The sequence below is a fragment of the Cervus canadensis genome, chromosome 16 (assembly GCF_019320065.1).
Source record: "Cervus canadensis isolate Bull #8, Minnesota chromosome 16, ASM1932006v1, whole genome shotgun sequence".
Lineage (NCBI taxonomy): Eukaryota > Metazoa > Chordata > Mammalia > Artiodactyla > Cervidae > Cervus > Cervus canadensis.
This window is the reverse complement of record NC_057401.1, coordinates 59885485-60173842: the sequence shown is the minus strand read 5'-3', so window position 1 is coordinate 60173842 and position 288358 is coordinate 59885485. Positions and strand designations below refer to the sequence as shown.

Below are 288358 nucleotides of genomic sequence, written 5' to 3'. Positions count from 1 at the left end.
ATCCTGGTTGCACGTGGTCTCAGCCACCCATGTTGTGGTTCACTCCTGTCTCCTATGGCTGTGATTGTAAGACTCCACGGAGCCCTAGAATAACTGCACGGTGACCCCAGGAAAATTCTGAAGGACGGCTCAAAATGTTGTTCTAACTGTCAAAGAAAAGAAACTTATTTCCGACACTTGACAAAGAACAGCAAAGCCTTTATTTATGCCCTGGTGACAGCTGTAGGGAGCCCTGCCGGGGTTTTGCAGCAGGAGAGAGGGCTTGGGCTCCGCGCCAGCGACCACGAGGGAAGGTGGAGATTTGCAGCCACGGTGCAGGGTGGTGCGGGAGGGGGCGGTCAGGGGGTGGAACGATTCTAAGAGAAAACATCCAGCCTCGGGGGGTGGGGGCGGGGGTCCTGGCTAAACCATCCTGACAGGACTCTTGCTGCAGGCAGGCAGGGTGGTCAGACCTCTCGTAGGGGACATGGAAGATGGGGAACATGATCAGAAGTCTCCAGGGTCCCATACCCAGGGTGGGGCCTCCTGGTCCAAGTGACTGAACAGGACTCTGGCTCAAATCCGACCCGGCAGAGATGAACCCTGAAGCCTGGGGGTCCGGGCCACACTGAGAGGATGGCTCGGAGGAGGCCTGTGGAGGGGAGACCTGGCAGGCTGCAGCAGCTGCTCTCCCCGGCTCTGCTCCGCCCGCCCCTCCACATGTCACCTGAAGCAAAGCGCTCTCTCCTGGAAGAAGCCTGGGGACCTATCTCTGTCTCAGAGCCACCGCTCAGTCCAAGAACGAGGGAGCTCTGTTGAGGCCGTTCTCTGTCATGATAGTCGCTCAGTCGTGTCCGATTCTCTGCGACCCCATGGACTGTAGCTCTCCAGGCTTTTCTGTCCATGGGATTCTCCAGGCAAGAATACTGGAGTGGGTGGCCATCTCCTCCTCCAGGGGATCCTCCCGACCCAGGGGTCGAACCCGGGTCTCCTGCACTGCAGGCAGATTCTTTGCCATCTGAGTCACCAGGGCAAACCCACCAGGGCATTTCTGGATAAGGATAGCCTTCCCTGTTAGCCCTTCAAGGCTGCCGGTGGGTCCCAGCACCGGTGACAGCAAGGCTGGCCCCACGGTGAGAAAGGGAAGACAGAGGTCACCGCAGGTCACCCGTGGCACCTTCTGACCCCTGATCCTTTCAGGCAGATCCGAAGGAGGGAAGGGTCTCTGGTGGACAGGGTCTGCAGGTAGCGGTGCTCCTTTTGAGACAGGCTTCCTTTTTCAGCTTCATGGGAATCAAAGCTGGTGCGGAGACGCAGCATCCCCAGGGCCCAGGGAGGCTGTCCTGCCAACTGAACGTGCTGCCGGGCGCCTCCCTTTTCCTCCCGGCCCTTCACACCTCCACTGCTGGCTCAGTCCTCACCCTGGAGTCCTGCCGGCACCTCCGTAGGTCCAGCAGGTACATAAAACCCTCTGCCCCAATATTTGTTGCAAACCATGTTCCACTGGTTTATGGAGACAGAGATGGTGCCTTCCCTCCCGCCCTCTTCAGAGTCTGTGCTCTGAGCTGAGGTTTGGTCCTCGCGGTCCCCGCCGGCCTGGCCTGTATCCTTGAGCGCTCGGAGGACCGACTCTGGGAATGACCTGTTTCTGTCATGCCTGGGATCCCCGTGACCCCCGTGCTCTTAGCACCCTCCTTGCCACTGTTTAAAGGGACCATCCCTGCTAATATAACCGGAACCGCTGCTAAACTAAAGCATGTGTGTTCAACACTGCTTCACCATCATCTTCGGTTATTAAATACGAGGTCTGGTGAGCCCCACTCGAGGTTTGACATGACACTGCCCCTTGCTGTCCTCGGTCCCATCCCGGGAAGTGTCTTCAAGCCCCTGTGAACCCGTCTCTAGGCCTGGGTCCCAGCGGGGCCCTGCTCTGAGGGGCACTGGGCGCCAACCTCACACGCTGCAAATTCTCACTCCACGTCAGGGGTTCCCAGCCTCACCAGCTGCTCTCTTGTGTAGTTGCTGAGTCGTGTCCAACTCTCTGTGACCCAGGGACTGCAGCCCGCCAGGCCTCCCTGTCCACCACCATCTCCCAGAGTTCGCTCAAACTCATGTCCATTGAGTCGGTGACGCCATCCAACCATCTCATCCTCTGTTGTCCCCTTCTCCTCCTACCCTCACTCTTTCCCAGCATCACGGTCTTTTCCAGTGAGTTGGCTCTTCGCATCAAGTGGCCAAAGTATTGGAGCTTCGACTTCAGCAACCCTGGGCCTGGGTAATTCGGGAGAGCGGTGGTGGGGGGCCTTCCTGTGCACCTCAGGATATTAAACAGCAACCCCCAGTCTGTATTCCAGATGCCAGTAGCCCCTCACCCTGTGTCACTGTTGTGAACGCCAAACTTCTCTCCAGACCTTGCTCACATCCCCCGGGTGGAGGTGGGGGGTACAAAACCACCCCTCTTTGAGAACCGCTGCACTACCTCATGGAAGTTGCGTCTTTAATTTTCTTGGTGGCTGGAAGGGAAAACATGGAGGTGAGGGAGCAAGTTCTTTAAGACAGAGGATGCACGTCTCAGGTCAGCATCCTCAGCCTGCACCGCTTTCCTTAACGCAGCTGCTGGTCACTGTTTCCCCCTTCACTGGTGTCTTACTGGAGCCCAGACACCCTCCCCCCTTGATGCCCCCCAGTCTCCCTTCCCCCTTTCCTGGGGTCTTACCGGGGCCCAGACACTCTCTCCCCTGGACGTCCCCTGGTCTCCCTTTCCCCCTTCACTGGCATCTTACTGGGGTCCAGACACTCTCTCCCTTGGAAGCCCCCCGGTCTCCCTTCCCCCTTCCCTGGGGTCTTACCGGGGTGCAGACACCCTCTCCCCTGGATGCCCACAGGCTGCTCCCCCGCAGTCTCTCACTGGCCCCCAGGCTGCCCCTTGCAGGGTCAGTGTGGGCAGACCTGGAGCGATCCACCTCCTCCCCTCTCTCCGCGTTCACTCCCGGGGCGGTGAACCCCTCCGTCTGCCTGGCTCCCAGTCCCAGCCGACTCCACGCAGCCTGGTCCACTGGCCTGGACTCCACAGGAGCAGGTCCCCCGGCTCTGTGCGCTCTCCTGCAGCAGGGGAGAGGCGCCCTGACCGTCCCGCCGGGTTACCTGCCGCGTGTTCCCCACTTACAGGCCCGGAGCCGGCGGGGTCCCTTCCCTCCTCTCCTCTCTCCCGCACGTCCAGCTCGCGGGCAGCCGGGCAGTCCAAGCGTTTGCATCCCAGGCTCCCATCGTGCCCTCCGCCCTCCCTCACGCCTGTCCCAGTTTGCTCATCCCAGCAGTGCTTTGACACAAGAGTCGTCTCAGATTCCCCAGCCGACCAGGAAAGAGTGAAGTCACGGCCCGACCTTGCTGTGTCTGTGTTCTCACTGTCCCCCGCCCCTCCCAGACGTGTCCCGACCGGCTCCAGGCACCTCCGACCCCCTTCAAGAGGCTCTTCCCCTCAACATCTGTGGGCCCCCTCCCCTACCTCATTCACTTCTCTGCTGCAGCCCCGCTCCCCCAAGCAGAGGGTCTGCCTGGGGAGGCTGTCTAGACCAGCTTGGCTGACAGTCTTCTGAGCTCTCGTCACCCCCTGGCATGACCTGCCTGTGTGCTGATGGGTTCAGTCGGCTGGAACTGGCGCGTCGTGGAGGAGAAGCACTTTGTATTCATTCTGGGACCCCAGCACCTAGAGCATGCCTCACTTGTGCAGTTATTCAACAGGTCTCGTTGTGGAAAGAATTAATAAGTGATCAATTAACAGTTAACTAATCACTAATTAACAAATGAGTGATTAATAACAAATATCTGGATTAAAAAATATAGGTTAGTCAGATTAAAAACCAGGAACTCCACAGTTGTTCTCCATGACACTCAGCTACATGAGCTGGAAAATGCATGTCAGCACGTGGGTGTTTGTAACAGCTTTGTTCATAATTGCTGAGACTTGAGAGCAACTCAGATGACCTTCAGTAGGTGCACAAATAGATAAACTGCGCTCCATCCAGTCAATGGAATACTATTCAGTACTAAAAAATGCGCCTTAAGCCATGAAAAGACATCAGTTCGGTTCAGTCACTCAGGCATGTCCAACTCTTTGAGACCCCATGGACTGCAGCACACCAGGCCTCCCTGCCCATCACCAACTCTTGGACTTTGCTCAAACTCATGTCCATCAGGTCAGTGATGCCATCTAACCATGTCATCCTCTGTCATCCCCTTCTCCTCCTGCCTTCAATCTTCCCCAGCACCAGGGTCTATGAAAAGACATGGAGGAAACAAGTGCACATTACGAAGTGAAATAAGCCAATATTAGTGGGCTAAATCCTGTATGATTCTGACTCTTACGACATTCTAGAAAAGGCAAACTATGCAGACAATAAAGGCTTCCCAGGTGGTGCTAGTGGTAAAGAACCATCCTGCCAATGCCAGAGACTTAAGACATGCTGGGTTGATCCCTGGGTGGGGAAGATCTGCTGGAGGAGGGCATGGCAACCCACTCCAGTATTCTTGCCTGGAGAATCCCATAAACAGAGGAGCCCAGCTGGTTATGGCCATAGGATCACAAAGAGACACTGCAGAAGCGACTTAGTATGTATGCATGGAGACAGTGAAAAGATTGTGTTTCTGGGGCTTGGGGAGAGGGGAGGTGAATAGGTGGAGCACAGAGGATTTTTAGAGCAGTGAAAATATTTTTCTGTGTTATAGGATAATAACGGTCAGATGTCTTATGTTTGTCTAAATCCATAGACCGTTCATCACCAAGAATGAACACTCATGTAAACTATGGACTTTTGGTGATGGTGATTCATCAGTGTGGCTTCATCAGTTATAACAAATGTACCACATGGAGAGAGATGTTGGCAATGGGGGAGGCTGTGTGGGGGCGGGGCAGGGGGGGGCAGGGGATACATCTGTTCTTACCACTCTGTTTTGCAGAGAACCTAAAATGTCTAAAAGTTAAAATTTAATATATATATGTGTGTGTGTGTATACATATATATACATATATGTATATGTATATATATATATATATGCAAGAAGTTTCAGGCAGTGGGACTCACAATAAGTCTCCGAGTCAGGGACTCTGGAGTGCAGTGAGCCAGGGGCCAGCAATACTGTTTAATTGGAGTGAGGGCAGGGGCCCAGACCAGACCATACGGAGTCTGGTAAGCCAGGGTAGAAATACTTTAGATCTGAAGTGCAGTGGTCACCCACTGGGCTTCCCTGGTGTCTCAGATGGTAAAGCTATCAAGTCACTTCAGTCATGTCCAACTGTTTGCGACCCTGTGGATTATAGCCCGCCAGGCTCCTCTGTCCATGGGATTCTCCAGGCAAGAATATTGGAGTGGATTGCCATGCCATCCTCCAGGGGTTTTCCCCGACCCAGGGATCAAACCTGCATCTCTTAGGTCCCCTGCATTGGCAGGTGGTCTCTTTACCACTCATCCCACCTGAGAAGCCCTCTGAAAACACAGATGGTAAAGAGTCTGCCTGGAATTCAGGAGACATGTATTCAATCCCTGGGTGGGGAAGATCCCCTGGAGAGGGGAATGGCAGCCCACTCCATGGGCAGTCATTCAGTTCAGTTGTGTCCGACTCTTTGCAACCCCATGGACTGCAGCACGCCAGGCCTCCCTGTCCTCCGCCAACTCCAGGAGCCTGCTCAAACTCATGTCCATTGAGTCGGTGATGCCATCCAACCGTCTCATCCTCTGTCAATCTGTTCTCCTCCCACCTTCAATCTTTCCCAGGATCACGATCTTTTCCAATGAGTCAGTTCTTCACATCAGGTGGCCAAAGTATTAGAGCTTCGGCTTCAGCATCAGTCCTTCCAATGAATATTCAGGACTATTTTCCTTTAGGATGGACTGGTTTGATCTCCTTGCAGTCCAATGGACTCTCAAAACCTTCTCCAACACCACAATTCAAAAGTATCAATTCTTTAGCACTTAGCTTTCTTTATGGTCCAACCGTCACACCCCCCGTGACTACTGGAAAAACCATAGCTTTGAGTAGGCAGCCATTAGAGGTTTTAAGAAATGGAGTGGTCTGATAAGATTTACATTAAAAACATTTCATTCTGGCTGTCATGTGGAAATAGCCTAGGAGACTGGGTATCCTTTCCTGACTTGGAAAAGAGTAATCAGCTTTGGGCAGAGAATCAAGTATGTGTTCCTCTAAAGACACGTGTAACTTAAGCAGTTGTTTATGGCTTTCACAGGAGAGATCACACAATACAATTATCTGGGCCCCTGAATGACAAAAAGATTTTGAGAAGTAATATTTTGAGTTTCTTACTGGCCTTTAAGTGGCTTCCCTGGTAGCTGAACAATAAAGAATCCACCTGCCAATGCAGGAGACGTGGGTTTAATCCCTGGGTTAGGAAGATCTGGAGAAGGAAATGGCTACCTACTCCAGTACTCTTGTCTGGGAAATCCTGTGGACAGAGGAGCCTGGTGGGCTACAGTTCGTGGGGTCGTAAAAGAGTCAAACACGACTTGGCGACTAAACAGCTACAACAAACTGGCCTTAAGAAGCCATGATTCTCAAAACTTTCTTATTTCTGAACCTGAGGGTCCAGATTGTGAGTTGGGATGGTTTTATTCTAAGATCATGAGAATATAGCACATTCCGTAATTTATCCAGGCAGGAAAGGATTGCCAAGGAGGGAAAAAAAAAAAATATATATATATATATACATATACATATACATATATATATATATATCTTTCATTTAGAATAAGTGTTGAGCAATTGTTTGAATTTTAGATAAAATGATACCAAACTTCTTTGGCCGGAAATTTTCCTTTGGCCTCATCCTCAAGCCCTGACATTAAGAAAAATGGTGCTAACTTTAACAATACATTCCAGATACATGGTAGATGCTCCAAGTCTTGGAGATAATCATTCAACATATACTAGAGTGAAAAAATAGCTACATGTTCTTCCTTAAAAAAATAGGAAAGAGTGAACTCCAAATGCCTCTAGGACATATCCTATTGAATTGGTTGCTATATTTTCAATTGCTAGTTAAAAAAGAACTTTTGTAGCCAGTAAGGAACTTTATAGCTTTTGAGGAAAAAAATTAAATATCTGTTTAAGTGTAGGTTGAAATTTATTTGAAAATTCAGAAGTAAGATCTGAGAAGGGCTGTTGTGAAGACAGATTACATCCTATCTGACTCTGGAAGTAGAAGTTTCAGGCTGTCAAGCCCATCCTTGTTCTCAAGAACTAGGACGTCCAGTTTTTGTGGAAGGCAAGAGGCAAGGAGACGGATGATGCTTCCTTTTTCTTCGCAGAAAATGTAAATGATCTCTTGGACTACAAGGAGATCAAACCAGTCAGTTCAATTCAGTCTCTCAGTCGTGTCTGATTCTTTGTGACCCCATGGACTGCAGCACACCAGGCTTCCCTGTCCATCACCAACTCCCGGAGCTTGCACCAGTTAACCCCAAAGGAAATCAACCCTGAATATTCGTTGGAAGGACTGGTGCTGAAGCTGAAGCTCCAATACTTTGGCCATGTGATACGAAGAACTGACTCACTGGAAAAGACCCTATTGCTGGGTAAGATTGAAGGCAGGAGGAGTTGGGGGGCAACAGAGGATGAGATGGTTGGATGGCATCACCGGCTCAGTAGGCATGAGTTTGAGTAAACTCAGAGAGTGAAAGACAAAAGCCTGGCGTGCTGCAGTCCATGGGGTCACAAAGAGTCAGACACAAGTTATCGACTCAACAACAGTAAACAAACAATCATGGGGCCTTTCAAGTAGGCAAAGTGATTCAGTGAAAGTGTTGAAAGTATTAGTCACTCAGCTGTGTACGACTCTTTCCAACCGCATGGACTGTAGCCTGCCAGGCTCCTCTGTCCATGGGATTCTCCAGGCAATAATACCGGAGTGGGGTGCCATTTCCTTTTCCAGAGGATCTTCCCAACACAGGGATGGAACCCAGGTCCCCTGCATTATAGGCAGGCTCATTACCATCTGAGCCAAATGATTCAAGGCCTTGCTAAAGCCAGGTAGCTCTGCCACTTAGGAATGATTCAGTTGTAATGAACAGGAAATGTAATCTCATTTGACTTTTAAAGGCATATCTTGGCTCCTGTTAACTGGTCTGATCCAGGGTTAGCAGATCCGACCTTTTAACTCTGTCAGTGATTAGACGGCCCTCCCCGCCCAGCCACACAGTAGGATGTGTCCTCAGGATTCTCCTCCACTAGGAGTGAAGTTCCTGCTCCTACAGACAAAACCTTGGCTCCCTAAGGTCAGGTGCACATACCTGAACTAGCCTCCGTGGCTGGGAGAAGCTTAGGTCTGGGTCACACGCCTTGCTGGACAGCCGGGCAGCCGCCCACCTGTGGGGTGTGGTGGTGTTCAGTCGCTAGTCAATCCAACTCTGCAACCCCATGGACGGCAGCCCACCAGGCTTCCCTGTCCTTCACCATCCCCCGGAGCTTGCTCAAACTCATGTCCATCAAGTCAGTGATGCCGTCCAACCAGCTCATCCTCTGTTGCTTCTTCTCCTCCTGCCCTCAGTCTTTCCCAGCATCAGGGTCTTTTCCAATGAGTGACCATGGCGTGTGGGGCCAGATACTGAAATGGGCTCAGGTGCTTCTATGCATTTGAGAAGCCTGGATGCTGGCTGTCCACCCCGCCAGCAGAGGTGGAGATTCCGGGGGACTCTGTCTGACTGCACTGTCCTCTGTGGGTTCCCACTTTGTGGACAGGACTGGGAGGTAACCTCCTGGGTGGGCAGTGACTCCTTTTATTCCTCAGGTGACTAACTGTAGCAGGGGCTTTAGTAAAAGGAAACCAGGTTTGAAAGAGTGATTATGAAAGCAGCTTTTTTTTCATCTGTTCATTTATTGGCTATATTTTAGGGGACACCACCCTCCTCTGTGGCAGGCACTGTGTGCTATGCTGGGATAAGGAGATGCAGGCTCATCTTACCTTGTCCCAGGAGCTCAAGTAATTGAGAGTTAAGAGGTAAGAGTGTCTGTCATTGAAACCATACTAGAAAAAGAAGGAAGTCCTGAAAAAGGCCAATGGTCGAATAGCATTGGGAAATTGAGTTATACCTGGATATTTATTTCAAGAGGCTTATATGACCATCAAATAAAAACCAAGGGCTTGGCCCTTTACAGGCAATTATTTTTAAAGGATAAGCAAAAATGCTTGGTCAGCACTTGTTTAGCTGACTGCCCAACGATGGTTAGTTGTTCAGATTAAGAAGCTATAAAACCAGGACACCTAAATTACATCATGGCGATTTTAATCAGATTGTAGATGAAGTAGTAGAGAAGAAAACAGCAAAATGCTCCAGTGGTCCTGCATTTGCAAATCTTTATTTGGAGTGGAGAGAAAAATGATACATATAGTAAATAAATTTAAATCACATGCAAGGAAATGGATTGTGTAAAATAAGAGTAGCTGCTGTTTGTTTGAAGGTGACTTCACGTGGTAGAAAGAGGTGATTGGCAATCTAACCCTCTCCTGATCTCCCTGGCGTGTCTTTCGCAGATTAGAGGGTCTAGAAAGCTAATACGACTGTGTGTGCACATCCTTGCAGCGAGGCTGATGGATGTGAGTTAGCATCTGCCAATTAAAAGTGGTCACAAGTGTTTCAGAAGAAAGAAGCAAAGGGGAGGTCATGTTTCTGCTGCTGTGACCGGGTAAGGTTTTTGTTGTTTTTTCTCCAGCTGTATTCCAGGATGCTATGACTAGTTTCTTAGCTGTTGGGAACCCTTCGTGGCAGTGACAGCTGGAACGTCTTTGGAACACTAGGAAAAGAGGTCCCGGGATACGCCAGGCTGACACGGTCCCTCTGACCCCGCACCTTCCCCACGGGGCTCCGGGGGCCGCTCCTGGTGGGTCTGGGCATGCGGTGCTCTGGGCCGTTCCTGGAGGCCCACCCAGCCTGGAGACACTTTTCCAATTCCGTGTGCAACAGCTCCATGGATTCGTTGTTTTAAATCCTTTCATGCTTAAAATAGTTGTGGTGTCTTTCATTCCTTGCAATTTAATTCTCACTCATCCAGAAGTTGGCAGCCAAAGTCGTCGTAGGCAACAGACCCTGGGGGGCTGAGATGGTGAGATGATCTGTCCGTGGAATTTGAGGGCAGTGAGGACTCAGTCACCGTGACAGAAACTGGACCTGTGTGGCAGACAGTAGGAAAAGCTACATAAATTCCCACCCAAAGTGTCCAGGAGTAAAGAGCCTGTTGAAAGCAAGACACGGGTGGACCAAGCGGCTGCTACAACCTCGTGGCAAAATGAGGATCATAAGGTGGGTGGGTGGGCTAGCAGCTTGTGGCTAAACTGAAGATTTCAGAGAAATAAAGTGTTAAGCCCAGGTTTTTACATTCTCTGCTGTAGGCACAGTCGGACCAGGAGCTCCTAAGTCTGACAGATAGAGCTTCTTCCTGGTAGTCGTGGTCATGGCCAGAATGATCACTCTTGTTGCTGACTTGCAGAGTCAGCTGAATTTAAAGCTTTGCCAGGGCTCCTTTGAAATACAGGAACTGGAGAACATTGGTTGAGAGATTTCCTTGCTAAGAGAACTTTCTCCGTCTTTGTCTGATGAGGTCAATCTATCAACATCTGACATAGTTTCCTGGAAAGGAAAGCTGGGTCTCTCCTTGCCTGTTTCTACCTCCTCATCGCCCCTAGACTTGTAATTAGAATCAGATCCCCACATGCTTCAGAGGCAAAGAATAGAATCCGACTCAGGAAGAGAAGACATACTGATCAAAAGAATTATCATTTGTTTATACAGTCAGCCTTCTGTATCCGTGGGTTTCACATCCATGCATTCAACCAACCACGAATTGAAAATATTTGGAAAAGAATTTTAGAAATTACCAAAAAGCAAAACTTGTGCCACTCACTGGGAGCTATGTACATAGTATCTGCATTGTGTTTAGAGCTCATTGCATAGAATTTGCATTATACTTACAATTATTTACATTGCATTAAGTATTACATCTAGAGATGATTTAAAGTATACTGGAAGATATCTGTAGCTTATCTGACAAACACTACACCATTTTACATAGGAGATTTGAACATCCATAGATGCTACTGTATCCTGGGAGGGGTCTTGGAGCCAATCCCTCTTGGATATCTAGGAAGTGTTAGTCACTCAATCATGTTGGACTCTTTGTGACCCCATGGACTATAGCTCTCCAGGCTCCTTTGTCCATGGAATTCCCCAGGTGAGAGTGCTGGAGTGGGTTGCCACTTCCTTTTCCAGGGGATCTTCCAGACCCAGGGATCAAACCCCGGGTCTCCTGCATTGCGGGCAGATTCTTTACAGTCTGAGCCAGGGGTAAAGGGAAGGGAAGGGTTACATATCTAGGAGGGATTGTATTTAATTACATGAGAAGCCTGGGTAGTATGTTCTGGAATAGTTTGGCAACATGCTAAATAAACTAGAGTAAAAGGAATATATCTTTGGTTTGGGCAAAATGTATCAGATGTTCTAGTCTCTCACTTTTGATCTGTATAAACGTTTTCATTCTCTGACAATTAGTCATAGGAAATTTGAGTCTTACCATCCTATAGGGACAGAGGAGCCTGGCAGGCTACAGTCCATGGGGTCGCAATGAGTTGGACGTGACTTAGCAACCAAACCACCACCACCGCCATCATCCCTTAGGGTATCATATTTATTCAATTTGTTGATGGCATTGTGCTCATTGAATGTGGGGAGCCAGAAATATCCTATCCCGTGTAAGAGCAGGCAAGATAGACCTGATGAAAAGCTTCAGGAGTCATCACCAGCAGTGAACCTGTCGCAGGTCCACACACAGCCCTACATGGGAGGGTAGAGCAAGCTTTGTGGGTGTTTGAGACTCTACCACGGAGAAAGCAGCTCAGGGCTCGGTCAGACTCTTTTTTTTTTTGAGGAAGAATACACCACATGTGGGTATTTTGGGGAGCACTTGTAGGGAGTAGATTCCCTTATATTCTGTGTCATTGCCTCTGCTTCAGACCCCTTGGCCCCTCAATGCAGCCTTGACCCATTTATTTGAGTAACCTGAAAGACCACCAGCTTTAGAGGAATGCAAAGCAGGAGAAGGCAAGATGCTCTGATACCTGGCTTCCTAGCAGATGCAGGGCTGACCAAATGTGTTGTCAAACCTACTACAGACCTTCCTAGAGAAACTGGTGAGGCCCTTAGACTTTTGGCACAAAACTTAATGCCTTTTATGGAAATTGTTGTTCACTCACTAAGTCGTATCTGACTCTTTGTGACCCCATGGACGGCAGCATGCCAGGCTTCCCCGTCCCTCACTATCTCCCGGAGTTTGCTCAAACACATGTCCACTGAGTCAGTGATGCCATCCAACCATTTCATCCTCTGTCACCCCCCCTTTCCTCCTGCCCTCAATCTTTCCCAGCATCAGGGTCTTTTTCATTGCTCATCACATCAGGTGGTCAAAGTATAGGAGATTCAGCACAATGTTTTTTTCTAAAACATCTCTTCATTGCTACAGGATCCCAGAAAAGACCGTGGGACACTGCATGTCCTTATGATCTAACTGATTCGGTCATGAAGTGTGGCTTCCAGAACAGCACTGGGTCAAAGGGAAATGACATTGGAGAGCTTAAGCATTAGCAGGCCTTGAAAGTCAGTTAAAATTGCACAAACATTAAACCTAATTAACAGAAGGTCAGGCATGGTCTGCCAGGAACAGCCCAGGATAGATCTTTGCAGAATGACATCTCCGCTCAGGTTTGTTCCTGTTGATGTGTAGTCGAGGGAGTTTCTCCCTGGGGTGGAAATCAAGCAGTTCATGTAATGTCTCATTTTTATTGGAAGGAGCTATGGCCGCAGGTGTAGACCTTAACTGATCCATGGGAAGGCGAGGGAGTTTGGCTGCTCAGGGACTTGGAATAAGATTGGAGGCCTGGTGACAAGGGGTCTGGAGCAGAGGCACTTCTCCAGAATCTACTTCTTATAAGTGCTCCCCGAAAGTTTTCGGTAACCAGGTAGCCGCGATGACCTACCTGTGATGATCAGTTACCCTCTCCCCACACCACCTTGGTTTTCCACCAGCAAGCTGGCCGTGGTGTCATGGATGAAGATGAATAATAGCCTGGGCTTTCTTTCACAAAGCTGATCTGTCAGCCTGCCACGGGCTTCTCCGGCCAAGAGCTGACAGGGCTGAGTGTCAGAGACAGTGTCATTCCCTGGGGAGTGAGAAATGAAGTATTGCCCACAGTATCAGAAAACAAAGGATGTAAGAGCCATCAGTGATTGCTGCCACCCCCACGGGGAGCCCCGAGGGAACTCAGGATGGAAACGAGGAATGCCGGCCATCCAGTCGTCACACTGAATCCACCACCAACCCCCAGCCACCGGGTGGCCTGCAGAGGCTCAGGATGAGAAAGCATGGGGTTTTGGCCCCAGATAGCTGAGGTGCAGATCAAAGGGCTGGTTTTAGTGAGCCCAGACTCTTGCATCTTCCCATACAGGGGAAAGCACTGACTTCCTTAACCTGAGATGTCCGGCTTCCTTTAATTAACAATAAGCTTTTGATGTTCAGACTGCCTGCCCCTTGTTGTAAAACTTCTATATAACCTGGAAACCCCTTCAGGGGGGAGAAGTTAACAGTTAACCGTGGTACGCTGCCCACAAGCACACAGACCCCAGACCAGCTGGAATCTGAAGTTCAATGATGCTGACTCATCCTTACCTCACCATCAGCCAATCAGAAGAATGCTCACATGTCCTCTTTGGAGCATTACTATAAAACCCCACACTCAGCCCTCTGGTGGGGACACACCGTTTTCAGGGCTTTAGTCCCCTGTGACCCCCTTTGTCTGATAAAGCAATAAAGCTATATTTTCTTTTTCTCCCAAATCTCTGTCTCCAAGATTTACTTCTGTGTTGGGGTGCAGAGGCGAGATTTGACTTCAGCATCCCTGTGGGGTTATGTGGTCTTCCCTTCCTACCCAGACATCCACATGCAGCTGGATGTTCAAAATGCTGGAATAGTCTATTGAGTACCCAGACTAGGCATCCATCAGGGGGCATTACTGAAGCGGGAGTAATGTGAGAGTGGGTGATACCCTGTAGAATGCAGTGTTTGCTTTGAAATGGTGACTGATATTTGGTGCTATTTCCCCAAAGGCAAAAATACATGTACCCCAGACCCTTGGAGGTAGGGCTGGGTCCTTTTGTTATTACCCATAATGACCATTGCACAAAATTGCTTCCTGCTCCCCCAACTTTCAGGTTTCCTTGTTTAAAGGTTTTCATTCCCAGGTAAGAAGTGCTGCAACTCAGTTATCCTCAGGGACAGCTCTTAGAACTGCTGAGCCAGTGGCAAAGGCTAACGGAAAATTCAATCGACCGACCGAAACAGGACCCCAAGGGGCTCAAGTCTGCTGACAGTAAAGGTTTGATTGACCAGGTAAATAGCTGCAGTATTTTCTGAGTGGAGAAAAGGAAGTCATTTGTAAATAATTATATAAATAGAAATAATATCTATGGCTTTCTGCTCACTTGCATGAGTGAGCACCTTAGCGATGGCCAATGTTTCTTTCCTATTCTGTAAAGGTGGCTTAGCCAAGTCCTTTTTCCATTGCTTACCTTTCTCTTTTTATTTTACACATGCTGTGTTGGCCATGGCCAGCGTCTCAGCCTCCGGTTGCAGAAGGGGAGACTGTGACTGCTGAGGACATGGTCCTATGACAGGCGTGCTGATGGACAAGAGTGTGGATCTCTCCTCTTGTGCAGAGAAGATGGAGTTATTTTTCATTTGTATGAAGAATAAACCCATTATGTTGGGCAGGAGCTTTCTTGTCCATCTGGTGGCTGAGAAGATTCACTGTGGGGTGGCGGGCACAGGTCCAGGGCTGCCGGAATGGGTTGCTGTGGCACATTTCGGGGTGCCGCTCTCAACGTCCATTCCAAACCCCAGCTGTGCCTTCCCAGGGGGCCGAGGTTTGGACGGTGTTTCTCTGCCTCCTCTCCAGTTACGGTCTAGGTGAAACTGGCTTCTGAGAAGCAGCTGTCTTCCCAGGACCGCCAGGCAGAAGGGCAGAGAGCTTACCTTGCCACCGCCGTGGCCACGTCAGCTGACACTCGGGACCACGATGCGGGCTTCTGCAGCCCTGGTCCACTGTCTAGATGCTCACTTCCTGCTCCTGCAGGGTGAGTCTTCTGGTGCCTGGAACACGCGAAGGCCACAGGTTCCTGAAGGCACCGATTCCATCGCAATTCCCCCAGTCCTCTTTGTAGCAGAACTGCAAGACAGAAAGGACTTTGAGTTATTCCTGGGGCCCAGGCAGTGTACAGACCCCTTCTCCTTTTGACCCTCCTGGAAGCACATGATCCGTTGCACTAAATCCCTTTTTGTTTAAAATACCTAGTGATTCTTGGGCACTTCCTGGTGGTCCAGTGACTAAGACTCCATACTCCCAACGCAGGGGGCCCAGGTTGAGTCCTTGGTCAGGGATATGGATCTTCCCCGGTGGCTCAGCAGTTAAAGAATCTGCCTGCAAGGCAGGAGGTGTGGGTTTGATTCTTGGGTTGGGAAGATCCCCTAGAGGAAGAAATAACAACTTACTCCAGTACTTCTGCTTGAGAAATCCCAGGACAGAAGAGCCTGGTAGACTACAGTCCACAGGGTCGCAAAGAGTCAGACACAGCTGAGTGAGCATGCACGCGTTTATCATGCATGCAGGGAAATAGATCCCGCGTGCTCAATGACAACATCCCGAGTGCCTCAACTAAGACCCAGTGCAACCATATACGCGGTTCTCAGTTGCTAAGTCATGTCCAGCTTTCTGTGACCCCTTGGGCTGTATAGCCCTCCAGGCTCCTCTGTCCATGGGATTTCCCAGGCAAGAGTACTGGGGCGGGACACCATTTCCTCCTCCAGGGGATCCTCCTGACTCAGGGATGGAAATTGTGTCTCCTGCTTTTGCAAGTGGATTCTTTACCACTCAGCCACCTGGGAAGCCGCAACCATATATATAAATAAAAATGAATATATTTAAAAGAAATACCAAGTGGTTCTTGTGTCTGGTTTGTTAGCATGAGGGTTGACTTTGGAGGCAGAAGTGCAAAGGGCACCTGGACTCCTAAATCCTCAGCTGGTTTCTCAGCCATCTTTCTCGTTTTCCTCAAAGATCCCTCGTTCCCCCACCAACTCGCAATTCTCTCCCTCTAGTTCCGCTCCTCCTCACCACCTCCGCTTGGCTCCTGCAGGCTCCATCATCACACGTTTACACCCAGATTACTGCCGACTCACACAGCCTCAGACATCTCTTTTCACTCGTCTTTGACAGCATTGACGCATTTGTTCTCTTAAGGCAGATTTTTTTTTTTTCAATTATTCTTGTTCCCCAAGAATTCTGTCGCTAAGGTCAGCTACAAGACAAAGTCCAGGTGTCATAGGACGGGATTCAAGCCTGCTCCCTCCCTCTCCCCACACATTTCCCACACCTCCTTGAAGCTTTATTACCAGTTGGTACTTTTAATCCCCGCTGGGGCTCCCAGCCACGCCTTGTGCCTGCATGCCTCACAACTCCTTCACGGCCGGAGTGCCGCCCGCCCATAACTTCATCCATCCAAACGCCGCCACCTTTGATCTCCCGGCCAAGCCCATCTCTGCCACGAGGAATCCCTAATTTATCTAGCTCGGGGGAATTGCTCTGTCTCGTAACTCCCACGGGACTTAGAATGCAGCTGGGCCGTGCCCTCCAGCCCACAGCGCGCTGTGTTGCTCTTGTTTTATCCTGGGCCTCTCTACCCTCTAACTGGAGGGCCCTCCCGCTTAGAATTCGTGTTATCACCACCTTCCAAAAAGCACATCACAAGCCATTCATAAGATGGGCTTTAATCCTTAGTGACTTCACTGACCTCAACACTGAAAGATAATGGATCGGGAACTCTGACGCCTGCCGTCAAACTTGGAAGGTGGTGTTAAATGCTTTCTTTATGTTCTAATAGCAACCCGGGCATGAATTGCGTGTGTGCTTAAAACATTTTTTGTGTGTGTGTTTTAGATTTTCTGCCCCCAAATGGAGGTACGTATATTGACTCACTTAACAGGAATCCTGCGAAATGCCCGTGTTACTTGTGAAGTATCTTGTTTCTCATTGATAAGTAGCAACATGAAGAGAATGGTGTCATTTACTTTATGAAGTGTATTTAAGCCATAGGTCCGAAATTTGAGAAAAGTTAAAGTGTTCCAACAAATTTCAAACTTGACAGATATGATCCATTGTCTTTGAACCAAGTGGTACTAATTTGGCAAAGAAAAAGGGGGAAAAAAAAAGATTCCTTATTGTTGCCAGCGTATATGTTTTCAACTCCCTTATCCAAAAGTCTCTCTCTCGTTCTTTTTGAGGGGAATTCCTTTTTCACACTAGGTTTGGTGAAACTCCCATTTGTTACAGGAGTAGATTGCATGATTTCCTCATCTAAACATCTCCCCAGAGAAGTGAGGGTCCACGTTGGAAACAGCACGTTCGCCCCACTTTGGTCTGCTGATCAAGCATGGACTGAGCCCATCTGCTCCAGGCTGGGCCCTGCTCTGGGGTGTGGGGGTGGCTGGGGGGGCGCTGGGATGCTCTGTCCCCAGCACCTCACCAACAGAACAGGGAGGTGTAGCGTTGCGGGGTGGGGCATAGATTTTTACTAGATATTCAGGAAGAGGAGATAAGCTTAGAATTCAGGGCTGGATGTTAAGAAAGGATTTTACCAAGAACAGAACCATTTGGGCCAGCACATCTCCAGGGGAGAAAACAGCTTTGGCCAAGTCACTGGGTATGAAAGTATTGGCTTTCTGAGCGGAGATGAGTAATAACACATGGCAGGAGGAAAGGCTGGTAGGGCCAAGTGAAGGAAGACAGAACAAGAGGTGGGTGGTGGGGTGCTTAAGTTACCAAAAACTGGTCTGGGCCCCAAGGATATTGTGTTGTCGAGAGTCAGGGAGGAGAAGGTCTAACTTGCTGGACTTCCAAGGAGGACTTTCTCAGGTGGATTTCTTTTCTCCTCTGCAGGACAGACATAAAAGCACACACAGCGTCATGGAAGCTTAATGCCGAGTTGCACACACCTCAGCACACATCAGATGTATGCATTGTGCAAACCCTGCAGAGTCAACAGCAACCACTATGGAAGCTTCTTAGGAGTGCCAGGGGCCAGCGTGGGGTCGTGCAAAGACTTGCAGCCTTAGCATGACGAGGTCACTCACTGAGACGCCTTGGCTGGACGCTTGAGCTCTGAGAGAAGACCTTTCTTCACGCTTCTCTAAGGCGGGGCAATGAGACTTCCCTTTGGTCCATGGTGTAGGTGCATGCGTAAGACCTGACCAACAAGTGGATGCTTAGTATGTGGTAGATGCTATAATATGGAGATACCTCGTGTTCACAGATTCAGAACTTGGTAATTTCTCTCTACTCCTCCACCACACAGGTGAGTTATCACTGGGAGCGGGTCTACCTGGTTAACAAAATGCTTGCTAAAAAGCCTCCCACTTTGCCTTCATCTGGAATTCACCCCGGTGTTGGGCTGACCTGCTCACTCCTCGGAGCAGAAAGGCACCCAGAAGGGCATCCAGCTCTGTGCTCCTCCCTTCCAACACAAGCGGCTGTCACATAAGGAATTCCTCCCCCTTCTCATGCCCTTGTCTGCACTTCCTGTCGTTTTCACAGCCCCTTGAAAGCCGTCCGCCTGTGGGTTTTGGAAATCATGCAGAGAGAATGTTCTCCCCTGACATCTGACTTTGCTGCCAATGCCCCAGGGGACTGCCTCCTGCCTTCACCTGCTCTGACTCTGTGTCGAGGAGTGCCTTCTGGGTTTTCTGTCTTGTGGGGCTCCTCAAAAGCACGTTCTGCTTGAATCTGTTTCATTTGGAAATTCATGGTGAGCTGAGTGTTGGGAACCCAAATTGCGTTTGGGAATGCATACCCACAGGACTGACTGTGTACCTTACATCAGTTTCCCACCCCACAGTCTCCATCAGCCTGACTTCTTCTCCAGATAGGAGTAAGCTTGCAAATAACTTCACTGCTAATCTCAGGAATTTCCCCAATAGTAATTTAAATGAACATTCATGTGCCAAATTTGCAGTGGATAGTAGTGGATGACTATATGTCCTCAAGACTCGCTGAGTCTGCTTCATCTAAGATATTTTATCATGGACTTTAAGCCATCCCAATCCCACCCCCATCTGCTTTGAAAGGTCAGCCTTAATCCAGACACCAGAAATCTCATAAATGTCCCAACTTTGCCCCACCCCCATCCGAGACAAGTCCAAGACCTTCAAGATGATATGGAGCAGCACCCTGTGGTCCTTCCCACTCCAGTGTCCTCTGCCTGCCTTTTGTCTGCGGGAAAACTTTAGCCAAAGAACAACTATAATGTGAGTGAGTCACTCAGCCGTGGCCCACAGACCCCATGGACTGTAGCCCCCCAGGCTCCTCTGTCCATGGGATTCTCCAGGCAAGAACACTGGAGTGGGTAACTCTTCCCTTCTCTAGGTATTCCTCCCTACCCAGGCACACAGCATGGGTCTCCTGCATTGCAGGCAGATTCTTTACCATCTGAGTCACCAGGGAAGCCTACTATTAAGAGACATTTCCAAGTATAAAGACAGATCAACTTAAAAAGTATCAGCCGATACATGCTTGATTTTTATCTTACAATCTATAGACAATACATTAGAACAGGGAAAGAATCCATACACCTTTTCCAAAGGAATACCTGAGACAGAAGCGGCAATAAAGTTATAAATGACAATCATCAATCAGATGAAATAATTTAGATGAAGCTTATCTCTCTTGAAGAGACGGGGACCGGGCAAGTGATCAGGAAGGAAATACAAAGTGCTTTTAACTTTGTATGAAAAATAATGTTCAGTTCCATGTTGCTGAACATGGTTCTGTTTTTGCCAAATAGGTCCTTTATTTCAAATTACTGTCTGAATGCTTTATTAAAATTCCGCTCCTGGCGGAAATGCAGAAACAGAGGAAAACAGTCAAAGGAGACCAAATAGCAATAGCTTACTCATTAAGCAAAGTCAAACACCTGTAATTCCTCCTCAAGAGCTGGATAATATTCTGGGCCACATCCTGCGAGCTGTCTTACAGATACTGAAACCTCCACCAAGTGGAGAAATTAACTCCATGATGACCACACTGCAGCCGTGATAGGAGGTGCCACAGTTCTGAGAACTGGCCTCAGAGAAACTGGAACAGACCAACTCTGGAACTGAAGATAAACTGTACCTAAAACGATCAAGATGATGATGGTCAGACCACAGATGACCAACTTCAAGATGACCCTCAGAGCTGACTGTGCTGTTTCTGCAAGCAGCCCCCTCACTGCATCTACAAAAGCTCTAGCCTACTTCTTAGATATCATTTATAACTATTATCATGTCTGAGACACACTTGAGAAACCAGGTGATATGTGGAAGAGGATATAAAGCACAGAAAATGTGAGCTAATGCCTTGGGGTTGACCCAGTAGAATCTTGCAAAGGGCCACTGTCTTTAGACTGATGCCCAATCAAGGCTAAAGTCCTATTTGAGGAAAGTCCTGCGATCCTCACTGGTGTGGGGACAGAAGAGGCATACTGCCTTCACGGCTGACTTTCATAAGCCACACTGCCTTCATCCTGCGGGGAAGTTGGGCTTTGGACTACAATCTGCCCTTCCCCGCCAGCATCCAAAATAAAGCAAATTTCCCTTTCCAGTAACTTGCCACCTTGTTGGCTTGTGAACTGCGACCAGCCGGACCCCATTTCCAGTTACACAAGTAGAGTCCTCCTGCTCCTTGGCGAGCCACGAGCTCAGCCTTGCTCTGCCAACAGCCCGCACTGGCGGGACTTTCAAGGAGCTGGAGTTCAGCTGCTCAGATGCCCCAGTGCCCAGGTCCATCTGGTCGCCTCACTGCTTGGGGCTCTGTGTGGAAGACGTGTGTCTCCAAGGACCGCCAGGGCCTGCTGGCAGGGTCGTTGCACCACGTACGAACTCCACCGCTTACCAGCATCGTCATCCTCCACGAAGCTCCCGGTCCCTGGCTGTTGTGTTGGTGTGAAGTGCTGAATCATGGCTCCTAGAGTTATCCATCTCCCATCCTTGTTACTTTGCATGGCAAAATGGACTTTGCAGATGTGATAAGGCTGAGGATTTGGGGTAGGAAGATTTTCCTCGATTACCCAGGAGGGCCCTAGTAGTAATTTCAGGCATTCTTATAAGAGGGAGGTTTGCTAGAGAGGGGAAAGCAGGCAGAATGAAGGCAGAGTGACTTCCTGGAGTCAGCGTGAAGGCAGTCTCCCTCTTCTGTCCCCATGCCAGTGAGCATGGCGGGACTTCCCCCAAATAGGGCCTTAGCCTTGACTGGCCATCAGCCTGACGACAGTGGCCCTTTGCAAGACTCTGCTGGGCCAATCGCAAAGCTTTAGCTCACGTTTTCTGTGCTTGACACCCTCTTCAAGTATCACCTGGTTTCTCAAATGTGTCTCAAACACAGCAGTAGTTATAAATGATCTCTGAGGATGCATGGAATCATGGGATTTTATAGCTATATTTTTTTCTATCACAAAGTTCTCCTTTCTTGAGAAAATTCTTCACAAAATGCTCTCTACTGAGTCATTTATATATTTATATATAATCTGATTTTGGTCCTGTACCTTTTTTTTTAGTTTTAGAAAAATTTGATAAATTTTCTGAAGATCTAAATTTTTCCAGGCTAGAGTACATTGTGCTAATTACTGAAATTATTTAATTAAAAAAAGACATTCTCCAAAGCAGGCTTCCAGCATTCTGTTTCCCTATGGTGCTGTAAAAAAACCCATCTCCTATCCTACTCAGTATGAGAGAAACTTCCCACGATTGTAGGGACAACCAGCATTTTAAAATCTTTACCGAATGCGTGGTTTGGAGTCACTGGGAACGTCTTCCATCAACACTACCGGCAGCCCCGGCCTGGTGGGCCACCCACCCCGAAGATGTGCCTCTGGGAAGGGGTGCAGCCCTTATCTTCCCTGGCATGACAAGCTCCTTCCCTGGGTACTGCTTTTCTTCTGACGGTGAGTGGTTCTGAGCCTCCCCCAAGCACCACGTTCAACAACAGACACACAAAATACTGAGTGAGCTAGGCTGGGAGTAAGAGGCCAGAGCTGGGGTCAGCCTGAGTATCACCAGTCACTGGCCGACGGGCCGGGGAGGAGGGGGGCCACAGTGTGGGGAGCTGCAGCCGGGTGGATGGCCGACGCCGAGACAGCAGAGGGGCCACATGGACTTGGCAGCGGGGAGCAAGCGTGTCCCCTGTGGCCCAGGAGTGCTGGCCTGGGGGCAGGGGGGCTCGGGGAATCCTTGGGGTGTGTGAACAGGAAACACCCCAGAGCAACCACTGAAGGTCCTCTTGCCTGAAGGTTTAGGCACAGCTGGTTGTCACACTTGAGAGAGTTTAGGTGGGAAATGATGGATAGAGCCGAGGTCCCAAAGCCACCCACTGTTTCTGGGTCAGGCAGCATGCTCCTGACTTACTGAAATGCTTGGGCAAGTGGCGATCATGATAACAATCCTCTACCTTTCCTACTTTTATGGCCAAAATCTTTCCAAAATATGCATTACAATTTCCTGTTTTACACAGTGCATGCATGCGTGATGAGTCACTTTAGTCTTCTGACTCTGTGCGACCCCATGGACTGCAGCCCACCAGGCTCCTCTGTGCATGTGGTTCTCAGGTAAGAATACTAGAGTGGGTTGTCATGCTCTCCTTTAGGGAATCTTCCCTAACCGGGGATCAAACCTGCTTCTCTGACGTGTACCTGCGTTGGCAGGTGGGTTCTTTACCACTTGCAACTCCTGGGAAGCCCCACTTTATGCAGCACTGTACAGTAATTATAATATAAGTATAATGTACAGTAAACATACTAAGGGCTTCCCTCGTGGCTCAGATGGTGAAGAATCAGCCTGCAATGCTGGAGACCTGGGTTCAATCCCTGGGTTGGGAAGATCCCCTGGAGGAGGACATGGCCACCCACTCCTGTATTCTTGCCTGGAGAATCCCTATGGACAGAGGAGCCAGGCAGGCTACAGTCCACGTGGTCACAAAGAGTTGGACACGACTGAGTTACTGAGCAGAGCACACACAGCACGTATATACTATGTAAATACAGTTTATTGGCTGATTCTTTGATATTTGATGACATTGAAGTTCATTAGTTTCATGTCTTAGCCGATCATTTCATTCCAAACATCAGTGATGACAGGAAGCACTGACAGGTGAATGACTTCACTAGCTACAAGTTGCCCTGGATTTTACTTTTATTTTAGGAAAACTCTGATGGAGATACTAAACCTCTTCAGTTCAGTTCGGTTCACTTCAGTAGCTCAGTCGTGTCCGACTCTCTGTGACCCCATGGCTGCAGCACGCCAGGCCTCCCTGTCCATCACCGACTCCCGGAGTTTACCCAAACTCATGTCCATCGAGTCAGTAATGCCATCCAACCATCTCATCCTTTTTAGTCCCCTTCTCCTCCCACCTTCAATCTTTCTTTTCATCTTTCTTTTCAATCTTTCTTTTCATCAGAGTCCTTTCAAATGAGTCAGCTCTTCTCATCAGGTGGCCAAAGAATTGGAGTTTCAGCTTAAGCATCAGTCCTTCCAACGAATATCCCTTTAGGATGGACTGGTTGGATCTCCTTGCAGTCCAAGGGACTCTCAAGAGTCCCAACGCCACAGTTCAAGGGCATCAGTTCTTTGACGCTCAGCTTTCTTTATAAACCTCTTACAAAGGTTATTCGGTTCATATATTCACAAAGGAGAGGAAGCTGCCTGTATCAGTCATCGCTTGCTGGTTAAAGACTCACCTCAGTCAGGGTTTTGTTTATTTTCAAAGGTGTCCCTTTCTCTCTCAGCCGCACCCCACAGCTCTACCCAGTGGAAATAAGGAGTGAAAACCACCTGGTTTTGGTGCATCTGCAGAACTCGGCTCTCTTTAAATCAGATGACAGTCTCAGGGAGAGAGTCACACGCACTCACAGATCAGGCAGAAACTGTATACTCCCAGAATAAACTGCTGGAGGGTGGGAGAAGATTTATTGGGCTTCAAGGAAAAAACGGGAAAATTACGTTATCAAGTGAAGGATCGCAACCCACAAAAAATTGGAGAATGCAGGACAGGGCCAGCCTCCTCCCCGGGGAGCAGCAGGGCTGGCTGACCCTTTGGATTTCCACGGTCACACATCCCGGACCTTGAGAAGGCTTCACAAGGAGGAAATTCTGGGGGTACTTTTGGGGCTCAGAACTTGGAAAGAGGTTTACCTAAACTCTCCTCCCTGAGGTCTGTGATCATTCCAAAGTAACAGAAGAAAGTTGTCAAGCCAAGGGAACAATTTCAACAGGCACGTCAGTGTTCAGGGTGGACACCATTCATTGCGAAATCGCAGGGACAGATGTGTGGTGGAGAATCGGAGGACCAGAGCCCTGGAAAACTGTGGGAGGCTGCTGGTTAGCGTGCTGACTTCAGGGATGAAGAACCTGCAGTCAGTGACAGAGCCAGGGCTGGCGGCCAGGTTTGGGATCACAGGCCTGTGTGCCCCCATCTCGCTGGGCCTGAGGCTCTCAGGCTGATTCAGTGAGTGGATGGACAAGGCTGGCCTGAGGGAAAGCGACAGGGCCTTTGTCCGTTCCATCTGCGTCCCTCCCCTGGCCTGCTCAGAGGAGCGGCCCTGCAGATCAGCACCCGAGCTGTCTGCTCCTCAGCTGAGCGACAGGCAGGCCGCCCGATTTAATCAAGAGCTTCCTGGGCCGGGTTCATGGCTCATAAGGGGTCAACGTGCTCTCTGTACAGACACATGCATTATAACAGCTTTAACTGTGTCCTAGAGACAGGACTCCTTAGTGAAGGAACCTCAGGCATCATCACACCACAAAGGAAGTCAATCGATATAGAAATCAACTGACAAAAGACATAGAATGATAAATACTATAATATGTGCATGCGGCTTCCCAGGTGGCTTAGTGGCAAAGAACTTGCCTGCCAGGGCATGAGACACAGAAGACCCAGGTTCAATCCTTGATTCGGGAAGACCCCCTGGAGAAGGGGGTGGCTATCCACTCCAGTATTGTCTGGAGAATCCCATGGACAGAGGAGCCTGACGGGCTACAGTCCATGGGGTTACAAAGAGTCAGACACAACTGACTATGTACACACACACACACCCCCACATGTTCACTCATATGCTACTTTCTATAGACCCATATAATGAATCTATTCTGTCCGTGGGAAACATGAGAGACAATAGTCTATAAATATATAAATATCTCATTAATACATTTATATTTCCTAACCATATGATGATTCAAGTGTATTTTTATAAATATTTTTTTTCACTTAGCAACAAGTTCTAAATATAAATGTGGGTCTAGACCTGCAATATCATAGTTTTTCCTTACACTTGCAAAGTATTGCACTTTGATTCAGCCTCATCCCCGCAGTTGGACAGTTTGGTTAGGGTTTCTCAGGCTCTGCACTGCTGGCATTTTGGGCTGGGACTGTCTTGGGTGTGGTAGGACATTGAACAGATCTCTGGTCTCAGGCCACTAGAGGCCAGTAGCGGCCCCTTTTAGTTGTGACAATTAAAACTGTCTTCAGACATGGCCCCAAATCTGTTAGAGGCAGACTCACCCTGGACAGAGAACCAGTGATGTATGTTTTTTTTTTTTCCTTCCACCAGCTCTCATTACACAAAGTTGCCTGAACTTCCTTATAGCTGTCTTCCCACCTCTATCCAATTCTATCCAGAGGGTAAATTCCTCAATGCTAAATTACTGTCTCAGAGCAGAAACATCCATCTGAGAACTTTAATATCCTTTTGCCAAATTTCTGTCAAAGTATCATTTTTTTTTTTAAGCTGAAAGCACAACTCTCAGACAAACACACAGTGAACCTGTGTCAAAGATCTCTTTGTCTCATTTACTGAGGCAACCAGCAGCACGGGGAGGCTGGTTCAGAAGAAGTGAAGCAACGGCGCCCCGAAGCATCTCAAGGACACTGGAGAGGGGGGTTATCAGTCATGCATACAAGTAAGCTCTAACCTTGGGCTGTAATCCTTTCCAAGGATTTCCAATCCTTTGTGCGCATGTGGACCGTTCCAAGGCTGTGAAATACCATAATCAAAAGATTGTGCATGCCAGGTCAGTTCAGTCGTGTCCTACTCTCTGCGACCCTCGGGACTGTGGCCCTCCAGGCTCCTCTGTCCACGGGATTCTGCAGGCAAGAATACTGGAGTGCAGTGCCATTTTCTCCTCCAGGGGATCTTCCCCACCCAGGGATTGAACCTGTGTCTTCTACAGCTCCTGCATTGCAGGTGGATCCTTCACCACTGAGCCACGGGGAAGCCCCAGTCAATAGGTACTAGCAGGCAAACCAAAGGTGCTTTCTCCTAAAGAATCAGGTGGATCTTAGACGACTACTGGCCAAAGTAATCCTTTAACTATTCCTGGTTTCTGATTGTCCTGCTCCTGACATTGCCTTCCCGCAGGTTTGTAAAATGCGCTCTCATCTCAGTTGACCCAGCTCCCATAACTGTAACCAGCATGAGTAGGTGGGTTCTCAATCTTTTTTTTTTTTTTTTTACTATATTCAATCATATGGACATCTCATTACTCCCCCCCCCCCTTTATTTCACTACCTTTGAGGTCACGTACTGGCCATTCATGATCTAATTTATTTGTCTGTTCAGATCCTTTGTCCATTTTCTTTTAGAGAAGTCAACTTTTTCTCATTCGTTTGCAGTCCATCCATCTCTTTAGAATACCAATCATGTGTCTCTTAAAATGCTAGAGATATTTTTCTAAATGTTCCTTTGCCTTTTTGTTTAGTTTCTCCTTATTGCAGAAATGTCTGTAGGGGCTTCCCTGGTGGTTCGGTGGTAAAGAATCCGCCTGCCAGTGAAGGTGACGCAAGTTCGATCTCTGATCCAGGAAGATCCCACAGGCCTCAGAGCAACTAACCCCGTGTGACGCAGCTACTGAGCCTGTTCTCTGGAGCTGAGAGCTGCAGCTACTGAAGCCCACGCGCCCTGGAGTCTGTTCCCCTGCAGTGAAAGCCCACGGCCTGCAACTAGAGAGTAGCCCCTGCTCCATGCAACTAGAGAAAAGCCCTGGCAGGAGCCAAGACCCAGCACAGCCAAAAATACATAATTTTTTTTAAAAATTTAAAGAAATGTATGTATAATTGGATTGATCAGTATTTTTCTTATGATTTAACTCTGGGATTATGTTGAAACATCCTCTCTTAAACGTGGATAAAATACAGTTACCCTTAGTACCCACTGGCTCTGCATCTGTGGATTCAACCAACAGTGGATCAAAAATATTTGGGACAGATAGTCCAGAAAGCTCCTAAAAGCATAACTTGAATTTGCCGCACATGCACATTGCATTAAGTAACACAAGTAACCTAGAAACGATTTAAAGTATAGGGGTGTATATGTCTGAAAGATAAAGTGTTAGTCACGCAGTCATGTCCTACTCTTTGCAACCTCGTGAACTGCAGCCTGCCAGGCTCCCCTGTCCATGGAATTTTCCAGGCCAGAATGCTGGAGTGGGTTGCCACTCCCTTCTCCAGGGGATCTTCCCCATCCAGGGTCCCCTGCATTGCAGGCAGATTCTTTACTATCTGAGCCACCAGGGCATATGCTTAGGTTATATACAAATACTGTGCCAATTTTATATAAAAGACTTGAACATCAGTGAAGTTTACTAGCAAGAAAAAATAGTACAAGAATAAGATTATGGCTCATCTGACTCCCTTTCATAAGGACTGTCAAAATTATCATCTTAAGTATTCTCACAATTATCCTCAGAAGGATTTGCATGGGACGGGGAGTGTCCTGGAACCAGCAATCAAAGGGCATAGTGGGACAGCTGTATTTAACTACACTTTCTTTCAAAAATCTAGCAGTTATTATTTTATATTTAAATTTGTATTCTACTTACAGTTCATTTTAAAATAGAATGAGAGTTGGAGATATAAGATTTCTTCCCCAAAGAGTTAGCCAGATTTCTTGACTCCAGTTCAGCTCAGTCCCTCAGTCATGTCCGACTCCTTGTGACCCCATGGACCGCAGCACGCCAGGCCTCCCTGTCCATCACCAACTCCTGGAGCTTACTCAAACTCATGTCCATCACGTCGGTGATGCCATCCAAACATCTCGTCCTCTGTCATCCCCTTCTTGACTCTAGAAACTTTAACAATTCATTTTTTTTTTTTTTTAAGTTCTATTGCTCATATGTGAAGCCCCTGTACAGGAGGGCTTGTTTCTGGACTGTCTGTTCTGGCCTCTAGATCTGCCTATGTCTTGGCCCAAGACCATAAAACAAATCACTGTTAATATATAATAGACTTCTTTATCTGACAGAAAAGGTCTCATTTTAAACATCACAACATTTATTTGCAAATGATAGAGTGTCTACTTGTATGGGATTTAGGTAAGTAAAAAAGCATTCTTTATTTTTTTTCCTAAGGACAGTGATTTTTCATTTTCTTATCAAGCTATTTTCCTATTAAAAAGATATTTTCTCTTCTTAGTGAAATTTCTTCCTGTGCAATATAAGGCAATGAACCCTGTCTTAAATATTCTTACCAAAGCTCCCTTCCCTATGCCTTATTGTCTGAGAATGTTTAGGCTCAAGGTCATGGTGTGATCAGTCACTCAGTCATGTCTGGCTCTTTGCAACCTTATGAACTGTAGCCTGGCCAGACCCCTCCGCCCATGAGATTCTCTAGGCAAGGATACTGGAGTGGGTTGCTGTGCCTTTTCCAGAGGATCTTCTTGACTCAGGGATCGAACACAGATCTCCTGAATTGCAGGCAGGTTCTTTATTTTCTGAGCCACCAAGCTTTAAGATCAGGGTGGGATGTCCAAAATCTGGCCAAGTGAAGGCCCCTGGGCAAAGGAAGGTGCAGACCCTCACACGCCCATGATCACACACAGCACGACCAGACTGCACACAGCACAGAGTCTGTGAATCTTTGTTTATTGTTTATTTGCCTTTATTAATCTCTGAACCAGTTTTCTTCACACTGGGCTCCTCCCCCCCCCACCTCATTTTTCAGAGTGGCTGGAGGAAAGGGCTTTCTGGAGCAGAAGGGTTGGAAGATGCCTGGTTAAACAAACTACTTTGGGCAAATTCCTTCATAGCCAGACTTTTCAGGCTTTTAATCTGTGAACATTCTGTGACTCTCCGAGAGCAAGATGGTCAGCAGCATTGGCACCTTCTCCAAGCAACAGACATTAGCATGCCAGTGAACACCAGCTTTCTAAGCTCTGCAGCCCAGGCAAGCCTAGTCCCCCGATACGATAATTTTTCAAGCAAAAAGGTAAAAAAAAGAAAAAGAAAAAGAAATGATATCTCCAAGAGTGAAAATGAAAACAAGTGTAATTAACGATGCTCATTGACAAGAAGGCAACAGGATCCGCTCTATCTTGGAGGCAGTTTCCAGTCTTCCGAGCGAGCTCTGTGCATTCTCTGGGCGGCCCCCCACTCTCCCCCAAGGAGGCTGGAGGACAGGAGCCGTCATCCTTCTCTGCTGAGGTCGTTGACGTCCTGCAGCTGTGCGGTGGGGGCCTGCTCAGGAGTCAGCATCTGAACATCACCCAGCAGATTCCGTCAGTTTTCCTTTGTTGTGTAAAGTCACCAAAAGCTGCTGGAAAGAAAGCAAAAATGTAGTCACTCAGTTGTGTCCAACTCTGTGACCCCATGGACTGTAACCCACCAGGCTCCTCTGTCCATGGGATTCTCTGGGCAAGAATACCAGAGTGGGTTGCCATTTCCTATTCCAGGGGATCTTCTCCACCCAGGGATTGAACCCGGCTCTCCTGCATTGCAGGCAGATTCTTTGCTGTCTTAGCTCATAATCTTGCAGGTCAGAAGGCCATTCTCTGCTCAGGGTCCGACCTGGTGAAACTGGGCTGTTGGCTGGGCTTCCTTACTTTCCGGAGGCTCCGGGAAGACTATGCTTCCGAGCCATGCAGGCTGTTGGTGGAATTCGCTTCCTTACGGCTGTAGGGCTGAGGACTCTGGGTCCCAGAAGCCACCCACACTCCCTGCTTTCTGAAGTCCCCGTCCATCTTTAAAGCCAGCAGCAGACGGACCCCCTCATTCGAGTCCCCTGATGCTTCCAATCTCTTTCTTCAGGAAGAAACTTATCCCTTGTATGGGCTCACCTGATTAGGTCAGTCTCACCCTGGATACTCTCCAGATCTTGAAGTCAATTTATTTTGGACCTGAATTCCATCAACAAGAGCCAATCACAGCAGCACTTAGGTTACTGTTTGAGTAACTTGCAGTCTATGTGTATACCACAGGGCTGGGGGGCTGTGGTGGGAAACTGGGGACTGTTTCAGAACTACCTCCACACTCATTGCCTTTTACTGGGGGTACCAAGACTTTGGGCTTCCCAGGTGGCTCAGTGGTAAAGAATCCACCTGCCAATGCAGTAGACGCCGAAGACATGGGTTTGATCCCTGGGTCAGGAGGATCCCTGGAGAAAGAAATGGCAACCTACTCCAGTATTCTTGCCTGGGAAATCCCATGAACAGAGAAGCCCTCGGCGACAGTCCCTGGGGTCACAAAGAGCCAGACACAACTGAGCATGCACACACATGCACACACCTGGATTGCACTGGCTTTACACATTTTCTGTGCTACTGAGATGTCCCATGTGTGACCAGGAAGATAAAAATGAGTCAGGAGAGACTTGGCTGCCTGTGTGTGTGCTGAGTTCTGTCCGACTCTTTGCAACCCCATGGACTGTAGCCCACCTGGCTCCTCTGTCCATGGGATTCTCCAGGCAAGAATACTGGAGTGGGTGCCATGCTCTCCTCCAGGGGATCTTCCCAACCCAGGGATTAAGCCCAGGGCTCCAGCATTGGCAGGCAGATTCTTTACCACTGAGCCACCTGGGAAGCCTTTGCTCTTGGCTAGGGGTAGTAGAACGCATAGGAAACCCAGAGAGCTGCCCAAGAGGCTGATGCTGACAACCCGGCAGTGTTCTGCCCGTGTCTGGCAGGGTTGCTTTCCCCACAGCTGTTTGGCCCTGTTGTTCTGGAAATGGAAAGAATCTGTGTAGGGGTCCTGAGGTTGCCTTTTCTCTGAATGCTTTAATAAGAGTCTGTTTTAAGCTTCCCTGTTATTTGTGGTTGATGAAAATGCTCAATATATCGGGGCCAATGAAATAATTCACAGCCACGGCACTGATGTCCTTTACGGGGGGCTGACGCAATTCATGTTTTGTTTGCCCTCAGAGATGCTTGGAAAGAAAGCACCCATCCCAACCCCCCAAACAGAGACCTGCTAACACAAGAAGCATCCCATGCTCCAACCCACTTTTCTCCCCAAGCTACAACCTGATCTCCTTTTCTGAGTTCTGGATCTCAAGTTTGTGAAAGTCACTTGGTAAAGTTTTCACAAAATCTAGCAAGTGAAAGATTTTAGTCAAACCAGGCTCCCTGGGGTTGGTGATCAGCTGGTAGCAGCTCCCCACTTTCAGCCAGTGTTGGCGGGGGGGAGTGCTGACCCCAGAGGATGCTACTGCACTATCCCCGCTCCCTTTGCCTTCATACCAAGCTCCTCTCTGCAGGAACCACCAGCTTCCTCGTCGGCTGGAGGAAGCTGCCGTTTCCCACTTCAGCACAAGACAAGCTGGGCTCCTGTGGGGCAGACAAGACAAGCCCGGCTTCACGGTGTCCTCGCTCCGGAGCTCCCGTCCTGGCCAGCCCTTCCGCTCTGATGTCGTTGGTACCATGAGACTGGAGACTGGGATCGGGCTCTTCCACTCAAGCAGGGCTCACTGATATCATTGAGCTGCCTGGTTTTAACTTTCCACCACCTCCCAGCTGTCTGTTTAGGAGTGCTGAAAGTCAAGCTCATTCACTCTTTCCACCATTTACTGGTGACTGAAGCAATTTCATGATCATCTTATGAGGAGGAGAAAGGAATACAGATTGGGAAGAACTGCAGGGTGATGAGAAAGAGGGATTCTAAGCTGGAAGAGAAATGCAAGCTAATAAAAGTGGAATTGAAAACATCAGCTTGTACAATCGCCCTGGTGCTGGGCTTGCTTAATGGGGCGGGGTGGGAAATCTAAATTTATCTCATTGCTGAGAGTCCATGAGAAATACAGTTTAGGGAAAGCTGGGGGGCATTCCAGGATTTCTCAACAACTTTATCTAGCAGTTTGAAATGTGGGGAGCAGAGTGTGGGGGTGGTTTAAGGGGTTATGCCATCCCCTTGCCGCTAAAGAAATGTTCCAGCCACTGGACAGGCTGTTGGGGTCTGCGCTGAGTGGCCTGTAGGACTTGCCCAGTCTTCGCTGATGGAGAAAGCAGAAGCGTTCCTGGACCACCTCTAATGCGGTGTCTTGTCCCGTCCACAGACTTTCTATTTCAGAGGAGAGGTACTGGCTCAGGAGTCAGTCACTGCGGGCGCTTTCCTGCTTGGTTTACCCTTCAGCTGCCCACGTGGGTGTCCCGGGTGCATCTCATCCAGGCAACCCGAGCACCGCTGGAACACTGCCCGTCTTGGCCGGCAGCTCCCCTCGCTGCAGCCTTCACCCCAGGAGGTGTTTGTGGGTCACTTGCATCCTCAGCTCCAACGACAGGACGGCCTCTTGACTTCCCCTCTTCTTCTGACCAGGCTGCTTCCCCTCCCCGCCCCACCCCCAGACCCCAGCATCTCTGCTGAACTTCTTGCCCTCTGAGACCTGGTGTCCTCACAGGTGCCCAAGGAGTAAGCTTGAAACCTAAAGAATGTCATGTTATGCCCCTGCTCACAGCCCCGCGACGGCTCCCCATGCCACTTAAAAGGTAACTTTAATATTCCGATGGCGGGCGGGCCTGTGTGCTTGGAGGCCTGTGTCTTCCTACTCCTCCTGCTGAGAGCACACGCTCCTTTTCTGTTCACAGACTGGGCTGGGTCCCATCCCACCTGCAGACGTTTCCAGGTCCCGTCCCTCCACCTGCAGCTGCTTCCTCCAGATCACCCCAAGGACGCACGTGTCTGTTCAAGTGTTTGCTCTCCAGGGAGGCTCCCTTCCACCCCTGACTGTAGTGGAGGGCGGGGCGGAGCCCGCAGGAGCCCCCAGGGAAGGCGGCATCTAGTCTGGTACAGGTGGTCGTGCAGAGGTTTGGTGAGAAAATGGTAAGTAACTTCCCTGATGTGTGTGTGCTCGCTCAGTCCTGTCCGACTCGTTGAGACCCCATGGACTGTAGCCCGCCAGGCCCCTCTGCCCACGGGATTTCCCAGGCAAGAACACTGGAGTGGGTTGCCATTTCCTTCTCCAGAGGCTCTTCCTGACCCAGGGATCAAACCCTTGTGCTCTGCCTTGGCGGGCAGAGTCTTTACTCCACCTGGGAAGCCCTGACATCCTTTTTACTTCCCTGATACATCAGGAAGTTTAAGCACATCTGCTGAACCCAGGTAGGTAGGTGTTCACTCCCCAGGACCCATGGATGTAAGACAGCCTGGAGCTGTGTTGTCCAGTGTGGTCGCCACTGGCCACGTTTGGCTATCGAAACATAAACTTAAACCAATTAACATAAAATACAATTTCCACTCATCTTCTTGGGCTTCCCTGGTGGCTCAGATGGTAAAGAATGTGCCTGCAATGCAGGAGGAGACCTACGTTCGATCCCTGGGTTGGGAAGATCCCCTGGAGAAGTAAATGGCAACTCACTCCTGTATTCTTGTCTGGAGAATCCCATGGACAGAGGAGCCTGGTGGGCTAGAGTTCATGGGGTCCCAAAGAGTCGGGCACGACTGAGTGATTAACATACACACACACACACAATTAAATATCCAGTTCTCCCATCACACTGTGCACATTTCAGACACTATAGTCACATGTGGCTAGTGGTTGCCTATTGTGGACTAAATGGTTTTGTCCCTCCCTGCATGCCTCCACTCCCACCCCCCACCCCCAATTCACATCTTTAAGGCTTAACCCACTGGGATGGTATTTTGAGGTGATTATGTAGAGATGAGGTCATGAGGGTGGGGCTCCTGTGATGGGATTAGTGTCCTTGTAAGAGGAAGAAGAGAATTCCTCTTCAAGAAGTTCACAGTCTACCAGGGAAGGACAGATGGGTGGATGCCATCTAATTAGCACTGGGAGATATTGGCACAGGTGCTGAGGACTTGAGCTGTGCCCAAATCCCGAGGACACAAAGGTCACAGAGATCCTGCCCTCACTGACTCTGAGCCGAGTTTTCAAGAATGGGCAGGAGCCGTCAGGTAAGACTGAGTGTAGAAATGAGGGGCTAACACTACCGAGTGTCCTGGAAGCAAATGTAAACATCAGAGGACCGCAGGAGCGCATGCAAAGCCCTGAATACTGTGTTCACTGCCTCTCATCCTCCCCCCTTTCCTTAAAGTGAAAGAGCAGGATGCTTTGGTTCTTTGGTGAGATCGACATATTCAGATGGTTCCTGACTTACGATGGATGGTTTGACCTATGATTTTTTGACTGTATGATGGCACAAAATGTCTCTATGCTCAGTAGGAGCCATACTTTGAACTTTGATCTCTTCCCGGGCTGGTGATACATATTGCAGTGCTCTCTTGTGATGCTGGCTGGTCAGGGGCTGTGAGTCATAGCTGCCAGTCGGCTTCAAAATCATGACGGTCGACAACTGATACATTGACAACCATCCTGTGCCCAGATAACTTCCAGCACAGTATTCGATAGTTACATGAGACAGTCCACACGTTATTGTAAAATAGCCTTTGAGTTAGATGATTTTTCACAACCATCTTTTAACATATGTGATCTGCTCACGTTTAAGGTAGGCTAGGCTAAGCCGTGTTTGGTATAGAGAAGAAGGGGGCAACAGAGGATGAGAGGGTTGGATGGCATCACCGATTATATGGACATGAGTTTGAGAGAGCTCTGGGAGATAGTGAAGGACAGGGAAGCCTGGCGTGCTGTAGTTCACGAAGTGGCAAAGAGTCAGACACGACTGAAACAACCTAACATGCATGCAGACTTGTGAGTGGGGTGGCAGGGGAGTGGGAGCCGTTTGAACGTAGGAGCTTCTTGCAATCTGTTTGAGAAGGAGGACGGGGCATGACCAGCTCAGAGATGCTGGAGTTGCTCGCCCAGAGAACGGGCTCTGTACCCAACTCCCAGAGGCGTCCGTGCTGCTCACGAGGAGACCAGGACAGTGCATCGTGCTTGTGCGGATCAGACGGCTTCTCCTTGCCCAGCCTGTGGGCATCTTTCACAGCCTGTTGCAGCGGTTCTGCTGCCTCTCCGTGTTGGGCTGGAGATGGAACGCCAGCTGGGCTTCGTGGGGAGGAAGTGTTGGCAGTGACACCAACTCTAAATTGATATTAATGTCAGGGTTGCTTTTTATAGTTTCCCTGAAGGATTTAGCAACAATAGACAAGGCAAGCTTCGTGGTACCTGAACTGGAATCAAGCTTGCATTTTTTGGACGCGTATTTAATTTGCTTTTGGCACAGAGTCCCTGTTTTCTTGGGTTTTACATCATTATGAGGTTGCATGGATACACTCTAACAAAACATCATCTATAATCAAATGAGGCTCACAGAAGAACAAAATGCATGCCAATTCCGACTAATCTTCGCCTTTATGGGAATAGCTGTTTGCTATCAGTGATTAGCCAAACATCTGTGTCAACACTTCCTGAGGTGGAGATAGAGACATTGCTAATCACCACACTTACAGTGATATTTCTAGCTCCACAGAGGGGAAAATGCTCATCACAAACAAATGTCTCAACTAACCTCTTCGGAGTAAAATCTACTCTCCTAATTACTTATGGTAATTGAAAGAAACAGACATTTGCATGGGATGCATATACGTGTGTGTGTTTGTGTGTTGAGCAAATACATTGTTTCATTTCACACTAAACTTTCTAAGAAAATGACCTCTAGTCACTCTTACGGGGTCATTTTAGGGAGAAAGACATTTTCTTTTCCCCACTGCACAGAGGCAAATGGTCTCAACTACACCTCTAACCCAGGCGTCACTCAGCATTTTCTGGGTTGAAAAGAGTGCTCTTTGGGGATGGTTTATGGGATTAAGGATGACAAAAATTCCAATAATTGAATTCATTGTAAAACAGTCGACATCTGCACTTCATCTTTCCACACATATGCAGCAGCTCGCAGTGTTTGTTGTGAGGAGTGTGTTTCTCCTGGTGATCACAAACACACAGCTGCCAGGCAAAGCCTCCCACCGAAGTTCATGCTTGGGACTGTGAGGGCGGGGGGTAGTGTGTGAACCATAGCTGGGGCAGACTGTTTGCTCAGTCACTGAGGTTGTGCCCGACTCTGCGACCCCACGGACCGCAGCACGCCAGGCTTCCCTGTCCTGCACTATCTCCTGGAGTTTGCTCAAACTCATGTCCCTCGAGCTGGTCATGCTATCTGGCCATCTCAGCCTCCCGCCCTCAGTCGTTCCCATCATCGGGGTCTTTCCCAGGGAGTTAGTTATTCGCATCAGGGGGCCAGACTATTGGAGCTTCAGCTTCAGCCTCAGTCCTTCCAATGAATATTCAGGGTTGACTTCCTTTAGGATGGACTGGTTTGATCTCCTTGCAGTCTGAGGGACTCTCAAGAGCCTGGGAGCTGCCTTTTTGCATGCGGGCTTCGCCTCTTGCTGAGGCTGCACTCTGCTAATGATCTATGTGTCTGAGTGCGAATTCCTGTCCATGTGTGTGATCTATTGTGTCCACTGTGACATCCGTTACTGTCATCCATCTGCAGAGTTGCCCCTGAAGGAAGGTATGGAGAGATCTGAGCACATGGGCAGCTGGACAACTTTCTCAAATTTAGAAGCAGCCATAGGTGGAGGTGATGGAAACAGGACACGCTGCCTGGCTTCGCGGGTGAGCCTAATGTCTCTCCTCTCTGTTTTCCTGAGCCAGGGAATTCCATGCCAAGGGGGGCAATTTCTAAGCCATCTGCATCGACTGAAAGTGCCCATTGATGTGGACTCAGCAACTGTCTGTTTTGTCAGCTGCACCCTCTGCAGGCCTGGGAGGCCTCCCTAACCCTCCGAGGAGGCCAACGCGAAAACTTTGAGTCATCGGATCAACTCTCTTTAAACCTAGAGACAAATTCCTGGAGTTTAATAAAATGAAGTTTTAAATAAAATGAGCTTTTCCTCTTAAATGTTTGTCCCTATTGAATCTGGCTTCCTCTTAAGACCCTGAACTGTGGTGTGGGAGAGAAGAGGATGGAGAGAGAGGAGCCCTTGCCATTCCAGCCCCCGAGTCCAGGGGGTCTTTTGAATTAACAGCGCTAATTGGATGGAATCCAGTTTCAGATTTGAGCTCACTCTGGACAAGCAGTCTTGTTTCCTCAAGTCTGCCTTTTTGTTTCATAAAAGTTCACCTATGAAGTATGTTGTGTGTGTGTGTGTGAGTCACTCAGCCATGTCTGACTCTTTGTGATCCCATGGACTGTAGCCCGCCAGGCTCCTCTGTCCGTGGGATTTTCCAGGCAAGAATACTGGAGTGGGTTGCCATTTCCTTCTCCAAGGGATCTTTCCAACCCAGGGATTGCACCTGGGTCTCCTGCCTTGTAGGCGGATTCTTCACCACTGAGCCACCTGGGAAATCCCACGAGGTGCGCTATCATGCAGCAAAACCAGGGGAAGCCGCTTGAATACATCTCAGGAGAGTCTGTGGAAGGCTCGCAAGTCTCTTCCCAAACCGGTCCTCCCCGCTTGGGAGAATGCACTTAGACTGAAATCATCTTATTTCCAGCTGGTGTGCCTTCAGCTCCTGCCATCTCAGGGTCAGAGAACTCTTAGCCCAATGCTCTGGGTCTTCCCTCCTTGTGCTCATTAAAAACGCTTAGGTTTTTCTGATTTGTCATATTTAACCAGGAAAACCATTCCCTTTACTGAGAGACTGAAAACTGACAGCAGAGGGGACTGGTTTCTGTTTTATTTCAAACCTGGTGAATCTGGAAGCCAGGAGGCAGGATGAGCAGCCCCCGGCCTCTTGCCTGGACGACTGTCCACCGCAGCACCAGCGCCCTAAGTGCCTGCGTTCCTACCTCGCGATGCAAGTGCTAAGCAGAAACTCGGTTCAGGGTCTCACGGAAGCAGATGTGTGAGTCAGCTCCAAAATGACAAGGGGTCAGAAATGTAGCTGGACAGGACACTCAGATGCTCAAACAGGTTTCCCTGAGACGGATGCACTTGATGTTTTTCTCAATGATGTTATCACCCCTCACATCACCCCCGGTGGTGGGACTCCTGCCCCCAGTTGTATCTGTGACTTCACTGGATGTCACTGGGCAGCAGCCCCTCCCCATTACTCTGTAGGAAGGGCGGGGCGACTATGCCCTGCGTCAAAGTGCCCCCCTCATTGACCCGTAGCACCCACCACCCCCTTACTTGGGTTCTCACAAGATGAACCTCACATGCCTATATCTAGTGCTCTTTCAGAGTACAGACTTGTTACTGCTTTGAAATTCTTTCTTCAGAAAGTGCTATTTATTGCTCACAAACTGGTGGGCATAAGAAAACACAGTATTCTTTTTTTATTTTTAATTAATTCATTTATTTTAATTAGAGGCTAATTACTTTATAATATTGTAGTGGTTTCGCCATACATTGACATGAATCAGCCATGGGTGTACATGTGTCCCCGATTCTGAACCCCCCTCCCACCTCCCTTCCCACCCCATCCCTCAGGGTCTTCCCAGTGCACCAGCCCTGAGCGCCCTGTCTCATGCATCAAACCTGGACTGGCGATCTGCTTCATATATGGTAATATACAGGTTTCATTGCGATTCTCTCAGATCATCCCACCCTCTCCTTCTCCCACAGAGTCCAAAAGTCTGTTCTTTACATCTGTGTCTCTTTTGCTGTCTCACATATAGTGTCATCATTACCATCTTTCTAAATTCCATATATATGCATTAATATACTGTATTAGTGTTTTTCTTTCTGACTTACTTCACTCTGTATAATAGGCTCCAGTTTGATCCACCTCATTAGAACCGATTCAAATGCATTTTTTTAATGGATGAGTAATATTCCATGGTGTATATGTACCACTGCTTCCTTATCCATTCCTCTGCTGATGGGCATCTAGGTTGTTTCCATGTCCTGGCTATTATAAACAGTGCTGCGATGAACACTGGGGTACACGTGTCTCTTTCAATTCTGGTTTCCTCAGTAAAAACACAGTATCCTTTCTTGCCAAACATGTGGGTTCATTTCAACTTGTGGCAGGAATGTAAATTACTCGCTTTTGAATGAACTGAGATGGCCCTGCCATTTTTAAAGGGGAGGAAATTTTCATTTGGACTCAGTTTGCTATGACAGAAACATAAAATAACAGTTTATTCAGTTGAGTGTCAAGTAAGAATTCTGGTACTTTGGGAGATTATATTTAAAACCCTGGGACTTTGGAGAAGCCTGGGGTGAGCTGGTTGAGGGGAGTTGCCTGTCTGGGAGGGGTGTGTTTGAGCTGATGGCTGAGAAATGAAGGGATGAAGAGGTGGAGGGGGTGAGATGGGTGTCTGAGGGAGGGGAAGAGCATTCATGGTGTCTGTATCCACTGTGGCCCGACCCTGATGTCTGTCAGCATCCATTCAGGAGTCAGCCTGAGGGATCCTGGCCTATCCTCCAGTCCCATGTGCCGACATCCGTGTACCTGCTGCAGCGATGCTGTGGTCCCGCATGGTCTCCAGGGCCCCAGGGAGATTTAGCTGCTTCTGTCCTGGGCACCCTCAGGCTTCCTAGATGGTAATGTGGTAAAGAACCTGCCTTCTGATGCAGGAGATGCAAGAGAACGCGGCTTCCATCCCTTGATTGGGAAGATCCCCTGGAGAAGGAAATGGCAACCCACTCCAATATTCTTGCCTGGAAAATCCCACGGACGGAGGAGCCTGGTGGGCTACAGTCCGCGGGGTCACAAAGAGTCAGACATGACTGATGACGGAGCACGCAAGAAGCAAAGAGCTCCTGGCCATCCTCTGAGGCGTCCCCCGAGGGCCCAGACCCGACCCGCTCTCACCCGCGTGCTGTGTGAAGCGTGTGCCTGGCTCTCTCTGCTCACCGCTCCGCATCTCTGCTTCTCCTCCAGGCTGGGCTGTGAAGCCTCTGTCTCTGGGTGCCCTTGCATCTACTACAGAGCGTAGCACATAGTAGGTGCTTGGCAGACCTCAGCCAAGGGAATGGAAGGAATCCCCATGGGATGCCACATAGTCGAGTCTCAAGGAGTCACGTGGTGGAGAGATGTGAGCACACTTATCCCCGAGCAAACCTTGTCGACATGAGGACTTGGCATCTCATTAATCCCTTCTTGAAAATAACCGTGTATTTTACAACTCACTGATTTTCCCAACCATTTCCTTTTATTAGGCTCTTCTTCTGAGACGGAACCATGACTCACTTCTGGACAGAAGCGATCCGTCCCTTCTTCTGCTGGTTTTTGTCCCCCCGGCCCCCCAGGGGCACTGGCTTCTTTTCATCTCGTGTCTTCTCTGCTCCCCAAGTACAGGGCCACTCACATCTGCTCACACAGCCTCTCCCTGTGATTTTCCTCTTTCTCTTCCACCCAGTCCTCTCCCTCTCCCCTCCCACATCCACAAACACTTACATCCCTCTCCCCTGCACTTAGGCCGTCTGACTCCACACTCTCCGGCTAGCACTCCCCCATTGCAGCTGGAGGGAGCCGGCTCATAGTTTGGGAGAGTAGGTCACCGTGGCTTGTCTGTGCAGCTGGGCTTCTGGCAGGGCCCTGGATCCACTAATCCCACCCTCATGGCGGAGCCCTAGGTTTAGTCTCATATCCATTTTCCAGGCTTGCTCACCATCCTAGTAACATGACACATTCACAGTCAAGCCCAAACACAAGTCACCTATAGCCCGTAACCCAGCACCCACTTCCAAATGTCTTCCTGCAGGTTCTGTAACCCCGGTGGGGGCCCTGGACTCATGGAAAAGACCCTCATAGGTGGTGGGAGTGGCTGCCTTGTAACCATGGTAACCAGTGATGATGCGGTCTGGGGACTCAAGCTTGGCTGAGTGCATGGGGCTATTCTTGGGATGATGGGCAGTGCCTGCCACTTCGGGGCAGCGGAGCCTGGCATGCTGGCCTCTTCCTGGCCATACCTGGTGACGGCACTAGACACAACTAATATGGAATTTGATGGGTGAAGCAGGACCCGGAGATTGGGTCCAAACCCGAATGTCCAAGGCGTGCCAGGAGGGAGTTGGGGATTAGGTAATAGGGAGGGGAAGGGGATAGTCCAGGACTGGACTCTCTGTCCATCTGTGGTCACCAGCAGTCATGGTTGGCTGAGGTCAATGTGGAGGCCAGGCCAGAGCTGTCAAAATAGCGTCTCTGCTTGAACACAGACCACGTAGGCATGGGGTGTCAGAGCAGAAACTGACTTCCAAGCTAGCCTAGGATTCACAGGGTCAACCAGTGCCCAAGGTCACAGAGAGTTGGGTCCCGTCTCCAAGCTCCCCTTCTTTTCAGCGGCCTTTTCCCTACTTTTAAAAAATGTTTATTTCTTTGGCCCCACCCAGTTTTACTTGTGGCACTCTGGTTCTTTTCTTTTTTTTTTTAATTGCAAGATATTTAGCTATGGCACATGGGATCTAGTTCCCCAATCAGGGATTGAACCCAGGCCCCCTGCCCTGGGAGGGCAGAGTCTCAGCCACTGGATAACCAGGGAAGCCCCCTTATTTTTTTTTTTCATTGCCACAGTGCAGACAGGCGAGCTTGATGCAAGGGCCATGCTGGCTGCCCCTCTATGCGCTTCACAGCTGCCCCCCATCAATCTCAGCTGGGGCTGTGATACGGTCTTGTGGCTGCTGGAAGCCATTCCAGGGACCCTTCGAAGACAAGAACAACTCATTTGCAGCACCTGAGCACAGTGAGCAGGCAGTCAGCCAAACGGCATTGCGTCTGAGCAGATGCGGCGGGAGGGTCTGCTTACTGCTCCCCGGACCCCCTCCGCTGCCTCCAGCCTGTCAGCTCAGAAGCTGCCCTGCTCTTTTCCGAGTGCATCTGCATGGCCCTCTTGGTTAATCCAGGGGTGGGAACCTGGTCATCTAGAGAATGCTGAGTCTTTCCTGAGGGTTTTTGAGCAGGAATTCCCCAGTCTGGACACTGAACCACAGGAGCCAAGGGCACTCTGGGTGCCAAGTTTCCCGCCCTTTGGAGGAATGGGCTGGGCTCGCAGTGGCCCAGTGAGAGAAGCAAGGATGAGGTCCTGAAACTGGGGAAGCCGGGTGGCATATACATCTGGGAATCAATGCCCTCTGGGGTTCAGAACCACCATTCCACTTTCAGAGGTTGGCTGTTCGACTCTTGCTTGGATTCCATTGATCAATTAATTGATGTTTTGCTTATTCTCATTCAAGGCAAGTTTTCTGTTCTTGCCACCAAAAGAGTTCTATTTAACTAGGAGAATTCAATTCTAGGCTCTAAGTACTCATTAAAGAGAACTGTCTTCATAGCATGGAGGTAAACCCAACAGAAGTCAACTCCCTTGTTGTAGGTATAAAAGTGGCAGATCCCAGGCTTGGGGCAGAGAAAGTAGAAGATGAACTTGGGACATATTATTGTGTCAGAAAATAAGAAAAATGGTGAAAAAAATGAGATGGGTCCTTGGTACAAGGACACAGAGCACAGATGCCACCAGAAGGAGGTCTCAGCGAGAAACGTCTGGGTCAGTTTTCACTCTAACACCATTAAGGATGGTGATGGATTTTTTGCAAAAATCCCTGTGTCCATATCAACAATAATTGCTGTTGTTTAGTTTCTAAGCCATATCTGACTCTTTGCAACCCCATGGACTGTAGCATGCCAGGCTCCTTTGTCCATGGAATTCTCCAGGCAAGAATACTATAGGGCTATGTCCTTCTCCAGGGGGATCTTCCCGACCCAGGAATCAAACCTACATCTCCTTCTTGGCAGATAGATTCTTTACCCCTGAGCCACCAGGGAAACACCCCACAATAAATAGACACACAAAATAAGTAGAGGGGAAGATGAACTCTTACCTGCTGTGGCATGATCATTCAGCCGATAAAGTGGAGGGAGAGCTGGATTGAAAGGTCTTGACTTGGTGGCTGTCACTGCACAAAGCGGTTCGGGCAAGAGTCGCCAGTGATGCTCAGGAAGTCATCAGTGATGCTCAGGAGTCATTAGTGATGCTCAGGAAGTCATCAGTGATGCTCAGGAGTCATCAGTGATGCTCAGGAAGTCATCAGTGATGCTCAGATCTCAGGGGCGGGGATGGATTTGGATGAGGAACAGGATGTTGGCATGTCTTAACCTGCCTCCTCACAGTTACCTTGTTCAAAATCAGGGAAAAGCTAGCCACTATGGAGTGAGAAATTGGACCACACAATCAGTGGCTGAGAAAACCCTGCCTCAGCATCGAGGGCAGACCACACCCTGTGCTCTGGGTGTGATGCATGACATTCAGCGTCCCTCTCAAGGGGAGCGGTCCAGCTCTATGTGAGCAATCATTGGCACACGGCCCATTCAAGCAAGACGGGTAGGATTCTGAACTGTCTCAGGTGAAAGGGGATTGGAAGATGGGATAACCGGATGCAGAAAATGGTCCTAGAACGGACTCCTTTACTGCAGGGGGGAAATGCCATAAAGGACATTACAGTAAGACCCCTGCAAACAAACTGCAAGTTGCAAGCTTTCAAAGATGCGAGTGTGCCCCTGCGTGCCAGCTGCTGGACTGCACTACTGTACTTTTAAAGGTGCTGTGTGTAGGATTAAAGTGTTTTCTTTACTCTTTGTGTTTGCTTTTTATGTATTATTTATGTAAAAAATATGATAAACCTGTTACAGTACAATGTTATATGGCCTTTTGTTATTTTGTACCTAGGCTAAATTTATTGGACTTACAAACAAATAGGATTTACAAACAAACGTGCTATCAGAATGGAACTCATTAGTACGTAGGGAATTGAATTAATTGTCAAAATTGACATATAGATAGTGGGCTCGATGAAGCAATTGCATCAGTGTTAAATTCTCTGACTTTGATAGTTGTACTGCTGCTGCTGCTGCCAAGTCGCTTTAATCGTGTCCGACTCTGTGCGACCCCATAGACGGCAGCCCACCAGGCTCCCCAGTCCCTGGGAGTCTCCAGCAAGAACACTGCAGTGGGTTGCCATTTCCTTCTCCATGATAACTGTACTACAGTTATGCAAAAGCACACCCATTATTAGGGGTAAGAAGCTAGTCTCAGATGGTTCAGAATATATTATATTAATATGTACACATATATTTATACAGAGAGAGAACAAATGCAAAAGCAGATGGGGAAAAATGGAAATAAAATTTGATTCTGAGGAAAGGGCACACAAGTCTTCTGTTTCAATTTTTAAAACGTCTTCTCTAATTTCAAAATGATTTCCCAACAACAACAGCAAAAGTGGTGCAATCTACCCCCCAGGAAGAAACTCCAGACCAACAGGGCCGGTGAGGCCCCAGGACACGCCGGGGCTTCCTCAGTCTCCAGATTTGCTGTTTGATTTCGGCAAGGTGGTGACAGGCTGGGCCTGAGGGCGTCACTTTTCTGCCTCCTGCTCGGTGACTTTCATCTTTTCCAGGGTGTTTGTTTCGATTAACCTCCAGGTAGCAGAGGATGAAAACAGCCCAGCTGTGTGCCAAGAATAAGGCTTGGCTCTCCTGCAGCCTCAGAAAAACTGTAAATAAACCAAAACACAGGGGACATTATTCGATCTGGAAAAGGGTTACTTAAGTATTCCAGGACGTTGGAAACAAAAGATACTTTAAATACCACAAGGCCTTCAAGAGTGACTTAGAGAATGTAATTCTGCCCAGTATTAGCTGAAATCATTTGGAAGGAAACCACAGCTAAGAACTTAAGCCCTGAATGTAAGAGAAAGAATTAAGGTATCCAGTGTCTTAGACCCCAAGATTTCAGGGATCTTCAGTTTTAAGTGGATGAAAATGGGATCAGCAAACATCTGAGAAGCCCTGAGCTCCTCCCTGTTACCGAGTCCAAGCCCCCTCTGCTTGCCACAGGAGAGGCCAGTGAATCTGAGAGACGAGGTGTTGAGCCAAGGAATTCAACTTCGTTCTGACAGCTGGCTGACCAAGAAGATGGCAGACTAACCTCTCAAAATGACCATCTGGGATCCGGATGCCAGGCTCTTTCATGGATCAGAGATGGGGGAGGTGAGGAGACAAAGTGAAAAGGCCATTCACTCCTGCCAGTACCTCCTGGAATGGCAAGCCTCAGGCAGGGGGATGTCTTCATTTCCTCCTTCCTGCCATCCACAGGAAGACAGGCTTCTGGACAAGGACACAACAGGCAGGGAGGGGCAGGGTGCTCTGAGGCAAACCATTCTGTGTGACTAGAATAACAAAAGCAGACGGAGGCACAGATCTAGCAGGGGAGAGTCAGAACTGGCTCTTCCCTGTTACATCATGACCACATCAGCCACTCCTGCGTGCATGCTTCTGTTCCCCCACGGCAGCACGGGGAGCTGAGGGGAGCTGTGTCATTGCTCTGCGGCCAGGATAAAGGCACAACATCAGCCATTCCCCCAGGGGGGCCCCTCGGCCAGCGGCATCGGCATCAGCCGGGAATCCGAGAAACGCCAGCGTCAGGCCCCACGCAGACCTGCCAAGTCCGAGCTCTGGGTGTGTTAACAAGCCCTTGGGTGGTTCTGTGTTCACTGCAGAGTGACAGCCGCTGGGCTCCGGCTCCTTTCCAAGCTTTCATTTCCAGCGGAATGTCAGTTGCTCAAGCAGCCAGGTTTTAATTCAGTTCTATCTCTCCCTGTAAACTTGGGGAGATGAAGCCAAATTCCTGTGCCTTTTGGTAGATTTAGGGAGCTTCTCATTTTCTGTCTTCTTTTTCTTGTTATTTGTTTATTCAAAATCACATCAAACTGGACTTTATCTAATTTGAAGGGGTTGGCTCAACCTTGGAACTTGGATGCGGATGTCAGAAAAGGCTTTGCAAGGCCTGAGGAGCAAAGATACCAAAGTCGACGTCAGAAACTAGAAGCTGTGAGAGAACAAGCTAGCGTTTACCAGTGGGGGGTAGGGGGAAGGAGCTATATGGGTGGGGGACTAAGATGTACAAACCACGATGTATAGAGGGAGGGGACAGATGTATACCTCTGCGGATTCACGTTGCTGTGGGGCAGAAACGGACACATACTGTAAGACAAGTATCTTGCAATAACTCATGTTAAAAAGAAGCAATAAAGATGTTGTACAGCAGAGGGAAATACAGCCCTTATTTTCCAACAGCATCATTTTTTAAGTTTGAATTTTTTACTGGAACATGGTTGGTTAACAACGCTATGTTAGTTTCAGGTGTAAAGCACAGTGGGTCACTTATATGTGTACATGTGTCTGACTTTACTTTGTCAACAAAGGTCTGTAGAGTCAGAACTGTAGTCAAAAACCAGGATTTTCCCAGTGGTCATGTGTGGATGTGAGAGTTGGACCATAAAGAAATCTGAGCGCTGAAGAATTGATACTTTGAACTGTGGTGTTGGAGAAGGCTCTTGAGACTCCCTTGGACTGCAAGGAGATCCAACCAGTCCATCCTAAAGGAGATCAGTCCTGGGTGTTCACTGGAAGGACTGATGCTGAAGCTGAAACTCCAGTACTTTGGCCACCTGATGGGAAGAACTGACTCATTAGAAATGACCCTGATGCTGGGAAAGATTGAAGGCAGGAGGAGGAGAAGGGGATGACAGAGGACTAGATGGATGGACGGCATCACCAACTTGTTGGACATGAGTTTGAGCAAGCTTTGGGATATGGTGAAGGACAGGGAAGCCTGGCGTGCTGCGGTCCATGGGGTCTCAAGGAGTCAGGCACAACTGAGCAACTGAACAACGACAACAATTCTTTTTAAAATTCTTTTCCCATTTAGATTATTACAGGGCATTGAGCAGAGTTCCCTATGCTATACAATAGGCTCTGTTGGTTATCCATTTTAAATATAGCAGTTTTTTCTTGTCAATTCCAGACTCATAATGTATCTCTTCCCAAAATCCCTCCCCCCCTGGTAACCATAAAGTCATTCTCCACGTCCGTGAGTCTGTTTCTGCTTTGTAAATAAGTTAATTTGTGTAATTTTTAAGATATTGTGAATAGAAGCAATATCATATATATTTCTCTTTGTCTGCCTTACATCTCTTAGTATGATAATCTTTAGGTCCATCCATGTCACTGCAAATGGCATTATTTCACTCTTTTTAGTGGCTGAATAATATTCCATCATACATATGTACCACATCTTCATCAATAACTTTAAATGGAGTGTAGTCTATAAAAATATTGAATTATTATATTGCACACCTAAAACTAACATACTATTGCAAATTTACTATACTTCAATAATAAAATATTAACAGAAAGCAAGTAGCAGCTGTGGAAGTCTTTGCTCCATTGGCAGGAGCTGAAGAAGCAGTCGCTTCTTATAACATGTGTTCCTATCCCTCATTTTCACCATTGAGTTTCTTCCATCCTAAATGTAAGTGGTGTCTCTTTGCATGGCCTCTGAGCTGGGTCATGTAAGATTCTCCCCAGGAGGGATCAGTCCAGTGCTGTCCAGAGAGGAGAGCAGGTGGATGGGGAAAGAGAATCCTGCTCTCCTGGAAAAACCATGGTTGGCTGTTCAATAATCTGCAAAAGACGCTATGAAGAGGTGGAAGAATATGTGAAATTTTTTCTCCAACTAGAGTTAATCTCCAGCTATAATCCATGTTTTAGCGCTAAAGTGATTACTGATGGAAAATTAGTAAAAGAGGAAGCAGAAGGGAAATGAGTTACGGGGCTGAGAAAAGAGGATTCTAGCATCTAAAGAGTTCTGAAACAAGTGGAATTGGAAGGCCATTGTGTGTATGTGTGAGTGTGCATAAATGTGTGTATGTGTACGTGCATGGTGTATGTATATGCTTGTGTGTGTTCTGTGTGTACAAGTGTGTATGTGTGAGTACCTATGTGTATATGTATGTATGTGTGTGTGTGCATGAATGTGTATATTTGTTTATATGCTTGTGTGTGTTCTGTGTGTATAAGCATGTATGTGTGAGTACCTATGTGTATATGTATGTATTTGTGTGTGTGCATGAATGTGTATGTTTGTTTATATGCTTGTGTGTGTTCCGTGTGTGCACGTGTGTATGTGTGTGTGTGTATGTGCGTGTGGCTGTGAGAGCATCCATTTGCCGTGTGTGAGTGTGTGTGTACACTCTCCTTGTGGCCTTCAGTCAGCAAGAGTCCTGGTGGTTACTCAGGAGTGGCAAGAAGGAGAAGGAGAGAGACGGGGCGGGGAGGGAAGAAAGAGATGGTGGGACCTGGGTCTCGGGCGTGGTAGGGATGGCTGGGGAGGCTCAGCCGCTGAAGCAACTGAAGCGCAGGCTGGAATGCTGCCCAGGCAGGTGGCAAATGTTTTACTTTATTTACTTTATTTCATTCTGCTTTTGTAAAGAACTAACACCTTAGTTTGACAGATATGGTCATGGAAGAAGGCATTTATGATTGTCAGGAGGGCATTGGAGGCTTGGAGGCAGCTGCCATCCTGAATTCTAAACCCAGAGTCCTGCCAGCAGTGCACCTGGGATTACGCCTTCACTGCCCTGAGCCAATTCGTTTATCAATCACTGAGGATTTTAATAAGATTATGGCTTCCCTGGTGGCTGAAATGGTAAAGAATCTGCCTGCAGTGCAGGAGAGCTGGGTTGGGAAGATCCCCTGGAGGAGGGAAAGACTACCCACTCCAGTATGCTGGCCTGGAGAATTCCATGGACTGTGGCAAAGAGTCGGACACGACTGAGCGACTTTCACTTTCACGTGTATATAATATATATGCATTACACAGATACTAATGTTACCATACATGTGCCCAGACAGTGTATGAAGAAGCAGAGATATCACTTTGCTGACAAAGATTTGTATAGTCAAAGCTATCATTTTTCCAATAGTCAACAACAGAGGTGAGAGTTGGACCATAGAGAGGGCTGAATGCCACAGATCTGATGCTTTTGAAATGTGATCCTGGAGAAGACTCTTGAGAGGTCTCTGGACAGCAAGGAAATCAAACCAGTCAATACTAAAGGAAGTCCATCCTGAGTATTCATTGGAAGGACTGATGCTAAAGCTGAAGCTCCAATACTTTGGCCACCTATATGAAGAACCGACTCACTGGAAAAGACCCTGATGCTGGGAAAGATTGAAGGCAGGAGGAGAAGAAGGTGACAGAGGATGAGATGGTTGGATGGGATCATTGACTCGATGGACATGAGTTTGAGTAGTCTCCGGGAGTTGGTGAAGGACAGGGAGGCCTGGCGTGCTGCAGTCCATGGGATCACAAACAGTCAGACACAACTTGGTGGCTGAACAACACAAGAAAGTATGTGTTACATGCCTGCCTGCCAAGGGGCTTCAGTCGTGTCTGACTCTTTGTGACCCCACGGACTATAGCCCACCAGGCTCCCCAGTCCATGGTATTCTCCAGGCAAGAATGCTGGAGTGGGTTGTCATTTCCTTCACCAGGGGGTCTTCCCTTCCCAGGTCTTGAACCTGCATCTCTTATGTCTCCTGCATTGGCAGGTGTGTTATTTACCACTAACACCATCATATTGCTGCGTATATGTATTATACATGATGTATGTACATAAGGCGAGAGGAGAAGGGGACGACAGAGGATGAGATGGTTGGATGGCATCACCGACTCGATGGACATGAGTTTGAGTAAACTCTGGGAGTTGGTGATGGACAGGGAGGCCTGGCGTGCCGCAGTCCATGGGGGCACAAAGAGTTAGACACGACTGAGCGACTGAACTGAACTGAACTGATGTATTATGCTACTGAGTTGCATTCTTGAAAATAATTACTATGGTGAATGTTATGTGAATTTTATCAAAATAAAAATTAAATAACATAAAATAAACCTCACGAAGTAGCCTTCAGGTGAACCAGGCTCCTCACCATTTGGGAGAGGACGCCTCCATCTTTGGGGGCATGTTGGAAATTTCCTCACAGATACCTGCCTCTTTTTCCAGGGACCCTCCACTCTTGGCTGAACAATAATTTTCCTTTTAAGCTGACTTTGGTCTACAGAATATTCTCTGATTTCTGAAGACTAATTCCTGCCTCTTTTTTTTTTCTTTTTCAAATCATTCCCTTAGTATGGACCATTCTTTTCCAGCCCCCTGGTGGCTCAGATGGCAAAGCGTCTGCCAGCAATGCAGGAGACCCAGGTTCTATCCCTGGGTCGGGAAGACCCCTGGAGAAGGAAATGGCAATCCACTCCAGTACTCTTGCCTGAAAAATTTCCATGGATGGAGGAGCGTGGTAGGCTACAGTCCATGGGGTCGCAAAGAGTCAGACACAGCGGAGCGACTTCACTTTCCAGCCCCAGGGCCTACGCCCAGGAGTCTTCTACGTGGTGTTTAGAAGAGAATGCAGATGCTGGGGTCTGTCTCCTGGAGCCCTAGTTCAGCCGTCCAGAGGAGGCCTGACCTGAAGCCCATCACAGGCTTCTTCTCACAGGCTTCCTGCAGCTGCCTGGGTCTCCTTGAAGGCTCTTCTTTGAGCTCATGTAGAGAAACTGCAACCTCAGCTTTGCTATATTTAAATAGGATAACCATCAAGGCCAACGCAGGAGATGCAAGAGAGATATAGGTTGGATCCCTGGGTCGGGAAGATCCCCTGAAGTAGCAAATGGCAACCCACTCCAGTATTCTTGCCTGGAGAATCCCGTGGACAGAGGAGCCTGGTGGGCTACAGTCCATGGGGTCGCAAAGAGCTGGACACGACAGAACACATAGAAGAGGGAGAAGAGAAACTGTAAACACAGCCTTGCTGTACTTAAAGTGGAACCAGCAGGGACCAGCTACCGTACAACGCAGGGGACTCTGCTCAGCGTCATGCGGCGGCCTGGATGGGAGGGGAGCTGGGGGAGGATGGATACGTGTGCATGTATGGCTGCGACCCTTGGCTGTCCACCTGAAACTATTACAACCTTATTGATCAGCTATTCTCCAATACGAAATAAAAAGTTGAAAAAGTAAAATAAAATGGCACATTCCTGAAAAAAAAAAAACTGCTGCTTTTGCAGCAAAATTGTGTCCCTGGAGATGAGCTGCCAAACCCTGGCACGTGGGTGCTGGGCTTTTCCAGATAAAGGGGAGGCCTCTTGTCCCCCACCCTCTGGTATGTGGCTCTGTGTCTGCGGCGCACTTGGGGGGCATCTCCCCCTCCAGGCCGGAGGTGCAGGTCACTCCCGTCCAGAAGTCTCCGCTTTCCCGTCTTCTGGGCTGCGACACCGTCTGACCTCCTGTCCATCCGGACCACCGTGTCTTCCCACTTCCCCGTACTGGTTACTCATCTCTGCCGGAGAGAACGCCCCTAACCCGTGAGAAGCTGGCCCACCTGTCACTGCCCCCACATGACAATGGGCTCGCTCCCCCTGCAGGAATCCCCTTAACAAAGCCCTCTCCAACCAGTCTGCACTAGTCTTTAGTCAGATGTTGGGCTGAAGTGGCCTCAGTGGACCATGAAAGAGCTCAGGAAATGGCCACACCGTGGCGTCCTGAAGCCTGTCACCTCCCAGGAGTCGGCCCCCGGGAGGACAAGGGTGCCCTGCCCGTGGGCCCTGCGACCCAGAGCTGCCCGACACCCGAGGAACCTCAAGGGCCGTGGCTATGGGGGTGGGACGTAGTCCCTGGATGTAGTCGTAGTCACTCCGTAGGACGGAGGTCCGGAGTCACCCTCTGGGGCGGGCAGGGCTGGCATCGAGCCCAGGGAGCCTGGCAGGGAGAGTGTGCCCAGGGTGCAGGCTGCCTTCAGGGGGTCTTGGACCCCCAGGTGCACCTCTGTCTCTGGGGCTGAAGCCCGAGTTTGGGGATAACACCAGCGAAGAGCTGACCCTCTGGGAGACCGCAGCTTACAGTCTAGACGAGAAGCTGAAGCGATCAGAGGTGCACTCTGAGGTCAGTCTGAGCTGAAGGAGATCCCAGAGAAGCAGCACATCCCTTCATTTTCCCTGCGGAGCAATGGAGGCCGGGTTCCTGGTGGCGGAGAAGTTAAGGAGAATGGGATCAGAGTCCCAACCTCAGCTCTGAAGCAGAGCTCTCTTGTCACCCACCCACATCACCTTGGGAAAGAGGGGAGTTCTCAGGCCAAGATTTCATGAGAATATGGAGAAGACCTGAAAGAAAACGTGACTAGTTAGAGACACTACTTAGGAATGTTCTCCTCAAACATAATGTGTCAGGTACAATAGTTTCTTTTGCAGCGGGCAAAACCCGGACTCAACTTCACTTCTGCCAAAAGTGGGGAATAGTTTCAAGAGGGAAAAGAGTTGCGAAGCCTTCGTTTTCTTCAATAACAAAGCCGTGACTGAATCTATGAACCCGTTTCGCAAATGAAATGTCAATGAGCTTGTTGTTACTGTTCTTCAGCTGTTCAGTTGTGTCTGACTCTTGTGACCCCGTGGACTGTAGCCCGCCAGGCTCCCCGATCCATGGGACTCTCCAGGCAACAGTGCTGGAGTGGGTTGTCACTCCCTTCTCCAGGGGATCTTCTCAACCCGGGAACTGAACCCAAGTCTTCTGCATTAGAAGGTGGATACTTTACCGCTGAGCCACCAGGGAAGCCCCCAATGAGCTACAGAACGTTAATTTATTTTAACATTATTATAATTATACATAAACATAAAATAAATGTTATGAATTATTATAACATTTTTATTATAAGTCACTGAAAATATTTAAAAATTGGGAAAAATAAAGGCAGAAACAACAAGTCCTGACTCTGTGTCTAGATTCCAATCAGTTCAGCTCAGTCGCTCAGTCCAATCCAACTCTTTGCAACTCCAAGGACTGCAGAATGCCAGGCCTCCCTGTCTAGCACCAACTACTGGAGTTTACTCAAACTCATGTCCATTGAGTCAGTGAGGTCATCCAACTATCTCAACCTCTGTCATCCCCTTCTCCTTCCGCCTTCAATCTTTCCCAGCATCAGGGTCTTTTCAAATGAGTCAGCTCTTCACATCAGGTGGCCAAAGTACTGGAGTTTCAGCTTCAGCACCAGTCCATCCAATGAACACCCAGGACTGATTTTCTTTAGGATGGACTGGTTGGATCTCCTTGCAGTCCAAGAGACTCTCAAGAGTCTCCTCCAACACCACAGTTCAAAAGCATCAATTCTTCGGCGCTCAGCTTTCTTCACAGTCCAACTCTCACATCCATACATGACCACTGGAAAAACCATAGCCTTGACCAGACGGACCTTTGTTGGCAAAGTAATATCTCTGCTTTTTAATATGCTGTCTAGGTTGGTCATAAGTTTCTTTCCAAGGAGTAAGCGTCTTTTTATTTCATGGCTGCAGTTACCATCTGCAGTGATTTTGGAGCCCCCAAAAATAAAGTCAGCCGCTATTTCCCCATCTATTTGCCATGAAGTGATGGGACCAGATGCCATGATCTTAGTTATCTGAACGTTGAGTTTTAAGCCAACTTCTTCACTCTTCTCTTTCACTTTTCATCAAGAGGCTCTTTAGTTCTTCACTTTCTGACGTAAGGATGGTGTTATCTGCATATCTGAGGTTATTGATATTTCTCCCGGCAATCTTGATTCCAGCTTGTGCTTCTTCCAGCCCAGCATTTCTCATGATGTACTCTGCATATAAGTTAAATAAGCAGGGTGACAATATACAGCCTTGAGGTACTCCTTTTCCTATTTGGAACCAGTCTGTTGTCCCATGTCCGGCTGTAACTGTTATTTCCTGACCTGCATACAGATCTCTCAGGAGGCAGGCCAGGTGGTCTGGTATTCCCATCTCTTTAAGAATTTTCCACAGTTTTTTGTGCTCCACACAGTTCTATTTATAAACATCTCTGAAAAAGTCATTTGCTTTGTTTGTCGAGTGAATGTAAATTATACATCGGATAAAACCTAATTAGTCTCATATTACACTTATGTAAAGGGAACTACAATAAAATGGTCATTTTAATCTTTTTTGAATTTAAAGGAGATTTTAAGATTTTTTTTTACTACTGCAAAAGACTATCATCTGAGACTGTTACATAAAACAATGGCTTCAAACAGTCAACCCCAAAACATGAAAAAGAAGGCCGCTCCCCATTCAGTTGGGATGTGTTTATCCATCATTTTTTATGTGAAGTCATGTTATAGGGAAGAACAAAATCTGACTAGATGTTGGATCTGTTTCTTTTACTTTAACCTTTGCTTCCTGTGGCTTTTGTTCATTCAAAGGATACTATCTATACATAATGGCCAGCCTCTGGGAGCAGTGCCCCTCTGCCTGGATGTTAAACCGAAACGCTTTTGTTCAGAGAGATATCCTGACCCTGTCCACCTGTGTATGCCTGCAAGAAAAAGGAAATTAAGCCACCCCCTTCTCAGGGCTGATCATTTCAGGAGATATCTGCAAGACCTCTGACTGTTTTACCTTACTTACTCACTGCCCCCTCTTCTGTTCTCTGAAAGAAGCTGTGAGCCCGCGTGATCAGTCAAGTCCGACTCTTTGGGACCCCATGGGCTGTGGCCCACCAGCCTCCTCTGTCGTGGGATTTCCAGGCAAGAATACTGGAGTGGGTTGCCACGCTCTCCTCCAGGGGATCTTCTTGACCCAGAGATCCAGCTCGAGTCTCTTAAGTCTCCTGCATTGACAGGCAGGTTCTTTACCATTAGAGACACCTGGGAAGCCCACGATAGAATGTTACCCAGTCATTAAAAAAAAAAAAATGAAATAGTTTTCAGCAACATGAATGGATCTAGAGAGTATCATACTAAGTGGAGTAAGACAGAGGAAGACAAGTATCATATGATACCACTTATATGTGATAGCTAAAATCATGGTATAAATGGACTTATTCACAAAGCAGAAATAGACTTGGAACAGGGCAGGAACCTATGGTCCTTGCCCACACACCACGTCCTCTGACTGCCTTTTGTCTGTGGAAAACTTTAGTCAAAGAATAAGTTTAACCAGAAAAGTGAGAAATGCAGAAACAAGGGAAACCAGTCAAAGGAGACTAAGTAATAATAATGCAGTCATGAAGCACAGCCAAGGACTTTTAGTTCTTTCTCAAGGGCTATTGATAATCTTCTGAGCCATATCCTGTGAGCCGTCTCATAGATACTGAAATACCAGGTAGAGAAGTTAACTCCATGACGACCAGACTCTGCCCAGGACTTGAGCTGCCACAATTCTGAGAACTGATTGCAAAGAAATGGGGGAAAATGGGCCCTGGAACGGAAGATTAACTGTCCTTGAAACAAACAGGACGATGCTGGTCAGGCCATCGATGACAACTTGACTACGGCTGTTAGAGACGACTGTGCTCTTTCTGCATGTAGCCCCCGCCTCTGTCTATAAAAGCCCTTGCCCACTGGTTGCCAGGGCGGGAGTCGACCTTTGGGCAGATGGCCGTCACCCTCCCCCCTCATTTGCCGGCATTTAAAGTAAAGCAAACTTTCCTTTCCACCAATCTGGCCTGTTTATTGGCGTTTAAGTGGTGAGCAGCCGGACCCCACCACACACTTTCGATAACAGACTCACAGACACAGAAAACAAACCTGTGGTTGTCAAATGTGAAAGGCGGAGAGGAATGAATTAGGAGTTTGGGATTAAAAGATACACACTACTATATATAGGATAGGTAAGCAATAAGAACCAACTGTATTGCACAAAGAATTATAGTCAATATCTTGTAATAACCTATAATGGAATAGAATCTGAAACAGAGTGTATATATATATATGTGTGTGTATATATATATACACACATGTATATATGTGTGTGTATATATGCATAATTGAATCACTTTTCTGTACCCCTGAAACACTGTAAATCAACTATACTTAAAAAGATTAAAAAACCTTAAAAAAAAGAGACCCCACAGAGCTCCCTCAACCCTCTGCCCTGTGAAGACCCAATGAGAAGACAACCATCTATGAACCGCGGAGGATTCCAGCTTCTAGAACGACAAAGAATGCATGCCTTTTGTTTATAACCTGTGGTGGTCTGTTACAGCAGCCTCAATGGAACAAGACACATAGATAACATACTTGTCTCGTTTGTCTTCTGGAAATATAGCTACTGACAGAAGAAGCACATTCATATCAGGAAAGAGGAGAGTGTATCTGACAGTCATGTGGCCAAGTTTTCTCCCATCTATTATTTTAATGTCTCTCTCTAACACGACAGGAACCTGCTAGCCATGATTATAAGGACATCAGCCCAGGTTGCATCTGATCCTACAAAGTGATTTCGCTACTGTAACTGAACTGCAGAGCTAAATCCAGGTTTTTAAGAGGCACCCCAAAACATCAAAAATCTGAAATACTCATTTCATAGCATTTCCCTCCTTTATTTTCTCCTTGGAACATCAGAGGATGTGGAGGACATTTCTTCTTGATGTGACTTGAAAGGCATTATCGCATTAGTCAGGATAATCAAATGTTTTGTATTGACTAGACATCTTGATTCATTTTCCAAGCCTTCTGTCTTTATGTTGACCGGCTGCCTCCCAGGACCGTTCAGCCACACAGACTGTCCTAATTGCAGTTTCTGTGGGCTTTGTTCACATGACTATTTCTTTCATGACCTGCAGCAAGACAAGAAGTTGCTTAATGCTGCCTTGGTTATTCTGTGCTTTATGTTTGTGTGTTTTGGGCTGGTTTATGTTGCTTTTAGGTGTGGAACTATTCTCTGTCCAAAAGTGCGCTTCTGTGTCATTACCGGAGGCTATTTACATTTGAAAGAATTTCATGGAGTGGCGTTCACTCCAGGTTTTCAGAAATGCCCACCTTTTGTAATATTTATGGCCTCATCTTCAGAAAAAATGATGTTTTCTTTGGTTGGCATTCCCAGGAGATGACAAAGTGAGAGAAATTTGCATCTTTCCGAAGGTAAATATCTCAGATCTGTGGTTTTGACATACAAGATGGATGACTATGTTTTATATTCTATAAAGAATTAAATATTAGATATTATGATCATAAGTTGTTTCTAAGAAGACACACACAAATATATACAAGTATATTCATAACTATGGTATCCAACCTCATTGTTGAAGAATTGGGTTTTTATTTTAAAAATGCACATCTAATTCAGAGACAGTACAAATAATTGACAAAGCCTGAGTTAGGAACGGCATATTCTCTGGGATTCAGTAACACTGGACTTTAATTCATCATTGTAGGAATGATTGTGGAATTTGGTGAAATAATTTTCATAGAAAAGTAAAATATAATTTGGGGCCTCAAGTTTCTGATAATTGAGTAATTTTAGCCCCTGTGACCTTCACTCCCAGATATTTTGGCCATACTAAACAAAATAAAGCTGATTTGCCAGCAATATCAAGTTTTGAGGATATAATCACCCATCCACCCATTCACTCATCTATCCATCACTCATGTGTGTATTTATTTTCAAAGTGTTGTGAGCTGGGTTCTACTTCTGCTGTGGGGAATAATGCAGAGAATTATGTAACATTAGACACATCCACTTTATCATGACTTCATTCCTTCTGTCAGGTCAGCATTGATTTGTTTTCAAGAGTTAGAGAGAAAATGTTTGTGTCAGTCGCCCAGTCGTGTCCGACTCTTTGTGACCCCATGGCTTGTAGCTCGCCAGGTCCCTCTGTCCAAGAAATTCTCCAGGCAAGAATACTGGAGCAGGTTGCCATTCCTTCTTCCAGGGAATATTCCCCACCCAGGGATCAAACCTGGGTCTCCCACATTGCAGGCAGATTCTTTACTGTCTGAGCCAGCAGGGAAGCCACAGAAAGAACATAGAATCAGAAGAATGGTGGGAAGCTTGGAGAGTAGCTGAAGCTGAGATTATGCCTGCGGTCAGAAATGGGAATGCAATGGACTGCATTGCTTGTACCCCACAATTCACATGTTGAAGCCCTACTTGCACTGCGACAGCATTTGGAGGTGGGGCCTTTGGGAAGTGATCAGTGTCAGATGAGGTCACGAGGGTGGGGCCTTCATGAAGGGGTTGGTGCCCTTTAACACGCCTGTGATGCAGGAGACCAGGGTTCGATCCCTGGGTTGGGAAGTTCCTCTGGAGAAGGGAATGGCAATCCACTTCAGTATTCTTGCCTGGAGAGTCCTATAGACAGAGAAGCCTGGCGGGCCACAGTCCATGGGGTCGCAAAGAGTCGGATACGACTGAGCAACTAACACACACATGCACAAACAAAGAAGAGGAAAGAAGCTACGGCTCCCTCTGAGAAGCATGAGGATGCAGGAAGAGGGTGGTGCTCTGTAAACCACGAAGAGTGCTCTCGCCAGAACCCACCACGCTGGGACCCTAATCCCGTGAGTCCAGCTTCCAGAGCTGTGAGGAAGCCCTGTTTGCTGTTTAAGCCACTGGTCTCCAGGGCTTTCCTACAGCATCCCCAGGGACCGAGGCAGGGGTCCCCAAGTAGACTGTCAGAGCAGTGTTCTCTTTTTTCAATTAATTTTTATTGCACAGTTGCTTCACATGATGCATTAGTTTCTGCTGCATGGTTTGATGAATCAGCCGCGTGTGTGTATATATATATATATATATATATATACATATATATATATCACCTCTTCCTTGGATTTCCTTCCCATCTAGGTCGCCACAGAGCACTGCAGAGAGCTATATTCAGTGCTATACAGTAGGTTCTCATCAGTTATATATTTTATACAGAGTATCAATAGTGTATATACGTCACTCCTAACCTCCCAATTCACCCCACCCCCTTTCCCCCACTTGGTGTCCATATGTTTGTTCCCTACATCTGTATCTCTATTTCTGCCCGGCAAAAAGTTTCATCTGTACTATTTTTCCAGATCCCACATGTATGTGTTAATCTCTGGTATTTGCCTCTCTCTCTCTGACTTGCTTCACTCTGTGTGATGGTCTCTAAGTCCGTCCATGTCTCTGCGAATGAGACGGTTTCATCCCTGCTTGTGGCTGATTGATGTTCCGTTGCCTCTATGTGCTTGAACACTGCTTCTCGACAGTCTGACTCTTGCAGTCAGAGCATGATCTGGAAAGAAGGTGTGTGTCTGGCCTGAATCACTGCTGGTTTCTTATTCCACGTGGGCTGTGAGGACCAGCTCACAGTCATGAGACCGGCAGTGGGTCAGCAGGAGCGGCCGGTGCCTCTGCTGTGGCCAGACTGGCCACGGGGGAGCTGGATCTTAGTGATCACTAAGCTGGATCTTAGTGATGCCGGTGGCCTTTGAGACAGTCACACAGACCCAGACACTGCGGGTGGTGGTCACAGTCAGAACAGAGATCTGCTGCATAACAGATGAACCGCCTGGCCAAATCAGTGCCACCAACACTGTCACTAAACCACAGCAATCAGATGAAGCAATTTGTTTTTTCATGAAAAAACAACGACTCAGTCTATGGGCTAAGTCCAGTGTTAAGTGCACACCTTAATCCTACAAAGTGTAGTATTAGTGGTTTACGACAGGTTATATAGTCCCTTTCAGTGAACCAAAAATCTAAAAATTAAAGGGCACACATATTTCTGGGCTTCACTGCGCAAGCTTTTCTCTTGAGTAATCTAAGATGAAACATAATTTTTAAAGAGCCGTGTCCATGATTTTCTTAGTAATGAATAAAGAAATATCACAAACATGCACAATTCCATGACGTTTTTGACATCAGTGGGGTTTCATTTGCCAGCCTGTGACTGACGAGACATGTTTGGGGGCACTGATGTGCCATTCCACTGGGGGCAACCTTGCCAGACTGTTTATTTACTGAAAACTTACAAGAAGTAAAGACTGCTGGGATGGTCATGAATTTACAAAGGCTAGGATCACATGGGAACGGGACTTTAGCAGGCCGTCCAAAACCAATGTTTAGAAGAGGATAAAGGAAGCCCCAAAACGCAACAGAACACAGGCCCCTTGGCTTTTTCATTAAGATGTTTATACCGGGTGGGACCCCGTTTCCTGTCTTTTGAAGGCAAAGCCTTGGCGTTGCAGAAGGCTGTCTCCTTTGGTCTGAGGCAGTCAGTGCCTTTTCTGCTGGTGGGCCTGGGGGATGTGGCCCGTGGCTCCTGCCCACCACACCTCCCGCTCGCCCAGACGGCGTGCTGTGTGGATGGAGGAAGGGAGCCCCGTGTCAGTCGTGGGGGCTAGGGCTGGATACGTTAAATATAAAAGGTCCCCACCTTTTTGGCATCAGGGACTGGTTTCATGGAAGACAATTCTTCCATGGAGTGGGGTGGGTGGGGTGGGTAGGAACGGTTTAGGCTGATTCAAGTGCATTGCATTTACTGCAGTTTGTTTCTATTTCACTACGTTGTGGTATGCAGTCATTGCACAACTCACCATAATGCGGAATCAGCAGGAGGCCTCCGCTTGTTTACCTGCAACGACGCGGTCCCATCTGGGGGTGGTGGGAGGCAGTGACGCCCAAAGCGTGTTGCTTATGACATCTACGCCATCATTTTGTTTCGGTTGCTATCACTGCAGAAAACCCAGCTTCACAAAGACAGGATGTTGGAAATAGAAGCAGGGCTTTTGGAGGCTTTTGTGGCACTCTCAGAATATTCCACCATGACTTTAATCCAGGACGTAGGGAGATTTGAAGTTGTCTCAAACATACTTTTAAGGCCACCGTTGCTTGCAAACTCATGCGGTAATGTGAGGAAAGGGGAGTGGCTATAAATACAGTTGGAGCTTTGTCACTTGCCGGCTACTCACCTCCTTCTGCGTGGTCTGATGGCTAGCAGGTTGGGGACCCCTGGTCTATGTGGAGACTTTGAGTCATGGTCAGCCCACAGCCAGCTGACCTCAAGATGTGTCCCCAGCCCTGCAGGAGCCCTGGAGCGCACGGGGGCAGGTCCTCCGCTCAGAGCCCAAGAAGCTGCCTTAGACTGGCCTGCTCTCCCCCTCCCCGAGAGGAGGCCTGGACTGGGGGTCAGTGAGACCACACCCAGGTCCAACTCTGCCTTTTACTGTTTGAACCATCCTGGGCAAACACACACTCTCTGCCTTGGTTTCCCTGTTGGTCACAGATGGAGGTGATGGAAGGCTCCACCCCACCTTGCTCACAGGATGGTTTTGAAGATTAAATAAAGAGTTTCAGGTAAACACTCTGTCCAGGGCTGTGTAGCTATAACATGTAATAAGAAAAATAAAGGTTTTCAGTAAGTGGTGCTGGAACCATTGGATATCCATATGCCAAAAAGTGAACATCACATCTTACACATCTTACATCTTGAGTTTTGATATTTGGCGTAGGAGTCCTTTATCAGATGCTTTTGAACTGTGGTGTTGGAGAAGACTCTTGAGAGTCCCTTGGACTGCATGGAGATCCATCCAGTCAATCCTAAAGGAGATCAGTCCTGGGTGTTCATTGGAAGGACTGATGCTGAAGCTGAAGCTCCAATACTTGGCATCTGATGAGAAGAGCTGACTCATTAGAAAAGACTCTGATGCTGGGAAAGATTGGGGGCAGGAGAGAAGGGGATGACAGAGGATGAGATGGTTTGATGGCATCACTGACTTGATGGACATGAGTTTGAGCAAGCCCCGGGAGATGGTGAAGGATAGGGAAGCCTGGTGTGCTGCAATCCATGGGGTTGCGAAGAGTCAGACATGACTGAGCGGCCGAAGAGCAACAAGACCCTTCCCAGGCAGGTACCCTGGGAGGAATTCCTTTCTGGAGCTATTGGCCTCCATCACTATCTTTTTTATTTGAAGTATCATTGATTTATTGGTTACACTGTTGTGTGAATTTCTGCCGTACAGCAAAGCGACTCACTTATACATTATACACACGATCATTTTTACCCCTTCACTCTTTCACTGGGAGATTCTATACACTCAACATGGACCGTGCAAGTTTACATTTGAGTGGAGTAGGAGTCTCAACGGCACACAGTTGCAATCACAGAATTCTTCTAACAGGATTGGAAGGAAATATACAGAACACTTTAACTGTGATTATTTCCAGCTGGTGGGATCAATGAGGCTATTCCCTGCTTCCTTTTTTTCCCTTCATTACCTTCTGACCGACCCAGTGTGTGTGACAACTTCCTAATCAGGGAGAAAGTGGAGTGAGCTGCATTTTGGGCACGCTGTCTCAGTCCTGGCGACCAGAGGGAGAACCACAGCCACCCAGGGCTGGTGCTGACGGGGAGAGTGGACTCTCAGTGGGATGTGGACTCTCAGTGGGATGCGGCCATTACCAAAGGTTCAGCGTTGCTCCAAAGAAACGAGAATTTTGTGTTGAAGATTCTCCAAGGAGTCATTTTCCTAATGGGTAGCCAATGAACCTACTTTCAAGGAAAGAAGACATTAGCTCTTGCTTTTCTGTTGAGTGAACTGTGAATTCTGCATCCATGCATAACCACTTCACATCTCACTAACACAATTAAGATGCTCTAGTAACAATTAAAGGTCTACTTGGGCTGTGATGGAAGGAGGACCCTGGGTCTCTGAACTCAGGCACTGGTTGGCAGTCCTGAGGAAGAGAGAGGGTCCCACACCACACGGAACAGTAGCAGTTCCAGGGCCAGGTCCCCGTAGGGCTCTCCTGGGGCTGGAGCAAGGATTTCAAGATAGCACTGAGAGCAGAATGATTCCAAAGATGCATCAAAACCGCCCCAAAGTGGGCAGGCACTTCTCAGCCCTCTGGGGCGGCTATACTCCGGGAAGGGTCTTCCTTCTGATGACACTTCACGGACATGGGTGTTCCTCCAGGCAGAGTGACGTGAAGGGCCCCCGGAGGACTCCCGCCCTGCCCTGGGCTCTTCAGTCACTCGGCGTTGTCCGTGATACTCTGTGACCTTGAGAGAATGTTCTAGAGGGAGAGGATGGGGCCTGGGTCGGCTTCACTGGACTGGCGACAACAGAGTGTATTCAGAAGTGTTGCCCTCCACTTAGCTGTGTAAAGTCAGCCCTTCTCCACTGTGTCCAGCGGCCTGGTCTAATGTGCCCATTAAGGCCACTGTCTGGATCATCTGTCCACTGACATAAGTGGGATGTCGAAGTCCACGGCCGTCACTGTGCTACTGTCAGTTTTTCCCTTTATGCCTGTGGTGCGGTGCTCTGCTTCGTGGCTCAGCTGTGTCTTTGGGGCCCCACGGACTGTCGTCCACCAGGCACCTCGGTCTCTGGGGATTCTCCAGGCACAAATACTGGAGTGGGTTGTCATGCCCTCCCCCAGAGGATCTTCCCAGCCCAGGGATCAAACCCACGTCTCCCACACTGCAGGCAGATTCTTCACTGTCTGAGCCACCGGGAAAGCCCTTATGCCTGTTAGCATTTCCTTTACATATTTGGGTGCTCCTGTACTGGGTAAATATATCTTAATGAGTGTAATATCCTCTTCTGGTATTGATCTCCCAGCATTATATAAAACCCTTCTTTATCCTTAATTGTAGACTTTGCTTCAAAATCTGCTTTGTCTGATATGAGTACCCCAGCCTTCTTTTAGAGGGCTCACTGGCTGATGTTGGAGAGCATTCTGCTCTCAGTGCTACAATTACTAATGACTGTGACATCCTTTCTCTACTGATATGGCAGGAAGTAGTTCACGTCTCACTGCCTACCTGGAGACAGCATCCGATGCTGCAGATTAAGGGCACTGTCTTAAGAGACTGCCCGCCCCCCCACATACTTGAGATGCCAAACACAAGTCCAGGTTTTCAACTGTGATTCTGACTGATGGCTGTGTATTGAACCCTCTTTGGGTTCAATTTATTTGCTCGAGGGGCTCATAGAACTCAGAGGAACGGTTTGATGACTGGTTTGCCAGGTTACTATGGAAGGCTAGGACTCGGGAAGGGCTGGATAGAGGAGACGCAGCGGGCGAGGTCTGGGCAGGGCTCGGAGCTCCCACACCCGCTCCAGGCACCACTCGCCCCAGTCTCCGTGTGACCCCCACCTGGACGCTGTCTGAGCCCTGTCCTTTTAGGTTTATATGGAGCTTTCATTATGTAGGCCAGACTGACTTAATCAGTGGCTGTTGGTGACTGACTCAACCTCCAGCCTCTCCCCTTCCTCAGGGATCAGGAAGCCGGGCTGAAAGTTCCAACCTTCCTATCACATTGTTGGGTCCCCTGACAACCAGCCCCCGACCTCAGGCTACTTAGGGGCTTTCCAAAAGTCATCTCACTGACAAAAGGCACATTTATCGCTCTCATCACTTAGGAAATTCCAAGGGTTTTAGGAGCTCTGTGCCAGAGTCAGGATGAAGACCAAATACACATTTCTTCTTGTAAATCAAAATATCACAGTTTTAGTTAAAATGTTGCTGTGTTACTTGCTCAGTCGTGCCCAACTCTTTGCGACCCCATAGACTGCAGCCCACCAGGCTCCTCTGTCCATGAGATTTTCCAGGCAAGGATGCTGGAGTGGGTTGCCATTTCCTTCTCCAGTTTAAGATTATCCAAGTATTTGAAACTTTAGTCTCAGACCAAAAAAGAAGAGAAAAATTTGAGGAAGTTTCGAAATGATGTTAATTTCTTAGTCCCACCATTAAGAGACAACATTAGGTGCAGTGATTATTATTGGGGTCAATATCAGACCCAGTGGCTGGCTTCCCCAGTGGCTGAGCAGTAAAGAATCTGCCTGCAACGCGGCAGCTACAGGAGATGTGCGTTTGGTCCCTGAGTTGAGAAGATCTCCTGGATGAGGGCACGGCAAGCCACTCCAGTATTCTTGCCTGGAGAATCCCATGGACAGAGGAGCCTGCTGGGCTACAGTCCATAAAGAGTCAGACACACCTGAACGACTCAACAGGAACAACACCTGAGAACTTAAGACTAGGAGACAGCCTTTCAGGTAGCTCTAAGCGACTGTTCCAAAGGGGTAAGGGAGTGGCCAGGAGGAAGTGAAGTGAAGTCTCTCAGTTGTGTCTGACTCTTTGCAACCCCATGGACTGTAGCCTGCCAGGCTCCTCTGTCCATGGGATTCTCCAGGCAAGAGTACTGGTGTAGGTTGCTGTTTCCTTCTTCAGGGGATCTTTCCAACCCAGGGATTGAACCTGGGTCTCTTGCATTGCAGGCAGACTCTTTACCGTCTGAGCCACCAGGGAATCCCAGGATATAGAGTAGTTTTTGTAAAAACAAACAGTCAAAAAACAGGTAGTTGATCAAGAGATTCCCAATAAAAGGAAATAACCAGATATCTCAAGTTAACGAATGCAGAGCTTTCCTATGTACGGGTAGATGCAGAATCATTCCTTGGATGGGCACCTTATCTCTCTAGGGCCAGCGTCCTACTTTTCTGCATCCTCAATCCCCTCCGGGTGCACAGCTGGGGGCGGCTGCAGTGGCTGCTGGCTTGATGGTCCCCCATCCTTTGCTTACTGACATGGCAGGTGGCATTCGTTCACCCCAAGCGTTAAGGTAATAAATACTGCGGATATGATGGGCTGCTGGCAGGCGGCCAAAAGAGATTTAAAGGCTGTCCACATTTCCCATCACGATTTCTTCCAAAGTAATTTTTGAAGGTGGGACTAAAGTTGCGTGTAGAACTCATGTTTTCGGGGTCTCCCCCGCCTTCAGCATTCCCTTGCTGTTCCTTCTGTCAATTGAACCCTGGCTTCCTTTGGAGAGCTCACCCGTTTCCTCGGCATGCCATCGTGCTGGGGCAGGTCTTCATGGACAAAGACCTCCTTCTCGCCAGGTCCTGCGGTTGAGCCTGGATGAAACTCCTGGGGGCCTAACTCAATGTCTGCCCTTGAAAGGGGCCATTGGAGGCTTTGCCGCCCTTCCCCAGAACAGCCCTGGTGAGATGGGGACGCCGCTGGGGGGGCGGGAGCACAGGTCCCAGAGCAGGCACAGCAAGCAGCCTCTTGACCTTGCTGGGTGGGCCGTCACGACCGTAGGAAGAGAGGGAAACTGAGTCACACCTGGGAGCACAATCGAGGCTGATTCTACAGTGACAGATAACTGGCCCGTCACTCCATTTGGGGAGAATGGGAAGAAATGCCATTGACTTAGCATGCATGTATGCCACCCACTCCAGTGTTCTTGCCTGGAGCATCTTATGGACGGAGGAGCCTGGCAGGCTACAGTCCAAGCAGGCTGCAAAGAGATGGACATGACCGAGTGACTGACACTTTTTCACTTTTTCAAAAGGAATGCTTTGCAAATGTGAGGCCAGAATGGTGAGGTAAGCCAGACACAGAATTGCAGTTTGACCCCCAAGGGGCTCTGGGGGCTGTCACGATGCCCCGTGTGGCTCGGGCGGGGAACACTGCTGCATTGGGGGGAGGTCTGCAAGGCTGAGCTTGAGTCCTGAGGGAACGAGACTGGACTTCAAGTGAGAAGGGCTTGTTCCTGTGATTCCTTGGACTTTTCTGTGTTCGGAGGAGGTGTGGGCGACAGCGGCCCAGGGCACGGCTCTCACCAGGCCCTCCACCTACAGCGTCCCTGCCCGCCCGGAGGGTGCAGCTCTGGTGTGCAGTGGCCTCGATGGAAGCCTGCGGGGTGCAGGTGGGGAGATGGTCTCCCCACTGAGCTGTCGGGAACAGAGTGGGAGGCACCTAGAACTGTGCTGGCTGGGGTCTTCTTGGCCCAAGTGGGCGGCATCCTGCAGGTGTATCCTCTTCGATACACTGGTGTGAGTCTGTGTGGACCTTTATGTCACTTTTCAGATGTTTGAAGTGTTTCACAGTTGTTGTTCAGTTGCCAAGTCGTGTCCGACTCTTTGTGACTCCATGGACTGCAGCACGCCAGGCCTCCCTGTCCTTCACCATCTCCCAGAGTTTGCTCAAACTCATGTCCATCGAGTCTGTGATGCCACCCAACCATCTCATCCTCTGTCACCCCCTTCTCCTCCCGCCTTCAATCTTTCCCAGCATCAGGGTCTTTACCATTGAGTCAGCTCTTCGCAACAGGTAAACTTTGAAAAAATCAGCTGAAGAGAAAGAAGCAAAAGCAGGAGCAGAAGAAATGGGACTGAGCTCCTCCAACTTCGAGAACCGGCCACGTGCGGGGGAGACAAAGACCCCCGGGTGGGGACAGCAGCAGCCGGAACGCCTGGAGAGGTCAGCCAAGGACAGACAGCAGCTGCCGGGGAGGCATGAAGCCGCAGAGAGAAAGGGGACACTTTCTAAACACCTGATTCTCCTCTGTTTGCAAGGCCTCGTAGACAATGGTTCAAATTTACAGAAAAAGTCATCAATGAGCTTTGAGATGATTTCCTTTCCATTTCACTCTATAAAGAGATTTCCATAGGAGAGACTCTTGTAGCAGCAAAGTGAGCTAGCACATCTTGGTGCCCACAGCACGGGTTAGAACCAAAGGGTGCCCGCCTGGTGAATCTGCAGAGAGAGGCTGGGATGTCTGTCCACCAGGGGCGGAATCCCCAGGGCGGGCAGCTCCCCAGTCAGGTGGTGGATCCTCCCGTGTGGGATGAGTCACTGCGTGTCCCTGGGGGCAGCAGAGAAGAGCAAAGAAAGCATCTGGTGGCCCTGGGGCCCCGCCCCCCGCCCAGGCTCAGCCCCCAGACTCAGCTCCCTCGGGCAACCAGTAGCGGGGAGAGGGCTGGACAAGCGCCGCAGTGCCGTTTTCCTTGCCCGGCCGCGTGAACAAGCCCTAAGGCGCTTACTGCCCAGACGGAAGCATTTGGTGCTGATTCACACGTTTCTTTCAGCCTGGGGAGTCCACTTGTCACTCATTTGACAAGGGCCCTAGCTTGTCGCTAGGATCTCAGAGCAAAGCGCCCGAGAAAGTGTACAAGCTTGGGAGCTGTGGACACCAATAGGAAAAAAAAAAACCTGCTTCGAAGCAACCGTGGGCTATTCTGACCCCATCACTCGGGGCAGTATATCCCCCTGGAAACTCAAAAGGCCACCACTAAGCAAAGCTTGGGAAAAAATGAATCACTCCTCTGAGATGCCAGGAAACGTCGAAAAATCCTTCCCTCATGGGTGCCCTGGAGCCTGCGGGCATCCCTTCCCACTCATCTCTCCCCCTCACCCCCAAACTGTAGCGTTCTCCCCGCGGGAGGTGCCCGGGGGCCCAGGAAAGACCCGGTGTCCCAGTGAGGCGTCAGCTCACTCCGCCTCCGTCTGAGGTTTTCTTTGCAGTATTTCCATCTACCGCAGGTGCGTCCAGCCTGCCTGTGGGACCCACAGCGCGCTAGGAAAGCCCTTCTCAGCAGGGCACACGCAGGACTGGAAACTCTGAAAGAGAAAGCGCTGCCTCTTACAATGCATTCAAAGGGGAAGGTTACTGAAAAAAGCCCCAAACCAAAAAAAAAAAAAAAAAAAGAAGAAAAGAACGACCAAACAACTCAGAGTCAGGCATTTGGTTGTGTCCAGATTCTTCTTCCAGGCTTCCCTGGGGCTCAGCTGGTAAAGAATCCGCCTGCAATGCAGGAGACCCTGGTTCGATCCCCGGGTTGGGAAGATCCCCTGGAGAAGGGAAAGGCTACCCACTCCAGTATTCTGGCCTGGAGGATTCCACAGACCATGGGGTGGTAAAGAGTCAGACATGACTGAGCGCTTTTCAGTTTTGTAGATTCTTCTTCCAGCCCTCAGTTCTCTCAAAAGGAAAATCAGGGGCTCATGTGCTCACCGAAGTCTCTCCCAACTACAGATAATTTTTTAAGGTCTAATCTAGTTTTGTCCACTATTTTGTCCTTCTCATGGTCATGCTCAGCCACCTCCTGCTCTTGGCGACCCCATGGACTGTAGCCCACCAGACTCCTCTGTCCATGGGATTCTCCAGGCAAGAACACTGGGGCAGGTTGCCATTTCCTTTCCTAGGGGATCTTCCCGACCCGGGGATGGCACCTGTCTCCTGCATCTCCTGCACTGGCGGGCAGGTTCTATAACCCTGAGCTACTGGGGAAACTCTCTTCAGTTTGGTTTACTCCATAAACAGAAATTGCCAGACAGAGAACTTTTCAGACAACCTGAAGTCTTTTGTTTTTGATTTTGCTTTCAAGTAAACACATCTAAACTGCAAAACCAAGCAAAAATAAACATGTGTACATCTTTAAATTTGGCTGTGCTGTGCTTAGTCGTTTGGGCGTGTCTGAATCTTTGCCACCCCATGGACCGCCAGGCTCCTCTGTCCATGGGGTTCTCCAGGCAAGAACACTGGAGGGGGTTGCCAGGCCCTTCTCCACTGCGTCTTCCCAACCCAGGGGTTGAACCCAGGTCTCCCGCATTGCAGGTGGATTCTTTTTTTAAAAAAAATAATTTATTTATTTTAATTGAAGGCTAATTACTTAACAATATTGTAGTGGTTTTTGCCGTACATTGAGGTGGATTCTTTACCGTCTGAGCCACCAGGGAAGCCCTTAAACATGGCTGCCTCAGACCAAGTTCAACCATTATATGAAGGAGACCAAGATCAGCAAATCATGGGTTGTTCCAACGGAGGCTCCTGCAGAAGCAGTTCATAAACCATGCTTGCATTTATTCTTGCTCCCAGCCTGCTTTAGCAAAAACGGAATCATTCTGGTGGGAGCAGACATCGGTGAAACGAGGGCTTCACACTCCAAGCACGTAGGATGCAGGAAAAGCATCATCCCCAGAGTGGAAGATAGTCAGGAGCTGGAGGGCCTGGCCGATCAGAGCGCGTGGCTTAGAGAAAGGCGCTCACACACATGTCCTGACGCAAAATCTACTGCGGGCCCAACAAAAGTTCTTCCCACCGGAGACTTGGTCCTGGAGCCAGCACTCTGTGATGTCTGAGAGGCAGAAGCAAACCACCCACCTGATACGTGTGGACACCAACCAGTGAATAGACTTAAGTTTCAATCATCAACTACTGTACTACTTTGAAAGGCATTTGTGGGAACAGCACCCTTTCACGTCATATGAGCTAATCAAGGAGAAGACATTCTTTTCTTTGGTTTCCCTGGTGGCTCAGATGGTAAAGAGTCTATCTGCAGTGTGGGAGACCCAGGTTCGATCCCTGGGTTGGGAAGATCCCCTTGAGAAGGAAATGGCACCCCACTCCAGTAGTCTTGCCTGGAAAATCCCATGGGTGGAGGAGCCTGGTAGGTTACAGTCCTTGGGGTCGCAAAGAGTTGGACACGACTGAGCAACTTCACTTCTTACTTCTTAAAATTGAGATGATGCCTTTCAGCGCTAGGATGCTGCCTTTGAGGGAAATGCTTACAGTGCAGTGGATACAGACCCCTGCTCGGTGCCAGCTGACGTCTGTGAGGTGTGTGCTAACGTTTTGCTCTCCACTCCAGCGGGGCTCCATGCTGGGCTCCCTGAGACCCTGCTAAGCAGCCCAGTCTCTCTGGGAACGGACACTTGAGGCAAGCAGCTCGGAGCTCCTCGGGGCGTGGGAGGGAGCAACCCAGCACCCCCATTTCATCACCCACAGAGCCCAGAAACGCAGGAACTGATGGGGCTCCCCGCAGGAGACCACCGGGGAAGCGCCTGGAAAAAGCCTCTCTTCTGCACAGTGAGGGGGCGCAGGGAAGGGCCTGCTTCTTGGAAAGCAGCCCCTGGGAAAGAACACATTAAAGAGCTGAAAGCCTCTCTAGCACTAAGCTTTCTACCAGGAAACATGTAGGATTTCTCCCGCTTCCACAAGTGTGTTTCCGTCTTTTGCTTGTGCTCCCTCTCTGTCACGACTCGCACAGATGGGTGCTCTAAAGCTCAGGGCACGGAGCTTCGGGCCAGCAGCGCTCAGCCTGCAGTGCTGGGCTCCTGTGTTTTCACGCTGCGACTAGACAGGCCAGGCTGCCACTAGCTTCTTAGGAAGTGCTAGCTCGTTTGGTTACCTGTCTCTTAGGGGCCGGGAGAAATATCAATAGCCTCAGATATGCAGATGATACCATTCTAATGGCAGAAAGTGAAGGGGAACTAAGGAGCCTCTTAATGAGGGTGAAAGAGAAGAGTGAAAAAGCTGGCTTGAAACTCAACATTAAAAAAATGAAGATCGTGGCATCTTATTCCATCAGTTCATGGGAAATAGAAGGGGGAAAAGTGGAAACAGTGACAGATTTTATTTTCCTGGACTCCAAAATCACCTTGGGTGGTGACTGTAGCCATGAAATTAACAGACACTTGCTCCCTGGGAGGAAAACGATCACAAAATGAGACAGTGTATTAAAAAGCAGAGACGTCGCTTTAGCAACAAAGGTCCATATAGTCAAAGGTATGGTTTATTTCTGTAGTCATGTACGGATGTGAGAGTTGGACCCTAAAGAAGGCCGAGCGCCAAAGAATTGATGCTTTCATGTTGTGTTGCTAGAGAAGACTCTTGAGAGTCCCTTGGACTGCAAGGAGATCAAACCAATCAATCCTAAAGGAAATAAACCCTGAATATTCATTGGAAGGACTGATGCTGAAGCTGAAGCTCCAATACTTTGGCCACCTGATGTGAAGAACTGACTCATTGGAAAAGACCCTGATGCTGGGAAAGATTGAAGGCAAAGGAGAAGGGGAGGACAGAGGATGAGATGGTTAGATAGCATCACCTACTCAATGGACATGAGTTTGAGCAAGCTCTGGAAAATGGTGAGGGACAGGAAAGCTTGGCGTGTGGCAGTCCATGGGGTTGCAAAGAGACAGAGACGGCTTAGTGACTGAGCAACAACAGATGATATGAAAGCAGTGAATTTAAAATGTTTCTCTCCCCACTACTTGGAATCATCTAGGGTCCTTCCCTTGTTTCAGAAGCCCTAAAAAATGAATAATCTATTTTCTAAAATAAAGGTCTATTTATGTAAGTCTATGTAGATCTGTAGAGATTTTGAAGATTTTTAAAATAATAAATATAGGATAACAAAATTAACAGCTAAGGGCATCTGGGGAAAAGAACAATGAGCATAAAAAGGAGTGAAACCAGGGCTCTGAAATGAGTGGTCTGTTAGACATAGCTTCCCAGTTTTATTCAGTAGAAAAATTAGCAGAACAAACCATGAATGCTTACCAGTTATAGTGCCCATAAAGTTAAAAAAAAAAAAAAAAAAGGGTTTCCCGGGTGGCTCAGTGAAAAAGAATTTGCCTGCCAATGCAAGAGACAGAAGAGATGGGTTTGATCCCTCGGTCTGGAAGAGCCCCTGGAGGAGGAAATGGTAACCCACTTCAGTACTCTTAACTGGGAAAATCTGGGACAGAGCACCCTGGCAGCCAAAGTCCATAGCTGAAGAAGCACGCGCGTTGTACCCGGAGCACAACGGTTCTATTTCAATAAGTTCACTCTTTCTTCAGATATTTTGGAGACTTCTGCCACTTTCTATTCACGTGCTCTGAGTAGGCCTCATGATTACTACCCGCCTTGTAGGAGGTGAGCCTGGCACATTTCACCTATGCTCTATCTGATTCATTGTTATCCTGTTTCAGAAAGTGGAGAAGGTGGACGAATCCAGGGAGCGGCTGATCGTTTGTGTGGTCTGCAGACTGCTGAGCAAAGCCAGAGAACATTGGTCAGAAAGAAACAACGGGGCAGATGAAGGGCACTGGCCAAGGAGTGTCTAATTCTTTGATATTAAATGAGCAACTTGAAATATACATCGATTACAAATTAACGTGCATTATGATGATAATTTCCTATTCATTGGCTGATCTCACTACCATCCTCCTGAGATATTGCTGCCACTGTGGTGTACGTGTTTGCTTAAAATGAGTTTCTTCTCCTTCCTGTCAAAAGTCAGTGAGTAAAAGGGATCGGAGGAATGGGTGGGTGAAGCGTAAAGTGTGATTAAATGCCAGCGTTTGGTTTTAAGTGCCAAGGCCCCCAGCTTGGCCTCAGAAAAGCAAACTAAACCCACTCCAGGAATCACTGCGTATTAAGGAGAAACTGCAGCCTCCGGGGGCCAATGTGATCCAGTCTGTGACAATGCAGGGCTTTAAGGCTGTTACATAGGAAAGAACAAGGCTTGGGGTTTTCCAGGGCAGGATGTGTGGGTTGAATTGCTTTTTATTTGATTTTGTCTTAATTTCCTGACTATGCAGGCAACAGTGGTGAGCCCTGAGGGCCAGGGGTGGGAGGAGCAGAGCTGCAGTTGGGTCCCGATGCACTCAGAGAATTACAGAAGGTGGGGGGGAGGGCGCTGAGGGAGGTCGTTTTGTGGAACCGAGCTGGATCTGTGTCTAGGAGCGAGGCACGGAAGGGTCAGCTCCACGCTCAGGGCTGAGGCCACTTGACACGTTACGCCCAGGTGGCTGGAAAATGCTTTCTGTTTTCGGGCTGGGCTGGCCCTCCACTGGGAGGCCTTTGTTCTGCAGTTTGTATTAATACTGGGAAGGAAGGACCTTGAGGGGCTCAGGCGTGGATGTGGGATGATTTAAGACATTCTCCATTGCCGTGTGATCCAGCAATCCCCCTCGTGGGCGAGTATTCAGACAAAACTCTAATTCAAAAAGGTGCAAGGACCTTAGTGTGCATTACAGCGATGTTTACAAAAGTGAAGACAGAGAAACAACCCAAGTGTCCCTCAGCAGATGGGTGGATAAAGAAGATGTGGTACATAAACATGATGGAATATTATTCAGCTAAATAAAGGATGAAGTAATGCCATCTGCAGCAACATGGATAGACCTAGAGAGTATCATACTGAGTGAAGTAAGTCAAACAGAGAGAGAAACGTATCGTTTCTATGTGGAATCTGAAGTACGACACAAGTGAATGTGTCTATAAAACAGAAATAGACTCACAGGCATAGAGAGGAGACTTGTGAGGGCCAAGGGGGATGGGCAGAGGAGGAATGGAGTGGGAGGTTGGGATTAGCAGATGTAAACTAGTACACAAAGGATGGATAGGCAACAAGATCCCAGTGAATAGCACAGGAACTATATTCAATATCCTCTGATAAACTATGATGGAAAAGAACACGAAAAAGGATGTAGAGATAGGTCTAACTGAATCACTTCGCTGTACTGCAGAAGTTAACACAACGGTGTCAATCAACTGTATTGCAGTTGAGGAAAAAAAGACAGACTCCAAGAAGAAGGATCAGCCCCTTTAGGAGGTTCCAACTCCAGAGTGACAGATACAGCATGCGTCAGTGTGCGCTGACCCCGAATCCCACACTGCATGTCACAGCCCCGCCGCACGCCGGACAAGGGACAGTCATCAGGGTCATCTCGCAGTGGATGCGGCCACAGGCGGCGGGGCCGGGAAGGGGAGAAGGCGGAAGTCCTCTGCAGAAGGGTGACTGGCAGGAGGCGGGCATCGAAAGGCTTGGAGCCGCCGCGGCCCTGACCTACAGCCACACTCGACCACATCACACACACACACACACACACACACACACAGACACACACACACGAGTGAACCCCGAGAAGGCAGGCGCTTCGTAAGGAAGAGACACTGGGGGAAGGCTCAGGAGTCTCCTAAAATACACAGCGAGACAGTTTCCATTCTGCCTGAAGTACAGGGCTTCTCTACCGTGTCAGGCATTAATCTCTTGGGATTACTTGGGAAGTAATGAAATGAACTGACTCTTGCTTTCTGTAATGTTTTCTCTCCTCTTCTTTCCCTCCTTGAGAAGTGCAGATCATCACTGACGTCATCAGAAGCTAAAGAAAATTAAACTTTTGGAAGAAAACATAAACATACATTTTTCATGACCTTGGATCAGACACTAGTTCCTTAGATATGACACCAAAAACACAAACAACAAAATTAAAAAAAAAAAACAAAAACATAAATTGAACTTCATCAAAATTAACTTTTTCTTCTTTCTTTTTATTTTTTAAATTATCAAAGTATGATAACACATTTATGAGACTGGGAAAATATAGAATAAAGCTACATTTAGTTCTACTAGATATTACAATTATTTTTAAGTGGATAAATTAAGATTTTTAGTTGGAGTTTAAATATCAAATTCTCAAAAATTAATGGAATGAACATACAGGAAAGTAGAAAGATACAATAGACCTGAAAAGCTCCAGGAGCCAATTCAACATAAATAAGATTTATACAATTTTCACACAACAGTAGAATACAAATTCAAGTTCCCATGGACTACGAACTAGGAGACATTAGAACATATCCAGGGACATAGACAACGTGCAAATATTCATAGTCTAAAGGTATTTAAATCATAGGAGTCTGCTCTCATCACTGTGGAATCATGTTAGAAAACAACATCAAAAAACATTTTAAAATAACCCATATATTTTCAAGTGCAATGTGACATTTACCAAGAGATCCCTTTGACTTAGCCACTGAAAGCCTCAGTAAAGTTAGAAGGCTGAAAAATCACTGAGGGTGATTGCAGAGAAGAAAGTATTTACATGAGAAATTAACACCAAAGATTAACTTTTGTTCTTTAAAGGACACCATTGAGAAGGTGAAAACACAACTCTCACAATAGAAGAAAGTATGTATAAATTATGTGTCTGATAAGAGGTTTATATCCTCGTACATAAAGATTTCTTATAATTCAAGAATAAAGAAACAAATAGCTAAGTTAAAAATGGGCAAAGGCCTTGTATCCATTTATCCAAATCAAGTACAAAAATGTTCCACTGGCGTATTCAAAGATATGCACATCATCAGTCATCAGAAAACGCAAGTCAAAACCATACTGAGATGTGACTGCACATCCATTAGTATGGCTAACATAAAAAGAAAGAAAATAACCTTTGCTGGTGCGGATGTGACTATGGAGCCCTTAAACATTGCTGGTGGGCTTGTTAAAAGGGTACAAGTTCTTTGGAAAGCCGATTGGCATATTAGTTCCTCAACATATTAGACTGAGGGTCACCCGAGGACCTGGCTCTCTACTCCTAGCTCCAAACCTGCGAGAAATGGAAACACACGTCCACACAAAATCTTGTGCACAATTGTTCATAGTAGTATTATTCACAATAATAAAAATAAAAACAACCCAAACCTCCATCAATTGATGAATGGATAAACACAAGGTGGCATTTCTATTACCTGCAACAAAAAGGAATAACGCAGTGATGCATGCTACGATGAGGACGAACCTCGAAAACGTGATGCTGAGTGAAAGCAGTCAGACACGATGACCACAGAGGCAGGATTCCTTTTATAGGAAGTGGAGTCAAAGTCATACAGACAGGAAGTAAATGAGTGGTTGCCCAGGGCTGAGGACTCAACTGTGACTAGAATGGGATTCCTTTGAGGATGACATGAGTGTCCGGGAATTAAACAGTGGTGGCGTTGGCACAGCTGTGTGACTATATGAAAAACCGCTGAACCGTACACTTCAAAATGATACATTTTATCATATGGAAATTATGTCTTAATTGCTTTTTTAAAAGAGCAAAGAGGAAGAAGGCATATGGCATGCACGAGCTGTTTGTAAACAAGACAGTGGGAGTCATATTTAAAAGCCAAAGCTTTCGATCATCAAATATTTCAGCTCCCAAAGTAAATTTTTTGGGGTGTTATGGGTGATGGGTTGGTGCATATGGCTCAGTTGAACCGGTGGGTGGATGGGCGATACATGGAGTAGGGCATGGAGTTGGGGGTGGGCCTGGCCCAACTCTTTGGGGTTTCAAGCCCAAGACCGTGAGAGATCCAGTCCCAACTGGGGGTCCTGGACCTACTGCTCAGTCCCAGCCTTTGACGGGTCAAGCAGCAAACAGGCGAGCCTCTCCCCACCCTCTTCGCCTCCCGACCCTTCCCCAGTACAGATCCCACCCATTAGCAGGTCCCTGTGACTGCAGGAGGCTCCTCTTGTATTTTCTTTAATTTTGGTTCAGTTTAGTCGCTCAGTCATGTCTAGCTCTTTGCGACCCCATGGACTGCAGCATGCCAGGCCTCCCTGTCCATCACCAAGGCCTGGAGTTTACTCAAACTCATATCCATTCAGTCAGTGATGCCATCCAACCATCTCATCCTCTGTTGTCCCCTTCTCCTCCCACCTTCAATCTTTCCCAACATTAGGGCCTTTTCAAATGAGTCAGTTCTTCACATCAGGTGGCCAAGATATTGGAGTTTCAGCTTCAATATTAGTCCTTCCAATGAACACCCAGGACTGATCTCCTTTAGGATGGACTGGTTGGATCTCCTTGCAGTCCAAGGGACTCTCAAGAGTCTTCTCCAACACCACAGTTCAAAAGCATCAATTCGTCGGTGCTCAGCTTTCTTTATAGTCCAGCTCTTGCATCCATACATGGCTACTGGAAAAACCAAAGCCTTGACTTTAATTTGCTTACTGTTTTTGGCTGTGTGGGGTCTTCCTTGCTGTCCACAGGCTTTCTCTAGCTTCGGCGAGTGGGGGTTACTCTCTGTGGCATCCTGGTGGCTTCCCTCGCTGCAGTTCCACGGGTTTTGAGCACAGGCTCAGCAGTTGTGGTACCCGGGCTTAGCTGCCCCGTGGCATGTGGAATCTTTCAGGATCGGGCAGGGATTGAACCCGTGTCCCCTGCATTGGCAGGCAGTTTCTTAAGCACTGGACCACCAGTGAAGTCCTGGCTCCTCTTTGCATATGTGTGTTGTGGGTGGGTGTCCTCACTCCTTTCACTGCAAAGATACTTAGAGTCTCAGGATGACTCTGCCCCACAGATTCATAACGTTGGTCTGGGATGTGAACTCCAGTTTCCAGTTCTGCAGAATGGCTAGCATTCCTCGAAATTCCTCGAAATGCTCCAGTCATCGTGAAGGACTGACTATGCCGATAGAGACGGACAACCTTGTTTCTAGGCACGGCGTGGGACCCCCTAGCCGGCATCCAGGCCTGATGAGCCCCCACCCAGGCTGTGGCGAAGATGGAGTTCCATCTGCAATGGATTTTGCAGATGCCTGAAGATAAATCAATCCGAGTCCATTAGGAGAAAAAGAAAGGCAAGGGTGATCCGCTGGCCGTGTGGGGCTGTGGGGGAGCCCAGGCCGTGTGGACGTTGAGTCATGCTGAAATGAGTAATGCTAAGAGGAAACAAATGTATGGCAGGTTCCGTGAGCAGCGGGGAGGCCAGGCCTGCCCCTGGGACAGAAGGGGCTGGGAGGTCTGGGAAAAGCGCGCGGATGTTTAGCATCAGCTTTCCTGGGATTCCCTCAACACTAATTACAACCGCCTTGCTATGCAGCATCACAATAAATTTTCCTAAGTGGACTGATTATTTGCCCTTGAGGTCTTGCCCACATCTCTCACCTCCCACGCCAAGAATTTGGTTCTCTGGAGACGCATGCGTTTTTGTTCTGGCCTCAAGTCCTTCCAGGAGAGAGGAAAGTCCCAGGATGGAGCTGCCAAAGTTAATCCGCTTGACCACTAATTGTCTCAATACAAAGAAAGAGGCACTGTGAAAGCTGTTTCACGAATTTGGACTGTTCAGACACTCCGCTTGAACGTTTGGGGATTAATCATGAAACACAGCAATTAACACTAAATTAACACTAAACTGCCCTAGGAATGGTCTAGTATCTTTGAGAAGGAAAGAAACTGATGTGATAGTAGGTTTGCCCTTGAGTTCTCAACTCAACTCTGGGAAGCGGCTTAAAGAAATCTCCCAGGAAAAGTGAAGGGGGAATTTGGACAGCTTACTTTCAGGTCTTGGGCTTGCAAAATCAAGGAGGGAACATGGGTGCACAGCCACCTCTGGGTGGGGAGAGAGCTTCTCTGGTTACTGAGCGCTAAGCTAGGGGGAGTCAAGTCTCTCAGGAACCCGGAGGTGGGGGGAGAGCAGCTACCGGGGGACCACTTGCTGACTGATGCTGCCCAGGGAATCCTGATGGAGACAGGCTGCAGAAGACAGTTCCAGACTGGCCCCCGTCCCCACAGTCACTGGTGTTCTCTGCCTGATGAACCTGGTTCTTTCTTGACTTCTTACACAAGGGTGATGATTATTAGGCTCATAAATAGATTTCTCCAGGAGGAGAGAACTAAAACTTCCTCTCACGAAGTCTAGTGTCTTGGTGACCCTCCGGCCTGGGCTGAGCCATTATAAACAGGGACGTACACATTTCTGTGTGAACACGTATCCCGTTCTCTCCTAAGAGAGAGAATGTATGCCTACATACACGTTAGAAGCGGAGCTACCGGCTTGCATGGCGGTTCTGTGTTCAACATTATCCAGGAGCCGCGAAAGGAGTTTATCTCATCAGCAGGAGCCAAGGGTTCTAATTTATGGTTGGATGGCATCACTGGCTCCATGGACACGACTGTGAGCAAACGCTGGGAAATAGTGAAGGACAGGGAAGCCTGGTGTGCTGCAGCCCATGGGGCCGCAAAGAGTCAGACACGACTGAGCGACTGAACGATTTCTCCACATCCTCACCAGCACTGGTTATTTTGTGAGTCATTCTTTCTTCTTTCCTTTCTCTCAGAGCCATCCGAGTGAGTATGATGACCTTGCGGTTTCACTTCTCCTCTCCCTGAAGACTGCTGCCCCACTGACAGAGCAGTATGTCCAAGCACACACACATATTTCCTCTCTCCTGGGTGAGTGCCCAACCCCTGCCCCCACCAAACAAATTTGCAAGAAAACTGGAAACTATTTGGAAGATAGTCTTTGTTCTTGCACTCTGTACATGTGTGTCCATTGATGGTGTTTCTGGTCCTTTCATTTCTGGCAAAAAAGGGCCTCTACTGAGGAAGGGCTCTGTCTTCATGAAAAATGCCTTCCTCATGAAAAGCACCTTCCTCGGCAAGAGGGTGCATGTCTGGATCAGTGCATATCTTGCATTCATGCTCAGTGTGTCTGACTCTTCATGACTGTAACCTGAGAGGCTTCTCTGTCCACGGGATTTCCCAGGCAAGAACACTGGAGTGGGTTGCCATTTCCTTCTCCAGACAGAAGACTGGGACTAACATAAAAACAGTGACCACTGTCACAGAACGCCCTCCTGTTGTGGAGAGAAGGGCCACAGGAGGATTGATGCTGAGATGATCCTTTGTGGTCACTGACTGTAGTTTCATCTCTTAAAGTTGAAGAACATCTCACTTGTTACATGCTGTACCCTCAGATAGGATGATAATGGAAGAATGTGTTTGCTTTCAAATTGTTCCTGCAGGCTGCTCCTTCTTGATGAACTTCCAGCAATGAACAGTTGTACCGGAACTTTAATGCCTACCTGACCATGAATCTCTAAAGATATCACACTTTTTTCCCTTCTTGTTGTCTTTTTCTTATTTAAATCTGCCAAGAGTTGATTCGAGGCTAGGTGAATAAACAGCACTCATTTTAGATTATTTTGTTCATAGTTTTTGAGATTAGGGGAAGAGAATAAAAAATAACCGGGTTGGTTTTTTTGCAAATCTTACAGGGTTCTCTGATCTTCCCACCCAGACACGCACAGGTGACTTTGTGTGTGAGAGAGAAAGAGAGAAAGAAGGAGAGAATGAATGAATCTCTGGTGCCTCTTTGTTTTCTGAGGAGGACCCCAGTCCTATGGGACCATGGAATCTCCCCTGACCTCATCTAACCTTAATTATCACCTCCCCCTGCCTGTCCCTCCATCTCCAAATACAGCCACACTGGGGGTCAGCGTGTGAATTTGAGGGGGGACACAATTCAGTCCATAGCCAGCAGGGAGCTGGAGGAGGGGGTTTCGGGGTGTCCTAGGGTCTAGGAGCAACCCTGAAGGGTACAGAGTGTGACAAAAGGCAGCACTCCCCAGGACTACTGCGCTCGTCCAGAAACGAGGGGAGAGACAGAGCTGCGCAGATTTGGCCCGTTTCCCCTCAGGCACGGGCCCAGAGGCGCTCCCGGCTGCAGAAGACAGACAGATGGACAGGAGCCCGTCTGCGGGTGCAGGAGGCGTCCCCGGGGGCGGACGGCTCTGAGACCTTCCGATCCCTGCCGGAAGGCGTGCTGTGCTGCTTGGAGGTGACCCGCGAGCGAGTGGCGGGCCGTGGTACTGATGGACACCGTGACGTGCTGGGGGAGGCACGGACACAGCAGGGAGGCGCACTCACCGCCTGGCAGACCCTGGTTTCCGCCGGGAAGCTTGGCACGCTTCCTCGGCTCCTGAGAAGACGGTGATGGACAGGCGCACGCGCAAAGCGGCGAAGCACGCTCCCCCAACCTTTCACGCTCCTCCCGGCAGGCGCATCGCCCCTCCCAGCCGCAGGGCACACGGGATTCAAGCTCTTTGGATCTGCACGCCCGCCGCAGACCCCCAGCTGGGATGTCAGCTGCCGGGGTCAGCTGTCCAACTCGAAGTCAGAAGAGACCTCAGCCACTGAGCCTCAGGGCTGGGTGTGACCCGGGTGGGAGCCTTGGGAGGCCGTGCTCAGGCCTGTGACCACAGAGGCAGCCCGGCAGGCGGCTGTCAGGGCGAGCCCGGCAGGCATGCGGGCCCCGGGACATTCCTGCTGGAGACCCTGGCAGGAGGCGCCTCGGCATGGTTCTTGGTGTCCTCCTTCGCCAGGTGGGCAGGAGGCCCTGGACACCCTGATGTGTAGAGGTGGGTTCTGCTCGGCCCACCTCCGGAGTCAGTGAGTGCAGAGTGTAGGTGTGAGGGTTTCCACGCACGCGTGTCGGCTTGTTTGCTTCAGTCGTGTCTGACTCTTTGCGACCCCATGGACAGTAGCCCACCAGGCTTCTCTGTCCGCGGGATTCTCCAGGCAAGAAGACTGGAGTGGGTTGCCAGGTCCTCCTCCAGGGGATCTTCCTGACCCAGGGATCGAACCCGGGTCTCTTATGTCTCCTGCATTGGCTAGTGGGTTCTTTACCACTAATGCCACCTGGGAAGCCCCATATATATGGAGATATATGTGTATCTACATGTATTATGAGTGTGAGATTACCAGATACAAACTACTATATACCAAATAGACAACACAGTCCTACTGTATAGCATGGAAAACTATATTCAATATTTTGCAATTAACTGTAGTGTAAAAGAATCTGTAGAGATATATGTGTATCTACATGTATAACTTCTTTTACAGATTCTTTTACACTACAGTTAATTACAAAATATTGAATATAGTTTTCCATGCTATACAGTAGGACTGTGTTGTCTATTTGGTATATAGTAGTTTGTATCTGGTAATCTCACACTCATAATTTATTCCCCGCCGCCCCCCCTTTCCCGTTTGGTAACCGTAAGTTGGTTTTCTATGTCTGTGACTTTATCTTTTTGTAAATAAGCTCATTTGTATCATTTTTTTAGATCCCACATATAAGTGATATCATGATATTTGTCTTTCTCTGACTCACTTCATTTAGTATGACAATCTTTGGGTTTATCCATGGTGCTGCAAATGGCATTATTTCACTTTTTATGGCTGAATAACAGTCCAGTGTATCTGTCTGTGTATTGTTGTTCAGGAGATAAATCATGTCCGACTCTTTGTGACCCCATGAATTGCAGCACGCCAGGCCTCCCTATCCATCGCCAACTCCTGGAGCTTGCTCAAACTCATGTCCATTGAGTCAGTGATGCCATCCAACCGTCTCATCCTCTGTTGCCCCCTCCTCCCCCTGCCCTCTATCTTTCCCAGCATCAGGGTCTTGTCCAAATGAGACCACATCTTCTTTACCCATTCATATGTCAGTGGACATCTAGGTTACTTCATGCCTTGAGTATTATGAATAATGCTGCTATCAGCATTGGGGTGCATGTATGGACGTGATTAACATTTAAACCCGTGGACTTTAAGCCCATCACCCCCCATAATGGGGTGGGCCTCACCCCATCAGTTGAAGGGTCCCAGAGTAACAACCAACGTTTCCCTGAGAAGCAGGAGTTTGGTCTCAAGACTATACGGTAGAGACCCTGCCTGAGTTTCCAGCCTGCTGCCCTGCAGAACTGAGGCTCAAGGCTGCAGCCTCAGCTCCTGCCTGGACTCCCGGAGCGCTCCCCGCCCTTCAGGTGGGTGAACGGCCCGCAGCTGTGTCAGTCAGCCCCTTAAAGCAACCCCCTCCACAGCCCACTGTGCCTGTGTCTAGAGAACGCTGGCCAATAAAGCAGGCTGAAGTGAAAGTCGCTCAGTTGTGTCCAACTCGCTGCAACCCTGTGGACTGTAGCCCTCCAGGCTCCTCTGTCCATGGGATTCTCCAGGCAAGAACACTGGAGTGGGTTGCCATTCCATTCTCTGGGGGGTCTTCCTGACCCAGGGATCGAACCTGGGTCTCCCGCATAGCAGGCAGATTCTTGACTGTCTGAGCCACCGGGGAAGCCCAATGAAGCAGGGAGCGCCTTTTAACTGATTGTGGCGTCTCTAGGGGGGCTGCACCTCCCCTTGCAGATTGCGGGTGCAGCTGCAGAAAACCTGGTCCCTGGGCAGGGAGCCCCTGTGGCCCTGCCCCCTGGCACTGACCGCCTCCATCCCCAGTCACCAGCCGCCCTCCCTTCAGCCGCCTCACTCGGGGCACGGTCTCCTCAGACTGGTGCTAGCACTTTCTACCAGATTCTGAGCCCCATTTCTGCCTCTCTGAGGCCAGGTTCCCGGTTCTGTGCCTGTCCCCCGCATTTCCGAGTAAACCTCACAAAGAATCACAGCTGTTCAGAAGCACGCTGCACAATATAAAATTTATTATAAAACTTCAGCAAATATAAATATCCAGGCGCCCTTTGGAATGGAGACCACACCGCAGAAAAGGGTTGAAATCCGGGGTGGGGGGGGAGGGGAGGTTGGAGGCGCCCCTGCTGTGTAGCTTGTCACCTGGAAATCCTTGGCCTCCCTTCTGAATGGATGTTACGAAAACAACCAAAATTTACAGGAAAAAAAAAATTGAAAACCCTGCAGCACATAAAAGCAAACCCAAGTGGGCCAATCACGGCCCACAGCGCTTGGTGTAAACCCCGTGGAGTCTCTAATTAGGGCCCAGCCTGTCATTCTGCCACTTGAAAGAGAAAAGCATTCAGGGATGCGTTTAAATAGGAACACTCACTTGTAAATAACTGAGAAAGAGAAAAAAGGCAACGTGTGAGAATTCTCTCCTCCTTCCAACGGGTCTGAAAGGGACAGAAGCACCATGGTGGGGATTTCCTTTCCCATTTCCAGAGGCCAGGCACCTCATCAGGATGGAGACCAGCTCACCCGGCCGGGGCCCCCGGGGTCCCTGTGTAGAGAAACCGCCGCTGGGGCGGACACCGGCCTGGGGACGCAGCCCGGAGGGGCTGACCCCGCCTCCAGAAGCGGTGGTCTCTAGGTGGCAGCTGGGCCGGCCCTCTTTCTCATTCCAGGCCGGCCTGCTTTGCCAGAGCTCGGCGGTTCAGGGCGAGCAGGTTGTCCTGACTCTGTCCTGACTCCACGCCTCCTCCCCACCAAGTGTGTGCCTGTGTGTCCAGGGGTGAACACACACACACACGTGCATGCACACACACGCACGCGCGCACGCACACACAGGCACACATGCAGTCCGGTCCAGGAGCTCCACATGGGTTTTTCTTCTCCCAGCTTCCATCTTCCTGGGATGCCTGCCGGTGGAGAGACCACACGGCCAGCTGGTGCTGGAGACGGACCCGCACCCGCCGGCTCACAGGTTGGACGCGGCGCAGGTCTTGCAGCACTGCCGGCCGTAGAAGTGGTGGCCGCACACGCCGGGCCGGGGCACCAGGGCGCACCAGCGGAAGCGGTCCCCGCAGGAGGCGCCTGAAAGCCAGCAGCCTGCGTCAGTCACCAGCCGCCACCCGCGGAAACCCCGGGAAATCAAGGCAAGCCTGCCGTCGCTCTGCAGCTGCTCCGCAGGGAGGGCAGCACTGCAGGTCACACGGACCACGCGGGTCGTGCTGTTTTCACAAGACCTTTCTTGATAGGTTCCTGCAAAGCTGGCATTTTCTGCTTTTCGTGCTAAACACCCCCATGGAGCCACTTGGCCACCCGAGACAACGGGTCTTCTGTGGACTGGACTCCGGTTGTCCGGTCCCTGATTGAAGCAGACCACTCACTCTCCTCCAGCCCCATTTTCTCCTCCAGAAACCTCGACAGACAGACAGATAGACAGACAGACAGGGCACGGTGCTGCAAATCCCCAAGGCACTCTGGGTGTGTGCACAGGGATCAAGTTTACTGAGCAGCCAAGGAGCAGCAGGAGGAGAAGGGGACGACAGAGGATGAGATGTCTGGATGGCATCACTGACTCGATGGGCATGAGTTCGAGTAAACCCCGGGAGTTGGTGATGGACGGGGAGGCCTGGCGTGCTGCGGTTCATGGGGTCACAAAGAGTCAGACACGACTGAGCGACTGAACTGAACTGAAGGAAATCCCACGACAGAGGAGCCTAGCACGCTGCAGTCCACGGGGTTGCAGAAGAGTGGGACGCGACTTGGCGACTGAACATCAACAACAACGGAATATGCTGGGGTCTCGTTTCACTTGGGGGCATAAGGCTCCTTTACTCAAAACGGCCTTCCCTGAATGCAGACAGCAGCACAGAAACACAAGAGGCAATTGTGCTTGCTGAAAGCCAAATGGCTCTCACAGCCGCCTGTGTCGTTTCTGGGGAGGAAGGCGTGAGCAGTGAGCGGTCTGCTCCATGGGCCTCTTCGTGGGGAAAACTGGTGGAGGTGGAGAGAGAACAGGCGGAGTGGACACAAGACCCTCTAACCCGCGGGGACCCCCAGTTGCTCAGCCCTCTTAGCAACCACTCCAGAAACCCAACAGCCCCACCCAAATGGCCAAGGTCAAACCTCGGGGCGGGGGGAGGGGTGCTCCGACACTCACCTTTCTTCTCTGCGATGGCGCAGAAGTGGGTGTTGCAGGCCTGGGAGACGGCGGGCTTCTGCAGCACGGAGCAGCCCACGGCAGGCCGGCCCCCCGCCAGGCACTGCACGGACCGCGTCTGCACGCCGCCCCCGCAGGTAGCCGTGCACTGCGGGAGACACGAGCTGCCGTCACGCTGGGCCACCCGGCCATCCAGCCACCCCTTCCTATGGGCAGTCCCCTCCTCCCAGGCTCCTCAAGGCGGTCTCTCTCTCTCTCTCTCTCTCTCTCGACCGGGGTGGGGGGCTAAACACAAGCTGCATATTTCCCAGGTATGGACACTGGGAAGACGGGCCCAGGAGTCTGAATATTCTTGAGTCATCAAGGGCTCGATGGACATACAAAAAGCGGCACATATCTGGGGATACAGGCTGCGGGTCTGTCACGAGATGCCCTCACAAGCCAGCCTTTCTGGTGCTCCTGACTCGGAAAAGCTTGACAAGCCAGTCCCCCCACAGAGGCGCGATGACTCTCATCTCTCCCGACCCCAAGTTTTGCAGGGACTCCAGATGCCTGGGTGTGGCCGCCCCCTCCCCGGAGTGCAGTGTTCCTACGCTGGGGCCCCACACTCCGAGGCTCAGAGTGCAGCGGAGCCAGGGAGAGGCAGCTCCGTCAGGCTGGTCCTCACTGGCCAGCCGGGCACATACCCCAGAGACCACGGCAGTGGGTCCCCTGGAGACCCACTGCTGGCAAGAAACCTGGAGAGATGTGAGCGATCGGAGACGGAAGGGCCCCGAACCTGCAGCCATGAATCCGCCCAGAAAGAAAGCGGCTCACAGTCTAGACCGAGTTCTGTCTGGCTCATGGCATTGCTCACACAAGGCTGCGTATTCAAGAAAGCTGTTAGGTGGGAGAGGAGCCCCTGCAGAAAGATGGGGGCAGAGAAAGATCTGGAGATTCTGGTGTGCGGTGGGCTGCGTTAAACAGTCACGTTAACACGTGAGGATAAAGCTCTACTGATTTGGAGACACACACACATAACTCAGGCTGCCGCCAAGATGTACGGACAAGACCAATGCCAGGATCCCCCTGGAGCAGCGGCCCGGGGCTGGTCTTCCACGGCCGAAACCGCTCATGGCCAGACTCTGAGGACCCGCTGCAGACAGGGCCCCGGGAGGTGGCTTTTAGACCCCTTGGGAGGGAGACGCAGTGATGGGGTCAGTAGAACATCTTGGTCTGCCCCTCGACAGAGGAGAGAAGCTGGAAACAGGGAGTCCCCAGAGCTCATAAGCTGAAGGAATCCTTCTTTCTTCTTTTTTCCCTCTTTCGGGAAAGGACGTCTGGGCTGCTGGAGAGAGAAAACCCAGGGCTTTTTGCTGGTGAGCGTGTGGGTTTGGAACCCACCACGCGAGGCTGAGCCCTGCTCTTCAAAGCCAACATTGGCGAACGCCGTCAGGGCTCCGTTCAAGGCAGGACACCAGCAGCCAGGAGGAGACAGTGCCGCGGGCAGACTCGTGACCCGTCGTCAGGCCTGCCCTGGGTTGAGACAGCTGTCTTCCACGGACTGTGTCATCTCTGAGCTTTCCAGCAGAACCGTGCTCCAGGCCTCGGGGGCCTCTGACTCGGGTCCCAGGCGCTCCCTCAGGCCCCGTCCCGGGCTGGGAACTCACTCGGGGAGACGAGGTTGAACCTCTCTGCCTCTGAGTTGAATTTCTTGCATCACCATCGGCAGGGGCAGACTGCTACTCGCCTTTTTATTTTCCATGTTAAAACGTGAGTTTTAATTGCAAAAACTGTTTTCTGTAAATATAGTTATTATCAACCTCTGTGCCCACAACTTGGGTTCAGATATAAACAGATATGATACACGCAGATGTTACTTGTACCACAGAACAAAATCAGTTCAAGAATCAACTCTTGCTAAAGATATGTCCCATCAAGATCCTGCTGTGTAGCACAGGGAACCATATTGAATATCCTGTGGTGAACCACGCTTGCATGCTTAGTCACTCAGTCGTGTCTGATTCTTTGCAACCCCATGGACTGTAGCCCGCCAGGCTCTGTCCATGGGATGCTCCAGGCAGGGATACTGGAGTGGGTTGCCATTCCCTTCTCCAGGGGATCTTCCTGACCCGGGGATGGAACCCAGGTCCTCTGCATTGTAGGCGGATTCTTTACCATCTGAGCCACCAGGGAAGCCCCTGATAAGCCATAATGGAAAATAAAATAAGAAAGGATATATATATATATGCATGTAACCTAGTCACTATGCTGGACAGCAAAGATTGACATTGTAAATCAGCTGATTTACTTTGATAAAAAAAATTAAAAACAAAGAAACCAGGGGATCTGACCAGCATTTTGTGTCCCTTGGCGCCGAGCGGCTTGATTCTTTCTGTCATCGGTTCTTTGATGCACAGACGGGGATCACTGTCCTCCCCTTCCTGGGCCCAGGTCCAGGCTCCAGACGCTAAACGGTGAACACAAGCCCTCCCCTTCCCCGGGGCACTTTCCGAAGTCACCCCTCCAAGCGCGGTTTCTGGTCTGGCGGCCCCGGCGGCGGCTGGGAGCCCGTCGGCACCCCTGCCTTCCCCAGGCCCTGGCTCGGCGTCCACATGGAACCCACGGTTACACACGCAGCGTGGAGCGGGGCCCTATCGGCCACTGGCATCTCTCAGTCCATGGACCTTCCCCGGCCACCCCACCCTGATCACCTCCCATCTTTCAGCATTTCATTGTCCCTGTTCCGGCCTCAGAGAAAACGTGGATGCCCCTGTACGCTGTGGTGGGGGGGGGGCAGGAAATTCTGTGTCTGTCTGCTGAGGGGCGAGGGGCTCCCTCCAGCCCCCAGGGTGGGTGGTTGCAGAGCAGAGACTGCCTCTCTGGAGAGCGTGTGACCCACTGGATGCGAAGCCCCAGGGACCCAAGTGAGTGAAGTCAGGGCTGCTGGGTGAGGCCTCACCAAGCCGGGCCACTGAGGCCAACAGAAACCGTCCTCATCTGATTACAGACTTATCCGTCTTCCCGCAGTTGCAGGAATAACCTGTCTGGGGACAGAGCCCATCCAGGCGCAGGACACCTTTCCACCCCAAGATTTCCCACGGCTGGAGGGCGCAGAGCCTCGGGCCCAAGAGCTCATGGCAAACGCGGCCTTAGCGTCATTCCTGCCTGACATCATGGAACATAGCAGATGAGTCACCCCGGATAAGATCTTCAAGCAACGTACGATGAAAATGATTTATTAGACAGGCTGGATGTTTTAGGCTGGTGCAAAGCATGCCAGAGTATCTTTAGATTCTGGGTTTGGGTTTAAATTAGACAACGGCAAACTTTGTTTTTCTTTTTCTAAATTTGCCTGAGGCCTCCCGGTTGAGCAGAGTAGGGTAAATGCTGGCCGGATTCACTCTCAGGAGCTTCAGTCTCCCCTCCCAGTGGACAGAGGGATGACGGTCTTGGGGAACCACCAGGCCTTGTCTCTGAGCCACGTTCTCAAGGGACAGAGCGCGAAGCACCTGCCCCAGGAGCCACTCGATGCAGCCTCTTGGCTCGCCCGTCCCTTCCGCTTGCCGGAAAGCCTGCGCACTCAGAGGACAATTAAAGGGAAAATTGTGTGGCCGGAGATACTTTTGACCTACTTAAAACAGGAAAGGCTTGAAAAGGATACGGTCCAAATGTCCTGTGGTCTAGTATTTTAAATGAAACAATTTCTAATACCATTTGGGGAGGAGTTTGTGTATTTCTAAATGAAAAAGCGACATCAGATTTGAAGATGTGCGTGCTAAGTCACTTCAGTTGTGTTCGACTCTTTGCCACTCCATGGACCTCAGCCCGGCAGGCTCCTCTGTCCGTGGGGATTCTCCAGGCAAGAATACTGGAGCAGGCTGCCATGGCCTCTCTCCAGAGGATCTTCCCACCCAGGGACTGAACCCGTGTTTCCTATGTCTCCTGCATTGGCAGGTGGGTTCTTTACCACTAGCACCACCTGGGAAGCCCCAGATTTGAAGGTAAGCAGAACCAAAGGTAAAAACACAACTAGAGAGCAGTGTGCAGAGTGGGTGGCAAGCAAGAACAGCCTTTGGGGGGTTAAAGATGCTGCTGCTCTACAGGGTCTGGCAACAGGGCGCACAATCCCGACGGCGGTGACACCACCATCCCCAGACAAAGGTGAAGTCCGTGCTGGAGCGGAAAGTTCTCCAGACAAGGACCAGACCTGGCCGCCCCAGGCACACGCGGATTTGCTTTTCACCTGAAATTCCACTCCCTAAACACTCAGTACGGAGTATGCGCCTTGGTAGATGCCGGGGACTGTATGTATAAAACATGCATGCGTGTATGTGAATGCACACACGTGTCAATGTGGAGACTACACCGTAAAACAGCCCGACACTCGCCCCAGAACGGCCAGTCTGGATGGCTGTGTATCGACTGTATCCGCTTTCAGGCAGCTCATGTCAGCGGGGGCAGCCTTGACTTCTGACGAGGCCGCAGGACGGACATTGCACGATTCTGGGACAGGAGGCACGACTCTCCACTCTGGAGTCTGCTTTCTATCCTTGCTTCCTTTTCAGCACAGGGCGCCTGGGAAGCCCAAGGATGCGGGACATGCTTCCCGGGAGGGCAGTCAACAACTTGGGCAGGGAAGACAGCCATCTGTAGCCGGTCGGGTCATTCCTATGGCACCAGGCACAGAGTGCCTGGGAAGTGATTTGGAGAGAGACGAAGACTCTTGAAAATTCCTTTGAAAGTGATGGGGAGCAGACATCCGCCTGTGGTCCCCGGGGTCAGCCTCTGGAATCAAGGAAGATCCCGCTTGCTGGCCCCGAGAGAGCTTCTGCGATGGCGGCGTCCTGGGGGCCTGGTGCCCTGTGGATCCCATATACTTGATAGGACTCCACCTCGGAGGTCCTGGAGCCAGTGCTACCTGATACAGTTAAGAGAGCTGGGCAAGATGGGAGCACAGAAGTTCGTGGCCATCCCCGCTATCGTGCTCACTTGCTTTCTCTGTTTTCTTGATGTGGACCATTTCTAAAGTCCCTACTGAGTTTATTACAATATTGCTTCTGCTTTATGTTTTGTTGTTTTGGCCGTGAGGCATGTGAGATCTTCGCTCCAGGGATTGAACCCGCACCTCCTGCATTGGAAGGCCAAGTCCTAACCACTGGACCACCAGGGAAATGGCGGTTTGCTTCTTAAAAACTGACCATCCAGACCCAAGTGCCTATGAAGACACTGGGCTCTGAGTTGCTCCTATGCTGCCCTTGCCCACACAGACGGCAACAGGACAGGCAGAGAGGGCTTCGAGGAGCCCAAAGCCGGAAGCAGGGCCGGGAGGAGGCTGGGTCAACAGTAGTTGAGTGCAGAAATCTTCCCTTACAGCCGCCGGGGGCGGAGGAGGAGGAGGGAGCCGGGGACACGGAGATCCCGGGACAGATCCCACAGCCCCTCTCGGCCTGGGCTGGCCGAGCCCAGGGACCAGGCAGGTCACAGCCATTCTGGGGGCTCAACCCCCATTCTTATTTGCTCGGCTTTGCCTTTGACCCCGAACAGACTTACAATCACCTGTTTCTTCCAGATCTCGTATTTCTTCCTCACCCATACTCACCTCTGGGGAGTTCAGCCCAGCTTTTACCCAAACCATTAAATCTTCTCACCCTCCACAGGGTGCAGGTTTAGAACAGCCACGCTGTGCCGTGCGCTCAGCCGTGTCTGACTCTTGCGACCCCGTGGACTGTAGCCCGCCAGGCTCCTCTGTCCGTGGGATTCTCCAGGCAAGAACACTGGAGTGGGTTGCCATTTCCTTCTCCAGGGGGTCCTCCGAGTCCAGAGATCGAGCCTACAAATCCTCCATCTCCTGCACCGGCAGGCTGGTTCTTCACCACTAACACCACCCGGGAAGCCCTAGAACAATCACAAGTGCCCTAAAAGGTCGAGTACCATGTGGAGATCACCCTCTGGAGGCCCCCTCACAACCCCAACCCCCAGAAACCCAACACCACACGGGCTCTGGAGGGAAGGGCCTGAAGCTGGCTCCATGGGCCTGGGGGCCACACTCCGGCAGAAACCTTCCCCCCAAGGCAGCCAGCAACACCGAGGAGGGGCTCCGCCCGCCCCCTTCATCCCTACCTGAGACCAGGGCGAGGCAAACCAGCCGGCCCGCGGGGGTCCTGCAGCGGCGAACGCGGGGCGCTTGGGGCAGGGGAACGGGGCGCAGGCGCGCTGCAGCTCCAGCTGAGGCCGCGGCAGGTGCAGGCACTTCCTGGAGGCCAGCTCGCGGTACTTCCCAGACACGTGCTTCTCAGCGCACTTTAAGAACCTTTTCTGGGTTCCTCTTTCACAGGTAACAGAGCACTGGAAGGAAGACAACCAAGGACGTGTGTGAAAGGCACGTCTCCCCTCGTGGTGGCTACCTCTCTTGCAAAATCATTGAGTGGAGATGCCTCCTGATTACGTCAGCCTGAACACTGATAGGAAAACAACAGAGTGAGGAAGACGAGAGGCCTCTTCATGAAAACTAGAGATACCAGGGGAACATTCATGCAAAGAGGGGCTCAATAAAGGACAGAGTGGCATGGACCTAACAGAAGTAGAAGATGTTAAGAAGAGGTGGAAAGAATACACAGAAGAACTGTACAAAAAAGATCTTCACAACCCACATAATCACGATGGTGTGATCACTCACCTAGAGCCAGACATCCTGGAATGTGAAGTCAAGTGGGCCTTACGAAGCATCACTATGAACAAAGCTAGTGGAGGTGATGGAATTCCAGCTGAGCTACTTCAAATCCTAAAAGATGATGCTGTGAAAGTGCTGCATTCAATATGTCAGCAAATTTGGAAAACTCAGCAGTGGGCACGGGACTGGAAAAGGTCAGTTTTCATTCGAATCCCTAAGAAGGGCAATGCCAAAGAATGTTCAAACTACTGCACAATTGCACTTATCTCACACACTAGCAAAGTAATGCTCAAAATTCTCCAAGCCAGGCTTCAGCAATACATGAGCCATGAACTTCCAGATATTCAAGCTGGCTTTAGAAAAGGCAGAGGAACTAGAGATCAAATTGCCAACATTCGCTGGATCATTGAAAAAGCAAGAGTTCCAGAAAAACATCTATTTCTGCTTTATTTACTATGCCAAAGCCATTGACTATGTGGATCACAATAAACTGTGGAAAATTCTGAAAGAGATGGGAATACCAGACCACCTGACCTGCCTCTTGAGAAATCTGTATGCAGGTGAGGAAGCAACAGTTAGAACTGGACATGGAACAACAGACTGGTTCCAAATAGGAAAAGGAGTACCTCAAGGCTGTATATTGTCACCCTGCTTATTTAACTTATATGCAGAGTACATTATGAGAACTGCTGGGCTGGAGGACGCACAAGCTGGAATCAGGATTGCCGGGAGAAATATAAAACACCTCAGATCTGCAGATGACACCACCCTTATGGCAGAAAGTGAAGAAGAACTAAAGAGCCTCTTAAAGAAAGTGAAAGAGGAGAGTGAAAAAGTTGGCTTAAAGCTCAACATTCAGAAAACAAAGATCATGGCATCCAGTCCCATCACTTCATGACAAATAGATGGAGAAACAGTGGAAACAGTGGCAGACTTGATTTGTTGGGGGCTCAAAAATCACTGCAGATGGTGACTGCAGCCATGAAATAAAAAGATGCTTACTCCTTAGAAGAAAAGTTATGACCAACCTAGACAGCATATTAAAAAGCAGAGACATTACTTTGTCAACAAAGTCCATCTAGTCAAGGCTATGGTTTTTCCAGTAGTCATGTATAGATGTGAGAGTTGGACTATAAAGAAAGCTGAGTGCCAACGAATTGATGCTTTTGAACTGTGATGTTGGAGAAGACTCTTGAGAGTCCCTTGGACTGCAAGGAGATCCAACCAGATCATCCTAAAGGAAATCTGTCCTGAATGTTCATTAGAAGGACTGATGTTGAAGTTGAAACTCCAATACTTTGGCCACCTGATGTGAAGAGCTGACTCATTTGAAAAGACCCTGATGCTGGAAAAGATTGAAGGTGGGAAGAGAAGGGGATGACAGAGGATGAGATGGTTGGATGGCATCACTGACTCAATGGATATGAGTTTGAGTAAACTCCAGGCCTTGGTGATGGACAGGGAGGCCTGGTGTGCTGCAGTCTGTGGGGTCACAAAGAGTTGGACACGACTGAGCGACTGAACTGAACTGAACATTTAAGGGGACGACATGGTTGGATGGCATCACCAATTCGATGGACATGAGTTTGAGCAGGCTTCGGGTTATGGTGAAGTGCAGGGAAGCCTGGTGTACTGCAGTCTATGGGGTTGCAAGGAGTCGGATACGACCTAGCGACTGAACAACAAACAGTCAGTGAAATTTATGGGACCTTGGCATTTTAAAATGGTGTTAACAGTATCTGCAATAAAAAAAGAAGATCTTGAGGTCTAGCACTATACACATAAGTTGGGGCAGGGAAATCACAAACCACGAAGGGAGTAATTTCGGAGCTATTGCTTCACTGGGAAGTGAAGACGCTGGGCTGTAACCGATACCAGAATGCACTGGAACCTAATGCACTAGGATGTCAGGTAAACCGCAGAGCTCCTCACATTGACACACCCAACAGCAGCGTGATGCTGGCCTAGCACCAGGGCAGGCAGGGCAGACCCAGGGCTTCCATCGTCCCCGGGAAGCCGAGTGCTGCCCTGAACAGAGCACCGCAGGCTCATTCGTTCCCACCAGACGTGCTCTGAGCCGAGCTGTCGCTGCAGCCGCACCCTCTCACACGGACAGCGGGGCCCTGGGCCGACCTGTGGCCGGGCGCGGCTGCAGCTTCGGGACACACGGGGTTGACGCAGAAGGCCGGGCAGAGCTGCACAGGCTCGGGGGTCACAGGGCAGGTCCCGGGGGCTGGCATTGCTGCCCCAGGCTGGCATGTCTGCAGGTCCCATCCATAGCGGAGGCTGGGTGCCCAGCGTTCCGGCCTCGCACTCAGGCTCAGGCCTGGCTTTGGGGTGTGCCTGGCGGGTCCTGCTCCCAGAACGGAGCTGGAGGGCTCTTCTCGGGGGCTCGCTGGGGCCAAGCCTGAGAGCAGCTCTGGGGTGTGTGCGCGCACGCCCGGATGTGTCAGATAGTCAGGACAAGGGATTTCTACCTGGACACCTTCCAGACACCGTGTGTGTTAGCCGCTCAGTCCTGTCTGACCCTTGGTGACCCCATGGACTATAGCCCACCAGGCTCCTCTGTCCATGGGATTCTCCAGGCAAGAATACTGGAGTGGGTTGCCATGCCCTTTGCCAGGGGATCTTCCCGACCCAGGGATCAAACCCGGTCTCCTGCATCGCAGCTGGGTTCTTTACCACCGTGCCACCTGGGAAGCCCTTTCTAGGCAGACCAGGTTGCTTCCTTCCTAAGGACTCAGCCTCCAGAGATATAAATAAAATCAAATGTCCCCTAATGACTGAGTGATTCAGTCATCTAGACGCTGATGCCCCTGGTTCCAGGAGTTCTTCCTTAGCAGCAGCAGGCTTCACGCAGTAGTGATGCTGTTTTTATTTTTCAGGGGCAGACAAGTGCTGTCTCATTTGGGATAAATGTCCTGCCTGGCACGCCATCACTTTATAGAGTCATTCCTGCCCCCTGGACCGGACGCCACTGGCGGCCCGGGTGGGGATGAGACCTCGAGTCTGTCCCTGAGGTCCAGGGATCAAGGGGCCTTCATTCCCCAGTTCCTATGGAAACCAGCTGTGTGGGCCCCGTACATGCATGCGTCTCAGGACACGCTGTCTGCTCCTGCAGTCACCCCCCTGCCCCACCACCTAGGCACGTCCTGGGAAATGGCTGCAGCTGCTCAGGGTGAGGTGGGTCCCCCACCCCACAGTCAGCGGGAAGAACACTCCCCACCCCGGTCGGCAACTGTTCGCCCACGCATCCACTCCACACCGAGGGAGGGATGATTGTGTGGGTGACCTGGGTGGGGTGCTCCACGGATGTGATACACAAGCCAGAGGACATGCAAGGAGTGGAGGCTGGGCATGGGGCTGAATACCAGGGGCAGTGGGACCGGAGATTTAGAGGAAAGGCGTGGAAGCAGAGGAACCCAGCAAGGAGGGGTGGCCCCTAGGCGGAAGGTGGTAGACCCAGTTCCACCTGGACCCGTCACGCCTACCTACCTGGGACCAATGCGTCTACCTGGGGCTAGGTGCACCTACCTTGAGCCAATGCGTCTACTTGGGACCTGGGACACCCACCTGGGAAGGTGCCCCTACCTGGAGCCAGTGCACCTACGTGGAACCTGGCACACCATCTGGGGTGGTGTGTCCACCTGGGACCAGGGCCCTACCTGAGACTAGATGCACCTACCTGGGACCCATGCATCTACTTGGGACTCAGCACACCTACCTGGGGCCAATGACCCCCCTGGGAACGTGCACCCACCTGGGACCTGGCACACCCCCTGGGAAGGTGCCCCCACCTGGGGCCAGTGACCCCCCTGGGAAAGTGCCCCCACCTGGGCCCTGGCACACCCACCTGGGACCCGGCACACCCCCCTGGGAAGGTGCCCCCACCTGGGCCCTGGCACACCCACCTGGGACCCGGCACACCCCCCTGGGAAGGTGCCCCCACCTGGGCCCTGGCACACCCCCCTGGGGAGGTGCCCCCACCTGGGCCCTGGCACACCCCCCTGGGAAGGCGCCCCCACCTGGGCCCTGGCACACCCACCTGGGACCAGGCGGACACGAGCCACTGCAGTTTCTTGTGCTTGTGGCAGCGCCTGAGCAGACAGGCCTCGTGAGTCCTGGGCTTGGGCTCCGCGGTGCAGACGGCATCCGGCAGCAGCTGCGCCCTGGCAGAGGGGTTGGTGCTCTTACAGGTCACGGACCTCTTCCGCCAGCCCTTCCCGCAGGTTCGCGAGCACTGCGCGCAGGGAGAGCAGAGTGTCAGCTCCCTCGAGGGGGGCTGGGACGGAGCTGGGGCTCCAGCCCTGAGCCCCGAGGCTGGGGGAGACTCCAGCTGCCCCCACACCCCTCACTGCACAGGAGGGACCCCATTCACCCACCCCATGCCAGCCCCCCACCCCACTTACCTCCGCCCAGGGCCCGGTGCTCCACGCCGGGGGGCAGCTCTGAGGCTGGCAGGCCTGTCGGCTCGCGGGGACAGGCTGTGGACACAGGCTGGCGGGCACCCGCTCCGATTTGTAGTGCGCGCGCCGCGTGCAGTGCACTGCCCGGCTCTGCGTGCCCCCTCCGCACGTGCGGCTGCAGGCGCTCCAGTTCCCCAGGGACCAGCTGAGGGGACAGGGGACCCCACGGTGAGGGGCGGGGCCGGGGGCGGGGCGTCAGCCGGCATACCTTCCCACCTACTGTCTCCACGCGCAATCCTTTTCAGTCCCGCCTGCGGTCGCCCAGGGCCCCTGCCCCTTCTAACTTCCTGATTAGTGTTCCTGACGTCAGGCCTCCCCTCCCCTGGCTGTCAGGTTCTCTTGTGCTTGGAAATAACTCCCCTCAGCGCAGTGCGTCTGCCCCCCCGCCCCCCCCCCCCCGCCCCCAACCTTTTCCTAAAAGGAAAATTTCAAACATATACAAAAATAAAGGCCCTCTGTGTCCCTCTCCACCCAGTCTCAAAGATGATCAGTTTATGTCCCTGATCCCTATAGCATTTTGAAGCAAATTCTAGACATACTAACATTTCAATATACACCTCTAAAAGATAAGGAGTCTTAGGTTTTTCAGCCTAATTATACTGTGGCATTTGAAAATTTTAACAATAATCCCTTAACATCATTAAATATTCAATGTTCCATTTCCAGTTACATTGTCCCTTTCAAAATTCAGCTCCCCTGATGGCTCAGCAGGTAAAGGACCTGCCTGCAATGCAGGAGACACAGGAGACGTGGGTTCAATCCCTGGGTCGGGAAGATCCCCTGGAGCAGGAAACGGCAACCCGCTCCAGTGTTCTTGCCTGGGGAATCCATGGACAGAGGAGCCTGGTGGGCCACAGTCCACGGGGTCACAAAGAGCTGGACATGACTGAGTGACTAGTACTTTCTCAAAATTTAATCTGCTTGTTGGAGTCAGAATCCAAATAAAGTTCCTGCATTTAATTGGTTGATGTGTCTTTTTGTTTTAGTCCATAGGTTCTCTGAAATTTCATTTCATTTTCTCTGTTACAGAATGACAGGAAGATGGCTCACCTTACTACATCTCTACAGCTTCCCTTTTTTTTTTTTTTTTTTTTTTTTGCTGATTACAGGACTTCTAAAGCTACATCTCTGTGGTATCACTTAGAAGGCTCTCTGTTCTCTGCCCTTCTTGCAATTAAGCTGTTGGATCTAAAGACTTTGTTATATTTGGGGGTTTTTGTTTTGTGGCCACAGACACCCTGAAATAGTACTGATCCTAGGGGTCCAAGCCCCCCCAAATTGCTGAACAAAACCACCAGCATGAGTCCTCAAGTTCTCAAAGGGGTCTGTGACCCAAATCATGGTCGAGCCTGTCTTTGGGCTTCTGTGTAAGTTCTAAGGACGAAGGAGGCGTTGGAGGGAGGAGAGGGGAACGGATGACACTTGCTGGATCGGGAGGAGGGAGCGACCCCAGCCGGGACGGGGCAGCACTGGCACTGGGGCACCCGGGCTGAGCTGCACTGTGACATGGGATGGCGCCTGCCGTGTCGGTAAGCAAGGATGCCACAGCTGTCCGTGATTCCGGCCCTCCCACGTGAATTTCCGAGCGAGGCTGACCAGCGGCCCCACTGCCTACACGAGGAACTTAAGGTTGTCAGAGTCATCAGCAGTTCCAGCCCTCCAGTGTGAGCCAGAAGGCCCTGAGGGAATTCAAGAGAGAGAAAAATGTCTCCTTAAATATGCAAGGTGCTGGCCCCAGATAGCCGAGATGCATATGACAGGAATGACTTCAATGATTCCAGACTCTCGCATCTTCCCAAGCATAGAAGAACGCTAAATTCCTTAACTTGGTATCTGATTTTCCTTACTTAATAATCTTTGATGTTCAGACTGCCTGCCCTCCTTGTTGCAAACTGGTGTATAGCCTGACTCCCCCTCCCGCCCCCTTGGAGCAGTTTTCTCAGGGTCACTGAGATACCATCTCCCGAGCTTCGAATCCTTAACATTCCCGCTAAATAACTCTCTACTTTCAGGTTGTGCCTGTATTTTTTTTAGTCAACAGAACCATGATATGTTTACTTAGCTTTGTTTGTAGAAGCTTTGAGCTAGATTATACCAAAGTATTTCTCATGAACAGACTCTATTATCTTTCTAAGAAAATTATTTAAAAACTGTAATGAAAAGTTTTATGCATATAGTAATAAACTATGTCAGGTTTGTAAGAAATGTTCCATATCAACTTCAGAAATGCTTCCACTTTTCAGTGTTAACAAGATTGTTGTTGTTTAGTCGCTCGATTGTGTCCGAAACCCGGGCTTTGGGCTCCTGACTGCATTGATTCTGCATCTGGAGGCTGTCCATTGCTTTTCTGTTTTTTTAAGTTTCCTCCCACTTCTTAACGTTTGCCTCTCAATCCCGCAGCCTCATAAACTCTAACTGGTCAACCCCGGGGCTGCGGAGGTGTCTTGGCTGCTCCCAGGCTTTTCACCTGCCTGTGTTAAGTCCTCGGTCTCCACCATCTTAAGCTGTTCCCGTGGGGTTGGTCTGTGCTCTGACCTCCTCTTAGCTGCATACCATTAATAAATGGTCCTGTGCAAAAATCGTTCTCATGGCATCTGGAGATGCCAAGTGCCTGCTTTGTTTCACAGGCAGAGCTCCAGGGAAGTGTCCTGACTGCAGCTCAGGAAAGAGTCAAAGTGCAGCAGCAAGCTTCTATGCTGGTGTCTGAGGGTCCATCGAGCAGAACGAGGCATGTCGGGCAGCTGACGAGCGGCCATACCTGTCCTGCTGTGGTCTGGGTTTTCAAGTCCGCCAGCTGGAACAGAGCAGGCGGCTGGTATGGCTCACGTCGGTCGGGCGTCCCAGGCAGGGCCTGGAGCACTCGGCCACCCGGCCCCCACGGTGCTGCCCCCAGCCGAGGGGTCACCCGGCAGGACTCACCCTGCAGCTCTCAGAGCTGTCTGCACAAGTGGTGGAGCTTACAGTAGTTACTCAACTGTTTGGGCAGGTTCCCTGGCACCATCTGCTCCGTATTCAATATCACTAATTGTCAACAGTCAGGAGCTGCTTCTCATAAAATGACTTTTGCCTTCCCATTAAAAAATAGCAACATTTTGGTTTTGGTTATTTAATATTTCCTCTGAAAATGCAACAAGGGTATTTGAAAATGCAAATTCTCAACAAGAGTATTTGGTTTAGTGCAGTACGCTGTCGTGAAGCGCTCCCCAGGCAGACTCAGGGCTGCGACCGCCTTTCAGACTCAGAGGTCACCCTTGACGGGGACCAGACCTGTGGCTCACGCTGAGCCCCACGTATATGGTCAGCTCAGGGCGGTCACAGAGTCAGCGTCAGAAACCGCTAACTTCGTTTTACAACTGGGTTTCAGTGTCTCTTCCTGCTCCCATCAAAGTTTTGAGACGAAGCACCTGCCTATCCCCTTTTCAGGAGTAAGTCCTGCTCGTCGGTGGAGTGGCCTTTCATAACTCAATAAGCACACGGAGTGTCAGAACCCGGTTCCCAGAGTGAACCTAGAGAAGGCCGTGGTCTCAGCTGGATTTAGCTCCAGGGAGGTGTAAGCGGGACAGGGCGGAGGAGAGCATGCGAACACAGCTCCAGCTACAAAGTGTCCCCCGCGGCGGTCAGGACTTTCACAACTGGTGTCCCTCACTTCCTTCGGGAAGGATGCTGTCAGTCACATGGCCCGCTTTTACTTTGTGACACGATCTTTAAAATCCTCTGTGACTACAGACATGGACGTTCACACGCCCCACACTCAGTGGCCTGGGACTGTGATAGCTGCCATTGTGGCCCAGTGGGCATTGTGTGGGTTTTGAAGACAGAAGGATCTTGTTTTCATAGGAAATTACAGCCACGTCACACGAGCAGCTGATTTGAGGTTTACCATGCTTTTCATCTACGCGAACTTGTCGACTTAAAAAACATTCCCAACCTAAAAAGCTGAGAGTTACGTTTCATTCAGTGGGAGTTTTTAAGACCTAAGTCCAGGAGGCAGAATCTCAAGGAACCCTGAGGTAAGGCGTTAGGTTACACAGAAGTTTTGCAACAAAGGGCAGGTAGTCTGAACATCAAAAGAATATTGTTGAAGAAAACCAGATATCTCAAGTTAAGGAATTTAGTGCTTTTCTATATATGCGAAGGAGCAAGAGTCTGGGCTCATTAAATTGTTCCTTTCATATGCTATTGGGGCCAGTTACCCGTGTTTTCACATCCTGAACTCCCCTGGAACTCACTGTGGGGAGTAGCCACTGTCTGACGGCTGCTAGATCACAGGGATTCTCCTTGCTGAGCGCCCTTCGGACTCCCCGGCTCACACTGGAGGGCTGCCATCGCTGATGATGATGACACCCTTGTTGACTGATATGGCGGGAAATACGCCACTGCTTTCAAGGTAACAATGCGCATCTACAACAAACAGACCCCAGTTTGAAAAATCTGCGTTAGCCACAGGAAGAGAATGTCCTCGAACACGTTAACTTAAAGAGAGCAGACAGACTGGGAGCTGAAAGCTCAGTAGCTGAGATCAGAGGACTTGGGGTGATGAAGAGGGAGAGAAGCTGATTCCTGAGCCCATCTGGCAGCTGGCCACACATGGGCTGTTCTCTGGCCTGGCCCATCTGCTGAGTAGGGAATTACTGGTCTCTGTCAGAGGATGTTTCAATATCAGAGGGTGCCAGCTATATTCCAGGCCAGTTCCAAGGCAGAAGTCCAGTGCTGAAAGGGCCAATGATCTCGGTAACCAATTGTGCAAGTGAGCGGTGTCAGAGGCCAGCGCTGTTGGACACACAGCTTGCACTCTGCACGCGTGCCCTGATGCCTGGAGCAAGTCCTCCTGAAGTGCAGCGGTAAGTACATTAGAAGTGACAGCAACACGCCAAACACACACGCACGTCTTCCACCATGTGTTGGCAGGGATGTGCTAGACTGGCTGTCTGCTGGATGCATTCTTCCAGAAGCAATGCTGGGGAAAGGCCTCCATGGTTGCCCCAGAACTGAAAGTCCGTTACTGATGACTGGCTGGCAAGGATGGGGGCCAGACTTCAGGAAACTGGGCACCTGGATCAAGAAGCCAGGCTCTGGGAAGCTGGCAGCTGAACAGTGACTTCATTTTGTTCAGTCTCAAAAGGCAAACTCCTTTGTTCGATGTGAAAGTGAAGGAGAGATTTATAATGAGTCATGCACAGGACTGAATTTTTTCATCGTTAAAGGCAGCATTTCTTTGCTGACTCACATGGAGCCAAACTGCAGGACCTCAAAACCTCCCCATAAAGGAGGTTCAGTGGGTGTTAATTTTACGGACTGTGAGAAGCCAAAGATACGGAGATTTTTATTATTCAGGGATTGATGTGCTATTTTTACTGAACTTTCCTGTCTCACTCCCCTGTCATCAAATGTTATCTTAAGAAGAATCAGTAAGATCTACAGAGCTTCATTTACATGGGGGAGGCATGGGAAATGGAATTACGAGGGACGCACAGGCCAAAGAAACCTACCTCGCTGTTCCAGACAGCCTTGATAATTCCCTGTTTCAGCAAAAACCCTTCATCTGGAGGTTTTTTCTCTGCAGACCACAGAGGGTGTGTGCATCCCATTAACTCAAATGAGAAACCCCAGCTCATAAAAGGTGGGAGGGAAATACTTAGATTCCGAGTGACAGTGAAGGGCTGCTTCTTTGCAGGGCTGCCCCCTCCAGCCAGTTTCCACGAGAAACTGGAAGAAAGAGGCTGGGTGTTAAGAGTTGGGAAGGGTTTCAGAAATGGTCTGCTTTTCCAGCTGTATCTTACGGATGGGGAAATGGCAGCTCAAGAAGCAAAGGGTCATGGAGGGAGTGGATAACGCAAACAGGATGCAGCTTAGGACTCCCCCAGCGCTGCCCTCCAACTCATCCTTGCTCTTCTGGGAAGAGTGAGCATCTTCCCATCGTGAGATGCCCACGTGGGGAAGGCAGCCCCCTCCCACTCCTCTTCACCCCACTCAGCACCCAACCATAGAGCCAGTTCTGTGTCACAAACACCTCTGCTATGGAGTAAAAAGAGAAAGAAACAAAACAAAACTGGGGTGGTAACTACATACAGGTAGCCCAGTGAGCAGCCTACACCCAATTGCAACCGAAACTAAGTAATGACTTGTCAGCGGCACCTCCCTCCACGCTCACAGGGTTTGCGCCCCAATCCTTGTGCCCCAGGGTGACCCCAAGGGGCTGAGAGGACTGTGACTCAGCCTGGTGCTGTGACAGTGTTTTCTAAACCACAGCTGCCTGGCAGGGCTTTCAACCATCCACACGTACCTGGTCTCTCCTCTGCTCTGCAGGAATCACAAATCTGTGGTGGAGAGTCAGAAATCTGAATTTTTGCAAAGCCTTCCTTCCCAGTCCAGGGAAGGAGGGCTTTGTAAAAGCCCTGGGGATGACCAAGGAACAGGATATCTGCCCATTAGGGCAGTTCAGGGCTCTGGCTCCTGCAGGTGGTAACTGCCCTCGCTCCCACTTGTATTAAAGTGGTCCTGATGCTATTTTTAATGATTTTGAGAACTCAGAGGTGCCAATAAAACATCAGGGGCAAAGCCTGGTGAGCAGGTTCCTCTCCAGGAGGCCATCGACCCTCACTCCCCATCACAGGAAATCAGAAAAGCCCACCCAGGGAACCCCATCGCCTGGCAGCTCCCATGCCCCGGCCACCCCAGCTTCAAGGAGCAGCCCCGCCTGTAAACACTCTTCTCTGGAGCTGGCATCTGGCCCCAGACTCAGCGACCGAGCCCCTGGGGGGCTGGCATGTCATGCGGGCTTGGGCTCCTTCTGGAAGATAGACTTCTCAGACCCAAAGGGTCAGAGCAGCTGGGTTGGAACAGAGCTGCTCCTGTGCGGCCCTTCTGACCTCAAAATGAAGCGCTGAGAGAAGTAAAGACAGACATGCCCAGTGCTGACACGCTTCCGATCCTCCCAAACAGCCCAACCTGACAGCTGGGAGGCCCCATGGAAATGCACACTTCTCTTAGGCACTGTCCACTTTAAAATGCACAACGTGTGAACTGAGGAGACAGCACCTCAATTGGTCCGAGAAATCGCTCCAGAGAGGTTGGGGGGTGGGTGGTTGGGGCAGGCAGGAAGGTCAGTACACCTGTGATTTTGGTGAAGGACGAGTTCATGCAGTTCAGCACATATTTCTCCAGAATGTTTCTGCTAGTCTCATGAAGCTTTTGCTAATCACGAGAAGCAGTTGTCACCATGAAGGATTTTGGTGCTTTTCTAGATACGGGGAGATACAAAAATCTGGCTCACAAAACTGGCTGCTGAAAGTATCTAACTCTCTGAAGACCTGCCTCCAGCGTTTCCCCGAGCACAGGGCGCCTCATTTCTGCTCTCCACCCTGAACTCCTTGCGGCTTCCCTGGTGGCTCAGATAGTAAAGGAGGGAGACGTGGGCTCTATCCCTGGGTCAGGAAGATCCCCTGGAGAAGGGAATGGTAGCCCACTCCAGTATTCTAGCCTGGAGAATCCCCATGGACAGAGGAGCCTGGTGGGCTACAGTCCACGGGGTTACAAAGAATGGGACATGACTGAGTGACTAACACACCAAACTCCTTTCCAGGGGTGTTGAAAGTCAGTAGTGTAGCAGTACATGATTTAATCCTTGTAGAGATACTCAACATTCAGAAAACTAAGATCATGGCATCCGGTCCTATCACTTTATGGCAAATAAATGGGAAAACAGTGGAAACAGAGAAAGGCTTTATTTTCCTGGGCTCCAAAATCACTGCAGATGGTGACTGCATCTATAAAATTAAAGGATGCTTGCTCCTTGGAAGAAAAGCTATGACCAACCTAGACAGCATATTAAAAAGCAGAGACATTACTTTGCCAACAGAGGTCCATCTAGTTAAGGGTATGGTTTTTCCAGCAGTCATGTATGGATGTGAGAGTTGAACTATAAGGAAAGTTGACCACCGAAGAATTGATGCTTTTGAACTGTGGTGTTGGAGAAGACTCTTGAGAGTCCCTTGACTGCAAGGAGATCCAAGCAGTACATCCTAAAGGAGCTCAGTCCTGGGTGTTCATTGGAAGGACTATGTTGAAGCTGAAACTCCAATACTTTGGCCACCTGATGTGAAGAGCTGACTCATTGGAAAAGACCCTGATGCTGGGAAAGAGTGAGGGCAGGAGGAGAAGGAGGGGATGACAGAGGATGAGATGGCTGGATGGCATCACTGACTCAATGGGCATGAGTTTGAGTAAACTCTGGGAGTTAGTGATGGACAGGGAGGCCTGGCGTGCTGCGGTTCATGGGGTCGCAGAGTTGGACACGACTGAGCGACTGAACTGAACTGAGAGATACATGGCAAGGGCCAGTCTGTGTCTGACAGGATGGAAGCTTGTGACGTTAGGTGTATTCATAGCTGGGGACACTATTTAGGTCATAAATACCCATTTTCTACCACCCTGCCCCCTCAGTAGACAGCTGGCTTTCTACTGGGCAAGACCAATATAACTTCTGACATGAGACTCCTTCAAAGTCTTCCCCTAAGAGGACAGAACAGTGGGCGCCTCCTCCATCAGCATCTGTCCTGGGGACGCTGGCCGTCAGTTCTGTTCTTCTCTGAACACAAGACGCCCTCTGGATGGGCGCCTCCCTCTCACTGATTCATTTCCAGCCTCGGGAGCAGCTCCCTGCTCTATGCTGAACTGACCCGTCAGATTCTTGGACGTCTTTTCTGCCTTGGCAAGACGGCCGGGCCGCTGCCTACGCCACGCTGAGCGCTGGGTGGGGTGAAGGGCCGGCCGTGCCCCAGGCTGTCAGCACCCTTCCCTGACACCCGGGGACACCGGGCCACACGGGAGCCAGCGGAGCCCGCCCTCAGGGCTGCCTCTGCCAGCTGAACTTGGAACCGGAATTATGTGATATAATGAGGCTTGGTGTCGCTGGATGAAACACGAGCTTGGAGAAGGAGAAGCTTGTCTCTATGAACACTGAGCTGATCTTTGGAATGACTCAGTAGAGACCCGTCATTAAATGGAACTGCTCTCAGCCTAGGTGTGGCTCAGAGAAAAATAAAGCCTGGAGAAACCGTGAAAGATTTAAGATGGTTTTGCACCCGGGTGAGTGGGACAGGCTTCAAGTTTTTTCCTTCAGAAAACTTAAACAGCACATCATAGGGGCATATTTTATGCAAATAATCAACTTAGACCTTTAATAGGCAGATTCCTACCCAAATAAGCTTTGGCTATAACTGAAGGAGTTAGTAAATGGATGAACATTTCCATATTTTAAGTGAAAATACAGATTCAAGGCATATGTGTACCTATGTATTTTTAGAAGAGCTTCCCTTATTTACCATTTTCATCAGTGGACTAAATGTGGGCCACTCTCACCCTGTCTGATGAGAACCCTGACTCCCCCCAGGAAGCGTCTCACCTGCAGAGCCCTCTGCATCTCCACCACAGGACACTCCCACCTGGGGTGTGATGGGAACTCAGAGCCAACTTCCCCACTGTGCCCCCTCTGCCCTGCATGCCCACTTCAGGGGGTGGAACCCCTCCTGGCTTCTGTCCTCTAGCTCTTCCCATGTCTCCCCCAGTCATTGATTCTATTTTCCGATTCCCCAGCAAAGCTGCTCCTTCTTGATTGTGCGTGCGTTTGTGCTAAATCGCTTTAGTCATGTCCGACTCTTTGTGACCCCATGGACTGTAGTCAGCTAGGCTCCTCTGTCCATGGGATTCTCCAGGCAAGAATACTGGACTGGGTAGCCATTTCCTTCTCCAGGGGATCTTCCTGACCCAGGAATCGAACCTATGTCTCTTACATCTCCTGCATTGGCAGGTGGGTTCTTCACCACTAGCACCACATGGGAAGCCCCTCTGACCAAATCCAGGTCTACGGTGGTTCATTTTATGTGTCAACTTGACTGGGTCATGGTACCCAGATATTTGCTCAAATATAATTCCAGGTGTTACTGGGGAGGTGTTTTTTTTTTTTTTTTTTCAGATGAGGTTAGCATTTAACTCAGGAGGTTCTGAGTGAAGTAGATCGTCCCCCATAATGTGGGTGGGCCTCACTCAATCAGTTGAAGTCCTTAATAGAAAAATACTGAGGTTCCCCCGAAGAAGAGAATATTCTACCAGGAGACAATCTTTGAACTTGAACCATGGCACTGACCCTTCCCTGGGTCTCCAGATTTTGGGCCTGCCAGCCTCCACAATTACATGGGTCAATTTCTTAAAATCTCTACACATACACACATACACACACACGCACACACACACCCCCTACTGGTTCCATCTCTCTGAGAACCTGGCCTGGTGATCTTTGTCATTTCTCATTTGAATTGCCTCTGCATTGGCCTCCTTGCTCCTGGGTTTGGTGTGATAAAAGCCAGCCTCCAGCCTGCTACCAGGAAGTTAGTTTCAGTGCTAGTATGAATGGGCCCCTTCACTACCTACCTTTCCAGTTCTGTTTCCTGGGATACATGGCTCACCACCCAGATGACCCTGCCGCATCACTGGGCTCTTTGCCTTCCTCCTCAGATACTTAAGATTCGGCAAAGTACTAGGTGCAGAGTGCAAGGTGTAGCGTACAAGGTGCAGAGTACTAGGTGCAGGATACAAGGTGTAGAGTACTAGGCACAGGATACTAGATGCAGAATACTAGGCGCCCAGTACTAGGTGTAGAGTACTAGGTGCAGAGTGCTAGGTTAGAGTACTAGGCTCCCAGTACTAGATGCAGGGTACAAGGTGCAGAGTACTAAGCTCCATCTTAATGCAGGGTAACTCCTCCACTCCACCCTCCACCTTCCCTCTCCTCACCTGGTAGGTGAGGTCATTCACATACAGTCCAGCTGGCTCTATAAATACAGCCTATCTATTCAACATACAAGCAAAGAAGGAAAGAAACATTTCCTTACTGCATCAACTGTATTTCATATGTACTTTTTGACAGTCAATGAGAAGCTGATAAGGACATACTAGTAGATATGAATTTTTAAAAAGTGAAAAAAAAAAACCCACAAAGACATGCCCATTAATTTTGTTGCATTACTTCTAAGTGATTTTCTAATTATGGGTAAAGATCATGTACTCAAGAGATCATGCTGCTGAAAGTATGTGATTCTCCACTCAGAAAAGAATTATTGAGAAACGTTAGAGCTAAGTTCTAAAAATGGTGCTGGGGGAAGAATGAGGGAATATGGAAAACAATGGTAACCTAATATATTTATTTACATCTGGAGAAAGGAAAAATGGAAACTATCTCAACTATACTCAGCTGGACTAGAGACACAGGAAAGGCCCTGTGCAGATTTTCCCATCTGTCCAGGTGCTTCTCACCTGAGAACAGAGCAAGGAAAAACATAAATAGTTGTTTGCGAAGGAACATGGTGGTCTGATTCTACACTGTGAAGGTTTAGTTCCGTCTTGAAACCAGTGCAACATTGTAAAGCAATAATCATCCAAAAAAAAACACCAAAAACAAACAAACCCTGGAAAAGAACCTGATGCTAGGAAAGAATAAAGGTAAAAGGAGAAGAAAGGAAATCAGTCTTGAATGTTCATTGGAAGGACTGATGCTGAAGCTGAAACTCCAATACTTTGGCCACCTGATGTGAAGAACTGACTCATTGGAAAAGACCCTGATGCTGGGAAAGATTGAAGGCGGGAGGAGAAGGGGACAACAGAGGATGAGATGGTTGGATGGCATCACCGACTCAATGGATATGAGTTTGAGTAAACTCTGGGAGTTGGTGATGGACAGGGAGGCCTGGCGTGCTGCAGTCCATGGGGTTGCAAAGAGTCAGGCACGACTGAAGCGACTTAGCATGCATGCATGTATTATGCTGCTGCAATAACATGAAGGCTTATTTTTCCCTGAAAGAGTGTTGCAGATAATAGAGATGACATTTTCTATTCAGATACTCTTTTTGCTGAAAAAAAGCTTTAATCTAGCCCAGGAGTTGGCAAACATTTCCCTAAGGGCCAGATAGTAGTAGACAGTAGGTATTTTAGACTGGTGGCCACACAATTGCAAGTCCTCCACCTCACTGAGGCGGGGAGAAAGCAGCCAGATGCTGGACGTAAGAGGACGGGCAGGGAGTGTCCCAATAAAACTTTATTCACAGAATCAGGAGGTGGGCTTCACGTGGCCCCAGGGCCACAGTGTGCCAGCCCCAGACGTATCCGTTCCACTTAGTAAGATGAGGACCGAACACAGCTGCAGACACCAGGAAGCGCTGGGTGTCTGTACAGCAACTGGGATGGCTTTATGAGGTAACTGTGTCAGGGTTTAGATGCAGCCTGAGTGCAGCCAAAGCAGATTCCTGGGTGGAGTGGGTGGACACACTGCCTCATCGTGGAGGACCGATGTCAACAACACAACAGTGACAAGAACAGCCAGCTGCACACAACAGATCTTGAAGTTCTAGCAAAAAGAGCTGCAAATAAGACAGGGAATCAAACGCAAAGCATGTGGCTTCAGTACAGGGGCCAGGGGGCAGATCGTGGGCTCCTTGAAGGGACGGCCAGGCTGGCCTCTGAGAGCCCGGACAGCTGAGAGCTCCTGACTGTCCTGCCGTCCCGCGAGCTGGGGGCTGGTCCTCATTCCGGCTCCTGCAGGACGGGGTGAGCTCGGGAAAGCCCCACCAGTGGTGTGGGCCAGGGTTCGAGCCCAGGGTCCAGCCTGCAGGCAGGGCGCCCCCTGGCTCCCTTCCTATGCTTCCATGTTGCCCGCTTTGTGCCCTGTGCTCTCCTAAATGCTTGTGTGGATTAATCCCCTCACAGCCCCATCCGTCTAACAAGCCCAGGGAGCTGTCCGCAGAATTCTCATTTTACAGACGAGGAAACCGAGGCCCGGAAGGGGCGGAGCCTGTATGCAGCCCCTCAGGCTCTGGACAGTCAAGGTCACACAGCCGGGAAGCAGCAGGGAGGGAGGGAACTGGGGAGAGCCGCGCTCTCGGCCGCCCTGCGTTTTGCTGCTCAGGGCGTCCGGGCCTCTGCAAGGTGGGCCTTTTAGCTGGTGAATCGAATGAGGCCATTATTCAAGGTGGCTTAGCTCTAAACCAGCCCGGGATAAAGGCAGATGGGGCGGGGGGGGGGGGGGCATTATACATCTTAAGTGTGTAGTTAAAAATTTTATGTGTATTTCTTTCACATACATGTAAGTGTGGAATTCACTAGTCAAGCTAAACGCTGTTATTTCTACTTTATGGATAATCACCATACAGAGCACGTTTTTTTCAAAAGTACATAATGACTCATATTGAATCAGTGCTACAGTTTCTCCAGTAGTCATGTATAGATGTGAGAGCTGGACCCTAAAGAAGGCTGAGTTCCAAAGAATTGATACTTTTCAACTGTGGTGCCAGAGAAGACTCTTGAGAGTCCACTGGACTGCAAGTAGATCAAACTAGCCCATCCTAAAGGAAATCAACCCTGAATATTCATTGGAGGGACTGATGCTGAAGCTGAAGCTCCAATCCTTTGGTCACCTGATGCAAAGAGCTGACACCCTGGAAAAGTCTTTGATGCTGGGGATGATTGAGGGCAGGAGGAGAAGGGGGTGACAGAGGATGAGATGGTTGGATGGCATCACTGACTTGATGGACCTGAGTTTGAGCAAACTCCGGGAGATGGTGAGGACAGGGAAGCCTGGCGTGCTGCAGTCCATGGGGTTGCAGAGTCAGACAAGACTGAGCAACTGAGCAACAACAATAACAGAAAATACTCAGTTAGGTCCATGCTCTTTCCAAACAGTTTACTCCTCAGTCACCACGACATCCAGATTTTCTGTAACATCTGACATATCTCTTCCTGCCTCTCAGGAAAATCTGTTTAGTGATGTCCTAGGGGAAAGCCTAAAAGGAATTTAAACATTTCAAAACTGGCTTAGGTTCAATTTTCTTTCTTTGAAAATGGATGACCTTCCCAGAGGAGAAGGCTTAATTCATCTCTCAAGGTGCAAAATGTGATTTAAGCCATGGAAGATTCACCAAGAACCTCGCGGAGACTCACTTTCTCCAGATCCCTGTTTTCCTTGGAAGGAACGGCAGTTTCTTGTTCTAATACAAAAGGTGAACTGTCTCCACTGTGGCTTCTTCTGTTTATGAGGAGGATTTTAAAATGATGGCATCACTCCTATAGGTTCGGGCTTTGCTGGTATTTTTGCCGTAGGGTCTGTTGGATCTTCACTCCCAGATAAATACTTTGCAATGATCTTCTGCAGACACACGAGTCGGTTTCCTGAGAATGCTTTCCAGGTGGCCTGGTCCAGCACATCTGGGTGGTGTGAGCCAGACCACAGCCATTCAGTCCCCAAGGATTCTGCCCTTGACCGGGACGAGGGGCCGGAGGGGTCTGGGCCAAGGCGGATCAGTCACTTAGGGCCATCATCAGAGGGTTTTATGTACCAGGGCTGCCAGGAATGGATATAAATCCAATGGGTTTTAAGAGAGAAACCAAAGAAGCAGATCGAAGTCATATTGCACACAGAGCAAATCTGCAATCAAACTGACACCATCGATGAAATCAATGTCAACATCCTGCTCAGAGCGTCGATCACACGCTTTGCTGGAAGGTAGCAAGAGACAGTAAGAACGTCACGGTCACAGGGTCACACAACCTCAGTCCATGATGGAGCCACGGAGCTTCCTGAGTGCTGGGGGTTGTTGCTGTTTAGTTCCTAAGCTGCGTCTGACTCTTCGTGATCCCAAGGGTTGTAGGCCACCACGCTCCTCTGTCCTGGAATCTCCAGGCAGGAATGCTGGAGTGGGTTGCCATTTCCTTCTCCAGGGCATCTTCCTGACACGGGAATTGAACCCACATCTCCTGCTTGGCAGGCAGATCCTTTACCACTGAGCCACACTACTAAACAAAACTGGTAATCTCAACTCCTTCCTTAAAAAAAAAAAAATTATGAAAGCAGTAATGACAACTGACTGACACCTGGGAATATGAAGCATAAACCTACACAGAGGTTTGGGGTAAAGAATTTAACAGTAAAGGACGGAAATGACAGCAGACACACGAATATTTACTGCAGTTTCCACAAAGTGACGGCAGGGTTTCTACAGTGATTTCAAAGAATCTCCAAGTTTGATGTGTTAAGCTGTCAAACGGCTTCCAGACTGAGGTCCAGGTGTGAAGGCGCCCCACGCCAAGATGAGGCTTCTGACCACGGGAGGCTATTAGGCTGAGTGCCAGCCAAGAACATGTGGGTAACATTTGATGCTGGGGTCTTCTTTCTCCACAGGGCGGGAACCATTCCATTCTCCGCAGGAAACAGACTTCTCACTGCAGTACTTTGAGGAGATTAATAGGATCCAGGAAATGAACATGAAAGAGTATGTAGAACAATATTTACGTAACCTCCTCGCTCCTGTCCCCAGGGAACTACTTTCTTAAGTTGTATTCATTCTTCTTCAAGACACTGAAGATCACTGATTTCTTATTTTCTTACCAAGTCTTAGGTACTCATTGGTTGAACTGCACCTCATCAGCTGGGTTTCATGTATTTGTAAACTCTGAAAGGTTGTAACACTTTAAGGAATGTTTAGTTAAGTAACAATGCTGGTTATTTAGTTAACTAAGTAATTATTTAGTTAAATGTTGTTTTATTCCTCGGAATCAATTTCCTAATCTAAATCTTCATATGAAACATTACAAAACTTATCACAGGATCCATGTTGTAAATGTTATATTCATCTGTTGTTGTTTAGTCAATGAGTTGTGTCTGACTCTTTTGTGACCCCATGAACTGTAGCCCACCAGGCTCCTCTGTCCACATGATTTCCCAGATGAGAACACTGGAGTGGGTTGCCCCTTCCTTCTCCAGGGGATCTTCCCGACCCAGGGATTAAATCCATGTCTTCTGCATTGGCAGGAGGATTCTTTATCCCTGCGCCATCAGGGAAGCCCCTACATTCATTCATCTACTGCTCTTAAAAGTGTTGATGCTCAAAGACCAAGGCAGTGTGAAAAGGCGTGTATTCATGCTATCCTGCTGTCACATTTAATGATATTTGCTGTATCACAATGGCCACGCTTGATCAGCCTATGCTACAAAAGAGCCTAATAACTCAATGCTACTTAACATTATCTATATAGACAAAAGAAAGCCCTCTATTTTATGTTTAAAAGGTTTCACATATGCTCAGTATTCTTACAACAGGTTGAGGCAGAGAGAAACCCCACATGTAAAGACTTCATTCTCTAACTCGGCTGGTTTAAATGACTCAAATTGGGATAGCAGCCAAGCAGTGTAGCATTTATGATAATTTATTCCAAAATATCATATGCGGAACATGGAAACGATGTCTGGGCAGTTTAGACAGCACGATGATGTCTTTCTTTGACTGCCCGTATGATGTAAGGTCTACATTTGCACAAGTAGCCATGAGAGAATTGCCTTAGTGTCCACAGACACGGGGTGGGAATCAGTGGAGAATCCGCTGCTTTGAACTAAATAAAGGACCCCCTGAGGAACAGCAAGTTAAAGGCATCAAAAAGTGCTGAGGTCAGTACGGCTCACTGTGCATCCCCATCTATCAGGCGTGGAGTGACATCTGACAGGCTGTGCAAATTTTCATTGTCCTAGAGAAACCAATAAATTTTCCAAGTCCTGAACAATCTATAGCCAGATGATCTGGGCTGATGCATCCAATGCCCAAATCCCACTAGTCTACCGGGTTCCGACAATACTAGTGATGATGGGGTGGTGGTTTAGTCGCTAAGTCGTGTCCGACTTTTTGTGACCCCATGGACTGCAGCCTGCCAGGCTCCTCTGTCTGTGGGATTCTCCAGGCAAGGATATTGGAGTGGGTTGTCATTTCCTCCTCCGGGGGATCTTCCCAACCCAGGGGTTGAACCCGAGTCTGTGATAGCTAGTGCTCAATGAGGAGCTTTAGCTATATTAACTCTTTAATTCTCACCACAAATTTATATTGCAGGTGTGCTTATCATGCCCACTTCAGAGAGGAGAAACTGAGGTGCAGAAATACTAGCTTGTGTGTTGAGGATATGTGGGGGCACGTGGTGGAGCCGGGACCCCAGAGCTATGACTGATGCCCGAGATTCCGAAGCCATCCGGATGGATGTCACAAACACAGGTGACAGCATGGTTAGCCACCCACTCTGGAGAAGAAGTGAAGTGAAAGGCGCTCAGTCGTGTCCAAGTCTTTGTGACCTCATGGACTACACAGTCCATGGGATTCTCCAGGCCTGAATGCTGGAGTGGGCAGCCTTTCCCTTCACCAGGGGATCTTCCCAACCCAGGGAGTGATCCCAGGTCTCCTGCATTGCAGGCAGATTCTTTACCAGCTGAGCCACCAGGAAGGCCCACCCATTCTGGAGAAACCCCTCACAAACATCTTTGCTGCAATCAGGATGGTAACCTTGTCTGTACAGTTGTGTGCGTGTTCAGTCACTCAGTCGTGTCTGACTCTTTGCAAACCCATGGACTGTAGCCCGCCAGGCTCCTCTGTCCATGGGAGTCTCCAAGCAAGAAAACCGGAGTGGGTAGCCATTCCCTTCGCTGGGGGATCTTCCTGACCCAGGGAAGGAACTAATCTCTTCTGTCTCCTGCACCGGCAGGCAGGTTCTATTGTTGATCAATAGACTGGATTTTGAGTCAATGACTTTGATAATCACAGGTAGGCCACCCAACCATTTGATGAGTATGAAAATTCTTTGAAAATTTGATTAAAAAGCACATTTCCCTGAAACCTTTCTTGGTTAATTAAAAAAAAAAAAATTGTAGTGGAGATTTTGGGAAAGACAGTGCAAGTGAGGTAGCATAGAGATTCCTTTTCTCCAAAGCAAATAAATGGCTGAGAAGTTGTGAACATATGAAAAGAATCAAAACAGAGGGATTACTCACATTGCACATCATCCATATTTTCTCCATAAAGCCCTTGGGAAAAGTACACCACAGGAACAAGGCCAGGCAGAAGGAGATCAGCTCCATTTGGGGATGTAAAGGACTGTGATGCAAATTCCTCAGTCAGAAATGAGCTGAGAAAAAGGAACTTTATATGAAACCTAGGTGACAACCCTCTTTCCATCAAATGCACATGCAGAAGAGATACACAGCATTCAGGAAAAAAAAATAAAGAAAATCAAGTATTCTGAAAGAAGATTTACTCATCAAAAACAATTTTACAAAATAGAATTACACCGTCAGGGAACTTAGAAGCAAGGAAGAGGTAAGACGACAGAAGGATATGAAAGGCAGCTAGGAGAGAAGCAACAGAAGGAAGCTCCCAGATGGGTAAGGAGTTTGGCTTCCCAGGTGGCACAATTGGTAAAGATACACCTGCCAGTGCAGGAGATACGATAGGTGTGGGCTCAGTCCCTGACTCAAGAAGACCCCCCGGGGTAGGAGATGCAGCCCACTCCAGTATTCCGGCCTGGCAAGTTCCATGGACAGAGGCACCGGGTGGGTTCCAGTTCATGGGGATGGAAAGAGTCGGACATGACTGAGCACGCACTTTTTAAAAAGGAAATTCATGATTTAATTATCCTAATTGAAAACTCTCTTAGGACATATTCCTGCTGACCAGGAAAACACTGAAACTGTTAAACTCAAGAATGAGAAAGCTATTGCATGAAGAAAAGACTGGTGAGGCCACTTTGTTCATTGTTCAGTTGCTAAGTCATGTCCAAGTCTTTGTGTTCCCAGGGACTGCGGCACGCCAGGCTTCCCTGTCCTCCATTATCTCTGAGTTTGCTCAAACCCATGTCCATTGAGTCGGTGATGCCATCCAACCATCTCATCCTCCGTCGTCCCCTTCTCCTCCTGTCCTCAATCTTTCCCAGCATTAGGGTCTCTTCCAATGAGTTGCCACTGGATCCATTTAAACAGACAGTTTCGCTTAAACAACTGTGGTCACAATTGTAGCACAGAATTAATGTTCTATAATTATTGAAGTGATAGTGGTGCATGATATAAAAATAAAATAATAACACTAAAGCCAAATGGAAATGAGAAACCTGCAAGCAATTATAACAAAGATTAAAGCCTGAACTGAAGTGTGAATAGCAGAGAATGAAAGAAACAGAAATGTACTAATCACCTTATTTTGCCAAATAGGGCTTAATTATATAGATTTATATAATTATATAGATTTACATATAGAGAGATTTATATAAGTATATTTATAAATATATACAAATATTTAATATCTATTTAATATAAATTTATATAAATCTATATATATAAATAGCTTTAATTCATGAAGTTGATAAATCAAAAAAGAATGGCCTAAGTATATGATTTTAAACAGTACAGGCATCTAAAGTAGACTGAGAAATATAGTGTATGTTTCCTAAATAAAAAGAGGGGTGAAAAGGCCATAAGTCTAAAATTAGAAAAGTAACTTCTCTGGTAGCTCAGCCGGTAAAGAATCCGCCTGCAAGACCTGGGTTTGATCCCTGGGTTGGGAAGATCCCCTGGAGAAGGGAAATGCTACCCACTCCAGTATTCTGGTCTGGAGAATTCCATGGACTGTATAGTCCAAGGGCTCACAAAGAGTCGGACATGACTGAGCGACTTTCACTTTCAACAGTAGAGAAATATTAAATAAATAAAAATAGGAAGCAAACAGACGAAATAACTACAAGATTTTATCAATTAGAAGCAGCACACAAATAAAATCACAGACTAATGTTATGAAATGTATGAAAATCACAAAGAAATCTATATAATTAAAGCATACACAGCGATGGCTGGAGTGACTGATAGGAGAGCAGGGGTCCCAGGCCTCATTCATCTCAGGCTGGAGAATGAGACGTGTTTTTCTTTCCTTCACAGATTTAACATCACAAGTGTTCACTTGTTTGAATGATGAAAATGCATCCTAGTTCAAGAGTCCTCCAGTGACTTGGGGGCTGACACGACATCACTCCCATAAACCCTCAGAACTTCAGCCGACACTCGTAGAGTGTGGTCCCTTGGCCCCTGTGAGTTTCCATCTTTTGCCTGTGAAGCCCAGACCCGTGTGTGTAGAGACGGCCAACATTCCTGATCCAAAGGATAGTCACTGAGACACTATAGCTATAAATCCTAAGGTGACCGTGTCCTGTGGGCTTCCTTGGAGGTGGGGTGGGGATAGGAAGTCAGCTCTACCAAGCGCTGCGTGCAGAACCTCACAAACTTCATGAAACAGACTTGTCAGCTTCTTCTCTTAAACCCCTCCACGTCTGCCATAAAACTGCTATGTCAGGAAGAAAAGGCACTGGCCAAAATTCAGTGTCTCCTGAGACAACAGAAACAAGCAGAGTTTCCAAAAGACAAACAAAGAGAAACGCAATGGACAGCTTTTATCAAGTGAAGAACCAGGGCTTACTTGTAAAAATGTGGATACAGCCCAGTAGGGATCAGGAAAAAAGAAAGAACATATTTTAGTATTATTCAGAAAGCAAATGCCATTGAAATTAAAGTGGGGGTGGAGGTGAACAATAGGTCTAAATAGTAGAAAAGGAAGTCAGCATTATCACCATGAGTTTATTACTATAATATTAAAATATATGTTTACTACTGAAAACTTAAAAGATATAAAATTTTAGTGTCAGGTTACAAAGTTATTATTTTGTTATAGAAAAGTATAGCTAAGTAAAATATAATGGCATAAAATTATGAAATATTCAGGAAAGTAAAATATATTTATTTATGGAAATAAATCTATGAACTATTCTTAAAGAACCCAATGACTAAATGGAATGATGAAGGAAAAAACCTTGCTTCCTGATAGGTAGCTTCTATATTTTCAAGATTCCAATTTTCAACTAATTAGGTCTAAAGTAACCTAATAATGGAAAATAACCCCAGTTGAAATGTCAAAAGAATTCTTTTATATTCTTTAGCTTGACAACATGAATACAAAATTCATCTGGAAAAAAGAATTTAAGAAAAGCCAGGAAAGTTCTAAGAAAGGTAAGTGGTTCGTAAAAGGCTACAGGCATCACACAGTGAGATTCTGGCACAGAAGGATAAACCAATGAGACAGGGAACAGCCCTGGAGCCGGCCAAGCAATTACAGCCGTGGACATACATGGTTCCATGTCACTGGTGTGAGGCATGGATGTGAGAACTGGGCTACAAAGAAAGCTGAGCGCTGAAGAATTGATGCTTTCTCTCATCCTCTTCAGAGGGAGTAGGATCTGAGGGTGACTCCAGTCCTGAATATTCATTGGAAGGTCTGATGCTGAAGCTCCAATACTTAGGCCACCTGGTGTGAAGAACTGACTCATTGGAAAAGACCCTGATGCTGAGAAAGATTGAGGGCAGGAGAAGAAGGGGATGACAGAGCACCAGATGTTTGGATGGCATCCCTGACTCGACGGACATGAGTTTGAGCCAGCTCCTGGAGTTGGTGACGGACAGGGAAGCCTGGCATGCTGCAGTCCATGGGTCACAAAGAGAGCTGGACATGACTGAGTGACTGGACTGAACTGAGAGTATGAAAAACTTTCTGTATTGTATGAATAAGATTTTACTGAAAACACAAACTTCATTGCATATAAATTTAAAAATATCATGTGATCGTTAAAAGAAATGTGTCTGATGAGGTCCTACAACAAATTTTCCCAAATGATAATCTAGAGAGCAAGGGTTATATGCTGATCAACCAAACAGTTCATCATTCAAACTAGGACACTTCGGAGGGTAAAAGAGCGCTGCTACTTATAGCAGGATGGCAGGAGCTGGATAGCTGCGGATAAACGGGAACCGCTCTGGGCAACTAGAACCTGTGGGACTTCTAACTTCTGTGTCACACACACACAGAGAAAACCAGTGAAGACAAGGAGTTGTGAGTACAGTTTCACACTGACTCACTCACATACAACAGCTGTCTGCTTGGCTGAAGAGCTTCCTTGATCATTTTCTTGTGTATACTCTCCAAAGCCCATCTGCCTCAGTCTGCACATTTAAACCCCGGGGGTGGTAACAGTATCCAGATAATAACTGAGGCTATTCTGAGGATTGATGACTTAATCCCTCATTTCAGGGAGCACTAGACTCTTGCCAGGTAGTATGATTTTATCATTATCATCATCACCATCATTGGGGAGATCTAGGTTTGGTGGGGCCTGAAGCTTATGTAATTGAGGTCAACTCCTGTAAGGAGAGTAACATCAACACTGGGAAAGCAGATGGGATCGAGAGGAGCCTTCCAGCCTCAGCTCTGGGGGCCCCCCACAACCCTCCTAACCACTAACATCCCCTCAGTGACACTGCGCCTGGGTTCCTTGGGCATTTCTATTCCTCTTTGGAAAGTGATGTAGCGGTGAATACCACTGGTTATAAGCATCTAGAAGAGGCATTTTCTATCACGATTCAGCTCTTACAAGTCACACAGTGGGGAAGAGGGCAGAGTGACCAGCTGCTCGGGTTGTCCTGGAACTGAGAGGGTTCCCTAGACAAGGGACTTTTGAAGTCAGAACCGTCTGGGCCATTTGGGCTGTGCTGATCACTGTAGGGATAACTTACCTTCTTTTCTTCTCAATACAGAGCTGATTTAACCATAGGCACGTGCAGAAATTTCCAATAATTTTCCTGCATATTTCCATCGCCTCGCTTCCCCTTACCACCGCTAATAGCACAGCACTGTGCCCATTTCGTTGTCTTATGACCGTTTAGCTGTCAATCTAACGACAGCCAACAGATGCCTTTAGTGAGACGTGGTGGACCAAGTCCACGGGTTCACCTCTGTTGCCTCCCCCGCTGCTAGTGAAGGAAGGAGGTTTCCCCTGCAGAGGCTGATGTGGGAGAACCAGGGGGCTGTTAGAATGGGAGGCTCTGAGACCCCCGGCCCAGGGCCCTTCTCTGCTGTGTTGGGCACACAGGCTGGCCCGCCCCTGACGCATATGCGTCTGATAACAGGACCCACGGAAGAAACAGATAATTCTGGGGTAAACTTTGGCAAGTGACAGAGCTGCTGAAGAACCCGGTCTCAGCCCGGAGACTGTCTAATGAGCGTCCTGATGCCGGGACAAAGGGGGATTGTGAGGTGTCGGAGGGAGATGTCAGCACAAAAGGGAAAGAGAAACCCCCATCACACGACCATTAGAGGGGAGCAACACAGAGGGGGTAGGACCTGTGGGTAAGCGGGGGCGCGGGGGCAGGGAGAGAGAGGGATGTGGGACGTGAAGAGAGAGAGAAAAAAAGGAAAATAACGGAAGGGCAGCAATATATGATTTTTTTCTTTTTCTTTTTTATAGAATTTTCAAAAAGAAAGAAGCAGAATGTCTTAATAGAGGGAACGATCAAAAACAAAAGAAGAAAAAAAAAGTGTGTGTCAGGTATTTAACAACAAGCAAAACTGTCTACAGCAGAAAACTTCAAAGGTAAAATCTTAAACATCTCCTAGAACAAAAAGAGAAAGAGATGGGCATTTGAAAAGAAAACGAGCACATTAAAATCCAAGTCCAATGTGTCAAGAGTTCAGAAGGCAAGAATGTGCAGAATGAAGGGGGAGGTGATTAAACCCTTTTTTCCCCCCTAAACTGAAAGGGCCCATGTGGGCTTAACAAACAAATGACGATATGACATGAAAGCAGATGAGAAAGTTGGGAATGAACAAAAGACCCCAGCGATTTTACAAAAGGAGAGGTAAACATAAAAAAAACACAAAATACCCCGTTTCCAGGTAAAAGACTGAGAATCCAATAGTAGCAGACTTCTCAGCAGGTGCAGGGGAAGGAAGAGGGTGATGTCATGCCCATAAAACTCCAAGTGAGCGTGACCTCCACCCCTGAATTCTCCTCTCAAACTCTGTCATCCCTGAAGCCTCAGAAAGTTCAACCCCCCCGAACACTTTCTCAGACAGTAGAAAGAGGCTGGTTTCCTAAATACGGTGCCAGCCAAAGGAGACAGACAATGGCCTGGCTAATCCACGTGGTAGAGAGAGAAGGGGTGTCCAGGATGACGGGCTGCACCAGAGGCGCTGGCACTGGTTCCCCCAGTGCCCGGGCCCCAGGATGAGTTCCCCGGGGAGAAGAGACTGCCCGGCATGTTTAACCAAGCGAGACGCACGGGACAGACCTGGGACACCCTCACCTCCGATAAACCCTGTCCACGCTTGCTCACTGAGGTCTGCCCGACACCCTGACCCTTCTGCTCCCAAGGCTCCAATCTCCTCTGCCTTGCTCTATTTTTTCCTTTATATCCACGGTTCTTACCACCTTCTAAACATGCCATTGTTTCAAAAATACACTATGTTTATTATTGACTGTCTCTTCCCCACTAAGCTTCCCAAGACTTGGACCTTTATCCTGTTGATACATGCCAAGTACCCGGCACAGAGCAGACACTCAACATGTATTGGTTAAATGAGTTCATGAACATGAATTGTTTTAAGGGTTTATGCAAAAAAAAAAAAAAAAATTCAGGCAATCGTTAGCTTTTTAGAAAATACAACTTTGTATACAAAAGGATACAGAATCAGGATGTTCTGCTTAACAGAGAATAATAAGTAACGATGTCAACAATGAATCCCAATGAGGGATATAACCTTACTGGAAGGAAGGATGGAGGTAAAAGAACTTGGTGTGAAGAGAGAGCTTAGTGATGTGAGTCACACAAAATGATGCTGAAGAGCCACAGCCTCCCCTGTGATGGATCAGAGGGTGATCTCCAAACCAACACAAAGGAAAATGATGACTACACACAGTACTGAGAAACGCTGGAGCAGAGCCCAGAAGAGAGAACCGAGGAAATGGAACTGTGCCTCCTGGTCAGTGGGGCTGGGTGGGTGGGGCAGGGAGTGTGGCCTCTCAGAGTGAGCTTTTAAAAAAATCAATTAAAATAATGGATGTGAGAAACAAAAACCAAGGTTTAGTGCAAAAGCTGAGTTTTGAGAACTTAAGTGAATTATTCTCTTCAGTCCTCTTTTTTATTGTTAGATGTAATAAATGCATGAAAACGGTTAAAAATCCCAGCGGTTGGAATTCTGTTTGACGCAGAAATAAAAGAAGGCTGCAATCACACGGCAGCTGGAGGCAGGAGGGGAGACACTTGTGTGTATTCCTACGCTCGTGGGATCCAGACAAATCTAAACGTTTGAGGAGACTGCAGTCTTCAAGACAATTACATTCCTGGTGACCACAGTCAGAAGCATATTAGGCATTTGTCCTCTTTCAGGTCTTTGGCCCTGAACTAACATGGAACCTGTTAGTTCTAACATGGAGATCAAGCTGAACACAGAAGTTTTTATTCTGTCATGGGGTCCTATTTCATCCCGCAACACCATTTCTTTGTTGAAATGAGGTCCTGTTTTGAAAGGGGTATTTTAATTGAAAATATAGTTTACCTAAACAAATATATATGAGGATCTCTTTGGCTCTGGGAATACTGTTTAAAAATTATGCATGTCTTTAAAATGCAATGAATCATGAGTAATATTTATCAGAAACTATAAATAAAATTGGGACTGCTGAAGCAGGAACATTGTCAAAATAAGGTGAAAAATAATATAAGATTCAATGATGATATTCATACTTGTTACAATATCTTATAGCCACATGCTAAAATTAATGAATATATCTCCTTTTTTCCTGAGACTTTAATGTTATAAGGTCACCACAGCTGGTGAATATCCTTGGCCAAATCATGTGGCTTGTAGATGACTTTGGAATGACATCAAAAGTCCATCAAAACTAACCTGAATTTTTAAGAAAATTCTATGTGAACTGCAAAATAAATGATTAAACTCCTGTATCAAATTCTAGTCAATTAGTTTGGCTGTCCTCTTGAGCTAAAGCTGTTTCAAGGTTACATGAGATCACTATACTCATTTGCTCAATTTTCCTAGTCCTAGAAGGTCAGTGATTTTTTTTTCTTTTTAATTTAGTGAAAGTAAGTTTAAGGTGGTGGGGGTGAGGTGGGGTGGGGTGAGGAAAGCAGACAAAAAGGAGAAGGATTATGATTGGGGGCGGGGGGAGAATTTTTTCCTTCCAAAATAACTCGGGTAGCTTTTCAGGGAGCAGAAAAGTGCCATGTCACACTTCACCATGTGGTATCATCTTGTAAGTTTGGTCTGAAACCTTGAAGAACCGTATGGGGCCTCTATAAGTCAGAAGCCGACCCTCTGCAGAGGTTGCTATGGAGACAGATGTGAAGCTGAGCATCCGGCCAGCCTAGAGTGCAGACTTTCTAAGGGGGTGGAGGGGCGCAGCCCTTAGGAGGGCGACAGGGAGATGCCACCTTTGCCTTCTTCCACTCCCTCCCCCTTGACCTGCTCAGTCTGGACTTGTGGGCTCGTCTTTAGGAAGAAATAAAGGCCAGATCCCCTCCTGCCCTTCCCAGGTTCATGCTGACTTCTGAATCTGGGAGCGCAGGGTAGGTTGCACGTTACCTCTGAAGAGAAGGTTCATGGATTTGTCTGATGCTATGGCCTTGGACTTTTCATACATTAAAACACAATAAGGAGACAGGCTTGTTGAGGGCTTCCCAGGTGGTGCTAGAGGTAAGGAACCTGTCTGCTAATGCAGGAGACTCAAGAGAAGCGGAGAAGGCAATGGCACCCCACTCCAGTCCTCTTGCCTGGAAAATCCCGTGGACAGAGGAGCCTGGCAGCCTTCAGTCCATGGGGTCGCTAAGAGTCGGACACGACTGAGCGACTTCACTTTCACTTTTCACTTTTGTGCATTGGAGAAGGAAATGACAACCCACTCCAGTGTTCTTGCCTGGAGAATCACAGCAAGAGGGGAGCCTGGTGGGCTGCCGTCTATGGGGTCACAGAGTCAGACACGACTGAAGCGACTTAGCAGCAGCAGCAAGAGAAGCAGACTTGACCCCTGGGTGGGGAGACCCCTGGAGGAGGGAATGGAGCCCACTCCAGTGTTCTCGCCTGGAGAATCCCACACACAGAGGAGCCTGGTGGGCTGTAATCCATGGGGTTGCAAAGAGTTTGGACACGACTGAGCAACTAATGCTTTCACCTTTTCAGATTTATTGTTTTTTTCTTTTTTATCCTAATTCTTGTTGAGCTAACTCTGACCACCACACCTGTACCCATGACCTGTGTGACTGGGCTCAGTGTAGGACCTGCAGGTCCCAGCGGGCGCTCAGGAAAGTGCCCACCTGACTCACGGGGCTGGTCAGGGCCCTGCCCATCTCGCCCTCTGCTTCCCGTCAAGGCCGCAGGCTGCCTTCCCGACTCCCAGGTGGTGGAACAGAGCAGGACCCTATGGGGCCCTCCCAGGACAGATGCCCCACCTCCTCTACCTGACTCTCGGCTTATACAAAAACCTGAGCCCAAGAGTAAACTTCATCAGAGAAGTGACAAAAATCCTGAAGAAAAGAAAGACCAAAAAAGACAAAATAATATTGATAATAGTTTAAGCATTAGACGAAGTTGAGGACCTTTAGCTCCTCCTCAGGGCTGGATAATGTTTTAGATCGTATACTTTGAGCTGCTGTACAGATGCCAAAATCCCCACCTAGTGGAAAGAGTTAACGACCTGATGATCAGACTAGCCATGGTATAAGCTGCTCCATCTTGCACGATTCCAAGAACTGGGAACAAACCACCCGAGGAACTGAAGACGAACTGTACTTAAAACAACCAACAGGACACTGATCAGACCACAGGTGACCAAACTCCAGGGTGACTGTCCAGAGCCGAGTGCGCTGTGTGGCATGGAGCCCCCTCCCTCCCGTGCGCCCCCGAAATGCCCCGTTTAGAGCCCTTCCCCTGACCAGCTGTGGGGCGCTGGTCTTTGGACGTGGGGCCACCTTCTTTCCGGTTGCCGGCCTCCTGAATGAAGCAAACTTTTCTTTGTACCAACACTTGCCTCTGGAGTGTTGGCTTTCAAGCAGCGAGCAGCCAGACCTGAGGTCAGTAACAGAAACGCTTAGCTTTTTTTTTCTTCCCACGGGAAAAACAAAAGCAATGTGGAAGGAACTCTCTCAGCGTTAGGCAGCCGCTCGCCTGGGCGTGTCCCTGCTCCCACCCTCACAGCTGCTGCCTGTCCCCGCCCCATCACTCCCAAAGCCGCGGGCTCAGCGCAGCAGCTCCCCCACGGGAAGGCGGGAAGCGGCCGCCCCTGGGTTTGTGGCCGAGTCCAGGTGAGTTGCTTCTGTCCTTTACGGCGAGGTTCACCAGGGACTGCCGTTCTCACCTGCTCTGCTCTCTCGCCTCTCTGGAGATCCCACGACTCTGCTCACCCCCCGCCGCCACCGGGCATGCTCACGTGGTGCTGATGACCCAAAGCTTCCTAAATTTTACCAAGGCAAGGAGCAGGAGGCAGAGGTCCTGCCTCCCAGGCGGTGCGCGCTTGGACTCCGCCGCTTCCCAGAGGTGCCTGTTGTCTGCCCCCTCACCCTCCTCAGAGAACACACCCAGAGAACCCCAGCAACACTGCATGACCCATCTGTAAGGGGTTCACTCCAGTGCGAGGTCTGCCACAGTGCTCTTAGCTTTTTCTATAAATCCCTTATTTCAGAGAGCTTCATAAAAATCGTGTGTGGCCAACCTGAAGATATTTTTGAAGTTACACTAATTTATGTGGCTGTCTGTGTTATTCATCTTTATCAAAAAGCAGTGATGTGAAAGAAGGAGAGAAGGTAGGATTTCCTACAGTAGAGGCCATAAAAGAGTAGAAAGAGAATTGTACAAATTCATTAGAGAAGAGAACAGGCATGAAGCAATCAGACGCAAAGACGATTGAAGACTCAAATCCTAAATTCTGACCTAGATTTATTAATAATACATGAGCAGCCACATCTCATATAGACAGGCTAAGCTTGTAGGTAAAAGATATGCTTGATTTGATAAAGTCAAAATCCAACAGAAAATTATTTACTCAAGGTGAAGAGAAACCTAATAATAGAGCTACTTAAAAATAAAGAGAATGAAGAAATGTAAGGCAGGCCAAAAACAAGTAAAGGTAGCCTAGTGCAATAAAGTCAATGAAAAAAAAATAGGTCATCCACTAAAGCGATATTAGGAATATTGGGAAAAACCAGTATTAGGAATAAGCTTGTTCAATATAAAGAACAATTCATGCAGAAACTAGACCCCTACCTAACAACAATGTTAACTACAAAGCAAAATTAATAGCAGAAACTGAAAAATAAACAATCCTAATGTGAGATTTCAAAGTATTTCTCTCAGAAACAGACATACGAGATGGAACATATTTGAATAAAGAAGAAGCCTGATCTGTCACATAAATAACCCTAATACAACACAAAACACACATTCCTTCATTCCCACAGAAAATATCTGCAAAAACTCCCATGCCTAAGGCAGAACGGAAATCTTGGAAATGCTAAAAATGACATACTTTTTAACTCTTTCTTTGATCTTAATGTAGTAACATCTGAAATAACAAAAAATTCACCCTGAAGCCTTCATAAATTTAGAAATGCAAAACCACAATCATTGTAAGTAATTCACGGATCAGACAGTGAAACAGTGGTATCTAACCTTACTCAAAAAACAACATACTGAGTTCTCCTCTCAGAAAGATGTGATTCTGAGTGAAGCTTCAGTTTTCAACAAATATTTCCAGAAGACCTGATTAGGACACTTGCAGTGAATATACACATGTACATACAGATTTTTAGTAAAGTCTATTTTATTTATCTATAGATCTACCTACCTATGTTGAGAAAGATTGAGGGCAGGAGGAGAAGGGAGTGACACAGAATGAGATGGCTGGATGGCATATCACTGAATCCAAGGACATGAGTTTGAGCAAGCTCCAGGCGTGTGAAGGACAGGGAAGCCTGGCGTACTTCAGCCCATGGGGTCACAAAGAGTTGGACATGACTTACCTACTGAACAACAACCTGCCTATTTTCTAAGTGCCACCTATCTATCTCCCTTTCCATCTATCATCTGTGTATTTTATTTGTCTATTCGTAGGTTTCATTTTCCTTTTTATTCCAACATACTTGAAGCATGTGCTATCATCTGTATTGTTAGGACACTTGGTGAATTTTAGTTCATCATATTGAGGTCTTCAGACCTGAATAATAAAAGTATTATGAACATTATAGGTATTATTTAGCCTTTGTAAGTAAGTTCCAAGTAAGTTCCCTGAAATATAAAAGTATTCCCAAAGTGCCTTTCTGAGTTCCTTCTGAGAGAACTCTGAACAAAGTGCCTTTGTTCACATGGATAAATATACAAAACAACAAAATACACACACACATATACTGACACACAAACATGCACCAAAACAAAATAAGTAAAGCAAGACAAGTAAGCAGACCAAAAAAAAAAAAAAAAAAAAATTATGGAACTACATAAGGCAGATTTCCGGTGTGAAATGATGAATCCAGATCTAAATAGTTAGCTCACTTCTACATCCCCACTTCTGCAATGATTTTTCCATGTTAATATTTCAGTGACCGAGGAAACAAGTCAAGTCAGCCTTGATTAGGACCAGTCTGTCCATATTTGTAACTTGGTTTTCATTACGGGTTGATCGTAACAAACGTCACTATGATGGTTTTCATTATGGATGCGTTGTAACAAACACCTTTATGAGCCTGAATGTATTCTAACTTCATTGTTTTGGTTCAGTAACATCTTTATTGGGGGAGATACAGCAAGACACCCCCTTTTACACTGAGACACTGTCACATCTAGCAGATGACACAGTCACCTGGTCAAGTCACGATGCTCAGCCTTCACACTTTACACCGAATGGTTCTCCAAAGACTGTCAAGTACAGGGATGGCCTAACGTTTTTGGTTTCTCTGGTCAGAAGGAGACAGCTAGATGCCTTTTCAGTGGGGGGGGGCGCGGCGGCGGGAGGACAAGGTCTCTAAAGAAGAGGAAGGGCCCCTCAGGGAGGCGGCGTCTGCAGGTATGAACCGTGTGTAGCACCAGGTTCCCTGGCTCAGTCCCAGAAGAACCGCAGAGGGAACTGCGGCACCCGGAGGATGCGGGCTCTGCAAAGCTCCCTTGGCTGTGACTTCACGCATCCGCAAGTGCTCTGAAGTTTGGCAAAGCGGATGCTCATCCCGCAAGTGGAAAGAAAACAGGAGATAACTGTACCAAGTATCCTATGTCCACACTGTCATGTCACCAGGGGAGTCCATGATTTGAAAAGAGACAGGTAGAAAGAACAGACTTGTGGACACAGTGAGGGAAGGACAGGGTGGGACGACTTGAGAGAGAACCATGGAAACACAGACATCACCAAACGCAGAATGGATAGCCGTGGGAATTTGCTCTATGATGCAGGGAGCTCAAACCCTGCGCTCCGTGACCACCTAGAGGGGAGGGATGGGGTGGGAGGTGGGGGGGAGGCTCAAGAGGGAGGGGCCATACCTCTGCCTATATGGCAGGACCCAACACAATATTGTAAAACAATTATTGCCCAATTAAAAATAAATAAATGTACATAAAAACAAACAAAAAATAAATAACATTAAACAGGAGAAAAGAAAATAAATGAAGCTGTGCTCCAAACTCAAGGGTGACGTGTAATTGATTTACTAAAAGAAGGAACACTCCAGTACGATTCCCAGGGCTTCCAGAAAATGCTGTTGAAACAGAAGTTGGGCTGCTAGGTGGGAGGGCTGGCTCTGCCACTTGTGGAATCCGGTGCAAGGTGCGAAACCACGAGGGGTTTCAAGCTGGCGGCGGCGGAGAATTAAACCAAGTGGGGAACGTTTTCAGCACAGGGCCCCGAGCCATGGGGCAGGGAACACGCCCGCAAAGCCGGTCCTGCAGCTAGCTTATTCCCAGTCACTCTCATAATTAAATGAACTGAAATGCTTTCTTAACATCCTGGAAGTTAAGCCCTTTCACATGTATGGACCACCCCAGTGACCAGGGTCCTTTCCATTCCCTGGGGACCTGTACACTACTGGGTGCTGATATCTTCAAGGCTTAAACCTACGTTGCTGTTGCTCAGTTGCTCAGCTGTGTCTGATTCTTTGTGACTCCATGGACTGCAGCATGCCAGGCGCCTTCACCTTCTCCCAGAGTGTGTTCAAACTCAGGCCCATGGAGTCAGTGATGCCATCCAATCATCTCATCTTCTGTCGCCCCCTTCTCCTGCCCTCAGTCTTTCTCAGCATCAGGGACTTTTCCAATGTGTTGGCTCTTCACGTCAGGTGACCATAATATTGGAGCTTCAGCTTCAACATCAGTCCTTCCAATGAATATTCAGGGTTGATTTCCTTTAGGATAAACTGGTTTGATCTTCTTGCCGTCCAAGGGACTCTCAAGAGTTTCCTCCAGCACCACAGTTGGAAAGCATCAGTTCTTCTGGTGCTCAGCCTTCTTTATTGCAGGACGGGTGTTGCTGCCCCCTCCCCTGTCCCTGGCAGCGCTGCTGTAAGGTCAGTAGTTCTTCATGATCACTAGGACAGGACGTTCCCCTGCTGCATCTCCTCCCTCATTTCTACCAAATGGACACAGTCACCCTCCTCTGGATATTGGTTGTAAAAGAAACAGTTCCGCTGATGGGTTTGTAGGAGTCAGCAAAGTGTAGACAGAAACAATAGGACCATCCAAAGACCAAGGGGGAGGAAAACAGAGAAGGGCTCCGTTTGTAGGGGGAGGAGGTATCGAATGACAAGACGCTTTATCTACACCCTCCCTCTGCATCCCTAGAAGAAAACTGCGGAGAGAGGCGAAGCATCCGTTTACCATCTGGAAAGTATTTTCTTTCGGTCTACCTTCAGCCGGTTGACCAGGAAGGCATGCAGTGAGCGCTTGTGCTTGGAAAACGAGAGCGGTAAGAGGAACGACAGGAAGAGCCGCTCCATTTAGATAAACTGAGAAATCGAAAGGAAATACATATCCGTGTGATTTATGGTTCATGTATCAAAAGCAAGCCATAAAAATGCCTGATCCTCGCTCAAATGAGCCGGGGGAGCGCCGCGCGCAGCCGTCCGCGGTGCCGGCGGAGCCTCCTTCCAGGCGCGCGGAGGCGGCGGCGGGTGCCTCGCTCGGTCCCCGAGGCGCGGCGCGAACTGCTGATGCTCCATCACCGGGCCGGGCGCTCCCGCTGGGCCCACCTCGCAGACGTTTGAGATCATCTTCCTCCAGGCTGGGAGGCTCCCGGACTCCCGGTTGTCTGCCCGCGGAGATTTACGACCTGGGCTCGCACCCGGGGCCCTTGTGCGCCCTAGACGCGGCGGTGCGCACGTGTGGATGGAGACCGATGGGGGGCGAGGGGCTCCCACCACCAGGGCTGTTTTTTGGTTCACGTCAGTTAAAAAGACGACCTGTGATTAAGATGTTTTATCCCCCCCCTACCCCCACCCGCCTCCACACCCGCGCCCCCCGCGGTCAACCAAAGACGGTGGGAGGGCCATGGGTGGACGCCTTGCAGGAGGCAGCCTAGTGAGAAAGACACAGGCTCTCCCAGGGGTAAATGTAAAGTTTGGGTGTGCCGCTCACTTAATCTGGAAGGAAAAACTGGCAGTATTCTGGGCAAGAAAGAAATGTATCTTACATTTCAGAGGACAACAGAACAACTTTAAAATTAAGATCTATTTTCCCAATTCAGTTGGGAATAGACAGTGCACAAGGATGGATGCATGTAACATAGGTTCGTTCTTCTGTGTTTGTCAGTGATCGTTCTGCTTCACAGACTAAGTAAATAACTAATGCGGACTTGTTTCTTATTTCTGGGAAAAAAGGGAAAGAGCCAAGATTTAGTGAGCGTTTTAGCACATGTCCTGGACCGAGTGAGAGCTTTTACATGGATTCCCTCAACACACCCTTGACCTGCACCGCCCTGATTAGTACAGGTGAGGGTGCTAATGTAGTGTAGTAAAGTATAATATAATATATATAATAAATATATATACAATAATATGTCCCTGTGCTAAGTCGTGTCCGACTCTTTGCCACCCCGTGGGCTGTCGCCCTCCAGGCTCCTCTGTGCGTGGGATTCTCCAGGCAAGGAGGGAGGTATTCATTCCCTCCTCCAGGGGATCTTCCTGACCCAGGGTTCGAACCTGTGTCTCTTGTGTCTCCTGCCCTGGCTGGCGGATTCTTTACCACTGTGTCACATGGGAAGCCCCCAAAGACCCCGCTTTCTGCTTTTTGGGGCGAAGTTCAGCAAAGCCAGCTACTGCGGGTCTTTAAAATCGAGATGCGTGAGACCACACATGACGAGGCGAGTGCCTTGGCTGTCTGAAGGGCCTAGTGAGCTTCCCCTCTGTAAAGACGTTACTCGGATGCGTTTGACAGCCCCTCGGTGACGGTGAAGCCAGGGAGACGCAGACAGACCGTGGATGAGCCTGGGGGGTGGCGGCTGGGGGAGGCAGGACAGGACCTCGGCTGCCCCCCGGGCTCCTGCCCGTGCCCGAGTCAGGGGGCCGGGGCGTTCTCGAGGAGTGTGTCGGGGTGGTGGCCCTGGGGACAGGTGACCGAGATGACCGAGGCCCGCTGCCACTCGCGTGCAGGGTCCACTCTCCCTGGACAGCCGGGACAGGTCTCGCCGCAGGCTCTCCTAACACGTCTCACTCGGTAAGGAAAGGAAACACCGGGGGACAGCACGGAGGCTGAGTGGGAAAGAGCTCCCCTGCCCACGGCCCGCTGCCCTTCCCGCAGCCAGAGCTGAAAAAGCCGGAACAAGCGCCGTCCACTCCGAGGCCTTCCGCGCCGCGGCCCAGCCTGGCCAGGCCCGCCCCGACCCGAGCGCACTTTCTGTGGCTCACCGGTTCAGGCAGCTCCTGTTCCTCTCACTTCTGCCGTCACGGACTGAATGGCCGCGGTCGGCACTTCTAGTCCCCCGACCCAGGAGCCCCAAAGACCGGGCGTTATACCTGCAAACCCCTGACACCCATTCAGAGGGATGCGGCAGTTCTTACCTGGGGGGACAGGCAGACAGCTTGCAGGGCATGACCCCCGTGACCGGCCGGGCATCGGGGCTGCAGAAGGAGGAGTTCACCGGGATGCGCAGGTCTCTGTAGCAGCCTGCTCTCGTGGTCGTCTGCCCTGCGAGAGAGAGGGAGGCGCGGTGAAGACTCACAGACACCTCCCGTGGTAAAAGCAGGAGAAGAGCTAATGACGACGTCTCTGGAAACCTTCCTCCTGTGTATTATTAGCCTGCTTTGCATGAATGACATTTGGCTGACTATGATATTCCACTTCTCTGATCTGTCCTGGTGACTTTTTATTAGTGGGTTTCATCAGTTCTAAGATGGCTTCTATCTTCCCCCTGCATTAAAAAATATATATTTATTTTTACTTTTGGCTGCGTGCAGGGTCTCATTGTGGCATGTGGCCTCCAGTGTGTGTGGGCTCACAGGTTGCCGTGCAGGGGCTTAGTTGCCCCGAGACATGTTGGATCCGGACCAGGAATTGAACCCCTGTCCCCTGCATTGGAAGGCAGATTCCTAACCATTGGACCACAAGAGAAGTACCCCACTCCTACCTACATTTTAACATCTTTAAATGTGTGCCTCGCTATTGGTGCCAACTTATGTTTGGTGAAACAATCTGCCCCCCATCGCATCTTAGCCCCGACGTCCCCAGGCTGGCCTCCTGGACTCACAGAGCCGGCCGTCTGACAGATACACAATCCTTAGACATGCATTCAGCGCAAGCTTCCTGAAGGCCCTTCTCCAGGCGTCTGTGGTCTCTGTGTAGTCAAGGGATCAGTCTTGTAAGCCCCTGAATCCCCTCCCATGCCTTGCTCCAAGTCCACTGTTTAACTGAAACCACTTATATTTCCTTCACACACACACACACACACACACGCTCACGCTCACGCTCACGCTGCTCCCAGATTAAAAGCCTGCTCTTCTCTCGTTAAACTGGAGACCTCCTGGCCTTGTTTTCCAGCCCCGCTGCCTCTCTCTGTGCCAACATCTCCCCTGGTCCTCTGACCCCCAGAGCCCACCCACAGCTGTGTCTGTACGTGGAACTTGGTCCTTAACCGCTGTCCCCGACACACCTGGTGGAAGTCCTGTCATCCCTCTTCAGCAGGCCCACACCCCGTCCTCCGACCCAGCACCTTCCCGTGCTCAGGGGTTCTCGGACTCGAGTGTACACCTAAATCCTCTCGTTAGCTTAAACGCAGACTCCCGGCCACTTCTAGAGCCTTGGATCTGGCAGGCCTGGGGTGGGGGCGGGTCCTGAGAATATAAGTTTCTAAGACGTGCTCACATGTCCAGGAGCTGCTGCCCCGCGGACCACACTCCCAGGACTGCTGCTCTAGGAACTATCAGAAGCTGCCACTTTAATGTCTCCTGTTACACAGGTGTGATATAGTAAAAGATGAATACTTGGTCTCTGTCCCTGGTTCTTGGAACAGCTCCTAGAACCTTTGGAGTCTCTTTGTGAGCCCCTGAGCAGACTGGTTGGTGGGGGTGGGGGGAGCCCTGCAAGCTTATGGATGGAGCTGGTCCCCAGAAAGACGGAGGCGTGATTAGAGGGTTTGCAGCCCAACCCCGGACCTCTGGAGAGAGGAGATGGGCTGGAGATTTAGTTCAATTACCAATACCCAACGATTTAATAATCCTGTCTGTGTAATAAAATCTCTATGGAAACCTGTAAATAATAGGATTCAGAAAGCTTCCAGGATAATCTCTCTCTCAACTGCTTCAGTTGTGTCTGACTCTTTGCAACCCCATGGGCTGTAGCCCACCAGGCTTCTCTGTCCATGACATTCTCCAGTCAGGAACACTGGAGTGGCTGCCGTGAACTCCAGCATCTCATCCTCTGCTGCCGCCTCCTCCTCCTGCCCTCAGGCTTCCCCAGCGTCAGGGTCTACTCGGTGAGTCAGCTCCTGGCACCAGGGGCCAAAGTATTGCAGCTGCTGTTTCAGCATCAGTCCTTTCAATGAATATTCAGGGTTGATTTCCTTTAGGATTGACTGGTTTGATCTCCTTGCAGTCAAGGGACTCTCAAGAGTCTTCCTCAGCACCACAGTTCAAAAGCATCAATTCTTCAATGCTCAGCCTACTTTATGGTCCAACTCTCACATCTGTACATGACTACTGGAGAAACCGTAGCTTTGACTTAGATGGACCTTTGTTGGCAAAGTGATGTCTCTGCTTTTAAATACACTCTCTAGGTTTGACATAGCTTTCCTTCCAAGAAGCAAGCATCTTTTAATTTCATGGTTATAGTCACCATCCACAGTGATTTTGGAGCTGAAGAAAATAAAATCTGTCACTGTTTCCACTTTTTCTCCATCTATTTGCCATGAGTTGACAGGAAGAGATGCTATGATCTTCCTTTTCTGAATGTTAAGTTTTAAGCCAGATTTTTCACTCCTTTTTTCACCCTTATCAAGAGGCTCTTTAGTTCCTCTTCACTTTTGGCCATTTAAGTGGTACCATCTGCATATCTGAGGTTATTGATTTTTCTCCCGGCAATCTCGATTCTAGCCTGTGATTCATCCAGTCTGCCATTTCGCATGATGTACTCTCCATGTAAGTTAAATAAATGGGGTGACAACATACAGCCTTGACGTACTCCTTCCCTATTTTGAACCAGTCCTTTGTTCCATGTTGCTTCTTGATCGGCAGACAGGTTTCTCAAGAGACAGGTAAGGTGATCGGATACTTTTATCTCTTTCAGAATTTTCCACAGTTTGTTGTGATCCACACAGTCAAAGACTTTAGCATAGTTGATGAAGCAGATGTTTTTCTGGAATCCCCTTGCTTTTTCTATGAGCCAACGGATGTTGGCAATTTGATCTTTTGTTCCCCTGCCTTTTCTAAATCCAGCTTGTACATCTGGAAGTTCTCAGTTCACATACTGCTGAAGTCTAGCTTGAAGGATTTTGAGCATAACCTTACTACCATGTGAAATGAGCACAATTTTATGGCAGTTTGAACATTCTTTGGCACTTCCCTTCTCTGGGATTGGACTGAAAGCTGATCTTTTCCAGTCCTGTTACTACTGCTGAGTTTTCCAAATTTGCTGGCATTTTGAGTGCAGTACTTCAGCTGCATCATCTCTAAGGATTTGAAATAGCTCAGCTGGAATTCTATCACCTCCATTAGCTTTATTTGTAATAATGCTTCATAAGGCCCCCTTGACTTCACACTCCAGGATGTCTGGGTCTAGGTAAGTGACCATACCATCATGGTTATCTGGGTCATTAAGACCTTTTTTGTATAGTTTTTCTGTGTATTCTTCCCATCTCTTCTTAATCTCTTCTGTTTATGTTATTTTTAAGACCTCCTCAGACAACCGCTTTGCCTTCTTGCATTTCTTTTTATGTGAAGCTAGTGACAAAGTGTGCCTGAGATGTATAAACGCTCTGTGTGTTTGCTTACTTGCTCAGTTGTGTCCGACTCTTTGCAACCGAATGGACTGTAGCCCGTCAAGCTCCTTTGTCCATGGGGATTCTCCAGGCAAGAATACTGGAGTGGGTTGCCATATCTTCCTCCAGGGGAACTTCCCAACCCAGAGATCGAACCCAGGTCTCCCGCATTGCAGGTGGATTCTTTACCATCTGAGCCACCAGGGAAGCCCAAAAATACTGGAGTGGGTAGCCTATCCCTTCTCCAGGGGATCTTCCCGACCCAGGAATCCAACTGGGGCCTCCTGCACTACAGATGGTGGACTCTTTACCACTTAGATCAAATTTCCAGAGGACAGAGAGTGCAGCCTGCATGGATTAATTTACTCCCACACTTGTTTAGTGGTTTTTCAGTGACTGACCGATTCAATTAAATTCAGTAACTTCTGACATCCCAGTCACCTCTCCTTGTCCAGGTGTTCCAAATCTGCTGATTCAACCAATTACAGATGGAAAAAACCTGGGGGAAATATTCCAGAAAGTTCTAAAAAAAGAAACCTGCATTTGCCATGTGCCAGCACCTATTTATATAACATTTCCCTTGTATTTACAATTATTTGTGTATCATTTTGGGCTTCCCTGTGTATCATTTGTGTATCATTTTGGCTCAGAAGATAAAGAATCCACCTGCAATGCATGAGACCCTGGTTCAATCCCTGGGTCAGGAAGATCCCGTCAGGGAGGGCCTGGCAACCCACTCCAGTGTTCTTGCCTGGAGAATCCCAAGGACAGAGGAGCCTGGCGGGCTACCGTCCATGGGGTCACAAAGGGTCAGACACAGCTAAGCGACTAACACTTTCACGTTCACACACATAGCATTTACATTACATTAGGTATTATAAGTAATCTAGAGATGATTTTTAAAGTATTTTGGGGGGGGGATGTGCACTGTTTATTTGCAAACACTACTCGATTTAATTGATATATTTGGTATCTGTGGAGTATCCTGGAACCAATAAGAGTGACAACTGTAGTGAGTTAATGTGCTGTGTGCTCAGTCGCTCACTCGTGTCTGACTCTGTGACCCCATGGACTGCAGCCCGCCACATTCCTCTGTCCACGGGATTCTCCAGGCAAGAATACTGGAATGGGTTGCCATGCCCTGCCCCAGGGGATCTTCCCAACCCAGGGATCGAATCTGGGTCTCCTGCATTGTAGGCAGATTCTTTACCACTGAGCCACCAGGGAAACCCAGTGAGTTAACAATGCTTGATAAGAAATCATCAAAATATAGCTATATAGGTATATTCCTTTTTTTTTAATTTATTTTTTTTTATTGAAGGATAATTGCTTTACAGAATTTTGTTGCTTTCTATCAAATCTCAACATGAATCTATAGGTATATTCTACAGTACTTGGGAAGAACTGGCCACAATCTGGATGATTCACCCATGTATCAATGCAGAGATGAAATCTGAATCAGTATTTTATGAACCTACTTTTCCACTAGCTAACAGGGAATAAGAGACTATTAAGTCAGAAAAAAAGAAACATACATCACTCTAAAGCTGTTCTGTAGAGAATCTTGTGAACTCTCTTAAATTAAGGTAAATAATCTTAATGACAAAATTCATAGGAGGACATACTGAACAAGAGTACCATTTTTTAAAACTGTTGGAGGTCAGTTCTAGTGAGTAGAGAAGGAAAATTAAACTTTTCTCTTCAGTTACATGACCACTTAAAAGTCCATTTTTAAATTTTCTAACCAAAGTCTTCTGGCATTTTTTGTGTGACTCTACGAATAATGGCTTTGGTTTGGTTTCCAGTTTTGAGCCTGAATACGTGACATTCATGTGACATGTGACATTCTTATGCTCAAGTCTTAACAAAGAGTCAGGCCAAATGATCCTGATGAGCAGGGTACAGGCTCTCGGTCAAGCAAACAGGAAATTGCTTTGCTCTGAAACAGAAACAGAAGTGTACTGCATTAACATATTCACTTTTCCTTCTTGGTGGAGATGTTTGTCTGACTTTGGTGCCAGTCAAGTCCCCCAAGTTTTTACCTATTGATTGCATAAGAGGGAAATCTAGATCTAGTCACACTCCTGGATTATTTTAGTAACCACGTGATAGGAAGAATATAACCTAAAGGGAATTTGCTCAACACATTTCTAAGTTTGGACTTGGCCAGTTGCTTTTCTAAGCTGGTGACATTGGAGACCTCTCACTTTTCTTAGCGGGGGCATTACTGGCATTTTAGGTGAAAACATTATTTGCTGTGTAGCACGGTTGTCATGCTGTAAAATGTTTAGCATCCCTGCGTCCTGCCCATTAGATGCCAATAACAACCCACGGCAACTACCATGCCTGCACACTTGTCCGCACGCGCCCTCTACGGAGCACTGCAGCCTTTGGTTGAGAGCGCCAAGAGACCACAAGCAGACAAGGAAGAAAGTATACGCTTCGGAAAAAAGAGAGGGAAAATGTAAAGTGTTGCTTGGAAATTTTTAGTAATTTCTAGAAACAAGATCAAAACAGGAGAGTGGTCATCAGGTTCACAGCAAAATTCACTTAGGAAAAGGACAATGACAAAAATGCTATAAAACAGAATTTATGGTGTGTAGCTCAAAGTAAGATCCAGAGGGTATTTCACGGCCTTAAATACTTACACTGATAAAGATAGGTATGAATGGAAATACATGAATCTAACACTTCATTATGGTGTTAGCAAAAAGGACAGCTCAAGGGCTTCCCTGGTGGCTCAGCTGGTAAAGAATCCGCCTGCAATGCGGGAGACCTGGGTTCAATCCCTGGGTTGGGAAGATCCCCTGGAGAAGAGAACAGCTACCCACTCCAGTAATACGGCCTGGAGAATTCCATGGACTGTATAGTCCATAGGGTCGCAAAGAGTCGGACATGACTGAGCAACTTTCACTATTACTTTCAAGGAAGCAGAAAGAAAGAATTGATATAGATTGGAACAGAAGTCAACATATTAGAAAATGAACAGACATCAATATATACAGACAATATATACAGACAAACATGTGAAGCAGATGTCAGTATGTCAGGAAAGAGAAAACGGTGAATCCAGAAGATGATATTTTGGAGAGGAGGTTATCCTCAAGCATAACAACCTACAACTCAGCTCACCCCCCCCTTTCTCATTCTCCCCTCGATTACAGGGGCTCCATGCGGACACTGCAACCTCTACATCTCTTGTCTGTGAGGCTGTTGGACAGATCCCATCACTGAGATGCTTGAGCACATGATGTGGTCAGAGCCACAGCGTCATGTCCCTGGCAGCAGGGATCTAAAACATGGGCTCTGGCAGATGTGAAGTCTGCTGTAGTCTCCAGACATTTTTCTGGGAATCACCTACTCCAGTGCTGGCTTACATCTAATCCTTGCCAGGAATTTCTGGAATGTTCAACACATCCCACCTCTTTAATAGCCAGAGCAACTCTGAGACCTAAATGGATCTCTCTTTGACCTTTACTTCCACAACTTTTCCAACTATTTTGTAAACATATGAAGCTTTATAGTAAATACCTTCCTAGGATACCTAGGATGGATTCTGTTTTCCTGGCTCAACTGTCACTGACATACTAACTTAATGAAAAAGCAAACAATAAGCACAAATATACAAAACAAGAAATTAGAGTAAGGAAATAGCCACAAGTAGAATAAACAACTGGAAAAGACCTTGATGATGGGAAAGATCGAGGGCAGGAGGAGAAGGGGACAACAGAGGATGAGATGGTTGGATGGCATCATTGACTCTGGGAGATAGTGAAGGACAAGGAAGCCTGGTGTGCTAAATCCATGGGGTCACAAAGAGTTGGACACAACTGAGTGACTGAGCAACAAAAAGAAAAAAAAATCAGAGTACTTTGTTCAAATATATTAAAATATTATTTAAAATCCTAAAGGAAAAAAATGGTTTTGATTAGCAAGGCTACTCTCAAAAGAGATAAATAATCTAATTAGTCTAATTACCATACATATTATTAAAAAAATCAAAGATCTAATGCCTGAAAAGGTATCAGATTCAAGTGCTTCAAAGAAATTCTACCAAATGTAGTAGATGCTAGTGCTATTTAAATCATTCCAGAGCAGACAAAATAGGAAAGATTTCCAACATTTAAAAAATTTAGTATATTTTAGGATGCAAAGGAAAATTGTATTAATAACTCAATATTGATATATTTTCACCCTGTTCATTTAACTTATAGCAGAGCACAATTATGCTAACTGCAGGGCTGGATGAATCACAAGCTGGAATCAAGATTGCTGGGAAAAATATCAACTTAAGATCTGCAGGTGATACCACTCTATTGGCAGAAAGTGAAGAGTAACTAAAGAGCCTCTTGATGATCATGAAAGAGGAGAGTGAAAAAGCTGGCTTAAAACTCAACATCCAAAAAACTAAGATCATAGCATCCAGTCCCATCACTTCATGGCAAATAGAAGGAGAAAAAGTGGAAGCAGTAACAGATTTTATTTTCTTGGGCTCCAAAATCACTGCAGCATGAAATTAAAAGATGCTTGCTCCTTGGAAGTAAAGCTATTACAAACCTTAACAGTATATTAAAAAGCAAAGACATCATTTTGCTGATGAAGTTCTATATAGTCAAAGTTATGGTTTTTCCAGCAGTCACGTACAGATGTGAAAGTTGGACCATAGAAGAAGGCTGAGCACTGAAGAATTGATGCTTTCAAATCATGGTGCTGGAGATGACTCTTGAGAGTCCTTTGGACTGCAAGGAGATCAAACCAGTCAATCCTAAAGGAAATCAACTCTTGGCTATTCGTTGGAAGGACTAATGCTGAAGCTGAAGTTCCAGTACTTTGGCTACGTGATTTGAAGAGCTAACTCATTGGAAAAGACCCTGATTCTGGGGAAGACTGAGGGCAGGAGGAGAAGAGGGTGGCAGAGGATGAAATGGTTAGATGGCATCATTGACACAATAGACATGAATTTGAGAAAACTCTGGGAGATCATCGAAGACAGAGAGGAGCCTGGCATACTGCAGTCCATGGGGTTGCAAAGATTCTGACACGATTTAGCACCCGAACAACAGCCCTTAGAAATACTAATGTAAAAAATACAAAATAAAACAGGACAGAATCAAGTAGTACCTTGGGGGAAAAAAGACATCAGATAATAATTCCCAGTAGGAATATAAGAACGATTTAGTGTTAGGAAAATCATTCCTAATAGTTTAGTGTTAGGAAAATTGGCTAATATATTTCACCATTTTAATGGATTAAAGAGTAAACATAAAGTTTATCAGAAATGTAATACATTTCAGCATGTGATAAATTCTGCCTCAATTTTGACAAAAATGTTTACAAAATTGACAATTGATTAATTAATATATCTGTATATTTGCATGAGTATACATGTATGCATATCTATATCTATGTATCTAGATAGACAGATGTAGGTATTTACATGTTTCTTAAGCCTAGAAACCAGCATTATGGTAAACACTATAAACATTCCCATTAAGGTTGAAGTGAAGTGAAGTTGCTCAGCCATGTCCGACTCTTTGCGAACCCGTGGACTGTAGCCCACCAGGCTCCTCCATCCATGGGATTTTCCAGGCAAGCGTACTGGAGTGGGTTGCCATTTCCTTCTCCAGAGGATCTTCCCAACCCAGGGACTGAACCTGTGTCTCCTGCATTGTAGGCAGACGCTTTAGTGTCTGAGCCACCAGGGAAGTCCAGACTATAGGCTAGGACCATTAAGGTTAGGAATAAGAAAAACACATCACCATGCAGAAGACCTGGGCTCGATGTCCAGGGAAGATCCCCTGGAGAAGGGAAAGGCTACCCACTCCAGTATTCTGGCCTGGAGAATTCCATGGATTCTATAGTCCATGGGGTTGCAAAGAGTCGGACACGACTGAACGACTTTGATCATTATCATCGATCATATCATCATTTTAGTTAAGGCCATAAGGAGATACTGGCTCACACAATTAGATAAGATAAAATAAGGGCTATGAACATTGTCGTGGGGAGAAACTTCAGGTGGTATTACTAGATATCTAGAAAACTCAAGAGAGTAGATGTGAAGGTGAGTCTGTTGACTGTTGGAGGAGGGGAGGAAAGAGCAGACTCTTGGGTACCTAGAGAAAACAAAGCGTGGACACAGACGGAACTCAGAAGCAAAGAGAAAACAATGCCTGCTGCTGAGATGGTAAGAAGTTGCTCTGATGTGAGAGCCCGTGTCACTAGTGTGAGACAGAAGAGCACAGAGATTTGTATCAAAAGACCCTCATGAGTAGTGATGATGGGCAAAGACCTGAGTGCAAACCAGCCCCCCAGGGGGAGGAGATGGAGACACAGCTGCTGGGCTTGTGGACCACCTGCACATAGGAAGTCAAAGGACAGGACCAGTGACAAGAATGTGCTTATAACGGAAGGAAGCAAATGGGCAAGATGGGATGTCGGAAATCAAGAGCACAGAAAATTGGAAGGAATCAGGTGAACTGTGCTAAGGGCTTCAGGGAGGCCGGGAGGAGGGGAGGCTGTGGAAGGGCTTCTGATGTCGTGACAGGGTGGTGGTCACGGCTAGAAGCGTCTCAGATAGGAAACCATGAGGCCGTAAGGATGAGCAGCAGGGGCTCCTGGTTGGCAGTGGGGCAGGAAGTGGAGGTTATTCTCAAGGTAAGAGAGAGAAAAAGGAAAGAATGGGAGACTGATGGGAAGGCTGAGGAAATCTGAGCCCATTCAAGGGAAGACGGTGGGGCAGGGAAGAGGGACTTGAAAGGGAGAAAGGGTGCGTTTTGGTGGTAAGAAATTTGTGTGATGAGGTCACGGGTGAAAGTGGAGTATTCAGGTTGGGGAAGGGGGAACATCTCCCTGGGGCAGAAAACGCAGAAGGAATGAGTCGAGCAAAATTCTGCTGTGGTTGGTGGGAACCAGCTGATGTTTACATTGGGCTTAACCTTCCCCACACAGGGGATGGAAATCGCCCACGTGTATGTGCAGAAGCAAGCTGGCGTAGAGACATATGGAACCTATTACAGCAGGACTCCACAATGGGTCTGGCTTCCAATCTACTAGGGCAGTTAAAGCGCTACCTTTAATCTATAATCTATAAAGCTCAGCAGGGCTTGAGCTTGGTTAGCAGGCACGGCTTCCCTCCTCTTACAAAATCACCATGATTAAAAGCATATGGAGAAGGGGCTGCTAATGGTCCCCAGGCTCGCTTCCTGGGTGTGTTCCAGGAAATTTCTTGTCTTCAGTTCTCCCACCCATCCACTGTTGTTATTGTTGTTTTTCAGTCACTAAGTCGCATCTGACTCTTCGCAACCCCATGGACTGCAGCACGCCAGGCTCCTCTGTCCTCCACTTCTCCCAGAGATTGCTCAAATTAGTGTCCATTGAGTCAGTGATGCTATCTAACAGTTCCATCTTCTGTTGTCCCCTTCTCCTCTTACCTTCCATCTGTCCCAGCATCAGGGTCTTTTCCAATGAATCGGCTCTTCCCATCAGATGGCCAAAGTATTGGAGTTTCAGCTATAGCATCAGTCCTTCCAATGAATATTCAGGGTTCATTTCCTTTAGGATTGACTGATTTGATTTCCTTGCTGTCCAAAAGACTCTCAAGAGTCTTCTCCAGCACCACAATTCAAAAGCATCAATTCTTTGGTGCTTAGCCTTCTTTATGGTCCAACTCTCACATCCGTACATGACTACTGGAAAAACCATAGCTTTGACTAGACCAACCTTTTTGTTGGCAGAGTGATGGTTTTGCTTTTTAATACACTGTCTAGTTTGTCATAGCTTTTTTTCCCCATCTTTGGAAGCATCTTTTAATTTTGTGGCTGCAGTCCCAGTCCTCAGTGATTTTGGAGCCCAAGAAAATAAAATCTGTCACTGCTTCTACTTTTTCTCCCTCTATTTCCCAGGAAGTGATGGGACCAGATGCCATGATCTTAGTTTTTGGAATGTTGAGCTTCAAGTCAGCTTTTTCACCCCACTAAGCCTGTCTTAACTCATCTCTCAAGGAGCATTAAAGCATGGACCTTTGACCATCACAGTCCCTGGTGGGAAATCTTCTGACTGACATCTAAAAATTAACTGTAGTGTTCAGTGAAGTTGTTGCTCTTCTTTTAGAACCAGTTCCTCTTGGGGAAGTGGTCATCCCTTGGTATTCCTGAATACCAAGGACTCCACAGATGCCTCTGAGGGCTTCTGGGGGACCGAGCAGGGGAAATGCCCTAGCCAGTGGATTCTACGTACAGTATGTGTGTAGAGAAGTCCTCTCGGCAGACACACAATTGGAAGTGACTCCCTAAGCCAGGGGTTCTCAATGTGCTTCCCCACGAGGAGCTCTTAGTAAGCGCAGTCTGCTGGCCCATCCTTATCACTACGACTTCTGACCCAGCAGGTCTGGGGGGCGCCCAGCAGTTTGCATTTATAACAGATTCTCCAGTGATGCTGAGGATGCTGGCCTGGGGCCTACAATCCCACAGCAGCTCAGTGACTTTTGCCTGTGATTCTGCAGAAAGTGACCTTAAGCTGGGAGGCAGCCCAGTTTTGTGAGTGTGAAATCAGAATCTCTCATAATTTCTTATGTTAGATCCCATGCTACCATTCAAACTCCGCATCCACAAGTGAACACATCTGTGCGTGTGGGTGTCCATGCATATCTGAGGCAGGGTCGTCCCAGGAGAAGCCATCTTAGTCTTCTAGGAGTGAACCCTTCCAGCTGTGTGGGTGTAAGTCGTGCAGTCGTGTCTGACAGTTTGTGACCCCATGGACCGTAGCCCGCCAGGCTCCTCTGTCCATGGGATTCTCCAGGCAAGAATCCTGGAGTGAGTTGCCATTCCCTTCTCCAGGAGATCTTCCCGAACTGGGCTCAGACCTTGTGTCTCGCATTGCAGACACATTCTTTACCACCTGAGTCGAGTTCGGCGTTTACCTGGACCTAAAGTTCTGGGTTCTTGGGGCGGGGCAGGCTACGGCCTGCAAACTGTCCAGGTCAGATGCTAAGCCTGGGCAGAGAAGGGGCAATCAGGAGCCCCACACGACAGGTTTCAGGACCAGGGGAGTAACTGGGGCACTCAGCCCAGGGCCAAGTGCTCTGCAAGCCCAGGACCGCCAGTGCGGACGGGACCATGTGCTGCCTTATCGCAGCGTGTGCCGGGGCTGAGTCCACGCGGGGAGCCGAGCCCGCCCGGGAAAGGCACACTCCACCCAGGGGGCTGGGGAATCAGCCTGAGGGGCCCCAGGCCCTGCCCCCAGGCCACTGCCCCTTCCAGGCAGGAAAAGGGCCAGGCCTCACTTCGTCCACTCGCCGTGGCGGCTACCAGCCTACATGCCCTGTAGCACAGAGGCACGCTGCGGGCACCTCTCCAAGTGTGCCTGTCCCGCACATGCCTGCCCACACGAGTGTGCAGAAGATGGCAGCACAATTCAAAACAGGGAGGAACGCGGTCATCACACTTGCCTGGGGCCACGGGACTAGTGTCACTGTGGAATTTCCTCTGGCTTTAAGAGTTTAGTAACCCAAACAGTGCAATTTCTTAAGCAAAGCTGTAACACTGATGGAAGAGAAGAGAAGCTGACATTCACTTGGCTGGTGGAGTGTGAGAGCTTTACAGGTTTTTCTCTCCTCTAATCCTTAAAGGAGCCCTATGTGGTTGACTACATGATTATCCTACTTTATAGATGGGCTCACTAGCGTGTAAAAGGCTTAAGGAGCTCACAAGGTCACGTGTCTTAAAGGGCCAGGACTCGATCTCTGGCAGTCTGGCCAAACCCCTTGCTGCATCTTCCAGCCTCAGTGTGATGGGCCCCTGCCGGCCTGGTCTTTCTATCCAATGTGATAGGTACACGTGGCAATTGTAACCTCTTGTTTGATTTTTGCTTGAGAAGGAAGGAGATTTATAACAGTTTCTAACTTCAGAACCCGTCACACACTGGAGGGCACTTTCTTACACTCTGTCTCACGGGGAGCGGAGTACAAGGCTGGAAGTAATGAAATCTGATTTCTAAGCCACACTTTCAGGCACGCTCCCTCTTTCACGCACAGCAGCAGGAGTACGAGAAGCATAAAGAGGCCCTGGGGACGCCACCATGGAGGGGAGGAGGCCGGCTGACCCTGCCTCATCATTTCCGTCTGTGCCCTCGAGTGTTTATAAATCAAAAAGTGGTCGAGGTCTTGCATTCATCCTCCAACAAAGCAATGCTCGGTGCCTAGGCTGTGTGGACTCTGAACACACAGCAGCTGATAACACACAGAAAACATCACCAACCGACCACCACCCCAGACCGCTCCATCACCGTCACCGAGTCACAACCACAGAGACACGTAGCGGCAAGTGCACACGTCAGGTGTCATCGAGCCGTGAAGACAAAACATCTGGGCGTGGAGGCTGAGGGTGGCTTTGGGGTGGCAGGGACCGTGGCCTGGCCTGCTTCCTGAGCGCCTCCTAGAGCTGATCATTGGTGAGCAGAGCAAAGCCCGCCAGAGGTACAGAGAAGCTACAAAAGCCCTTCCTCAGACCCAAGGGACGTTCAATGCATCTCTTACAAAATTGAAACCAGTGCAACAGAAGAAATCAAAACCAAAGAAAAAAACATCCTGTCATCGGTCAACACGAGAGTGTGTTGGAATCATGAGATGTGAGGACGCATCATACAAATTCTTTCCTCTGCGGGACACTTTTCCACATCCATGCAGAGATCAGACTGGGAGCCTACAGAAAAAATAATAATCCTTTCAGTCCCACTACAGTCATTCACCTCTATTCCTGCATTTTCAAGAGAACCATACCCAATGTGTCTGCGTGTTCACCAAGATTAAGTCAGATGGAGAGTAAGGCAGGCTGCTGGTCAGCTCTCAGACGAAGGAACTCAGGCAGGCTGCTGGTCAGCATTCTTACCACCCAAGGGCTTCTCAGGCTGCAGGCACTCCCGCTTCATGCAGACAGACACAGGTGAATGGATGAAACATTACCTGCCAGGTGCTTACGGGACGGGCCTGCTGCTGCTGCTAAGTCACTTCAGTCGTGTCCGACTCTGTGTGACCCCATAGACGGCAGCCCACCTGGCTCCCCCGTCCCTGGGATTCTCCAGGCAAGAACACTGGAGTGGGTTGCCATTTCCTTCTCGAATGCATCAAAGTGAAAAGTGAAAGTGAAGTCGCTCAGTCGTATCTGACTCTTTGCGACCCCATGGACTGCAGCCTACCAGGCTCCTCCATCCATGGGATTTTCCAGGCAAGAGTACTGGAGTGGGGTGCCATTGCCTTCTCCAATGGGATGGGCCAGTGATGCCCAAATCCTAGACTATTAAAATGGAAATAGCAAGGCTCAGCTACCTTCCACATTCTCTTAATTGAACTCATGTCCTTAGGGACACTCAGGCGTCAGAGAGCAGACGGCACACACCAGCACCCACATCCCGGGGTGAAGAGCATCACGGCAGGTCCTGACAGATGGGAGGTAGTTGCTTATGGATATGTGTGCTCAGTCGCTTCAGTCGCGTCCAGCTCTCTGTGGCGCCAAGGAGCGTAGCCCAGCAGGCTCCTCTGTCCATGGGATTTCTCCAGCAAGAATCCTGGAGTGGGTTGCTGTTTCCTCCTCCAGAGGGATCTTCCCGACCCAGGGATCGAACCCTCGCCTCCTGTGTCTCGGGCACTGCCAGGCAGATTCTTTACCACTGAGCCCCCTGGGAAGCCCTGGATATGAGGATAGGAAAACACTCCTGACTCGGGATCTCTGGTCGAGTCAGAGCATTTGAGTTGATCTGAGTTTTTCATAGGGATTCAGCCTGAGAACATTCTGCTTTATCCCACATGAAAATGCTCAGGAATCTAAAAGTCCAGCCACACACCAAGGGATGCTGAATTATTTTTTTTTTCCTTGGGATGCTGAATTCTGGAGGTCAAATATGCTTGTGTGTGGTAGGGATGCTCGAGGTTCTAACATAAAATTAATTTTCCATATAAACAAAATAGATGTCAAGGTGAATTTAAATGTTTCTTTTGTTTTCAAGCATCTAAATATCCAGGGAAAATAAAAATATAGACAGCCATATGCCCAATGGTATTTAGGGTTTATGGGTTCTATTTCTACACTAGGTTTTAGATAATTACGTTTTCAGATGAGTTTCACGTGGCATGAGGTCTCATCAGTCACCTGGCTGAATGTTTACAGAGACTCAGGTCTCATTTTTCCGACCGAGGGCACAGCTGTAAAGCAATTTCTCAACTGTACTTACAATCTCTCAACCATTTGTCAGAAAGAAAAATCTGCAAGTCCACAGGAATGTTAGAATCAAGCTGGCCAACCTTCTAAAATGATCCATATTAATAGATAAGAGAGAAGCAGAGTTAAAATTCAAAGAATAAATTTAAAAAGACAGAATAATCCTTTAACTGGGAAAAACCCAAAGCTGAACCCTGGCCATGGAAGGTGGTGAGTTTAATGAGAAAAGTGATGACGCTCTATCTTAATCTTTTTACAGAAACCAGCTCTGGCCAGCTCTTTGGAATCATTTTAGAATCTTCATACTTTGCCAAAGTATCTGGAAGAAGAGTATTCAGTCTTAAAGACGGTGATTATATCAAAGAATCCATAAGTTTTCAGTCATTCTAATGACAGAATGATTTCCAGCTGTTCCCAAAAGTCTTAGCCTTCTTTCACAAAGGCAAGGAAGCCAATCCTGTAAGCAAAACTACCCAGGAAACTGGAAGATATTCCACAAACAAAGCATGTGCTCTCACGAGAAGCATGCATCAAGTCTAGGGCAAGCGCTAGATACCGTATGGACATGTGGTGTCTGTGTGCAGAAGAACCTTGAAGGCGGAAGAGGGTTGGTAACTCCAGGAAAGCAGAGTAGGTGAACTCCTGGGAGCTGACCTCAGAGTCTAAGCTATTCTCGTGTGTGCCTGAGTGGCAGCTTTCCCGGCATGATCACACCAGGCTTATGGCACCCGAATGGGCACCTGAGCTTGGAGGATGGTGATGACTGCCATTTATGGATGGCCTGTGACATCCTTGTGTCTGTTCTGATTGACAAGAAACTGGCCCAACATCTGAGTTCCCTGATAGCACTGGCCGGTCCAACATGACAGCAGGACACGCCGCTCATCTTGTTGTTGGCGGGCATTCCCTGTCTTTAAGGTTCCAAGTTTGGCTAACTGAGACGTGGGCAGCAGGACTTGAAATCCACACAAGTGCGCACGCACACGCACGCACACACACCCACCCATGGCAGTAGGATGGAGGGAGGCGGTCATGACCGCCTGACCACCATGGGCGTGTGTGAGGGACTAGACCTTGGACAGGTCCCAGTGCCCCAGAGGAGGGGGCTTTGCAGGACTGGGAGACTCTGAGAAAGGGAAGAATTCCTGCTCCTTGGGATGAGCTGGGCTTCTTCATCTTACCCTGCACCTTTGAGGGTGCTCCAAGAGATGGATGGGGTGGACATCACACACGGCCCCTGAGGACACAGGTCCTTGTCCAGGGATGAATGTTGTGTTCCTCTCCTCTGCTTTTTTGGTGGGTAAGAGCACTAAACGGAGGATGCGCTTTGCAACTTCTCAGGGTCTCGGGTAAAGACACAGAAGTGGTTTCATCAATTTGGCTCAAAGGTGACCCAACACAGGGAGGAAAAAGCCAGAATCATTTCAGCTGATCTCTGGGACCTAGAAGGACAAGCTCAAGCCTTTAAAGTTTAAAAAAGTAAAAAGGATGTTTACTTTAAGACTCAAAGCATGTAAGGATGTTCTAAATGCATGGATGGGGAAGATCTAATTTGAAGTAGTTCCTGTGAAAAAAATGATTTTTAGCCAGTTAGAGGAAGAATACGAACGGTTGATATTCAAAAGCTGTCCCAGGTCTCTACCTCTGACTACTACAGAAGCTCAAAATGCAGCAAACCCAGCACTCTCTGTGCCAGGCTCCTGGGACTCTGAGCTCTCATGCACCCCTGCACATGACAGCTTGTAGTCTTGCAGGTTACACATGTGGATATGCAGACTGCATGTTTTTGGGGACAGGGCCAGTCCACATGATTCCTCTTTACAGACTCAGAACTCGGTGTGGTGTTTTACACATTTAAGGAAGAACAAAAATGCCCCATACCATAGAGGTTCAGTTCAGTTCAGTCATTCAGTCGTGTCTGACTCTTTGTGACCCCGTGGACTGCAGCACGCCAGGCTTCCCTGTCCACCGCCAACTCCTGGAGCTTGCTCAAACTCCTGTCCATAGAGTCATCCGACTATTTCATCCTCTCTTGTCCCCTTCTCCTCCTGCCTTCAATCTTTCCCAGCATCAGGGTCTTTTCCAATGAGTCAGTTCTTTGCATCAGGTACCTTATAGAGGTACCATGTTTCAATTAGCCATATTGCTAGTAAGTCACTCAATACTTTTTAAGTAAAGTAACAACTACATTATGGGGCTTCCCTGGTGACTCAGATGTAAAGAATCTGCCTGCCAGTGCAGGAGACATCAGTTCGATCCCTGCTCTGGGAAGATCCCCTGGAGAAAGAAATGGCAACCCACTCCAGGATTTTTGCCTGGGAAATCCCCATGGACAAAAGAGCCCAGTGGGCTATAGTCCATGGGGTCACACAAGAGTTGGACATGACTTAGCAACTGAACAAGAAAAATCACACTGGTGCTTCATCATCCAGTTCAGAGACAGAGAAGAGCAAGCAAAGGTCTCTACTTTTTCCCCACTTGATGTAAAAAAGTTTGAGGTTCAGACTGATACTCAAAAACATTTGCTGACTGGACAGTGAATGGATAAATGAATGAATGGTTTCATATCAGCAAAACAAAGGCAAGGTTCCCAATACATAATTTTATTCTATTTTCTAAACCTCATAACTAAAATTAAATTTTAAGCCCTAGAAATATCTGCAGATGATGATGAGAACATTGCTGGAAAAGTGTGAGAGAGCTTGATTTACAAGTCAGTCTTAGGATTTGTCTGAGGAACGCTAACTGTAAATCAGAGGAGTTATTCCCATTTGAAAAAATGATCATCCCCAGATACTGCATGATACATATCAGAGAGATTAAATGTAACTATAAGCCGAGCTACAGTCCATGGGGTCACAAAGAGTCAGACACGACTCAGTGACTGAACTGATAAGCCAAATGTGAATAAGCCTTTTCATGTGAAAGTAAAGCAGTGGTTTGAAATTCATTACTGTTTTGAAATACAACTGAGCCAACGGAATCACCGAGGTTGATTTTTAAAAACCCAGCATAACGTAACTGTGAGGAATAGCTGATGCCCTTACACTGTAAACAAGAGTGTGGTGAAGCCATTCCCGTGTCTGAAAGTCCCTGTCTTAGAGTCACACATAATCGGCTAACCTGCATCCTCCCCTCAAACACTCTCGGCTTAGTATCACCCCCTCATCGGTGCCCCAGTGAGAGTCCGGCCAAGGCACTACTAAGCAGGATTACTGAAATAAAATCCCATGGTTATGTCACAAAAGTGAGTGGAAAGGAAAAAAAAATGAGCAGAGGACGCTGTCAGAAAAGATGGGAGGCACGGCCTGCCTTGTGCCTGCCAGGAAATCTCGCTTTCTAAAGAGAAATGGCCCATGAGAACAGGTCAGGGATGGGACCGTCCTTTCTTTACAGAGGCCAGGTGATGTTTCCAGAATGAAACCAGGGCTGGGGGCTTTCCCGGGGGTCTCCTCCCTGTTTACTCGTTCACTGGCTGTTTCCCCAGCTTGTAGACGTTAAAGTCACAGGAAGAAAACTCAGTGAAGCATGCTTCAGGAGTTTCCAATCTAGGTTAAGAAGAGGCCGAGGCAAGTGGGAATCTTCAAAACGTAAAATACGATGCCGATAAAACAAAACCTAGACCTGAACCTGATCTGGCTGCCTCCAGGTGGGGTCCTTCTGTTTTTAAGACCTGCTGAGGAAGGAAATCAGTCCTGAAGATTCATTGGAAGGACTGATGCTAAAGCTGAAACTCCAATACTTTGGCCACCTGCTGCGAAGAACTGACTCATTGGAAAAGACACTGATGCTGGGAAAGATTGAAGGCAGGAGGAGAAGGGGACGACAGAGGACGAGATGGTTGGATGGCATCACCGACTCACTGGATATGAGTTTGGGTAAACTCCGGGAGTTGGTGATGGACAGGGAGGCCTGACCTGCCGCAGTCCATGGGGTCGCAAAGAGGCGGACACAACTGAAGTGACTGAACTGAATTAACTGAGGGTTTCCACAAGACCAGGCAAATGACAGGACATGGCAGGTGCCCAGTTAACTACAATGTGTGTTTCTTATTTTTATCTTGTTTGTACAGAAAACAGGATAATCCTGGGGGATGCAAGAGAGGAAAGAGTGGGAGAAGGGAAGGTGAAGTTGTGTCCTCTCCTTTTAGGAAAATATGGGAGGGTCCACTTCAAGGCAATAGGATTTCATCAGTGACATTTCCTTACACCCACCTACTTATGCTCTATTAATCTGTGGCAAAATAGGCAAGAGAAAAAATGATTTCTTCAATAAGTGGTTCTGGGAAAACTGGACAGCTACAGTTTTCCAAGGTAAGAGAATGAAATTAGAACATTCTCTAACACGTATACAAACATAAAGTCAAAATGGACTAAAGACCTAAATGTAAGACCAGATACTACAAAACTCCTAGAATAAAACATAGGCAGGACAACCTTTGACATAAATTGCATCAATATTTTCTGGATCTGTTTCCTAGAGTAATGCAAATAAAAATAAAAATTAACAAATTGGACCTAATTAAACTTAAAAGCTTCTGCAGCAAAGCAAACCCTAACTAAAACAAAATGACAGCCTATAGTATGGGAGAAAATATCTGGAAACAAAGCAGCCAATAAGGGATTAATTTCCAAAATGTACAAACAGCTCATACAGCATAGTGTCAAAGAAACAAACAACCCAATCAAAAGGTGGGGAGAAGATCTAAACAGACACTTTTCCAGAGAAGATATACAGATGACCCGAAAGTACATGAAAAGATGCTCAATACTGCTAGTTACTAGAGAAATGCAAATCAAAACTACAATGAGGTATTACCTCATACTGGTCAAAATGGCCATCATCAGAAAGTCTACAAAAAATAATGCTGGAGAGGGTGTGGGAATATAAATTGGTGCAGCTACTATGGAGAACAGTATGGAGGTTCCTTAAAAAAACTAAAAGTAGAGTTACACAAGATCCCACTCCTGGGCATACCCAGATATAACTAATTCAAGAAGATACATGCACCCCATTGTCCATAGCAGCACTGTTTACAACAGTCAAGACACCGAGGCGACCTAAGGTCAATGGATAAAGATGCGGTATCTTGACACAATGGAATATTACTCAGCCATAAAAAGAATGAAATAATGGCATTTGCAGCTACAGGGATGAATCTAGGGGTGATATACTAAGTCAGTCAGAAAGCGAAAGACCAATACCATATGGTATCAGTTACATGTGGCATCTAAAATAAACATTACAAATGAACTTATTTACAAAACAGAAAGAGACTCACAGACATAGAAAACAAACTTGCCGCTACCAGGGAGGGAAGTGGAGGAGAGAAAAGTTAGGAGTTTGGGGTTAACAGACACACACACTATACATAAGATAGATAATCAACAGGTAAAGTCAATATAGCACAGCATATGCAATTATAAATACATGCACATTATTCAGATGCATACATGTTATTCATATATAATATAAAACACTGAATCACTTCACTGTCCACCTGAAACCAACACAAAATCGCAAATTAACTACACTTCAATTAAAAAAAAATTTAAGATGCTCTTGATTAGGCCCTGAGTCTTGGGAGCTGCACGGCCTCGACATTTCCACCGGAAAACTGTATAAAAGAGCCGCATCCTACACAGGTGATGATAAAGGATGGGGTTCCACATCCCTCCCAGCTGTTGAATTGAGAAGCCTTGATTTCCCATGAATTCTCCATCGAAGTTAAAAATAAACACCCACTCACTGACTCGATAACACAATTCTTTAGGCAAATCATTAGGGGATGGGTTTTGGGTTGATTTCCTCTAGAAACCTCAATGTGAGAATTATTCCTTAGGTGTACTTTGGCGATATGCACGTGTGCTGAGCATCTGCTGGAGTGTTTCAGGCTACTGAGACGGGCCACGTGGTCGGAGCTGAGGAAACCCAGCGTCCTCTGCATGCCTGGCTCTCCCAGGGAAGACACGGAGAGAAACGCTAATGAAACACACTCAGGGACCTGCCGTCCTTACAGATGCTGCCACGTGACTCGCTGCACTGTTTTTGCCACATGAAAATCTACAAGGACACATCTGAAAATTGTCCTTACACAAATAGAAGGCTTTGTGGTTTATTATTTTAATCAAACACTGTTAGATAATCCTAAGTAGGAACAGATAAAATCAAATGCATCCAATAGGGAGCAGAGAGTCGCAGGGGATGGCTGTAAGATCAGAAGAGAAAGGGAAGGGGAATAAATGGGATTAGAGAGTAATAACCAAACCATACATGGGATGCCCATGAGTACGGCCTGTTTTGCTTTATTTCCCGAATGGAGTAAAATGACAGCTGGTGTGGGTCCCTCAGCAGAGTAGGACACCCCACATTTTCTCTGGTTGCCTTTAGGGTCATTTGCTGCTAGCCTGCATTACAGAAAGGGATTCTATTTTACCTTAGAAAGCTCCTAAACATCAGAATTTAAATAGGATTTGAACACTATTTTTAATGAGAAGAATAAATACATATTGAGTACATGGTGTTAACTTTTCAGACTGTTATTTTTTAATTGTTCAATTTTCCTGTGTTTCCTTCCACTCATTGATTTAAAGCAATTATTAAGACGACATGAGTTCACCTTTTCCCTTATTAATTCATTATATTCTTACTTTATAAAATTCTCATTTGTGTCCTATTATACTTAAATATATGGGCTTCCCTTGTAGCTCAGCTGGTAAAGAATCTGCTGGCAATGCAGGAGACCCCAGTTCAATTCCTGGGTCAGGAAGATCTGCTGGAGAAGGGATAGGCTACCCACTCCAGCATTCTTGGACTTCCCTGGTGGCTCAGATGGTAAAGAATCCCCCTGCAATGTGGGAGATCTGGGTTTGATCCCTGGGTTGGGAAGATTCCCTGGAAGAGGGCATGGCAACCCACTGCAATATTCTTGCCTGGAAAAGTCCACGGACAGGGGAACCTAGTGGGCTACAATCCACGGGGCCATAAAGAGCTGGACATGACCGCACACAGCACATACTTAAATTTACAGTACTGTCTAGATTAACCTCTTAATTATTAAAACCTGGAATGTACAAAGCTGAAAGCCATTTGTCCATATGGAAACATGTCTGTTTTTCAACATCAGGTAGAACTTATATTTTGTTTCTAAAATTTGTAAGTATTTATTCTCCACCCTTTCCTAGATAGCACAAAGTGGCTCTAGCTAAAAATATCTCTCCAGTGAACTAGCTTCTTCAACTTAGTCAGGGATGAAAATTCTTAAGGTATTAAGATGACAAACTCATCTACTGTCAAATGAAATTCCTCTTTTTGACATGTTGTTTCTTGTCATTTTTACTGAATCTTTCATGCAATTCTTATAATTTCTTAGTGAATTTAAGCATATGACTTTATAGCAAATTTCTTTCCAATAAAATGTTTGAACAAGACCATTTGACAAAGGGCTTCCCTCCTAGCTCAGTAAGTAAAGAATCTGCCTGCAATGGAGGAGATCCAAGCTCAATCTCTGGGTTAGGAAGATCCCCTGGGGATGGAAATGGCAACCCACGCTGGTATTCTTTCCTAGAGAATCCCATGCTCAGGGAAGCCTGACAGCCTACCGTCCATGGGGTCACAAGAGTTGGACATAACTTAGCGATGACACCACCACCATTTAATAAAAAAATCCTCACTCCGTATCACTCATTTCCACAAAGGTTTCTATTTCTCATCATCAACAAGAAATATATAATAATTTGAATGGCTTTCGTCTGGATGATCTCAAATAACAAAATTACCTTTTAAAACATCTTATACTAGACAAAAAGCAGAATCTAATTCACTAAACTTTAAAGGCACACGTGGACACAGCTGAATTAGAAAAGGGAGCCCAAGTTCTCAAGGGACACCTGGGACCACTGCTCAGACACTCTGCCTCTGGAAGAGTTAAGGAGCCCTTGGCTCCTCATCAGCACAAGATGAGGGCCAGTATAGCATGATGAGGGCCAGGGCATGTGATGGGGACCAGCGTGTGGGATGGGAACCAGGGTGTGTGACGGGGACCAGGACTAGGGCATGTGATGTGGACCAGGGTGTGTGATGGGGACCAGGGCATGTGATGGGGACCAGGACCAGGGCATGTGATGAGGACCAGGGCGTGTGATACGGATCAGGACCAGGGCATGTGATGGGGACCAGGGCATGCGACGGGGACCAGGGTGTATGACAGGGACCAGGGCATGTGATGGGAACCCAGGTGTGTGATGGGGACCAGGGCGTGTGATGGGGACCAGGGTGTGTGATGAGGACCAGGGCGTGTGATGAGGACCAGGGCTAGGTGTTGAAGACCATAGCAGTGTGTCATGGCCCGAAGATGCCTGGCACCTCTGTGCCCATCACCAGGTCAACGGTGGGATGTGACTTACCTCCTCCACAGGAGACAGAGCACTCGGAGCGAATGGTCGCCCACGTGTAGCTGGGCTGGGCTCCAAGCTTCTTCTCAACCCCCAACCTTGGCGTGGAGTATTCCCAGGCAATGCCTGGGTTCCTTCCCTGAAACAGAAGCTACAAAACAAAAAAGGGAAAGAGAAAATGAGTGATAGCAGGACCAATATAGAGTAGGTAACTTGGGATTCCCTGGTGACTCAGTTGGTAAAGAATCTGACTGCAATGTGGGAGACCTGGGTTCGATCCCTGGGCTGGGAAGACCCCCTGGAGGAGGGCATGGCAACCCACTCCAGTATTCTTGCTTGGAGAACCCCCATGGACAGAGGAGCCTGGTGGGCTGCTGTCCATGGGGTCACAGAGAGTCAGACATGACTGAGGGACTAAGCACAGCACAGAACCAACATATAGAAGGTAACGTTTTTTAAGCTCCTGAAACATTAGTTATGTCAATAAAAAGATGATTGTAATATTAAACTAGACTCAAATACATTTATAATACATCTATATCTATAAAAATATACAGACATTTGATTCTTTTGCTGTATGCAGTATTCCCTGCATAGTCTTTGCCACCTAACAAAGGCATCTGATTGTTTCCCTGGGTGTTTCTTGGAGAGCAAGCCCCAGCCATCCTCCCCAACTGAGCAAATCAGAAATTGATACCTAAAAAGCACCTTCACGGTTCCTAGTGAGTTTCAAACAACCAACAATTGAGTGCATCTCATCTCTGCAGGATGGAAGCTAACTCTGAGTCCTTCCTCCAGTGACGGGATGCAGAAATCTTCTGCCTACTGCCATGTCCCGTGTGGGCCCAGGAGGAAAGATGCCCTCTCAAGCTGGGCACACCTGTGAGCCACGCTTAGCCACGGATTCGCACTTGAACTCTTCACCTCCCAGCTGGAAACCTGACCATATGGACAATTACTTTTTCTTCTTAAAGGTATCTGATTCCTTGTTCTCGACGAGAGGCTTTTTTTTTGGGGGCGGGGGGTGGTGTGGGGAAACCTCACCATTAGCCTGTTACTAGAAATCCCATTTCTGAAGGCTTCACTGCTTCTTAATGGGAGGGTACAGTTGGATGAAGTCACTGGACCTTCCCTGACTCCCCGACAACAGCTCAAGTCTAGTTGGGGAAGATGCTGTAGGACAGGGATAAGCCCTGGACAGGTGGCCGCACTGCAGGCCTTAGATCTGCTCTTCCACCTGACATCCTGAATTAGGAGATGGGTTCCCAGTAAGCCTCGATCACTTTCAACCCTGACCTGAGTGTTAAAGCTAAAAGGGGCTTCCCAGGTAAAGAACCTGCCTGCCAATGCAGGAGATGAGGTTCAATCCCTGGGTCAGGAAGATCCCCAGGAGGAGGAAATGGCAACCCACTCCAGTACTCTTGCCTGGGAAATCCCATGGACAGAGAGCCTGGTGGGCTACAGTCCGTGGGGTCCCAAAATGAGTCAGACACGACTGAGCACACATGCACATTAAAGCTAAAAGCCTCAGATGGTGGGAGAGAAATAACCAAGGCAGGAATCCAGGGTGAACACGTCTATAAAGGGGAGGCAGGAGCAGTGCCAGGTCGAGAGGGGAGACAGAGGTGGGACGTGTGGAGATGAGGCATCTCTCAGGAGGATGCAAGGATGGCGGGATGGAGCTGCTAGGCCCGTGCTGCAGGTGGGGGGCACCTGGGGGGTTCACAGCTGCTCGCACAGGTGCGGGCTGAGGGGGCAACTTCTGAACCAAGTTTTTCCTTTAAATGTGCACAGAAACGTAAAAACGTACGAAATTAGCGTGTCCGCTGTGTGTTGCCACCATCTGCCTGGTCCCAGGGGAACAAATCACATTGTTAGAAGTTGCTCATGCATATCTCATGGGCCTGTGCCATCTTGGGCAGAACACAGAGGGGCTTGTGTAGGAGCCGAGTGTGCAGCCCCCTGCCTGGTGGTGGGTTCTCACCTCACTCTCGTTTCCACGGCCCTAAACACAGGCACAGACAGAGCCACCCACAGCGGCCGCTTCTCATGGCCACAGAGCTTACAGGAGAGAAGCAGGCTTAGGTCACAATCCACTAATAAAGATGGAAAACCCAGGACTGTATGATGTGTGTCCTTACACATCTCATCACGCGTCTAGAGATCAAAGACGAGCGGTCCACTGGCCCACTCAGTCTGTGCACGGATTAGTCTTGTTTCCGAGACACTATCTAACTGCAAACAATTTTTTGTGGATGTGATATTTCGTCAACATAGCCTTGAACCTACAGGAATGCCCCCAACCCCCCGTCCGAGCCCTAAGAGCAAGAGGCTGGGGTTTACCTCCACGATCAGGGTTTCGTTGGTTGGTCCAGGAGAGGTTAAGCTCTCAGGCTCCTTGTGGGAACGTCTGTAGTCAAAGGTGGTTCCTGAAAACTTGTACTGGCCGGGCCAGTCCACCGCCCAGCGTCCGTTCAGGTAGTACTTTTTCAGTGCATTTCGCACGGAAATGTAGGAGGTAGATACGTTCGTTTCATAGATGCGGATGCTCCGGGCTCCAGAGGGAATGGTGACCACCTGGTAATACTCTGAGCAGAGGAAACCGAGGGGAGAGGGCGGTGTTTCAGCAGCACAGGGCCAACCCCAGTGCCCGCGGCTCTCCGTGACCAGCCCTTGGGGATCAGAGTTTGGAACCTGGAGGTCTAGTTTGGCCATCCAGTTCCATGAATCCTATAAAGGAGTTTTTTTAATTGGAGCAGAGCTATTGTAATATTCATGGTTTCTAAGAACCGCTTTAATTGAAATAACACAGCAACCGCTTCTAACCAAAACAGAAGGTCTGAGAAGCAAAGCAGGCCAGGAGTCACATAGGGCTCTCAGGATCCTGCCTATTGGCTATTCTCACTACACCCTGCTCCTTCCCACCGAGGGTCCCTTTCCATCTCTGCTCAGCGGGCGGGTGGACCCCGCAGGCAGACTCACGGTTGGCGCGGTGCTGCTTGGCGTAGAGGCCCTTGTGCGTCGTGCAACTGGAGTTATTGCCCTGGCACACGCCACAGGTATCTTCCGTAGCATCGGACCCCAGGATGTTGTCACATCCCACTTTCTGTGGGACCCACGAGGTCACAGGTCATTCATGAAAGAAAAGACAACAGGAGCGAAGTCACAAACCATTTCCTGGAGAGCTGAAAAGTTTCACCAACACGGGAGAGTTAACAAGTATTTATTGGATACCCAGTATGTGCACTGTGAGACTGTCAGGCTATGCTTCCGTCCAGAGGAGGAGGCCTTCTCGCGGCAAACACAGCCTGTCCTCCTTGGCATTGCTATTCGACTGTCCTGTCTGAAGCCCTGAATTACATCTATCGGATTGTCTTGTGGGAGACGTGGGTAAATTTCAGCCCAACGTGAAGCATTAAGCACAAATGACAAGCGAAGTGGCCTCACAAGGGTCCACTGGAATTCACCTCGTGCTTCTGAATAGTCTTGTGTAGAGACAAAGAAGGAATGTAGACCATGGGACAATTATTCCCAGCTGTAAATTATAGCATGTTTGGCTACGGTCTTAGAATTTTAGCAGCTCTTCATAGATTCTATGACGCTTGCTAGTCTTACATTTCCTAACAAAGGATATAGGCTACCTAGGTTAAAAAAAAATCCATTCAGAAATAAGGTAACCAGGGTACACAATCCCTTGTTTGAAATCCCAGGGCCAGATGCATTTCAGAACTCAGGGTTCTTGGACTGCAGGAAGGTAACTAGCATATTATACATAAGATGTGGGGACATCGAAGATATTTCTAAAACTCACTCATTGAGCGGGGTAAACATAACTGAAGACAGTCTCCTCAGTTCAAGGCAGCTTTGCAAACAAATTCAAGTTACCTTATATTTTACAGCCAAATAAATTTTCCACTTTGCAGCTCTTTGGATTTTAGAATTACAAATAAGGGATTGTGACACTGTATCACTAAGAATGTATAAAAACAATGAGATATTTAACAAATTGATAATCAGACACGGTGGGTGGAGAGCTGAGCGTTTTAAAGCTGAAAGAGATCTGAATAGTTGTGTGTGAGTGTGTGTGAGTGTGTGTGAGTGTGTGTGTGAGTGTGTGTGAGTGTGTCAGTCACTCAGTTGTGTCTGGTGTCTGCCTCTTTGCGATCCTGTGGACTGTAGCCTGCATGCTCCTCTGTCCATGGGGTTCTCCAGGCAAGAATACTGGAGTGGGTTGCCATTCCCTTCTCCTGGGGATCTTCCCCACCCAAGGATGGAACCCAGGTCTCCCGCATTGCAGGCGGATTCTTTACTGTCTGAGCCCGCAGGGAATCCCTGTGTGTGTGTGCTGCTTTAGTCTAACCTCAGAGTGCTGGTTCAACTTTACTGCAGCCACGGTTTACACTTTTAGAGAAAATCAGATCTGGGACCAAGGTCTTTGGACTCCACTGAATACAGATATTGAGTCACTTCCCTGAAAAGCCCGGTATTTGTCATTGCACATAGCCCCCTCCCTTTGTTTATTAATGTAACGGAACTCTCCCCACATCTCACTTCTGCGCGTGGCAAGAAGCTCAGAGCTTTGGGTCCACGCAGCAGCCCGTTTCCAGAGCCCGCGCCCTGAGTCCCCTCCAGCAGAAGTGAGGCTGTGATCTCCCCGAGACCCCGCCAGAGCGATGCAGGGGCCCCTGGCTCTAAGCTGTCCCTGGCTTCACTCACTCTGATGCCCCCGCCGGGTGACTGCCGTCTGATGCTGCGACTCTGCCGGTCCGCAGTCACAGTGCCTTCCGCTGGGACGTGAGGATGAAACCACCAGAGTCTTCCGGCAGCAAACGGCCCTTTGAGAGCTCCTCCTCCTCCACTCACCACCCTCAGCATCCCCCAGCTCCTGCCTGCCTCCTCGTTCTCTGACCACCGAACCATTCCTGCAGCCCATGATTCCTGCACCACCGGCTTCCCCTCCCCGCTTCCCCCATGCCCCTCTTCCGGACCTAGCTCCCCTCCCCAGCAGCCCTGCGAGTTTCCGAGTTTCCCGAGTTTCCCGGGTCCGCATCTAAGGGAGAAGCAGCTTGCCCTCCCGCTGAGCTCTGCACACACCTCCACTGCCAAATGGCCTCCTTCTGTGTTCATCTGGCTTTCTCTCCCTCTGGGCTGCGACAGGGAGGGAAAGGGTGTGGTTTTAGGTATCTGGTCTCCCTAGCCCCTGACAGGATGCCTGGCACAAAGCGGACTGTTGGGAGATGTTTGTTGAACGAATGAATGATCATTATTACCTCACATATCCCATCTATACAAACATTACGGCTATCCTCCGAGCATGGAGTCCCATCTGTGACTTTATTTGACAAAGAAAAGAAGAAATCAAATCCTTCTGCGATACAGTAGAGTTTGCAGAAGTCCTGATCTTAAAAAGAAATACACACACAAACACAAATAAGAAAAATACTTAAGCTCTGATCACTTTTTGCTCTAAATGTTATAGACTTTTTTTTTCTTTTTTTGCCCATAAAAACTCCCACACAATAATACATAGCAAAGACATTTTAAAAATTGCCTCTTTCAGCTTTGTTTTCCCCTTGATTTTTAAATTATTTTTTAAAGCTTCACTACTAATTTTTACTCTACTGTGTCCTTTATTGATCCTCGTTCTATACACAGTGGTTGGCACATAGCAGGCATTCAATAAACATTTGTTGACTTGAACTACATTACTGTTCAACTATTTTACTAGTATGATTAACTGATCTGTGTAGAAATGCAAAAAATCACTACCATTTTGCAGCAATATACAAAATTCTTACAGATAAAGTACAATAACATAATTTAAATAATCACAAAATTTCTTAATAGCTACTACATTTACTAAAACACATGATATTTTTAAACTGATAAAGGGAATAACTTTTGGATGAAATCTCCAAAGAATATTGTTTTTTCTTAATAAATATAATGAATTGCCAAAAATACTGTCACATGGAGAATATAGATCTCATTATGTACTTAAGATTGGAAGATCAAGTTCACACCCTCTCTCAGTAATCCATTTCAAGGATTTATGATTTATATGGCTAATATAAACTTTTGTAGAAATTTTTTTCCTTTTGTTCTCTTCTCAGTAGAGAAGGGAACAGTTGATAACAAATCTTTATCTGCCTTAGTTTTCATTGGCCCAGTGCTCATATACAAATATGTTATTGTGCAGGATAAGAGAACTGACTGAATAATTCTAAGAATTAAATTTAATATGTGTTTCCATGATCAATGAACATATTTACTCAAGACTAGGAAAACCAGAAATAGCACACAGATTTTTTGACCCTGATCTCAAAGTTCTTTCTCCTTTATTCTCCTGCCTACTTGTTTCTCACTGGCTTAATTTTTACTGAGGTTGGAAGTAATAACCCAACAAAAAAGGCTTTGTGTAAAACTGCTTCTATTTTCCTTCCAGAATTTACTGATTTCATAAACCTCTCACCATGATAACATTACATATATTGAGATAGTTAAAGTGCCAGGTGAGAGAAGGCCCAACTTATGTATTCCCCACGTATTTCCTGATAATATTCTCAGTTCCAAAGAACACGATGATTAGGCGTTCTCTGAATTTATTCTCAAATTATACTACTTGAGCTACTGAGTTCAAGTTATTATAATGATAAGAATAATGCATATTTTTCTCCACCTGGAGAGTAAAATCTTACATACAGTACAAATAAACTTCTTGGTTTCTAAGTTACAGATCAAACCTTTCCAGATACAGTATACTATCTGATTTTCCAAAAGATACGGACATTTTTCTTTAATTTTTCAGCTAATCATTCAATGGGCGATACACTCATCGCCATATTGCCACCAACTACTGTGATTTGTAATTTTAAAGAATTGATTCATTATCAATAAATCATCTACTTTGACTGTTTGATCACTTCTTTAAAGGTTTCACAGTGTTTTGCACAGACTCACTCTCTAGCTTGCTGTTTTTCTGAGCACACAGCTGCGCAGGTTTAGATAAGATGCCTCGGGGCAGGTAGAACAGACCTAGCAACCAGAACAGAACCTGTGACTGGCCTCACAACATTCGGTCTACCTGGACCCACTCTACAGACCATGCAGTTCTTTAAAGAGTGAAGAAGCCTCAGCTGCTGCCAGAAGGCATGATTTGAGATTTACCTTCCACGCGGGTGTACGGCTTCCACTTGTAGAACCATCCTCGGAACCGTTTGCCGTTGAACTCGGCGCACTGCTGGGTGCGAAAGTCGACGCTGTTGGGGGGACATGTGTGACTGTTGCAAAGCTTCAGAGTTCGCGTGGGGCCCACACAAAACTTGCCTCCATGCGATGGTCTGGAATGCAGAGTTCACGGTTAGAAACTTGCCTTTGGACAGCTACTCACTGCTCCCTTGAATCGGGCTTGTTAGGGAGCGGGAGTGGGTAATGTTAAGGTATTGACTGTCACGAGTCAAGGAGAGCGCCTTTCTAAGAAGCCCCTTGCACTTCTTACGTACTTACAATACGGGTAGTAGTGTTTTCCTTTTTATTGGGTGTATTATTTGCAACATTGACACAGCAGGTTAGAACTTTGAAAGTGAGGGGCATGTATTTGCTCATCCCCCTGTAGGAGGCAGGTGAGCACCTCTGTTCTCTGAATTCTAAAAAGCAGAGCATGACTAAGGAAGGGCAGTGGTGAAAAAGCAGAAATGAGCCTGAAACTCAGCTGCTTCACTTTCCAGGTGGCAGCTTCTTTCCACTCCCAGCTTCCTTGTGACAAGGCCAGGACATCAGATGGGGACGGAATGAGCAGTCATCCTCCACTGGTTGCAAGGGACACCCCTTCACCCCTAGAACTCAGGCAGGCACCCCAGAAGGGGAGCGTCCTGCTGAAGCAGGAGACCAACTGGGTCTCATGCATTAAAGACAGGACTAACAGAAATCATTTTCCTCAGATCAACATAAGTTAAACAAACAAAGGTGTGCAATGAGGACTGACCAGCCCTTTCGCTCCACTGCACTGAGGCCTGCTGCTAACATCCTTGTCTGCTACAGAAGACACAACGAAACCACGCACTGTGCAGGGGAATCTATTTGATGAAAAACCGAGGCTTTGTTTTTCTCACTTGAAAAAACTGTTCTTACTGGTTCTCATTCATTTGTGTTCTCTATACTTTTCTTATGACTTATTTCCATAATTTAGGCAGAAACTTGGTATCTCATGTAGACATGATTACAATTGAGTTCCTGAATATTGCTGCTGGCTCTGTTACTTTTGGGGCTTCCCTGGTGGCTCAGTGGTAAAGAATCTGCCTGCCAATGCAGGAGACGTGGGTTCAACTCCTGGGTTGGGAAGATCCCCTTGAGAAGGAAATGGCAACCCACTGCGATATTTTTGCCTGGGAAGTGCCTCGGAGGAGCCTGGTAGGTCCATGGGGCTGCAAAGGGTTATACATGACTGAGAAGCTGAGCAGGATGCAACGTTACTTCTGCTCTGTCAGATAGTTATGGGCACCCTAAATTATACCACAGAGACATCACTCTATAATAAATGCCTGAGTGAAAGGGCTTTCTGACTTAGAATTCTGCAGTAATACGAGAAGTACAGAATTATTTTCACCGAGCTTCCTTCCATGTACTAGTTTGGGAAGTTTGTCACAGAGAGATGGCTCGCTGGTGAGGAGGGAGGTCTGAGCGCTCACCTGGGGTTTGTGCAGAGTCTGTCCCTGTGCGACACCCCTCCTCCGCAGGTCCTGGAGCAAGGGGACCAGGGAGACCAGTCTGACCAGTGACCGTGAGTGGGCTTGGGGCCTTCGTCACCGTATTTCACACACTGCCCTCCGCGGCACCACTGAAAGTTAAAACAAACACAAAAGCAGTGATATGACTGTGGGTGGAGACTGGCGTCATCACTACAGCAATGCTCAGCCCTGGGAACTTGGTAAAATAGGCAGACATCAGTCTCCCTATCCTCAGGAGCACATAATGAAAATATATTTAACGATGCTTCTTTTTTTTCTTTTTAATTGAAGCATAACTGCTTTATAATGTTGTGTCAGATTCTGCTGTACCACAGTGTGACTCAGTCACATGTATACATACATCCCCTCCTTCTTGAGCCTCCTTCCCAGACCCCCGCCCCACCCCAGCCCTCTAGGTCATCATGGAGCATCAGGCTGAGCGCCTTGTGTTACAGGGCAGCTTCCCACCAGCTGTCTATTTCACACATGGTCATGTCTATATGTCAATGCTGCTCTTCTTTTTTTCTTTCCAAAGTCAGCCTTGTTCTGCAAATCCACATGCAGGGAAGATACAGAGAAAACTAGTTTTCAGATGTCAGTCTGAGCTGCTGGAATCTCACACGTGTAGTCCAGTTTTGTTGCAGGAACATGTAGTCCGATTGTTCACCTCTCAGGTGTGTGAACTCTAACCTTCCCTGGCAACAACACGCTCTTCATCTCTCGCTGTCAGAAGAGACTGACTGTCGGACAGAAAAGTCCAGCTGGAGGGTCTGTGTGTCTCAACACCTTGTCATTTCCGTCCGGCGCTTCATGCTTTTGCTCCGAAGCACCTGGGCTGGGAGCCTGGAGGCTTTAAATGATGCCTGTCAGAGGTCACACAGCTTTCTGAGGACATGAAACAACCCACACAGGGCTCCACCTGTCCCAGTGAGGCCGGAGATGCTATCAGCTCCCCTTTCTCCAGAGAAGTGCCCACTGATGTTATTCTGCTAAAGTCCACGTGCGCGTGGACTTTTAAAGTGCACGCACGTTTCTTCACTTGCACCACGTGCAAAAGCTACACAAGATACAGTGTTGCATTCAGCGGTGTCGGATTTCTCACTGGGCACAATCGTCATTCTGATGGCAAACACTGTGTAGGAGACTATAAAACAATAGTTTTAAGAGACCAAAAACAACCTATCAATATTCATACGGTCGCTGAAAACAGTTTATGATTCCTTGTAGTACTTGGTGTCTACTGGATACATTCTCCTTAAGATGCAGAAAGCGCTGGGTTTTAAAGTCACCTGGATAATTCCTCTGTCATGGTCATGGTTAAGCCAATACCTTGACTTAAAGCCTAAATGAGACTTGTTTAGGTTAAATTATTTCATTTTGCTTGGGATGTTTATAAATTGCTTTAAAAATTTTTGATCTAGTTTTATTTTAAAATGACATAAAGGGTTTACATGACATACAAGTTTGTTTTAAAATGACATAAAGAATCAAATTGCCAACATCCATTGGATCATAGAAAAAGCAAGAGAATTCCAGAAAAACATCTACTTCTGCTTAATTGACTATGCTAAAGCCTTTGACTGTGTGGATCACAAGAAACTGTGGACAACCTTCAAGATATGGGAATACCAGACCATCTTACTTGCCTCCTGAGAAAGCTGTGTTCAGGTCAAGAAGCAACAGTTAGAACCAGACATGGAACTACAGACTGGTTCCAAATTGGGAAAGGAGTACATCAAGGCTGTATATTGTCACCCTGCTTATTTAACTTATATGCAGAGTACATCATGTGAAATGCCAGGCTGGATGAAGCACAAACTGGAATCAAGATTGTCGGGAGAAATATCAATAACTTCAGATATGCAGATGATACCACCCTTATGGCAGAAAGTGAAGAACTAAAGAACCACTTGATGAAAGTGAAAGAGGAGGGCGAAAAAGCTGGCTTAAAACTCATCATTCAAAAAATGAAGATCATGGCATCCAGTCCCATCACCTCATGGCAAATAGATGGGGAAACAATGGAAACAGTGATAGACTTTCTTTTCTTGGGCTCCAAAAATCACTGCAGATGGTGACTTTAGCCATGAAATTAAAAGACACTTGCTCCTTGGAAAAAAAGTTATGAGAAACCTAGAGAGCATATTAAAAAGCAGAGACATTATTTTTTCAACAAAGATCCATAGAATCAAAACTATGATTTTTCCAGTAGTCAGGCATGGATGTGAGTGTTGGACCATAAAGAAGGCTGAGCATTGAAGAACTGATGCTTTTGAACTGTGGTGTTAGAGAAGACTCTTGAGAGTCCCTTGGACTGCAAGGAGATCAAATCAGTTCATACTAAAGGAAATCAGTCCTGAATATTCACTGGAAAGACTGATGCTAAAGCTGAATCTCCAATCCTTTGGCCACATGATGTGAAGAGCCAACTCATTAGAAAAGACCCTGATGCTGGGAAAGATTGAAGGCAGGAGGAGAAGGGGACGACAGAGGATGAGATGGTTGGATGGCATCACGAACTCAATGAATATGAGTTTAAGCATGCTCTGGGAGATGGTGAAGGACAGGGAAGCCTGGTGTGGTGCAGTCCATGGGGTCGCAAAGAGTCAGACACGACAGAGCAACTGAACAACAAAGGGTTTAGGTAATGTTTTCCTGAAAGTTGGAGTTTATTCTTTTATTTTTTGACATAAGCAAATAATTTAGATTAATCATTCCTTTTTTTTCATAAATGACCCCATGTTATTCACATCTTTCTCCATTCTATTTTTTCATTTAACACTATATTCTGCAGTTCATTCCACAGAAGAAGGTAGACACATCCTTCACTCCTTTGTTGCAGCAACAAAACATTCCATTAAGTGTATTTCCAATCCATTTCCTTTGGATGGACACTTGCATCATTTCCAGTCTTTTGCTTTGATAATCACTGCTTCAATAATTGTATTGCAAAAACCAGCATCTTTTTTGCTGTTTTTGTCAGAGTGTGCTTTTGTAAGATTGAAGCGCAGTTGATTTACAATGCTGTGCTGGTTTCAAGCGTATGGCAAAGTGATTCAGCTATACTTACATAAATATGCATTTTTTTTCAGATTCTTTTCCCTTATGGGTTATTATACAATATTGAATATAGTTCCCTGTGCTATAAAGTAGGTCCTTGCTGTCTTTTACATATAGTGATGTGTATCTATTATCAGTCTCTCTGGATATATGACCAAGATTATCCTTAAATGACTATTCTTAAAAATTATTTTTAAAAAGTTATTCTTTGTGACTTTGAGGAGAAACCACTACATCTTCTCCCAAGGAAGTTGCATGTAGACACACAAACATAAACATGCATGCACACAATTTGGAGCATAATTTTCCACAGGTTGCAGACCCGTGCAGTTGGTGAGTGAGGTGGTCAGGGTGAGATCCTTATGCTAAATAGACATACAATATGTCTGCAGAAGCACTGGTTATATTTCTAAGAACCATCCCATTTGCTCACAGTTTTATATTTTATTGATGACTTGAAAGAAGGCTTTCTCTTGGGCAGTGTGATGTCACCATGAGGCACACATCCTGTGGTGATGCTGACCACAGAATCCACTGTCACTCTGAAACCCAGTACAGATGGGGAAGCAGCATAATGGGTCATGAAAACTGATGCTGTGGAGGTGAAAATGAGCCCCACATATCAGCTCAGCCAGGTGCCTGACCTGGGCATGGACTCAGGTGCCCCGAGCCTGCCCAGCCTCCTCTGAGCATCAGGGATGATGGAAACCACCAGACTGGGTTGTTCCAGGAACCCAAGGTAATGGCCCATTCCTTGTACCAAAAGTCATCACAAAGTGAGAGCTGGTTTAATTTTACATTAGGGATTGCTGAAGAACTGGAATCTGCTTTGGCATGCATCCAGGCTGTGGTCCTCATCCCCTTGCTATGGATTTCTCATGGCGTGAGCACAGAGAACCCAGTGTCTTATTCCTGGAAGAGTTATTGGGTTTATAGTGGGGGCTATCATATGTTTACCCTCTGGATGCTTGTGGGGATACAATGTATATAACACTCCAAAGACGGCACTTGTCACTAAAAGATGCACTGACCACTGATCAGGCGTACCAGCATGCATGTCCACCCAGAACCTCGGTGTTGTAGCTGGTGGAAGGGAACAGGCTTCCATTCAGGACAGAGACGCACAGAAGCTGAAGAGCTGCTGTCAGTTACCTAGAACATACCCACCGCTCTGGAATACCCCAAAGTGCTGGGACACTGAATTTTGGTAATGCTGGCTTCTCAGTCAGGACACCTCATGGACACCTGTGGACCAGTGATGCACAAAGACACACAACTAACACCAAAGGAACTTTTACAGGGGCCTCTGATGCTTGTCCCATCCTGCCACTGGGCACCCATGTGATTCTAGGCAGAACACTTAATGCCATGCAATTCATAAGGATCCATTCTAGCTTAATATGCACTAATTCTTTTCAATTCGAAGGAAAAAGCTGTATTTGGAAACATAATGAAAAAAATAAATACCAGTGAAAATCAGCAACAGAGGATGAGATGGTTGGATGCCATCACTGACTCAATGGACATTAGTTTAAGCAAACTCCAGGAGATAGTGAAAGATAGGGGAGCCTGGTGTGTACTGCAGTCCATGGGGTCCCAAAGAGTCAGACACAACTTAGCTACTGAATAACAACAACTGTGCTTTCAAGGTAAACAGAATGCAATGATAATACAGGGGCAGCACCACAGTTATTACATCATCCCAGAAAAATAGTAGATTTTAAAGAAAGCAGGCTGCCTGGAGAGCCATGCCATACTGGTGTGAACCATCACCAGGGCAACAAGGGAGGGCTGCCAATCTTTCAAGAAATCAGCATAATTCTGAAAACTATCAAATTTGCAATCAAGTATGTGCAAGGAGTTGTGATCACCTGCAGCTTAAAGCTCACATAAATTCCCTGGTTAAAGTGTCAGTCACTCAGTCGGGTCCGACTCTTTGGGACCCCATGGACTGTAGCCCACCAGGCTCCTCCGTTCATGGAATTCTCCAGGCAAGAATACTGGAGTGGGTAACCATTTCCTTCTTCAGGGGATCTTCCTGACCAATGATAGAACCTGGGTCTCCTGCATCATGGGCAGATTCTTTACCATCTAAGCCACCAGGGAAGCCCAAATTCCCTGGTATTCTATGACAACTGGTATTTCTACATTGCAGTACCTCAGCAAATGCATTTCCTCTTTTGAAAAACTGTTGTTGTTCAGTCATCAAGTCATGTCTGACTCTTTGTGACCCCATGGGCTGCAGCATTCCAGGCTTCCCTGTCTCTCACCATCTCCCTGAGTTTGCTCAAGTTCATGTCCACTGAATGCCATCCAACCGTTTTAGCCTCTGTCACTCTCTTCTCCTTCTGCCTTTTGAGAAACTAAAAGCATTCTTATTAGACTCTTTTGTTATGGATTAATTTATTGCTGTCTATATCACTAGACAGATTTAAATATCAATCTCACCCTTGGAAAGTCTGACAATAAAGCATATTAACACGCGTAGGATGAATGGTTGCTAGGTGCTATTCCTAAGCAAATTTACCTCATTTCTCTTCATTTTCTCAGTCAGTATTACAATAATTTAACCCGAAAGCATGTTAACATTGTTTCTTAATACTTTAAACCCTTTCTCTCTGTACTACCATTTAAATATGTTAATAGTGTAACAAGGTTTACTTCAGACTTTAAATGTACTAGATCAATAATATTCAGGCATATGTTTCTCTTTTGTACTTGTTAGCATCACAAATAAGTTGAGATACATAGGATGAAAATGGTTATGGTGACAATTTAGTTCTGACATATCTCTATCTTTATCAATAGTTTTTATAGTCTGAAAAATACAATCGCAGCTTAAATGAAAAGAATTAAAATATCACTTTTGAGTGTTAAGAGAATTTAATTTTCAGTTTTAATGACAGAATTCTCATTGTCTCCCAGTCAGTAAATAAACTTGCCATCTTATGAATTTCCTCTTTTCTCCAGGACAGCATCTTATTTTCACAGGAGCAGTAGTCAAAAGGGTCTGTTCCACAGTCTTCAATGGATGCTCTGAGGCTTTGTCAGAACTACTGAACACTAGTTCTTTGTATGATTATAAGGTAGTCAAGAGTTTAACATCCCCCCTCATTAAACAGAATCAGCCATCACTTGCTGCCTGACATCAGTGTCTAGTGATTGTAGGTATCTCATCAATGCATCACTAAAAAAGTGAGAAGGGGAGTCCTCTTCATAGAATTAATATAAATTAAGCAATCTTTTGGCATATTATAGATATGATCATATAGATCAGGAAGACAGGCTTAAAAACAGGAAGACAAAAGGAGGAAGGATACATGGCTGAAAGGCTGACATCTGAATATGATGTCTGCACCTAAGACAAGTTTCTTACCATGTCATGCCCACAAGTAGTGCCTTCTGCAGCTGGCATAAATTTAGTCTCACATTTCCTTCCAATCCGGTGGCACCACAGGGCTTTACAGATATCCTGAAATGGAAGGAAGGTCATTAGTATTACAAATGGTCCACACAGCTGTGATGAAATGTTGTCGTTGTTTAGTTGCTAAGTCTTGTGCGACTCTTTTGCAACCCCATGGACTGTAGCCTGCCAGGGTCCTGCGTCCATGGAATCGTCCAGGCAAGAATATTAGAGTGAGTTGCCATTTCCTCCTTCAGGGGATCATCCTAACCCAGGGATCAAATCTTCACCTCTTGCTTTGGCAGGTGGGTTCTTTACCATTGAGATACTTGGAAAGCCCAGTGTCACTGAAAAATTTAAGGGAAAACAACTGATATAAATTAAAAGCTAATGTCTACTCAGGAGTAGATATACATGGTAGACTAAGGACCCAGAAGTCTCATGTTCTAGATACTGTCCAACTTCATTCTATCCCCAAAACTCTATTTCTATTTATTCATCATACATTTAACAAAATTATACTTTTTAAATTAAAAATAAAATATGCTTAATCCAGATATTGAAGAAAATTACAAATAATTAAAAATTAAGAAATTAAAAGCCAATAACACATAACATTTTGTAAGTTGCTCTTGCTCCTACCTTTCACTAACCTCTGCAACTCTGAATCCTCATTTCCATGTTAAAGATGGCTGTGAAACTTGCTGACATGTCCATTTCTCTAGCCAGTCATCCATTCATTCATTTACCCACCCAGCCACCATCCCCAAATCTTTGATGAAGGCCTAGACTGTGCCAGGTATTTAGCTAGGCATGAGGTTCCTTAAGCACAGACCTACTCCCTCAAGAATGGTCTTAGAGGGGGTAGATCTGGTGTAAATCACCATTGGTGTACACGGGAAGAAGTTCCCCTGCTACAAGGGAAAGAACACGGTGCAGGGCAGGCTTGCCAGGAAAAAAGGGCTTCACCTGAAGGACCCAGGAAAGCAGTGGGAGAAGATGGACAGATGAGTCAAATCTTCAGATCAAGTCTGGCCCTTTCTGAAGAGAAGGAATGAAGGGGTCATGCAAAGGAAGATGAGAAAGAACAATGGTATGTGCAGAGGAAGGAAGCCCAGCATGGTTGATTCATCAGCAAAATAAAACAAGATCTGAAGTTTAAACACAATAAAAGCCTCTCCAACTGTAAGAAATTATTTATGCTTTTAGATACAAAGGACCATCTTAGTGATAGGTAGACCATCGGGCTCATGAAATGGTGGGACCTCCAGGAAAGCTGGTGGGGGCCCCAGTGTACATGATGAAAACTTTCTTAAATGACCTGTACAACTGTTCTGAATATTTGAACCAGTACTGCACTATTTCCCAAGACATTTAATATCTGGATCTATAGGGTGCTTCATATTATAAAGAAAATGCAACACAACAAAACCTCCACTTGGTTCTGTCTGAAAGATGGCATTTCATGGCGTCTGTGACTCTACTTCCTGTTTCAGACGGCGTTTCATGGCCTCTGTGCCTCTACTTCCTGTTTCAGATGGCGCCTCAGGGCGTCTGTGCTTCTATTTCCTGTTTCAGATGGCGTTTCATGGCGTCTGTGCCTCTATTTCCTGTTTCAGATGGCGCCTCAGGGAGTCTGTGCCTGTACTTCCAGTTCAGATGGCGTTTCTTGGTGTCTGTGCCTCTACTTCCTGTTTCAGATGGCACCTCAGGGCGTCTGTGCCTCTACTTCCTGTTTCAGGTGGTGTTTCATGGCGTCTGTGCCTCTACTTCCTGTTTCAGATGGCGCCTCAGGGCGTCTGTGCCTCTACTTCCTGTTTCAGACGGCGTTTCATGGCGTCTGTGCCTCTATTTCCTGTTTCAGATGGCGCCTCAGGGCGTCTGTGCTTCTACTTCTTGTTTCAACCATGCTAGAGATGAGGTCACGCGGGGCTTTTTGCATTGTATGGGTGACCACTTAAAAGATTTCCCTTTTAGCAATCCATATGGATTTTACCTTCACAAAACGTAATTCTCAAATCTCCATACATTTATTCATTATATTTTTAAAAGTTAAAGTATTTGTTAAAGACACACACAGCCTCCGCCCCCGCACCCCGCCCCCTGGCTTGTATCTCTCTCACTGAAAAGCCAGCTTTTCATGCTTTAATTTGGATATCAATTCATTGCTTTTATTTTGAGCTGTTCATAGTATCTTCCTATGGTTGCAGTCACTGTACCATTTTCTCTGGAGCCTGACAGAATCATGAAGTGCTACTGGGGCAAACGTATCATGCCTGGCGGTGAGCGCCGTGCCTGGCTCTCACGACGTTAATCATGCTGCACCAGGGGCCTCTGTTCTCGGCCAGAACGGTGCTTAGAGAGCAGAGCCATAAGAAGACCTAAAGGCATCCATAAAATCAGGGGGCAGGGTGTCTGCAAGTCTCCAAAGAGACAACTGGGAAGCTCTGTTTGCACGGATGATGTCGTGACAGAAAACCAGGATACAAATAGAACTTCCTTAAAATCATAACTTGTGGACCTGGGCTCAGTGTCTTGGTGGAAATATGACCAATCACACACAGATTGCAGACAGTGGCGCAGGGTAGGGGTACCTGCCCTGCAGCGACCGACTGACTCAGGCGGCTGGGCAAGGGCAAGCAAAGGGAAGAACACGCAAATGGGTGAATGAACGATAAGGGAATGGTTCGCTCCTGTGGCTGGGTTAGCAGGAGATGGACACAGAGGCCCAGGGGAGGGTTTGGGCTTCTGAGAAGGTATCTGGTGTGAATTGGGCAGGGCAGATTGGGCGGGCAGAACCCGGGTATCCTCCTTGTATATAGCTGCCGATCAACTTGTCCCGGGGGCCGCATGACATGTCGGAGGTCCTGTGTCCCCTCAGGGCTTGGCACCCCACAGGCACCAAACGCATGCCAGTGTCCTTTCTCAGTTCCGATCCCGAGGAGATGTGAGCTCAGTCCCAGCTCCCAGCCTGGTTCCTGGCTGCGGCCGGAGGGAGCCAGTGCTACTAATTCCTGGGACAGTTTTGGAGATGATGGAAGAGGGTAAAATAAATGGGGCTTTAAAATGTTAAATTATTTTTATGTTTTTGTCATCAATACCTGGAACAGTGCTTAGCACCTGGCTGACTTTCAATAAATGTTTTGTGAGTGAGTCAAACATCTGTTAGTTTGTTTCTGTGGAAACCTTGGACAGAGTGAGCAGAAACTTCTTTAGTGTAAAATGATCATAACAGTGATCAGTGGATTGTGATCATGAAAACATCTAAGTGATTTAGGAGGGTAACATTATGATATGAAAATACTACACTGAGACGACTGCTAAAAGTATTTTCATAATCTTCTTACATGACAGTTTTGGGTAACATTCTGCAGAATATAGACATATAGATGGAAGATACTAATGAAAGTGACGGTTTTTAAGTTTTTTAAGTAAGAAGCTCTCACATAGAGGATGCTGGTGGCAGTCAGCTCACCACTAAATCATATGATGTGTCTACTTCAGCCTGTGCCCAGTTTATGCCATCTGTGTATGTCAGCCCCATCCTTCAAACTGCTCCATCCCCAATTCTAGGTCCCCAGGTAGAAATAAATCAAGAGTTACAAAAGCCTTGAAATATATAATTCATGTTACTGTGTTCTAACATTTCAAAAAGTATTCAAGGCTTTGGTGTCTTTATAGATGTAAATGCTGGCCACTTAATAACAATGTGACATTCTATCCTGGAAAACAAATAGACACCTTAGTATCTCAAATGATGTTTATTTTGTTATCTAAACAACTCAAATCCAATTATTCCCTCTTGGTTTTATCATATTTTGGCTTTACTGCTAACTTCTGGATTAAGTACAAGGGTGGTATTAAACTAGCATTGTGGTCGTTAGATTCTTAATAAAATTTTAGGGTCCTCTTGGAACAAAGATACTATTAAATCATGGTTCCAGGGATAGGAATTTGGAATGCAGTAAGTGCTGGATGGGGTGGGGCAGGCACGGGGAGGAGGGACGTCCCAATTTACCAACAGTACCCAGGACACTAAGGTGAGCAAATTTCCAATTCTCTCGTGCTGCACCTCAGATTGTAGGTTTAGGACACCAAGCAACGTTGATGAAGCAGAATAGGAACTTAACAAAGACACAGGGTTCAAAATAACTAAAAATGGTATAGATGATCCTGTTGGCAAAGCAGAGATAGAAGGAACAAACGAATGGACACCGAAGGGGGGAGGGGGGCTGAATGACCTGGGAGACTGGGACCAACACATACACATTACTGGTCCTGAGTGAGCATACCCTTACTTTCATAAAATGGGTAACTAGTGAGAACCTGCTGTATAGTGAGAGCTCTGCTCAATGCTCTGTGTTGACTAAAATGGGGGAGAAATAAAAAAAGAGAGAGAGAGGATATGTGTAAACATACAGGTGGTTCACTTTGCTGCACAGTAGAAAGTAACACAGCATTGTAAAGCAGCTACTGTTGTTGGTCAGTTGCCCAGTTGAGTCCAACTCTTTATGACCCCATGGACTGCAGCATGCCAGGCCTCTCTGTCCCTCACCATCTCCCAAAGTTTGCCCAGGTTCATGTCCATTGCATCAATGATGCCATCCAGCCATCTCATCCTCTGAAGCCCTCTTTTCCTTCTGCCCTCAATCTTTCCCAGCATCAGGGACTTTTTCAAGGAGTCAGCTATATCCCAAGTTTTTTTTTTTTTTTTTTTGGTTTGTTTGTTTGTTTAAAAAGGTGAACAGGAAAAAAAAGAAGAAGAAGAATGCTTAGGCCCGTGTAAAGAGTTCACTCTTTTACCTTTGCCGCTAAGGAACTCTCTCTTTAACAAAGGCTCTCACTTGCTGTTCCGTCCCGTAATTGACGAGTTATCCTATCGGTAATACTGACTCGTGCGTGCCCATGTGCTCAGCAGCTCAGTTGTGTCTGACTCTGTGACCCCGTGGACTGCAGCCCACCAGGTTCCTCTGTCCATGAGAGTTTCCAGGCAAGAACACTGGGTTGTCATTTCCTTCTCCAGGGGATCCTCGCAACCCAGGGGTCATATTCGCGTCTTTCATGCCTCCTGCATTGGCAGGCGGGTTCTTTACCACTGGATTAAGTTTAGTATCACAACCTAACATTCCAAATAAAATAAACATTTCAGATGATTGGATTTGTTTTAGCATGTCCACATCATGAATAAAGTGCTATCAGATTCGTTTTCTCCAACTGTTAGTATTAGACTTCCTCAAAAATATATACTAAAAATTCATATACAAATAATGTTATAATAGGATACATAATTTATTGCAATTATTTTTTTTCAAGCAGTGGTGCATTTGTATCACCAGTTCTGATTATCAATATACAAGTCATCAGTGGATCAAGAAAGCCATGACCATTTATGTGTGTGTGTTTATACACGAGTATGTACACACCCATATATACACACCAAACACATATCCATTCATCCAAGAGAAGAATGCATATGTATTCACATCATCTCTTAAGTTTCCCAACTAAATAGCACTTGGTACTTAAAAGAGGTTTAAGCCTGTCTAAAATATCTTCCATCCATCTGTCACCCTTCCCCGCAAATTTGTACCGAGTGGGTCTTAAGTGCCAAGGGTGGGTTTATGCACTGGGTAGTTTCTCTGTTATTTATTATTTTATACTCTACCATCAGAAAAGTTCCAGATCTTTACATTTCGACTTAATCAAATAGACTCATTCTTATAAGATTTCAGCAGGAGGTCATTTGAAAAATTAAATTTATGAGAATTTCCTGAGATGCTTCAATTCATATGGAATATATAGAATCTAATTGTCACTCTGTATCTAAAGTTGAGATTCTTTATATTAGAGGGTTTGGCCACATGAGTAGAATTTAACTTCTAAAAAGAAAACTATGTCAATTTTATCTTTATTAAAAAACAACTTCACATCATAGGGAATGATGTCACAATACTGACTTTGATGGATTTTTTTTTCAAAAGGTACTTTATTGTTTATGGTGAAGTAACTGGTACTAGGATTACTTTTCTACATTTAAAAGCTATAAAAGTGGCTAATTATTTCAGACTCTTGCAACAAGCAATGCACTACCTAGTTCTCAAGAGAAGAGGAATTTTTCAGGTGAGTGCCACCTCTGCCCAGCTCCCTGCCTGGGTACATTTTTGCTGACCATGGTACAGAAATGTGGATCCTATGCAGACAATAGCAGTCTCGCCAAATTGAGAGTGAGGAGATCCAAGTTGGGGCTGCAGAAGTAGCTAGAATTTGTGGGACAACGACCAGAAAGGAAAAAGCTAAACTGAATAGGGAGCCCTGAGGATTTCCTGCAGGTCCTTATCTGAGGGGTGAGTGGCTGATAACACAGGATGAGGCTCCAAGTGGCCTGGCAGAGTGCAGCATCTTTGAGCCAAAAGCTGATAAGTGTTGGAAGATTGGACATACACAGTTCTAGGAAAGAGCAGTGTTCTGGCCCACACAGTGTGGAGAATCACAGCGAGCATCTGGGCGTCCAGTGGAAAGCCCAAAGTCCATGTCTCATGAGTAAGAACCACAAGCTGTCTAATAGGTAGAGTACATATTGTGCCTTAGCACTAAGGAAAACCCAGAATAGATGAGCCCTAAGGAAGAATAATGGTGGCTAAGACGGTAAGGAATCTGCCTGCAATACGGGAGACTCAGGTTCAATTCCTGGGTCTGGAAGATCCCCTGGAGAAGGAAATTGCTACCTACTCCAGTATTCTTGCCTGAAGAATCCCATGAACAGAGGAATCTGGTGGGCTACAGTCCGTGGGGTCACAAAGAGTCAGGTACGACTGAGTGACTAAAAAAAAAAAGAATAATAAAACAAAGGCTCAGGGGATCAAAAGAATTCGCCTACTATAACAACATAATATAAATATACATAACATAAAATAACAATATATCATAATATATAATTGTAACACATGTAATATGTTATAATATATTCAAAAAATGGACATAAGTGAACAAATGGGATATTCTCTAGAGAAATACAGACTATAAAAAAGAACCAAATGGTGGTTCTAGTATGAAACTTAACCCAAATGCATAGCTTGATGAATTGTCTAAATAAATGATTAGAAATGTTAGAAGAAAGATACAAATGATGACAAACTTATATTAGAAACAGCTGAGTTCAGATGAAAACGGAACTATAAAGGGTCTAAAGGGAAAAAAGGAACAAAGAATGAACTGTTTAGAATTTTATATTTAGAAAAAACTGTTCTTCAAAACTGAGGGTAAATTAATGACATTTTTCAGATAAAGAAAACCTGAGATACTTTATGGCCACAGATTTGTGCTACAGAAATGCTAAAGGAAGTTCTTCAGGCCCTAAGGAAATGACACAATTTGAAACTGATCTATAAGAAAGCATGAATAATAAATGGCAAATGTGTGGGTTAACATAAAAAATGACTATTTTATTTAAAAATAATCCATTATTTTAAAACAAAGATTGTAACAGTGCCATGTGGCTCATAGCTTGCAAAAGAAATAAAATATATCATAACAATAGTACAAAGTGTGAAAGAAGGAGACATGGACTCATTTGTTGTAAAGATCCTGCATTTTGCATAAAGCGACACGATGCTAATTCTACATAGGTTGCAAATTAAAGATGCAGCTTTAGAGCAACCACTAAAAGTACACGTAAAAGATAGCTAAAAAGCAAATTGGTTCAAAAAAATAGAATTTTTGAAAAGACATTTAATCCCAAAGAAAACAGAAACAAACAAGGCATGAGAACAGGACACAAATAGCAAAATGGGAGATTTAAATCCACTATGTCAGTAACTGTTCGTCGCTCAGTGGAGTCCGACTCTTTGTGACCCCACGACCCTCAGTCATGTCTGACTCTGTGTGACCCCAAAAGAAAACAGAAACGAAAAAGGAATGAGAACAGGAAACAAATAGCAAAATGGGAGATTTAAATTCACTATGTCAATAATTGTTGTGCTTAGTCGCTCAGTCATGTCCCACTCATTGTGACTCCGTGGATTATAGCCTGCCAGGCTCCTCTGTCCATGGGGATTCTTCAGGCAAGAACACTGGAATGGGCTGCCATGCCCTCTTCCAGGGGATCTTCCCAACCCAGGGATCAAACTCAGGTCTCCTGCATTGCAGGTGGATTTTTTACCATCTGAGCTACCAGGCAAGTCCCATGTCAATAATTACATTAAACATAAATGGATTAAACATTCCAGTGAAAGGCTAGAAACTGTTCAACTGGATACAAAAGCAATATCAAACTAAAGGATACAACAGAGACATGTTACATCAAACCACAAAGAAACGGGCAGTAAAAGAATGGGGAAAATATCATGCAGAGTATTCTTAAATAAACTGATGTGGCTGTATTAGCATAAAATAGAGTAGAATTCAAGAAAAGTGACATTACCAAAAGTAAAATAAAGTTATTGCATATTAATGAAAGGATCAGGAAGACATAAATCCAAAACTTGTATACACCTAAAACCCTAGCTTCAAAATACACAAAGCAAAAACTGATAGAACTAATGGGAAAAACAGAAAAATATATAATCTTTGTTAAAGGTTTTAACACTCATCTCTGAAATCATTACATACCAAGTAACAAATATTGCAGAGGCTACAGAAGCTATAAATAATATTGTCAAACAAACTAACAGAATCTCTTACCAAGCAAGGACCAGGAAGGAACCTCAGTTTGATAAAAAGGTTACTAGGTAAAAATTTAATTGTACACCTAAAACAAATGCATTTCCCTACATGTAAATATTTTCTCAGTAATAGAAAGACGTCTGGAGAAGGAAATGGCAACACACCCCAGTACTCTTGCCTGGGAAATCCCATGGACAGAGGAGCCTGGCGGGCTACAGTCCATGACATCACAAAAGGGTCGGACATGACTTAATGACTAAACAATAACGACAATAGAAAGACATGCTGCATTGAACTTATCCCCTGTATTTTCCAAACAGCACTGGTTTACCACGATGATAGCCCATGGCCTCAGCAAATCGGTGTGGAAACCAGGAATATGCCATAGAACACTCCACCTTTGAAAGAAAATGTTAGATGTGGGCTTCTTTTCCTTAGCAAACAGAAGAGTAATACAAAAATTCTCATGGATCTTACATATTCCTCCAACTGAAAAAGCAGCACTGGGAGTACTGTGTTGATGCTCTCTGATTTACTATTCTGGTTCCAAGCTGAGATTACCCAGCTGAGGAGATAAACATCCAGTTCTGGCACACAGCTGTAACTGACTCTGCAGGGAGACCTACTTGAGTTTAGAAGAAAGAAGATGATCATGTTGGATTTAAATTGGGCACATTCCCAGCGTGTTCTGAAATGTTGGAGATTTCTGGAGGACTATATATTTTTGTCCGCTTTCCTTTTGATTTTATTATAAACTAGGATAAAAGAAAACTCTTGTGACACCATGGACTGTAGCCTGTCTGGCTCCTCTATCCATGGGATTTCCCAGGCAAGAATACTGGAGTGGGTTGCTATTTCCTTCTCCTGGGGATCTACCCGACCCAGGGATCAACCCCAGGTCTCCTGCATCAGCAGGTGGATTCTTTATGGACTGAGCCACCAGGGAAGCCCTCAAAATAGCTACTTTCATTCAATTTATGGGTGGCTTTGCTAGCAGTTTAGTAGAGCGAGTTATGAAATCTCCATTTTCCCTTGTCTAGCAAGAGCACATGTCTCTGAGTTACATGGGGAATTTATGTGAGAAAACCACTCTGCTGTGTCCCTCGGGTCAGTGGACTACTCTGAAAGGCTTCTCTAGAAATACTTCATTTGAGGAATTTAATAATCAGAAGTCCCAGATAGGCTACTGCCTTATGGTAAATTCTGTCTCTGTCTGAGGAAGGTTGCGGGGGGCGGGGCACGGGGGCAGTGAGCACAGTTCCTTAAACACCATTTGAAAAGAATGCAGTGCATTCTTTTGCCAACTTGCACCAACCAAGAGTTCTCCCTGAACTCCCACATGATAAATCAGAAGGAATTGACCCCAGAGGACAAGTCAGTACTCGAGAGAAAACTGATACCTACCACAGCATCCACGGTCATCTTCGCCAGTAAAACATGTGTTTCCTGTTATACAGGGCCAGCCCTAACACACAGGATTTGACATTTGGTAGGTACCCAATAAACGCAGCATACATCAACGTCAGCTTCACCGAATAAAACGGTTTTATGAAGCATTCCGCGTGGAACACTTGCCAACAATCGCTTGCCTTTTTGAAATCCAGCATGCAGAGCTTGGCTTTCTCTCCAAACTGCCACTTGCACTGCGTGTTCGCGTCATATAACTCTCCGGGCAGCTTCTCCGGGTACTTGTACTCCTTCACGGGCTTTGGTCGGTCAGCAAGGCAGGTAGCCTGGGCGGTGCTAGAACACAGAGGAGCTGCTGGTGAGGCCAGGGGTAGCGAAGGTGTCCATGCAATCAGGCCTTTTATTCCCCCTCATGAAAACCTACAACATGCCTCGTGCAAAGAAGAGGAGACATGTTTTTTTTTTTTTTTTTTCTTGAGGTCAAAATAAAACATTTATCATCGTATTTCAATACAGGGGCCACACTTTCTAAAACTGTTCATAATCTAGGTCACCTTTTCCAGGGAGGCCATTTGCTCTTCATGGGACCTCTCACTTAGCATGGGGAAAGTGAGAAGAAATGGTACAACCAGATGTTCGAGGCGAGGAGCTCCTATAACAGACACCATCTAAAGTACACTCCTTGCCAGGAACAATAAAAAGATGAAGTGAGCATTGTTAACAGCGGAAACGCTATCAACCAGTTTCAAAGGCTGTGATTTTTTTCTTCCTTCCTTTCCTGCACAATAGCTTCCAGCTTCCACATGGAACTTCTGCCATGATTTCCATCAGAAATGCTCTATAGGAAGGTGGATTTCTGACTAGATTCCCAGGCCTAGAAGAAGTTCATTCTCTCCTTCAGTTCACTAGCAGATGGTTAACTACCAGCTAATGATTTCTTCCTCCACAAACAGGGCAATCTCTTCCCTACAGAGACATGCTTTCGGAGGGAGGAGAAACAAGTGTTTGCAAATAGCAACGAAATTCTGCTTATAGATTTCAATAAGCAAAAGTTAGTAGCAAACAAACAAAAATAAAACACCTCTGTAATCACAACAAATTCCACAGCAGTATGTCACCTTAGGCACCTCGCAAGTTTTCTTTGTGGGGTTGTTCACCTTGAGGGGAATCTTTACCTCACCCTACTCACCCCAAAGTAACAATCTGTTTTCTGCTTCTGTTTGATTTTCTTTTCAACATCCCACAGTTCGTGAAATCATACAGTGTCTGTCTGTCTCCGACTCATTTCACTCATTTCATAATGCCCTCAAAATTCATCTACACTGTCACACATGATAGAACTTCCTTCTTTTTTATGGCTGAATGATATTCCACTGTGTGCATATGTAGATACAGACAGTGCATATAAGGGCTTCCTGGGTGGCATCAGTGGTAAAGAATCCGCCTGCCAGAGCAGGAGACACAGGAGACTTATGTTCGATCCCTGGGTTAGGAAGATCCCCTGGAGGAGGAAATGATGACCCAGCCCAGTATTTTTGCCTGGAGAATCCCATGGACAGAGGAGCCTGGCAGGCTAAAGTCCATGAGGTCGCAAAGAGTCAGACACTACTTAGCGACTAAACACACACACACACACACACACATACCAGTGCATATATACATACAAATATCACATGTACATTATATGTGTCAAATCCTCTTAACTCTTTAATCCACTGAAGGACACTCAGGGTGTTTCCATGATGTGGCCATTGTGATGTGCTCCAGATCATGACCTAGGGAGAAGTTACACTGAAGTGTGTGTGCTAAGTCACTTCAGTCACGTCCAACTCTGTGACCCTGTGGACTTTTGCCCACCCCCCCCCAGGCTGTAAAATGTTATTGAGCTTATAATTTTGTACATATATATTACATATGTGTTCAAGCACACCAAAAAATAACATTAATGAAGAATATTAGGCCAAGCCAGAGGTTCTATAAGGAAATTTCAAAGTCCTTTTCCCCACTGTGACTCATGAACCATAATGGGTTAAAGACCTCCAGAGATTTTCTTTTACCTTCACCACCTCTTCTTCCAAGAGAGGACACGGGCCCTCAGAAAGGGCTACCTACTTGCCGTGGTCAAGGCCTCCCAGGCTTACATGGAAACGTCCAGGTTGGCACATGAGCTGATTACCTGGCTGATCTACGGTAAAGTGCTCGTCCTTCTGTCTCACAAAAACTACACTTAGCCATGACTCGAGGGCTTGTTTCTGTTAAGATCAATATTAAACAGCAGGGCAAGATGTAAACTGAAATGTCTTATTTCTCTTATGCCCCCAAACAGACTCTTTCTGGCCAAATCAAATTTTCTCATCCACAAGGTGGTCTGGGGCACGCCTGGGTATCTGTGCCCCTTTAAACTCCTGCTTTCCCACAATGACCTTTCTCATGTATGGATGTAGATTATGTGATGAGAGGGCTTTCCTCGTGGCTCAGACAGTAAAGAATCTGCCTGCAATGCGGGAGACCTGGGTTTGATCCCTGGGTCAGGAAGGTTCACTGGAGAAGGGAATGGCACCCCACTCCAGTATTCCTGCCTGGAGAATCCCATGGACAGAGGAGCCTGGAGAGCTACAGTCCCTGGGGTTGCAAAGAGTTGGATACAACTGAACAAATGTTTCAGTTCAGTTCAGTTCTGTGATGAGAGGGGAGGCATGTTCTCTGATCAACAGTTCATGATTCAAAGGTTCAGAGTAAATTGAAGATGAGCCCATGTTGCCATTAAGTTTAACATAATGAGCTAAAATTTCCCTAAGTCCTAGGCCTCCCATATACAGACATGAGTAAATGTGATGAGATCTGTCTGTCTGCAGGAAGTGACATACATCTTTACTGATGAGGCTGAGGAATTTACCATAAACACATATCTCTTAAGTATAGAGAAAAGTCATGCTGACAACTTCAGGCCAATTGAGTCCCCTTATTATATATAATTTTTCTGTATACCCAGTGCTAAACTGCTAATAAAGGAAAGTAGATTCATCTTTGAAAAGTTGGTTACTTATCCTTACTCACTGTTGGGATCACGTCCAAATTGCTGACTAACGTGGAGAATATAACAGTGTTTTGATTACTTGAAAGTTAGGGAGTCAGCAAACGTGTAAAAGAAGATGGATTCAGGTTCATTAAGCCAGTGAAAAGTCAGGGTTGAAACACTGGACACACTCAGTTCACAACCAGACATCTCAAGTACTAAGAATCTCAAGAGTGAATTTGACAATGAGAGACTTTCTTGGAAAACTTGATCTTTCAAGAAAACACATTTCTGAGCATGAAAAAAAATCTCGCATTTTTCTTATTACATGGTCCAAAGAAATTAGTAAACTCTCTGAAAACAACTTTTTATTACTGCCTGGCTAGAGAAGAGTTTTACTAAGTGGCACAAAAATCAATAAGCATACTTCAGCATGCATTTAACCATTCCATTATCACTGAACAAAATGGCTTTGGGCTCCAGACTCTTACCAGTCATTCTCAGAGTCACATTTTGATTTGACGATTACACCCATGATTAATGTCATGGAGAGAATTATTCTCTCAGCCTAGGACTGCTCTCTTTCCATGAGTTCTTCTATATTTCTTGGCAGTTTAAAACCCAGACTCTTTCATGAAGCTGATTTTCACTGCAAGCCCACACTTTGCATCCCTGATGCCTGGGCTTTTCAGATTTTCAGAGCATATTTCAAAAAATTTATAATGTTTATATATCTTCATCAAGACCAGTAAGATGAAAAAGAAGTAAATTTTTAAGAATATAAAATTTATACAAAGGATTTGAGATACAAAAACATTTAAAATTTTCCTTGTCAATACACTTCTTTGTTAGAGAAAGCAGAATCCTTCACACACACACACACACACACACACACCCCTAAAAATTTGAGCAGCTGCATGAAGCAGCTAAAAAGAATGCTTACAATCCCCAATTTGACTCCAAGAGAACACTGTAGAGGGGAAAGCAAAGGCTGAAAGGACCCATGGTGTCATGTCAGCTGAAGAAGAGGGTGAATGCTGCCTTTTTGGTAACAGGAATTTTAAAAAGAGATCATGTGTATATTCCTAGAATATAGGTTTGTATTACAGGATACAGATTTGTTATTGTTGTTGTTTAGTCGCTTAGTCCTATACAACTCTTTTAGAACCCCATGGCCTGCAGCCCACCAGGCTCCTCTGTCCATGGGATTCTCCAGGCAAGAATACTGCAGTGGGTTGCCATGCCTGCTTCCAGGCGATCTTCCCCACCCAGGGATCGAACCCAGGTCTTCTGTGTTGTCAGGCAGGTTCTTTACACTGAGCCACCAGGAAAGCCCAGGATACAGATATCATCCACAAAGTTCTCACCCTGCCAGGGTGGCACAGGATAGGGAAAGCAGCCACCATTCCTTCAGGTGGTAAAATGTACTGTCTTACTGCGGCCGAGTACGGCTGTGAGGAAGGACCACAGCTGCAAGCTGGCGGTCAGGATGCAACTCAGAAGGTGTGCTATGAGGTCTGGAGAAGCGATGGAAAAGGCAGAAGGAAAGGGAAGCTGGCCACTGGCTTGCTGTCGCAGGTGGCAGTGGGAAGTTGTCCATCGGATGATAAACACACGGGGAGCACAACCAAAAGAAAAACACCTGTGACCCCTGCCCAAATGGTGGTCAGGAAACAAGACGAATTAATTTGTGCAACAGAAAAAAAAAAAAATCAAACCAGGATCTCCTACATTGCGGTCAGATTCTTCACCAGCTGAGTTACCCGGGAGGCCCTTATAAATGTATGTAGCTATATAAATCTACAATTATGTTTATATATACACACACACAGTTTTATATCTTTAAAAAATTCTGTGCTAGTAAAACTTTGCTTACCTTGAAATACTGGTAGTTTGCCCTATTTCCTTGTGTTGGTTTCTAGAAACATCTTAGCCCAATTTTAAGCTTCAACATCACAGCCGAAGGCTGGCCTTTACAATCTATATGAGCGGAATTGCTTCAGTCGTGTCCCACTCTTTGTGACCCTATGAACTGCAGCCCGCCAGGCTCCTCTGTCCATGGGATTCTGCAGGCAAGGACACTGGAGAGGTCTGCCATGTCCTCCTCCAGGGGATCTTCCCTACACAGGGACTGAACCCGCATCTCTTCTGTCTCATGCACTGGCAGGCGGGTTCTTTACCACTAGTGACACCTGGGAAGCCCTAGGATCTATATATTTGTATGTTTCCCCCTGGTCTTCTTTCATTTGTTTTCTCTCTCTGACTTTCAAGTCTACTAATTTTTTTCTTGTGATAATCTGCTACAAATTCTTAAGGTAAGGTGGTTTCATGTGTTAAGTTTTCCTCAAGAATATATAATTGAAATAAGAGTGATGATTCTCACGCTCTCTTTGATGAAGCTCAGACATGTGAATGTGTTTAAAGAGACCGAAGCAGCCCACTTCACTCCTGTTTCCTGCTAGCAAGCGAGTATCTTGAAAATAGGGAAGCATGCTCTTTGCATCTCCTTTATAATGGGGGTCCCCAATCCCCGGCCGCAGAGCGCTCACGTTCCGAGGCCGCTTAGGAACCTGGCCGCACAGCAGGTGGGGAGCGGCGGGTACAGCTGAGCCTGGGGACCGCTCCGACGGGACTCGGCAGGCCCAGCCGTGAACATCAGAGGCACCGGGAGACACACAGCCAGCCGCAGGGCTCGTACCTTAGAAACCTGTGCAGGTACTGGCGGCTGCAGGGGGACCAGGAGAAGACCCCATTGCGTCCTGCCAACGTGGGGGACATTATGTTGCCTTCCGACTTCTTGCACACGTTCCCCTCTCCGTCGTGGACCATGCCGAAGCTGCGGGAGAGAAACGGGTCTTTCAGCGCAAAGAACAGGGTCAGCGATCGCACTCGCTCACACCAACACAGGCCAGCTCTGTGGGGACCCCTTCTCCTGTGTGCTAGGCAGGCCGGCAACGGTCCTCACAAACAAACCGGGGAGAACACCCACGTGGTCATGGACCCTTGTGGGAGAAACTACCATCTGTGCAGCTGTTGAAAGTGCCCACCATCAAAACATAGCCCACGGCCAGGTAACTGTGAAGGACAGACATTTCAATTATAAAAAAGCATTTCCAGTGGGGGGTGTGCATGTGGGCTCGGTCACTCAGTTCTGTCTGACTCTTTCAGACCCCATGGACGGTAATCCACCAGGCTCCTCTGTCCACAGGATTTCCCGGGCAAGAGTGGTGGAGTGGGTTGCCATCCCCTTCTCTGGGGGATCTTTCCAACCCAGGGATTGAATGCAGGTCTCCTGCATTGCAGGCAGGTCTTTTGCAGATGTTCAAAACCCAAAATGCCAACAGTGCATCCTTATTGTCACTTGAGAAAACTGCAGCCTTGAGCTTGTAAGAATCCCATTGACAGCTGCCACCTATGCCCATTAAATTAAAGAAGCTGCTTCTTAACTTCCTAAAGCTAGTCCTGTAGGATTGCCTCAGGTTGCCATCTTCATCCACCTCAAAAGAGCACAGCTTGCTGCGTTGGGAAGGAAGCCTGGGGTACTTGGGAGCTCCATGACCTTGGAAGACTTCCCATCGGGGCGGATACATTCTTCTAAAGTCAAGCCATTTTTGGCCTTTAGTGTCTGGTACCCACCCGATCAGGCTTCCCTGGTAGCTCAGCTGGTGAGGAATCTGCCTGCAGCGCAGAAGACCCCAGTTCTATTCCTGGGTTGGAAAGATGCCCTGGAGGAGGGTATGGCAACCCACCCCAGCATTCTTGCCTGGAGAATCCCACGGACAGAGGAGTGTGGTGGGCGACAGTCCATGGTATTGCAAAGAGCTGGATGCAACTGAGCGACTTAGCACAGCACCCACCCAATCACTGTCTGGAGTCCCAGAGAGCAGTTCTGAATGAGCGGGATACAGAAGGAAGGGGAAGGGAAGAGAGGGAGGAAGCACAGAGGGATGGGTGGTTCCTGGATCCACGCGGGCTTTCCTCTGCCGAGCACCCCATGGTGAATGGAGGGAGGAGCTAGGAGACAGCAACACATGGGAGGTGGGCTCCAAGGGGGCCGGGGAATCTGCGCTTGTGGCAGAGGCTGAAGACTCAACTGTTTTCCTTAGAGCTGTTTAATAATATGAGGAAAAAGAACAGCTCCCCTTTGTAAGCACTATTTTTCAGGTAGGATATTAAGCACATTAAGTATTATTTTCTCACTACAGGTCTACAAGGTAGACATAATATTTGCAATGACAGCAAGACAGAAGACTGGAGACAGACTAGTCCAGGGTCTCAGAGCTGGGACTGGAAACCAATATTCTTGATGTCAGAGCCTGGGCAGGACCTGTGCAATAGTGTAACCTGAGCGTGGCTGAAGGGTGGGTCCAAGGAGACCTGCCGCACAAACACTGCAAAACGCCCGCTCAGCACCAAGGGGGATGTTCGTGTAACCATTCCGGCCTCCCCCCATTCTCTGAAATTCTATTAAACGCACTCAGTCAAGGCAACAGTAACCGTACGGCAGAGGGGATATGCCCCAGAAATGGAGGATTCAGGTGTCATCCACGTGGAGGCTGCCTCGGGGGAAAAGTGACGAAGATGAAATAGTAAAGTACCCTCCCCTGGATGGCCCTTGACTTGAATATGAAGAAGACACCTTAGTGTCCAGCAAGTGCCCTAGATGAATCTGCTACCAATTCTGCCTTCATTTCTTAGGAACTCAAAGCCACAGTATCCCACGTCTAGGGACACGTTGGTATTAAACATCTTCATCAAAGGCATTTTCAATGATTCTCAGACTTGTCTAAGCATCAGAATATCTGAGAAATGTACCACACACTGGCTCCCCAAAGCCTGCCTGGTAGAGTTTTGATTTAGTAACATTGGGGGTTGTTGTTGAGTCACTCAGTCATATCTGACTCTCTGTGACCCCATGGACTGCAGCATGCCAGGCTTCCCTAGAGTTTGCTCAAACTCTTGTCCATTGAGCTGATGATGCCATCCAACCATCTCATCCTCTGTCACTCTCTTCTCTTCCTGCCCTCAATCTTTCCCAGCATCAGGGTTTTTTCCAATGAGTTGACTCTTCGCATCAGGTGGCCAAAGTATTGGAGCTTCAGCATCAGACCTTCCAATGAATATTCAGGGTTGATCTCCTTGAGGATTGACTGGTTTGACCTCTTTGCTCTCCAAGGGACTCTCAGGAGCCTTCTCCAGCACGACAATTCAAAAGCATCAATTCTTTAGCGCTCAGCCTTATTTACGGTCCAACTCTCACATCCATCCATAACTACTGGAAAACCAAAGCTTTGACTATATGGACCTTTGTCAGCAAAGTGATGTCTCTGCTTTTATAATATGCTGTCTAGGTTTGTCATAGGTTTATTCTTTACCATCTGAGCCACCAGGGAAGCCCAAGTGAGGGGTTAGGTTCTGGTGTTTGGGTGAATCCTGACAAAATGATTCTGATACGCACCCCAACTCCAGCACGACTGTTTCAGGTTGTTCTTCACGGCAGTCCAAAGCCAAAACTGCACTGAGGGGGTGTGGGGGGTCAGCCTGGTAGCCCAAAAGTAGCACACAATAATCACAGTTGATATTAACATTAGTAAAGTCATGGAAGAGTGAATAGGGCACATTTTGAAGATAAGGTTGGTATTTGGCAGCTAAGAAATAAAATTATTATTCAAGTTGTACATGCCAGATATTTTTTTTTTTAGCTTCCATGACTCCCAGTACTTTATTCCAAGTGGTTACTATTCTATATTTTAAAACAATACATATTTCCTCTTTCTTATGTACTAGCTTATAAGTTTCTAGAGAACAGAAGGTCTTCTTAACTGTGCTCAGAGACCCAGTGCTAGTGGACTTTCTAGCTCATAACAGGCGCTCCAATGATGTTTGTTGAATGAATAAGAAACAACCTTCCAGCTATAACACCAACTCAAATACCCAAATGTAAACATCATTTCAGATTAAACTGGACTTGAGAATTATATTCAGCATCACATGCTTTTAATGTCTTCTACAGAATTTTCTTGAGTTATCCAATTACATCAGCTAGTATTTCTTTATTACTAAGGATACACCCAGGCTTCCCAGGTGGCACTAGTGGTAAAGAACCTGCCAATGAAGACTTAAGAGACACGGGTTTGATCCCTGGGACAGGAAGATCCCCTGGAGGAGGGCATGGCAACACACTCCAGTATTCTTGCCGGGAGAATCCCATGGACCGAAGCCTGGTGAGCTATGGTCCATTGGGTCGCAAAGGGTCGGACACGACTGAAGTGACTTTGGCATGCGTGCACGCAATGATATACCCAGGATGAACAGCCAAGCATTTTTAGAGGCTGCATCAATATTTCAGGCCGATCAGACAGCAGTGCTTAAGACAAAGGGAAAACCCTTCAAAAGTAATGATGGGGCAAAGTCATCTGGAAAGTAAACCATACGCTGGCTGTGATGATGGCACCACAGGTAGGACTTGTCCAGACTCTGATGCAGGCTTTTCAAGAAGCGAACCCATCCTCCCTGAGAGACAGGAAGCGGCATGGGGACAGCAGTCAGGTGGGACTCTGGAAGCCAGGGCAGGTCAGGTAACCTGGAAGAACATGAGCTGTGGCAGTGGGGGAACCTCCGGTCAGGGTCTTGGCCCTGTCATTCACAAGTGGTTTGATGTGGAGCTAAAGTTTCAAGTCCCTGAGTCTCAGTTTTCTCACCTATAAAATGGCATAATAAAACTTCCCTCTTAAACTGTTCAGCATATCTAGCACCATGCATGTCAAAAAAGGAAAATTCAAAACATGTCTTTCCCTGATTCACATGTGGTCTTGATCAAATCTCTCGACACCCAGATGCCAGATATCACTTGCATACATAACTTTGGGGTGTGTGTGTATGTGAGAGGGCGCTAATGAGGAGGCAGTTCAGCCAAAGGTCAATGGGTTTCAAATACTTTTGGTCACAGAAACAAAAAATCTTAAGAGGAATGACAATATATGAAATTGATAAGAAATGCTCCAACCTGCTGAGGCTCCTGGGGGACAGTCTGACAATCACCACACCAGGTGATCTTAAAGCAGCCACTGCTTTGATATTCTTTAGACCCTTGAGATCATCCAGTGCCTCCCTGACCCAGCTAGGGGCTCAGGCTGATGGCAGAGAACAGCCACAGATCAGTCAGGTGCACACGTCACCATCCAGTGCTTGGAAGGGCATCTAATATCACCAGCTAGGGATGGCTGAGCCGAATGGTATCTGTGCACCAATTCTGTTTCTTTCCAAAAGACTTCCCTGATCTTCCTTGCATGTCTTGCCATGCCTGCAGCCCTCACTGCTTGACCTCTCACATGCCATGTCTATCTTATCTTGCTTTAGGCTTTTGGAGGGGATGGATCACTAGTCAGTTTGTAGAATCCTACACAATGGTCTGCCGGTAGAATGCAAATTGTGTCTGGTGAATGGATCAGAGCATGCATGTGTGTGCATAGTCACGTCTGACTCTCTGTGACCCCATGGACTGTAACCCACCAGGCTCCTCTGTCCAAGGGATTCTCCAGGCAAGAATACTGGAGTGGGTTGCCATGCTCTCCTCCAGGGGATCTTCACAACCAAGGATCGAACCTACGTCTCCTGTGTTGGCAGGCAGGTTCTTTACCAACAGGGAAGCCCCCAAATGGATCAGTAAATAGTGGAAAAAACAGGGGGGCAGGTAATGGCTTATGCATACTCTTGAGTGCAGTATGTTTAATATTGCCTTGATGGTCTGAAATGATCATGAAAATTATGGATTTAAGCGGACTTCATATACAAGCAATGCTCAGCTCAAATAACAACTCAAATTGCACCTGCTGAGGTCTCCCAGGCTCTAGGGGTTTTATATACAGAAACCTACGGAAGAAGAGACCAGGCTATTCACCCTGGTCACTGTCAGGCTGCCAGAGAACCAAAGGGTATCTGGGATCTGAGTTCCAGGGCCCTGCCCATCGAATGGCATGACTTCTTTTGGCAAATGAAAATTTTTCAAATGGATTCATGCCCAGATGACACATTCTCCAAAATGTGTAGTTGAGCCCTCGTGCATCTGCACCAATTCTTCAACAGCTGCATCGAGCAAACCTCACACGCTGTGTGTGACAAGTGACTCAGCACGACCAGGAAGCCCACCCTGCACCAGACCTGGCTCAACTGCACGCTCGAAAGGGGCAGACACGTCCTCATTTCCAGCTCCAGTCTCCCTTCTCCCCTTCCCAACACAGATCCAAACAGAAGTTCTGGGCAATTCCCATTTCTAGGGCAGATTCCCCAGTGGAAATTACAAGATGCCTTGACATTAAAAAAGAACTGAACTTGGCAGAAGAAACGGGCTGGACATGAACTGAGTCTTTTTTGGAGTTAAAGGTTAAGAATCTATGGCTGAAAGGCTCTGTGCCTTACATATATATTGCTGTGTATAATGTAAATGTATTACAATTACATTATCCACTGTAATAATAAAGCTGAATGATGAGGTCCTCTGAATATAAACCAAACTTCACCTGTGAAACAGCACTTAAAAGCATCCTGTTTCACAGGTGAAGTTTGGCATCACCGACTCAAGGGACATGAGTTTGGGTAAACTTTGGGAGTTTGTGATGGACAGGGAGGCCTGGAGTGCTGCAGTCCATAGGATCACAGAGTCGGACACGACTGAGCGACTGCACTGAACTGAAATGTAACTGCTGCATAAATGTAAAATTACTTCTTAGCTCTTTAGGCACAGAACTCAGAAACTGACTCTGCTTGGAGCTTCCTGTCAAGGATAAGGTGAAAGCATGCTGTTGGATCCCTGAATTAAACCTGTGACTACTTCTCCAAGTAGTAGTAGTTATTAAAAGAATAAACTGAATAACTGAGTTTGTTTATTCTCCTGAAAGGCATGAAGCTGGCTTTCTGAGTCTTCCCTGCCACGACCCCCTCATTGGATGCAGTTGCCACAGTGAATGATGCGTTAATAATATGCCTCCTTAAGTATGGACATGGAAGGGGAATGAGGGGTGAGATAACTGGGAAATTGGGATCGACAGATGTACACTACTGATCATTGTTGTTCAGTTTCTAAATTGTGTCTGAATCTCTGTGACCCCACAGACTGTAACCCACCAGGCTCCTCTGTCCATGGGATTCTCCAGGCAAGAATCCTGGAGTGGGTTGCCATTTCCTATTCCAAGGGATCATCCCAACCCAGAGATTAAACCCAGGTCTCCTTTATTGCAGGCAGATTCTTGTGAGCCATCAGGTCGCTGACACAGATGCAAATTTCCGTTCATTACATGCACGACCCTATTCCGAATAACCACAGACAGACAGGGCTACCGTTGCAGGCTGTTTGCTACGGCAGCTGGCACACGCCTTTCCTGTGCACACCTCCCACTGTACTTCCGATTTCCTCAATATGACCAGAAGCTGTTTCACTGGTTACATGAAACACTCAGAGCTCCCAGCCTCTCCGCCTCTTGCACAGTGGTCTCAAGCAGCAGGTGCTGGAGAAGGAGCTGCTCATTTTCCGGGGTCAGTTCTATTAGGAGTGGGATCCCTGCACCACACTTCTAGAGCCCCTTTCCTTCCTCCCATCTATATCTCCATTTGCAAACAAAAACACTTTTCTCTTGTTTGGAAGAAATTATTTTTTCACCTACACTGAGGCCTAGTGACAAAAGGAATAATAGCTGGCTTCTAAGAAAAAGGGGCTTCCCAGGTGGAAGGTGAAAAAACCCCACCGACCCACGCAGGAGACCCGGGTTTGATCCCTGGGTCAGAAAGATCCCCTGGAGAAGGGCATGGCAACCCACTCCAGTATTCTTGCCTAGAGAATCTTATGGACAGAGGAGCCTGGTGGGTTACAACCCATGAGGTCACAGAGAGTCAGACATGACTGAAGTGACTTAGCACAGATGTACCCACTCTAGGAAAAAAATAAAAGCAAACACTGATGCTTGTTGATGTGGAAGACGGGGAGTCTTGACTTGGATGCACAGAGTTAAATTTAGTTAAATTCACCAGCTGCGGCTGCCAGGACTGCCAGGGCCTGGATCTCAACAGCTTATCTAATGCTGGTTTGTACAGCCCTCGACGACTCAAATATTTCTTACCTTGATTGTTTAATTAAATTCAGGTATGGTTCAGAGGACAGCAAGAGCCCCGTGTCGTAAAAATAATGAGAGTTTTTGAAGTTTTAACTCCAGCAGCCCATTTACAATTATGATTTAATTGAAAGCTTTGTAAAGTGTAGCTGCAATATTCTAGGCACTGAAAAAGTCAATCATTACTTGTAATGATGAAGGGATCAGTAATAAGATATAAAGCTTCACTTTGAGGTCATCAGTTCACACATAGCCTAAGTCTGCAGGGCCTCTGTGAGATCCTATTAAAGGCAGGCACACATGTGTCCACACACACACACTCATACACACACACACACAGGGGCTTTGAACAGGTTAGGATGACACAAGTGGCCTCAGTCCAATTTCTAACCGGATGGAGAAGTCAGCTTTACAAAAACCAAATGACAAACAAAGCCTTTTGCAAATTTTGTGATTAGCAAAATCAATGAGGATGAAAGTAAAACTAGAAAAAATTGTAACTCCTGGTTGTGCATTTTCTAGAAGCTGCAAGTACAATTTCAATCCAGAAGAAAACCATTTGTGCTATTATTGCTGATGCTCATATAAACAAGGCAAAACTGCAGAAAGTCAGTAAGTGAGCCCCATTGAGTTAAAAAAATGTTTTAAGTAGATGGTGCCTCAAAGTGAGGCAACCTGTAGATTATAAGCATAAGAAAGCTTGTTTAAGAATAACAGCTATTAGAAACAATCAACAGAAGTGTTTCATTTTTACAGGAATAAAGGTAAGCTTCTCACTTTAAAAGATATTGCTAATGACAAGCCACCCATCGCTGAGAATTGCTTGTCCATCCATCTGTCAAGGCCCTGGGCTCCCCACTCACCCTGTGGCTGCTTCAATTCACAACCAACAATGGTGGGCACGTGGGGATGTGGGAAGCCAACCAGCTCCCACCAGACTGCGTCTCTTGTCCTGTCTGCGTTCTCCAAACCCTGCACACCAACCACGATCCATCTCTACAGATGATCATTGTGACATCAGAATGCAAACTGTTACATGGGGTCCTCCTGCAGGAGCTAAGCAGGGAATGCAATCAACCCACGGGACCAAGTTCAAAACACAGGACAAAGAAGCAGGGACAGACAGACGGGTCTGCAGTCTGTGGCTGTATGCACCTTGTATGAGCAGGAATGGATGAAGAGAGGGAGCAAGGAGCAAACGTGTGGATCACCACCACTTGAGACCATGCACAGTGAGGCACTCAAACAAAATAGACGCACCTACGTGAGCATCTCCTACAGTCCACGGCATTCCTGCTGGAATGTCCCTTACAGACGTGACCTACCCATCACCATCTCAAGACAAACATCCGGTCCAGAGAGGACCCCAGACTCCACCCCCCATCCAGGGAGATGCACTCACTTGTGTCCAGACTCGTGGGCGATGGTGAAGGCCAGTCCGAGACCTGTGTCCTCATTAATCGTGCAGCTGCGGTACTTACTGCACATGCCACTGATGGGCGCGAATCCTATGAGACAAACATGAAAAGAACATACAGGCGCAGCACCACAGGAAAATAAAGACGGGGGCAGAGCACACGTGTGTGTTTACCTCTGTCCTTCAGAGACGCTTGGTTCTCGTCTTTGTCAGGTGAAATGTGAAACAGGAAACCCCTGTAAGGGGCCCTGAATCATGTGGGAGAGGGGCGTTTGTTCTCTCTTCATGGAAACAGCCCACATGTTCAAGTGAACAGCCTATGTCATGTTCAAGTTACAGGGTGCCAGGGGGGCAACATCAAAGAGGGAGTTCCCTGCTGAAGGAGGAGAGTTTCAGCTTTTTTCCTACAAACATCTACGTCCTCAGAGGCCCGAGACAAAGTGCTGTAGAGAGTGGGTATCGATGGTCCTCAAGGCCACACCAGGGTGGAGGACCTGCCGGGATGGGGGTGGGGTTCACAGGACTCAGCATCTGTCCTGCTCATGGGTATAATTTAATGTGGATAAAGGACACAGTGTGGAATCAGCAGCGGGAATAAGCACATGGGGAAATGCCCGGGGGAAACCAGGCACGAGATTCCAGGGCCTTCTCCACTGTGGCCTTGCACAAAAGGACTTAGCTCCCCTGACAAGAGGAATGAGGCCGACCAGGGGTGCTCAGCAGAGACCCAGGTCCAGGCGTTGGTTGGGGGCTGGCCACAGAGCACCTCTGCCTGCTGTGGGCCCCGGTTCCAGGCCCCCAGCAGGAAAGCAGGCGTCCAGGTCAGCCTCACTGAGTGTACAGTGTAGGCCCAGTGGGTCAGGCTCTCCAGCTGGGGGCCGGGAACCCTACTGGATCCCCAGGCGATGCAGGGATGCAGGCGGCCACCGGCCCACTTTGCGTGCAGGCCTTTCTGGGAACAAGGAGTCAGGACTGACCTCTATCAAACCCAGCCTTGTTTGAATGTTTTTGTAATAAAGAGACTTGTTCCCCAAGACCTTGGGAAGAAATGGAGAATTAGGAAAAAAAAAAAAACAAATGTCCAGGAGCACCTCTGTCAGTAGCACCATTTGCAAGAAAACCCCCTCTTGGACGTTACCCCCACTGTAACCTGTAACTTGAACATTACACAGAACTGTGGACTGTTTTCCACGAAGAGAGAACAAACACCCTTCTCCCACATTATTTAGGGCCCTTTGTATGACTGTCCAAGGGTTTCCTGCTTCATATTTCACTGTTTGGAAAAGTATAAAAAAAATTTGTATTATAAAGTACCACCAAGATACACTCAGCCCTTTAAACATGCTAAAAATGGCTAAGATTGAGATGTTTGTAGAGAAACAGAAAAATGAAGAACACAATATTATTGCAGTGTCTCTATAAATATTCATAAACATTTTTCTTTCCTATAATGAGAGACCCACTTGGACCTCTTGATTCCATTCTCACAATTAGAGGAAGAAATTGTTTCTTAAATTAGAAGAGACAGGAGTTCTTGAATCGGTGAGCCCTTTCCTTGGGAAAGAAGTGATTTTGGTGACAACAAGCGTGCTTCTGCAGCAGCAACGTTTACGCAGGGAGCGCATCTGTTTCCTACGACGGTGCTCAGCAGCAGGTGCCACTTACGGATCCGGGAGGGAGGTGAGAACCCTCCATGCCCCAGGCTGCTGATGGTTCGCGGCACACATGAATCTGTCAGAGCCCCAGCGGAGGGTCTTACCCAGGGTGTCACAGGGTTCATTCTTCCAGGAGCATATGTCCAGGCCGGTGAGTAAGATGGCGTGGTCATGGCGAGCCCCATCTTTCCCCGTCAGTCCAGACTGCCACTGGCAGAAGCTGCTCAAGCTGTGGTCCGCGTGATGGCTTATCACCAGCCCTGGCTATGTGGGAGGGCACCCGAGAGCCCGGGATAACAGGAAAAAAGCATGTCAAGCAATTGCATTGGCACTGTCATCACCGCAAACTAGCTTTGATTTGGATTTCAATGACGTGGGTGAATCTGAATGGCAGACAAACTGATTTATCCATTTCACATATTAAAATCCAAAGGAGGGTGTTGTCTATAAAACCTGTAGAGTCAGTGTAGACGCTCATGTTCCTTTCTCGAGTTCTGTACAAAGCAGTGTGGATGCATTCGATCACTGAACACATTTTGAGGACCCAAGAAACATTACTCCTGTGTGTGTAACTCTTCTAAGAGTTATTATTACAGTGTTAAACTAGGTCACTTTTCCATAGAGGCACCATGTTGTAAGAAGAGGCTGCTCAACTGACAAAGCTTTTTATTTCTAGAAAGAAATTTCTTTAATCTCTAGAAAGCTTTATTTGTTTATTTCTAGAAAACAGCCTGGAACTAGGAGGAAACTATACAGATGACATTCAGCCTCCCCCATGTATTGCTGTTGTTGTTCAGCAGCTAAGTCATGTTTGACTCTTTTGTGACCTCAAGGACTATACCCCGCCAGGCTCCTCTGTCCAGGGGGATTCCCAGGCAAGAATCCTGGAGTAAGTTGCCATTTCCTCCTCCAGGGGATCTTCCCAACCTAGGGATCAAACCCGCATCTCCTGCATTGGCGGGCAGATTCTTTACCACTGAGCCATGATGGTATATGTACTAGTTCTAATAGATCTAATAGATCAGCAGTGAAAGATCAGAATGAAGGTCACCTGAATTCTTGGAAAATGAAGAATTTGGGGGGCTGGTAAGAATATCTCTCAAAGCTGGCAGATGAGTTATTTAAATCTATAGGTATGATATATTTTCCTATGGATGGTCAGAGAAAACCAGCTTAAATAACCCCATTTCAGGACAACAACTTGTTTAAAGCTTTCCTGACCCGAGTCTTGGGCTGGAACTGTGTCTCAGTCACTAACACATTTTCCCCTTCGGTGTTTGTTGTGTTTTCCCAGAGAGCCAAATGCACCCAAGCTTAATGCTGTACATCAACCCTGGGACATGCCTTGCATTCTTCAGCTGGTGGTTTCCAGGAAAACTGCATTAATTAAAGTTAACACAGGTGTATGATCAAACGATAACCTCGCTTATTCTTTGCTGCTTGGATGAATTCCAAGGTGAAACGTTTTAATGCAGAGAATAATTAACCTGTCACCTGGGAATCCCTCGTCCAGCAGCCCCCTCTGCAGACACACAGGAGAGGCAGTGGGGCTGTACCTCGCTGACTATTCAGTCCAGAAACACGCCTGCCCCTGCATACCCTGCCTGCACGGAAAGAGGGCCGCAACCCAGAGCCTGCAAAGCTGAAGGCATCTGAGATCTTATCAAGGGTCTCAGAGTTCATCTAACAATTTTGTTTCATAAACAAGACAACCATGGCTAACAGGAGAGTCTGCTGAAACACCAGTAAGGGTGGAACTGGAGGCTAGGTTCCTGACTAGGACCCGGGGTTCACTCCCTGACGTCCAGTCAACGACCAGCTCGGGGCAAAATAGAACCGAGAGCCCTTTATGGCTAAGACACTCCCCCTCGCTTCTGCCACAAGATGCCCACCCAAGTCCTTACTGTGAACAGACGTGCACCTCTGTCTGCCCACCCAGGGGTTCTGAAATGAAGGCGTCAGAGAAGCTTTTCCCCACTGCCCCCAAGATCCAGCATAATTTGGAGGTTTGGGTGCAATGAGAGAAATGTGCCTGACATCCTAGACTCTGTAAGAATAAAATCCTGAGACTGAAGGCGGTGAAGGTGAGTGTCAGCGGCTGGGAGGGAACAGAGTAAAGCACGCAGGGCCGCACGGCTCGGTTGAGCCTCTGGCTATGGGGTGGTGTTAGTCTTCTAACAAAAGACCCCACTTCCATCCTCAGGGCTCACGGTGGCTGAGGACCAGGCCTGCACTTCATATTCCTAGTGTATTTCCCACCCAGGTATTTACAGTAGTTCTTCTTGGGACTTCCACGGTGGTCCAGTGGCTAAAACGTCATGCTCTCAATGCAAGGGACCTAGGTTCAGTCTCTGGTCAGGGATCTAAATCCCTCACACCACCACTAAAGAACCCCACACGCTGCAATGAAGATCAAAGACTAAGCATCTCAACTAAGACCACTGTGGCCAAATAAATAAATATGCACCTATATATTTTAAAGTTACTTTTCCTTTCCATTTTCTTATTTAGCCAAGCAAAAGAGTATGTCTTACTACTCCACACAAAAATCACAAACAAAAGTCAAATAAGCATTATGGGAACTGACAAGAAACTCACTGTTTTAGACACACAATATCAGAACATTTCTGTCCTCAAAGGGAAAGAGAAGGAAAGAATCCAAAGAAAAATTATATTTAGGAAAACAAATAGTGATTTTGCAGTTATTTTTTCGAGGCGGGGGGAAAGCTGCTGGTACCAAAGATAGGATACCTGTTCCTCTTCCAGAAGAATCAGAGCGACAATGGCAATGTTGATGTTCCCTCCTATTGTTCCGTCTTTGAATAAAGCAGACACCTGGGAAAGACAGGTAATTCATGTCAGTCCCTATACATGACACCCTTTCCCCTATCCTTTAGCCTGGAGTTCACAGTTGAAAGCCAATTCCATGTTCTCCACTGATGGAGCAACGTTCGGTTTCTCACACTGCTAGACACACAGGGAGGTGAAGTGCAAGTGTGAAAGTGAAAGTGTTAGTCGCTCAGTCATGTCTGACTCTTTGTGACCCCATGGACTGTAGTCCACCAGGCTCCTCTGTCCATGGGACTCTCCAGGCAAGAATACTGGAGTGGGTAGCCTTTCCCTTCTCCAGGGGACCTTCCCAAACCAGGGATTGAACCCAGGTCTCCTGCATGGCAGGCAGGTTCTTTACCATCTGAGCCAAAAGGGAAACCCAAGACACACAGGTATGGGAACATCTAATCACACCAACTGTTGGGTCCTTACTGTTGGTGCCTGGAAGTAAAACAATGAAGTCTGGGGAGGCAGGTCCCACGAGTTATCAAACACCAGTGAAGGGCTCACAAGGCCCCAGTTGGTAAGTGTCCTCATTAGAATACAAGGAAGTTTCTTTTTTAACTTACAGCGATGATCCACAGGGGAGCACTCCCCAAGGTGTCCTAGCGAAAGATTCCAGAAGCATAAGAGAAATTCTTGGGAAAAGACCAAGAGGATACAAGAAAGAGAAGGAAATCAATGTAGAAAGAAGGTCATCAAGGGGAGATGCAGACATTAGAGGTGAAGGTCACAGGCGTAGAAAAGAGTGATCAGAGTGGCATTTGAGGTAATGAGTGAGGATGAGTCAAGGGTCCCGGGAAGCTCCAGGGAGTTGATTTGGCACCAAGATGTTGGAATTCAGGAAAAGCTCAACAGAACACAGGCAATGTTTGCAAATGTCAGAGACCTGCAGTGGCGGGTGCCTCCGGGTCACCACCTCCCTCAGTCCCCTGGGAGATAGGAAACCACTCGGGTCTGGCCGCCAAAAACAAGGACAGTGAGAGCAGCCATGACGAATCACGGCAAACTGAATCATATTTGGGGGTACTCTGTCTATCAGGATGTGAAACATATGCTTCAAATACTGTCATCACAACTATTTAAAAAATGCACTTTGATGGCCCCAAATTTTGTCTTCTGTTACACAGATTCCACTTAGGTGGTATGGGGCTTAGACACCACTCACCACACTTTAGTAAAGACTAGAGGTTCCAAGCAGAGACGAAGCCAGACACATTTTTATCTGCAGTGACATTTAAAAAAAATTTTTTTATTGGCATATAGTTGCTTTACAGTATTGTGTGAGTTGCTCCTGTGCAGTGAAGGGAGCCAGTTACATGTATTACATGTATTCATGTATTGCATGTATTACATGTATTATATGTATGCATTGTTTGTTATTGCTGTTGGGTCACAGAGTCGTGTCTGACTGTCATCCCATGGACTGCCAGGCTCCTCCGTCTGTGGGATTTCCAAGGCAAGAATATTGGAGTGGGTTTCCATTTCTTTCTGCAAGGGATCTTCCCAACCCAGGGACTGAACCTGTATCTTCTGAACTGGCAGGCGGACTCCTTACTACTGAGCCACCAGGGAAGCCCCATGTGCACATATATCCCCTTGTTTTTGGATTTCCTTCCAATTTAGGTCACCTCTGCAGTGACATTCTAATTGGTGTACTGCTTCTTGTTCTTGAAGATAAAATAATGTATATTTTATATTCATATTCCTAAAAAGATGAGCATTTCTATGTGCTGTGTGCTAAGTCACTTCAGTCATGTCCAACCCTTTGCGACCCCCTGGACTGTAGCCCGCCAGGCTCCTCTGTCCATGGGGACTCTCCAGGCAAGAATACTGGAGTGGGTTGCCATGCCCTCCGCCAGGGGGTCTTCCCAACTCAGGGATCAAACCCGGGTCTCCCGAATTATGGGAGGATTCTTTACCATCTGAGCCACCAAGGAAGATGGGCATTTCTATAGGGCCATCTAAAATCACACATATATAATGCCAATGGGCAGACTTACTGCACTCAAAAGTATTAGCATCTTCTTGGAGATTTCTGATAAGTGGAGACATCATAAACTTGAAATATGTTACCGGCTTACAGAGAGGGCCAAATTGTTCATCCTCCAAATTTTATTCTCTGAAGGACTGAAAATGGCTTTTCTGATTGGAGCATAGTAAAAGTGAAGGTGCTATCAAGGATAAAGTATTTCTTGTGTACAAAACATAAATCCACAAGTAAAAGCAGGAGGTAAATACACACTCATGCACACACCATGAGGTAGAATTACACACACGACTCAGAGAGAAGGACATGCCTACCATGTTGAGTATTGTCAGCACGTAGGTGGTGATGTTTTCATGGCCATGGTTTTGCATCATTTTTTTGTCAACCACAACCAGCGTCTCCACGTTCAGCTCTTCGTTCCTATGGGACTTCAGAAGGGATCGCTTGTGCCTTACATATGATTTATACTCATCGGGCAAAATGAAAAGATCTTCTTTGGGAGGCTTGGGCGTGTCTACAGGGGGGCGATTGGAGAGGAAATAAAAGAAAAGTCATTACATGAAACCATTGGCAGAGCTAAAGAAAATGGATTTTAAAAATGAATGTTCATGAAATGAACCATAAAACCCTTAAAACTGTGACTTGAAATGTGTTAAGGTGGAACACTACATTTAAATAAAGTTTGCATAGTCTAGATGTCATAGAATTCATTGTTATATTGACTTTTGTATAAATTTCTCCTGATTTAAAACAAAATGATCTGTATAGTCAAAGCTGTACTTTTTCCAGTAGTTATGTACAAATGTTAGATTTGGACCATAAAGAAGGCTAAGCACCGAAGAATTGATGCTTTCAAACTGTGGTGTTGAAGAAGACTCTTGAGAGTCCCTTGGACAGCAAGGAGATCAAACCAGTCAATCCTAAAGGAAATCAGTCCTGAATATTCATAGAAAGGACTGATGCTGAAGTTGAAGCTCCAATACTTCGGCCATGTGGCGTGAAGAGCTGACTCACTGGAAAAAACCCTGATGCTGGGAAAGACTGAAGCAGGAGAAGAAGGGGACAACAGAGGATGAGATGGTTGGATGGCATCACTGCCTCAATGGACATGACTTTGAGCACACTCTGGGAGTTGGTGATGGACAGGGAAGCCTGGCGTGCTGCAGTCCACGGGGTCACAAAGGGGTGAACCCGACTGAGCAACTCAACAACAAAAAGAAAAAGATCACTTTTGCTCTGAAGTGCCTAAAAGCAAGATGTTCCAAGATTGTGAACATGAAGGTATGTGCAACAGGGCTCTGAAAAGAAGTCACTGACAGAGCAATAAAACTAATGATTACAAAAAGAAGCGCTGTCTTACATGATGTTCTTATTTGAAGACTTTTAATGACCTAAGAGGTTTTAGCTGATTCCCGGGTCTGGACACACAGCTGGATTGTCTGTAGTATTTCCAGTGGGTTATAAACACACAGGCGGATTGTCTGTTGTATTTCCAGCAGGTTATAAATGCTCCAGACAGATCCACTGTAGAGCTGAATTTCCTCGAAAGTATTATAAATATTTACCTAATTTAACTGGAAGACAAAATAGACTTGGTCCTCTTGGAACAAGCTGTTTAAAAATAGTTTTGGCTTTGATAACCAGGAAGTTGACACTATGCTAAAAACAGTCAGGTTTGGTGGATGCCTCAGAAAATGTGGTTAGAATTGCTCCGTGTGAAAGTATCCACGTATTTAGGTGGCACTAATTCAAAAGCTATGCCAGCTCTGCTCATACGCATCAAAACAGAAGACACTGTTTTGATTGACTGATACATCCACTGCATTTTATCTCTCTTTGCTAAAATATTTGCAAACTTAAAAGAACTCTTGGGAGGATAACAGTTACACTGGCTTACAGTTTAATAAGCACTCATCACATGCCATTTGCATTGATGCAGTTTACACTGATGTGGTCTCCCCGGTAAGAGATGTCTGTGTATAACCCACTCACTCTCTACACCAGCCATGGGTAGGGGTGAGGCCACCAAGGCAAGGGAGATGAACATCACTTTCTCTAAACCCCTCCCTAGAAGGCATTGAGAATGGATTTCAGATCTGGCAATGTGGTCCCAGGGCCCTTAGTCTTAATTTCCATAAGTACAGGGTACAAGCGGAGATGGGAACCCAGCAGTTCCCCAGGCCTTCAGTACTGGAAAGAGGCAGGAGCACCGAGGTGGTGGTCTCACTGGCCTGGGGTCTGACAAGCCCCTCAAAACAAGTCACCTGCTCAATACAGTCCCACAGCGTCTACCGCCACACGTGAGTCCCAGCTTAAAACCCACCCACAATGCATCAGCTAGAAGCAGCAAGCTACCGTTTGAGCCTGAGGTTCAGAGTCATGATTGATTTTTGGCAAATCAGCCTGCTTCTCTCTGCCCTTTTCAACAGAGAGAGATAGCTAAACACACAGGAAAGTGAAAGGATGAGCTGCTTGGTCGTGTCCGACTCTTCATGACCCTGTGGTCTGCCCATGGAATTCTCTAGGCAAGAATCCTGGAGTGGGTTGCCATTTCCTTCTCCAGGGAATCTTCTCCACCCACGGATAGAACCTGGGTCTCCTGTATTGCAGGCAGATTCTTTACCGTCTGAGCCACCAGGGAAGCCTAAACACAAAGGAAAATCCTCCATCTCCTGAACAGAGACTCTAGGGAAGAACCTTTGTAGGTGTAAACCCCGCTGAGACAGAAGGTGGAGATTCCTCCAGGGAAGCCCAAAGCCTCATGGACAGTGTGGGAATGTCCTGTCCCACGCTGTCAGATAAGGGAGCCCTGAGGATTAAGTTCGCAGCCTGGAGGGATGTGCATCACTTCTGCTAGGAGTGGCCCCAGGTGCTTGGGGGGCCGGGCACAGAACCGCCACGTGCCCTGCAGGAGCAGGCAGAGATGGCAAGTCAACAGCACCAGATCAACCACTGATGTCACCCACCAGTGAGAGGCATTTTCTGCCACTTTTTTTTCTAGTTTTACTATGAAAGCATAGTGCTTTTCAGGTCTACTATAGCCTTCTACTTCTCTGTATATTCATTCTATTAATTTTTGAGAGTTTGATATTGAAACTCCAACCAAAAATCTTCATCTACTTAAAAAAAATAACTGTAATATATAGTGGAACTACATGTAACCCTTTTTTTTTTGTATTTTCCAAGACTCCTGTAAATGAGTTATCATATTTTTGTAATTAAAAAAATTAAGATTAAAAAATAGAAAAAAATGGCTACATTTTCCCATTTTCCAACTGCAAGTCTTATTGTATAATTTAGTGTCTTATTCAGATATCTCCCTCTCACCAACCAGACTCCACTACTGAGGTTTTGAAATGCCTCTGGAGGCAAATTCATCGACACACGTGCACACAAACACACGTGCACAGACAGCCACACCAAACAGAACAATCCTACTTCCCTGCATGCCCAGGTGCACTGCCTTTGAGCTACGGGCCTGAATGACTCCGTTCACTCCTGATAAGAATGAAGGGGTCACATTCATTCCAGAAGGGTCAGCACTGCTGGATTGCTCAGAAACACTGAAACATCTGTGTCGGGCCCTGGCGCAGCCTGTCAAAGAGGTGTGGACAGCCCTGTCCATCTTTCCTGCCTGGATCCAGGTGCTTGGTCATCCTCCTGTCTCGGACACATGGAGTCAGTCCTGTTCTGACCACACCCTCACCAGGAGCCCCGCCAGCACCTTCCTGGCTCTGACCTTGTCTGTGCCTGACTGCCGCCTGTCTGCTTCAATTGGTCTCGCCCCGCCCTGATCTGTCTGGCCCCGCCCCTGCCCTGCCTGGCCCCGCCCCTGGCCTACCTGGCCCCGCCATTGGTCTGTCTGGCCACGCCCCCCACCTCCACCCTGTCTGCGCAGACTCAGGAAGCCATCACTGGTCACTGTGCGCTGCTCTGACGCTCACTCAGCTGGACTTCCCTGACCTTCTCACCCTCCTGTTCACCCTCCTTGTGCTCAACACTGTTCTTCCTGCTGCCTCCCCTAAGACCCAGCCCGCTCTTGGTCAGTTTGGGATGACATTTTTGAGACGGTCTGAATGTAGTCTGAGACTGATTTGCAGGACGTGCGTTCAGATGACACATGGGTGCGAACAGGTCAGCCACTCCTGTTCTTCTGTCATAGATGCCTAGTGATTCTGGGTCACCCTCTCTTCTCTGCAGCATGTTATGGAGCCCCTGCATGTGCCCGCACTTATGTGAGGGTGCTGGCCCAGCGGCCAACGAAGCTAAGCAGCAGAGAAGGGTGGGCTTCCAGAAGCGCCTTGGGGAAGGTTTGCTATTAATAAATAAAGCCATGCTTGAGGGGAAAGCTGAAGTAAATGAGGACAACTCCAGAAAACACTGAACCCCTATTCCTGAGTCTGTGAGAGCTTCCTACATAAAACGTAAATATCATTTCTCTTCCTAAATGTTCGTGACACAAACAAAGAGGACTTCGATAAAGCCTTGGTGAAAAAATGCAGGTAAATTACACCACGCATCCTGTGTCTTCTGACATGACGAGTGAAGTATATAAACCTGCCTAGGGATAAATTCCCTCAGTGGGAAAAGCATGTCAGGTTTAACAAATCTAGACCTCAAAAATATAGTTACTGGGTAGACACACCAAGATTCTTTTGAAGATGTCTGGTGGAGGAGTCTACATTTATGGGAATCATATCATTCAGTCTCCCCAGGGAACAGTTCTTAATATTTAAAAAAAAAATCTACCTTTATCCATATGCCACGGAAAGATGTTTTATCCTGAACATCCAGACGATGGGTTCTCTTTGGAATCATCACTTAGGATTAGCAAAGGTGGTCAATAAATTTCACCTCGAGGACAGACTACTTTGAAGAAAATTAAAAATACTCCAGTGTCTTACTTAACATCCTAATTGTTAAATTAAAAAAAGAATTGTCCTTACATACATTTCTTGCGTCTTCCGCAGAAATGCTGCTTCTGTGGGTGCCTGAAGCTGAAGCCGTGTGGGGATTGATCTTCGTGGTGGAAGAGATGGTGGCCTTCCAGCCCCCACTTTTTCTCCATCATCGCGACCCGCTGGGGCCCCACGGCCGGTGTCTCGGTGGATCTCTTGTACAGGATGTGGGAGGGAGGCCTGCCCCCCGTGGAGTCCCTGGGGCTCCCTGTCAGGTGTGAAGGGAGGGGCTTCAGGAAGTAGTCCGCCTCCTGGGTTCTTATCATGCCTGACTGCAGAAGAGAGAGGGAGAAAGAAAGGTGCATCGCTGCTTTATCATCGGCTCGCAAACACGCTGTTCCCTCCAGGGAGAACCTTGGAATGGGAAATGGCAACCCACCCCAGTATGCTTGATTGGAAAATTCCGTGGACAGAGGAGCCTGGAGGGCTACAGTCCCTGGGGTCCCAAAGAGTCAGAGAAACACACATACACCACACACACACACACACACACACACACACACACACACACACACACACACACACACACACACACACACACACACACACACACACACGGTTCCCTCCAGGGAGAACCCACATGCAAAAGGGTCATGTAGGGGGCTGAGAATTAGGGGAGGAGGGGTCCACTCCTGGGCCCTTTCCACCCCATCTTTTCAGGGACAGTGGTGTGGAGGTCCAAGGACTTGACCTTGGAGCAGAGATAGAGCACACAGCAGACCAAGGTCAGGTCCTTCACTGGAAAAAACGGAGGAGAACACACAGCCCTGGATAGTAATGCGGGCCGGGTCGGGGGGGAGCTCCCAAATAAAGACACAAAGTTATGATCTCAACATAGTCCACTGTTTTCTTCTAGTTTTATGCACTGTTTATTGAAGAAGGCCTTCTTGTCTCTCCTTGCTATTCTTTGGAACTCTTCATGTAGTTGGATAAAACTCCCCCCTTTTCCCTCGATTTTTGCATCTCTTCTCTAGAAGAAAACAACAGAAGAGGAAAGACTAGAGCTCTCTTCAGGAAAACGAGATATCAAGGGACCATTTCACCCAAAGATGGGCTCAATAAAGGAGAGAAACAATAGAGACCTAGTAGATGCTGAAGAGATCAAGAAAAGATGGAAAGAATACACAGACGATGAATCTGAAGATGGCGGAGGAATAGGACGGGGAGACCACTTTCTTCCCTACAAATTCATTGAAAGAACAATTGAACGCAGAGCAAACTTCACAAAACAACTTGTAATCGCTAGCTGAGGTCATCAGGAGCCCAGAAAAGCAGCCCATTGTCTTCAAAAGGAGGTAGGACAAAATATAAAAGATAAAAAGAGAGACAAAAGAGCTAGGAACGGAGATCCGTCCCAGGAAGGGAGTCTTAATAGAGAAAGTTTCCAAACACCAGGAAACCCTCGCACTGGTGGGTCTGGGGGAAGTTTTTGAATCTCGAAGGGCAACCTAACTGGGAGGGGAAAAATAAATAAAACCCACAGATTACGTGTCTAAAAGCAACTCCCAGCAGAAAAGTACCCCAGACGCCCGCATCCGCCACCAGCAAGTGAGGGCAGAACGGAGAGGAGCGGGTGGCATTGCTTAGGGTAAGGACCGGGCCTGAGTGCCCTGAGGACAATCGGAGGGAGCTTCTGTGAGTTACCAACTTAAACTGTGGGATAGCAAGAGAGAGAGAGAGAGAAAATTAACCAGCCCGAACACACTGCCAGCCGTTCACAGAACAAAGGGTCTGAGCAAGTCCAGAGAAGAGCTCACAGACTGAGGACCGGCCCAGCCCCGCCGGAGGCAGGAGGCAGGGGGGAGGGAAAAGGGGCAGGCTCGGGCCCAAGGACCGCATCCCCTACCACACTGCAAACAGGCCTCCAGTTTCTAACCAAAGACTTCCTGAGATTCTGGATGGTCGACATCCGCAGGGAGGGTCACAGTGAGACACAGGGCGCAGGCACCCGACTGGCGCGGGCGGGGACTGGGGCTGGGACCGCGGAGGGGAGAAGGCGCGCCGCACCCGGGGAGAGTGCGCCCGTCGAGCTCCTGGATGCCTGAGCCGCTCCGCCGGGGAAGGCACAAAACGCAGGCGTAGCCGAGTCCATGCTTTTGTGGAACACCCGAGGGCTGGAACCGCACGCAACGCAGGGCACGCTCCATATAGAGCAGCCGGGAGCCTGAGCAGCATAGACTGGGAGAGCAGCGCCAGCCCCTCCCCGCAGCAGACAGAACTAGCTACCTGAATAAGAGACCACCTCCGCCCACCTATGTCAGGGCGGAAATTAGGCACTGAAGAGGCCGGCAAACAGAAGCCAAATAAACAAAAGGAACTGCTTCAGAAGGGACCGGTGCAACAGATTAAAATCCCTGTAGAAAACACCGACTACACCGGAAGGGGCCTGTAGATATCGAAAAGTGTAAGCTGGAACGAGGAGCTATCTGAAACTGAACCAAACCCACACTGACCGCAACAGCTCCAGAGAAACTCCTAGATATATTTTTACTTTTTTTTTCTTTTTTCTCTTTTATTTTCTTTTAAAATTCCCTATTACTCACCCATTACTCCTTAACTTTCATTTTCATAGATTTTTATGATTTTTTTAATTAGGAAAAAAATTTTTTCTTGTTTTTCTTTTTTTCCTTTTCCTTTTTCTTTTTTCCTTTTTCTCTTATTTCCTCTTAAAGTCCCCTATTACTCCTCTACTACTCCTTATTTTCATTTTCATTTCACTGTAACCTTGCAAAAAAAAAAAAAAGAGAAGCCCTATTTTTAAACCAAACTTCATATATATTTCTAAAATTTTTTATGTTTTTGTTTTTGTTTTTAATATTGTATTTTTAAGAGTTTAACCTCTACTCTAGATTTTTAATCTTTGTTTTTCAGTATGTGATATAAATTTTGGACATTTAAGAATCCAATATTCAGTTCCCATTTTTATTCAGGAGTGTGTTGATTACTCTCTCCCACTTTTGACTCTCCATTTTCTACCTCAGAACACCTCTATTTCCTCCTTTCCCCTTCTCTTCCCAATCCAATTCTGTGAATCTCTGTGGGTGTCTGGGCTATGGAGAACACTTTGGGAACAGAGAACTGCGTAGATCTGTCTCTCTCCTCTTGAGTCCCCCTTTTTCTCCTCCTGCTCATCTCTATCTCCCTCCTCCCTCTCCTCTTTTTCATGTAACTCTGTGAACCTCTCTGGGTGTCCCTCATGGTGGAGAATCTTTTCACCATTAACCTAGAAGTTTTATTATCAGTGCTGTATAGTTGGAGAAGTCTTGAGACTACTGGAAGAATAAAACTGAAACCCAGAGGCAGGAGACTTAAGCCCAAAACCTGAGAACACCAGAAAACTCCTGACTACATGGAACTTTAAGTAATAAGAGACTGTCCAAAAGCCTCCATACCTACACTGAAACCAACCACCACCCAAGAGCCAGTAAGTTTCAGAGCAAGACATACCACGCAAATTCTCCAGCAACGCAGGAACATAGCCCTGAATGTCAACATACAGGCTGCCCAAAGTCACACCTAACACATAGACCCATCTCAAAACTCATTACTGGGCACTCCATTGCACTCCAGAGAGAAGAAATCTAGTTCCACGCACCAGAACACCGACGCAAGCTTCCCTAACCAGGAAACCTTGACAAGCCAATCGTCCAACCCCACCCACTGGGTAAAACCTACACAATAAAAAGGAACCACAGACCTCCAGAATACAGAAAGCCCACTCCAGACACAGCAATCTAAACAAGATGAAAAGGCAGAGAAATACCCAACAGGTAAAGGAACATGAAAAATGCCCACCAAGTCAAACAAAAGAGGAGCAGATAGGGAATCTACCTGAAAAAGAATTTAGAATAATGATAATAAAAATGATCAAAAATCTTGCAAACAAAATGCAGTTACAGATAAATAGCCTGGAGACAAAGATTAAGAAGATGCAAGAAATGTTTAATAAAGACCTAGAAGAAATAAAAAAGAGTCAATGAAAAATGAATAATGCAATAAATGAGATCAAAAACACTCTGGAGGGAACCAAGAGTAGAATAATGGAGACAGAAGATAGGATAAGTGAGATAGAAGACAAAATGTTGGAAATAAATGAAGCAGAGAGGAAAAATGAGAAAGGAATCAAAAGAAATGAGGACAACCTCAGGGACCTCTGGGACAATGTGAAACACCCCAACATTCGAATCATAGGAGTCCCAGAAGAAGAAGACAAAAAGAAAGGCCATGAGAAAATACTCGAGGAGATAATAGCTGAAAACTTCCCTAAAATGGGGAAGGAAATAGCCACCCAAGTCCAACAAACCCAGAGAGTCCCAAACAGGATAAACCCAAGGCGAAACACCCCAAGACACATATTAATCAAATTAACAAAGATCAAACACAAAGAACAAATATTAAAAGCAGCAAGGGAGAAACAACAAATAACACACAAAGGGATTCCCATAAGGATAACAGCTGATCTATCAATAGAAACCCTCCAGGCCAGAAGGGAATGGCAGGACATACTGAAAGTAATGAAAGAGAATAACCTACAACCTAGATTACTGTACCCAGCAAGGATCTCATTCAGATATGAAGGAGAATTCAAAAGCTTTACAGACAAGCAAAAGCTGAGAGAATTCAACACCACCAAACCAGCTCTTCAACAAATGCTAAAGGATCTTCTCTAGACAGGAAATGCAGAAAGGTTGTATAAACATTAACTCAAAACAACAAAGTAAATGGCAATGGGACCACACCTATCAATAATTACCTTAAATGTAAATGGGTTGAATGCCCCAACCAAAAGACAAAGACTGGCTGAATGGATACAAAAACAAGATCCCTATATATGCTGTCTACAAGAGACCCACCTCAAAACAAGAGACACATACAGACTAAAAGTGAAGGGCTGGAAAAAAATATTTCACACAAACGGAGAACAAAAGAAAGCAGGAGTCGCAATACTCATATCAGATAAGATAGACTTTCAAATAAAGGCTGTGAAAAGAGACAAAGAAGGACACTACATAATGATCAAAGGATCAATCCAAGAAGAAGATATAACAATTATAAATATATATGCACCCAACATAGGAGCACCGCAATATGTACGGCAAACGCTAACGAGTATGAAAGAGGAAATTAATAGTAACACAATAATAGTGGGAGACTTTAATACACCACTCACAACTATGGATAGATCAACTAAACAGAAAATTAACAAGGAAACACAAACCTTAAATGACACAATGGACCAGCTAGACCCAATTGATATCTATAGGACATTTCACCCCAAAACAATCAACTTCACCTTTTTCTCAAGTGCACACGGAACATTCTCCAGAATAGATCACATCCTGGGCCATAAATCTGGTCTTGGAAAATTCAAAAAAATTGAAATCATTCCAGTCATCTTTTCTGACCACAGTGCAGTAAGATTAGATCTCAATTACAGGAAAAAAATTGTTAAAAATTCAAACATATGGAGGCTAAATAACACGCTTCTGAATAACCAACAAATCATAGAAGAAATCAAAATATGCATAGAAATGAATGAAAATGAAAACACAACAACCCAAAACCTATGCAACACTGTAAAAGCAGTGCTAAGGGGAAGGTTCATAGCATTACAGGCTTACCTCAAGAAACAAGAAAAAAGTCAAATAAATAACCTAACTCTACACCTAAAGCAATTAGAGAAGGAAGAAATGAAGAACCCCAGGGTTAGCAGAAGGAAAGAAATCTTAAAAATTAGGGCAGAAATAAATGCAAAAGAAACTAAAGAGACCATAGCAAAAATCAACAAAGCTAAAAGCTGTTTTTTTTGAAAAAATAAACAAAATTGACAAACCATTAGCAAGACTCATTAAGAAACAAAGAGAGAAGAACCAAATTAACAAAATTAGAAATGAAAATGGAGAGATCACAACAGACAACACTGAAATACAAAGGATCATAAGAGACTACTACCAGCAGCTCTATGCCAATAAAATGGACAACTTGGATGAAATGGACAAATTCTTAGAAAAGTATAACTTTCCAAAACTGAACCAGGAAGAAATAGAAGATCTTAACAGACCCATCACAAGCAAGGAAATAGAAACTGTAATCAAAAATCTTCCAGCAAACAAAAGCCCAGGACCAGATGGCTTCACAGCTGAATCTACCAAAAAATTTAGAGAAGAGCTAACACCTATCTTACTTCAAACTCTTCCAGAAAATTGCAGAGGAAGGTAAACTTCCAAACTCATTCTATGAGGCCACCATCACCCTAATTCCAAAACCAGACAAAGATGCCACAAAAAAAAAGAAAACTACAGGCCAATATCACTGATGAACATAGATGCAAAAATCCTTAACAAAATTCTAGCAAACAGAATCCAACAACATATTAAAAAAATCATACACCATGACCAAGTGGGCTTTATCCCAGGAATGCAAGGATTCTTTAATATCCACAAATCAATCAATGTAATACACCACATTAACAATTGAAAGATAAAAACCATATGTTTATCTCAATACATGCAGAGAAAGCCTTTGACAAAATTCAACACCCATTTATGATTAAAACTCTCCAGAAAGCAGGAATAGAAGGAACATACCTCAACATAATAAAAGCTATATATGACAAACCCACAGCAAGCATCACCCTCAATGGTGAAAAATTGAAAGCATTTCCCCTGAAATCAGGAACAAGACAAGGGTGCCCACTCTCACCACTACTATTCAACATAGTGTTGGAAGTTTTGGCCACAGCAATCAGAGCAGAAAAAGAAGTAAAAGGAATCCAGATAGGAAAAGAAGAAGTGAAACTCTTGCTGTTTGCAGATGACATGATCCTCTACATAGAAAACCCTAAAGACTCTACCAGAAAATTACTAGAGCTAATCAATGAATATAGTAAAGTTGCAGGATATAAAATTAACACACAGAAATCCCTTGCATTCCTATACACTAACAATGAAAAAAACAGAAAGAGAAATTAAGGAAACAATACCATTCACCATTGCAACAAAAAGAATAAAATACTTAGGAGTACATCTACCTAAAGAAACAAAAGACCTATACATAGAAAACTATAAAACACTGATGAAAGAAATCAAAGAGGACACAAACAGATGGAGAAACATACCGTGTTCATGGATTGGAAGAATCAATATTGTCAAAATGGCTATTCTACCCAAAGCAATCTATAGATTCAATGCAATCCCTATCAAGCTTACCAAATGGTATTTTTCACAGAACTAGAACCAAAGAATTTCACAATTTGTATGGAAATACAAAAAACCTCGAAATAGCCAAAGTAATCTTGAGAAAGAAGAATGGAACTGGAGGAATCAACCTGCCTGACTTCAGACTATACTACAAAGCCACAGTCATCAAGACAGTATGGTACTGGCACAAAGACAGAAATATAGATCAATGGAACAGAATAGAAGGCCCAGAGATAAATCCACAAACCTAGGAACACCTTATCTTTGACAAAGGAGGCAAGGATATACAATGGAAAAAAGACAACCTCTTTAACAAGTGGTGCTGGGAAAACTGGTCAACCACTTGTAAAAGAATGAAACTAGAACACTTTCTAACACCATACACAAAAATAAACTCAAAATGGATTAAAGATCTAAATGTAAGACCAGAAACTATAAAACTCCTAGAGGAGAACATAGGCAAAACACTCTCCGACATAAATCACAGCAGGATCCTCTATGACCCACCTCCCAGAATATTAGAAATAAAAGCAAAAATAAACAAATGGGACCTAATGAAACTTAAAAGCTTTTGCACAACAAAGGAAACTATAAGCAAGGTGAAAAGACAGCCCTCAGATTGGAAGAAAATAATAGCAAATGAAGCAACAGAGAAAGGATTAATCTCAAAAATATACAAGCAACTCTTGAAGCTCAATTCCAGAAAAATAAATGACCCAGTCAAAAAATGGGCCAAAGAACTAAACAGACATTTCTCCAAAGAAGACATACAGATGGCTAACAAACACATGAAAAAATGCTCAACATCACTCATTATTAGAGAAATGCAAATCAAAACCACAATGAGGTACCATTACACGCCAGTCAGGATGGCTGCTATCCAAAAGTCTACAAGCAATAAATGCTGGAGAGGGTGTGGAGAAAGGGAACCCTCTTACACTGCTGGTGGGAATGCAAACTAGTACAGCCGCTATGGAGAACAGTGTGGAGATTTCTTAAAAACTGGAAATAGAACTTGCCATATGACCCAGAATCCCAACTTCTGGGCATACACACTGAGGAAACCAGATCTGAAAGAGACACGTGCACCCCAATGTTCATCGCAGCACTGTTTATAATAGCCAGGACATGGAAGCAACCTAGATGCCCATCAGCAGACGAATGGATAAGGAAGCTGTGGTACATATACACCATGGAATATTACTCAGCCATTAAAAAGAATTCATTTGAATCAGTTCTAATGAGATGGATGAAACTGGAGCCCATTATACAGAGTGAAGTAAGCCAGAAAGATAAAGAACATTACAGCATACTAAGACATATATATGGAATTTAGAAAGATGGTAATGATAACCCTATATGCAAAACAAAAAAAGAGACACAGAAGTACAGAACAGACTTTGGGACTCTGTGGGAGAAGGCAAGGGTGGGATGTTTCGAGAGAACAGCATGTATATTATCGATAGTGAAACAGATCACCAGCCCAGGTTGGATGCATGAGACAAGTGCTCGGGCCTGGTGCACTGGGAAGATCCAGAGGAATCGGGTGGTGAGGGAGGTGGGAGGGGGGATCCGGATGGGGAATACATGTAACTCCAAGGCTGATTCATGTCAATGTATGACAAAACCCACTACAATATTGTAAAGTAATTAGCCTCCAACTAATAAAAATAAATGAAAAAAAAATTAAAAAAAAAAAGAATACACAGATGAGTTGTACAGAAAAGATCTTAATGAACCAGACTATTATGATGGTGTGGTCAGTGACCCAGAGACAGACATTCTGAAGTGTGAAGTCAAGTGGGTCTTAGGAAAAACTGCTGCTAATAAAGCTAGTGGATGCAATGGGATTCCAGTAGAACTATTCAAAACCCTAAAGGATGATGCCATCAAGGTGCTGCATTCATTGTCAGCAAATCTGGAAAGCCCAATAGTGGCCACAGGACTGGAAAAGTTCAATCCTCATCCCAGTTCCCAAGAAGGGTAGTACTAAATAATGTTCTAATCATCAGACAATTGCACCCATCTCCCTTGCTAGTAAAGTCTTGCTTAAAATCTTGCATACTAGGCTTCAGCATTATGCAGACCAAGAACTTCCAGATGTCCAAGCTGGGTTTAGAAAAGGCAGAGAGGAACCAGAGATCAAATTGCCAACATTCACTGAATCAAAAAGAAAGCAAGGGAATTCCAGAAAAACAACTACCTGTGTTTCATTGACTACACTAAAGCCTTTGACTGTGTGGATCATAACAAACTGTGGAAAGCTCTTAAAGAGATGGTAATAGCAGGCCATCTTACCTGTCTCCTGAGAAACCTGTATGCAGGTCAGGAAGCAACAGTTAGAACCGTGTATGGAACAACTGATCAATTCAGGATTGAGAAAGGAGTATGACAGGGCTGTCTGCTGTCACCTGTTTCTTTAACCTATACTCTGAGCACATCATGAGAAATGCCGGCTGGATGAGTTACAAGCTGGAATCAAGACAGCTGCGAGAAATGTCACCAACCTCAGGTACGCGGATGATACCACTCTAAAGGCAGAAAGCGAAGAGGAACTAAAGAGCCTCTGTATGAGGGAGGACAGTAAAAGGGTCGGTTTAAAACTAAATATTAAAAAATTAAGATCATGCCACCCGGCCCCATTACTGCATGGCAAATAGAAGGGGAAAATGTGGAAGTAGTGACAGATTCTCTCTCCTTGGGCTCCAAAATCACTGTGGATGGTGACTGCAGCCATGAAATCAGAAGACGACTGTTTCTTGGCAGGAAAGTGATGACAAACCTAGACAGTGTGTTGAGAAGCACAGACATTACTCTGCAGACAAAGGTCCGTATAGTCAAGGCTAATGGTCTGCCCAGTGGTCATGTACAGTTGTGAGAGCTGGACCGTAAAGAAGGCAGAATGCCAAAGAATTGATGCCTTTGAACTGTTGTGCTGGAGAAGACTCCTGAGAGTCCCTTGGAAGCAAGGAGGTCAAACCAGTCAATCTCAAGGGAAATCGATCCTGAATACTTATTGGAATGACTGATACTGAAGCTGAAGCTGAAGCTGAAGCTCCAGTATTTCGGTCATCTGATGAGAACAGGTGACTCACTGGGAAAGTTCCTGATGCTGGGAAAGATTGAGGGCAGAAGGAGAAGAGGGCGACAGAGGATAAGATGGCTGTATGGCATCACCAATGCAATGGACATGAACTTGGGCAAACTCTGGGAGATGGTGAGGGATGGGGAGGCCTGGTGTGCTGCAGTCAGTCCATGGGGTTGCAAAGAGTCAGATGTGACTGGGAAACTGAAGGAACGTACAGATATAGTCAGCAGCAAAACTCTATTCAAACCTGGATATGATGTGACGCTTTCTATAAAAGTGTAACAATGAAATTAATCCAGTAGGAAGCAAAAAGGAATCGTTTAGGGAATCAGGGAGCTCTTTCTAAACAAGGTAATTGGGAAATAGAAAAGAATTGATTATAAAAGTTAAAAAAAAGGACAGTATAACAGACAATGAAGCACAATGACAGAAGCATCTTAGGAGAGAGAAAACAGAGAGACCACCTTTTACGTTTTAGAGTGACAAGGACGTTCAAAGTTGATAACTGTTGGGAGGAATGAGAACAAATGGGCAGTGTGGCCCCCGGAAAGGGTGGCCTGGGGCCCCACCTGGCACATCTATCAACACTGAAAATGTATAATTTGACTCCAGGATTTTAACCCTTTGGAATTCTTGTTTAATTTATTTTTAATTGAAGGACAACTGTTTATAATGTTGCAGTAGTTTCTGCCATACAGCAACCTGAATCAGCCCCAGGCATACATAGGTGCCCTCCCTCTAGAACCTCCCTCCCACCTCCCACCCCAGCCCACCCCTCTTAGGTTGTCACAGAGCACGCGGTTTGAGCTTGTGTGATACAGCAAACTCCCACCAGCTGTCTGTTTTACATATGGTATTGTATATGTTTCAGCGCTACTCTCTATTCTTCCCTAGAGCCTATTATACAGGGTGAAGTAAGTCAGAAAGAGAAAAACAGCCACAGTATATTGCCAAATGCATCTAGCAGGCACTTCCCCAGTATTGATACATATTTGTGAATGTATAATTTAGTCATTGTTTATAATCATTTAAAAGTAAAGACAAAACAAATTAATAACAAAATAAGAAATAATGTTTATCAATTAGTTCAGAGTGATTTTTAAGGTATATTTTTGTATTTGGAGAGTATATAACCATTTTAAAAGGCCAGTTAATTACATCCTGATGATAATCTTAGTAAACACTTTTGTGTGAGCCCCTAAGACTATGGCCAACATTTCCTATATTACACCTTATTTATCACAGACATTCTGGAAGGTTGGCATCACTCTGCTCTTCCTTCTATGGACAAGGAAATACAGAGTCTGGCTGACTAAATAACATATTCAAGATAACCTGGGAAAGTATGAGGATTTGAACAAAATCAAAGTAAGTTCAAAATCTGTAAGGTTTTACGCTTATAATGTAGGGTTCCCAGAAGTTGTTAAATTTTTTAAAGTGTATGCTGCTACTGCTGCTGCTACTAAGTCACGTCAGTCGTGTCCGACTCTGTGCGGCCCCATAGACGGCAGCCCACCAGGCTCCTCTGTCCCTGGGATCCACCAGGCAAGAATACTGGAGTGGGTTGCCATTTCCTTCTCCAGTGCATGAAAGTGAAAACTGCAAGTGAAGTCGCCCAGTCACGTCCGACTCTCCATGAACCCATGGACTGTAGCCCACCGGGCTCCTCCATCCATGGGATGCTCCAAGCAAGAGTACTGAGTGGGTTCCATTGCCTTCTCCTTTAAAGTGTGTAATAAAGTATTTAGTGTGATTCCAAATGTGTTCATTTTTTTAAGTGTACATCTCCACTTAGAGTATTTTCCTAAAAAGGCTAATGAAAAATTGCCAAAGCTGGTTATGTTCAGGGAGAGAAAATCAAGGAGGAGGATGTAGGAAGAGAATTCCATGTCCATTTTTACATCTTTAGGCATTACTCAAGTTTGTAAAATCTGTGTGCATCATTACCTTAAAAATATCAATAGCATTGCTGGATCTGGGATGACAGATGAGATTTTAAAATCCTTATGAGTGTTTTAAAATACCTTTATAATTTTAGAATACAGTTAACTATTCCTACAGAACTATTAAGGTATCACTTAGCATTCTCCAATATAGCATTATAAGAGTGCTGATATTTTCCTAATTATTTTCCTAATTCAGCCCGTGATTAGACACTTACTAGGTACTCAGAGACACTGGTGCTTGGGTTCCTGTTCTCAGTGAGCCTCTTACTTAGGACCTGAGGCTGACCCTCATTTGGGGGGACCCAGTGCCCATCACCGCCCACCAAACTCAGTTCTGTGGGTGCTGCGCTGTCCGGCACGGGTCTGAGTGTTTGCACAGGGTGGGATGACAGGCACGGAGAAGCCCTTCTCGGATCGCGGGAAAGGTCAAATGCAGCTCTCGGGGACAGGGGGGTGGGGTGGGCACAAAAGAGGGGGGACACCAGGCTTATCGTGCACTCAGAGGTGAAGCCCTGGCCACAGGGGTCCTGCAGGTGGGGCAGGGGGAGACCAGATCCTGTGTGCGTGCTTAGTCGCTCAGTCGTGTCTGACTTTGTGACCTGGAGCCAGCCAGGCTCCTCGGTGCATGGAATTCTCCAGGCAAGAGTACTGGAGTGGGCTGCCATTTCCTCCCCAGGGGAAGAGAAGGTTAACAGCGGTAAACGATCTGTGAAGCCATCAGCACTGGGGGTAGACCTCCCAGAGCAGAAACGCCAGCTTGCAGGGAAAGGTGACATCCTTGGAATGTATGCTGAGGATCCAGGTGGTGGGGGAGGAGGCAGTGCAGGCCGTCTCTGGTGCTCTCCATGGATGCCCGGGAAACCTTTTTGGCTAAGCACCCTACCAACTAAACTAGACCAGACAGTACTTTAACATCTGTAGTGCTATCAAGGAAAAGTCAAGTATGGGATTATATAAAACTGGAGCCAGCTGGGTTTCATCCTGTTGGCAATTAAATTAACTCAGGAATAGCATGAGCAGTCATGGGTGTGTTCAGCCTTGTGTGATAACATACCCACAGGGGTTTCCACACTTGCAACTAGTCAAAGCGTTACATTAAAAAACAGTAATTTTTTTTCCTTAAAAAACCCTTTCCCAATATGCAAACAATGTCTTACTCTTCAAATCACCCTGAAAACATGAACGGCTCCTGTGGGTTCTCTAGAGTCAATGATGTCCAGCATCTCTTGATTCAAGCCCGGATGGACTTACAGAGAACAGAGAGATGAATGAATCTGATACTCATTATTCGATTCTAACATTAAGATCTTTGTGCCTTTGGACGAGTTACTCATTCCCTCTGTGCTGTTTTGTCCTCTAGGGAGTGGATAGAAAGACAGCCACTTGCCATGAGTTTATAAGACTTAATACTAATATATACTTAAATACATTACTGAATGCCCAGTTGTGTTTGTGACCCCATGGACTATAAGGTCCATGTTATTCTCCAGGCTAGAATACTGGAGTGGATAGCCTTTCCCTTCTCCAGGGGATCTTCCCAACCCAGGGACCGAACCCAGGTCTCCCACATTGCAGGCAGATTCTTTACCAGCTGAGCCACAACGGAAACCCACTGGGAAGACCCAGAGGGATGGGATGGGGAGGGAGGTGGAAGGGGGGATCAGGATGGGGAACACATGTAGATGCATGGCTGATTCATGTCAATGTATGGCAAAAACCACTACAATATTGTAAAGTAATTAGCCTCCAACTAATAAAAATAAATGAAAAATAAAATAAAATACATAAAATAAAATAAAAAAGATTTGCTGCATAAATGAAGCAAAGACTGCAGATGCCATGCTTCACTGATGATCTGTGATCCCCTTGGATACTGCGGGGGTTTCTGGCAGATGGCTCACTCTGCAGCACAAGACCGCTCTGAAGCCTGTGTGTGGCTGTGCCCAACACCGCCATCATCACCCCAAGCACACCTCGGCTCCTGGCTTGCTGCATCGGCCTTTCTGGCTTCCTCCCCTAAAACACTTGGGTTCTGTGACCGCTGTTCCAGATTCAAACCCGTCTCCTTTTTCCCCTGGGTTCATCCTGGGTGGCCCAGAGAACCAGACTGTCAGGCAAGAGTGACCTCCACCCCTGCACCCGGAGGACTTCTGAATGTTCACTAACCAAGGATTCAAGGGTTCATGCTTGTTTCACTTATAATTCAGTCTGAGGTACAGTATTCTGTATTTAAGTAACTCCCACGTTCATTAACTACGTAGGATAAAATAACTGATAACACTGATATTTTGATATTCCTCGATAATCAATACACAACGAAAAATACAAGAGGAAAAGTGACTCCACTGTCTTGCTGCTTTATTAGTTTGCAAGCTTATTTAAATAATTACGTAAATAGTGGAAGATTAATGTTTTCTTCTTATCAAAGCTTTTCTTCACTGAATCAAGAATATTTACTTGGAGGCTCATAAAATGTCTGGTATACACCTGCCCCCAGTCACCACTGGGAGGTCAGCTGGGTGGATTATTAACCAGGCTTCAGAAAAGGCCAATATCCCCCAGACATCACAGGGGAGCTCTCCAGATGCCTGTGTCTCTCATCGCCAGCTCTGTAAATCATTTGACACTGGGAAACTCAACACTAGTATTGCATTTATAAGAAGAGGAAGAGTAAGTGCCTTGTCAGTGACAAGAATGTGCAGCTCCTCAGACTCACAGACACAAACAACAAAGTTGTGGTTTGTCTACAACAAAGTGGACAACCAGTGACTGGGAGGGGCAATATGAGGGTAGAGGATTAAGAGATACAACTATTATAAAATAAGCTTCGAGGATATACTGTGCAACATGGGGAATACATCCAATATTCTATAATAACTATAAATGGAGTATAACCTTTAAAAATTGTGAATCACTATACTGCACACTTATATTGCATAGCAACTATACTTCAATAAAAAGAAAATAAAAATTAAAAAAAAGAGAAATGCCACTTCTGAGCAACGTGAGTAAAGAAAATGCCGAAGCTTGAAAGTAGGATGTTTACTGTGTTATATTTGTTGCTATTTGCCCTTAAAGGTTGATAGACCTTTATTTAAGTGTGCTTCCCAGTTAGCTCAAATGGTAAAGAATACACCTGCAATGCAGAGACCTAGGTTTGATCCCTGGGTTGGGAAGATCCCCTGGAGGAGGGCATGGCAACCCATTCCAGTATTCCTGCCTGGAAAATCCCATGGACAGAGGAGCCTGGTGGGCTGCAGCCCATGGGTCTCAGAGAGTCAGACATGATTGAGTGACTAACACACACACAGACCTTATTAAGGTATATCTATTTAGAAAAGTTGTCTGTAACAGTTGTGTGAGTCAAACAATGAAGTGTGAATTAGGAAGCGATGAGCCTGGGCGGGCAGTGGACATGGAGGCGTCGTGTAAGGGAATTCCCGCTGACCTGGGTCCAAGCTCGTCTCGGGTGACACCACGTGCCCTTTTCACGAGAGCTAGCTATCCGTCAACACAGGGAAAAAGCGATCTAGCTCATTAGAAGAAACAGGCATTTCAATTCTAGTTCATTTCACTTTTTGCTCAACTTCTTTGTCATTTCTCCAAAAATGTGATTTGTCCGGCGATTATTCTACTCATTCTAGTCTTCTTAGTGTCGTTTCTAAAACACAAGACAGATGCAGCTTTTATAGACCTTTCACACTCACCGTGTCTTGGGCACCATCTATGTGGCTGCTACTGCACTAGGTTGTTGCTTTATTTATTATCTTATCCTAACAACAAACATACAAAGTGAGAATTACAATTCCCATTTAGAGGAATGGGACACTAGATGCAGACATTTGCCCAAGACTGTAAAGTTAAGACGTGGAGTAGCTAAGAGTAAAACTGAGTCTGAGTAACTGAGATTTACACGCCACTGTCAGCATACCACGTTACTTCTCTACCACCATGTACCCCGGAGAGTAATACCAATGATGGTGGTCACTAAGAGTGAACTTGACTTAGTTGTAAATGTATATTGCAAACCCTAGAGCTAAAAAAGTTTTTTTTTTAAAGTATAACTGATATGCTAAAGAAAGATATAAAATATGATTATAAAATGCTAAATTAAAATCACAAATGGCAGAAAAACAGTTGAAGGCAAAATATGAATAATGAACAAAGGCAACAGTAGAAAACTGTAACATATATAGTAGATATTAATTCAGTTACATCCACTTTGACTGTCAATGGTTCAATGTACCACTTAAAATACAGAGATTGTCACAGGTCAGAAAACATGACCCAACTATACGTTGTCTACAAGAAACCCATTTTAAATATAAAGACACTTATAAATGAACAGTAAATGGATACAAAAATGTATCTTGATGACACTAATCAAAAAAAAGCAAGAGTAAGTATATTAATTTCAGAAAGAGCAGACTTCAAAGTAAGAAAAGTTATTAGAAACTTAGAGGGAAATTAAATAATGATAAAGGAGTCAGCATTCCAAGAAGATACAATGATTTTTAATACATGTGTACTTAACAACTTAACTACATGAAGCCAAGTCTGATAGAACTGAAAGGAGAAGTAGATGAATGCACTATGTAGTTGGAGACTTTATCACTCCTCTTTCAGAAATGGACAGATTCAGCAGGCAGAAAATCATTAAGGGCATAGATGAACTCAACAATGCTGTCAGTCAACTGGATATAAACGACATCTACAGATAGGAAGCTGTCGGGCTGCCCTGGTGGCGCAGTGACAAAGAATCCACCTGCAATGCACGAGATGTGGGTTTAATTGATCCCTGGGTTGGGAAGATCCACTGAAGAAGGAAATAGCAACCCACTCCAGTAGTCTTGCTTAAGAAATCCCATGGACAGAGGAGCCTGGAGGACTACAGTCCATGGAGCTGCAAAAGAGTCAGACACAACTTACCAACTAAGCAACAACATAGATTACTTCATCTGACAACATCAGAATACACTTCTTTCTCAAACTCATTGAAGACGTTCATCCAGATAGACCACATTCTGGGCCATAAAACACACTTCAACAAATTTAAAAGAATGGTGATTATACAATGTCTATTCTCAAACCACAACAGAATTACATTAGAAATCAATACAAAAAAGTAACTGGAAAATTCTTAAATAAGTAGAAATTAGACTACACACTTCTGAATAATACGTGGATCACAAAGAAACTCAAGAGAAATTTTAAAATATTTTGGACTAAATTGAAATGAAAACACAATTTATCAAAATTTGTAGGTTGTAATGAAATGCTAAAAGGGTAATTTATGATGCTGAATGCAGACATTAGAAAAGAAGGAAATTCTAAAACCAATGATTTAGGTTTCTGGCACAGGAAACTAGAAAAAGAAAAGTGAATTAAGGGCAATGCAAGAAGAATAAAAGAAATAATAAGAATTAAAGCATAAATCAATAAAATAGAAAACAGGAAATCAGTACAGGTAGATCAAAGAAACCACAAGCTGATTCTTTAAAAATCAGATGTTCTCATGTTGCACCTAGAGAAATTTGAAGTTCTAAATGCTTTCCTCTAAAAAAAAATAAAGAAAATAAACCAACCAAGTATTAGCCCAAAAGATTTTTAAAAATGCAATGAATGGCTACCTAGAAACCAGAAAAAAACTTATTAAAAATAAATTCAGAATAAATGAATCAGTAACTACTAAAAGAATGTGGTTATTAAATTGAAAAAACCTAATAAAGTCAAGATCTGGTTTTTTGGATCAAAACGGGTATACCTCATGAAAAAACAATGAATATGAAAACAATTAAGAACATAGATAAACCTAATATGCCATGGCAGTTATTTATAAAGGCAGATCAAATCTCTCTTGGAGCTTAAATGTTATTGCCGTGTGTAGTCTTATTTTTCATTAGCAAATTCTGGGGTTCAGCTTTCAATTTTATGACCTCTCTCAGGTCAATCTATTATAAGGATTTTAATCTCTGCTAGAGGAAAACTTTTAGATATGTGCTCTTCCAAATGGTGGCCACTAATTTTAATTAACATTGAAGAAAATTAAAAATTCATTCCTCCAGCTGCCCAACAGTCAAGTTTAAACAAATTATTATTGATTCAAGTTTAAAAGGTAGTCTTGCCTTTTCTCCACACCCTCTCCAGCATTTATTGCTTGTAGACTTGAGGAAACTAGATCTGAAAGAGACACGTGCACCCCAATGTTCATCGCAGCACTGTTTATAATTGCCAGGGCATGGAAGCAACCTAGATGCCCATCAGCAGATGAATGGATAAGGAAGCTATGGTACATATACACAATGGAATATTACTCAGCCATTAAAAAGAATTCATTTGAATCAGTTCTAATGAGATGGATGAAACGGAGCCCATTATACAGAGTGAAGTAAGCCAGAAAGATAAAGACCAATACAGTATACTAATGCATATATATGGAATTTTAAAAGATGGTAACGATAACCCTACATGCAAAACAGAAAAAGAGACACAGATGTACAGAATAGACTTTGGGACTCTGTGGGAGAAGGCGAGGGTGGGATGTTCAGAGAGAACAGCATTGAAACAAGTATGCTATCAAGGGTGAAACGGATCACCAGCCCCAGTTGGATGCATGAGACAAGTGCTCAGGGCTGGTGCACTGGGAAGACCCAGAGGGATGGGATGGGGAGGGAGGCGGGAGAGGGGATCGGGAAGGGGAACACATGCAAATCCATGGCTGATTCACGTCAATGTATGGCAAAAATCACTACAATAGTGTAAAGCAATTAGCCTCCAACTAATAAAAATAAAAGGAAAAAAAAAAGGTAGTCTTGCCATTGCTCAATAGCCACATGTGACTAGCTGCTCCCATACTGGACATCACAGATAATAATATTATGGCACAAAATTTTATGGAAGAACACTGCTCCAGAGCAACCAGTAATTAACAAATCTTTGGGGGCTTACTTCTTTTTTTTTGGGGGGGGGGGCTTACTTCTTAAGACTGGTTTCCTAATTCATGAGAGTTGGCCACGATGCTCGTCTGTAATAAGTAGTACATATCACATAATTAGGAGCATTCTTATAAATCACATCCACTAGCATCTTTATAAAAGTGTGCCAGCTACAAATCAGAACATGTTGTCCTAGGCTGATGCTTAGTAAGACTGCCTTTGGTTGACACGAAAATATCTGAACTAAAAACAGCTCAAACTTAAACTCTCAGATCCTGTGTTTCTCTGTATATTCCCAAGACATAAAAAGAAATGTTTATGCAAATAGTCATCTAGTCAAGGCAATGAATACATTGCTGCTACATAATGTAATCAAAATACCATGGATCAAACACTCCAACAGATTCATTTACAGTGTTGTGCAACATTTAGACATGAATTTGATCCTGTAGTGGAGGAAAGTCACAGATCCTTTAATCCAATAAATGTGCAATATTGTATATTCATTCATTCATATAATGCATTCATTTAATTAATTCATTCAATTAATTGCATATTATGAGTTGGGCACTCTCTTGTCTTAAAGAGATGGGAATACCAGACCATCTTACTTGCCTCCTGAGAAACCTGTGTGCAGGTCAAGAAGCAACAGTTAGAACCAGACATGGAACAACAGACTGGTTCCAAATTGGGAAAGGAGCATGTCAAGGCTGTATATTATCGCTCTGCTTATTTAACTTATTTTCAGAGTACATCATGTGAAATGCTGGGCAGGATGAAGCACAGACTGGAATCAAGATTGCAGGGAGAAATATTAATAACTTCAGATATGCAGATGACACCACCCTTATGGCAGAAAGCAAAGAGGAACTAAAAAGCCTCTTGATGAAAGTGAAAGAGGAGAGTGAAAAGGAAAACCTGGCTTAAAACTCAACATTCAAAAAACTCAGATCGTGGCATCTGGTCCTATCACTTCATGGCAAATAGATGGGGAAACAGTGGAAACAGTGACAGATATTAGTTTTTTGGTTTCCAAAATCACTGGAGATGGTGACTGTAGTCATGAAATCAAACGACGCTTGCTCCTTGGAAGAAAAGTTATGACAAACCTAGACAGCATACTAAAAAGCAGAGACGTTACTTTGCCAACAAAGGTCCGTCTAGTCAAAGCTGTGGCTTTTCCAGTAGTCATGTATGGATGTGAGAATTGGACCATAAAGAAGGCTGAGCGTGAAAGAATTGATGTTTTTGAACTATGATGTTGGAGAAGACTCTTGAGAGTCCCTTGGACTGCAAGGAGATCAAACCAGTCCATCCTAAAGGAGATCAGTCCTGAATGTTCATTGGAAGGGCTGATGCTGAAGCTGAAGCTCCAATACTTTGGCCATCTGGTTCAAAGAGCTGACTCATTAGAAAAGACCCTGTTGCTGGGAAAGACTGAAGGCTGGAGAAGAAGGGGACGACAGAGTATGAGGTGGTTGGATGGCATCATGGACTCAATGGACACGAGTTTGAATAAGCTCTGGGAGATGGTGAAGGACAGGGAAGCCTGGCGTGTTGCGGTCCATGGGGCCGCAAAGAGTTGGACATGACCGAGCAACGGAACAACGGCTCTCTTGTCAATTCAGATACAACAATGAACAAAACAGACAAATACAGCTCCCCTTGTGAAGCTTAAATTCCATCATGGGCTAGGGGTTGCAGGACATATAATAAACAAAATGGATGACAAAACTAAAAGCTAAACTATAAGCTCATAGAAGATGACATAGGAGAAACTAGATGACCTTGTCTGGCAGTGACTTTTTAGACCCAATGCCGAAAAGATCCATGAAAGAGGGAATTGATAAGCTGGACTTCACTGACATTTAAATTTTCTGCTCTGGGAAAGATACTGTTAAAAGAATGAGAAGAAAAGCCACAACTGAGGGAAAATAATGTGCAAAAGACATACCTGTCCTTCAGTAGGTTAATGAATAAATAAACTCTAATGCATCCAGACAATGAAATATAACTCAGCACACTAAAAACTGAGCTATCAAACCATGAAAAGGCAGCGAGAAATCTTAAATACATATTACTAAGTGAAAGATGTCAGTCTGAAAAGGCTACCCACTGTACGATGCCAATGATATGACACTTTGGAAAAGACAAAACTATGGAGACATTAAGAAAAAAACAGTAGTAACCAAGGGTTAGTGGAGCAGAAAGTATGATGAGGCAGAACACAGAGGACTTGGCCGTGAAACTATTTTATATGACACTGAAGAAGACTCTTGAGAGTCCCTCGGACTGCAAGGAGATCAAACCAGTCAATCCTAAAGGAAATCAGTCCTGAATACTCAATGGAAGGACTGAAGCTCCAATCCTTTGGCCACCTGATGTGAAGATCCTACTCACTGGAAAAGACTGATGCTGGGACAGATCGAGGGCAGGAGGAGAAGGGGATGACAGAGGATGAGATGGTTGGATGGCATCACTGACTCAATGAACCTGAATTTGAGCAAGCCCTGGGAGATAGTGAAGGACAGGGAAGCCCGGCGTGCTGCAGTTCATGGGGTCACAGACGGTTGGATATGACTGAGCGACTGAGCAGCAACAAAGATGATGAATACACATCATCGCATCTGCCTGTATGTGGGTGTGTGCATGCTCAGTGTCTGACTCTATGCGACCCCATGGGCTGTGGCCCGCCAGGCTCCTCTGTTCACGGAATTCTCCAGGCAAGAACACTGGAGTGGGTTGCCATTTCCTTTTCCAAGGATCTTCCCGACCCAGAGATCCAACCTGAGTCTCCTGCATTGGCAGGTGGATTCAATACCACTGAGCCACCTGGGAAACTCATACATGTCTTTATACGTTTATCCAAATCCAGAGAACGTACATCACCAACACTGAACCGTAGCATAAACCATGTATTTTGGCGATTATCAGATGTCAACAGAGGCTCATCAGTTCTAACAAATGTACCACCTGGTGAGGGATGTTGACGATGGGGGTTGTGGTGCGTGTGTGGGGGCAGGGTGTGTATGGGAACTCTGTGGACTCCATTTTGCTGCTCTGAAAATAAACACTATTAAAACATAACTCAGAATGAAGAAGAACACCAGGGGTGTAGGAGAGGGAGTTTCAGTCTTAGACAGGGTAGCCAGGAAGGGCTCATTGAGAAGGTGCATTTCAGCCAAGCCCTGATGGGCAAGGAGTCCGCTGTGAGGGTTCCAGGGGGAAGGCTGCAGGCCCGGCAGGGGAGACAGCCACTCCAGCGGGCCTGTGGCCCGACGCGGCATCAGCCGATGCTATGTTCGTTGCAAAACATCTATACGTGATAGACTCACCGACGAACAATGTTAATAATAATTCAGCAGGGCCTTGCTTGGATTGCATAGACCCTCAAGGAGGTCTCTTGCGGCCCATCAGAAAGAGGGGACACACAAAGCTCCTTCTGGCATTTCCACCTCCACCTTCTCCCGTAGAGGGCTAGCTTACCGTCTGCCGCTTCCGCTCTTGCCCTCCTTCTAAGGTGTTCTCTGCTTGTTTGGAGGGAAGAAGAAGCATCAGCTGGATCACTGACTACATCCAACCCTGCAGTCGCATGCTCCGATTTGAGAGTACAGTCCTGGAGCCTCCTGCCTCTGGCCTGTGTCGACTTCCCTCCGGGTGATGCTCCTGCCGCCCGCCCTGGGCTCAGGACCCTCTGCTGCGCCTGCCGTCCTGCAGTCTCAGCCGCACCTGGGCTCCCTCTGGCCTCAGAGTCTGGGCGCCCACTTGTCCTGCTTCCTACGTACACCTCCACAGACCTCCACCAGCCTGGTTCTTCCTCACCTCTCAGTCTGGTGTGACAGGGGGAGGTGTGGAGACTTGCTCGCCATGGTGTCACTCTTAAGGGCAGAGCAGGTGTTAAACCCAGCCTCGTGATACGTGCTGCAGTGATGCAATGGCCAGTGGTCACCACTGAGGTCCAAGATCCGGTTCAACTCCTGACTCCACCTCTCTTCCCAGGGCAAGCATGTGTATGTGCATGTGTTTACTTGTGTGTGTCCTGAGGGTTCCAGAGTGATTTGCTCAATCATGTCAGACTCTTTGCAACCCCATGAACTATAGCCCACCAGGCTCCTCAGTCCATGAAATTCTCCAGGCAAGAATACTAGAGTAGGTAGCTATTCCCCTTTCTTCAGGGATCTTCCCGACCCAGGAATCGAACCGAGGTTTCCTGCACTGGCAGGTGGATTCTTTACCAGCTGAGCCTCCTGAGATCTAGTTCCTATCTTTGCAAATACAGGACAATATCTACAGCTATTTCCCAAGTTGACTGTGCAGATTAAATCTATACACTTCAGAGGTGGCCAGGCTTCCCTTGTGGCTCAGCTGGTAAAGAATCCACCTGCAAGGCGGGAGACCTGGGTTTGATCCCTGGGTTGGGAAGATCCCCTGGAGAAGGAAAAGGCTACCCACTCCAGTATTCTGGCCTGGAGAATTCTGTGGGCTGTTTAGTCCATGGAGTCGCAGAGAGCTGGACATGACTGAATAACTTTCACTTCACTTCACCTCAAAGGTGGCCAAAAAACAGTAGTTTAATGGCGTCCATCAAGATCCCAGCGGATACCGTGGAAGAATGAGGGCAGCACCTCACCCGGAAAGCTGCAGAGAGAGGAGGCAGAGAGTGTGCAGGGCTGGGCAGGTTGGGAAAGAAAGACCGACAGGCCAAGGGCAGCTGGGGAGGGTCCCAGCAGAGCCGGTCAGCCATGGCTGCAGTCAGGGCAGAGAAGTCACCGGAGTCGCGAGGCGGGGTGGGCACACATGTTTCTCATCAGAGGCCCTGGGGCCCCAGGGTGTTGTCACCTGGATCCCCGAGCCACTGCTGAAATCACCCTAGTTTTTCCGCACACACTCAATCTGTCCCAGTGGATGATCTGGGCACCACCCCCCATCCCGACAGCAGCAGGCTGCTAGCTCTGGGAGACTTTTGTTATGAGCTCATCAAGCTGACACTTAGCTCATGAATCAGCTGGTTTTTCTATTTAATTGGCAGCTGGGGTATCTCTCTTCCCCGCAGGTCTCGGTGTTGATATCCAGTCTCCCACAACAGTGCCCTTTAAGCTACGGGTTCCAGGACTGTGACGTCACGCTTCTCTGAGCGTGTGAAGCCCCTGCAGTGTGTCCCACTCTCTGCGACCCCGTGGACTGCAGCCCGCCAAGCTCCTCTGCCCATGGGATTCTCCAGGCAAGAATACTGGGGTGGGTTGCCACGCCCTCCTCCTGGCGATCTTCCCAACCCAGGGATGGAACCTGCGTCTCTTATGTCTCCTACATTGGCAGGTGGGTTCTTTACCCCTTGTGCCCCCTGCGAAGGCTTAATCATCTTAGTATCAATGCCATTCTGCCTATCACACTGTTGCCTCTGTCCCAGGGACTGGGATACCATCTTCTTATCAGCAACTCTCAGAACAGAATTGCAAGGGAAGGATCGGCAGCTACATTTCTGCAGACAAAGAAACAGGGATGCTCAGAACGGAAACATCCGTCAACCAGTGAATGGATAAACAAGATGCGGTGCGTCCTTACAATGGAACACCGTTGGCAATGAAAAGGGATGCAGTATGAATAAACATGGATGAATCCAACAGTGTGCGGAGTGAAGGAAGCTGTACCGTATCCTGCGATTCCATCTCTCTGAGATGCCCAGACGAGGCTAAGCCACAGAGGCAGGAAGCAGACTGTGGTTGCCGGGCAGGGTGGGAGCAGGGAGTTGCTGCCGGCACAAGGGTTCTCTCCTGGGTGAAGCGAATGGTTTAAAACTGAATCACAGCGATGGTTGCACAACCCTGCCTGTTGACTGAAACACCACTGAACTGTGCCCTTGAGCAGTGAGGTTTTCTTAAGTGAATTATGCCTGGGTGAGGCACTCAGAGGGACTTCCCTGGGGGTTCACTGGTAAAGAATCTGCCTGCCAATGCAGGAGACACGAAATCCAGCCGTGGGTAGGGAAGATCCCCCAGAGGAAAAACTGGCAACCCACTCCAGCATTCTTGCCTGGGAGACCCCATGGACAGAGAAGCCTGGTGGGCGACAGTCCATGGGGTTGCAAAAGAAGTTGGACACAACTTAGCAACTAAACAACAACAACAAAGCGTCTAGAAAATAAAACAAACCTGAGGCCCCAGGAGTGCGGCCTGAATGAGGGCAGCGGCCAGCACTGCTGGGCTCCAACCGACCTTTCCTTCCAGACCTGGGGCCTCCTGGGTGCACATGGAAGTCATTCAGAGATGTGCCCTCACCAACAACCTGCCTGACAACCAGCACAACACAGGCTTCACGGCCCTCCAAGGGGGCAGATTCCTCACAAGCGATCACAGAGGCAGCCAGTGAAGCTGAGAGACTCAGGAAGCCCAGGGGCCAGGAGCCTGGCCCGGGCAGGAGCTGTATTCCCCACGATCCATGTGGAGCATGACAAGACTGAATGCAAAGCCTCTGTCCACTCCACTTCACCATTTTCATGAACTGTCACTAAAGCTGATGAACACTGGACATGAGTTCTTCACCTGGCTCCTCTCTGCTGCCCCTGGGCTGGGCAAAGCGCAAGGAAGGGGCATGAGCTTTTCATCTGAGGGGTCCCTGCTGCGGACACACGACAGGAACTTCATGTGCATCCCCCGAGGGGGCACTGGGCAGGGGAGGGTACCGCTTATGCAGACTGCGAATCCAGCCGGGACTCCAGAACCTGTCCACGGGAATCCTCTGAGAAGCCCGTGGAAACCCACGCTCCCTGTCCCTGCCCAGGGTTCGGGATCAGCAGGTCTGGGTGGGGGTTGTGACAACGTGCAAAACGAGACACACGGACGTGACCCCGAGACACAGCCGTTCTCTGTGTCTCCAAGGCCAGGGCGGGAACACCCCACACTCACCTGGCACCTTTCAGTTTCCAGCCCTGCGCTGGGGGAGCAGGACCGGAGAGGCCCCTGTGGGGTCAGACAGTTTTGTCAGATGTCTACTGCCTACTGAACGACTTGCCAGGACACAACTGAACTTCACGAGAAGCTTTGCTGTGACCAAGCTTTCTTGTTTGCAAGCAAGTTGACCTGAGACTTGCTTGCTGTCAGAATCAGTATGGCCCCATACTGGCTTTTGTAATGTAGGGCCTGGGATGGTCATCTGTACCAACACTGTGTGTTTGACACGACTTCTGTGACACATGTAACCTTCCAGGCAGTTTCTTTAAACATCCGTCACTATGGATACCAAATTTGACCATTTCACAAATTCCAGCCTCAGTCATATATATGACTGCACATACTCTCACACACATGTCAGAATCCCCACGGGGTTATAAAAGTTAGACCCGTCCTGTTTCCAGAATGTTAACTCAAATTGCATGATCATTATAACGTGGCAGTGCATATTGGAAATGTTCTGTTTTAGAATGCCTTCTTTTAAAAACATTTTCCCTGACTGCTTCTTTAGTTTTAAAAGTTAACAATTACAAACAGGAATACATTTCAATTTTAAAAGATTCAAATTTAGTAAAAAAAAAAAAAAAATTTCATCTATGAAACAGAATTTGCACTTAACCAAACTAACAAACTATACCTTGAGGTTTGTACTGTGTTCCACTATCTTGAATTTTAAACACAAATAAAAATTCTAAGTGGTCACATAAGAATAATAGACTAGAACTAACATGTGCTACATATTCCTACATTAAACGATTGGAAATAAACAATAACCACACCATGATGTGTAAAAACAAAATAGAATGCCTTCTTAAAAAGCTACTATCAAGAACCTATTAGGCAAATAACACCTCTTTTTTTTTTTTTTTTGTAGAAATTCCCTGATAGCTCAGTTAGTAAAGAATTTGCCTGCAATGCAGGAGACCCTGGTTTGATTACTGGGTCGGGAAGATCTGCTGGAGAAGGGAGAGGCTACCCACTCCAGTATTCTAGGGCTTCCCTTGTGGCTCAGCTTAAGAATCCCCCTGCAATGTAGGAAACCTGGGTTCAATCCCTGGGTTGTGAAGATCCCCTGGAGAAGTGAAAGGCTACCCACTCCAGTATTCTAGCCTGGAGAATATATAATCCTGTATAGTCCATGGGGTTGCAAAGAGTTGAACATGATTGAGTGGCTTTCACAACTCACAACAAAAGCATGGAACACACTAAGGCAAAATCAGTCCATACGAACCTAGGGGTATTCCACACAGCACCTTCTCAAGGAGAATGCTCAGTGCAGAAAACGTGGACAGATCCAGCACTTCCAGAGATGCAAAACAACAACAACAACAAAGAAACAAGACAAACAGCAACGAATAAGGAAAAAGAAACCAGGTCAAGGCTGGTTCCTTCCCGTGACTCACAGCTCGTTTCACTAGTGGCAGGTTACCTTTGCCGACCAGTGAGGAAAGGATTCAGTTCCCATGATGGCTCAGGGAAAAATCTCCAAATTAACCTGGGATCGGCTCCGCCCTCCTCTCCTACAGCCACAAGAACAGCCCAGCAACGCAGGCTGAGCCTGTGGTCCTAAGAGTGGCAAACAGCTATTCCAGACCATGCAAAGAGCACCCCAAACAGATGAGCGTCACCTACATTACTCCTCCCATAATTGCTTGTGCTCAATAAATGTTAACCACGATTCAGTGATTCAGTCCCCTCTCTGGGAACCCAGCAGGGGGTATCATGGCTCAGCTGGACCTTCATATACTTGGGAGTATTTTGCATATATTTTAGAGCAAATATATCCTTAGAGAACTTGTCAAATAGTTGATGGTGGATGGGGATCATCCAGCTGCCTTGAACGATGTATTAGCCAGTAACTCTGTGGTGCCTTGACTCATTGACCTCTGGCATTTTCACATAAGTCATGCCCATAAAGCAATGACTGTTAAAGACTGAGACCCAGCCCCAGGTGACTGGTTCTTCTACAGGTCAGCACCCGAAACCCTTGGGGGTGGTCCCTATGGGAACACTCAAAATCCATGGGTCAAGCTCTGCAAAAGGGTAAAATATTGCTCAAATACTATGATTACATATTATGAATAACATATAGATAAGAGCTAGAACTACAGAAGATGGTCAATACATAAGAATTCCATGTCTCTGATCAGTTCATAGACTTGGTATTAATAGGGCAACTCTTGGGCCAGTAAAGTTATTCACACTCAGGTTATCTCCCATCCCATCTAAAAGTATAACCCAGTCTGGAAGGACAGTTTTTTAAAATTAGTATGAAATAAAAGTGGAAGTGAAAGTTGCTCAGTCATGGTCGACTCTTTGTGACCCCATGGACTATACAGTCCATGGAATTCTCCAGGCCAGAATACTGGAGTAGGTAGGTAGCCCTTCCTTTCTCCAGGGGATCTTCCCCAACCCAGGGATCGAACCTGGGTCTCCCACATTGCAGGCAGATTCTTTACCAGCTGAGTCACCAGGGAAATTAGCATATATGAGTATGTATGTGTGTATTCAATGGACAAGGATGATTCCTGATGAGATACGTATTTATTTTATCCGCACAAGAAATTTAAAAAGAGAATGCCTGGGACCAGTTCTCAGTTTTCTGCAGGTGAGACACTCATTTCTCTCGGTCAGCCTGTTACAGCTACGCTCACAGTACTCCCTGAGGCTGCCTTTTTGTCAGTTCTCTACATGCATTTTCGGCTCAACCACCTGGAAAGGAAATAATGCTATTACACCCTGCTGTCGTATCCATAAGAAAGGCACAGTGAGTTAGGCTGAAACACAGGGACCAGCCACTATTTATGACTAGAAATCTATAGCCTTCCTTGATTAGTTTTGGATTAAAAATGCTTTAAATTATGTTCTCTGTCATCTGTCTTTATGGTCTTTCATCACTAAATAATACAATCGTGTGAGTTGAAACCACTAGAATGCTAAAGGACACAGAAGCCCCCTAAGTTCTCCGCAAGAATTATGCCATCTCAGCAAGGTTCTGCAGAACTGCACGGCTGTCCACCATGCAGACATCAAAGTGATTAGAGGCACGGGTTTTGCACATCTAAGTTCTTCTTCTGGTGTCCAACCATCAGCTGACTCCAAGGAGAAAAAGGAAGAATGTCCTTGGAGGAGACAAGGGAGTGAGGGGTGGGGGACAGTTCACCATTTGTTCTCGGGGCCAACGAACTCTGGCTTGGAATCCAGACTCTGTCCCTTATAGGATGGCAGCTTTGGGCAGGCTGAAAACTCTGTCTGATCCTTGATTCCTCTTATTCACAATGGGAATAGAGATCCTTCTTGTATTGTTACTATAATATGCAAGAGTAACGCAATGAATCTGATTGCAGAAATACCTGGCCTGGAATTAAAGCAAGTGCTCACTTTAATGCCAATATCCCTCCCTATATTAATGGGCACATTTTCATGTTATTTGAAACTATTCAAAATGCCTCATTGATATATACTATATATAACACACATGCTCCTATGGTGAAAAAGTTGAATGCACCTGGACTTCTCTGCAATGGAAATCTGCCTGCAATGCAAGAGACCTGGGTTCAATTCCTCAGTTGGGAAGATCCCATGGAGAAGGGCATGGCAACCCACTCCAGTATTCCTGCCTGGAGAATCCCCATGGACAGAGGAGCCTGGTGGGCTGCAGTTCATGGGGTTGCAAAGAGTTGGATACAACTGAACGACTAAGCACACATACCACATGTTTGCTCCATAACAACCAAAAATGGAACATAGATTACAAGCAGGACTTTTCAAAATGATGGCACATTGGTACCCAAGTACACTGAGCATTAGAAGAATTTTATGTTCAGATTTCCCCCCAAAACTGTAGTCCAGAAGTTAGAGGAGAGCAATCAATAGATTGAAAGATGGTTAGTTAGCATCATTGACTCAACAGACATGAGTTGGAGCAAATTCCAAGAGATAGTGAAGGACAACTATGACCAACCTAGACAGCATATTAAAAAACAGACACATCAGTTTGCCAACAAAGGTCTGTCTAGTCAAGGCTACGGTTTTTCCAGTGGTCATGTATGGATGTGAAAGTTGGACAATAAAGAAAGCTGAGCACTGAAGAACTGATGCTTTTGAACTGTGGTGTTGGAGAAGACTCTTGAGATTGGACTGCAAAGAGATGCAACCAGTCCATTCTAAAGGAGATCAGTCCTGGGTGTTCATTGGAAGGACTGATGTTGAAGCTGAAACTCCAATACTTTGGCCACCTGATGAGAAGAGCTGACAAATTGGAAAAGACCCTAATGCTGGGAAAGATTGAAGGCAGGTGGAGAAGGGGACAATAGAGGATGAGATAGTTGAATGGCATCACCAACTCAATGGACATGAGTTTGGGTAAACTCCAGGAGTTGGTGATGGACAGGGAGGTGCAGTCCATGGGGTTGCAAAGTGTCAGACACGACTGAGCGACTGAACTGAACTGAACTGAATGAAGGACAGGGCAGCCTGCCGTGCTGCTGTCTGCAAGGTCACAAAGATTTGGACAGGACTTAGCAACTGAGCAACAAAACTGAAAGAGGAAGAAAGTGAGTTAAACAGCTTTCCCATGAAATCATCACACGTCCCCCGTTTGTCTGTTGACAAGGGACAGTGGAACCACCATTTCCCAAGAACCACAAAACTGAAAAAGGTCAAAGCTTAAGAATGTGTCTGCTTTCCTATGATAGAAACAGTATTACTAGAGCCTATCCATCTGGGCAAGGGCTGGAAATGTGGGATGTGAGATTACTAATATTAAAAAAAAAAAAAAGCAGTGGAAAAAACATGTGAATGAAAGATGATGAAAACACCACAGGAATTTGAAAAGTTAGCTCAACATAAAAGGAATTCTGTAACCACTATCCAACTAAACATTATGGCAACAGTGACCAGAATGTTCTGATACATCTGTCTCTATACCTGACATATACAAGAGCAAATTATCTACCATGCTTATGGATCCCACAACCTTATCCACACGCGCATCGTATCTATGGTGTGTCATGGCCCCTCCATGCCCTGAAGAGCTGGGACCGGCCAAATCTTTGACAAAGCAGAGATGAAAGGGCAAGAAAGAAGAAGTTGGGTGGACTTTGAAACCAAGATCAAACAGAGTGCATGAGATAAAGGAGAAATCTGAACCATGAATAATTGCCAAATAAGAGAGTTAATCTGCAAACTACACAGTGGAACACGATACAAGGTCACAGTGTAATTAATATTCTTGACCTTCATAGTTGGAAATTAATGTTGGATAGAATGGATGTTAGCTCCTGATTTTATTTTAGTATACAGTATATAGTATATACATAGACAATAATATAAGTAACATACTTGGATCCATGTGACTGAGGAATGCCACTCAACAACCAAATTTTTTTTAATTTATTTTTTTAATTGAAGGATAATTGCTTTACAGAATTTTGTTGTTTTCTGTCAAACCTCAACGTGAATCAGCCATCGGTACACATGCATCCCTGCCCTTCTGACCCTCCCTCCCGTCTCCCCCCACCCCACCCCTCCAGGGTGATACCGAGCCCCTGTTTGAGTTTCCTGAGCCACACAGCAAATTCCCGCTGGCCATCTATTTTGCATATGGTAATGAATTTTAAGTGATGGGCTTTTAAGAGATTTTTGTGGTTAAATTGCAATCTGTGAAGCTGTCAAACTATTCTTACTAATATATTCACATTGTAAGACAGAAGTGGCCAAACCACTTCACACACGTGTGTCCCTTCACATGTACAGAGGCTCAGAGTTCCGGGCACCTGGCCTTGCTGATGAGGCTGAAGCTGGGTTTGCCCATCCTCCCAGTGCGAGTGCACTCCTGTGATACAGGCCTGGGGTGAAGTTGGGGTTTGGCTTTGTTCAGGTTTTAAAGTTTTAAATCAACGTGGAGAGTATTCTCATTACTTTGAAACAAAGTAATCCCCATAAAACTATCTGCATATGCTATCCCCATAAAACCTCTGCACCAACCACAGCCTGGGGGCTGTAGTCATTTTAAGCTTTTAGATGTAGGTCACTTTCAAATATATGGGCATAGGTCATTCCTCTACAATTTTCATACACAAAGCACCTCCAGTTCTTCCTCCAATAGAGGAAGCTGTGATGCATGTATTACTAAATCTTCACAGAGGGTTGTGTATGTGTGCATGTGTGTGTGTATGTATGTTTAGTTGCTCAATCATGTCTGACTCTTTTTGCGACCCCATGGACTATAGCCCCCAGGCTCCTCTGTCCCTGGAATTCTCCAGGCAAGAATACTGGAGTAGGCTGCCATTCCCTTCTCCGGGGGATCTTCCCAATTCAGGAGTTGAACCCGCAGCTCCTGCTGCATCTTCTGCAATGCAGGCATATTCTTTACTGCTGAGTCACTGGGTTAATAACAGCAAACTTGAAAGTGTTGGGTATTAATAACCTCAATTTTATTAGAATATACAGCACATAAGCTATTCCCCAGTGGACAACATATTGGATTTTTGGAGCTAGAGGTAGGAAATTATGATTGATATTAAATTCAGAAAAGTTTTTAATTAGGAAACATGTAACTATGGTATATATCAACGTTAAAAATTCAGAATATGTTACTAAGTGGTTAAGAAAAGGCCAGATTATATCATTGACCTTCTTAAGAACATATAACAACTTTTGTTTCCATATATGCCATGATTACACAGCACAGTACTTACACATTTAAACATTCACCCTTTATTCTCCAAAGTCTTCCATGCATACATGTACATTTCAACTAGACATAGATGGGTGCTATAAAATGTCCTAGCTTCTCTTTTGGCTTATTATTATGCAATCCATCACTTTTTATTTTATTACCTAATGATGACCTGCAAAGGGAATAGTCAAAACTCCCCCAGCTTCAGTTAGAGATAATCTCTGCAAATAAAACAAGGTTTATAGCTCCTTTGGCTGCTTCAGGGGGATACAAAGCCAAGATGTCAGCTATTCTGGGCACTTTTCTCATTTATGATACCTTGTAAGCACAAAGGAATCTCCCAGGTGTTAGGAAAGGACTGCTTTCTTTCAAACGTGTGGAAATAAGCAATGCTTCTAAAAAGGGCATAAACAGCTCCCTTGGATTTTACATTGCTTGTTTAAATGATGTCTTTTAATCATCCTAAGTGCTTTCAATAAATCACCTAAGAAGTTTTACTGTATTCTAATCCGATCCTAATCCTATTTCCATGCCATCTGTAGGCCTTCTCTGAAGGTCGGTGGAACTTCACTCTGTGTTCTTAATACCACTTGAATTTGCTTGCCTGACAGTGTATGCAGTCATATTCTAATAAGTTGTTTTTGCATCTTGTTCTTATACTTTAACAAACTATTTTGGAGATCTTTTCATGTTCAGTTCAGTTGCTCAGTCATGTCCTACTCTTTGCCACCCCATGGACTGTAGCACACCAGGCCTCCCTGTCCATCACCAACTCCCAGAGTTTACCCAAACTCATCTCCATTGAGTTGGTGATGCCATCCAACCATCTCATCCTCTGTTGTCCCCTTCTCTTCCCAGCTTCAATCCTTCCCAGCATCAGGATCTTTTCCAGTGAGTCAGCTCTTCATATCAGGTGGCCAAAGTACTGGGGTTTCAGCTTCAACATCAGTCCTTCCAATGAACACGTATGTGTTCATAGGTCCATCCATGTCTCTACAATGGAACATAGGTCCATCTGTGTGTCTACAAATAACCCACTTTCACTCCTTTTTCTGGCTGAGTAATATTCCATTTTATATATTGCAGGGCAGGAATAGAGACACAGACATAGAGAACAGATGAGTGGACTCGGGGGAGGGGGAATGAATTGGAAGATTGGGATTAACATAGGTGTGCTGCCCTGTGTAAAACAGGGGAGCTAGTGGGAACCCAAAAGGCAGAGAGCTCCGCTCAGTGCTCCAGAGTGACCTAGAAGGCTGGGATGGCAGGGGAAGTTCAAGGGGGAGGGGATATATGTATACATAGAGATGACTCACTTTGTTGTAGAGCAGAAACTAACACACCATTGTAAAGCAGCTATATACCCTAATTTACAAACTTAGGTAGATATTTATGTCCTAACATGAAAATCACCGTGGATGGTGACTGCAGCCACGAAATTAAAAGACACCTACTCCTTGGAGGGAAATTTATGACCAACCTAGACAGCATATTAAAAAGCAGAGACATTACTTTGCTGACAAAGGTCCATTTAGTCAAGGCTATGGTTTTTCCAGTAGTCATGTATGGATGTGAAAGTTGGACTATAAAGAAAGCTGAGCGCTGAAGAATTGATGCTTTTGAACTGTGGTGTTGGAGAAGACTCTTGAGAGTCCCTTGGACTGCAAGGAGATCCAACCAGTCCATCCTAAAGGAGATCAGTCCTGGGTGTTCATTGGAAGGACTGATGTTGAAGCTGAAACTCCAATACTTTGGCACTGGATGTGAAGCGCTGACTCATTTGAAAAGACCCTGATGCTGGGAAAGATTGAAGGCAGGAGGAGAAGGAATCAACAGAGGATGAGATGGTTGGATGGCATCACCGACTCAATGGAGATGAGTTTGGGTGAACACCAGGAGTTGGTGATGGACAGGGAAGCCTGGCTTGCTGTGGTCCAAGGGGTCGCAAAGAGTTGGACACGACTGAGTGACTGAACTGAACTGAACTGGATGGATCTAGAGTTTGTTATACAGAGTGAAGTTAAGTCAGAAAGAGAGAAATAAATATTGCATGTTAACACATATATGTGTAATCTAGAAAAATGGTGTAGATGAACCTATTTGTAGGGCAAGAATAGAGATGCAGATTTAATTATGTTTTTATTTGCATTCATAGTTTAGTAATGCAGGTTACTGAGAAGAACAGATACTTGCTCAACTACTGGGAGTCCTCTGGTAAGGCCTTTTCTAGATATGTTGCCTCACTAATTCTCATGCACCCCTATGAGGTCAGAGTTGTCTATAAATTAAAGAAACTGAGGGAAAGTGGTGAACCATTTGGCTAGTAGTAAGGGAAGTCAGATTTGAACAAGACTTGTGTGATTTCAAAGGCTGTGTTTTTCATTAGATTTCCCATTTGCTTATCTTAAGAAGTTATTCTACTCTGTTTCTTATTTGAATGCCTGTCTAAGTAAGTATCGTCCTTCATGTGTGAAGAGTTCATGATTTTCCCTCCACTGCAGCTCTGAAAAACTACCACAGCCCTAAAATTGCAGCTTCTCCAAAATGTTTGTTGACTAGCTTGGTTCTAAATAAAACAGTTACTTAATATTTATCTTAACTAACTAAACAAAGTAAAAATGGAAAATGTCTTATTTTATGAGAAGTGTCAGCTTCTCATCCCTGAAAGTTAGTATAGAATAAATTTGCTGCATCACATTTTGTGAATGATTCATGATGAGAAGAATGTAATTTCTCAGAAATTGTCATGTGCAGTAGGCAATTCTCCTTGGTCATAAGCTTGATAATCAAGGAAGACAGACATCCAAGAGACTGAGACACAGGAATCAGTGTCTTTATGCTCATGTAGGAAGGTAAAAAAGGCTAAGAGGTGAACATGTGCCACTGAGTTTCTTAAACCATTTTTTACATAAATTATATCATATCTTCTTGTTTAAGTATATTGCAATGCTTCTTATTTAGGATTTGCTTAGAGATACTCCATCATTAGAAAAATTATTCATATGGTTAGGCCTGTAAAGTGCTCACTCACAGATTGCGTTTTCTGAAACTATGTGAATGTGAATAGCACTTGTTCTGCTCTTTTCTGCTGTGGGAACACATTCCCAGGCCTGAACAGACAGGCTTCAACCTGAGTGGTGCCTGGGAAATGCATGCCTTCCCGACTCAACTAAGTCATTTCTCGAAAGATCTTTTTACAGTCACCGCACCTTCTCTCTGGAAACAGGAACTTTCTCCAATATAGCTAGAACTAGTATCTGAAACTAGGATCCTCCATCCACCCATCCATCCATCCACCCATCTACTCAGCCCACCTCTTCTCTACTAGTTCCTTCCAAGGTCCAGGATCACTGCTGGGTGCTCTGATCTTTGAGGTATACTGAAGGTTAGTGCTATCCTTAGGGTGCTGACTATCTACTGACAGAGGTGGGTAAATACTAAACTCGTAACCAAAATAAGAATTAAATTGAGATCATTCTTTTCAAAGAGAAAAATAAAATGAGTCATGAAGGTATTACAAGGGAACTTACCCTGGTCTGGAGCATCAGAGAAATAGGACTTCTGCAAGTGTCTTTCCAACTGATGCCTAAAGAATAAAGAACACTTAACTGGAGGAAGAAGGATGAGAATTGTGCTCCAGGCAGAAAGAAGAGCATTTGCAAAGGCCCTGAACAGATGAGAAGCTCAGCCTTATTATGAAAGAAATAAACTGATGTCACTGGAGCCTGGAGAGTTTCCCCTATGGGGCTAAAATTGCAGGCAAGGGCAGACTCCAAGGACATCTTCAGTCATATTGAGGATGTGGGTTTCCCCAGAGTGCTGTGGGAATATGTGTAAGGGAATGAAAAATAGGAATGGCTCTTTTCAACCTCCACTTAGGCTGCTAGAAGTAAGAAAATGGTAGGGATGCAAATAGTTGGCTTCAACTTTCACAGAACCATCTCTGACCCCTCCTTCTCCATGTCTGTTCATGGTTCCCAGAGCCCAATTTGAACTACCTTGCATGGAGGCCCTGACTACTTCTGAAGCCCAATCAAACCTAAGAATATTCTTTCAAAATGCTCTCATGTGCAAACTTAAATGTAGACTTACCTATATTTAAGTTTACATAAGGGACAGCCCCTGCTTTTTCACCTAAGAGAAGAAGATACAATGCATTCACATGAAAGTTTAAACTATAATAAAATGAAATAACTCTAAGGTTATCAAGGCAAATATTTTCCTCAGACTTTCCATACTGAAAGAAATCACCAGTTACTTAAACTACACGTCACTTTACATGTCTTACTACAAATTTCTAATGTCTTAAGGGATGGAGCTGTAACTATTCAGTGACAGAAAATTGGAAAAACTGGATAATATCTGTCATTGCCTGCTGAAGCTTTCTATTATTTTAGTGTGTGTACGTGTGTGTGCACCTGCGTGCACACACTCCCTCAGTCGTATCTGACTCTTTGCGACCCCATGGACTGTAGCCCACCAAGCTCCTCTGTCCATAGGATTTTCAAGGCAAGATTACTGGAGTGGGTTGTCATTTCCTACTCCAGATTATTTCAGTACTGTTTTTTAAACTAAAGGCAGCCCGTCATTTTAATATGACTGTAAATCTGGTAGCAGCTTGTGTTTTTCTTTTAGATTTTGTTCCAGTAATTTTTGTTTCAAAACTGGTAACTTTTAATATATTGGCAGTTCAAACCTCACTGGACATGCTCCTTCACTGTCAATTAACTATACAAAAAAAGAATCCTACCTACATTTCTTTAGATTGTAATTTTTAATGAGATATTATAATTAGTTTTCCTATAATTTCATAGAAATAGAGAAAATGAAATTAGCACTGATTTTGCTACTAATTTAAAATATGGAGTTACTTAATGTCTTTAAAATGCATGTTATTCTTAAAAAATTAAGAACAAATGCTTGAGTAGTGAAAAATATGTGCAATAAAGGACAAAGAATGAATGCTGTTATTAAACAAAGGAAAAAAAATCAGCAAAATTGACACGTACTTGGGATAACTGGAAACTGGAGTAGAAATAGAAAAGCAAATACTAAAACAGTTGAGCTCTGAGGCTCAGGGAACCTGCGAGTGGGGTGGGATTACTGAGAATGGCTGTTGTCCAGAATGAGCAAAGATGAGATCCACTGAGTGTATAAATTCACTTTGATACGGAGTCTGACCTCAGGCCTGTAGATGATGACACTCCAGTGTCTCCTTCAGAAGTGGTTTAGAGTAACCAGACTCACAGACACTGCACACACACACAGACACACACAGACACACACAGACACACACACACAGGAGCCCTGAGTGCCAACTTAATCTTGTATAGTAAGCAATAAAATACCACTTCGAGCGACTGAGGAAACTCACAGTGTGACGCTTCCTTCCCCAAGCAAGCAACACATGGGACTTAATTTTAATCAAGTCAGGAAGAAGGGCAAGAACAGCCCATCTTACGAGAGGAATGTCCACATGCAGGGGTCTCACAGCCCCACCCTCTCACAGGAATATGCCTGCCACCAGGCCTCAGGAGGTCTATTTCTTGAGGTCCAGCTCTTCCCCTAAATAGGGCTGGGATGTTCCTACTATGTTTTGTTTTTCCTCCCCCACACCTCTTCCGACCAGTGTCTGTGCAAATGGTTTTTGCAAAGCACCACGATTTCCCTTTCTCCATTAAAAAATAATTTGTCCATTGAATACCTTTTTATTGAGGGCTTTAATATGTGTTGGGCACTACTGAAAGTGCTGAGGATAAAGCAAGAAAAAGTTGGACTATAAATCCCTCCTCTACCCTCAATATTTAGCACAGATGCCTACTTTGTATTAAGAAACCAGTCTCACTTTCTATCCCCTTTCAAACTCTGCTTTGTGATACTGAAGTTGGAACTTTACGAATTACATTTCAGTGCTCCCCCTGTTCTCTACTCACCTCTAATAATAGCCAACACAACGAGGGACTGCATAGAACCAGGAAGGCGGAAGAACTTGTACCTTTCTGCCCACCTACTTCCTCTCTGCGCCCTGTGAATTTCCTGTCTGCTCCCAACTGACTTCCTGCCTGCTGCCTGTGGATTTGTGGACTCCCTATCTGCTCCTCATGGACTTCCTGTCTACCACTTATTGACTTCCTGCCTGGTTCCTGTGTACTTCCTGTCTACCCAGTAGACTTCCTATCTGTTCCCTGTGGACTTCCTGTCCACCCCCTGTAGACTTCTATCTGCCCAACACAGACTTCCTGTCTGCTTCCTGTTCCTGTCAGCTTGGCTTCATCCTGGCAGCGGCAGTTGATTCTAGTAACAGCAGCTTATAGCAGTGTAGAGGTGACTTAGAAACCCAGCTGCAAGGTGCCCCCTCCCAGTCCTGGCACCAGTGGGCCAAGTCCTCCTACTCAGGGCTTTGAGCCCAGCTCCCAGCATCTAAATTTTAATGACCCTAACTTCTTCCTCAGTCCTTTAACTTTAGGTCCAGTAACTGCTTCCTGCACTTGCTATGCTGTGATGTCTGGGTATTTTCCTTTTCTGTTTTCAGTTTTTTAATATCCAATTAATGCACTGTATTAATTCTCTATTTTCAATTGGTTTATGTGGTTTGTGTCCCCTAACCAGGATATAATTAATATTGATAATGATAAATCTGAGTAGAAAAATAAATCAGGGAAGGGGATAGGAAGTACATGTGAAAGAAGAATAGGCAATTTTAGATGGTGGTGGTGGGGATCAGGGGGGTCCTCTTGTTGAAAGTGATATTTAAGAAGAAAAATGTTACATGTGAGTTATGCAGGTACAATCAGACTGCTCTGGTTAAACCTCAGGCAAGGCAGGATCACACTTTATAGATCTTGCCTTCATCTAACCTCCTTTTTATATTCTCTCTGGCCTGGACTTTCTCTGAAATAGTCACTCTCTAAAAAGTAAGTTTCACGTCCTTTGGAAAATCCCAGACATGAATCATCCCTGAGAAGGATCACATCCTTACTCCTCCAAGGGATCATAAGGCTGTTCTCAGGTTGAACTTTGCCTCATAGAAAATCCTGGTCATACTGGTTGTGGAGATGAGCACCATTCCAGTGATCCTCACAGTAAACATTGTATTGGCCACAGAGAGTGTCCATATGGGAGCTGCCATACAGGGGAAGCACTTACTTCCAACAAAAGGACTTCAGGAGTACCAAACACTAACCAGAACTGAGCATCCCACTCTGTCCTCTTCCCATGCTACCTGCCCCAGATCTCCAGAACAAGGATCACTTGCTTTATCTTTAACATCTCTGGCATATATTCCAACATAGAAAGTCTTCAATTGACTCCTCCTTGTAATGAAAACTAATAGGACCCAATTCTGTTACAGTGAAAGCATCCCGGGATGGAGAATCTAAAGACAGACATCTTAGACCTTCCTAAACCTTACCTGCCTTTGTAATATTGACCAAGTCATTTCATCTCTTTGAATCTCAGGTTCATCACTTGAAAAGTAAGGGAAATTGAGTAAAATCAAAGTTTTATACTTACATTTCTCTAAACATCTCATTTTTTTGGTTTGTTTACAATGAATGGTAACCTAATAGAAAAATCTGGTCACATCAAGTATATGCATGTTCAGTTGCTCAGCCATGCCCAATTATTTTGTGACCCCATGGACTGTAGCCTGCCAGGCTCCTCTGTCCATGGAGTTTTCCAGGCAAGAATACTGGAGTGGGTTGCCTTTCCTACTCCAGGGGATATTTCCTACTCCAGGGGATATTCCTGACCCAGGAATCGAACCCACATCTCTTGTGTCCCTGCATTGGCAGGTGAATTCTTTACCACTAGCACCACCTGGGAAGCCCCACATCAAGTATATTATAAATGTTACTTTATTGTTACTCAGTCATGTCCGACCATTTGCCATCCCATGGACTGTAGCCCACCAGGCTCCTCTGTCCATGGGATTCTCTAGGCAAGAATACTGGAGTGGGTTGCCATTTCCTTCTCCAGGGGATCTTCCCAACCCAGGGATCAAACCTGGGTCTCCCACATTGCAAGCAGATTCTTTACCTTATAAGCCACAAGGTAAGCCCAAGAGTTACTCTGACCTTGTTCTAATAATAACATACATTCCATTCTGTCAATTTAAAGATTTGCATTATATTTAATCTTAAGTAATTAGCAGAAATTTATGTAATGATTCAGTACATTAAGTTCCCCATACCCACCTTTTAAATCTCATAATAATTAATACTCAGGTTATACTTCACCCAAAAAGTTTATTTTCCCTACAATTTTCCTACATGTCTCCTAAGCAGACCTATTTTCAACTGGTATGCCGTCACCGGTCTTCTCAGGTAGTGACATTTTTCTCTTAAAACTCCTATTAGCTCAGCTAACCATCTCCTGTGTTGTCCTCCCTTTCTGCTCCTGTTTTACTTTCCTGGCTCAAGAACATTTTTCAAAGTCAGTTGCAAATTTGGCAACATTTCAGACAGTTACTAGGATTTATTGGGTGCATTAGGAAAACCCTCAATGACTAGATTTTCCAGAGAATCCCTGGAGTTTGTGTCTGGAAATGAAACGTCATACAGTTCAAACAAGGGCCCCAAGTAAGTCTCCAAGCAAGTGAGGGAATTTGCAAACTGAACTAAGAACTGTGGCATTTACAAGGTTTGCAATACTACTGAAAACAAGAAAATAATTAGATTTTAGGAGAAGTGGTATGTATCCTATGCATTAACACCTTAACAAACTACACAAGAGGAGCTAAAGTTCTTCCAAAGATTTTGTGCCAAGGAGAAATGAGAGATTGAATACCTTTTTTTTTTTTTTTTGTAAAGTACTAGTCCAAGTATATGTTTCCCTGGTGGCTCAGCAGTAAAGAATCCAAGTGCAGTGCACGAGACGCAGGTTCAATCCCTGGGTCAGGAAGATCCCCTGGAGGAGGGCATGGCAGTCCACTCCTGGAGAATCCCATGGACAGAGGAGCCTGGCAGGCTATGGTCCATGGGGTCGCAAAGAGTTGGACATGACTTGGTGACAGAGCACAATCCAAGCATAGGACTGGCATAAGACCCTTTGAGAAAATCTATTCTGTTATATGCAACAGAAGATAGTTCCAAAGAAAGCTCATTTAAAGTACTGACAATGGAAGTTTTTAAAAATAGCCTGTCAGAAATCTTATTGATTAGACCATTTCCAAAAAACTGTGCTTCAAAAGAAAAAGAAAATTCAGATTATTTGACATTAGTCACTAAAGAAAATCATACAAAATGTATTATAACATGAATTTTATATTTATTCATATCTCAAAATAGAGGTTGAGAAGATGAAATATTTTTGTTTGTGAATGTGAAATACAATTATTCATTGCAAGAAAAAAAGGAAAATCAGTGTTAACGGGAACTTTGGAAAAAACAAAGATGAACAAAACAATATCTCTTCAAGGACTCGCAGTCTGGTATTAAAAAAAACCTATAAATAAATAATTGTGGAATGAATCCATGTTTTTGAATATAAGGGCCTAATATATTACAAATCACCCACTAAATTAAGAGAGGGCTTGATACTGAGGAAGGTGGCCTTGTGGTGGAAACCAAAGGAGAACATCCTTACACTTCAGAGTAGTCACTGATGATGCAATGGAATCCACATAAACAGCCTTGTAGGTCCCTGTGGTGCAACAATCTTCCCCTCATGATCAGGGGAAGAAAGACAGCCCTGTGAGTTCAAGTGCTGGTTCTGAAGTCACTCAGCTTAGGTCAAAATCCTATTCTTTAAAGAATTACCTTGGGAATCATCTGTAGAATGGCGATAACAAAATACCTTTGGGCAGGGCTTTGCAAAATATGTTCATAATAGCAGCCAACAGAGACTGACTTCCAGAATGACCTTGTAAGGAATGCAGAAGATTCTCTCTCAAGTGAGACAACCATTTGTCTGGTGAAAATAACACACACACACACACACACACACACACACACACACACACACACACACACACACACCATTGAAAGTCTCTAGAAATTGTCCTAAGGGCATAAAAAGTGGAAAATCTTTTCTCATATAGATTATCACAGACTGCAGAGTAGAATTCCCTGTACTATACAGCAGGTCCTTGTTGATTACCTATCTTGTATGTATATAGTAGCGTGTGTGTGTTCATCCAAGGCTTATGATTCACCTGTCCCATACTCTAATAAAAAATAAAGTGGAGGACTTCCCTGATGGTCTAGTGGCTAAGACTCCATGCTCCCAATGCAAGGGGCCTGGGTTCGATCCCTGGTCAGGGAACTAGGTCCCACATGCCACAACTGAGAGTCTGAATGCCACAACAAAGATCAAAGATCACAAGTGCCACAATTAAGACTCAGTACAGCCAAATAAGTAAAGTGCATAAATAAATATATTTTTTAAAGAGTGGAAAATCATCTATTGACTTAAATTTAGTAAATCTGTAAAAGAATGACAAAATTTGGTGGCATTTGAGCCCATGGTCTAGTCACATATTACCTTTTCCCCTGCTCAATGTGACCATGCTTCCTGTGGCCTAACACCCAATCTAGGGCTATATTTTAAAGTCAGGAGAAACATCCCACCCTCGCCTTCTCCCACAGAGTCCAAAATTCTGTTCTGTACATCTGTGTCTCTTTTTCTGTTTTGCATATAGGGTTATTGTTACCATCTTTGGGATGTTTCGAGAGAACAGCATCGAAACATGTATACTATCTAGGGTGAAACAGATCATGAGACAAGTGCTCGGCCTGGTGCACTGGGAAGACCCAGAGAAATTGGGTGGAGAGTGAGGTGGGAGGGGGGATCAGGATGGGGAATACATGTAAATCCATGGCTGATTCATGTCAATGTATGACAAAAACCACTACAATATTGTAAAGTAATTAGCCTCCAACTAATAAAAATAAATGAAAAAAAAAATAAAGTGAAGGGACCAGAAAAAAAAAAAAAACAACTCAGGAGAAACAAGGCACCAACACCTCTTATCCCCTTGGTTTATATATATATATATATATATATATATATATATATATATATGATATCCCATGTCCAAGGGCAAGGAGAAGCCCCCAAAAGACAGTAGGAGGGATGAAGTTGCATGTACAATCAAACCCCATATCCACCAGAGATGCTCAAAGGGCTCAAACAAAACCTTGTGCCCACCAGGATCCAGGGACCCCGCAGAGACTGAGCCAGACCAGCCTGTGAGGAGTGTTTGAGTGTCTCCTTCAGAGGCACGTGTCAGCAGTGGCCTGCCACCAGGACAGGCGCTGTGGCTGCAGCAGACCCGGGAGGCATGGCGTGTGAGCCCCACCACAGCCACCAGGCAGGCAACCCACAAACTGGAGAACAATTATACCAAGGAAGTTCTCGCAATGTTGCAAAAGTTCAAGGGCCCACAACACACTTCCCAACCTGGGGATCCATCAAAGGCAGTGAGAACCCCCAGGGAATGTGACTTTGAAGGCCAGTGGGACTTAATTACAGAGCTTCCACAGGACTGGGGAAACAGACTCTTGGTTCAGTTCAGTTCAGTTCAGTCACTCAGTCGTGTCTGACTCTTTGTGACCCCATGGACTGCAGCATGCCAGGTCTCCCTGTCCATCATCAACTCCTGGATTTTACCCAAACTCATGTCCATTGAGTCGATGATGCCATTCAACCATCTCATCCACTGTCGTCCCTTTCTCCTCCTGCCTTCATTCTTTCTCAGCATCAGGGTCTTGTTGGGCACAAACAAAACCTTGCTCCTTGGAAGAAAAGCTATGCCATACCTAGACAGCATATTAAAAAGCAGAGACATTAGTTTGCCAACAAAGGTCTGTATAGTCAAAGCTATGGTTTTCCCAGTAGTCATCTATGGATGTGAGAGCTCGACCATAAAGAAAGTTGAATGCCAAAGAATTGATGCTTTTGAATTGTGGTGTTGGAGAAGACTCTTGTGAGTCCCTTGGGCAGCAAGGAGATCAAACCAGCCAATTTCAAAGGAAATCAACTCTGAATACTCAATGGAAGGCCTGATGCTGAAGCTGAATCTCCAATCCTTTGGCCACCTGATGTGAAGACCTGACTCATTTGAAAAGACTCTGATGCTGGGAAAGATTGAAGGCAGAAGAAGGATACAGAATGGATGAGATGATTGGATGACCTCACTGACTCAATGGACATGAGTTTGAGTAAGCCCTGGGAGATGGTGAGGGAGAGGGAGGCCTGGCGTGCTGCAGTTCATGGGGTTGCAAGCAGTTGGACACAACTGAATGGCTGAACAACAACAATGTGAGTGTGTGTGTGTGTGTGTGTGTGTGTGAGTGTGTGTGAGAGTGTGTGTGTGTGTGAGTGTGTGTGTGTGTTGACATGTATATATATGTATATGTATATATATTTGGCCATACCACATGGCATGTGGAATCTTAGTTTCCCAACCAGGGATCAGATCTCTGTCCTTTGTATTATAAGTGTGGAGTCTTAACCACTGGAATGCTAGGGAGGCCCCCACCACCACAGTTCTATATTGCAGAAACTCTATTAAGGACAGGCATGGGCATGCAAGCTGATTTGCCTTGTGCTAACCAATCCCCACCACTCCCCGAGACAGGGAAGCCTGGTATGCTGTGCCCCGCGGGGTCGCAAAGAGTTGGACATGACTGAGCCACTGAACTGAAGAAACCCCTGATCACAGGATGGAAGCTCTATGCTAGGCTCAGCAGGCTGAGAATAACAGATCCTGGAATACCTCCAACCTGAAATCTTTGTAAAGTAGGGGTTTCAAGCTGGGAACGAAAGTAGAGACAACTGGGAGCTACTAGTAGCATCCAGAGCTCCACTCAGAGACAGGAGTGTCACTTTGGAAGGAGAAGGATATATCAGTTCCAGCTCCTTTACAGGCACACAGATTTTTCCCAGGAGGAAAAACAAGTTCTAGGAACAAGAAGCTCACTTTAAAGGAATGATTCTATTTGGAACAGACTGTGTGCAAGTTATGCCTAACAGCATTATAAAAAATAATGGGTATTCTTGTTGCATGTAATTAAGAGAAAGCTGATTGCTCCACGGTACACATACCAATAAATGAAACAGTACCCCAACTGGAAGTTTAGCAGAGATTCAGGGAAAAAGACAAGAGGATTCTTCTTACTGTTGGAGTAATCTCAGTAACTGGCCACATCCTAGTCCTGCAAAGCTCTTCTATAATCTAATTAGACTGTGGAGCAATTCAAGACCAAGCACGCTATCAAAAAGAATGCAAAAAAATCACCTAGCAGTTAATGTAGGCTAAGAGCTGGGTGTGATACCAATAGAGGCAGATTAGCACAGGCTTTCAGAAAGATTGTGCACATGCCCTAACTCTGCGCTCTCTGAGAAGCCACACTGCAGGCTGCATGTTGCAAAGAAAACAGACTTCACTGCTCGTCACTAAACAAGTAAGAAAGAAAGCAACAGCAACAATCACTTGAGTGGTGGCATATGGTCAGTCTCAGAATACTGAGAGTTGCTAAAATATATTATCTATAATGCTCAGTATTCAGCAAAGAAATTATGAGACACAAAAATAAACAGAAAAGTGTGACCCATACACAGGAAAAGAAAGAAGAAATGGAAACTGCTTCTAAGGGGATCTAGGTGTTTAACTTAGTAGACAAACACTCCAAAGCCACTGTTATAAATATGTTTAAAGAACCAAAGGAAACCATGTCAAAAGTATTAAAGCAAGGCCTAATAGCAACATCTCATAAAATACAGAATAAAAGAAATTATAAAAAGAAGCAAATTGAAGTTTAAAAGTACACTATCCAAATAAAAATTTTACTACAGAAGCTTAACAATAGATTTGAACTGCTAGCAGAGAATCAGTAAGCTTGGTGATCAGTCAATCAAGATTACACATCTGAGGAGCACAGAGGAAAATGAATGAAGAAAAATGAGTGGAACCTCAGGGAAAAGTGCTACATCATTAAACACACCAATATATGAAGAGCAAGAGTTCCAAAGGAGAGGAAAGAAAGGAGCAGAAAAACATAGTTGAGCAAACAATGGTCAAATACTTTTCAAATTGAGGAAAAATATTAGTATGAATATTCAGGGAGTTCATATAATTTTGAGAAGGATAAACTCAACCATACGCACATCTATACACAGCATAGTAATAATGTTGAAAGGCAAAGACCCATTGAGAGCAGCAACAAGAGCAAAAACTCCAATGCTTTATGAATAACAAAACTACGATGAGATAAACAGAAGACTTCTTAACAGAAACAACGACAGCCAGATGGCAGTAGGATGGAATATTCAAATGCTGATGGAAAAACACACAACAAACAACAAAAAGCAAAAACTGTCAAGTGATACTCTCTACCTAGCAAATCAAAACCACAGCAAGATACCACTTCATATCCACTCGGATGTCTCTAAGAAGAAAAGATGGACACGAATAAACATTTTCCATAATGTGGAGAAACTGGAACACTTATACATTGCTGGACAGATGCAAAATGGTGCAGCTACTGTGAAAAATGGTTCAGAATCTGCTAAAATATTAAGCGCAGAATTCCCATGTGATCTAGCAATTGCACTTCCAGGTACATACTCAAGAGATGAAAACTTATGTCTAAGCAAAAGCTTGTACACGAGTGTTTATAGCAACACCATTCACAAAACCAAAGAAAATACAAACAATGCCTATCAACTGATAGACATCAAAATAAAAAGTGGCATATGTATACAAAGGATTATTTACCAACAAAAATAATGAAGCCTTTAAACATGTTACAACATGGATGAACCTTGAATACTGTATACTAGATGAAAGAAGTTAGTCACAAAAGACCACATATCTTATGCCTCCATTTATCAGAAATGTCCAGAGCAGGCTAATCTATAAACACAGAATGTTAGATTAATTGGTGCCTACGACTGACTGATGAAGGTTTCAGAGAAATGAGAGGGACTGGACTATACAAAATTTATTTCTGGGATGATGTAAATGTCTCAGATTGTGGTGATGTCTACACAAGTCAGGGAAAATACTAAAAAACATCAAACTATACATTTTCAAAGGATGAAACTCTATTGGCATATAAATGATATCTTAATAAAGGTGTTACAGATAGTACCTATCTCTTAGAGTTATCATTAGGCTAATTGAGATAGTAAATGGGAAGCTATTAGGCAAGTCTTTGGCAAAGACATTCAATAAGTAATTATTGTTCCTTCTGCTACTGTCACGGTCATCATTGTTTCTTATACTGCAATTAGCCCCAAAATTCTATCCATTATTTAACAAGTATTGAAGAGCACCTACTGTGTAACACACAGTTATGTGGGTGTGATTAGTAATCTGAACAGTTTTCTGATATCATTTGGTAGAGACATTAAGTACAGCAGATACTATTTTTTTTAATTAACCTTATTTAGCAAAATGAGTCAATATATGCTTGGCAACACCAGAATGATACTAGAAATCATTTTAAGGCTTACAGATCTTATTCAGTTACTATACTTGGGCTTCATATACAAATATTAACTCCAAATACTCATTGATGGTGTTACCAAGGATCCGTGAGCTTGACTGATGTTCACGATCTTCCCTCAGACTGCTTGTTACTCCTCCATTCACAAGCATCACACTTCATTTCTACAATAAGGATTCAGCTCGCACAATATTTCCTCCAGAAGACTACCCTGGCACTGCTGCCCCTCACCAGCATAGAGCTAGGTGTCTTCATTTCAGTTCTCCTAACACCCATATCTGTCCTTATTTTATCACTCTACAGCAAATTAACTATCCCCCAATTCTCTCATCAGACAATGCACTCCTTGGACCCAACTCTGATAGGCTCTGGCAAGGCACACTTCTGAAGCACATTCACTATTCACAGACAATTAAAAACAAAATGTTCATTTTGGTTTCGTCTTTCTTCTTTAAGAATACGTACTTACTATAAATCAGAACCACACTCCTGATTCCCATCAGATCGCTGCGTTATCTAGAAACCCAGTAAAAAAGGGCTTAACTGATATCCACCTGGACCTTTAATTAGAACCCGAAAGAACCAAGAATAACAATAATAACAAAAAGGCACCATCATGTAATGTAAAAGGTATGCTATTTTTCTTCATGTGTTAACAGATTTGAAAGAGGAGGGATGGGGTAACCATCAATCAAGGAAGGATATCACAGACTTGGCAGCAATTTGTGCGGTATCTCCATTCAATAAGTTTATTATCTGACTAAAGACAGAGGACTTCTTAACCCTCCTTTTTTCTTCCCTAAAATGCCTTTGATTTGTCCTATCATATGGTAAATGCCCCTGAAATGCACACTCATAAGTCTAATTGAGGTCATGTATGCAGTGACCCTCTATGGACAAAATACCACTTCAATTGGCATTAAGGTATTTGGAAGATTAATAGTAAAAGCACACAGCTTTCTATTTCAGTCACCAAAATATTAAATTCCAACGTTTATTATGCAGAGGAGTCTTTTTTCGGTTTCTTTCACTTTATCTTTCATATAGCTATCATTTACAGCTTTTGGTGTTAACTCCCATTGAGTTCAAAGAGAGCCAGAAATCTCAAGCTGCTGCCAACCAACTCGATTCACGGGACAGACTCCAGGGCATAGCTCAGCCATCATGGAAAAGCCTTGGCTCACAAGACCCGGGGCATCCATGAGCCTGTGCCCCTGCTGGGTTAGTAGGGAGCAAGCGCCTTATTCAGCCTCCACAAACAAATTCAAGGGTGCTGTGAAGGGCATGGCTCACCTCCCTACCGCAAAGATGGCTCCCATTTCTGGTCTGAGCCTTTGCTGAAGAAAGCCAAGGAATCTTCCTTTAGAGCCTTACATGAAGAGTTATAGCTCTTTCATTAAGGAAGGTCTATGCTTCTCGAGAGAACAATGGAAGAAAATGACCACACCATCTTCACACTTAACAAGTGTGCCAAATCACCGTCATCCTACCCTTGACAATTCCCCACTGTATCCGTTCTCAAACCAAAAGCCTTTCCAAAGATAGTAGTCATGAGGCCAGACCACACCAAAATCTCCCTAAAAAGCAGAATGCTAATTTTTTTAAAAAAATTTCATAGAACATAGCATTTTCACATATTTAGTATTTCAAGGAATTATTTATGAATGCCCCTTCAGCATCTAGTATTCATGTACATGCACACAAAATCCTTACAAGATGTAGAGTCTGAATTCTCTTTCCAAACAGGGAAAGGAATAAGACAGGCTTAGATGATTTCCTGGAGATGTAAGAAATGTTCAAAAATCTGGTTGCCAAACACGATCAAGACCTTATTGCTTCGACCACACATTTTTTTCAGCTTGCTACTTCTGTCATGTTTCCCTGATCTGTGTCTGACTAATTAGCTTGTGTCCAAGAATTTAAGCATCTTCTAAGCTTTTGTCTTCTAAAATGGAAATATGTTAAGAAAAATAAAAGGCAAGCCATTAAGATTTCAGCTTATGTCAGCCTGAGGGATTCACGTACCTTTTCAAGTTGACCTGATGCTCCTAACTCTGGGTTTGGAGCAAAGAGGACCACCTACAGTATCAAAGATGTTTAATGTCTAATTTAGATATTAGGCTTCCCTGGTAGCTCAGATATTAAGGACAAGAAGAAAACACCAGTAGCATCTCTAGCCCAGTAAGACCAGCACTGGCCTGCCATGGACTCATCACTATGTTTGAAATGAATGCTCAAATCTGTAAATACATCACCAACATCAGAATGGCAGAAATAAGGCACTTTTAAGCACTAGATCAAATATCCACATGGCCAATCAGTTGAATACTATTGTTCTATTCAAAATTAAGACATTCTTCCAGTGCTACTAAGTGACCAGCATGTTTAAGGAACCAATAAGTCAGAACCAATAACCCCAAAGAAGTCACAGCCTTCAGACTTGGCCATACGTTCTTACGTACAGTTTTCAAGCTCAGTGCTCTGCCTCACTCACTGCAGAACAACAACGACAGAAGTCAGGGCCTTCAAGCTGCTTTCAAGCGGGGAAAGGAAGCAACCCAGCATACTTTAGAAAGTACCACTTGGCAGTTTTTCCTCCTGCTTTGACAAATCAAAGAAGTCTGTACTGCAATGGTGGAAGAACAACCCAAAGTACAAGGCAAATCTTGTCACTTGTCCCCTTTTCCATGTCCCCATGACTTCATGACCAGCGGCATGAGCTGTACTCACCAATCCTCTGCAGGTCGAAAGAGCCACTGAGGAATTTTTGTGGGATCGCAAGGAGCCTTGATAAAAACAGAAGTCCTCGGGTGGGAAAGCCTGCACCGATTTCGTGCCCCTCTTTCCCAAAGTCTGGATGAGAAATCCAGGCGCCACCAGCTTGCTGGAGGCTTTCAGATCCAGATGGAAGTCATGCCTGAAGCCTTTCAGCCGAAGGTGCAGAGAGTCATCTCCGAGCTGGGCCAGAGCCCTTTTCCTCCTCTGGGGGTGCGTGATTTCGTGGGACACGTAGTTGCCCTTGTGGTCAACCTCGTAGGGAGACACCAGCTCATAGTCTGAAATCAAGAGAGGATGTGTGGCTGAGTAATTGCAAAGTTCCGAAAAGGATCAGGAAGTCTTCAAATATAATTTACACTGGATGATATTTTCACCCAGCAAAAAGATGGTGGAAATGTCAACTCCCACCTGTTCAAATCAAAACTGAATGCATAAAATCAGAGTTTAAAGGGGAAATCTTAAACAGGCGCCTTTGTGGAAGTCACTGTTGTCCCTATAATGTGATATTACCAATCCAGCAATTGCTATTACTAACAATCACTAGGAGAAAGAATACAAACCAAATGAAGCTAAGAATGGGCTTTTTGAATCACTAGAGTAATTATAATAAGTAATCATTTTTATAGCTTTAAACATTCATTCAGATGTCTTTTACCAACATCTTCACTCCACTGATAAGAAATTTTAGCTTAAAAATACTGATAATTTTTCAGAAAACAGTTAACAAGACTCATGTCCAACTCTTTGCGACCCCATGGACTGTAGACCCACCAGACTCGTCTGTCCATGGGATTCTCCAGGCAAGAATACTGGAGTGGGTAGCCATTCCCTTCTCTGGGGGATCTTCTATCCCAGTGTTCACTGCAGCACTATTTACAATAGCCAGGACATGGAAGCAACCTGGAAGTCCATCGACAGATGAATGGATAAAGAAGATATGGTATATATACATACAATGGGATATTGCTCAGCTATAAAAAGGGAGATACTTGAGTCAGTTCTCGTGAGGTGGATGAACCTAAAGCCTGTTATACAGAATGAAGTAAGTCAGAAAGATAAAAACAAGCATTGCTTATTTTTCACTGCTCAGATCAGAATTCTCTCTTTCATCCCCACCATTAAACATCATCTCTGCCACTGAAAGGTCAGGGAGAGGTTGTTTCTGGGCAGTGGGACAGAATGTGGACCACAGACACGGGGTGGGCTTCACACCAGGGGTCGTATCTTCCTGCACTGCCATGCTCTAAGCTTGAACCTGGGCTTTTAGACCATGTGAAGGTAGATTTGCCAAAGTCAGACATGCTCATTCCTGTCCAACTCTTGGTGGCCGCTTGGACTATAGTCCACCAGGCTTCCTACAGAAGTGGTATTTGGTCATTTGGTGAACAGTACTAGCTAGGTTCTTCTGTGTATTCTTGCAACCTCTTCTTAATATCTTCTGTTTCTGTTCGGTCCATACCATTTCTGTCCTTTATTGTACCCATCATTACATGAAATGCTCCTTAGTATCTCTAATTTTCTTGAAGAGCTCTCTAATCTTTTCCATTCTATTGCTTTCCCTTATTTCTTTGCATTGATCACTCAGGAAGGCAGTGATCAATGCCTTTGGTAAAGAAGAACTATTAAAAAAAGATATTAATGACCCAGATAACCATGATGTGATCACGGTGTGATCACTCACCTAGAGCCAGAAATCCTGGAGTGCAAAATTAAGCCGACCTTAGGAAGCATCACTAAGAACAAAGCTAGTGGAGGTGATGGAATTTCAGCTGAGCTATTTCAAATGCTAAAAGATGATGCTGTGAAAGTGCTGCACTCAATATGCCAGCAAATTTGGAAAACACAGCAGTGACCACAGGACTGGAAAAGGCCAGTATTCATTCCAATCCCAAAGAAAGGCAATGCCAAAGAATGCTCAAACTACCACACAATTGCACTCATCTCGCATGCTAGTAAAGTAATGCTCAAAATTCTCCAAGCCAGGCTTCAGCAATATGTGAACTGAGAACTTCCAAATGTTCAAGCTGGATTTAGAAAAGGCAGAGGAACCAGAGATCAAATTGCCAGCATCTGTTGGATCACAGAAAAAGCAAAAGAGTTCCAGAAAAACATCTACTTCTGTTTCATTGACTATACTTAAGGCTTTGACTGTGTGGATCACAATAAACTGCAGCAAATTCTTAAAGAGATGCGAATACCAGACCACCTTACCTACCTCCTGAGAAACCTGTATGCAGGTCAAGAAGCAACAGCTAGAACCAGACATGGAACAACAGACTGGTTCCAAATTGGGAAAGGAGTATGTCAAAGCTGTATATTGTCATCCTGTTTATTCAACTTCTATGCAAAGTACATCATGTGAAATTCCAGGGTGGATGAAGGACAAGCTAGAATCAAGATTGTTGGGATAAATTATCAATAACCTCAGATATGCAGATGACACCACCCTTGTGGCAGAAAGAGAAGAAGAACTAAAGAGCCTCTTGATGAAGGTGAAAGAGGAGAGTGAAAAAGCTGGCTTAAAACTCAACATTCAAAAAACTAAGATCATGGCATCTGGTCCAATCACTTCATGGCAAATAGATGGGGAAACAATGGAAACAGTGGCTGACTTTGCTTTCTTGGATTCCAAAATCACTGGAGATCGTGACTGCAGCCATGAAATTAAAAGATGCTTGCTCCTTGGATGAAAAGTTATGACAAACCTATACAGCATATTAAAAAGCAGAGCTATTACTTTGCCAACAAAGGTCTGTCTAGTCAAAGCTACGCTTTTTCCAGTAGTCATATATAGATGTGAAAGTTGGACCATAAAGAAAGCTGAGAACCGAAGAACTGATGCTTTTGAACTGTGGTGTTGGAAAATACCCTTGGGAGTGCCCTGGACTATAAGGAGATCAAACCAGTCAATCCTAAAGGAAATCAACCCTGACTTCATTGGAAGGACTGAAGCTGAAACTACAATCCTTTGGCCACCTGAGGTGAAGAGCCAACTCATTAGAAAGGACCCCAATGCTGGGAAAGATTGGAGGCAAGAGAAGGGGACGACAGAGGGTGAGATGGCATCACCGACTCAATGGACATGAGTTTGAGCAAGCTCTGGGAGATGGTGAAGGGCAGGGGATCCTGGCATGCTGCAGTCCATGGGCGTCCCAAAGAGTCAGACACAACTGAGAGACTGAACAACCGCTAGCTAGGTGGCACTAGTGGTCAAGAACTGGCCTGCAATGCAAGAGACACGGGTTCAATCCCTGAGTCAAGAAGATCTCCTGGAGGCAGAAATGGCAACCCACTTCAGTATCCTTGCCTGGAAAACCCCATGGACAGAGGAGCCTGGAGGGCTACAGTCCATGGGGTCATGAAAGAGTCGGACACAGTGAGCACCCCCCCACACACACATGGGAACAGTGCTTGAGTAATCCTTTTTCTGGATAAAGAAATTTTCCTTTACAACCAAAGCTCTTTTGGTAAAGGCACTTGCCCACAAGTCCCTGGGCCGTCCTGGCAGGTATCTGAAGGGTTACACTGGACCACAGAGACTGGGTAGCAGCCAGTGGATGATCATAGAAGCAAGTGTTTGCTTTGGGAGAGGCAGAGAAGGTGGGGATGGTAAGGGCTGCCCAGAGCCCCTGGTGATGAGTTCTTCAGCAAGGTGAGGGGCAGAGGCCTGGTGCCCAGCCCATAACCGAAGGCTTGGCCATGGCCTATTTGAGCCCAGACTTCCTGCTTCCTCGGGTCAAGGGCTTTGACGTCAACCCCTGGAGGGCTACTCGGTGCTCTGGCCCTTCGTCCAGGTGCTGGCTGGCAACTGGACAACCAAACTTTGCAATATGTATCAAAGCAGGGCCCTGGTGTCTAGTAAGGGAAAATGCACTGTGATTATTTCATATTTTACTTAGGAAAACAAGAAAGTAAAACAAACCTGCTTAAATTCTATGCAATAATTTTAAAAGGGGAGGAAACAAATTAGGCATTAATATCCTGGTGTAAGTGTGTGATCACAGTCACCAAGTCGTGTCCGCCTGCGACCCCATGAACTGCAGCATGCCACACCTCCCTGTCACTCCCCATCTCCCGAGTTTGCCAAAGCTCATGTCCACTGAAGCATGATGCCATCCAACCATCTCATCCTCTGTCACCCCTCTCCTCCCGCCTTCAATCTTGCCCAGCATCAGGGTCTTTCCTAATGAGTTAGTTCTTCGCATCAGGCGGCCAAAGTATTGGAATTTCAGCTTCAGCATCAATCCTTCCATGAGTATTCAGGGTTGATTTCCTTAAGGATGGACTGGTCGGATCTCCTTGCAGTCCAAGGGACTCTCAAGAGTCTTCTCCAACACCACAGTTCAAAAGCATCAATTTTTCAGTGCTCAGATTTCTTTATGGTCCAGCTCTCACATCCATACATGACTACTGGAAAGACCATAGCCTTGACTGTATGGACCTTTGTCGGGCAAAGTGACAGCTTTGCTTTTTAATACACTGTCCACTGGAGGAGGGAATGGCAAACCAACCCAGTAAACTTGCCATGAGAACCCCATGGAATGTATAAAAAAGAAGTCTGTCCCTTGCCACTCCTAAAAACAGGGAAAAGCTCTTGCTCATGTAGCTGCGTTTCCCCCAGCCCCCTTCCTCATCCAGCTTTCTGGACTCAGGGGGCAAGCTAGTGTGACGTGGTTGTGTTAACACCTTTCTTCCTGCCCTATGAGCCCTCGGGGAGTCTCCACCTCACACCCGCCTGTTTCCATCCCGACAGCGGCTCTGGAATGAGGACAAAGCCTGGGGACCATTCCAAACCCTGGTAACGAGCAGATTTATTGCACATAAAAAGATGATTACCATTCAAAAAATCAGATTGTTCCCAGATGACATAAAGTCATATTCTTCTGACCCTCACTTTGGAGGACATACAATCTTTATCCTTTATGGGGAAGGGGGACCTATCACAATTCTTTTTCAAAGTAACTTTTAAGCCTCTTTTACAGAAACACACACAGCATTCTGCTGATACATCGTTCACAACCAGCTATGATGGGGGTGGGGTGGGGGGGAAGGCCTGGTGGAAAGCATTTGCCAATTCCCGTGGTATAGATACTCCCACCGAGGCTTATGTCAATTACCCATGTGACATCACTGAACGTGGAGCTCAGAGGTTTGCATGGTAGCACACCTTTAGAAAGTATTTCCACCATACAGAGGCGATGTTGCTGTCATTCAGCTGCTAAATCATATCTGAGTCTTTGCGATCCTATGAACTGCAGCACGCCTGGCCTCCCAGCCCCTCACCATCTCCCAGAGTTCACCCAAGTTCACTGAACCAGTGATGCCACCCAGAGAAGGTGGGGATGGTAAGGCACTACTCAGAGGCAACACAGGCAAACACCGTCAAGAGGAGAAATAACAGCGAAACTTTTAAAGAATTGTGAAGTGACAAGTTTTCAGTTTTAGTTTTGTTATTTTTTTAAATTTTATGTTACTTCATTTATCTATTTTCTGGATCTCAGTACCCGGGATCTCAGGACCCGGGATCGAACTCAAGCCCCTGCAGTAGAAGCTAACCACTAGTGCCCCAGAGAAGTCCTAATCTTCTTTTGAACATGAATGATTTCCCTGCAAGTTTCTTTTGATTTTCAACCAACCAGCTCACAAAATTCCTGATGAGGTTAAGGGTCGGCTCTGGAGACCCAGCGTGTGCTCACGCAGTACACTGGCTCCAACCACCGCGGAGCCGCTCACGGTCACCAATCACAGTCCCTTCCGGGGATGAAGGGGAACAGGAGTGAAGTCTGAGTCCAGTGGCTCTCGGCAGGGGTGCTACCCCCGCCCCGCCCCCAGGAGATGCTGGGGACTTCTGGGGACACTTTGGTTTTCACAAAGCAGAAGGAGATGGCAGTGGGGATACAGTGGGTGAGTCCAGCAAGGTTGGTACATATTTTTCCACGCATAGGACAGGCTGCCACAGCGAAAGATTTAGAGCATCTCCAAGGTGGAGAAACCCTGACTCCTCTTATCAAGCAGCAGTCCTCCGCGTCAAATACGCACTGTCAGTTCTGTGTAGATGACCGTGAAGAGGCTCATAGCTAAAGAATTTCATGAATGAACAAAGTAAGCAGAACTTCTCCCCCCGTGCACCTACCACTACTCCGAGAGAAGGTAATATATCGTTGGTGTAAAATGACAATTTCAAACTAACTCTCAAGCTTAAGGTTTAAAATTATAATCCCCCAAACTACTGGCTTGTGAAATCAAGAAAAAAACAAAATTAGTGAGCTTCCTAATCCTTTAGAATCCCTGAAATAAGACCTCAGCCCTACCAAGGCGTTTTAAAGGAGAAGAAATCCACACACGGCTGCTGCAGTCGGCACCCTGATCAACTCGATTTCAAGAGCTGTTTTTGACTAAACACCAAGTCCTGGGAGACTCCAGTTTCAGACTGAGTGCATGATCTGTGGACCACCTGTGAGTGTACACGGTCCACCCGGTACCAGCTTTGGAGAACGGATTTTGCTCATTGAGTCCTAACTGCATGTTCCGTGCATCACACCCATAGCTTGTCATCAGCCACGGCGGGAGCACTTGGCCCATGGGAACCAGCAAACCTGACAAACCAGAGCCTCCAAGAATCTGTTGTTAAACAGTTACCAGCACACCACTGGGCCAACCTGCCCTGTCTCATGTTATGTGAATGTGTGACTATAAATCAATATGAACTATGAATGCGCACACACAGGCACAGGTCTCTCTTGTTCAACAAAACAAAATTCTAAAAACTTCCCACCCTTGACCTGGAAGCTTAGCTTACTCTAGATTTTGAAAAGTTATTAATAACAAGCTATATCTTTGGGGATTTCCTGGTGGTTCAGATGGTAAAGAATCTGCCCACAGTGCAGGAGACCTGGCTTCAATCCCTCTGCCAGGAAGACCCCATGGAGAAAGGAATGGCTGTTGTCTTTGCTCTGAAAAAGACCTGCTATTATTATGACAAAGGTTAATTTGTAGAAAAAGCATTCAAGTCTCCTCTTAAGGAAAAGCAATGCTGAATCAGCCAAAAGGAAATGGGTGCACCGAATGTCTGAAAATAGAATTGATTTCAATGAACTTATCTACTGTTGCTCACAGAATATATGGAGTCCTCTTCTAACTGCATAATTACTCCAGACACCCAGGAACATTGGCTACAGAGGTTAAAAATATGTGTTAAACACACCTTTTGGCCAAATGAGCTATTTCAAAGCCAACTGTGGGTTTTGAAAGAAAAGAAAGTATTAGTCACTCAGTCATGTCCGACTCTTCGCGAAGCCACGGACTATAGCCAGTCAGTCCATGGGATTCTCCGGGCAAGAACACTGGAGTGGGTTGCCATTCTGTTCTCCAAGGCATCTTCCTGACCCAGGGATCAAACCCAGCTCTCCTGCATTGCAGGCAGATTCTTTACCATCTGAGCCACCGGGCTTTGAAGGCGTCCCAGACATCTAGCAGTCAACAAACCCCAGCATCACATAAAGTCTATCCCATCTCTGCCATCCTAGGTTGAAAGAGGTCACTGCTGAGCACAAGGAGTCTTTCTCTGATCTTGTGGAAACTTTCTACTGAAACTCACTCTCTCAATTCAGCCATCTACAACTGAGGACTTAAAAACCTACACAGTGGGAGACGAGGGGGTGGCATGTCCACTGGGCTGGAGCCTCACTGACGATGGCTCCCACCCTCCCCATGAGGTTCTGACCAAGCCAGCTAATGGGTTGTTTTGGGAACTCCGGGCTTGTGACCCCAGCTGAGGAGTCAAGCGGTCAGAGCCACGTGCCCCCCAGGCTGGAGTCCAGTTCGCAGGGCGCTCCTCCAGGGAGAAGGGCCCACTTGGGCAGGACGTCTTGGGTTCTCCTCCTGGAAGCGATTCTCTAACTCTAAAGCTCTTACCTCCCAGAAAACCCCGTAAATGTTAGGAAACACTCTGAAAATTCTCCTGAGATCTTCAGGAGTTCTCATGATTCTAGAAAGCTAGAATTTTCAAAAAAAATCTTTCTTTTTAAGTGGGGAAAGACGACTAACTACAGTATAAGTCGTTGCATACTAGAAGGAAAGGTAAGAGAAACACTAAGGACAAGGACAAGCCCAAAAAGGTGAGCTTGAAAGAACTCTTTGGCAAATACAAAAATGTTTTCTATCATTTACATCTAGCGCCCTCTGGTGGATTCGGAAAAGGTCCTACGTTCCCACATTTCATTTATCACTTTACAGACTCTTACAGGAGGAATCTGAATAGTAAATGCATGTAATTCAGTGATTGCCTTTATGGAGTTTTATTAAGACGCTACATTCAGGAGTTCTGAATTATTCACTCATTTTTTTAGGTTCACTGAAAAAATATGATGGGATAATCAAACCTGATTCTTCCTCTATAAGTCACTAACAACATTTGAGACGGCAATTTATTCTTGGAATCAATGCAAAGTATTCACATTTAGCAACTGCCAGTGGGCTGCGTTCAGAGGAAAAGCCAGCTAGCAACTGACATTAAACACCTGCTTTCTCATCTACCCTAAGGCAGGTAAGGACAGGGAGGTCTCTCCCCTGACATATGAAATAATAAATGCCACTTGTGAGGAGAGAAAGTACAACCACACACTGTACAAAATTCTGACCTGCTTTTATGTCAAAACAAGGCACTGGACTTGGACAATGCTCTTATGACGTCACAAAACACCGATGACCCACTCCACCAGCTCTCTAGGAGCATCCCTTTTGATGCTAAGATGGTAAATACGGAGCAAAACTGCTTTTTGTCTCCTGCTCTGGCTTCCCAGGTGACTCAGTGGTAAAGAACCCACCTGCCCATGCCGGAGACCTGAGCTCCATCCCTGGGTCGCGAAGATCCCTGGAGAAGGAAATGGCAACCCACTCCAGTATTCTTGCCTGGAGAATCCCATGGACGGAGGAGCCTGGCGGGCTACAGTCCACCAGGGGCACAGAGTCGGACACGACTGAGCAGGCAGGCAGGCAGGGTATATATGCCCAGGAGAGGGACTGCTGGGTCAGATGGTGGTTCTAGTTTCTAGCTTTCTGGCAGCGAAGGGCGTTCGTTGTAAAAGGCCAGAAGGGGAACAGGTGGGGAGGGGACGAGGGGATGGAGAAAGGCATTATAAGCTTTGTAATTGCTTTGGTGTCTGCGTTAATATAACTCCTAGGTTATTTTCCCCTTCTATTTCATCTAAATACATTCCCTGGCTTTCTTCCCTAATGCTTATGGTAATAACGCTGGTAAATAGCATCTGTTTTACTGGGAAATAATATAAATATTGCTGAAAGTTGACTCAGCGGTGCTCGCTGGCGAAGCACCGCAGCGTCTTGGAATTCCCAGAGTTAGGAACCTTCGCAGCGCTTTGTAAACCAGCCTTCGGAAGTTTACAAGCTGCTACGCGGAAAAGGTTCGAATCCCCCACCCCCCCGACGCGGACTTACCGCCCTTTTCCCCCCAGCCCGGCCACTCCGCGGGTCCAGGAGGACGCCGGACGCTCGAGCTCTCCGGCGAGGCCGCTGCGGGTCCCACGGCGCAAGCAGGTGCCTGCGGGAAAACAGCGGCGAGACCTCGGTGAGACTCGGCTGCGCGAGGGGGCCTCCGGGGAACCCCGGCCCCGCCGTCGGGGACCCACCTGCACACCCACCTGCGCCAGCAGCAGCACCCAGAGCGCCGCGCGGCCGAGGACCCGTACGGCCCAGCCGCCCCGCGCGCCCCGCGCCCGCCGCCCGCGCGGCGCCGCCGCGGGGAGAACGCACGGCTCCATCCAGGGGCGCTCGGAGGGGCCCGGAGCCGCGGGAGGCTCCCCAGCCCGGCGGCCCTGCAAAGCGGGCACCGAGGACCAGCCCGGCCGGCGCGCAGCACGGTGTCCCGCCGTGGATGCGCCGCCCGCGCCGGGGTTATTACTGCGGCTCCGCGCCGCGCGGGGGGCGGAGTGGCGGCCGCGGGGGCGGCGGGGGCGGTGGCGGAGCGCCCGCCCGCACCGTGGGAGAGACGGGGAGGGCAGGAGAGGGGAGGGGACGGGGAGAGGCAGGAGGGAGCGCGGCGGGGTGGGGCGCGAGGAGAGGAGCCAGTCGGCGCGCCTGGCCTGCCGTCTCGTGGGCACGCGGGTGGCCGGGGCGGGGGGACCGGGGCGGGGGCGGTGAGCCGCTTTGGGCCACCCGCCCGGAGCGCTCCGGTCTGCAGTCCGCGGCTGGACAAGGCTCGCACCTCGTGGCGCGGCGCCTGGGCGCTTCCCGGGCCCCACTCCCGAGAGCCGGGCGTGCGCATCCGGAGGCCGACACCTGCCACCAGCCGGCATGCGGCGGGACAGCGCCCCCTGGTCCTCCCCTCCCGCCCCGTGGCGCCATCGGGTGTGAAACAGGAGCGCCCAGACCTTCTGGCCGATGCGCGCGTCTGAGAGCAGAGGACGCGAACGGGCGTCGCCGCCGGCGGGTGGGGGAAGCTCCGGCCTCCGTCCCGTCGGCCCTGGGAGGTGCCGGGGCTCCCGGCTCCGGGGGTCCTGGCCCCCGCGGACTGCCCCGAGCGCCTGTCCCGGTGCCGCTGGGGCCCTACGTGCAGCCGATAAGGGAGGCTTTGGCTTCGCGGGTGGGTAGGGGCCCGGGCCAGTTTCTGCGCTGCAGTGTCAGTCGCGCTAGGAGGCTGAGGACGCGCGGCCACCCGGCCGCCTACCAGTCCATCCCGGGTTCTACACCTGTTGATGGCCCTGTGTGTGAACGCACGTGTGTGCGTTTGAACGTGAGCGCACACGTCCCTGCGCGGGGTGTACGTGAATGTGAATGTGCATTATTAGTACTGGTGTCTGTGTCCTTCCCCCGCGTCCGCCGCCGTGCCTGTGTGCGTGCTGCAGCCTGAGCGCGCCGAGTCCCCGGCGCGTGTCCTGCCTGTGACCCCTCTGTTCCGCTCACGGCTGCTGGCCTCCTAGACCTCTTACTTCCCGGGGGTCTCCGGAGTCTGTGCCCTGCTTCGTGGTCCCAGGGCCCCGCACATTCAGTTAAGCCCGTCTTGGCCGGTTTGTGCACCTTTTGGAGAGGAAATGGGTGGCAGTGGTCTCTGGACCCCTTTGCTCTGCTCGCCCTGAGCCCGTGGCTGCCTCTGACTTCTGGCAGCCCGGCGGTGCAGGCTTGCTGGGCAGACACGAAGCACCCTCGGGCTGTGAAGGGCCGACTCTGCCTCCATCTCTCGCTCTCTTTTTCCCCTCTTCCCCATATACATTTATTTGAAAACACTCTTTAGAAGTGGGAGAAATTCTACAAAAAGTCTTGCACTGGGAAGTGGGCTTATGCCCCTCCCCGCCTGCTCCCCCACGAAGTTCCTAACTAGTGTCTACCTCAGCCAGTCCTCCTGGGGCTCACTGGGGCTGGCAAAGGTTCTGCCGGAGGCAGAGAGTCCCTTTGTCCTGAGGACTGGGCGTTGCTCGCTTGGTAAACGGGGGATCTCTAATTATCTCTAATTGTGTCAAAGGTAACATGCAAGGGCATCAGGTTTTCCAAGTCTAACTACCATCACGTGAGCACACCCATGGCTCTCTTTCTGTAAGTTCATCAGATGGAATGAAACAAGAATGGCCAGGAAAAAAGGATTCACTTTTGGAATTCTTTTATTCCCCTTTTGGAATACAGCCAAAATCCATCTTTCCTGTCGTGAAGAAGTGATAGCGATATCCTTTACATTGATGAAGGTTTTCCAGGTGTTTTAGCCCCTCACTGAATCCAGTGCTCATCCTAGATGACACAGATGAAGGGCATGCACCGGCCTGGGGGCGAGGTTGGGGGCTGAGAGAAAGGAATTGAATGGACTGGGTAGAGAAGGGTCATAGAACACATGGAGCCCATTTGTGATTTATAATAAGATGTATGTATTTGGTCTCTTCCAACTTCTGGCACAGAGCTCCCCAAATTTGGAATTTCCTGAGTGCTGAGAGCAATGAAGTTACCTTTCGGTGTGTTAATGTGGTGGCTTTACACCCAACGGGAGACAAGTTGCCCAGGGATCTAATCCTGTGTTTGCGCTGTGCTGAGTTGCTCAGTGGCATCTGACTCTCTGTGACCCCTTGGACTATAACTGGCCAGAAGCTGCCATAATTCCAAGAACTGGCCTCAAAGACATGGGAACCAATAGACCCCAGAGCTGAAGATTAACTATACCTAAAACAATGAAGATGATGCTGATCAGACCACTGGTGACCAATTTCAAGATGACTGTCAGAGCTGTCTGTGCTGTTTCTGCACACAGTCCCCTTCTGTCCAGAAAACCTCTTGCCCCACTGGTTGCTAGTGGTGGTGGGGGCGGGGGGAGTCAGCATTTGGACAGATGTCCACCCCACCCCACCTACAGTTGCCCGAATCAGAAGTAGAGCAAACTTTCCTTTCCACCAGCCTGGCCTGTTTATCGGTTTTGGGCAGTGAGGAGCCCGACCCCAGCATACACCTCTCGGTACCCTGACTGGTGAACGCTGGTCGTCTTGTCTGTCCAGGCGGGTGGCCTGTGTTTGGCGGTCCTTTAGCCCTGGGCCAGGGGTCCCCCTCAGGAATGGAGAAAAGGGGAGGTGAGGAAGCGCACATGTGCAGACTTCCTTTTCAGGTTTTGTTTTCTGGACTTTTGGCAACTTTGTAAAATTAACTGGAAAGACTTCCAAGTGATTTCCTTGCTCTGGAACATTTGGAACATGTGGCAGTTATCTGGGCCTCCCCAGTATGCTGAATCGTTCTAGAACATAAGCGTTTTTATTCCCAGTGTTTTTTCCATCTCTGCCTCCGGAATTCACCTGACATGTACCCCATCTGGGCTTTCCGGGTGGCGCTCGTGGTAAAGAGCCCACCTGTCAATACAGGAGATGTAAGAGATGTGGGTTTGACCCCTGGGTCGGGAAGATCCCCTGGAGGAGGGCATGCGACCCTCTCCAGTGTTCTTGTCTGGAGAATCCGGACAGAGGAGCCTGGTGGGCTACAGTCCGTGGGGTTGCAGAGTCAGACATGACTGAGCAACTAAGCATAGCAGGGTGTTTAGCGTTAAGATAGGTCAGTATAGAGTTTAGGTAACTCTGATGTTACAAAATGACAAAAACCATTATTGAAAAATAAAAGGTATATTTGTGTGTATGTCTAAGTAAGGTTGATAAAAATTCTACTCTACAGGTGAGATGACTATACTCTAACATACACTGCTTTCTTTGTAACTGAATATCAGGGAACTAAGGTAAAATCCCTTTTGAAAAAGTGAAAGTAAATACCAGTGATAAAAATAATAAGACATGGGAAGAGAAAAGTAAAGACATTTTTTGGTGTTTAGAAAAGTAAAGAGATTTTGAATATTTAGAGAACAGCAACAGAAAAATAAAAATCAGGCTTAGGTGTGACAACCCAAGATATAAAAAAAAATCAGCACACACGATAAATTAAATTTGCTTATTATAAAACAAGATCTTAGATCTTGTTATGGAAGTAAAATTCGGTCATGTACTCTTAAATGTACACATGTACTGCAAAGGAAAACTGAAGAACTGAATGAATTGTTATTTTCATATTAAATTATTTATCAGGTAAAATGGAGAATGCCAAAATAAGATGCTAGATGTGTTTCCTATCCTATAGGAGACTTCACTTTCCCATCTGTGTAATGGACATGATAAAAATAGAACCTACTCCAAAAGGTTAGTATGAGGACAGAATAAGGGAATGTTTACAGAGAACTTAGAACAATGCCGGGAATGTAGAAACTGATATGTAAGTTTAACAGCACTTTAACTTAAATGCATTTTAGTGCACGTGAATGAAAAATAATGCGTATTATTTTAAAAAATAGAAAAAATGAGAAAAAAAAAAAAAACAGTTGGCAGAATCAGACGAGTATAGAGCAAATTTCAACATGAGCATCAACATTCCCCTTGCTCCAACCGTTGCGTCCAAGCCCAGTTGATTTACATGGGAAATAGTTGCAGTGATCCTTCCAGAATAAAGATTGCATCTCTTGAACAGAATTCAGTATTTCTGCAGCCCCAAGACCAAGAATTGCACAGCAAATCTGATGTGACAAATTGGATTCCTTTTTCCCATATCATGTCTCATTTGTGAAGGTTTGGATAACTGGAAAAAACTGCGCATCTGACTCACACAAACTATGGGGAAAGAGAAACCAGTCTTTCTCTTTGCTAAAGGATCTGGGAAAAGCCTGGATAATTCTCAGAGATGAAGAATGCCATCTATAATGTTGTGAACACCACAGTTTGTGTTTAACTTAATGCCCTGGGTCAGATTCAAGTGGGAAACCATGTCTTGGACAACTAATTAACATCATGATTCTGTGATTGAGCAATTTTAGTTCAGCTGTCTCATTCTATCTTCATGAGATGAAAAAAAAAATACAACTTCTCAAGCTACAAAATTTCAAATCAGTAACCACATGACACTATTTTACAGATAGAGACCAGAGTATTTATTGGTACTTTATTAAGGTTGTTTTTATGAACAAAAACAGCTGTGGGTCTGTAAAGTCACTAAGATACAAAACTTCCCATTAATTCCTGATAACTGAGTAATCCTATGTTTGGGGAAATTTGGATTTGCAATGATTACTTCTTAATAATGCAAATAAAATCATCTCACTTGCTGGCTTTCTTTACCCATTCCCTCGAAAGAACCAATGAGTTTGGTTAATGTCTCTAAAATATCTTTGAGTCACACCTCCAATGTGATAGGAAAGATTGAGGGGAGGAGGAGAAGAAGGGGGTGGCAGAAAATGAGGTGGTTAGATAGCATCACCGACTCAATGGACGTGAGTTTGAGCAAACCCCAATAGATAGTGAAGGACAGAGAAGCCTGGCTTGGTGCAGTTTGTAGGGTTGCAAGGAGTCGGACATAGCTTAGCGACTCAGCAAAAACGAAAACAACTGGTGTGATAAGCGTACAAATCTGATGGCATCCTTCAGCAAAATTTGGGATTCAAAAATAAACTCGATACATAATAATAACGAAGAATTAAATCAATAGAAATGCAGATCATGCTTTTTCCAACTGCCTTTAACATTCAGCAGCCCCTCTTAGCAGGGACAGGCATGGGTTTGGACACTGGAAAGTCAGTTTGTAGAAAGAAAGCACTGTTCTCACATTCTCCTGTCCGTTCATGTCTGAAGGTGTGCTCACAAGTGCCTTTTTCTGGTGGCTCAGCTGGTAAAGAACCCGCCTGCAGTGCAGGAGACCTGGGTTCAATTCCTGGGTCAGGAAGATCCCCTGGAGAAGGGGAAGGCTACCCACTCCAGTATTTTTGGGCTTTCCTTGTGGCTCAGCTGGTAAAGAATCCGCCTGCAATGCAGGAGGCCGGGGTTTGATTCCTGGGTTGGGAAGATCCCCTGGAAAAGGGAAAGGCTACCCACTCCAGTATTCCGGCCTGGAGAACTCCATAGACTGAATAGTCCATGGGGTCGCACAGAGTTGAACATGACTGAGTGACTTTCACTTCCACCTTCTCTGTTTGTCAGGCTGTATTCTCTTCTCTCTTTTCCTCTGCCTGCTATCACATCCTCTGTTTGCGGGGCCTTGGTTATTGATCGCCTTTCCCCTGGAATGCCTTGCTCATTCCCACATCTCCCCCACCCAGGGGGACCCGGAATGCCGTAGGGTTCGACACCTGTTAGTTACCTGGATGGTGGAACATATCTACCTTCGAGTTTCCTTTTACCTTTATAATTCTCAGGAGAATTCATAATTCTCACTCTCCCGGACAGTCATAGAAGAGCTGGTATCTTTGACTCCATCCTGCAAACCTCCAAACTCTGCCTCAGTGATGGGTGGAAAGTACAAGCTTCCCAAGGGTATTTCAGCATGCCAATTTTTGGAAGAAGGACATTATTTTTGTGCTTAGAGATAGAGTGGCTAGCATGATGAAGTTATCTCCCCAGGTGGAACTGATTAACTGTGGACACTTAATTTCCGTGTCCTCTCTCTCGTCCGTACGCCCTGCAGTTGAGCACAGAGAGGAGAATCTGAACCCGCGCTTTAGAACACAGAGCAGATTTAAACCTTTCAATTCAAACTCTGCCCTCATATTTTAAAAGATTTGGGCTTCTTCTTCGTCATGCTTCAAGCCTAGATGAGGACGGGGGGCGGGAACGTTGATCAGATTCCAGGAAAGGATCTGAACCAGTGAGGCTCAGTGGCTGGTAGACTCCAGGGTCGCCTGGCAAGGGGACACGGGTGCTCAGAGCTGGACCACACGGACGTCAGATCAACTTAGAGCCACGTGGCAAAGCCGGGACCGCAGTGGCTCCAGGCCCGGAGTGGAGACTCAGAGCCAGAACTGAGTGCAAATGCCCATCGACAGATCGGAGCACAGGGCCATTGAGGTGGAGGAGACAGCCCTGAGCGTTTCTGCCCTTTGAGACGCTGTGGCACTCAGCAGCTCCTCCTCCTCCTGTCGTCTGCTTCCTGTTTTGAGCAGGTTGTGTGGTTTTTGATACAACTGCCAACAAGCTGGGGGCTCATTCTCCTTGGTAAGATGGGTTTGCAATTCCATAAGGAGATCTCCCTCCCCAGTTCAGTTCAGTCGCTCAGTCGTGTCCAACTCTTTGCGACCCCATGGACTGCAGCACGCCAGGCCTCCCTGTCCATCACCAACTCCCGGAGTTTACTCAAACTCATGTCCATCGAGTCAGTGATGCCATCCAACCATCTCATCCTCTGTCGTCCCCTTCTCCTCCTGCCCCCAATCCCTCCCAGCATCAGGATCTTTTCCAATGAGTCAACTCTTCGCATGACGTGGCCAAAGTATTGGAGTTTCAGCTTCAGCATCAGTCCTTCCAGTGAACACCCAGGACTGATCTCCTTTAGGATGGACTGGTTGGATCTTCCTTGCAGGCCAAGGGACTCTCAAGAGTCTTCTCCATCACAGTTCAAAAGCATCAATTCTTCGGCGCTCAGCTTTCTTCACAGTCCAACTCTCACATCCATACATGACCACTGGAAAAACCATAGCCTTGACTAGATGGACCTTTGTTGGCAAAGTAATGTCTCTGCTTTTTAATATCCGTCCCTAGATTCATCTCCAAATGCTGCCTCGAGTCACAGAGCACACGCAAGCATGGGTGCGGTTCACAAGCATCCCTGCCCCGTTCCCCGCTATGTTTATAAAGGTCAGATGTGGACTTGATCACGTTTTCCAGCCAGTTCAGGTTCGCCTTTCCTTAGGAGCCCATGGAAAGTAGCAGCGGCTAGTTTCTGCTATACGTCCTAGCATTCGCTCTCAAGTGGAAGAAATGTGTCGGTGATGAGCTTTGGGTTAAGAGAGAGGCAGTTAAAAGAGTCTGCCTCTACTGGGGAGAAACCTTCCAGACGGAGCTTGGTTACGGCCGCTCATAGCTTGTAGCTGAAAGAAGTCAGAGGAACAACGTGCGAAGGGCGTCTCGGGTCTCACCCAGACCCTTTAATTGGCGTCCAGCCCCCACACTCACCAGCACCATCCGAAACACCAGGCTCTGACCCGCATGTGACTCCCAGGCTCAAGTCTAAGTCATCTGTTTTAACTCCCAGCCTGTTCCTGTGGCTCCTGACCCCGATCAGGCTGGGCCCCCCGCAAGCAGCCCCCACGTGATCACCTTCACGCCTCTCTTTGCTCCCTGTCCATGCCCTCGCTGACTCCCAGCAGCAGTCACTCCCTGACCATGAAGTCCAGGACGACTCACAAGCCTGCCCGAGCCCCAAACCAACCCCCCACCCCAGCCCCTGGCTTCATTCCATCGCCTGTCACCTGCTGCCAGGCCAGGCTCAGAACCTGGAGCTTTAGGGGAACCTCCACTGACCGGAGCTCCCCAGTGGCTCAGATGGTAAAGCGTCTGCCTACAATGTGGGAGACCTGGGTTCAATCCCTGGGTCAGGAAGGTCTCCTGAAGAAGGAAATGGCAACCCACTCCAGTATCCTCGCCTGGAAAATCCCATGGATGGAGGAACCTGGTAGGCTACCGTGGGGTCGCAAAGAGTCAGAGTCGGACATGACTGAGTGACTTCACTTTCTTTCTTTCTTTCTTTCCACCGACCGGATCATCCTTTCTCCTTCCAGGCTCCGGGCTTGGGTCTCAGAGAAAGATTGAGGGAGATTCAAAGTTAGGTTTCTTTTCCAGCCTGGGTGGGTGTGAATGGGGGGTGAGTGGGCTTGATTCATCCTTACCTGCAGAGTCTGACTCATAAACACACTCACGCATACACTCATCCTCAGAGGATGTTCTGGGAAACCCCAGCCCCCCGCCAAGACAGGGACAGAGCCCCCTGGTGTCCCCCACCAAGAGACAGAGTCCCTGTCCCTTCCATATCTATGGAAAATCTGAATCTGGAAAAAGGAACCCCCAGGGGGTCCAGAGAACCCCAGGATGCTCTCTGTAACCGGGCAGCATCAACACCAGAGGAGGGGTCTGAGAGTGAGGGGTCTCAGAGGAGGCAAACAGGCAGGGAGGGCCGGCCACACCCCCTGATGTCTGGACCCTTGTCCCCAAGGGACCCCTTGGTGACACTGGCAGGGAGCTGGTGGCCTGGGGCGGCCTCTGCAGGAATTTGAGAGCCCTGATCAGGGAGGGAAGTCAGTGGTCAGCCCCTGCAGATCACCTCCGGGCCCAGGGAGCAGATGTAGAAATTCTGAGTTCAGCTGATGAGACCGTCCAGGGCTTGAGGCTGAAAAGTGCCGGCCGAGTGGACCGAGCAGCCGGGGACCTGAAACGTGACATGCATGCTGAGCGGGGACACACCGTCCACGTGAGCGCGGAGAAGACGTCCCGAGGACAGTGGCCACTGGAGCCCCGGGTTAGAGGTGAGAGCCGAGTTCTCGGTGGGGAAAGGGGCTCTCCTAAGGGAACTCTGAATGCCAGGCTGTGATCATTGAGAAGCAGAACATGGGCCTCAGTGTGGCCTCGGTTCTGTGGTGCAAGCGAGAAGGATTCAGGGTTTGAACCAGAAGAGTTGGTGTACCCTGGAAGGGGATAAGGACCTTTCCCGGGTTGGTGGGGAAACCGGAGGGGAGGCCTGGTGGCCAGAGGGGCAGGGGGGAGTCTGTCCTTGGGGGGCGGCTCGTGTAATGAGGTGCCAGGGCTTCTCCGGCAGCTTAGTCAATAAAGGATCTGCCTGCGAGGTCTGCAGTGCGGCAGACTTGGGCTTGATCCCCGGGTTGGGAAGATCCCCTGGAGGAGGGCATGGCAACCCACTCCAGTATTCTTGCCTGGGGAATCCCGTGGACAGAGGAGCCTGGCGGGCTGCAGTCCATGGGGTCCCAGTCACACATGGCTTTGTCACTAAACCCCATGAAACCACGGCTTGGAGTCAAAGCCGTGTGGGTCATCAGAGAAACAGGGGCACCCGAGAAGCTCTGAATTCCAGAGCAGAGGGGGACTCCTTGCTGGTTCCTTTGGGAATTGGGTGGTGGGGGACAGAGGCTGTCTCAGAAAATGCCGCCAAGGCCCCTGAGCAGACACCTCCTCCACCCCCGGGGGGGAGCTGCAGGGACCCCAGGAGGGTGAGTGACCCCAGCGGAGCCGGCTCCTTGTTTTTAGGTTCCATCCCTAACACACCTAGGCTTCCCTGGTGCTGCACACGGGAAAGCGTCTGCCTGCAGTGTGGGAGACCTGGGTTCAGTCCCTGGGTTGGGAAGATCCTGTGGAGAAGGAAACGGCAACCCACTCCAGTACTCTTGCCTGGAAAATCCCATGGATGGAGGAGCATGGTAGGCTACAGTCCACGGGGTCGCAAAGAGTCAGACACGGCTGAATGACTTCACTTTCTTTCTTTCCTAACACGCCTATGATGCAGGTCGAGAATTCAGCCTGGTTTTGTGTTTGTCTTTTGTCCCTGCTATCAGCTAGGCGAAATGAGGGCTTGTACCCAAAGTGAACTCAGGTTCAAAGGAAAAAGAAAGGCACATTCCTTCTGTGCATTTTGGTTATTTCTACTCATTTTAAACGTGCCATGTAGAAGTCCAGTTGACAAGAGGGTGCTGGAGACACAGCCCCTGGACACCCTTGGGCCTCTCGACCCCCACCCAAGGGACCTTCAGGCATCCAGCCTGGGTGCTCCCGACCGTGGGCGGGACCAGAGTGGGAGAGACCTGTTCTGGTTCCAGCCTGGGCCTGGCCCAGGAGATGGTTGGTGGGGCTCAGGCCCTCCGTTGTTGTCTGTGCGACCTCTGTGGACTTCTTTTTCTGGAATATTCCTTTGTATCCATGGAGTATTAAAAGAGATGGTAGGGAGGTGTGCGACTTGGCTGCTCATTGACATTTTTTTCTTTTCCACCTTAGCTCCTCTTTCTGGTCTCTGTCGATTTCCCAGAGCACAGACTTGAAAAAGGAACATTCCCAAGGATACCCATTCAGACGTTGCATGCTTTTCGGTACAGTAAAGACGGGTTGTGAAAACATGGTCTGTGGAAATGCCTTTCTTCTCGGGGACCCTGGCCCTTGGGTACAAGCTCTCTGCTTGCAACAACTTGCAGAGTTGGCATATAACAAAATAATTCCCTCCGCCCTGCCGAGGGGCTGAGCTGTGGTTTGCTGGTGAGGATGAAATGCTTGCTGGGACTTGGTGCCTTTCAACAGATCTTTTCTAGAATTTTGTAACATGCTTCTGCTGCCATCTGCTCAGCTTGCCAAGTGAGTTAAATATAGGGTTGGCCAAAAAGTTCAAGTTTTCTGTAACATCTTACAGAAAACCCCAAACGAACTTTTTGGCCAGCCCAATATAAAGAGGGGCTGCCCTTTCTCCTCTGTGTCCTCTGTAACGTATCCCTATCTATTGGCAACAAATGTGGTCCTCTTAGAGTGAACCGTTTCCCCGGGGTCATAACTGTCCTATATGGGAGTCTCTGCTGTATAAATTCTACCTCCTGAATTGCTTTTATTTTATTTTTTTGGTGTCCAGTTCATCAGCCATCTTAAAATTTTACTTTAGTTTCTAGAGTAAAAGGAACTTCACATTACTCAGTGAATAGCTGCAATTAACTCGTTTCTAGAGTTGGAATATCACACATTTACCCTAGATTATTGTTGTGCTGTAGCCTTTAAGGTCTAATGTTGTTTCTATTTTATTTATTTTAAAATTAATTAATTTATTTTTTATTTATTTTTATTTATTTATTTTTAATTAATTTATTTTTGACTGCACTAGGTCTTCATTGTGGTGTGCGGGCTTCTCTAGCTGTGGCTAGCAGAGGCTTAGTTGCCCCATGACTGGTGGAATCTTAGTTCCCTGACCAGGGATCAAACCCAAGTCCCCAGCATTGGAAGGTGGATTCTTAACCACTGGCTCACCAGGTAAGTCCTTAATGTAGGTTTCAAAATCTAATGATTTTGCATAAGTCAATATATTTTAAATTGGAAATACTTAAAAAATGTTTAACATAATTTTAAAGAGTTTAAATAAAATTTTTGTAAATTTGGTGTCTTTTTTTTTTTTTTTATTGTGAAGCACTGACAGACAAAAGTCAGCTTGTGAATGCAGCATATTTGAAGGAATGATACTCAATTTCCCAGCCAACCTGGAAATCTAAGGGTAGCAATGATAAAAGCTTCTTTAACCCAGATTGTTAAACCCACAAAATAATCATCTGAAAGTAACTGGTTGGCCCTTAAAGTGAAAGTGTTAGTCACTCAGTCGTGTCCAACTCTTTGCAACCCTATGGACTGTAGCCTGCCAAGCACCTCTGTCCAGGGGATTTCCAGGCAAGAATACTGGAGTGGGTTGCCATGCCTTCCTCCAGGGGATCTTCCCAACCCAGGGATCGAACCTGCGTCTCTTCTTTCTCCTGCATGGTGGGTGGGTTCTTTACCACTAGTGCCATGGGAAGCCCATGATTGTATATAGTAAGTCATGAAGCTTGGCTTGTGGACAGATGGGCCCTGCTCCTTTTTATGGGGTAGGCTTCAGTTCTAGAACAGAGAATAGTCTAGATTGCTCTCTTCTTGTTTACAGTCTGTCTCCTCCATGTGTTCGTGTGTTCTTTGGGTCCAATTTCCTCTTCCAGGAAAGTGAGCTTGGGTGCTGACCTGGGCTGAAAAACACTGGCTTCCAGGAATCTGGTGTCGGGTCTAGGGTGACAGAGGAACTTTCTCTGTAGGCTTTATTGGGTCAGATGCAAGATTTGATCAGAGGGGGGAAAAATTAATCCTGGAGAGAAGCCTAGCTGGATCCAAGGCCCTGGGGCCCTGGAGGGCTCTGCCAGGTGCTCTTGGAAAGGAAGCCCAACCTTGTCCATGAATTAGCGAAGAAGCAGCATGAAGGACCCCAAGCAATCTTAAAGGCCCAGGCCAGGGGCGCCATTAACATTGGTCACCTGAGTGCATAAGCCAACACGTGTATGCTTGTTGTTGTAGGGAGGCTTTACCTAATAGAGTGAGCTGCCTCAGGAAATTCACAGCATCCTGGGTAAAAGTTCAGAAAACAAAATTCTGTCTATGTTCTGTTCTACCCACCTGATGGCTAGAGGGACAACTGATATCCGTCTAGCAATTGCAAAGTGAAACACTGGATGTGGTCCAAAGGCAGATTTTGTAAAAGTTCTTTTTGAATTTCATGAGAAGCTAAGCATTTGTTCCACCTGGTCAGCACATACTTTGTTTTGGTATTGCCTCAAAAGTCAAATGAACCCTTGACTGCAAAGGCTGGGCTCTCTTCTCTGTGTTAGAAGGCCAGTGGTCTGGAGCAAGATTTATCAAAAATTTCTCTTAGTGAGCATAGCCTCGATGAAGGGGGCCTGGGGAAGTGACAGCCACAGGACACCAACTAAGTTGCTTCAACTGTGTCCGACTCTTTGTGACCCCATGGACTGTGGCCCACCAGGCTCCTCTGTCCATGGGATTTCCAAGGCAAGAAGACTGGAGTGGGTTGCCATTCCCTCCTCCAGGGGATCTTCCCAACCCAGAGATTGAACTCAAGTCTCCTGCGTCTTCTCTGTTTCCTGCATTGGCAGTCGGCTTCTTTACCATTAGCACAACCTGGGAAGCCCAAGTGTCTCTTAAAGGACTGAGCACAATAAATGCCCTTTGTAAGGGGAAGAGTCCATATTGTTGCAGAGAAGAAGCCCATTCTGACCCCATGATGGAACTGTTTCTTTAACTTGCTTTTCGTGGCTTCTGTTATTACGATCATACAGAAAGGCCTGTCTCAGAGGACGCTGCCCCTCTGCCTGACTGTTAAACTAAACTGCCTCCGTTCAGAACCTTGACCCCCTGTGGATGGCAGGCATGGAGAAATTAACACAGTCCCTGCTTGCCATTCTAGACATTTGCAGGATTAATGACTTTTTTACTTTGCTTCCTTACCTCCCCCCATCTCTGATCTAACAAAAGAATCTGGCATCCAGACCCCGGTAAGATGGTTATTTTGAGGCACTAGCCTGCCATCTTCTCGGTCAGCTGCTTTCTGAATAAAGTCGTTTTCCTTGCCTCAACACCTCTTCTCTCGGATTCACCACCCTGTCGTGCCATGAGCAGAGCAGACCGAGCTTGCACTCAGTAACCAAATGCCACCCCTTTATTCCCCTGAAGCCAAATGCAGTTCCAGCCCAATGCCTTCAGTTTGAGCTCACACTCCCCCTCCAGCACGGAAACAAGAACGAGCTAGTCCCGCATGCCTGGGGAGCATTGCCCGGGCAGAGGCAGTACCACTGAGGTGGACTGTGTCTTGCTTGTTCCACAGGCCTCGCATCTCATCCGTACAGGGTATGGTTGGGGCACCAGCTCTGCGTGGGATGGTTTGCATAGGAAGGGCCTGCTTGCAAGGGCTGGCCCTGTAAGGGGCAATCTCTCTAGGGTTAGCAAGGCTTAAATGTATTTTTTAAATGGCATTGTGGTTGGCTTACATTGCTGTGTTAGTTTCAGGGGTACAGCAGAGTAATTCAGTTACACATGTATTTGTGTCTATGTTCTTTTAAAAAATTCTTTTCCATTATAATTTCTTGCAAGACACTGAATATAGTTCCCTGTGCTATACAATAGGACCTTTTTTTTAAAAAAATCTATTTTATATATAGGAGTGTGTATCTGTTAATCCAATATTCCCAGTTTATCCTTCCCTTACCTCCCCTTTGGTAACCATAAGTTTGTGAGTCTATTTTTGTTTTGTAAATAAGTTCATTTGTATTAAAATTTCCACATATAAGTGATATCGTGACACTTGTCTTTGAGTTACTTCACTTACTGTGATAATCTCTATGTCCGTCCATGCTGGTGCAAATGGAATTATTTCATTCTTTTTCATGGTTGAGTAATATTTCATTATATATATACACATATATGTGTATATGTGTATATGTGTGTGTGTGTGTGTGTGTGTGTGTGTGTATGTACTGCTGCTTCTTTATCCATTTATTTGTCAATGGGCATTTAGGTTGCTTCCATGTCCTGGCTATAGTAAATAGTGCTATTATGAACACTGGGGTGCATGCACTTTTTCAAATTGGAGCTTTGTGTTTTCCAGATGTAAACCCAGGGGTGGGATTGCTGGGTCACACGGTGGCTCTGTTTTTGTTTTGAGGAAGTTCCATACTGTTTTCCATGGTGGATGCTACCATTTACACACCCACCAACAGTGTAAAATTGTTCCTTTTTCTCCACACCTTCTCTCGCATGTGTTATTTGTAGACTTTCTGATGATGGCCACTCTGATCAGTGTGAAATGACACTTCATTTTAGTTTTGATTTGCATTTCTCTAGTAATCAACAATTTAGAGTATCTTTGAAGGTGCCTATTGGCCATCTGTGTATCTTCTTTGGAGCAATGTCTCTTTAGGTCTTCTGCCCATTTTTAAGTGTTTGTTTATTATTATTGAATTGTATCAGCTGCTTGTATATTTTGGAAATTTAGCCCTTGTCAGTTGCGTCATTTGCAAATATTTCCTTCCAGTCTATAGGCTGTCTTTGTTCTTTTTTTCTGGCTTCCTTTTCTGTGCAAGAAAAGCTTGTAAATGTGACTAGGTCCCACTTGTTTACTTTTGCTTTTCTTCCCGTTGCTTCAGAGACCAGGTACAGATTGTTAGCTGTTAACTTACCCAGCTAACTTATGAACTGCCTTAATAAACAGATGCCTTCTGTTCAATTTTGTATATTTTGCAACATCCTCTAGTGTTGAACGATGATTGTAAATATTCAGTGGTGTCTGTTCACCAAAAGACAGCACAAGAGACATTTTCCTCGGGATGTGGCAGACAGAGAGAGCAGCAGAGAAGAGCTGGGGGGTTATAAAGTGTTTCAGGCCTGGGGCACTGATAAATAAATTGAACATGCATACTTTGTCTGCAGACTTCCCTGGTGGCTCAGATGGTAAAGCGTCTACCTACAATGCGGGAGACCCAGGTTCAATCCCTGGGTTGGGAAAATCCTTTGAAGAAGAAAATGGCAACCCACTCCAGTACTCTTGCCTGGAAAATCCCATGGACAGAGGAGCGTGGTAGGCTACAGTCCATGGGGTCGCAAAGAGTTAGAAATGACTGAGCAACTTTACTTCATCTGCAAGACTCATCATTGCCCTGTGTATCATCTATTAGTAATCCTCCAATGTGTTGAATCTCTAAAGAAAACCTCACAAAATGCGAAAGCATTAGTAAATCAAACAACTGAAGGATGAATACTTCCACCTTTCCTGCGTGCGTGTGTACTCAGTCATATCCGACTCTTTGCCACCCATGGATGGCAGCTCACCAGGCTCTTCAGTCCATGGAATTTTCCAGGCAAGAACACTGGAGTGGTTTGCCATTTCCTACTCCTGGGAATCTTCCTGAGGGACAGAACCCATGTCTCCTGCTTGGGCAGGTGGGTTCTTTACCGCCGGCGCCTCCGGGGAGGCTCACCTTTCCTTCGCCTGGTATTTATTTCCATGTCCTTATTTTTAGCCCCACCTAGAGAAAGCCAATAGAAGGCAATGGCACCCCACTCCAGTCCTCTTGCCTGGAAAATCCTATGGGCAGAGGAGCCTGGTGGGCTGCAGTCCATGGGGTAGTGAAGAGCCGGATATGACTGAGCAACTTCACTTTAACTTTTCACTTTCATGCATTGGAGAAGGAAATGGCAGCCCACTCCAGTGTTCTTGCCTGGAGAATCCCAGGGACGGCGGAGCCTGGTGGGCTGCCATCTAAAGGGTCGCACAGAGTCGGACACGACTGCAGTGACTTAGCAGCAGCAGCAGAAAAAGCCAATAATAATTCGATTACAATGTGAGCACTTGAAGCTTTTCTGATTAAGCAGATTGCACATGAAATGTACAACCTGTTTATTTTACAACTGTGGGTGTGAGTGAGTATGGGCTTCCCTGGTGGCTCAGATGGTAAAGAATATGTCTGCAATGCAGGAGATCTGGGTTCCATCCTTGGGTTGGGAAGGTCCTCTAGAGAAGGGAATGTCTACCCACTCCAGTCTTCTTGCCTGGAGAATCTCATGGACAGGCGAGCCTGGCAGGCTATAGTCCATGGGGTCACAAACAGTCAGACACGACGGGTGAGCATGCATGCTTACTAAATTTACTCCCTTTGGGGCATTGGGAAAATGGCCTGAGCTCGATGGCAGGGCTCACATCCCTGAGATAAATTTCAGGAGACAGATGCAGAGGCAGGGACCCAGAAAGCCACAAGCCTCTGGGAAGTTGGCCACAGCTTGGCTGCAAACCAATCTTTCAGATTAGATTTGCAGATGCCTCTGTTCCTCAGTGGGGGGATAATGGACAATTTGTCCAGTATGTGTTAATCTAATGATCTATCTCCATTTAACAACTTCAAAGCAAAATAAACACAAGACACTCATTAATACTTACAAGTGGGGCGTAAACCTAGCCAGGCGATTTGAACACCGAGGCTTGACTACAAGCTGCTTTTGGAAGGTGGTTGTCCCTGCTCTGACTTGACCTAACCCTGAGATATCTTTCAGCTTTCCTCTCTGAGCACAGCATTTCAGGAATAAGTCCAGCAGCAGCATTCAGGGAAATTGCCCAGGAAACACGGCTAGGAGGCCAAAGGGCTTGTTTTCAAGTTAGAGTGCAGTTACTAGGGTGGTCCCCTTGCTGTGCTGTTGAACACAATGAACTTTGTGTAAATGTCTCAATACAGACACATCAGTTCAGTTCAATGACTCTTAGTTCCCGTTTCACACAGAGGAAAACCTAAAAATCCAAAGCCAGAGAGCATCAGGCTATTTGTTTCAGAAGCAAACTAAACTAGCCCTTGAACTCAGATCTTCTAATTTCGTTTCATCATAATTCAAACCAGCCCATCCTAAAGGAAATCAACCCTGAATATTCATTGGAAGGACTTATGTTGAAGCTGAAGTTCCAATACTATGGCCACCTGATAGCAAAGAGCTGACTCATTGGAAAAGATCCTGATGATGGGAAAGTTCAGTTCAGTTCAGTTGCTCAGTCATGTCTGACTCTTTGTGACTCCCTGGACCACAGCACGCCAGGCCTCCCAGTCCATCACCAACTCTTGGAATTTACTCAAACTCATGTCCATTGAGTCGGTGATGCCATCCAACCATCTCATCCTCTGTCGTCCCCTTCTCCTCCTGCCTTCAATCTTTCCCAGCATCAGGGTGTTTTCCAATGAGTCAGTTCTTCACATCAGGTGGCCAAAGTACTGGAGTTTCAGCTTCAGCATCAGTCCTTCCAATGAACATTCAGGACTGATTTCCTTTAGGATTGACCGGTTTGATCTCCTAGCAGTCCAAAGGACTCTCAAGAGTCTTCTCCAACACCACAGTTCAAAAACATCAATTCTTCAGTGCTCAGCTTTATAGTCCAACTTTCACATCCGTACATGATTACTGGAAAAAACATAGCCTTGACTAGACAGACCTTTTTTGGCAAAGTAATGTCTCTGCTTTTTAACATGCTGTCTAGGTTGGTCATAGCTTTTCTCCCAAAGAGTAAGCGTCTTTTAATTTCATGGCTGAAGTCACCATCTGCAGTGATTTTGGAGCCCCCCAAAATAAAGTCTGTCACTGTTTTCCCATCTATTTGCCATGAAGTGATGCTAGGAAAGATTGAGGGCAAAAGGAGAAGGGGGAGACAGAGAATGAGTTGGTTAGATGGCATCACTGACTCAATGGACATGGATTTGCTCAAACTCTGGGAGATAGTAGAGGAATACGGGAGCCTGGCGTGCTGCAGTTCGTGGGGTTACAAAGAGTCAGACATGACTGAGGGACTGAACAGCAACAAGAGGATTCACTCTCAGAAAGAGTTTGAATCTCAGTGATGCCAAAGAGCAAGAGATGAAAAATAAAGAGAAAAACTCCCTGGGAGAAAGCTACTTAGAAAGGCACACATCCTGGTTCTCAGCCGCCTGTCCTGTGCCCACAGGTGATTCGGGGGACTCTGTCAGACCTCAGGCTCCCTCCTCTCCCTCCACCCCCTGTGGGATGAAAAGCCATAATATTCTCACATCCTCCCACTTGAGGGAGGAAACAAAAACGAGCATGTGCTTCTCATCACCTTTGTTGACTTCCATTGTCTCTCTTCAAGGTCACTGGGGAGAAAAAGAAACTGTCTGTAAACAGCAGACATACTTAGTAGGAATTTTAATCTATCAAGTGACCTTACTTTTATAACCAACTTATAAGGCTGGCAAGAAAACTTAATCAGAAAATAAAGGGTCTTAGTGATTAAAGCATTTAATGAACATTCCCAGACATCAGTTTAAAACTTGACTTTATACCAGACCATTTCCTTTTTCTCATGAGTCAACTACTTGGTCACATAAAGAATGGTTGCTCTTTATCACAACACAAGAAAAGCAAAAATTGCTTGTCTATGTTTTTGGTCTATTAAGCATAATCGACATAACATCCAGTGATACCTTCAAGATTTCCAAGCAGATTCTGAGTTCTTTCCGGAGTAATTTAACTTGCATCCACATTTTCCAGCTTCAATCAACTCCCTTGTCACAAACAAACTCTTGATTATTTTAGACAGTCATTCATGCCTCCAAAACTGAATTTCTGTTATATCTTCCCCCCTTCAGTTCTGACTCATTATAAAGATGTGAAATAGCACCCCATCACTGCCTCCCAAATTTCTACCAGACAGCAAATGTAATAAGGATAATGAGAAGAAAACTGCATTGTCACCGACAAATGGGAACCAAACAAAGATGCCACCCTGAGGAGCCGCTGGTGGCTCAGATGGTAAAGAATCTGCCTGCGATGTGAGAGTCCCAGGTTCGCTCCCTGGGTCAGAAATGTACTAAGAAGGGAACGGCTACCCACTCCAGTACTCTTGCCTGGAGAATCCCACGGACAGAGGAGCCTGGTGGGCTACAGTCCACGGGGTTGCAAAGAGTCAGACACAATTAAGCAACTAACACTTTGGTTTTCACAGACAAGAAACTTGGAAGTGTTTCTGCAGGGAAGTCAAGGCAGGGCAGGTTTGAGATGGCAGCCTACCAACTGGAAAAGGGTCTCCAAGGAACACGAGGGGCTGGGAGGGCAGGGTGGCCGCTGGGCTGAGGACTAGACCGGCGGGACAGTGATGGAGGGGGATATGCCTGGAGCCTACAGTCACTACCTCCACCCTGGAGCTGGAGGGGGGTGGGCTGGGTGCCAGGGGAGGGTGGGGGACCCCTGGGGCAGGTGGCAGGGGGCAACGGGGTGGGGGGGCCCTCGCCCTGAACAGGGATCATCCTGCCCTCTTCTGGAAGTCCTGCATAGACGTGTTCCAGTCTCTCAATCTGCTTCTGGATCTAACTCCTTTTTCTATCTTACTATGAAATCACTTTACTCCCTGTTTAGCTTCTGTTTCTGTTTATTGCTTTTCATTTTGTTTTTAATTTTTGTTTGTTTGTTTGCTCTGGGCTTAATCTGAAGAAAGTTCTTCAGCACGACTACTCAGTATATTAACTCTGTTTGTAGTCAGTTGAGAGTCCCTCCTGTTGTTTAGTTCCTAAGTTGTGTCCGACACTTTATGACCCCATAGACCGCAGCATGCCAGGCTTCCCTGTCCTTCACCGTCTCCCTGAGTTTGCTTAAACTCAATTCCACTGAGTCAGTGATACCATCCAGTCATCTCATCCTCCAAGCTATTGCTAATTTTTGTTTTAATAATTACAGTTTTTTTTTTCAACTCCAAGCTTTGTATTTTATACACAGGTTTGGCAGAAACCCCTGGTGAGGATTTTCTTTAGAGAATTATTCACTATTTAGATGGTTTATAACCTCAACTGGAACTTACTCCTTCAGTCATTAAAGCTTCAAAGGCTTACTAGTTTTCATTCATTTAAAAAGAAAACCTACCATGACTAACATTTGGAAAAATATTCCCACTTTCAGCTTGGGCCCCACTGAGTAACTGACATGCTGATAAGGTAAAGTGAAGGTCAAGTTCATGAGCTAAAGTGCTGTCTTATGTACGGAGAAAGCAGCAGGTAGAGATCAAACTTTGGTGTGAGTTTGCAATTCTGAATTGCTTACTAAAGGAACTAGGGCAAATCCCGTTGCTTGGAACCAATATCCTAATCTCTACATGAGAATAATCCCTTTTTTACTCATTTTTACACTGTTGATTGTGAAAATTACAAAGTGATATTAGTCAAACTGAACCACACTGAAAACTATTAAGTGATTATAATATGATCCTACTGATAGTTGCAGTGTTCTGCAGTTCTACTATGGATTTTTATATCACGGATTCCCTTGATTCAACTTTATCAGTGACAGAAAAG

The 288358-nt window shown here is 46.7% G+C and overlaps 1 protein-coding gene and 1 long non-coding RNA gene across 3 annotated transcripts; both read right to left on the bottom strand.

The window, feature by feature from the left end:
* Nucleotides 1–164: 164 nt before the first annotated feature.
* On the bottom strand, nt 165–3668 carry LOC122454418. The gene is made up of 3 exons (XR_006273382.1): nt 3485–3668; nt 2829–3081; nt 165–2492 (listed from the first exon to the last, which is right to left on the bottom strand). It is a non-coding gene; the product is annotated as an uncharacterized LOC122454418 (long non-coding RNA).
* A 79704-nt stretch (nt 3669–83372) lies between these two features.
* Nucleotides 83373–267953, bottom strand: ADAMTS16 (ADAM metallopeptidase with thrombospondin type 1 motif 16). 2 transcript variants are annotated; one of them, XM_043488833.1, is made up of 23 exons: nt 267330–267953; nt 267139–267241; nt 257635–257960; nt 206648–206927; nt 202012–202211; nt 199627–199710; nt 196980–197139; nt 195206–195311; nt 186399–186536; nt 180867–181020; nt 170590–170685; nt 164115–164263; nt 162595–162767; nt 160698–160828; nt 158410–158533; nt 157771–158015; nt 155440–155578; nt 131413–131539; nt 96591–96792; nt 96227–96421; nt 91632–91856; nt 85530–85677; nt 83373–84457 (listed from the first exon to the last, which is right to left on the bottom strand). In XM_043488833.1, exons 1-23 carry the CDS (start codon nt 267459–267461, stop codon nt 84342–84344), a joined length of 3753 nt encoding a protein of 1250 aa, XP_043344768.1. In that variant the 5' UTR covers nt 267462–267953; the 3' UTR covers nt 83373–84341. The 2 variants fall into 2 exon arrangements, with proteins under 2 accessions (XP_043344768.1, XP_043344769.1); XM_043488834.1 differs by having other exon boundaries at nt 267342–267953.
* Nucleotides 267954–288358: the final 20405 nt, after the last annotated feature.

Coding starts and splice junctions, on each gene's coding strand:
- ADAMTS16 (XM_043488833.1), bottom strand. CDS start 267,461: ATGGAGCCGTGCGTTCTCCCCGCGGCGGCGCCGCGCGGGCGGCGGGCG. Junction 195,312..196,979: donor TGAACCCTGTGACACCCTGG/GTAAGACCCTCC, acceptor TTTGTCTCATAG/GATTCGCGCCCATCAGTGGC. Junction 158,016..158,409: donor CAAGCAGCACCGCGCCAACC/GTGAGTCTGCCT, acceptor TCCTCTGCTCAG/AGTATTACCAGGTGGTCACC.